At 44.9% G+C, this 288,358-nt stretch overlaps 1 protein-coding gene across 2 annotated transcripts; it reads left to right on the top strand.

Moving 5' to 3' along the window:
- Positions 1-62,923: 62,923 nt before the first annotated feature.
- On the top strand, positions 62,924-275,782 carry KLHL14 (kelch like family member 14). 2 transcript variants are annotated; one of them, XM_069620984.1, is made up of 9 exons: positions 62,924-63,430; positions 65,875-66,852; positions 141,779-141,900; positions 250,706-250,795; positions 253,565-253,643; positions 265,952-266,142; positions 267,791-267,949; positions 269,693-269,850; positions 271,943-275,782. In XM_069620984.1, exons 2-9 carry the CDS (start codon positions 65,936-65,938, stop codon positions 272,081-272,083), a joined length of 1,857 nt encoding a protein of 618 aa, XP_069477085.1. In that variant the 5' UTR covers positions 62,924-63,430; positions 65,875-65,935; the 3' UTR covers positions 272,084-275,782. The 2 variants fall into 2 exon arrangements, with proteins under 2 accessions (XP_069477085.1, XP_069477086.1); XM_069620985.1 differs by lacking the exon at positions 62,924-63,430 and adding an exon at positions 63,656-63,838.
- Positions 275,783-288,358: the final 12,576 nt, after the last annotated feature.

Genomic DNA, 288,358 nt, shown 5'->3' with positions numbered 1-288,358 from the left:
CACGTACCCCACTCGCACTGGGCCAATCGCGTGTGAAACTTCCTGCGAACCCCTGAAATACACGTACCCCGCTCGCACAGGGCCAATCGTGTGTGAAACTTCCCATGAACCCCCGAAATACACATACCCTGCTCGCACAGGGAATCACGTGTGAAACTTCCCGCGAACCCCCGAAATACACGTACCCCGCTCGCACAAGGCCAGTCGCGTGTGAAACTTCCCGCACATCCCCGAAATACACGTACCCCTCTCGCACAGGGCCAATCGCGTGTGAAACTTCCTGCGAACCCCCGAAATACATGTACCCCGCTCGCACAGGCCCAATCGCGTGTGAAACTTCCCGGGAACCCCAGTAATACACATACCCCGCTCGCACAGGGCCAATCGTGTGTGAAACTCCCCGCAAATCCCAGTAATACACGTACCCCGTTCGCACAGGCCCAATCGCGTGTGAAACTCTCTGTGAACCCCAGTGATACACGTACCCCGCTTGCACAGGGCCAGTCGCGTGTGAAACTTCCCGCGCATCCCCGAAATACACGTACCCCGCTCGCACAGGGCCAATCGCGTGTGAAACTTTCTGCGAACCCCCGAAATACATGTACCCCGCTCGCACAGGCCCAATCGCATGTGAAACTTCCCGCAAACACCAGTAATACACGTACCCCGATCGCACAGGCCCAATCGCGTGTGAAACTTCCCGCGGACCCCCGAAATACACGTACCCCGCTCGCACAGGCCCTATCGCATGTGAAACTCCCCGTGAACCTCAGTGATACACATACCCCGCTCGCACAGGCCCAATCGCGTGTGAAACTTCCCGCAAACCCCAGTAATACACGTACCCCACTCGCACAGGCCCAATCGCGTGTGAAGCTCCCCGCAAACCCCAGTAATACACGTACCCCGCTCGCACAGGCCCAATCGCGTGTGATTCTCCCTGCGCATGGGTGTACATGTATTCGGAGGGGCGCACGGGGAGTTTTACAGGTGTTTTCGTGGTTGGGGGGCTGTATGCTGGTCCACTGGCCTGTGCGCCATGTACGGGATTTGTGCGCTGTGCATGGCGCACGGGGAGGGGTTGGGGGCGTAACTGGCGCTGCTGCAGGGTCGCAGCGCCACTCTGCGCCACGGCTGGTTTTGGATGTTAAAATCCATGAATACGCTGTGCGCGGAAATGGATTTTGGCGCACGTGGCTGGCGCAGACTGTAGCACGCACACACTGTGCGCCAGCCGCGTGCGCCACTTGTGCACTGAATTCTATGAATTACCCCCTCAATGTCTTTGATTTAATTGTATGGGAACCGTAGGACCTTTAAATGTATTTTAATGTGTACTATTGGTATGAATTTTAATTAATAGCTATTTTGGTTGATTGTTTTATGTTCTGCAAAGATGCTTTTATGGTTTCTACAACGAATAAAGCTATGTACAACCGTATCAAAAATGTATCATATCCTTAAGGATATTAAACAGTATGTTGTTCTTCACTCTGAAGGGGTGCACTGTGAATTTCTGTGCACCAGAACTTACAATCAGGTGCAAAGTGAACCAGTGGAGAATTCAAAGACTACAACAAGCAGCATTGTTCAATTCTAAAGGAGGTCAGGTGTATTTCCCCTTTCAGATGAACGGATGTTTTAATACTGGTCTGTCCAAAACGTAATTTACCTTTTAAAATATCTTTGTTGGTGAACAGATTTTTGGGAGAGACCACACTTCACAATTTGCCGAACATAAATGCTGTAGGTAGTTGGTCGCAGCACTGTTTTTTTTCCAAAACAGCTGATCACTAACAGGTTGTTGTGTGTTTGCGTATAGATACACAACAGTGGAACTAAGATAATAACTAATAATTGTTGGGTAGCAAGACAAGTAATTTCTGATGTTTATATTGGTAATGATATCCTACACCGCTTAAAATATCATTTGAATTTAATTAATAACAAGGCGTGGTCCAAAAAATCAGGTAGTCTCACGGATCTTAGAAATTTGGAGAAAGCATTTTGTCACATTCAATTGCTGTTGTATAGAGTTGTAATCCATTGAAAAGAAGTTGCGATCCGTGGCAAAACCATCAAATTTACTTTGTCTTTGAAAATCTGACAAACCTCCCTAATGCTGAAGCCTTTGTTAATGCAAACAACGTTCCTCTAGCACAAGTAAGCTCTCTCCATCTAGCACCACCTGTTGATATTATTGGTGATGCCATAAGGCCTTCTTCAATCTCAGTAGAGGGTGCGCTACATTTTTGTCAAATTATAAACATATTGAGTTGTCTCCCAAAATGTATGCAGTAGCTCACCTGGATTGTTCTTACGTTATTGGGCTAATGAACAAGAAGTACGTTTCACAAAAAGTATAACTTCTTCTCCGCCTGCATGAAAATTCAATGTGGGCTCAGATGCATGTGCACTTCCAGAGCATCTTGGGGAGGCAGATGCGAACCTCACCCACTGCACCATCTACAGGTTGAAAATGCAGAATTGTATGATTCGTAGTTTATTGTCAGAGAAATCATCTCTCACAGTAAACTCTGAACTGCTCCCCATGGCATGATGACAAAAAATGTAGCCCCTATGTGTTGATGGAAAAACAAATACAGTTTGCATTCTTTCACAGGAGATGTGACTTGGACAACCATTCTTTTAAATGGCTTTAATGACAATTGATTTAATGTGACATCTTCCAGTTCAGGAAACAGTCATCGTTTCTATTTCTATTGTCCGTATTTCCGGTCTGTTTGCAAACGCTGTAACATTGTGCTTCAACAAAACATTATCATTTACAAAGAGCACACTGTAGCTGTCTGGCAGCTTTGTACATTCTCTAGATTTTCAGGCCCCTTTTACACAGACACAAAGGCATATAGGAAATGTTGCCTTTATAGAGGTGTACACATAGAATCTTTTAAATGTATATGCATAAAATTGCTATAAAAACCCTTGCTCCTAAATTACTGAAGTAGATGATTTAAGGAACAAGGTTATACAAACTGCTACTTGCATATGTTTGTCTTTTTAAAGGCATGCCCGGGACCTTCATCACTAGGCTGAAACAAAAGCTATTTAAGCGTGTTAAGTTAAGTATTTGGTATTGGAATGTTACCATTTGGTGTTCCATTACGTGTTTTGAACTTTTATTATAATACTCACTCATCCTCTATCTAAGCAGTCCTACTTATTCTTTAAAAAGTATTCTAGTTCATCTTTCAGATTTCAGTCTTGATCTTATTCAGAGGCCTCTCTCTTAGGTTAAGTTGGTTACTCATTCAGTCTTAGGGCAGATTAGAGATAACAGCTTTTCAGATAGTATGTAAGAACACAGCATTATTCTGTATGATCCCTTTTCTAGATCTGAATCTTGTATACTACAGTGGAAATCTTGTCTCTAGTGAAGAAGGTTCCACTCCAAAAACTTCTACAACTTAGACTGGTTCCATGGGAAGATATAATGTTACGTTTTAGAATACCCACCTCATACTTTCTTTTGTGGTCCATACACAAGTTTTACTACTTTTGATTTGATATTTTTCCCAAATTATCTTTCAAGATGGTCAGCAATTTTAAGGCTTGCCATCACTGGGGAAAACCATCAGGAGCAATGTGAATTTCTGTATGGCTATGTTTTACCTCTTTTATAATCACACAGTTTATCTTATTACTTGTATTTTACTTGCTCTCTGCCGTTAGGAAAGATGTCAAATTCCCCATAGTTTCGAGGGTACCAGATTTATTATATTTCTTGGTTTAGTGAAATCACCAACATCAAAATGATCTGTGCAATTGCACATCGCACAGGAACATTCAACATATTGAATTATTCCGTATAATCTATAGAATAAGATATTTATTCTATTAATTTAGCACATTTTAATCAAATGTTATTGCAAGATATATGACTGCAAAGGTGGTGGGGTGGGGGATTTCCCTCCTCAAGTTATTTAGAGGCATTTGTTTTAATTGCAATAACTTGTATTTGTATAAATACATTTCAAACCAAATAATTTCTCAAAGTTGCTCTATTACTATTGTACACAAAGATTTATTAACTATTTCTTCCAGGCAGAGTTGTCGAATTTAGGATGTCTGAGGGGTTAGTTTAGCTAAGTAAATAAGCCATATCGGCCGTAAATAATACCTGCTTGGAACAATTCCTTTTGTTCTAGATATTAACCTCAGTCTTCTGGTCTGCCAGTCTGCCCCCTACCAACTTGAGGTGATAGCACGGATTGGCCACCAAGATTTAAAAAAAAAACAGCATTTTCTCATCATTCTTAGTAATAGTCCAATAATATATTTAAAATGACTGGTATATGAATCCTTATTATGCCCAAAATATTTTCCTCCCTTGCATAATCTTTCATTCATCTTTCCATTCCATATTCCTAAATTGTGTGTCATCTCGTCTCTATGAAGGAAGCATCTGGGTAGGGGATTGGCCTGATTCATTGCAGGGGTTTAAGCATTGCATGTGAACAAATTTAAACTTGAAATTTGACTTTGAATCACATACATTAACTGTTAATAAACATGCAACTAAAGTCAATATCAATGATAATTAATGTGACCACAGTATCACAATGCATTCGCCACCAAAACAACAATCACACAGTGCTACATTCAAATCCAATGTATATGCTGAATGCACAGCACATTTTGAATCCCATACCAATCAATAATACAGAATCATTCCCTCTTGATTTGTCCTGATTGTACTTACTTCCAAACAGCTGGTACCCTTTATGAGACAATTTCTCTGGAACCATACAATTCTTGAAGAAAACACACACTTGTGTTCTTGTACACACATATGTGGAAGACCATCGTTGTTAGCAGTGTGACACTAGCACCCAATTCCATCCACAACTAATGAAGAGTCCCAGATCTGTAAAATATTAAATGATTGACAACTGCTCAGGGCAATTGAACAACCCACCCAAAAGTAAGAATTCCACAGTTACCTATTTCAGAAACTTGATACGATGAGAGAACCACATGTTAATGGTCTCAAAATACAAAGAATCCTACTGCACTCTGGTTTTATTTCAGAATAATACAACCTAAGCATAGAACATGTATGTATTCCCCACAAAACCGGGTTAGATAATGTACCTAATTGATTGCAACGCTGAAAATAGAGAAAATGTAATGTAATGCTTCCTTCCTCTTTGAACCTCAGTGCTGCAATAACATTTACAGATGTTAAAGCTGTTTAACATTATTAAAGATACTTTGTGATGTGTTCTTTCAAGTCAGAATATCTACATCAGCATTCACAAAGACAATTAACTCATCTTTTGGTTTAGTAAACTTGTGCAACTATCAATGCAATGACAATTGAGCCTCATCAAATAACTGAAAATGTTTTCAATAGAAACATTCACAATGTTACATTTATGCAACAAATAGGTTGTGTGTTGGATTTATGGGCCTCATTACGAGTTTAGTGGTAATATGGCAGTAAATCTACTGAATTACTGAGAAACTTGATTACTGTTACCACCACTTAGTGCAAGAGATTTCCCACGGGATTACAAGTGGTGGTAATTCCCAATTTTTGGAGTCCATAGGACACCATAGGGATTTTTGACAGATCTATCGCTGGTGGATTTTTCGCATGGTAAACCCACCGATTTTTGGAGGTAAAGTGGCAGATTTACCTCCAGCTTGTTCCTGGAAGTGAATCCTCCACTTTCATAATGCATGCCATAAATGTGGCAGTAATTCAGTTACCATAAAAAAAAGCAGCGTAACGGAATAACCACCCATTTCTTCATCTTCATCTTCATTTGTGCTTTATTACTTCCCAGAGAAAAAAAAATTGTTGGAAAATGTAAAATTATGTATCCTTATATAAAGAAAGGTTGATGTGATACTTATTAAGAATAATATGGTATTCATTTCATCCAAGCCCTGAATACAATGTGAAAAAAATGTGCTTTAGGAATATTATCTGGCTAGGTTCTTATTAGGGTTAAACAGCATGTTTGTCCAAGACTTGTGAGGAACCTGAGGCCGTCCTCACTTCTTTTCCCCTTGAAACCTCCTCTCAGGTGGTCAGGGAAAGTCCATCACTTTTGGATCCTGACCCCGGGGGTGGATATGCGAGGGAGGATCACCTTGGTGGAGGGAACTTGGGGGTGGAGCGAGAACATTCTTAGGTGAGACATGGTATCCCCCTTTCCCTTTTCAGAATGAACCCTCTATCCCTCAAGCCTTTCTAGGCTAATATCAGCCCTTTCCCATTTCTTCTCTCCCAACTGTTTCCCAGAAACATCAGTCAAGCACCAAGACAAGGAGGAGGGAGCACAGAGTTATATACACTGCCTTTATTTATTCCAACATCCCGAAATACCCCTCTGATACTGAGATGATGAAGAGGGGTATCGAGGCACACAGATGGAACAGCCAGGCGCATCCACGTAATGGCTTTCACCATAGTCAGGAAATTGGACTTAATGACCCACACCCGAGGTCATTTAACATGCCTAAGAGATATAAAAAAGGCCCGCTGTGCAGAGGAAGGAGGAACAGGCTGGAGAGAAGGGAGCCGGAGACACAGGCACAGGAGAGAAAGACGGTAGGGCCGAGGTTGGCACAGAGAGTGTCTGGAGGTACTGCTACCCTCCTTGTCAGGCACACACATCAGGAGCTGTGGTAAACCCAAGAGTCCCACCTGCCGCTCAGAAGAGTGAGCACTGCTCTCTGTGGATTACGCTAAGGATAGCCGAAGTGCGAGAAAGCTGAAGGGCAGAAGGAGGAGCTTTCTGAACCCCGTCATCAGGGACAACCAACACAAAGGAGCTGCCATGTGCAACCGGTGAGTGGAAACAAGGGAATCACTCAAACCAGGGTGCTGCAAGAACGTGAACCAAGTATTTTTAACCCTGAATGAACTGAAAGTTACTGTAAGCACTTTTGAATGCCGAAGCAAGGGTTTTTGAATACCAAACGAACTGAAAGACGTTATAAGCACTTTTGAATACTGCACAGACTAAAGAAAGTTTTGAGTACTTATGAATGAAGTGAAAGAAAGGTGGTGCAGATACCACAGAATGCATTGTCTGAGACGCAAGTGTGGGCAAAGCCAAGAGACTACCAAGAAGGGTATGAGATGAGAAGCTAAGTATTGGCCAAAAGCTAAAGGAGATCCGGCAATTTCAGGTTAAGAGGAACCTGTATTGGAAAGAGCAAGAGGAATACAGAAAAGGGTTACAAATTGCATGGTGGCTAATCAAGCTCCGGAACAGTGTCAGAAGAGTGTGACACTGGGAAATCAACTGAACATCATTGTTAAATGGAAGCAGTGGCCAAGCGTTGATGGACGCAGTCAAGAAGGGGTATTGGTTGTGTGACTAGACCGAGTGTCCCACTGTATGGAAAAGCCAATGAAGGTATATATAAAGAGGCCTGTGTGTTGCAACAACCTGATGTGTAATATTGAAGTCAAGAAACAAAACTACCTACGTGAGCCAGTGAAATGTCCTGATATCAAAAGAGCTGGGAAGTATCCTAAGGAATTGTGTTGTTTTGAACTGATATCAAGGAGCTGGGAATTGTCCCAAGGAACTGTGTTGTTATTGAAAGCTGGAACATTTGTAATCTTGGGGAAGGGACCCCCGATATCTTGTAAACTGTTTTGAAATCGGGGAGGGGGAAGCTGGTTACAAGCCGAGAGCTGGAAGAAGCTCTGAACTTTATTTTGAACAGTATTCTTTTGATGCTTACATCCCTACACATTGTATGCAGTTAGTTGTGAGGGCAGGTATAGGTTTTGGACACAGACAGAATTTTGATTTGGACTGCCTGACACAGACTATCATTAGTTTTCTTTAGGTAGGGAAAACCCCACCTAAGTATAGGGCAGATTAGGCCTTACTCCACCATGCCTTTTAAGTTAATAAAGCATTTGAGAACCAATTTTTAATCTGTTGTCTGTGTCTACTTCTTGATGCCTTCACGGACTTCCCGTTTGTATCCTAAGGGGGATCCGGCTAGCCTGAAAAATGTTGGTCTATGTTGTCATTGCTCACAATAGCTTAGGGAAATTAATTGATACGGGCTCTCTCATATGCCGTTATCGTTTGTGGTCAATTCATGTCTATTTTCTATTGGACTCTTCTGGGGTATGAACATTTCATTTCCGTTTTAAATGATGGTAGTTATAGCCCAACTGCTGAACTCAACCTACAATTGTCGGTTTTGGGCAACCCTCTGGGTTGGACCACTTCCCCTAACCCTGGTATCCTGCAGGGGTCTTCTACCTCTAGAAAACAATTCTGCTTTCTGTAGGCTGAAGGATCACCAGAAGAATGGAACTGGGTCCTGGATGATTCTTCAACTGCTATATCCTCAATTAGCTAAGTTCCCGCGGTGCTGGTTAAATCTTGCTGGTAGTTCACTGTCAGTAGTTTCTACTTCCAATTCCATGTTTTCCCAACTTGCCTGTTTTCTTCATTGTTTACATTTGGTCAGGAATTAAATAGCATGATACCCTCTTCCCAACTAAGACTTTCTCTTACTTGGACTATTCCATTGGTCAAAAATATCTTAAACAGTATACTCTTGTTGGTTTATCTGTTTTTGTCCACTAACACTTTAGGGAATACTATCTACATCCGCCCACAAAGCCGCCAATGGCACTGAGGGTGGCAATCCACATAGTAATCATATCAATAGGTAGATTTCAGACCTCTTTTGTACCTTGTGGAATAATCATATGTTAATTTTTCTCCTGCTCCATAAAATAAAATCCTTCTTGTGACATCACAGCCCTAATGTTTTACTGAAAATGTTAACTTTTATGTTTTTTTAGTAACTTTATTTTCTTTAGGAACATAGTTAAACAAGTTTACCATACAGCCAATTCATCACGTTAGGAATGACAACATTTCCCTTGACCTTTCTCTTGAATGTACTGCCTTATTTCTAGGTACCTCGATCACACTTTTGATTATAACTTCCTGCTTCTGTCTTATGTTTAATGCTTCCAAATCCTGCCCGACAAGAATCTTTAGAGATAAATCCTTTAACAGAAACAGTGTGAACCGAAGGTGAGCATAGTTTTCTCGAGGGCCAGGCGAACCAACCAGAATGAAAACAAAGGGAATGGAAGTAGCTCCCCAACTCATCTGTACCTATATTGCGACCATCTCCATACTCGATGATAGCATTCTTATTGTATCTCTGTGGCCCTGATGATAACCTTCGCCACCCATTGGTTCTCTCGCCTCTGGCCTGGATGTTTCCTTTCTTTGGTTGCCCATAGTGTGCACTATCTTAGACCAATACAAACTGCTAAAGGAGTAGTTGTCTATGGTATTGGCTTTCTTTATCTCTCACATACTCTATGAATGGTGCCCAGGTACGATAATATTTTAGAAATCCATGGTTCATCAGTGCTGTAATTGTAATCCATAAGCACCACTTTCCATACCTTTAGCCACCTTTGGGCTACTATAAGGCCTCCCGGATCTCTCTAGAACTGAGCCATATTATGCCTCCCTGCGTTCAGTAAATGTGTGATTAGGGTGGACGTTGCATATTACATGCTCCACATCACCTAGTACAATAATAAGCTGTGACATTGGGATTTAGCAGCCTGTGGTATCATTGATTATCTCTTCTATCGTGCCCCAGTATGTTTGGGCTATTGGACACATCCACAATATATGTGTCATATCCCCTATCTGTGTGTAACCTCTCCAGCATGTTGAGAAGCATGAAGTTGTAATATAGTGAATCCTTGCTGGTGTAATATACCATCTACGGCTGACCTTAAACATTCCTTTCTTTTTGGTGCTGAACCTAGATACCTTGTGTGGCCTTTCCCATATCCATCCCTATGACTCTTCTGATATTGTTGTCCCGAGTTCCTGTTACCACCTAATCATATATGGTTATTTACCACAGTCAGGAGTGTTTTCTAGAAACCTATATCATTTGGAGAGTTGTCTTCCCTCTATGCCATTACCTATAGCTAGTTCAAACCCCGAAGCATCCTTGTTTCCCGCCTTCCTGGTGCACTCCTGTGTTATCTAGTGCCAGAGTTGAATATATCAATAACATTCATGTTCCCCATATCCCCTGATCCCTCTTATATTGCTCGAATGTCTTGGGGGACCGTCCCAGGTACATGTGTTGAAGGCGTAGGTTCCTTTGTGTTTTCCAGATGTTCCAGGCTTTTTTATTGACCCTGGAGAGAAGTTTGCATTTCACAGAATCAGGGTAATTGGACACTGTCGCCCTCCAAATCTGGTACACTGGCTTTGTATAACCCTTCATATCAGGGGGTGAGGTTCACTCCCAGGTATGGCCTAGATCTTCTTTCCCATGTCAGAGCATAAACTCCAAAGACTCTCCTCACCACCTCTGGTGACACTGTAATATTTAGGGCATTTAATTTCCCTGGATTAATGGAGAAACCTGAAACCACCTTGAAGTCTGAAAACACCTAGAAATGTCTAGGGAGAGTATCTCCAGCTCCGAGGTGAAGAGCATAATGTTGTCTGCATACATTGCAATTTTATGGATCTCATTCTGCCCAAGTACTCCTTTGATCTCTGTGTCTTCTTTGATCCTCGACTCCAGTGGCTCCATTGCTAATACAAAAATGAGAAGGCACAGGGAGCAAGTTCCTTCCCGTATGTCAGTTCGGTTTGTGTTGGAGCTATTTATCCTGATCCTGGTGTTCGGGTTCTAAAAGGTCACTAGGACAGTTTAATGAAGTTTGGCCCAAAACAGAATGCTTTTAATGTTAGTTGCATGAAGTGCCAGTTGATGTTATCGAATTCCTTGTTGGCATCCAATGCAAGCATGGTAAAGTTGTGGTTCATTTGTCTCCCCAATCGTACTATATCTATGAGTTTTCTGGTGTTAGCTTCTGTGTGTCTGCCCTCTATAAACTCTGGTCTTGTCATCAGATATCAGGTGTGGGAGAGCCGTTTGGAGTCTCACTGTTAAGACGCTGGCAAAGATTTTTGCATCCCAATTCAGGAGGGTGATCAGTTGATATGAGTTCCAGTCTGTCTGGTTTTTACCCGGCTTATTAATAAGGACCGTGTTTGATTCAGCCAGGTGACCCTCCCAGTGGTTAACATGGAGATTAACAGTTTGGCTAACTGGGGCAAAGGTATCTGTTGGAATGTCTTGTAAAATAAGTTGGGAAACTTATCTGCCCCTGGGGTTTTGTTGTTCGGGAGCATCTTTATTATCTTATCTACTTCTTCAGCAAGGATAGGGTGACCAAGGTTCTCTTATCACCGCTGGCATTGGTAGCTCACGACTCCTTAAGTACTGAACCTGAGCTCTGGGATCAAGTTGTTCCTCCACCATTATTCTGGCAAAGAAGAACTGAATGATGTCTTTTTTCTCTTCGTCTGTGGTTTTAGGCATCCCGGTCGTTATATAATTCCTAGCTGTAATTTTCAGCAGGTTCACCACCAGTAAATGATTTGCCTTGTTTCCTTTCATGTAGAAGGACTATTCAGTGTTTGATATTATTGTCTGGCCTGAGCGTGCGGCCAGTAAAACTTCCAATTGCTTCCTGGCAATCTTCTTCTCTCTCTGCTTCTTAGTAGAATTGGTCCTAATATGGTTATCTTCGCAGGTCTTGATGTTATTTTCCAACTCTGTTTGCTGTGTCTCTTTGGCTTTCATGTACCTTGCTGTCTTGCTAATGAGTTCCCCCCTAATGACTGCTTTACATGGGTCCCAGAGCATCTTCCATCCCATCTTACCAGTTGCATTCTTCTTGAAGAAATTCGTCAGCACCTCTGCTATTTCCTGCCTGATGACCTGTGTAGAGGAGCAGGTGGATGGATATTCCCTAGCTCCCGCCCCCTCACCGTTGTCATACTGGAACAGCAGGACAAGGGCTATATGTAGAACACCATGTGTTATGTCTATACCACATCGAGAGTATGAGAGATGGTATGCACTCAGACAGCCATATAGAATGTACTCTTGCACTGAAAGTGTTGAAGGATGCTGCATGGAAAGATGTCAGCACACACCTGTGGACATCATGGAATGTTAAGTGAAATCTAATGAGCGCAGAGTGATGGCATGAAGAAGATATATGAACCTATGTTGAAACGATATGAAAATATTTAAGTGTGATTATGTAACTGAGGCACAGGATAAATATGTACCTAAAGTAATCATGAAAACAAAGAAGATGAAGTCATTTACTAGCCAATAACTGTAAATATACACTAACACAAAATAGATGAGACTTGCTATAGAGGAATATATAACTTGGCAAAGACGGCCATGATAGGAAAATGGATGCTGGCTCATGTCGAACTCATCCAAGCTACCTCAGACACAGACCAAGGTTACAGAATCAGGAGAGGCTGGAAAGCTCTCTGTGCAGAATAACAAGAAGGCTATGTTGGCCTAGGATCAATGATGCTGTTTAAGGAATAATTGCAAGTCACAAGGGAAGCTAACCATGATAAGTTATGAACAAAGGGCACTTTTTTCTTAGATTAAAGAAGAAAACATCTATAATGGCCAAAGTATTGGACAATTAAAAGTGTATGAATTCTGTAGAAGATAGAGTGAGCAAGTCTCTAGAGGCCAAGAGGAGGAACAGCACCTGTATAATTGAATGAAATTACAGTAAATAAGAGGGTGAAATGGACAAAATTGTGGTCTCATCACATGTGACTCAGAAGTTGAAGACAAGGGCTATTTGTTAGAGCCTCAGAAGAAGATAGTGGTGTGCTCACACTCCCTCAAATGTTCCAGGACAGTGAGCAGGCTGCAAGCTCAACTACAGACAGAAGACTTTGGTTTATGGCCGACCGATGAGGGATGATCGATTACTTGGTAGAATGAGGAATAATTTGATGCAATTCAAAGCACCTAGGTTACGTTTCACGCATGTGCTGCTAGAGAGATGAAAGTCGGTTGGGATAGTATGCCAACCAATCGGTGGGCATAAGTGGCAATCTACTATACAATGTTGCATAGACCAATCCACTGATATTTTGTCCGCTATAATCAGTATTTTATGTATTTAAATGTAGTTCGAGGCCTGTCCTACAGATAAGGTGTGGCCAATGATGTACTAATTCTTATATGTTCTATTTGTAGACATATTCCCCTAACCAATCCCTTCCTTTGATAGGTTTATGATTTGCCATGTAGGATGACATCATAGATGACGCATATTGGGGGAATAAGACCTCTATGTAATTAAGCTATTGTGTGAGTGTACATACATCAGTCAGATGCCTGCCAGTTCTCCCTGCTTTATTAAGTAAGAATAAAGTAGTACTTTGCCACATTCCTTGGGTCTGTCTCATAATTTGGTCTGATATCGTTATATCTTTATTTGTAATTCCATGTAGCACAAAAGAAACTTCAAGGTGCTAGAACACATTTTGGTAGCGGTGCGGATGGTTGCGGTCTAATCGACCTAGGCCAGATCCAGACCCCGGCGCTTAGCTACTCCTAGCATTAGCCAGAAGACCTCAGAGCTTCCTGGGGAGATTGCATGCACAGTGATACATGCAAGAAGATTTGGTTGGCAGGTCCCCCTTTGATGAAATTCCGGTCCAGTACCCGCAGGTGCCAGCATATAAAAGGTGAACAGGTCAGTTGAGGGAAATTTGATGCCAAGTGACTCAAGCTGAGTCACGGATGTAAGTAGAACAATAAAGGTGTCAAAATAGGCAGAAGGTTTTTGTTGTAAAACACAAGTAGATTTTTGGGGGATTATAAAGAGAAGAAGTAGATACCTCGATTCCTGGTTTCATGTGGGGGCAGAAGGGTATGCACTAAAGAAAAGACTCGAAATAGATGTGTTAAAGATTCCTGAGGCAAGGTCGGCAGAAGAGTGTCTATCAAAATCCAAAATGGAGTAAAAGGCTGAGAAAAGATACATTTATTACAAATAGTAAAGGAAGGCATACAGAGTAAAATTGAAAGAGTGCCCATGTGTGGGGTTTTAAAATAACAATATAAAGCTTTTGTTGTGTCTAGACCAATAAATATGAAATGATAGTAAAACGTTAAGAAGATTGGTGTACATTTGGACCAAGAGATTGACGTCAATCAGGAAGGTAAAAACCCAGAGGAAAAGAATATATAAATAAAGAAGAGACTCTTAAAATACTAATAATAAAAGAATGAGATAACAAAAATTGATAGAGAGTGTAAACGAAAGAGCAAATAGAACATCATTGTATAGATTTGTGAACAAAAAAGTAAGTAGTTAAAATATTTTAGGGGGATAATAAACAGAGATTGATGGTGCCTTTGCCAATTGATCGGTGTGGTATATTTGATAAAATAAGAAATCAAATAAAAGGACGAGTAAGTATTGACCATCAAAACTGATTTGTCATCATGGGGGACACTTCTCTTTTACATCTGATTAGGATATTGCCGAGATACATAGCGAAGATAAGGAAATAGCATTCGGAATGGGTCCTAGGCACGACTTATAAACCACTCATGCCGTGGCCTCATTAGGGTTCGCTGTCAAAAACCATATTGAAGCATATGACAACATATTTGAAAGCCACATATAAAGGGAAAAAGTAACAAAAAAGGCTGCCCATTTTAGAATTATGGAAGATGTACCAGAGTGAGAAAGAAGATCCAGCCGAGAGGGAGTGGAGGCTTAATCAGCATAAAGGGTAGGATGTAACGCCTTCGGCTCCCCTTTCCCCTACTGAAGATAAGAGCATACATAGATACAAAGGAGAAGGGATTTTACCCTTTAATGGAATTAAAAGCAGTGGCTGGGTATGTTAACTCCATATATGCACTCCCTGCTTGCAGCAGCAAGGATAATGTGGAAGAGAGCAAAAGCAGAGAACACAAAGATATATCAACACACGATGAAAGTAAACAGCGTGTGAGAGAAATGACAGGCAAGACAGACAAATGGATATAGAGGAAGAAGCAAGGAAACAGAACGAAATAAAGGATAAACTTAAGGGAATAACAATAGCACAGAATGAATGGATGGGAGGACAAATATGACAACTTAAACGATATGGGTATTGATGGGATTCAAGAAAGAGAGGAAAGAAGAGCGGGAAAAGAAAGAGAAGGTAGAGAAAAGAGCAGACAAAGAAGAGAGGGAAAAAGCAAGCGAATGGGAAGAACTAAGAAGATATGAGGCAAGGAGAGAAAAAGAGATTAGAAGAGAAGAAACAAGAAGAGATAGAAACCCAAGGAATGAAAGTACATAGGTTGCAAAGAAGGCGAGAGGAAGATGAATTGAGGGAGATGTTAAGAGAAGAAAACATGAATAGGAGTAGGTGATTAAAATATGAGATAGAATATTTATGTCATAAGAGCATGGTGCTGATTGATGCACAAGAACGATTGGAGGGAGATAGAGGGTCCCAACAGCCCCACAGGGAGCTGCAAGGAATACTGAGCTCAGCATGGACTGATGGGCAGGATACAGAAGATTTAGTGCAAAGACCTGGGAATTTATACAGGCAATTAAGGGATAAAGATGGGTATAGAACCCAAGAGAATGTAGAAGGATCTCTATTAAGGAGAACAGAAGGTAGGCTAGATGACATCATAACATACGAGTATGGAACATTGTCTTTAAACAGATTAGATCTCAATGATGCGAAGGACAACAGCCATAGGAGCAAAGGGAGGAGAATGAGAGGGCGCGAAGAGTGGGCGCATGTAGGTTTTTAAAAGAGTTAAGTGTAGAAAAAGGAGTAAAATGGTCAGATTTAGAGGACCCTAAAGAAAAAATACCAGAACCGACACTATATACTGAGCAATCATAAGCGCGATCGTGCAGTACACGGGATGTCCCCAGTGCTGTCACAAGGGGAGTTCAGGGGGGTAAACTGCCCTGGGCCTCGCACTTGCGGGGGGCCTCGCGGCCCCCTCTCCTAAGTGGAAGGCAGCACAGTCTCCCATGTCCTTTATTTACACGGGGGACTGTACTGTCTGCTCTCTGGACCTGCAATGATTTTGCTGTTTGTTGAGAAGCCGTTTGGCTCTGCAACAAACAGCAAAATAATGCGAGACAACAGGGCTCAGAAGTGGGCTCTGCTGCCTCCCTTCATTCAGCTGAAAACGTGGACATGCTGAATGACAAGAGAGGACTCCTCTCCTGTCAGTCAGTGTGATCATGTTGCTCAGCGTGACCACGCTGACTGATGGGAGAGGAGTTCTCTCTTGTCAGTCAGTGTGTTCACATTGCTCAGCATGGCCACACTGACTGACAGAAGAGGACTCCTCTCCTGTCAGTCAGTGTGTCCATGTTGTCAGCGTGATCACGCTGACTGATGGGAGAGGAGTTCTCTCTTGTCAATCAGTGTGTTCACGTTGCTCAGCGTAACCACGCTGACTGATGGGAGAGGAGTTCTCTCGTCAGTCAGTGTGTTCACGTTGCTCACCATGACCAAGCTGACTGACAGGAGAGGAGTTCTCTCTTGTCAGTCAGTGTGTTCATGTTGTCAGCGTGATCACGCTGACTGGTGGGAGAGGAGTTCTCTCTTTTCAGTCAGTGTGTTCACATTGCTCAGCGTGACCACGCTGACTGATGGGAGAGGAGTTCTCTCTCGTCAGTCAGTGTGTTCACGTTGCTCAGCATGACCACGCTGACTGACTGGAGAGGAGTTCTCTCTTGTCAGTCAGTGTGTTCATGTTGTCAGTGTGATCACACTAACTCATGGGAGAGGAGTTCTCTCTTGTCAGTGTGTTCAGGTTGCTCAGCGTGACCACGCTGACTGACAGGAGAGGAGTTCTCTTTTTTCAGTCAGTGTGTTCACGTTGCTCAGCATGACCACGCTGACTGACAGGAGAGGTCTCCTCTCCTGTCAGTCAGTGTGTTCATGTTGTCAGCGTGATTACGCTGACTGATTGGAGAGGAGTTCTCTCTTGTCAGTCAGTGTGTTCATGTTGCTCAGCGTGACCCTGCTGAATGATGGGAGAGGAGTTCTCTCTTGTCAGTCAGTGTGTTCACGTTGCTTAGCATGACCACGCTGACTGACAGTAGAGGACACCTCTCCTGTCAGTCAGTGTTTTCATGTTGTCAGCGTGATCACTCTGACTGATTGGAGAGGAGTTCTCTCCTGTCAGTCAGTGTGTTCACCTTGCTCAGCGTGACCACACTGACTGATGGGAGAGGAGTTATCTCTTGTCAGGCAGTGTGTTCACGTTGCTCAGCGTGACCATGCTGACTGATGGGAGAGGAGTTCTCTCTTGTCAGTCAGTGTGTTCATGTTGCTCAGCGTGACTATGCTGACTGATGGGAGAGGAGTTCTCTCTTGTCAGTCAGTGTGTTCACGTTGCTCAGCATGACCACGCTGACTGACAGAAGAGGACTCCTCTCCTGTCAGTCAGTGTGTCCATGTTGTCAGCGTGATCACGCTGACTGATGGGAGAGGAGTTCTCTCTTGTCAGTCAGTGTGTTCACGTTGCTCAGCATGACCACGCTGACTGACAGAAGAGGACTCCTCTCCTGTCAGTCAGTGTGTCCATGTTGTCAGCGTGATCACGCTGACTGATGGGAGAGGAGTTCTCTCTTGTCAATCAGTGTGTTCACGTTGCTCAGCGTCACCACACTGACTGATGGGAGAGGAGTTCTCTCGTCAGTCAGTGTGTTCACGTTGCTCACCATGACCAAGCTTACTGACAGGAGAGGAGTTCTCTCTTGTCAGTCAGTGTGTTCATGTTGTCAGCGTGATCACGCTGACTGATGGGAGAGGAGTTCTCTCTTGTCAGTCAGTGTGTTCACATTGCTCAGCGTGACCACGCTGACTGATGGGAGAGGAGTTCTCTCTCGTCAGTCAGTGTGTTCACGTTGCTCAGCATGACCACGCTGACTGACAGAAGAGGACTCCTCTCCTGTCAGTCAGTGTGTCCATGTTGTCAGCGTGATCACGCTGACTGATGGGAGGGGAGTTCTCTCTTGTCAATCAGTGTGTTCACGTTGCTCAGCGTCACCACGCTGACTGATGGGAGAGGAGTTCTCTCTTGTCAGTCAGTGTGTTCACGTTGCTCAGCATGACCACGCTGACTGACAGGAGAGGACTCCTCTCCTGTCAGTCAGTGTGTTCATGTTGTCAGCGTGATCACGCTGACTGATTGGAGAGGAGTTCTCTCCTGTCAGTCAGTGTGTTCACCTTGCTCAGCGTGACCATGCTGACTGATGGGAGAGGAGTTATCTCTTGTCAGGCAGCATGTCTACGTGTCAGCTGTGTGAATGCTTTTTAAGGGTGCATGGAGGTAAGGTAAGTGTTTTTTTATTTTAAATTAAAAGTGTATATGTGTATTTAAATTAAACTAGTACGTATATGTGTATGTATGAATGTATGCGTGCATGTTGGTGTTTGTGTCAATGCTGTGTTTGGTTTTATGCATATATGCATGTATGGAGTGGTGTAACTGGTGGATGAATGCATGGGTGAAAGTGTTTTTTGTGAGTGTGTGTTCAGCACCACCCCTAAATGTAGCCGCCCTGGGGGCCACTTCATTAAGGGGTGGGTTCATGGCATCAGAGGTGCACCTAGGCTAAAATATCAGGGGGGAAAGGGGACTAACACTTCAAATGTTGGGAGAGGCGCTAACGTCAGAGGCTGTGAGGAAGGGGCAAACTTCCTTGTGTGGGGGCACCTAACATCTTTCCATATTTCAAATGAGACCATTCAGGTGAAGCTTCAATGTTACACGCAGCTACCTCTTGCCTTCATTTCTGAAACGTCACACTTAAGGACTGCTGTGAGAATGAGCTGTCTCATGTCACCACTTCCCTTCTAATCACTCCCCTAGCATGCAACTGCTAATCCCACATCACAATTTCAATTAACTAAAAATGTATGGATATGAATGCAGGTGCTAACAGTGAAATGACTTCTCATGGCCATGCTAATCACTATGGCAATTCTCACCTAGTTCCTGCCCTACCCACCCAAAACACCTCCTCACTGGAACTCTTTGAGCAAGCTTTAAACATGCCTTGCCATCAAATGTTGCCCTCAATGTGCCTGCAAGTGTTTCCTCAAAGGAGTCTTCTGAGACTTCATGACTTCATTTGAGTTGTAAACACGTAACTAGTGTAATAAAAATGTCCTAATCAGGTCTGCCTTTGGCCACTCAATTTAAAAACACCCTGTGTGTCTTTCGCTGAAGTTCTTTTAAAAATAAGCGTTGGAAAAGCCAACAGTTTTGGCTTGTGTATAAGTATTAGGCATTTACCAGGCACTGCTATTAGCTGCTCAGGTACTCAAACCATTTGGCACTGGCGTTATCAATGGCCAGCTAATACCAATACAGAAGTACCTTTCCCACGCTTACGCGAATGCCCAAAGGGTTAGCATTGCCAGTGCTCTTTTTGCTTTACCCTTGATGCACAGGACTATGCATCAAGGTTAAAGCAAACATACTACTTGGCTAAATTGGCCCACATTGAATGTAGGCCAGTCTAGCGAGTAAAAACACTTATGGTACACAGTCAGCCTGGATATACTTTCTGTGGCATGACATTTTTACTGGCTGTGAGTTCGTACATGGTAATAATGGCATATATTGATGCAGCCTGCATCGACATAATTAGAACAACCAGCATGAATATATTTTTATACTAGCATATCTCCCATGTAAAGGCGGCATGAAATGTATTGGAAAATGTTCCTATGGACAATTTGTGATTTGCAACTATTGGGAATGTCCATGTGCTTCCATACAAAACCAATTGCAAACTGTATGGATTTCTACCCAATTTTGCAAAGAAAGTGCTGTAAAATGCATACTTTTAACTCAATGTTTCAAACATTTTCTTGGAAGTGAGAACCCCCCTCAAGCAATCTTTGTTTGGTTTGGGCTCCCTCCCTGTGCTCTGTTGATCCTGCCTAATTGGCACAAACATTTAAGCCTCTTAAGTTCAGAAATGTACCAGCCTCCACTGTACATCATTTGTCACTGTGTATGATGTGTGTTTTAATGCGCACACAGGAACAGGGTGCTCCTTAATGATATGATATGGCATTTATAACGTGCCTGTACACAAGTGTTTCTAGGCGCTACAAGGCAAGGAGGGAGAAACAAAAGAGTACGACAAAACACAGATCTTACTAGGCTTTGTGTCATTCAGATCGTGCAAAGCAGGGAAGGGGGAGGGGAGAAATGCAGAGGGTGGGGTAGGATGCAGAAGTGCAGTAACAAAGGAGAAACAAGAGTGCAGCCAACCAGTGGCAAGTGTGGGTACTCATAAGTGCAGCCAACGGGTGGGGAATAAGAGCAAGAGCGGGGACTGTAGGGTTACAGATACAGACCACAAGTGCAGGGGAGCCAAGAGGCAGTGCGGGATTGCAACAGCCTGGGCCCGAATTCAGAGCTTGACCAGGTGACCAGTGCATAGATCAGGCAGGTGATTAGCAAGGGAGAGGAAGAGAGAATGTCAGAAGCAAAGAGACAGGTCTTGAGGTGCTTCCGGAAACGGAGATGGTTCTCCTCAAGTTTCAGCGAGGCAGGGAGACTGTTTCCAGAGGGAGGTCCCAGCCCTCAACTCTTTGCTTGGAAAAGCGACTGACCCGACTGGGTCTATTAAAAGGGATAGGAGCAGTTAAAATTAAACTAAATCCAGGAGCCCTTTTGCCATGAGACAAGCAATATCCCATGTCCCGGGAGGCGGATGAAAGTATATTTGAGACTATTTCCTCTTTAATGAAGCAAGGCATATTAGTGCCATCCGATTCATCATGTAACACGGCTGTGTACCCCGTGAGGAAATCAAAGGGGAGTCATGGAGATGTATATAGGATCTTGGCCCCTAAACAATATAGTTGAAGCTGAGTTTCCTTTGGTTCCAAATCCTGAGCCAATACTTTGTAACATCCCATCTAAGGCTAAATATTTCACCGTTCTATATTTAAAAAATGCATTCTTTTCAATTCCCCTTCATGAAGACTCACAATATTTAACTTAATTTGTGTATAGAAATACCCACCGGAAACATACTTGTTTGCCCCAGGGGTACTGTGAGTCCCCTACAATCTTCAATAGAGTCCTCCAGATGGACCTGGGTAATGTTCTACTTGAAAGTGTAATAATCCAGTACATGGATGACATTTTGGTGTGTAGTGAGAGAGAAGAAAGATGCAGAGAAGATTCAGTTAAACTCATGACTATACTCTCAGAGAAAAGATACAAAGTAGACAAGGAGAAGTTGCAATATTGTCAGGAAGAGGTATTGTACATAGGACAGTTGATCTCTCACGAAGGGAGAAAGGAAAAGTGACACCTGAGAGAGCAGAAGCAATCATGAAAGCCATAGCACCTAAAACAGTGAGGGAAATGCAACAGTTTCTAGGCATATGTAACTGCTGCAGGGCCTCGGTTTTTGATTAGAGTACATATATTTCACCACTTTTCTGACCTTTATGACTTGTATAAGCCTATTGGAAAGGCATATAGAAGCATTAAGTCTTTTGTATTTATTTTCCCATTCAAATGGAGAAGTTATGACCGCAGTATGACCTCTATAAGCCTATTGGAAAGGCTTATAGAAGCATTAAGTCTCCCCTTGACCATAGCAGTCAAAACATGTGCAACGCATTCAAAAGAACGGATTAAATCTCCAGCAGAAACAAAGCCACAGATTTAGAGGCTAAAAAAGCAGCCTATTATCCACCCATATCTAGTTTTGAAGTTAAACAGATGATAGGACGATGCATGTTGGTAAAGGAGGGCTTTAACATGCTGTCTCTTGCCCAGTTAATTGAGACACAAGGTTGAGCACCACAAGAAGAACAATATTTATGGAGAAAGCAGGAGTGTTATTTAACCCCCATAGAGGCAATATGGAGACAGCATAGCACTGCAAAGCCAGTTATGCCGCTAGCATTATTGAGAGTATCGGTGGAGCAGCTTCACTACCCAGCACACACAACTCCAGAGAGTCTTGCTGCTACAATTGCAGAATAATGGTTCTAGCCCCATATGTTAGAACATGTGGCACAACATTGTAAATTGCATCGTGTGCCAGAAATGTACTGCAGGGTACATATTTTGCGAACAGTGAAAGGAGCAATTTCAAGACCCAATTGCCCATTTCAGCATCTACATATAGATTATCTAGATGTGCTGCAGATATGCAATGGTTACAGATATATATGTTGGTCATAGTATGTCCTTTTTCTAGATGGATTGAGGCAGGTCTATGCACCCACCCAGATCCCTTGTGTGCTGCCAAGTTCCTTGTATGCAAGGTGTTCCCCAGGTGGGGGGTGTGAAAGGTTTAGCGGTCTGATAATGGACCGCATTTTGTAAATGAGTTGTTTGAGCAGATAGTTTTCCTATTAGGTACTGAACGCATGTTTTCTTCTGCTTCTCACACACAGGCGTCTGTGAGAAATTAAAGATATTATTAATGGAATGAATAGCAAGCTCAAAATATCCTTAAATAAGGGATGGCTACATTGCCTGCCCCTTGCCCTATGTGCCCTGAGAAATCAGCCCTGCTCAGATCACCCTCTAACTACTCATGAGTTGGTGACTGGATGCTGTATGAGAATCCCACTTGCTTCTACAAGTAGGGTAAGAACTGATGCCCACAGTGTAGCAAAGGCATTAGGTGATGAGATGCATGATTATCTACCAACAATGACTGCAAGTATTTCTTTCTTGTCTCTACAGATCAACAACAGAAGGCAGGGGTCAAAAAGAAGCGAATAAGATAATCTGTCTTGAGACAGAAGAATTGCTAAACCCCCAGGTCTGTATCCAGGTGACCAGATGCTGCTATGCAAATGTGTATGCACATGGAGTATGCCCCGCTTTGAGGGGCCATATGAAGTGAAAGAAGTTAGCCCCTCAGCTGTGAAACTAAAGGGAAAGAGAGCATGGCTTCATCTACATGACATCAAACCATATAAAGGCGAAACATCGACCCCCCCTGCAGCTGCCCACAGTGAAACAAGAGAAGTAGTTCCGTGCAATTTCCAAAATCGATAAGGAAAAATAAAAAAGATAATAAAAATAAAAAAGACTTGCAGCTATGATAGGATAAAAGGAACAATGTGAAGAAAAACAGAAGTTTTGAAAAAAAAGGAGTATCTTTTGTCGTTTATGCTACCTATTATAGTCACAATACACACACTTGTGTATGCTATTTTTTCCGACATTTGACGGTCGTATCCAGCCCTGATACAAAGACGAGTAAACATTATTACATTTTTTAGATATCCCAAGAATATTTGTATTCTTTGGAGAGTGATAATATCAATTATATTGCAGTTTTTTAAATATAAAAGTGATTCAAAAGGAGACAACAGATTTGCATATTAAAGTAAATACAAAATGGAGAGGTCCAAAATTTCAGAAATACACTACCATCCAGAAAGCTGATAGGTTTTCATGGAATATTGATGGTGATATCATTTGGTATTATGACCTGTATTTTTCTCCTCATTATTGTGACATTCAAAAATGTTATAAATAATAAAGTAGGCATGGCAACTGTCATTGCGACATTTACAGATATGGAGGGTGTCAATGAGACCTCTATTATCGTTCCGGAGAGAGCTGGACATAGCCTGCTTAACAATCTAACAAGGGGTCTATTTCGATCTAAAAGGTATGTTGAGGAGAACCATGAAAATATAAAAAGTAGTATTGTGACACTTTGGTTCATTTAGAAAATAATCTATGGTATCAGCACATGAAAAAGGTGGGCAGAAGGACTTCAGATGAAAGTTGTTATGTGTGTTGCCTTATACCTTATGCTCTGGGAACATCTAAAATATTCATAGCAACAGAAGTATCAGTGAAAAAGGCACATTGCCTGACACACCTTGCACTTTGCTTGACAAGAGGACAATATCAAGGCAGAACAGCATCCATAGTATAGGTGAATAAAAAGATGTCCCAAACAGAAGACAATTATGTACAAGATATAAAGTCAAGAGAAAACCAAGAGACAAAGCACTGAATTATAAAATACTAACAGCCTAGAATACATGGAGCAGGAATCAAGATAGAAGAAAATTAGATGCTCCAATGTGAAGACAAGACTGGAGAAGAAAGACGAGAATGCTGGGAAAGAGGCCATCTACAAAATAAAGGAGCAGTGCTCACTCCTGAAGGATGGACTGATGGTTGTACGTAAACCACTAGCATAAACAGGACAATGCAAAGAAGTTGTGATGAACGCAGAGAAGGAATGCAAGGTCCAATGGCTTAACTCTGCAAGATTGTTAGCATGGGTCGACGATGTGGAGCAACCCTTGCAAATACTACCCCGGAAGAATGCGTATGTTTCAGGAATAATGGCACAATCAAAGTTGGAGAAAACCTCAAGTGTGGCCGAGCTTTTGACGTCCCAAGCATGAAGGAAGGAACAACAGTTCTGATGGATCACTATTGTGCCTATCGAAATAAGAGCACATATGAAATTACCACCAAAATGGGGAGGAGTCTGTTAATTGATACTGAGAGTATACCAGCCTTGGTAGTACCACAAAGTGACTTACAGATAATACATTTTTCAAAAATGAATCCACACCTGCGCAAGAGAAGGTCGTTTAGAAGACACTAACAAAAGAGAGATGATTACTTCTCAGCAAAATAAGTAGAAACATATTATGATATTCCAGATGAGCATAAGCTGTTGAGTAGAACAGCAGTGATATTTACAGCCATCTTCATGCCAGGAATTCAGACTGCAGTGAATGCCAATTGGTTGCAGATCACCCGATCGGAGCTGCTGTAGATGATAAACACGACAATAAAAGGATGTATTGCAATTTGAAAAGAAATGAGGGCAATCAGGCTTATGACCCTCCAGAACAGGTAGGTTGTGGTCTTAATCACAGCAATGGAAGGAGGCATGTGCGCCAAGATCGGCCCTTCTTTCTGTACATTTATAACTGCCAATGATGAAGAAAAGGGGAAACCTGACAGAAGCAGTAACGATGTTGTCAACTTTGCACACGAAGATGGTGGAGGGAGTAGACGAAATTGAGGATGACGATTGGTTTACATCTCTGTTTTTGTGGATTCCAACCTGGCTGGTAAATGCCTTCAAGCTACATGGAGCAGTCTTAGTGTTTATATTGCTAGGATTTAGTCTTATCAAGATCATCTTTGGACAATGCCAAAGGACAGCCAAAAAGCTATTGGAATGAAGATCGTGATTGATATAGATGCTGGAACGGTTGAGTAGATGCAAAATCAAGCCAGTACCAGTGAGAATATAAAGAAAAGCACTCTTGCACCTCCAGGGACTAAGATCATAACAAATATGTAGGAGGTTGGATATTCTGTCCACCGTCAGGAGATTGTTGCCACATGACGTGGTGTGTGGATGAACATACAAAGAATGCAGGTCACCTGAGGGGATGACAAAGATATGGATTCCAAAGAAACAATTGCATGAAAAATGATAAAGGATATTGAAGAGAGAAATATGGCCGAGGATTCGACCCAAAGGGGGAATATAAAGGAACAGTTGGATATGTTTTCCCTTGCCCCCCCCTTGCCACTGTCATACTAGAACAGCAGGAGAAGGGCTATATGTGGAACACCATGCGTTATGTCTATACCGCATCAAGTTTATGACAGACGTTATGCACTCACACAGCCATATAGAATGTACCCTCACAATGAACTATGTCAGCGCGCACCTATGGACATCATGGAACATTAAGTGAAGTCTGATGAGGGTATGACATGAAGAAGATATATGAACCTATGCTGAAACAATATAAAAGTGATGATGTAACTGAAGCACCAAGAGAAATATGTACCTAAAGTTGAAGTAATCATGAAAACAAAGAAGATGAAGTAGCTTACTGCCCAATAACTGTAAATACGCAGTAATGCGAGATAGATGAGACATATAGAGGCTTGAGATAGAGGAATATATATTGTGGCAAGGACAGCCATGATAGGAAAATGGACGCTGGCTCATGTCGAACTTAACCAAGCTACCTCAGAAACAGACCAAGGCTACAGAATCAGGAGAGGCTGGAAAGCCCTGTGTGCAGAACAACATGAAGGCTATGTTTGCTTATGATCAATGATGCTATTTTAAGAATACTTACAAGACACAAGGTAAGCTATGAACAAAGGGCACATTTTTCTTAGACTAAAGAAGAAAACCTCTGTAACAACCAAAGTATTGGACAATTAAAAGTGTATGAAGTCTGTGCAAGATACAGTGAGCAAGTCTCTAGAGGCCAGGTGGAGCAACAGCACCCTGTATAATTGAATCAAATAACAGTAAATAAGAGGCTGAAATCGACACAATTGTGGTCGCTTCACATATGACTCTGAAGTTGAAGACGAGGGCTATTCTTTAGAGGCTCAGACGAAGATAGTGGTGTGCTCATACTCCCTCAAATGTTCCAGGACAGTGAGCAGGCTTCAAGGTCAACTACAGACAGAAGACTTTGGCTTATGGCTGACCATTGAGGGATGATGGATTAATTGGGAGAACAAGGTGTAATTTGACGCAGTTCAAATCAGCTAGGTGTTGTTTCACATACGTGCTGCTAGAGAGCTGAAAGTCCAAGGTTGGGATAGTATGCCAACCAATCGGTGGGTCTAAGGGGCAACCTGCTATACAATGTTGCATAGATCAATCCGCTGCTATTGTGTCTGCTATAATCAGTACTATACTTATTTAGAGGTAGTTTGAGGCGTGTCCAACAGATAAAAGGCAGCCAATGATGTACTAATGTTTAGATGTTCTATATGTAGACATGGTCCCTTAACCAATCCCTTTCTTTGATTGGTTTATGATTTGCCACGTAGGATGACATCATAGATTATGCATATTGGGTTTTACAACCTTTATGTAATTAAGCTATTGTGTGAGTGTGCATGCATCCATCTGCTGCCTGTCAGTTCTCCATGCTTTATTAAATCTTTGCCACATTCCTTGAGTCTGTCTGGTCATTTGGCCTGAGATCATTATTTGTAATTCCATCAAGCACAAAAGATGTTACAATGTGCTAGAGCACACCTGGTCTCCAAGGATTCATTTGTTCAGGACCCACAAACTCCTTTCTTTCTAGGCTAGCATCATTTCCCGCAATTTAACCCTGATTGGAATGCGATCAGATAGGTGTCTCGTCCCAATCCCGACATCCAGAAACTTAGGGATTAATGAAGGCGAGAGCAGCATCATATCGGTTTTCGAGAAGCTCTCATGTATGTGTGAGTAAAACGTGTATCCCTGAGCCGTATTGTTAAAAAACCTCCATGTTTCAATTAACCAAGGTCTCTCAATAGTTTTGCTAAGGCTTGCTGGCTCGTACTATCTGCCCTAATTGGGGGAGATGATTTGCCAAGGTACAATTCTAATAGGGCATTGAAGTTTCCACCAATTATTAGTTCCCTTCAATAAATCTCGCTAAGCATATCAGTATTTATTTAAAGAAGGTGTCATGGTGTTCGTTGAGGCCATATAGGGATACCAATGTAGTAGGTTGACTACTAAGGAAATTCCTCACCATGAGTAATCTACCTTCTGGATCTTTATAGATTGCCCTCCTCTGGAAGTTGACGTTCTTATGAATTAGTATTGCTATTCCCTTTTTTTAGACTCTCCGAATGCAAAGTATTGAATTGGGAAGGACCTGTGTGCCATGCGTTTTTCATCTGTGGGAAGCAAGTGCGTCTCTTGTGAGAATGCAACTCCTGCACCCTTTCCCAGTAGTCTATGAGTGATTGATTTCCTTTTGGGGGGAATTCAAGCCTTGTACGTTCAGGGTTATGCACTGCATCTCACCCATTGTCTAAGAGTATCTCCAAGCTATTACACCTATCATTTCTAGTTGATAGTTGTCACATGAGGTGCTGGGCTTCCCGACCTCCAAATGTCTCGGACAAGGCTTCATAAGACTTTCAATTTACTGGTGTGGCTCTAACATTTCTATAACAATTCTAACCACTGATAACAGTCCTGGCCCATATCTCGGGTTCTCCTTCAACCCAGTTTCCCATCCCGATCCCAATCTGAGGCTTCTTAACCCTGTCTTTGTTTCATAGGTTTTAACCATATTCTCCCTCCTGTAGTTGACCCAACATCCCTCCTCACTCTCCCCATCAGCCATGATCAATACCCTCTACATGTCTACATGCCATATCCACTCCCAGGTCTGCACTCTTAATTCTCCTCCTCCACTAGATACTCATCTGCCCCCATTCTCCTCCACCCTCTCCTCTCCACTCCCAATAGACCTTGTATGAGTCTCCTTCTCAGACATGACTCATCTACCGTATTGCGCCTCAGGTGATCTCCATCTCTTCCGGATGGGTGGGTGTCCAGTTTGCCAGGGCGTCTCTGCCCGCTCTCCTCCTTCACCTTCTTTGTCCATGGCTTCCTCCTCTCTTTCAAATGCAATTGGCTTACTCCATTCAGATTTTCTTGCCCTGTCTCCATAAGGTCCAGCAAGTCTCTCGCATCCTCCTCCTTCACAATAGAGTATCGGCGACCATTGTCCTCGAAGATCAGCTTAAATGGGAAAGATCATCTGTATCTTATATCCTTCTATCTCAGCCAGGTCGTAACTACTCTCAAACTCTGTCGCTTCGCCAGAGTCATCTGGGCAAAGTCTTGGTACAGGAGAAGTGGAGTGTTCTGAAACATGGCCTTCTTGGCATTCCTTCAGGCCGTCATTATTTCCGCCTTAGTTTTGAAGAGGTGTACCCTCGTCGTCAGGCTGTCTGGGTTCTGGCTTTTGTAACCTCTGGAGCAGAGAATATACTCTGTGTGTGCAGCCTGGAGGAATCTTCGTTGTTGTGGAGAGGTGTAGGATGTGTCGGAAGAGATCTTTAACATATTTCTTCAGATCTGAGTCCTGGACGTGCATCGGATATTCCTTGTATTCTGATGTTGTTTCTCCGCTACCTATTTTCAAGCTCCTCTTGCTTCATGAGTAGAGCCACAAACTGTTCTTGCAAATTTCGCAGCCTGCCACCTAGCTCTGCCTGTTCGAATTTTTGTTCACAGAATGTATCTTCTAACTCATCCAGTCTTTTCTCTGCTGCCATAAAATAACTGTCAAGCTCTGGAGTGGACCCTGCTTCAAACTTTCCACTCTGGACTGAACTCTGTGGTGGCCTCTGATGCTTTCGGAGGCTCCATGAGGCTAATCAAAAGGACTCGCTTTAAGCAGGCTACACGGTGGCCGCAATGTAGGCTCTTAGCAGACTGTCCTTTCTGAGGGCTCCCTTCTCGCTCTCCTTACGTCTCACATGTCTCAGTGGTCTCAAGTCTTCCCCCAAGGATCTCCAGGTTTGGGATTCACCCGGAGGTCACAGGAACGCGTCCGCCTTGTCCCGCCACTTGGCCATGCCCCACCTAGACATTTCCATTCACAACTGAGTCTATCAGTTCCACAGCCATATATTTCATTATTTGAATAAAACCGTTCCAGGAAAGTCTGACAAACTCTGGGTCTCTGGCTAAAAAAACTAGAAATGCTCAAATAATCCAAAGATAAACATACATAAACATGATCATTAAGTATTTCAATGGAACAAAAATGCAAACCGAATCCACCACTGTTAACACTACTTCCGAGGGTAACAAGAATGGCAACATTTTGAATTTTGGAAATTGGAGGGAGAGAGTGTATGTCCCTATTTGATTCATTGTCTGCAGCCAGCAAGTGCTGCCTGACTGCAGAGCAAACCACATGGAAAAAGATGCAGAAGGAGTCTAGCATGATGAGAAGGTCAGCAGTGATAATCTACCATGGAGCTCGGCTGGGACCATTGGAGGTATTTGGTACTGTACAACAACTCCATTTAACATAGTGGCAATGTTTAATATGTGTGTGTGTGTGTGTGTGTGTGTGTGTGCGTGTGTGCGTGTGTGCGTGTGTGCGTGTGTGATATACTCATTGTGAGACAGTCAATGATGGAAGAGAACACGTGCAAGCAGTGGTTCCTTGGTTGAGACTGGTAGATGATGTAAGTGGAGAACGAGTAGAGAGCGAAAACATATTTGCTACCGCTCTTAGCAGTTTGAAGATTGGGAGCTCCATTTCTGGATGTTATTGTTCACTCACTGAAAGTGAATGAGACACTGAAAATGAAAGAGACAGGGTACACTGTAAGCGTCTGTGTTAAACAAGCCAGGCAATTTGTGTAGTGAGTTGCTACAGATTCAGATAAAATCCACACACTAAGCCGTATTGAGTACTGAAAACTATCCTGTGAATGTGTAATGACTTCAATCTATTGAATATATCTAAATGTCTAACATTTGATTCTTTCACTGAGAAATGTTGCTGCTATAAGATAATATGCCCCTCCACAGGCTGTTTTTTATCTAAAAGCTCTATTTTATTTTAAATAATAAGTCAAGGCGGCCCTCTAAACATCAATGCTGGAAAAGTCACCCACAATATTTCACATAAATAAAGTCAGTTTGTCTACGGAAAAGAAATGCAACATGCCTGCTTTTATCTCGCTATTGTTTACATTCACAATACACACAAGCATCCATACATATAAAAGCAAATCTGAACATCTATTCTACACTAAAGAATACAAATGTCTCCTGTCTAAACATACAAATTGTCATCGAACATTGAATTAAAACAACACGAAATCATCATTACAATACATTTTAAAACAATACAATGAACTTCGTTTTTTTCTGAAACCATCGACAAGTGTTGGCATCAGAGAAAAATACTGATATAACATAGAACGGATTTACTTTAAAATGTTGTACACTGTTTGTTTTTAGCTCGGGCACAGATACAAGAATATTAGGTATGGTTAACTTAGCTACTTATTCTAAAGATTTGGGTTTAGGATAGAGGCTTTCATTCTGGAGAGCAAAATATCTTCATGTATTAAAAGGGTCAAAAAACCATTAGATTATACAATTTGAAAAAGGAATCTGCAAGTTAATATTACTTGGCGTTAAGCATCCCCTTAAGGCAGAATCCTTCTATTTCTGCAGAATATTATTTGGGAAAATAGCACTAGTTATTAAAGTGACATTTTTTGGGGTGGAATAAAGGGGAGGAATTAACCTCCTTCCTATTAACTTTGAGGGGTAGATAAGTCTATTCAGGATTTATTTTTAAAGTAAACTATGGTTTTCACAGGTCATGGAGCCTATTAATCCCTGGAAATGTGTGAGGCAAACCCAGATACAAGTTTCTCCCTTGAAAACACAGGGACTTTATTAATAATGTTGTACTGTCCAAGATTAACATGCTTTATGTAATTATAGATTCTAGGGCTGCCTAGTTTTAAATATACCCCCACAGTTTTAATTTTTACAGGAACAATTTCCCTTTAATGACATAGGCAGTGGACAAATGCACTAAGGTTGTTGTAATCAACTTAGGTTAGGCTTTTAAAGACCCACAAAAAGAAGGGACATCAACAGCTCAAGGTAACTCGGGTAAACTCTTCTTTTCGGTCTATCCCCTTGCTCCTAATCCCTCTCAGGCAATCTGGTTCTGTCTTTAGGAAAGGCTTCGGCATTCAGTTCCTTCTGGAAAAACTTTTTTAAGGAGAATATACAGCTGCCACATCCGGATAAAAATCCAATCCACTCTTATCCTGTCTGACAGGCTCTATTCTTCTGTATTTATTTGTATTTATTAAATGTATAAAGCTCCTTTCACCAAAGGCTGCTTCCAAATAATAAAAAAGAACTCCTATGTGCTCTATTTTTAATCTCCAGAAAACTTCACCCATTCAGCATCATTTAATGATGCAGTTTTGGATTGGACAGGGATTGCAATAGGTTCCCCTCACTTTCTCACATCACCAAGAATACTCTTCTTTTCTTCAATTGGCCCAATGTATTTTGCCATGTCATAAGGGAATATATTTAGGTATGAGTTGACCCTCCCCCAGGAATGATTAACAAATTGGACTGAAATGTGTCTTTCCTTTATAATGTTTGTATGTCCTGTGTTATTAATGAGACCAATATATTCAGAATCGAAAGAAAATTATGAATTCAGAGACATTCTTCATGTTTTAGTAGCCGCGTGCATTAAAGTGCTATTAGAATATGCAAATGTGTTAACAATTCATTCATTCATGTAAATATATCATATTAATATGCGTATATAATCGGGATTCCTTTGCTGAATTCAAATATATTCTTGTTTTTTTTTAAATTGCGCAAAGGGATCAACATTAGAGCCAATAATGAATCTCAATATATTGTCACTTTAAATGAATTTCGTTTCCCAGGATGCACTTTACATGTTCTGTTGGAGTTTTGAAATTAGCATAACACATGTGCTGAATAGATCATGGGAACAAATGGATCATTTTAATACAGTGCTTTTCACGAAGCAGACACAGAATGGATGAGGCCTTATTGTTCTGCTAGGTCAAGGTTAAGGGTTTTGTGTAGACTTCTGTTCCTCTGAAGTGGTCATAACTAGCTGACCAGATGTCTGCCTTTGGCCTTGCTTTTGTCATATAATATACAAGCGCACTGATTTGAGCTAATTTCCAATATATAGTTTGTATTTAGCTCAATTTTCATTGTATGAGACAACAAGACCTATTGACGATTCTTCTCTGTTAATGGCCTATTCACTGATTAATAGTGAGGTCTGTTTTACAGTAAACTGACCTTAGCATTCTTTGTCTTAAAAGCTGGGTCAATGGATAAAAATATATTTTAGGATTAACCAATCATGTGTAAAAAGGAAACATTGCTTTGTGCAATTCTTATTGGTAATGACAAGTTATTAAAATGTAGACCTTATAAAATAGTTTGTTTTTCAATCAGCACAATTCCTGTTATAATTGGAATTAAGTTACATGACGTTCAAACACAAAGTCATTAAAAATGCATCTTGTTTAATGAAACACATCACATTTATGTGCATTTATTATGGCAAATGAGTCCTCTGACTTAAATCTAAGAACTAGTCCTAGATACAATCTAATAAGTGGGTATCTCTTTGTTTCTGTTTTTTATTTCAATTTCTGTTCTCTGCCCACCTGTCTTGGTGAGCTTGTAACCCATTCGGTTGAGTATGTCTCCACGGTTCCTCATTTGTGTAATTCTCTGGAGACAATCTTGACAAGCATACAAGGAAAAACCCTGGATAGGTTGGGTGCTAAGACATGGGCAGAACGACTCTGCCAACTGTTGACCCCATTTACATTGGAAATAATGTATTCAGGTTACCGGGAAGCGAAATAAGGTTGCACACAATGCCGAAGGGCCAGCCACAAGGGATAAGTCAAGATCATCAGAAAGGTGGAAAATACTCTTCTCATTTTAGAGCACTTTCTGAAGAAGGAAAATGAACGGATTGTACTATGGGTACAGCTAACAGAACTGTGTGGGCCATTGTATGCATGAAATCAATGCTACTTGTTCACTCTTTGGCATAGTTCCCAACCCTGACTCATCCCATTGACTGACAGATATGTTGCATTTACAGAGGTGTTTACATAGAATATTTCTTTAGAGAATATCCATGCTACTCTGAATCCTGCATCAGTCTCTCCATTATGATACCATGGGAGGTATTGCAGCCAACATGTCATCCTTACTTCTGGCAGGTGATTGAATGCCCTAATATATGTTGCTTTTCTAACTGAAAATGATTGCCTTCAATTTGTTTAATGTACTTTTATATACCGTAGACCAACCCATAGAAGCAGACCAAGAGCTACACAGGTTGTAACGAGCAGGTAATTAAAGAAAACAACTTTTTAAAATATATTTAATCTTTATTAAAGGTATTTCACATTTCCTAATAACAACAAGAATAAAGAGAATGGCCTATTTTTTATTTTTTTTAATTAAGTGTATTGGTTTAGTAAATAAACCTTATACAAAATACCAAAAACAGTACAATCCAACATTATACATAGTTCAAATAGGTCCTCATATAAAAAGAAAACACATTAGTACCATAATTAGACATAAACATGATCACATTCTATGAATATTAATCAATTACAGAAATACTGTCCTGCTAAATATAATCTAAATTGTTGTTCAATTCGATCAATTTAATTGCTACAAAAAATCTAATAACTGCAATAGTTAAACAGGTATCATGTCCTGCAGACAACCGATACCAAAATGTGTCTGTTGAAAGCCAATCAATGTGATGCGCACATCTCTCAAAAATAATACATTGTAAAGAGTTCAAAGTGGGGCTTTCCACCAGGAGGTGATGTAGAGAGTCTCTGAATCATTGCACCATAAACAGGATGCAGGCAAAGTTGTATTATTGCGAATATTAATAATCTCCTGGGTAGAAATGAGATTTAAGCAAAAACTGCATTCTCCAGAGTCCATTAGGAAACTGCATTAGATAACATGGGATAAATTTGCAACCTATTTACGTGCTTAAGAGTACCAAGGATTGTTTATGGTTACAGGCTCTCCTAACGGTTTCACACCAGTCAAATTCAAAAAGTCTTTTCTTTACGGTTACATTGACGGTCTTTAAAATTGGAGGGGCTAAGCTCATTCAGTGCAAGATAGCATCACAATAGTCTTTGTTCTGGGCTAGAAATTCTATTTTTGGATTGTATAATAACTCATGAAGGTCACGAAACAGGGAATTTTCTGGAGGGTCCATCAAGAGTTTATAAAGTTGGAGCCATTTCCAATCATACCCGAAGTTCAATGATTCCAAGCCCAACTCATATCGAAGTGCACTCATTGGAACGCATTTTGGCAAAAACTAAACTTTCTTTTACAAATTATGCTTTTTATTTTGTATAGGTTTATAGTAATTGCCTGATGACAAACTTCAATGAAATACAAAATTGAAGGAATAACTTTTCCTTTGTAGATTCTGATCAAAGGAACTGCGGAAAACGTCCCATAACATCTATTTTTTATTATTTGAGAGCACAATGTAATTGCTTTGTTCTTAAAGTGAGTGAACAATTCATTTCTTTGTTGAGTGGATCTAACTAGAAAACCTAAATATCTAATTTCACTGATATGCAAGATTTGTTGCGAATCCATTTGCCAAGTGTAACTCATGTGGGGTGCACTTAAAAGCCCCAAACAGAAGTCCCTTTCACACGAAAAGCAAGATTTTAAACACTGAAACAAAAACGGACTGGCATTTGTTTTTGTTTTTCAAGTAAAGTTAAAGAGCCATGTGGAAAGTGGCCTCCTGTCATTACCAATGGACAAGCAGCATTTTAATTTACAAAAGAAGGAGGAATCAAAGGCCCCTGTCATATTGGAAAACAGGATTTTTAAACATTGTTTGTGCAAATAAAAACGCAAAAAAAAGCAAAAGTGAAAAAGCTATCACTGCTCATAGAGAAATGTCAGGAAAACAAAACATTATGTGTGGGTTGACAAAAGCAATGTATATTATGTTTCACCTACAAAACTCCATTCCATTGACATTTGAAGAGCCACATTGTCTCCATTGAAATTGTCTTCCCAAGGCAGACCCTGTCTCTGATTGTGGGCAAAACCTCACAAAGGAAAACTCCCACTTCCAGTCTGGATGTCACATCTCCCATTTAATGACCAACCGAAATAAAAAATGTCCTGTTAGAGGCGTTGAAATACAGTGTTCTCCAAACCTGCTGGCTCTGAAAGCAGGGACTTCAAGGAAAGTCACCCTTGGCTGGTGCACAACTAATATGTGTGAAAATGGGGGCACCAACCTCAAAGAGCAAGTATCCAACACAAAGGAGATTGATGAAGGTACAGGCTTACCCAGTGAAAACAAATGGCCGGCAGCAGAAATGTCCATTTGTCACACAGGAAGATAAAAGGACTATTATCAATTAAGCCTTTTTCTCAGCAACCATAATGTTGATTGATTTAATTTTTGTACCATTTTTTAATGTAATTTCTAGGCAATTTTGGGGATATAAAATGCATCTACCTGTGACTCTGGGAGCTGTTATGGCCAGTTAGACTAGGTTTCTCGCTGTTCTGAACATTTTCCAAATTTGAGAGTTGGTGAACAGGTGGAAAATGAAATTAGGGATTTGCTTAATAACTTACATATTCATGACTATTGTACTTTTTATGGAAAAGGCAGAAATGTGCCACATGGCTGTGCTACATCATAAAGATTTGGTGGTGGGATTATCTAATTATCCATGATTAGCTGAATAAAAAAATATGTTTAGTCTGGCAGTTGCGAGTAGAATTATGAAGTTGTGATACATAACTAGTTTTTGCAAAAAATGTTGAAAGGAGAACAAAGCATGGTGACAAATGGGAAATTATATATGTTGCTCCAGACCCCTATACTAATCCTGACTTGGAGGCTGGGTTTGGCAGGAGAGAAAGGGTAACTGTACATTCCGAGTGGCAGGAATTATTGCAGGGTACCTACCCAAGATTGTAAAATTGATGGTGTTATCCCTGATATATAAGGGGGACTGCACTAGAACAGCGGACACAGAAAAAGGAGAAAAACAGGAGGACAGAGAGAAGAGACAGACCATCAGGAAGGCTGCTGAAACGTACCATGTGACAGCTGTAAGGAGACACCAGAGGAGATTTCTGAGAGTGCCTCTGGGTGGAGCTGTCTATCTCTAGGAAGGCCTGAAAGCAGATTGGGTCCTATGGTGGGGAGCGCAAGGCCATCTTTGAGAGTGGAGTGACCAGACCCCTGCCCTATCTTTCCGCAGTGTCCTGAAATGCAGCTGGCTTTCCTGAACATTAAACAGAGGATTGCTATGTAAGTAGAACTGAGCCCTGCGAAACCAAAAGGTGGGGAGTCAGATTGACTTCAATCCTTTCCCTTTATAGAGGGTTGGAGGAGGCAAAACTGTGTAGATCTTTCGCCTATATAACCAAAAATATTCATTTAAGTAATTCCACATTTGGCAGAACACTACGGTGTGAATTTTGCAAAAATTCAAAATTAACAAAGCCTGCCGAAAACTATAGCCTATACATTAATTGGGTAATCCTTGTTGTCCAGCTGACCCCGATATCAGCCTTTCAGTAACGGGGTTCTGAAATCCAAAATTCTCCAAAGCAGTCCAATTTTTCTGTCTGACTTACCAACCTAGACCAAAGCAAGGGGGGGTCTGAAATACAAAGCGATAAATCATCCTGTGTTTATTTTAAACGAAAAGTGTGGGCAAAATGATATGCTATATGTATTTTTACCAATCTTGAAATTCTACTGCTAGCCTTTTAAGCCTGCAGGAAAATCAAAATCGCACAACGGTACATAAATGCCTTTGTTTTTGATCAATGTCATTATTTTGTGAAGGAAAATTTACATTTTCATGCTAATTTCTATTACTTTTTATTTCCGGTACACCGACCTGGTTCTTGGCTCATTGTTAGCTCAGGGGAGAGGGGTGCAAGGGGCATGATATGTGTCTGAGATAGGGCTATAAAAATAATCTGTTTAACAGTTTGTTTTGTTAAAGTGCCACTAGGAATTGCCTCCTGAGTTCGAGGGAGGTATATAGGTAAAAATGTAAGAGTGTGTAAGAATTTGAGTGAGGAAATCAAGCAGGAACAGGGTGATTTTGCCCCTGAATAAAGAAAGTTTTATTAAAGTGCAAAAATCCAATTGAGAAAATGACTACTGTAAAAATTGGGGAAGCCAGGGAGCATCTCCTAACTACATTATTTCTCAAAGGAGAATGGGTTGAGGACAATGCAGGACACTGGCAAACTAGAATTATGTGGGAGGTTACCTTAGTAAGCAATGTATTTGATTTGAAGCCGGAATATTGCACAAAGCACGTGAAGCATTTTATTTGACCATAGCTGCTTGTGATGAGCAGCTACAAATGGCTCAGCTAACTGCTCAGTTATATTTTCATCTGCTCTTAGTAGAGGAGCGTTTACAAAATAGTGAGGCTAGTAGGATGAATCAGGCTGGAAACCTGTCACAATTCCAGGATCTTGATCAACAACTCAAAGCTGAATTAAAAACACTTTAGCAAGAGAGTGTAGAAAATCTGAGTGCACTGCAACACAAGCTAAATGACCAGTCTGCTCATAATAGAGTCTTTCTGGAGGACATTATCGCATTCCAATCAGAAATAAAACAATTGAAAACTGAAAATAGTCAATTCATTATCAAAGGGTTGATTCCCAAAATGACTTTGTTCAGATACATCAGCAGGTATGTACTCTGAAACAGCAGAGGACACAGCTGGCACAGGCCAAAGACCTCTTGAATCAGGATTACAACATCCTATTACGGAAGATAAATAAGTTGGAAATGGAGGTAGAAAGGGAACAGTCAGGTTCTCGGGAACTGACCAGAATTAGAGAAGAAAGGAATGAGCTTGCAGTGCGAGTGAGGCAAATAGAAGCTGAACTATTAGAGGCAACAAACTGTAGGGATGAACAAGAGAAAGAGATTAGTCTCCTGAAGGAAATGTGTCTCGAATATTCACGCAGCATACAAGGCTCACAAGGGAAAATGAATCACTGCAGCAGGAGGTGCAGCAAACAAAGGAGCGGTTGGTAGCTCAGAGCAGGGTAAATGAGATTAATCAGGCCTTAGTGTCAGAATTAAAAAGCTAGTTTTCTGACTACCAAGAGTATATACATAAAGAGAAACACAGGTATGAGAGCTTCACAAAGGAAATTATAAACAGGGCTTGGGGCACCCTGACCAATCAGGATATGGGATGAGGCCCACGGATCAAAGTGAGGGACCCTTCCCAACAGGGGCCTTATGCCTGGCATTTACAACCGATCATACACAAATGGGAACTGACCTCATGCATGCCACCTATCCATAACAGGGTGAAATGAGGCAGTTAGTCTTACCCAGGCCTAACCCAACTGATCAGGAAGGCCGGTCCCTGACTGATATTGGTGGGTATTCATCTCTTCCACATAGAAGGGAAAGTTACCGGACCAGTGTATCCTGGGAAGGAATAATACAGTAAGTATTTCAGACCATGAAAACTCTTATGAGGAGAGGGTTAGGAAGTTAGTTTGGCTGACGATGTGACTACAAAGAGACCACCTTGCCCGCTTTGCTGAAGGAGAAAAGTCAGACCCTCAGCCTAGGAAGGGCATTCTAAAAACCTCTGTACATTCAGAGGAACGGGGGAATTCCCCAGACTCCCTGGTAGGAGGGATGAGGAATCTGGGTTCTAACCTGGGCCGAAAGGAACTCCAGGGAGAGTGACTCTCTCGAGTTCACTTTGGTCCAAACGAAAGGAGTCCAGACCCTGTGGTTCTAGGTGGGATATTCCCAGGCTCATAGAGACAGGGAGCAATTACAAGAAAGGGAAGGGAGCACCACTAGCAGCTCTGAGTCAGAAGGTGAATGGACTCAGGTGCATAGGAAGAAAAAGCCAGGGAAACAGAGCAAGGATTTTGTGAAAGACCCAATAAGACAAATCAAGGCCATAAAGAGCTTCCTGACCCCATACCACAAGAATGCAAACTATTCTGTATGGGAACACCTGGTACTTTATGAACAGATGATGGCCTCATTCCAGAACAGAAATTATGTGAATTGTATAGCATTTGCTAAATGGACGTTCTCACCCGAGTACTCCAGTTTCTTTGCAGGATGGAGGACCAGGATCATCATCATAAATGATCCACTTATAAGGTGGCCATACTGAAATATTTTTCCAACCATAGAAACCCATAAGAGGCCTGTAAGGTTGCATATAACTTGCAGTGTGGGGAAGAACAGGTGCCTAGGGAGTTAAAGCGGGAATTCGCTCAGTCTTCCCGGTGGGTGAACACCAATAGTAGGGAGTTCATAACTACATATTTCAATGCTCTCCCAAATACATAATGACTCAGTTGGTGTATGACTTTTATAATCATAAGACCCTGGGTTGGGTGATTGAACAAGCCACCAGGATTTCTGAGCTCCTAAAGCCTGCTGAGAGTAAAAATACCACCAAAACCCCCGAACCATCTAACACCCCTGCTGCTGCAAAGGTGACAGAGGTAAAAACTACTCCTCTATTGGATCTCGAGACAGGGGGGGCCTAAAAGTAACCCTCCTGCCACCAAGCAAAATGGAAAGCAGAAGGGATCCCCCAACCCAGCCCAATCGATGGTAGTCAGGCAGGGTCCCAGAACAATGATCCCTCTGACCCTGCCAACTATATAAATTTTACGTACAAGGGTACTAAACCAATCCTGAGATATGTATACACTCCCCCAGCCCAAGCGGGGGAACTAATCAGGTAAGTACTGCCTGGGAAACTTCCCTCCAAACGTCCCTAAGTAGAGAAGTATCACTCCATCTCCAATTCTGATTTTTTCCCCCATATATCCCCCAAACCAGAACTTCCAAATCAATCCTCTCTTTCCCCGGTTCCAGGACACTAGGTACCTGAACCCAGGAGAAGGGAGATTCAGGATGGAAAATTATGAGGGGAATTTCCAGTACCCAAGCTACTCCGGGAGAAGGGACAGTTACCCCTTTCAGGAGCAGCAAGGTATGACTTGAGACCTCCCTACCATCCAGACAAGGCCTTGCAACTGGAGCGACAGGACCAGCAACTGACCTATCGTCTGGGGCGCATGCTGAGGGCTCAGTACAACTCTCAACCTAACCCTGCTTCCCAGAATTCCCCAACACCCAGTTTTGATGCCCCAGGTGGGAAATGAGGGAGGAAACCTCTGACAAACCACAGGTTCCAGAGGAGGGTGCCCAGATGTAGGGGAGATGCCAAGACCTTGAGGAAGCTTCCTTTCTCACCCATACAAAACCCCTAAAAACCTCACAGCCTGAAAGAGTCTCTCCTAATCCCAAAATGTTAGAACCCCAAAGAGCAATGGGTAATTAGGAGAGGCCAAAGGAAAACACACTTTGTGGAGGAACTCCGGAGTATCCCCTTTGAAAGAGAAGAATCCCTGGAGGATTCACATAAGCAGACCTTCTCTTTCATAAATGGGAATGATCCCTTCAATGGCTCCCAAAAGACCCTGATTTGGACAGGGTAAGTATGGATACCGACCCAGAACCAGAAACTATTGAACCCCAAACATATGAGCCACACAGAAGTGAAACAGAGGGAGTTTCCTTCCTCCAAACAGGTTCTGAGAACTGTTGCCAGGTAACGGGGGACAGCCAAGGAGCCAGGGAAAAAGAGGATTCCCAAACAACACCCATAGCCAGTTGCAAAGTTTTTTTTACAGATTCCCGAAATCCAACACAGAAAATGCCCAAGATCACACAGTGTCGGAGTTCAATATTAAGAAAATGACCACCAAGTTGTCAAATAACTCACACTTTCTTTGCACCTTGGAGGAGAAAAGAAGGCAGAATGAATGCACCAGTAAAGGTGCAAGGTCAGTGTGTATTATAACCCTTCTCCATTCTTGAAAATCAACCTTTCTTCTAGTTTTAAGTCGCAATCCACACTGGAAGGAAACACCCTAAAATTTTACAGCTGTCCAAAATCAGAAGAAAACTTGAGTCCCGTGAAACCAGACAAGGAAGAATCCGCTCAAAATCTGACGGGCATTCAGAAAAAGAGGGGGAGGAACCAGTGCTTGACAGAGTATGCCTGAATAATGGAAAGAGCTTCATCAGCGAAGAATTATTCAGGAAACTCCCAAAAGATCAGACCATTCCCACATTCAAATTGATTGACAAATGGGAAGTAGGTCTGGAAACCCCAAATTCCAAACATCTGCTGCCTAGCAGGTGTATACTAAAAATGTCCTTTGGCAACAAAAGCATAGACCATAATTGTTGGGTCAGGAGAGATGTCCCTTCTGCCTTTTATCTGGAAAGTGACATTCTCAACCGATTTGCAATCAATTTGGACCTAATTAATAATAAAGTCTGGTCCCGACTGGGGAGTAACCCCATGGGTTTGGCACCATTGAAAAAGCATTGCGGCCAGCTCAATTGCTGCGTTATGAGGTTGAAGTTGAAGTGCGAGAAGAGGTTACCATCCCAGGACAGGTGCGATAATTTACTCTTCCCCTAAAAATTAAGTGAAGACAGAACCTCCAACATCAGGACGCATACATACATTTAGATTCCCATCTCCAACAAGGTTTATATTTAAATCCAACACCTCTAGTAGACCTAGAAGACAACACCATTCAAATATTGGTGGATAACATCGACCGTGGAAGTATCACTTTGGGCGCAGACACCTTTATTGGAATGGCAGTTGATGCCCAGCATTATTCTATTGATTTAGGTAATGAAATCACGGGACCAATCCCAAATGACTGTTTCAACATCAGCAACGGTATTCTTCCAGAAACGATTTTTACTAGGCATAGGGGAATTTCCTGGTGTACTCTTCCTGCCCCAATGGTGTGGAAGAGGTGACCCGTAACATTAGGACGGAGGAGGTAGTGTTCAGAGTCAAGGACCACTACCTCAAATCCCCTGTCCAGGTCAATACCATCAAAAGAGATCTCTCCACCCAACTGGAGGATACCGCTGAAATTGCCATGCCCAAGGTCTTTCCAGGTTTCAAGCAGATGGTTGAGGAAAAGATCAATCTTGCTGATACCTGTGAGACCGAGGAGAAAAGACAAAAGCTAAAATGGGTCTTCCTGGGATTCCAAGATATCTATTCAGTGGACTCAAATGACTGTGGACGCACATCCATTCATTCAACTATCATTCCCACGGACCCCGAGATGGCTCCAGTATTTGTGAAACAATACCAGTTGTCTCTCGCATCAATGGAGTCACTCACAGAGATGATTAAGAATTTAGAATCCTGTGGGATAATGCGCCCTATCCCCAGTACCTTCAACAACCCGGTACTGCGAATCCTGAAACCAAACGGCCAATGGAGACTATGTGCAGGCCTGAGGCAGTTGAACAAACGGGTCCACATGTCAAGATGGCCCCTTCCCAACATCGATCAGGGACTGGCCCATATCGAAGGGTCAAAGGTGTATACCACCTTGACCTGACCAACGGTTACTGGACAGTACCTGTGAGTAGGGAAGACCAGTACAAGCTTGCCTTTACCTTCGGAGGGCAGCAGTACACATGGACCTGAGCCCCCTTTGGATACATAAACTCTGGTAATGAGTTCAACATCTTCCTACATAAGGCCATGCGTGATTTGGGTGAAAGGGGAAACCTGGCCTATGTGGATGATGTTTTGATCAAGAGCTCAACTGTGGAGGAACACATAGCAGAGATCTGCTATATTCTTACCCAGTTGCAAAAGGCCGGAGCAAAACTGTTACAGTGGTGTAAGACCCGAGAGAACTTCCTAGGGCATGAGATCACACCTGAGGGTCTTATCTGAGGTATTATTTTATTATCACATGTACTGCACTTTCCCCTCCCCCGCCCTGCACTTTTCTTTTTCCCCCCTTCCCTTGCACTTGTGTGATCTGAATGATACCTGGCCTAGTAAGATCGCTGTCTGTCTTCCCTCTGTTCCCCCTCCCTTGCCTCGTCGCGCCTTGAAACACTTGTGTATAGGCGCGTTATAAATGTCATATATCATATTATATCATATTCCCCAGGTGAAGAAGGTGGAAGCCTTATTGAAATTAAAAGACCCTACCTCTCTGTGATAATTAAGAAGCCTTCTTAGACTTACTAATTATAGTCAAAAGTTCATTGGTTAATTTAGTTATTAAAGGCCGGAGTCAAGTGAGAGTGGGGTCCAGAATAATCTGAGGCAGTTAAGCATTTGAAAAGAAGCCTTTCCCAGGCTTTTTGTTTGTCCATAAAGAACAAGGAGTTCTTCTTGCAGACAGGGTTCTCAGATACTTGCCTAACAGCGGTATTGTACCAAAATCATGACAAGGTCAACAAAGTCATCTCATACATGAGCAAGACTTTGTCCTCTTTGGAGGAAAAATGAAATGACTGCGAGAAGGCACTCCTGGCAATGCTGTGGGCTCTGACAAATTACCGCCCATTCATACAGGGGGAGCACATCATTGTGAAAACTCCTCAAAAACCCTTGCCGTACCTACAAAGTGACAGAATCCAGGCGGGGAACGTTAATAATTCCATCTGTCCCGGGAGCAGGCATCCAGATACTTGGGAAAAACCCAGCAGCCCTGGCTTGGGGCTATCTGGGTACAGTCCTGGTGCCATAGGTGCCAGGCTCATAGAAGCAGTCAGTCCTGGCGCCCTAGGTGCCAGGCTTATTTGCTTTCACTTACCTCATTCAGACCATGCTGCTCAGCATTCAAGCCAATGTGAAGTCTGAAGGGGACTACTTTATTTCAGGGACTATTTTCTCACTCGGGTGTGGTCTTGGGAACTTCTTACCTGGGACTACTTTGAAGGCTATTTAAACCACGCCCGAAGAGCAGCTCACGCATCGCGTTATTCTGCATCCTGCAGCGTAACGCTCACCGTGCCTGCAAGCCAGCATCCAGTCTTCTGCCACGCCCGCCTCGAGTCTGGAGCTCCTAGAGAAAAGGGAGAAAGAAGGAAAAAGGTTAGAACAAGAACAATACTTATTTCCTCACCTGATTCTGGATCCATCGCGCCTTCGAATAGAAAGAAAGACATTATTTGATGCGCGTTGCATCGCCTGCTGCAGCACCGTGCTATGCTCACCAGCCTTCGCAGCACCTCCACGATCCACCTCTGTATTCATCATTTCTTCGCCAAACTCCGGCACCTAAGAGGAATAAAGAACAGCAAGGTGAGCCGAGAGAATAATAAGGCAATATTAGTCACCACAATAGACTTACCTGATTTTACCACCAGAGGCATTCTTCATCTCCACGGGCCGGCGCAGCCTCCATTCATCTTCGCCGAACTCCGGCATCTAAGGGGAACAAAAGGACAGCCAGGTGAGCCGAAAGAACAAACCAAGGGAATCTCATTCACCATAATAGACTTACCTGATTTTACTGCCGGAGGTATTATTCCTCAAAACATCATAATTCTCACTCAGCACCTGTAATAAGGGAGAAAGCAACAGATTACATACAGGTGTCATTTACCGGACAGTGTTGGATACTGCAGACTCTTACCTGAACTTTACCAGCCGCACGAGGCAATCTTCTCTAGGGTCAAGCTGCAAGCTGCAAGGAATCGGACAAGAGTGAAAGTCAGACATTTTGAACTCTTACGAACTATATACTTACGGCTCCTCGCCAGGAACCTCAGAGTCAATATTGTTCTGGAACTCTCCAATTCCTCTGGACCAGTGAAGTAACTGGTTATCCACAAGCCCCTGCATTTTACGCAGGATGGAGAGCTCATCCTTTAAAAACCTAAGGTGAGAATATAAAAAGAGACATCGGAGGTGATTAGAGGGGAGAACAGTGGGGGGCGGGGGTTATCACTCAAATCCACGGGTGGCTAATTCCCTTTCTCCACTTTCAGGAGAATACTTCTTCGGGTCAAGCAGACAAGATTAGGTGGGCCACTCTACTCTGTCATCTCTGCACTACGCGTCACGTGGGTAGAAACCACCGCTGTCCAGGTCCGATCGACGCCCCTGTGGGAGCCAGGTGAGCGTAACAGAACGTGAAGCCAACCCACAAATTCCCAGCCGGGCGTTATGGAGACCTCAGAAACTGACCAACTGGCCCAATCACTAGGGGAACTAAGAGCTGAAGTACATTCTGCCCGCCAAGAAACTAATGCGCTCAGGAGAGAACTGATTTTGTCAAAGGAGCGAACTGATGACCTTGCTAGGCAATTGCTGCAAAGCCAGGCTGGACAAACACCGCTGCCTGGGCTAGGGGGAACCCCAACTCCTGTTTCATCAAGCAACCCTGTGCAAGTAATCCTACCAGGAACTATTCCTTTTGCTCCGCCCGAACGCTTTGCTGGGGACCCCAAAAGGTTTGCCGTGTTTATGAATCAATGCAGCCTGCACTTTTTATGCAGACCTGGAGCCTTTCCAAATGATCAAGCCAAAGTAGCCTTCGTACAATCTTATCTCAGTGGTAGCGCAGACGATTGGTCGATTCCTCTAGTCAACCAGGACGACCCTTTTCTTCGTGACTTTCAGGGTTTTCAATTGAGCATGGAAAGACTATTCGCCTGACATTCACAGGGACAGGCCCTGGATAACGAACTTTTGTCCCTGCGACAGGGTATCCAGGTTCTACTAACCTATATCTCTATCTTCAATAGGTTGGTGGTGGAAACAGGATGGCCCCAGGTAAAGCGAATTACATTATTCCATCGTGGACTGCGAGGAGAACTCAAAGATGTTTTGGCTCAAGTTGTGAACCCACCTCAGGATTGTGCTGAATATATAGACTTAGTGGTCTAGATAGATCACAGACTTCAGAATAGAAAAGCGTATCGAGCTAAGTTCGAGAATCGAGTGTTGGTTAAACCCAATGTTACCCCCAAAGGAACTGATGCACCGGAAACCATGCAGATCGGGGGGATTAGGGGACCTTTAACTCTGAAGGCCTTGTGTCTATACTGTGGAACCTCAGGACATTTTCTACAGGATTGCCTGGTAAAACCACCCAAAAAGGTAGTAGGAGCTGCGGACAAGAGTCAAACAGAGTCTGATCCAGGAAACGACCACGCCCGACAAGTGTAGAGGTCCGCTTGCCGAGCTTAAAGAAGGACATTCAGACCTCACACCTAATCGTGCCAATGGTCCTCATTGATCCTAGGCAGCCATCACGTATGCACGCAGTAAGAGCTTACATAGATAGCGGGGCCATAGGAAACCATATGGATCCAGAACTGGCTTTAAGGATGAACCTATCTCTTTGCAAAAGAACCACTACAGATGTCATCACTACCATCGATGGAACTGAAATTGCCTCTGGGCCAGTAACTCATTCCACTACAGAGATGACACTGTTGGGTCAAGATGGGCATCGAGAAAGCATTGTGTTTGACTTAATCAAGGTCCCGCAGTTCCAAATCATTCTGGGAATGCCATGGTTAGAAACACATAACCCTTGTATTGATTGGCGAGAGAAGAAAGTGACCTTCCCGGATTGTGCACCTACCTGTTAACCGAAAGAACCTTTGAACAAAAGCCTGGCCACAGTCACTAACCCACCTGTTCAGTTACCTCAGGAATATCAAGAATATCTGGATGTTTTTCAGAAAGAACAGGCAAACACTTTACCACCTCACAGATCTTACGATTGTCAGATCGATCTTGTACCCGGTGCACAACCCCCATGCAGCAGGATCTACGCCCTTACGGAGCCTGAAAACCTTCACCTATGACAATATCTGGATCAATACCTTGCTAATGGCTTCATTCGCCCATCCAAGTCTCCTGCATCTTCAGCTCTGTTTTTCGTACCTAAAAAGGAAGGTGACCTTAGAACATGTATAGATTACCGCGCATTAAACCAAATTACGGTAAAAAACCAATACCCTTTGCCTCTGATCCCCGAATTACTGGACCAAGTTAAGGATGCTTGTATCTATACTAAGTTAGATCTCCGAGGGGCATATCATCTGGTACGCATGAAGAAAGGCGATGAATGGAAGACTGCCTTTCGCACCAAGTACGGATTATTCGAATATCAGGTGATGCCTTTCGGGTTGTGTAATGCACCAGCAGCCTTCCAGTATTTTATGAAATATGTTTTTCGCGAACTCATTGACATCTGTGTTGTTGTTCACATAGATGACCTTCTAGCGTACTCCTCCTCAAGATCAGACCATGTTAAGCAAGTTCGAGCAGTCCTTGAAAAATTACGCCAGCACAAGTTGTATGCAAAGTTGGAAAAATGTGTCTTTCATCCCACAGAAGTTGAATTTCTAGGATTTATCCTGACCCCAAAAGGAGTTCGAATGGACTCTCGAAAAGTGGATGCCATTCTCAAATGGCCATCACCCAGTTCAGTTAAAGGAGTTCAAAGCATGCTTGGCTTTGCTAATTTCTACCGGAGATTTGTCCCTGAATTCTCTCATATTGTACATCCCATCACAGCACTTTTGAAAAAGAACAAGTGCTTCTTGTGGACTGAAGAAGCTGAAAAGGTCTTCCAAGACCTAAAACTGAAATTCACGTCTGCACCTGTTTTAAAGCATCCTCGCCCCGAGCTTCCATATGTAGTTGAAACAAATGCATCCAGTTTAGCCATGGGAGCTGTCCTGTCTCAGAAGGAAACCCGGAAACCGGCCAACTTCATCCAGTAGCATTCTGGTCAAGAAAATTCTCAGCACATGAATTAAACTATGCGGTTACCGATAAAGAGTTATTGGCCATCAAATTTGCTTTCAAGGCTTGGCGGCATTATCTTCTCGGTGCCAGGCATACCATCACTGTAATCACCGATCACAGGAATTTGCAATATTTGAAGACAGCCAAGGCCCAATCATCACGTCAACTTAGGTGGGCATTATTCTTTGCAGAATTCCATTTTGTGATCACTTACCGACCAGGTTGTAAAAATGGCAAGGCCGATGTCCTATCCCGAATAGGAATGGGAGAAGCATACTCGAACCCGGAACCTGTACCTATAATTTCAGAAGGAAGAATCCTTGGCATAACTTCTCTACAAACACTAGAAGACGTTCATTCAAAAATCATTCAATGGTTTAATCCAGCAGCCCTACATGACTGGGTAAAGAAAGGCCAAGATTATTCAGTTATCAATGATCTACCGTACTATGAAGGTCGTCTATTCATACCACACAAGGAGCTACAGGAATTAGTCATGTCCAACTATCATGATGCGCTGATTGAAGGACATCCAGGGGTCGCAAAAACTGAAGCTAAAATTAAGAGACAATTTTGGTGGCCCACCTGGCAAAAAGACGTTAAATCATTTGTGCTATCTTGTGGAATCTGTGCCCAAAACTAAAGCCAGAAGAAGAAACCAGCTGGTCTTTTACAACCTTTGGATGTTCCACCTACGCCATGGCACACTTTGTCTCTTGACTTCATTACTGATCTGCCTCCATGTAGTGGATTTAACACCATTCTAGTAGATCTTTTTTCCAAGATGGCCCACTTTATTCCTTTAAAGGGATTACCATTCGCTGCAATTTTAGCCAAGTATATTCTTGAAAATATTGTTCGACTACATGGATTCCCTTCCGTATTGGTCTCAGACCGAGGTAGTCAATTCATCTCACAATTTTGGAAAAAATGCTGCCAACTGGCGCAAATCGACGTGAGGTTATCTACAGTAACCATCCCCAGACTGAAGGTCAAACAGAGAGGACTAACCAGACTCTTGAACAATACCTATGTTGCATGCTACACCAAACCGAAGGGAATTGGAAGGATATTTTGTGGATTTCTGAATACGCATACAACAATTCTATACACTCAGGAACTGGACAAAGCCCCTTTTTTTTACCATGTATGGGCATCACCCTTGAACCTCTGAACTCGATTTACCCCAACACCTAGAAATGCCCGCGGTGAATCATTTGCACTCTACTATTACACAAGCCTTCAAGGAAGCAACAGAGCATTTAAAAAGGGCAAAAGAGAAATACAAAAGAAATGCTGACCAACATAGGAGTGATGCTCCACAATACCAGATTGGGGATCAGGTCTGGCTGGCTACTAAACACATACCCCTGAAAGGAACTCTGTCTTTTAACCCTTGATATTTGGGACCTTACACCATTAAGGCCATCATCAACCCGGTGGCCGTTAAATTAACTACCTTCTAACATGCGAATTCACCCCGTCTTTCATGTTTCACTCCTGAAACCAGTCCAACCCGGGACAAGATTAACCAATCCACCTGATCCTATCCTAATTGATGGGGAACCCGAATTTGAAGTTAAAAATATCCTGGACTCTAAAATAGTTATCTCAAGACTTTTTTATTTAATTAACTGGAAAGGTTACGGACAACAAGAAAGATCCTGGGAACCTAGTGACCACGTTCATGCACCCCGACTGGTGAAAAAATTCCATCGGGACTTCCCAGACAAACCAGGGCCAAGAGGAAGAACGACCGTGGGAGGGGCCTTGGGGGGGAGTGCTGTCATGATTCCTACCCCCGGGCATCCGGACCAGGTACATCTGTCCCGGGAGGAGGCATCCAGATACTTGGGAAAAACCCAGCAGCCCCGGCTAGGGGCTATCTGGGTACAGTTCTGGCGCCGTAGGCGCCAGGCTCATAGAAGGGGTCAGTCCTGGCGCCATAGGCGCCAGGTTCATTTGCTTTCACTTACCTCATGCAGACCATGCTGCTCAGCATTGAAGCCAATGTGAAGTCTGAAGGGGGACTACTTTATTTCAGGGACTATTTTCTTACTCGGGTGTGGTCTTGGGAACTTCTTATCTGGGACTACTTTGAAGGCTATTTAAACCACGCCCAAAGAGCAGCTCACGCTTTACGTTATTCTGCATCCTACAGCGTAACACTCACCGTGCCTGCAAGCCAGCATCCAGTCTTCTGCCACGCCCGCCTCGAGTCTGGAGCTCCTAGAGAAAAGGGAGAAAGAAGGAAAAAGGTTAGAACAAGAACAATACTTATTTCCTCACCTGATTCTGGATCCATCGCGCCTTCGAATAGAAAGAAAGACATTATTTGATGCGCGTCGCATCGCCTGCTGCAGCGCCGCGCTATACTCGCCAGCCTTCGCAGCACCTCCACGATCCACCTCTGTCTTCATCATTTCTTCGCCAAACTCCGGCACCTAAGGGGAATAGAGAACAGCAAGGTGAGCCGAGAGAATAAGGCAATATTAGTCACCACTATAGACTTACCTGATTTTACCGCTGGCGGCATTCTTCATCTCCACGGGCCGGCGCAGCTTCCATTCATCTTCGCCGAACTCCGGCATCTAAGGGGAACGAAAGGACAGCCAGGTGAGCCAAAAGAACAAACCAAGGGAATCTCGTTCACCATAATAGACTTACCTGACTTTACTGCCGGAGGTATTATTCCTCAAAACACTATAATTCTCACTCAGCACCTGTGATAAGGGAGAAAGCAACAGATTACATACAGGTGTCATTTACCGGGTAGTGTTGGATACTACAGACTCTTACCTGAACTTTACCAGCCACACGAGGCAATCTTCTCTAGGATCAAGCTGCAAGATGCAAGGAATCGGACAAGAGTGAAAGTCAGACATTTTGAACTCTTACGAACTATATACTTACGGCTCCTCGCCAGGAACCTCAGAGTCAATATTGTTCTGGAACTCTCCAATTCCTTCGGACCAGTGAAGTAACTGGTTACCCACACGCCCTGCATTCTACGCAGGATGGAGAGCTCATCCATCCTTTAAAAACGTAAGGTGAGAATATCAGAGGTGATTAGAGGGGAGAACAGTGGGGGGGTTATCACTCAAATCCACGGGTGGCTAATTCCCTTTCTCCTCTTTCAGGAGAATACTTCTTCGGGTCAAGCAGACGAGATTAGGTGGGCCAGTCCAGTCTGTCATCTCTGCACTACGCGTCACGTGGGTGGAAACCGCAGCTGTCCAGTTCCGATCGACGCCCTTGTGGCAGCCAGGTGAGCGTAACAGGTAGCAGGAACAAAAACGGAAGATGTTGTAGAGGAACTCAACCTACTTCTTTGATCAAAGGGGATGACCCTCCGAACTGCCGCCCTGTGGAATGACCAGGTAGGTGTTGCTGCATGGAAGTGGTCCCGTAGCTGTACAGACCTGGTTTGCCACGACTGAGCACAATGTTGCACTCAGTGCAGTGCACCTTGTCTGCATGTGCCTTGTGTACCCTTCCAACGGTGGTGAACAGCCTCCACACCCAAGACTCAAAGTGGCTGGCAGTAGTAAGGACTTCCACTACCTCATCATCGTCATCCTCTTCATCCCTCTCTACATCTCCACGCCTGTTCCCCTCACCAGTCCCTTGGGAAGGTGGTGGTGGTGGAGGTGTGGGGGTGGCTCTGAGGCAGAAGTAGCACCAGCAGCAGGAGCAGCCATGGATGCCATCTCCAAAGGTGTTAGGTTCCACCAGGATGTCAGCAAACTGCAGACAGGAAAGAGCAATCCATCAATGTGGAGCAGTGTCTGTCCAGGAAAGAGCAATCCAGCAATGTGGAGCAGTGTCTGTTCTAGGGTGTGGCCTTTTATAGGGGTGCTGGGGAGCGCTTTGCGGATAGTCGTGCTGTCTGCGGACAATTCGAACACCAAAACAACCTCGAAAAGTTCCAAAAAGTATCCAGATAGGTAGGGGCATGGTTTGGGACTTCTACAAGGGTGAGGTTTCATTGAACAACATCTTGGATTGCTCAAAAAGTGTTTTTCTCGGTGTCCTGGGGCTCAGACCGTGTCCACGGTCATGGGCGTATACTCAGTGTGGGTGCGGTGACATGATGACGTCACGGACACGTTCGCGAATGGGACAGCTGTCTGCAGGACACCTATTGCGCGGGATCAGTTGTAAACATGCGTACGAGTGTTCTACGGACAGGGTATGGGTCCCTGAGCTAATTAAAAGTGCGACAAACGTGCGGCGGACAGTTACAGACAGGCACGATGTCCATAGGACCCGAGGGTGGGATGCGCATGCGCACAAGTGTCCGCCGGAAAGGGTTAGGGTCCCCAAACTAATTAAAAGTGTGTCACAACTTTGCAGACATGCAAACAGGTTATTTGTTCTATGGACACCTCCATTTTGATTGAGGACAGTACGAACATGCAAAGTGTCCTTAGGACACCCTCATTTTGGTTAATTGCGGCCATTCCGGACAGTTGCGCTGTCCGCGGACTCTGAAGCAGCCTTTTTTTTTAACGCAGCCACATACATGAACAGTATACATTTCATTTTATTAATATACAAAAATATAGAAATTATGAAAGATCAGGGGGAATACAGAATGGAGACGTATACAGGGGAATTAGGGTTTTCTACATGTAGGGTGGTAGGGGAGGAAGGGATTGAGGTCTCATCATAACGTTTTTGGTGATGGGGAATTTTTGGGAATAGTTGTCTGGGACATGGAGAAGGGGTACAGGTGCATGTGGGACAGTGATATTACATTTTTTCCATGATATGGTTTTCAACAAAGTTCTTCAAAATAATTAAATTGGTCATTAATCGATCATTTTTTTCTTCTAAGTGCACTAGATGATTTTCCACACTGTCTGTTTGTTGTTCCATTACTACATGATGTACTGTTTTTGGAGAATTATTCTTATTTTCTGGATGTACTGTTAAAGAAAAAATGTGTTATGTACATGTGGAATAATGTGTATTATTTGGCTTACTTTGAAAACTGCAGTGTGTACCAGTAGTATCACTGTCTTCACTCATTTCATCCCGGGGAAAATTTTCTGCAAGCCACTCCAGAGTGCTAGCCATTTCTGTGTAAAAAAAGATACATCATTTTTTAGTGTATCCTACTAAGGAAAGTTTATAACTATAGGAATTAATGTAGTGTACTTACCAGTTTGTTTTTCACTTTTGCTTTTACTGCTTTGTAGGTGTGCTGTTGATAGTTGGTTTGCAGTTTCTTTTTAAAGCATCATTGAAGTAATTCTGCTGGAGGAATATGTTATTTTTTTTTGGTGTGTTCCATTATGTTTCATATCCTATGTAATTGCATTGTTGGTGTCTTACGCATAGTTTGTATTTCTTATTTTTTTTATGTAATTAATGCATATGCTGCTCTTTGAACATGTTCAGTGTGTTTGTTGTATGATACAACAATGTAAGATACCCCCTGAGCTTTTGGACAGTGTTGATATTGCCCGAGTCTGTGGACATTCGCCCAGTCTGCGGACATTGTAGCAATAAGCAGGGGCTAAGGGGTTCAGTATGTTGTATGGTACATCTATATAAACTAAGGGTATCCTGGTAAAAACCTATGAAATTCGTGATATCTATATTCAGTGAAAATTCTTTATTTAAGGGACATTATTGTCCCCCACATGCAACCTCCCCCATTCGTGCCTGGAGAAAGCTATCACCAAACCCGTTGACCTCAGGGGTCTGCTCTGGGCTGCCCGGGAGCGACACGCGAGGGCAGAGGTATAACCTTTAGACATCCCCCTGAAGGCATGGGACTGTCTGGTGAAGAGGGTGGGCTTACACCATTGATACTTTCTTCATCCATGGCCAAATATAACATTCACGGCATCCCCCTTACGCATGAGACCATATTCATTCAACATTTTACTAACCTTCAGATATACACACTCGGTGATGTCGCACCTGGGGGTAAGTTCATGCCATGGGAAGAACTCAAGACCAGGGGCACATGGTCTCCAATTACGTTACTCTTATACTACCAGCTCCGGGAAGTCTTGAAGGCCAGGTGGCCTGATTTCCCAAGTGCTCCACACACATCCCTGTTGTTGTCGTATGTAACTACGCTGACTTCCACCAAGAAATTAATCTCTTCCCTATATAGCCTGAGCCGGACGCTAGGACCCATATCCCCATCCCTGTATAGGGATAAGTGGGTTGGCAGCATGGGGAGGTTGCTGTCAGACGACCAGTGGGGCCTAATTCAGAACCAGACCAAAACGATCTCTATCAATAACAGGTTCCGCCTGATACACTGTACATTTCTGCATCAGATATATTACTCTCGCCTTGCCCTTCATAAACTATTCCCACTCAGGTCCCCCTATGCAAAAGGTGCCTTCAAACCTCAGCTGATTTTTATCACGTTGCCTGGTCCTGCTCTCAGATCCAGCCTTACTGGAAGGGTATAGCAGAAGTGATGGGCTCTGTGGTAGATGACCCGATCCCATATACCCCTGAGGTTTGTTTACTGGCCATGGTTGAATTGAAATCTTGTAGCGAGAAACGCTTAGTCGCCATGGCCTCCGTGGTTGCCAGGTCCCTGTTGGCTCGTTTGTGGGGGGCTACTAGAGCGCCCACGGTCCAAAACTGGCTCAATTTCATGTCGCTGTGTGAGCGTAGGGGGAGACAGTACAATTTGACGCTCCAACCTGCCAGCAAACCCAAAGACTATTGGACATCCTTCAGGAGCTACATTGCTAGGGAACCGGACTCAGAGTCTGATACCTCTGCTTAGACCTCTCCAGGTAAATCTTCCCTAACCTCTCCAGGGACACTACTTCGGTTGACACCGGCACGGTTGTTTTCTGAAGGGTCAAAGATGAACTCATGACATGTGATCAAGGGACTAAATGCTTGGTGGTTATGCTTCTCGGACGGCCTGTTATAGCTATGTGTGCACTTGGTCTCTGTTTGTGAATAATGGAAGAATGTTGGGTGAGGGAGTGGGAGGTTTTGTTGTTTGTACGGGCTTTACAGTCTGTATTGTTTGATATACCAAAAGTTAATTCAAACAATTTTTTTTTTTTTTTTTAAAGTTGCGCTACTAAAAACCTATCAAATTCAGTGAAAGAACTTTGTTAAAGGGACGTTATGGTTAAGTTGCACTACTAAAAACCTATGAAATTCAGTGAAAAAACTTTGTTAAAGGGAAGTTATGGTTAAGTTGCACTACTAAAAACCTATAAAATTCAGTGAAAAAACGTTTTAACAAAGTTTTTTCACTGAAATATATATATATATATATATATATATATATATATATATGTACATATATATATATATATATATATATATATATATATATATATATATATATATCAGGGAGTAATTTACTTGGTGTTATTGTACAAATGAAGAAAATAAATTAAATGGAAATGTCATGTTATACCTTTATGTTGTTGTTGTAAATTCCATGTAAATCTTCCCAGGGAAAAATGTGTGTAAAAAGTACCGAAACTCTTTTTCTATCTTTTAATTGAGAGCCAACCTCCTTAAACTTCCAGCCTGGAAGTGAGAGCGCAGTCTGGCCGTGCAATGCCATCTAACCCAAAGATAAAAGGGGAGGCTGGAGTGTCCACTCCCAAAAAAAGGAAGAAAGGGGGGCCATGCCATACCCCCAACACAAAGATGGAAGGGGAGACTGGAGTGCCCACTCCCTGATGAAGGAAATTATGCCTAAGGAAACTCCACTCTGCCCTAGTCTTCCCCAACAAAGAGTCATGGAAGAGCAGGGAGGGACATGCGGGGTGCATTTAAAGGCCCCAAACAGAAGTCCCTTTCACATGAATAGCAAGATTTTAAACACTGATACAAAAATGGCCAGGCATTTCTTTTTGTTTTTCAAGTAAGGTTAAAGAGCCATGTGGGAAGGGGCTTAGCTGCCATTACCAATGAACAAGCAGCAATTTAATTTACAAAAGAAGGAGGAATCAAAGATCCCTGTGACATGGAAAACATGATTTTTAAGCATTGGAAACATAAACGGCCTGCACATGTGTGTGTGCATATAAAAACGGCTTTAAAAAGCAAAAGTGAAATAAATATCATTTCAGGAAACCAAAACATGATGTTTGGTTTGACAAAAGCAATGTATATCATGTTTCATCTACAAACCTCCAGTGACATTTGAAGAGCCACTTTGTCTTCATGGAAAATGTCAGCCCAAGGCACACCCTGTTTCTGGCTGTGGGCAAAACTTCACAAAGGAAAGCTCCCACTTCCAGCCTGGATGTCACATCTCCCATCTAATGACCACCCGCAATAAAAATGTCCTGCTAAACGTGTCAAAATTCAGTGTTCTCTAGATCTGCTGGCTCTGAAAGCAGGGACTTCAAGGAAAGTCACCCTTGGCTGGAGCACAACTAATATGTGTGAAAATTGCCATTTGTCCCACAGGAATATTCACAATTAAGTTAAAAGGACTATTATCATTTAGGCCTTTTTCTCAGCAACCATATTGTGGATTGATTTCATTTTTGTACCATTTTTAATGTAATATCTAGGCGATTTTGGGTATATGAAATGCATCTACCTGTGACTCTGGGAATTGTTATGGCCCGTTAGACTAGTTTTCTGGCTGATATGAACATGTTCAAAATATGACAGTTGGTGAGCAGGTGGAAAATGAAATTAGGGATACGCTTAATAACTTACATATTCATGACTGTTGTACTTTTTATGGAAAAGGCAGATATGTGCCACATTGCCGTGCAACAACGTACAGATTTGGGGGTAGGCTTATCTAATTCTCCATGATTAGCGGAATCAGAAAATATGTTTAGCCCGGCAGTTGCTAGTAGAATTATGAAGTTGTAATACATTTGTTTTTGTATTTTTAAAGCGCTCACACAGCCCGGGGGCATTGAGGTGCTGAAGATTACTAGTATTTTGCCAAAAAGTTGAAAGGAGAACAAAGGATGGTGACAAATGGAAAATGCCATATGTTGCTCGAGACCCCCAAACCAATCCTGAATTGGAGACTGGGTTTGGCAGGAGAGAGAAGGGTAACTGTCCAATCCTAGTGGCAGGAATTATTGCAGAGTTCCTCCCCGAGATTGTAAAATTGGTGGTGTCATCGCTGCTATATAAGGGGGACTGAACGGGGGCAGGGGACACAGAAAAGGGAGAAAGATAGGAGGACAGAGAGAAGAGACAGACCATCATAAAAGCTGCTGAAACTTACCATCTGACAGCTCTAAGGAGACACCAGAGGAGATTGCTGAGAGTGCATCTGGGTGGAGCTGTCTATTTATAGGAATGCCTCAAAGCAGACTGAGTCCTATGGTGGAGAGCCAGAGACCATCTTTGAGAGTGGAGTGACCAGACCCCTGCCCGTCCTATCTTTCCAGAGTGTTCTTAGATGCAGCTGGCTTTCCTGAATCTTAAACAGAGGCTTGCTATGTAAGTAGAACTGAGCCCTGGGAACCAAAGGGTGGGGTGTCTGCGTGCCTTGAATTATTTCCCTTTATAGAGGGTGGGTGGGGGGAATATGTGTATATCCTTTGCCTATATAACCAAAAATATTAATTTAAGTAATTCCACATTTGGCAGAACATTACAGGGTGAATTTTGCTAAAATTTGAAATTAACAAAGCTTGCTTCCCAGTGTGTTCTGAAAACTATAGCCTATACATTAATTGGGTAATCCTTGTCCAGATGACCCTGACACCAGCCTTTCAGTAAGGGGGGTCTGAAATTCAAAATTCCCGAAAGCATTCCAATTTTTCTGTCTGACTTCCCAACTTAGACCAAAGCAAGGGGTGGGGTCTGAAAAACAAAAGGATAAATCACCCTGTGTTTATTTTAAACCAAAGGTGTGGCTGAAATTTTAATTGCCATATGAATTTTTACCAATCTTAAAATCCTACTGCTAGCCTTTTAAGCCTGCAGGAAAACCAAAATCGCACAACGGAACATAAATGTCTTTCATTATTGATCAGTCTAATTATTTTGTGAAGGGAAATTTACAGAAAGTGAATAATTGCGATTGTGTCTTTTTAACTCACTTTTGTGATGTATTTATGCTGAAAGAAGTTGATTGTATTGTGCCACACCTAAAGTGTTTTTTTACATTTTTGTGCTAATTTCTATTAATTTTAATTTAATTAAATACCCAATATGTTTTGGGGTGAAATATAGCCCCTGAATGCCAGCAATAAAGAGGCCAGAGTCATTTGTAAATGCCCATTGAAGTATAAGGCCAGCACAGAAATTGTGATGTCAGACAGGAGGCCTATTGAACCAAAAACAGGCCCAAATATCAAAGGAAAGAAAGTGGGCTTGAATCTCAAAAGTGCGAAGATATTCACAGTGCATTTCAGCAAGGAAAAGAAAGACATGTGGCTGACAATGCTGTGTTACTAAATCCATGGAGAGCTGCACTTTTACTTAAAGAGACAGCAGCATGTACACTATCTTTATGCAACATGAGACTGCAATCCCCAAATCGCAATTGAAACCGAGCGTCTTGCATTTACAAGAAATACAAAAACTTCTGTTTTGTTTTTTCCTCATCCAAATGACAGTATACTAAGAGAAGTGCTCACTAGACTTTCGGAGTTTGAACATGATTTTCTCATATACGTGCCCTATGTATATGGCCAATCCAGAAGTGATATTCATGTATTTTGTAACTGTGCAATTAAAGAAGTACCTTACACCTGGATATAAGGTGCCTTACAAAATGTCATGCAAAATGCATTGTGTGAGTTTAAAAGCCATTGTTTGCAGAATTTTTACATGCATCCGGTCATTTTTCCTAAAAGATGAAACTTAACCTCCAAGAACTTTCCTCTGCTGTCTTGGAGAGGGGGTCTCGTTGTCAGCCATCAATCAGGCCTATTACTTAAAACTATAGAAAGAAATACACTGCTTAGATGTAAACCACGGTGAAGACAGATAAGGCCATGCCTCTTCTTTCAGCAGAAGTGACCTTGAGGTCACAATTCCCATAAAATGTCCATTAGAGTTGCAAACTGGGCCTTCACAGGCCTTGAAGTGAGAGATGAACATAAACATGAGACAGGCTCTGGCTGATCACATGTTCAATGGAAAATGAAACTGAAAGCGAATAAAGAAAACACTGTAGTTTAGTTAATGGAAAAAAACATATTATTGCATAAAAAGGGCACGGTAAATGCCACAACGGTCATTCCAGACTTTTATTAAAGGTGACAGTAGCCCCTTTTGAACCATGCTAAAACGATGTTTGTGTGATAAACATAACAAAAGTTGTTCATGAAAATTTGATTTGGGCCTTCCCTTGATTCGGAAAGATTTGAAAGTTGGTGTGAGGGTGAAGGAAATAATTAACATGGGAACTATAAAGTGGCACATTTTTACTGATACGGCTCCTGAGTAAATGAAGAAAACTTGTATCTCTGCATAGGAAGGACGTCCCAACTTCATATTTATTTATTTATTTGCATTTGTATAGCGCACTTGTAGCCCATAGGCATCGAGGCGCTGTTACATGAAGATGTAAGTAGACTTGATTCAATGGAAGCAAAGGCAAAGGTGAACATGCCTTGAAATGTAGCTCTTAAAAATATATTCATACATGTAAAGATTTGAAAAATGATGGTACTTTCCATGTTGATAGATTTTTAGAGTTTGGAACATGGTGAGCCACATGTCAGTTTGTGATGATGAAGCTTTCTCCAGCCACAGCTGTCCTAACTCACACCCTCGTCTCCTTGTCCTATTAGCACACAGGTGGCCGGTGGGTAGGGAAAACCAACCAATCCCTTTCGTAGGAATCATGACAAGTTAAGTGATGTCATTTGCCCTATAAGTAGCCCAGTTAGCATTAGAACTGGGCCTTTTCGTTTATTCTGGGAGGCAACCTGCTACTGAACTCTTGCAAGAAACATCCAAGCAGAGAGGCCCCAAATCATGCATTGGAGACAGGAACCATGAGACATAGAAGCTGACTGGGACCCCTTGGAGGATTCAGAGGAAACTATCCTTGACTGACACCCTTGCTGTCCCAGAGGTGCCCTGCTGTTACCTGATGTCCATTACAAGACCTCCCCTGTGAGTAAATGTATCCCCAAAGCCATAGATTGTGTAGGCCCTGCATTGTCAAGCATTGTTTTAATTAGTTCCCCACAGCAAAATATCCTGTTTGTCTGTGTGTTTCTTAGTATATTTAATTAAAGTAAATCAATGAATTCCCCTATAGAAATCATGGGATGTGTTTGTTGGCATTCAAAACTAACAAGCTCTTCCCAGTGTGTTTTGAGCTGGTATAGACATAAAGATTTGCCAAAAGAATGAATCCCAAAACCCTGTTTCCACGAGAGTGTGCGGGGTGCAAAACGAAATTCCCCATTGATCCCCTTCATTTTAAATCAGAAGTGTGAAGCTTGGTATTTCCTTTGCATGTGTGGTAAAAAAACGAAATTGCCACTTTCTTCCCGTTGTGCTCTAACCAAAACCACAAAGCCCTGCATGTTCTTTTTAGGTGTGGCAAAACAAATGTTCCCATTGCTTTTCTTTGCCTCGTATTGCATCTGTGATCAGAATCCCAAAACGATGTTTGCATTGTGTTCCCACTCTTTGCCACTGGCCTTCAATTCACAGGGGTCAAGCCTAATTGATGTTTGGAGGGTAGGGGTCGCTGGGAGAAAAGTATAACCAAATCAGCAATCACTGTGTGTCTTGAATTGTTATTTTTCTGTATTGGTGGGTGATTTGAAGAGAAATTGTGACTGCATATCTCAGTATTATCTCTGTGTTGGTGCCTCTACCTAAGTAATTGTTGTTCTTGTGTTGTCACAGCATTGGTGTCTGATGTTAGTCTGTCAAATTTTGCTTGAAGAAATTAATAAATATATCTTCTGACTACACACAAATATATCTTCTGACTGCGTAATAAACTGCAACAAAACTTCCTGTACACCGGCCTGGTTCTTGGCTTATTGTTAGCTTGCCGCATTGTTGGAGTAACCTAATTGTTATAAGATGATAACGAGGCACATGCATTCCATATGGTAGTGGGGTTAGCCAGGCCAAGTTGACACAATTATTCTGTTTTATAATACATTTCAATAGCGAAATATTTTGAAATGAGAAAACATTGCATGCCAATGGTATAAAAAATGTGAAAGAGAGACTTGTTATAGTTGAAAGAACCATAAAATACCAAAGGAGTATCCAGTCTATGAGCGGCTGTGCCTTTTCTGGAATTTTTGTAATTGACCATGATCAAGTCATGATCAACATTAAACAATTAAACTTAGTAAAGAGACCGAAACCTTGAACTGGAATTGAAAACATTTATATGTACGTGGATTAGCAGCAACAAAATTACTAATCGAATTAGAGTTGTTCATGAGAAATTGTACACGTTTAATTGCTGGTGTGCTCTACAGGTGATAGAGGACTCGCTGATTCGTTATTACATCATAGAAGTATAAAATGTAATATTCACATATAACATGAAAATGTGATATTATAATAACTCGCAAATACGGTATAGGCCTACATCCTTTATATAAGGGTGGATTGGCCTATTGGGAAGTCTGGTGATTTCCCGGTAGGCCTCTGCACCCTAGGCCTCTTTTGTGTGGTAACCTATTTAATTTTCACATGTTCTCGTAGTAAAAGGGTTGGGCTTGCTGAAAATATGTAATTTAGGGCCACTTTGAAAATGATTTCCAGCGCCTCTTTTGGTTCCCAGTCCAATACATTTATAGATGGGGACTGTCTGGCAATAAATGACAGGTCAGGACATGTATTGTTGCCAATGCACATTGGTCTATGTTAGCCTCGGACTAGACCACAAACTTTATTCAAAAGCCTTCAGAAGTCTTCTTTCCAATTGCACCTTTTGAAGGCGTGGTTCTGTTTTCTTAAGGCTTAATGACGTATAGTCGGTTCAACACAAGGGAACAGATATATTTTAAAAGATTGAGGTCTATAAAAGAAAGCCCAGAGATCAAAGCAACAAATGTCTGCCAGAAGGACAACACATGTAGCATCTGACCAGACCTAGCAGCCAATGGGATAGGGCAATGACGCGGACAGGACGCATTATTGCGATTCGTCACAAAGGCCCCCCACAGACGATAGTCCCTAATTTCGGAAATGCAATGTCTGGAAAGTGAAAGGCAAATCTAACAAAATGTTAATCTCCCATGAGAAAAACAGAAGTGATTCCTGAAACTGCCAGTGGGTACTAAAGAAGAGCTGACAGTGAAGTTCGGGGGCGGCTGTCTAACCTGAGAAAAGGACGGTGAAAATGCTTTCAAGTATGAATGTAAACCCTGACCAGAATGGTGGGTAGAACACGCAGAAAGGGCGTGTTTACAACTCGGATATGCGGTGTGCCCATTCTCACACCAACAGCGCCAACACAGCCGACAGCAAGGCACCATTATATCAAGTGCGGGGCTGGGAGCAGATGGAGGGCAGACAGATGCATAGGCGATGTTTACATCTCAGCCGGAACACAACAACACACACGCCGTGAGAAAGTTTGCATATTGCACAGGTCGACCTCGGGGTCATACATCTATGCATGAGAAAGATGTAGTGGAAATATATATTTTGGGAGGGGGGAGGATTAGGAGTTTATTTTTGTCATCTCTGCGAGAGACAGCTCTACTCATTCATCCAGATCACAGCTAAAAGGAGAGGGGGAAAAAAGCTGGTCACAGAAATTAGCAGTTTCAGCTCAGCAGCAAAGTCGCCAGCCTGTGAAGGCAGAGAGAAATTGACTAATTAGCAATGCGCACTAAAACTTGACGGTTCTTTATAGAGAGAAGGGAGGGGAAGGTAAAAAAAAAAAAAAAAAAAAAAAGAGGAGAGGGGTAGGGGTGGCGGTGGGGGGCCCCCGCTTTTCTCCCCCCTTCTTCCCTTTTCCAAAAGATGTTTGAAATCGCAGTCATTTACGCTCGACAATTTTTACAATAGCCTTGAGCCATAATTTTGCGAGTCTCTCCAGCATCCATCCCCCTGCACGGTCTCCCTCCACCGGCCATGCACGACCGTTTCTCTCCCCAACCGTGGATTTCCTATTACTCTCGTTACGACTCACTGAGCCCCAGGCCCAGGGATAATGATGTGTTGTTTCTTGGTAGCATAATTTGTCACACGTACATTTTTTTTCCTTCTTCTTCTCTTGCAGAAAGCCCTGCTCCCTCTTCTTCCACTTCTTTCTCTCTTCCCTTCTCTCTCCCCCATGCACGCGTTCCCCGGCTGTTGCTAATACACGGGGTTAAAGATGATGAACGGGGAAATAAATTGTAAGGAGTGACTGCTCTGGAGTTGGTGGAACACGAAGGCTTTTTTTGGTTGGAAGCAGGCGACCAAATACCCTTTAAAAAGGAAGGGGAGTTGATTTTTTTTCGGGAGGGCTGCTGTCAGCGGACCCCTTTACTTTGGCCAGCCGGTGGTCATTTGACAGGTAAGTTTTCTCGAGCAATGCCGGCTCTGTTTCTCGTTTCGTATGTGTCTGTATTCACGTTGTTGTTTTTTTTGTCTTGTCTTTTGTGTAAGGGGAGGGGGGGCTTACCGTGCGAGGGAACCTCTTCGGAGAATAAAAACTCCAATTGGCAAAAAAATAGAAATGGCCAAGAAGGGAAGGAATGATAAAGTAGGGGAGGGGGAGAAGCGGGAGGGAGGTTGAAGGATTGACCGGGTCCACTTAAAGGGAGAGAGGCGTCTGAAGATATCGAAATATTGTTTTTCGTAAGAAGCAGGTTGTTGTCGCACAAAGGGCGTCCGGTGCGGCTGTAAATAAAGTGCCTCTAACCCAACGACGGCAAAGCGCCTCTGAACGCCTGCGAGGAGTGAGTCGCGATGGAGTTGGAAGGTACCCTGTGCATGCAGCAGCTTCGCCATGTGGCGTGGCGGCGTTAGTGGGGACTGTCTGTTCTGTCACCATTTGTGTCCAGCATTCGCAGTGTATTCTTCTGGACACGCCATGGACTGGGGGGGGGGGGATTCTGGCGGACGCATGACGCTGCCCTGTCTCCCATTTTCTGACTGGGGATAGAGAGTCCGGACGGGGTTAGTGGGACCGGGGGTTGACACGGCGCTGCGGAGATACCTCCGACGTCCATTGATCGCTGCTGCCCGGGTGCACGCAGCCAGCCTGCGTCTCAGGGCCCAGCGCCCCCGACGGGCTCCGGGCGCCTGGGCGAGGCTTGGTCAGCGGCGGGAGCAGTAGCGGCGCCTGGCGGGAGGAGGGGGGACGGCGCCAGCACGGGGAGTGCAGGAGAGGGACCGGGGACTAGGGGGTGAGCGGCGAGTCACAGCACAGGCGCTGTTGGGCAATTTCAGACAAGATTAGCCGCTGCTGTGTCTTACCTGTTGCAAGATACACAGGACAGTCGCCTCACCAGAAACAGGAAGTGGCGCTCACACAGCCTTTTGCTTTTAATGTAAAAAAGACGAGTGGCCTGTTTAGTTAGAGCAGGCCACTTTTAAATATTTACATCGCGAAGCAGTTGTCTGAGCCCTCGCATAGCTCTAAGGTGACAATCATTTTAGATTGCCGACCCTCATTTCTAGTCACATGGGTGGCCATCCTTTCACTGACATCCCCTTGCCCAGTATCCATTCAGCCCATTAGTTTTGAACTGTGAAGTTCAACGTGGGCCAGCAGCATGATGCCAGAAAAGCGACATCACAACTGTTGTCAGGCTCGCGACCACCGCCATCAGAGCAGGGATCCAGGTCCAAGTCTCATAGGTGTGGGAGAACACGGGAAAACAAAAGTCATGATTTTCACATTGGAGGTTTGACGCCGGTCAGGAGTGGGGGTGCCTGTAAAAATGTACTTTATCCTAAAAGCTGTGACGTGATCTCCATCTCTGGGTCTTTTTATGATGACATCTCAAAATAAGCAACAGCATGGGTGGCATCAACTAGTATGGGCCAGTGGCAGTCCACCTATGCCAACTCATAGTTGTCCATGGGCCTGGCAGCCTTCGGATATTCCTCACGCTGACATTTGCAGGTGGGGAAGTGGTGCCAAGAAATAGGGTGCTTTTGGGGTAGAAGGGAGATGTTAATGTGCGCACAAAAAAAATCGAACGCACACCTAGACATGTGTAATTTCTTACTGCGTGGATTTATCACAAAACTCCGCACAAACCTTGAGGCCCAAAACACATTGCAGATTTATTTTGAGGAAATGTGGGACGCCCAGAGAAAACGGCATCGAACCCTGAGATGGACATGGTCTGGAATACCCATAACTTCACAAAGCTTTCAGGGTCCTCGGGCATGCTTGTGAGTCTGCAGATAACCCTGCAGCCCCCAGGCACAGTTTCAGGCAAGAACCCCCAGCGACTAGTCTGTCACTCTAACTCCCTCCCCACCACATCAAATACTTTGTAGACATGCGCTGTGTGCAAGGGGCTGAGGTCACAGTAATTCCGAAGGATGCTAAGTCACAACAGACAAGCACCACCTACAATCGTTAAAGAAACGTTTTTTTTGGGTTAAGAATTTACTGGGAATACCAACCACGGTATCCAGGTGTTATATTTCTCTACATTATTAACTTTTTTGAATCTGAGTGGGACGTGGACCAAAACTATTCCTAAAGATCAAATATCTCAAAACAATGTTTACGCGCAGGGAGACAATTATCCATTTTGGGACTTGTATTTTCACGAGGTTGATGTAGGCTGTTTGCTATGTTTCTACTAAAATACAGATTGTGTGTAATGTCATTCTTACGTGCGTTGCCATCTGCTGGTATTTTGCGCAAAACGTCCCTCTTTTCAGCCCCTAAATTTACTGTTGTGTGCCTTTTTCCTCGTTGTTGTGGGCACTCATGTAAATGTTATTGGCAACTATTTTTACAGGTTGTCTTATTTATTGTCCACTTTTTGGCAGGTTGTGTCCGGCGTGCTCCTCCAAGTGCCCGAGCCGCAGTCTACTGCACCACACCGCTGCCATGTCCAGGTCCGGGGACAGGACATCCACTTTTGACCCCAGTCATAGCGACAACCTGCTGCATGGCCTTAACCTACTCTGGAGGAAGCAGCTGTTCTGCGATGTGACCCTGACTGCACAGGGCCAACACTTCCACTGCCACAAGGCTGTGCTGGCCTCCTGCTCGCAGTACTTCCGATCTCTCTTCTCCAATTCCTCGTGTCACCCGACGACACAGGAGGGTGGAGGAGGGATCCTGGGCAGCCCTGTGGCAAACGACCAAGATGAACCCGGCACACCCTCTTCCTCCCCAGATGACAAGCTACTGGCAGCTAGCCCCCGGGCAACAAGCAGCATCAACAACCTGGTGCTGCAGGGCTGTTCTTCAGTGGGGCTGCGCCTGGTGCTTGAGTACCTCTACACAGCCAATGTCACCCTGTGCCTGGACACAGCGGAAGAGGTGCTATCCGTCAGCAAGATCTTGCACTTGCCACAGGTCACTCGCCTCTGCGTGCAGTTCCTCAATGACCAGATTTCAGGGCAGAATTACAAGCAGGTGTGTCGCATCGCTGCGCTGCATGGCCTGGAGGAGACCAAGAAGTTGGCCAGCAAGTACCTGCTGGAGGATGTGCTACTGCTCAGTGCTGACGAACTGCGTGCCCTGCTGGATGCTCTGCCTCCACCTGTTGAGTCAGAGCTCGCCCTCTTCCAAATGGCCGTTCTTTGGTTGGAACACGACCGCGAGACCCGCATGCAGTATGCACCAGAGCTGATGAAGAGGCTGCGGTTCGCCCTCATTCCGGCACCCGAGCTGGTGGAGCGGGTACAGAGCGTGGACTTCATGAGGAATGAGCCTGTCTGCCAGAAGTTGTTGCTGGATGCCATGAACTACCACCTGATGCCCTTCCGGCAGCACTGCAGGCAGAGTATGGCCAGCAGGTAAGTCGGTTTGGCCTACACCAATGGGCCTGCAATTAGTTATTAAGGGGAAGAGATAATGAAGGGTAACCAGATTTAAGCTTCTTGGAATCGCTAACCTATGTGCTATCCTCTGATACACTTCATATAAATGACAAGAGATCTTCATGAAAATGGAAAACATGGGAGGGGTTCTCACTAAGCAGTTTGCGATCCCTGTGTGGAATTGCTCATATGTTATCAATTGTAGCAATGTGCTCTGAAATACTAAAGGCAGTGCCATGTTATTGGGATAGCTATCAAGTTTGTACACTCAGTTACGGTGGAACAGAAAAAAAGTATGTGCACGCTGTGATCTTGAAAAAATAACAAGACATGCAAACTCGGTGATCTTGGTATAGTGAAAATAGGTACACACACTCAATGATCCAAGAATGACAATACCTTTTTTTTGTGAACACAATCTGATGCTTTGCAGTGACCCACATCTGGTGTCTGAGAAAAACCTAACATATTACTATACCTAGGAAAAACTATAATTGCATATAAATGCCACAGTATAGCGTTTAATGCTACCAGCAATCTGTGGTATTTGCCTTATAGACTTCAGTAGGGGGTCAGTATCGCATGATAATGACCCACTTCCGGGTTGTTGAGGGCCACATTTTGGAAAAGGATCAATATCTCAAGCAATAATGACTCCTCCCAAAGTCTACAAGGCAAGTAGTACAGAGTTGTGGTGGTGATGTTAAATACGATAACTCAATAATGGAGACGTACTTAAAACATGTTAGTAAATTACATGTGGTTTACTTTTGTAATGTTTAAATAACTAGATTTTCTTTATAACTTGAGCATTTCAATTGTAAACTTAGTTGAGCTGGAATAATTCTAGCATGAGCTTGCTTTCGGTGCAATGTTGAAGTGAATAGTTGTCTTTACGAAAGTGAAAGCATTGTTTCATGTTTTAACATTCACTTTGTTGAATTAAATTAGGGTGGAGCGTCTTCTTAAATACATCTTGCTGGGAAATTGCATTGCTGTTTTTTGAATGCAGAGAAATGTTGTCTGTTATTTCCCTTGGCTGCTTCTGAAGTCTGAATGTCTGGGGTGCAGTCAATACCAACAGTTATTGACTGCATTCCAAACATTCTCTTTGGCTAAGAAGAGGTCAATAATGTCTTCCATGTGGCAACACACAGTACCATGGCTGTACAATCATCATTAATGATGGATTACCACTGCTAGGTATGAACACTATACAAGCAATGGTTTTGACTCAGTACTGATGTACAAACAATCCTTGGCCTTTGATGAACATCACATGTGTATTTACGCATATTGGGCCTCATTACAGGGATGGCGGTAAGGGTTTACCGGTACCGGTAAATCCTTACCGCCTTACTACGAGGTCCCTTTGCGGGTTGGGGAATTTAACGCCTGCTTTTTGCAGGCGTTAAAAACTAACCCGCTAAGGGACCCAGGGAGCTAATTACGGTACCACAATTTGCGGTAGGGTAATTAGCGCCTTCCCCATTCCCATTATGCCCTATGGGGCAAAAATGGGAATAGGGAAGGGCAACGGTGGAAGGGGGAATTACCGCCCCGCCAACCTTGGAATGGGGCGGTAATTCCCCTTTCCACCAAGGCGGTGCCAGTATTTTACCGGCATGAACCATGGCGCTAATAGCGCCATGGTTCTCCGCCATCCGTGTAATGAGGCCCATTGTCTAGGATCCATCAATAGCAAGAATTCGGGCGAATACACTCTCATCTAGGGCTATAGACACGGTTACTCTTGCAATGATCTAGTAAGAGAAATACCAGTGGTACTCACAGCGACCATCACTGTGAATACAGGGATCTAGAATTAGGAATTATGAAAGCAAACCTGGAATAGTCACGGCAAGTGTAAACTCGGAAACAGCGGAATATGTAACAGGGTAAGTATGCTCACTAACATCTGAAAAGAACAAGCTGCTGTTCATGATCGACAAATGGCGGCAATGTGTTAACAGTGAACGGCCTTTGAGCCGAAGCCATACCTGTCTTTATATTCAGAGAATTTAAAGTAGCCAAAAAGTTACCTGCACCATGAATTGGAAAACAATGAGTGCCCTCTATGAGCTTGTACTTTCCAAAAGGTGTGGATGATCTGCTAATAGTATGAATAGCTATTTATTGAAGTTATGTTATTCTGATTGTTTGAGGGTTTTGACACCATCTGGATGGTTTCTTTGGTCTGGCTGTAGATTCCAGAAGCGAGCTGGGTAGAGCTGGGTAGGTAGTTGGATCTAAAACTTCTCTACCAGAGCAGGTCTTTAGGAATGGCTTCCAGAGCTAATAGCAGGCTCTTCCAGAGGCTGGTGTGATGTGAGAAAGTGCTCTGCCTCTTATTATTCTTAAGTGGACTTAAGAAACTTTTAGGTTTTGTGTGGTTGAATGGAGGGTTCTGTGGCGAGGTGTTGAAGGAACTCAAGCGGGGGTCCTTTGCCTGCCAAGACATTATTGAAGGCACATAGTGCTTTCAGAAGCCTTGGTACTGGGCAGCAGAGAACCTTCCTCAAAGCAAGAGAAGTGCGCTCATAACCTGGAGAACAAGGAGGCCATCTAGCACCGGTCTTCTGCCGGTGTGGCAGCCTATGGATAAAATAAGCCGCAAGCCCAAAAATGATTCTATTGGCACGGTCTTGTCTGCATTGGACCAAGGCGACAGATGCTTGGAGTTTATAAAATGATCAATATATGTAAAATAATGCCTCAGTGGTTTTAAATTTAAATGAAATGGTCTCAGCCACGTATGCAATCTATAGTAATAATGACATTGGTGGATGACAATACTGTTGTGGTCTGATGTGGCAGTTTCTGCCAGACTCCTCCAGCTTTTAAGCACTGTAATAAGCGGTTTTATATCCCCATTTTGAATGGTGCTTGATGTATCAATCTCAGAAGGATGAATGGTGAAGTCATCCCTCCTGTGGGATGCAAACTTGTGAAATGCAGGCTGACCTCATCGCTGAGACCTGCTCTTTACTTGCCCTCCTGCTATTTCATGGCAGGTGCTAAATTCGGCCAAGATTCCATTCACCAGCGCGCAGTAGCATTCATACTATTGGCACATTGCCTACAAAGAGGATTTCCCATATCAGCAGGTTTAACTTCAAGAAATATGTATCCATCCAGGTGGTCCGGATCTGGAGGCAGTCTGAGAAACTAAATCCGGGTCATGATGGAGGTTGCCTTTTAAGTCCCAGGATGATCTGAGCATCATTGCCAATGGAGCTCTGTATATGTGGGAGGCAACCAGCAGATTACAAGCAAGGGTGCTGGGCTAGCAGATGAGCAGGGATGGATGGGGGGAGGATGGAAAAGGGGGAGCTCCAGAGAAGGAGAAATAGGGTTGGATAGAGCTATGAGCAATTGGAAAGATGTTCTTTGAAGAGTAGGGTCTTCAAGTCCATCCTGACGCGTAGTTGGAGGGGGCTAGTCTTACCTTATTCCAGAGACAGGGTGCATAACAGGAAAATATATTTCCCCTATTTTTCCCTCCTATAGTTCTTTGGTTCAAGCCTGGCGATGTTGTGGCTTCTGGTGCTGCACTGGACTCTGGAGATGGTGAGGTTCTGGGGCAGGTAGAGTGGTATTTTGGTTGTGACTGCTTTGTATGTGATGTCTGATGTCTTGAACATGATGCATGCTTGGAGGGGCAGCCAGTGCAGCTTCTTGAGAATGGTGGTGAGACGGTAGACATTTCTTAGTCTAGTGATGGGGTATGCTGCAGCATGCTGGACAGCTTCCATAGGGAATAAAGTGATACCCGGGACTCCTGCTAGCAGGCCATTGCACCATACATGTGGCAGATGGAAAGGGCGGGCCTGGAGAACTGTTCTGGAACTACGGGCAGGGATGAAAGGCTTGACTTTGCGGGTCAACACAAGGTGGTACCATGTATAATTGTAGAACGAGTATCTATTTGTTCATCTCGAGTATATCAAGAATGTAACACTGCTCTTGAGTTGCAAGAATTGGCATACATTACATTTTAAAGGAAGAACATAATGAATTTATTTACAAATGGGATTCACCGAGCGTCAATAATGTACACCACAAAGGTGGTTTCATGGTGCTGATTGAGCCATGTGGTGGTGTAGATTTGCAGGAGTTTAGTGACTGAATAGGGAAGACATATGGCTTGTTGAATTGTTGGGTAAGAAGGAGGGCTTGTTGGTAGAAGGCTGGTGAACTAAGCAGATGAATTCAAATTCAACCAAGGAAACCAGTGAAGGGAGGAAAGACCAGGGAAGATGTGGCTGTTTTTCTGCCATTTTAGCAGCGAATGAGAAGCTATCATCCAGATGGTCGAAAACCGCAGGGAGGGAGATGGTAGGGATAAGAAAAAGGGGGTTCACAGACCATTCTGGAGGATATATAGGTATTAATATTGGCAACTTTGCAGAGAAGAGCCAGTAATGCAGGATTTGGTTTCAGATGTGCAGATTAGGGAAGCAAGCACTCACCAGTAGATTGATTGGGAACCACATAAACGTAGCATTGAGGTGGAAACCGAGCTTCTTGAATTCAGAAGAAGGGGTGCCTAAAGATAGGTTTTGGTCTTCGGAACTTCAAGTGTTCCTCTTTCAGTTTCAACCAGTCGAATTTGCATCAAAGAGTTGATGGCTGCCATGTAGTGAGAGGAGCAATAGCCAGTGGAGGGAGTTGTGTTGTCCAGTCAGATATGAAAAGTGCAGGAGTCTTTTTACAGGATAAGTTTTAAGAAGCAAATTGGGTGTGTGTTGAATAATTACCATTCTGCTCATAGGAAGACAAGTAAATGCACCAGAATTGTCAAAGTTGGAGATTCTACACAGTGCGATAAATGTACTAATCTATACTGATTCATTTAGAAAGATGTGCTACTTTACATCCCATATGCAGTAACTGCCAACTACAAGGCGAGAGACATGTATTTTATAGCCGTTAACAAATAGATGTCAACTTTCTGTCTGCACTCATGAAAATGACGTGTTTGCGGGATAAATAACCACACTAAAACAAACTTTCCACCATCTGCGCAGCAACTGGCGTAAATCCAGTAATACATCAGCCAGGGCTATTTGTGAACAGTCTACAAAATGTGTCACCAAATAAGACTGCCTCAGAAATCCCCAAAATCTATTTCACAGCCAAACAGGCCACAGTGTCTGGTCTCTACTGCAGGATTATAAATAATAAACCAAGTCCAAGACAAGAATTGCAACCTAAAAAGAGCATTTTAGCCTATTCTCTTCTGCACATTCCAAAATGGCCAGTGCACCAACACCACTCTGCACCCTAGAAATAGTTTCCACAAAGCCACACGCGATTTTACTCCCAATTCCCTGCAAATCCCCCCCAAAAAGCACCCAACCCAGAGCCCTAAGCACCTCACCAGGTCGTTCAAAACTCCTCTCCTCACGAATTCACTAGCAACAAAAGTATTTGCTAACATGCCTTCATCCAAGAATAGTTTGGGACTTGATAAAAAGAGCCGCTAGGCTTCCTTAGTGAAAAACAAACCTATTGTTAGAAAATAGTCTTGGTCCATCACCAATCTTTTTACATTAACCCAAATATTGGAAATGGTGGCCGTCACTCATCTATAAAAACTCCTCTACTTATGGAGTTACTAAATACCATCCAGCCAAGCTTTCACTTAGTGCACACCAATGAATCCCGTTTATTGATAGACTGGGATGCCATGGTCCCCAACATGGCATTTTATCACTTTCTATCGGTTTATCAATAGTCAATGACTTTTCAGGGGCGGTGGGTGTGACTGATCTCACAGAACTATTACATCACCTTGGAACTGGGGCCTCTACATGTGAATGAGCAAGGAGCAGGGCTGCATGCTTTCTTTCAAAGAGACACAAGAAAGTAAAAGTCCAAAACCACTTCTCATCAACCATCACATCCTTACGGTATACCAGAAGGGAGAGCTCTCCCACCCACTCCATTCGAAATGGCCTCTCTACTTCTGCTGGTTGTCACCCGGTATCAGAGTTCTCCTCCATTTAGACAGACATATAAATGTACCTGACTAAGGGCCTCATTACGACCCAGGCGGTAAGTTACCGCCTGGGTCGTACCTTTACCACCATGGCGTAAACTACATTTACGCCATGGTGGTTGGCGGACTCACCGCCCCATTCCGAGGTGAGTGGGGCGGTAAGTCCCCATTAACCCATTTACCCTTCCCCATTCCCATTTTTGCCCCATAGGGCATAATGGGAGTGGGGAAGGCGTTAATTACGCCACTGTAAATTACGGTGGCGTAATTAACAACAAGGTCCCTTAGCGCCATGGATTTTAACACCTGCTAAAAGCAGGTGTTAAAACCTCCATGGCGCTAAGGGACCTCGGAATCAGGCGGTAAGGGTCGGCGCTGTTTACGCCGCCGTAAACCCCTTACCGCCTGGGTCCTAATGAGGCCCTAAGAATACTAAGTAGGTGCTTAGAACAGTCCAGAAGTTGGATGGACTATGGCTTTCTAATCCTCAGCAGTAGCAACATTGAAATATGTTGCTTCCCCCAAAACACTATCCAGGGTCCTGCAATTTTCAATGACTACCTCCATATAACAGGGCCAACATTCTCCCGGACGGGGCAGCCAAGCTAGATCTCTGGCGGAACTCTAAGACAGGCGCGTAATTAAGTTTGCTCTTTGCCCTTCTCAAAATGTCATAGAAAGTGACATCACAAGGAGTGACTGGATGGGATGTCACCACATTTACTGTCATCCCTTAGCACAGGGTTTGTGGGCAGGAGCACCCAAAGAAAGCCGCGTATTTATTATGTCCTCTAATGCTTACACTCCAGCTCTCATTGTGATTGGGTCTTTCAGCTGCCTGTGCTACAAAGCAGCAGCACAGTAAAGCTGCACGTGTGCTTGTGCCTGTGCAGTATTGGTGTGGCACATCCCTCATACTGGACTGGTGAAGAACTGCGCACTATCTAGGTCTGCCCAGGCTCTTCCTTGTCGCGGGCACTTTGTACTCTTTCAATTTTACACAATGAAGTGCAGTTTCCAGTATGATGGAAATACACGAGACTCTATCAGGCAACCTCCCTCTAACCAAAGAATACAAAGTCCCATACGGCACCCCTCCCCCTCACCCTGCCCAAATCACAAATGCCCCTGCAGAGTTTCCCTCCAAGCACTTATTTGCCCCTGCAGTTTACCTGCTATGCTCCTTCCCTGCCCAACAATGCAAAGGGCGTCAAACCTCCGACAAATGAATCCCACAGCAGGAGACCCCCAACCCTTCTGAGGTACCGTCCAAAAGTGGATTTTTTTGCAGTGCATTTGCACTGCTACCCTAAAGGAAAATACAGAGTTTTTATTTCAAGTGGTGTTTGCACGGTTGCTAAAGGTACTGCAGCCCGCCACTGCGGTTGTGGTGTAAATGCATCCCGGGCGCTGAATTGCAAAGGTGCCACAAACATTACATTTCTACCACTTTTGTGAACTACCAAAGTATCAGGCAATCACAATTGTGGTGCAAAAGAAAGTAACACAACTTCCTCAGTGCAAGACTCTGATCAAAAGTGGGGCCTCCATTTTGTTAAAGCCTCAATTGATGCAGCTCATGAAAACCCCTGCTCATTGAAATGTTGACTATAACAAGACTGGGGGCCTCATTACACGGACGGCGGTAAGGGTTTACCGGTACCAGTAAGGGTACCAGTGCCGATAAACCCTTACCGCCTTACTACGAGGTCCCTTTGTGGGACCCTACCTTAATGGCTGGTTTTACCAGCCGTTAAGGACGGGACCCGCAAGGGGACCTAGGAGGTAATTACGGTACCGCAATTTGCGGTACCGTGATTACTGCCTTCCCCATTCCCATTGAGCCCTATGGGGGCAAAAATGGGAATGGGGAAGGGCCATGGTGAATGGGGAATTTCCGCCCCCACACACCTTGGAATAGGGCGGTAATTCCGCCATTCACCATGGCGGACTCGGTAAAATACCGGCGGCAACCATGGCGCTAATAGCGCCATGGTTACCGCCGTCCGTGTAATGAGGCCCTGGGTGTCATTAACACCCAGAATAGTTCATTTCTGGATAATGCCAAGACTCACTTTCATTTTCAAACCAGTTAAAAAGCAACAACACATATTTTCCCAAATCTCAACATTTTAGGAATTTAGTAAGAAAGGAGAAAGGGGTTGAAGAGACCAGTATTGAAGATGAAATAGTAGTAGTAGTTTGTTATTTATGTAGCACCTTTATCCCATTAGTATGGCCTCAATGCGCTTGTGGGTGAATGCCTTCGGGGACCGAAATCCAAGTATGTAGTTTGTTGGACTAAGTAAAATGCAGGTGCACATTAGGCTGAGACGGAGGTTATGTTGGCTGGCTGTGCTTCATTAAGCAACCCAAGATAGTCAGGCAGGTTGATGGGTGCTGTGGGGAGGTCAGGAGATGTAGAGCGTGCAGGAGAAATACGCTATGTGACCAGCTTGACCAAAATTTGTTGAAGGACGAACCTGCATTCTAGTGCTGGGGATTTGTTACGTGTCCAGCTAGACCAAATGTTGTTGTAGGTCGTAACTACCATCTGATTTTCTGTTGTGCTTTAAGTATTGGAGTGGAGTATGGATGCTTGTGCATGCGGGTTGGTTACCATGCTTGCAGCTTGTGTCCACCTAGAGGTGTTTGTTTACGTATCTTGATGTTTCGCTCAGCGTTTTTTGCTTTGGTGTTTCTGAGTGAATTTGAGTCATTTACCTTGCATTTGTAAATGTTCTGGAAGTGAACAAAACTGTGACAGAGGCATATGGTGCAATGAAGAGAGAGAGGGAGCAGGGGGAGAAACCTCAGGTTGCTGCGGGGAATAACCTGGTTTTGAGGGCCTTTCTGAAAGAGAGGTAGTCTTCATTGCAGTGGATCTGTAGTGGAAGTGAGTTCCAGATGTTGGAGGACTGGGCAGAGAAGGTATATCCTGCCATTCTGATGATGGAATTGTAAGGGGGATCACAGGGAGGACTGCTGAACCAGATCTAAGGTTTCTAGTGGGTTGGTAGCATGTGAGCTTGTCCTAGAGGAATTCTGGGCCAGTATTATGGATGGTGCGGTGTGTGATGCACATGGCCTTGAAGGGCGCCCTTCAGCTGATAGGAAGCCAGTGTAGAACTATAAGGGCTGGGGTGATGTATTTTCTGGGTGAGAGGGCAAGGCAGAGTCTGGCTGAGGAGTATTAGATCCGTTGGATTTTCCTGAGCTGGTATGCTGTGGCGCCTAGATTGAGGGAATTGGCATAGTCTAAGAGGGAGAGGATGATGGCAAGAATTGCAGAGACTCGGTGAGGGTAGGAGAGGTAGGGGAAGATCGCCTGAGGATGCAGAGGTGGAAGTGGCAGATTCTGGACATGGTGTTGATGTGGTGAGAGAGTGATAAGTCTGAGTCCATTGTGCATCCAAGTTTCTTTACAGAGGTGGATTCCGTGGGTGGGGCTCCAATGGAGCATGGCCAGGGGGTTGGTTGGGGAAAGAGAGCTGTCTTACTGCACATTAGGATTTCACTTTTGCCAGGATTGAGGAGGAAGTGGTTGGCTGTTACCCAGAGGTCGATTTCAGCGAGGCAGGAGGCAAGGTCGGGGAGGGGGGAAGCCAGTGATTAAGGGATCTTCAAAAAATGACCTGGTTGTCATCCACGTAGTTATAGCAGGTGAGGTCATAGAAGCGGATGAGTGCCGGGAGGGGACTATGGTAGAGTTTGAAGAGGAGATGGGACAGGGAGGCTCCCTGTGGAACCCCTTTGGGTGAAGGGCGAGAGGGTTAGGAGAAAGCGAGAAAGAGCATCATTTGCAAGCGGTTGGAAAGGAAGGAGGAAACACATCTTAGAGCAGAGTCTCTGACGTCTAGGGAGTGGGGTATGCCTGTGAGTATGGCGTGGCCAATGGTGTCAAAGGCAGCAGATAGGTTAACGAGGATGAGTGCAGCACAGCCTTCCGAATCTGCTGTTCTTTTTAAATCATACTAAATGGACACAAGAGAGGATTCTGTTCCTCGAAGGGGTCTCAATCCAGATTGGGTAGGGTCAAGAAGGCAGTTGGATTCTGTGAAGAGACAGAGCTGCTTGTAAGCTGTGCGGTCAAGGAGTTTGGCAATGAAATGGGTGTTTGAGATAGGGCGGTAAATGTGGGGCAGGAGGGGGTCGGGAGAGGGTTTTTTAAGAAGGGGCTTGATGTGGGAGGTTTTGATGGCCTCTGGGAAGAAGCCAGATCTAAGAGAATGTTTTGATAATGGACTGTGCAATGCTGCCTGCACAGGTGGTAGTTAGGATGATTTTAAGAAGTGAGGGAGGGCAGGAAACTCTGGGGGAACCAGAGGGGCAGCTTTGTGCTAGAAGTTTCAGGAATTCTGGGTGACAAATAGCTGAGCAGTGAAAGAGGAGAGGACTGGATGAGTGGGCCGAGGAAGGGTGGGGCTGTTAGAGGTGAAGAAGATGGGGGATGGCTACAGCTAGTTTCGAGATGATGGAGTGGTGTCTATAAATGGCAATGTTGTGAAAGTGGTCAGACAGTGCATTGCACAGTGTTTGGGAATGATGGGAGGGAGAGGTTGAACAGCACGGCATCTTGAATTCTGCTATTATCGTGTGGAGAGTATAAAAGGAAAACAGGATGGTTAGATTAAAGTGACAAGGAAACATGCAACATAGTTGGGCAAATAGGCGAGTGGTAAATAGTATTTTAAAAAATAAAGCTGAAAAGAAACTCTCAGACTCAATGTAACTCAATGAAAGGTTTAATAAAATATAAGGAACATTGAAACCTATTAAATTCTTTATGTATGAGGAATACAGGAATCTAGACCTCATCCACCATAACCAATACAATATGTCCCCAAAAACGCAGATCTCTTCAGAATTCCCCAACAGACCATCAGAGTAGATTAACACCATTCGATTGGCAATGCTGTCCACTCACGTGCATATTTAATACATCCTATATGTATTCAGCTCTTGATAACACTCAAGATAGCTTGAATTAATAACAAGATGGACTCTGTTTAACATCATGCACCGACTCCTTTTAATAATTTGCAGAATGATTCAGTGTTTAGGATTACACGACTTGCTCTTGAAAAATGCCCTGGCTGATTCAAGTATTGATAATGTTTACATTGCATTTTCTTAATACCCAGTTTCCCTCAGTTCGGATACATCGGGAGCAAACCTTTTTTTTATTTCTATTTGCAACATTTTATTCTAAGTATTCATATTTAAAAATACTCAAAACTCAGATATCAGCAATTCATCTTACCAATTTCCTTGAAACATCTATACCTTCTCTGGTGTAAATATGAGAGACTTTGGGAACCTTTCCCCCATTCACCCCAGAGAAATCTAGCAGTTCCAAGAATGAGTACTAAAATCAGTAAGTGACATGCGCAACTCCACCCGACTCCACAGATGACTACATTCCAGGCTCGAGAACAGTCATCCCTCATGCAACTCCTGTATTCCTTTAACACGTGTTTAATTTTCTCTTGAAATAAGACTGTTGCTCCCAAGATTTGTAGTTTTCCCATCTCACAAATGCTCCCCTCCTTCTGTGTTCAGTTTTCAGTTGTGCAGGACAATCCTTTCTGCAGCAGACAGTTCATTCTTTACCCAAAGTCTTCCCTTGTATTGCATTTTCTTTCCATTATGCATTGGTGATGATTGCACAATTGTTAATTTTCCTGGATATTTCCAATTCATTCTGTCTAGTATCTCCTCTGACCTACCTCTGACTTTGTCACAGTTGACTGACAAATGTGGATGGCATCCTTGGTCTTTGAACCATCTCCAGCATTTATCATTTTCCAAGGTCTGTATTGCATGCAGGAATTGAAAGAAATAACAATTGCCTACATTGTGAGCAGAGTACTATGCAGCCACAAGCAAATGCATTGTTTCCAGAGTCTCCTTCAATACAAATAATTGTCTGTGGGATGTCAGACAGAGTTTATGTATTGCTCCGCATGCCGAGGTATTGCCATTACAATCCCAGTCTAAGGTACCGGCAACACAGCGCATCCAAGAGGTTCAGGTTATCAGATCATCGACACTTGTATATGGTAGACTTTACTCTGTTTGTCATTTTAGAGCTCTATGACGCTTTATCAGGCAAAATTATGACAATGTTAAGTTTGAACAATATAAGTTAAAAGTGAATAACCATAAAGTTTGAACATGCAGTACAAATTTTGAAATGAAAACTTGGTTCCCCGGACAGAGTAAGACATAAATGTCATAGGTGTATCTGGGAATAAACTGGGTGTCCCCCATTAAAATATACAAAAAGAGAGTGTGAACAATATTGATTAAATAATAAGGACGAAAGGACAATACTGAAAGGTAGACTACAGAAGGCAAATCCACTGTAAGAAACAAAATAGGAATGAGTACAAAATGTCAACTTACATTTTTGAGTTTACTTCAGCAGTATTGTTTTATTAGTGTAATGCAGCTACATAAAAGTAGCTTTTTTATACATAAATATATCTATATACACACACACACAAACACTCAAAGAACATGTATTCAAAATATATATCAATAGCAATGGCATTGAACAACAGATATACATTTCCAATAATTTGGAGAGAAGATGTAAAAACATATAAAAATCATTCAGTTTCACAATAAATCATTTAAATTCACTATAATTTCATTCCATATGTGCACTGCACAACAGATCAGATAGCAATTATTGGCTTCCATAATTTTTTCCCACAGTTTCCTTAGCCAGTTTAACAAAATGAAGTTTATGATGATTGCTAAAATACATCTAGTCCTGCCACAATAATCTTTTACGGGCTTGATGGTCTCAATTACATCAGAGCGTCATGTACAACATTTTCTTTACATCACTGGTTTCTTTTGCCAAGCCTCAATCTTTTTCAATGCGGGTCACTTTAGACGTAAATAGTCTCTTCTGATGTCTTCTTTGGAAATTCATTGACATATTGGGCCTCATTACGATTTTGGCAGCAGCCATGCTGCTATTGGCAGCATGGCTGCTGCCAAAATCGGGTCCGGGTCTGGGTTCCCAGAATGGGTAATTACCAGGCCATTCCGAGTTCGGAGGGGCCGGTAATTCCTCCCTCCAGGAACCCGGACCCGGACCTTCCCCATTCCCATTTCAGCCCCCATAGGACTGAATGGGTATGGGGGAGGGAGCAAACAACGGGCCGATTACCAGCGGCCCGTTGTTTGCTCTCGCTTCCTCTCGCGGGACTCATTAAGCATGCCTGGTTTGACCAGGCGTTACTTACCGGGTCCCGCGAGGGGAGCTTGTAATGTGGCGGAACGGGTTTAACGGGTCCACCTCCTTTAGCGGGTCCCGTTAACCCGTTCCGCCTCACTTGTAATGAGGCCCCTTGTGTTAAAACATGAGGCAGCACAGGATGAGCTGGGTATTCAGAAGAGTGGGGTGTTGTAGCCAAATCTACTACACTCTGCTCAAAAGCTAATTCGTCAATAACATTTTTAACAGTCTGCTTAAAGCTCTCCTTAGATCTGCAATTGTTGAAACCAGTATGAACCTTGGCCCAATAAATATATTTGGACTGTAATTGTCCAAGACTAGGATTCTGATGCTGTGAAATATCGGGCAAACAAGCTGCCATAAGCATGTGCTTCAAAGAGTTAGTGTTAGTTACATTTATAAAAAGGATAGATTTTCAGGTTAATCATCAGAAAATATGCAGAGGCGGCTCTAAATTCCACACAAATACAATCGACTGGCAGTTTTTGTGACATAGAAAGCATGTTTTTGATGTAGAAATTAGCAAGGGTGCAAACGGATGTAGGTATGGATGCAGACTGTTTTTTGCCTATGTATATCAGTGGTTTTAATGTATATCCATAATCTTTTTTGGAGAAGACCTTAATATCTGCCAATCGTTGTTTAATGGTACATTGCACATTTTTAACATGATTTGACCACGACAATTTTTGGTCAATGTGTAGACCTGAGTATTTGTAGAGTTGCATTTCCACCGCTTGCTTGTTAATACACCATTGGTGCTACTGATTGTTTTAGTGACATTAAATATCATTATCTTATTTTTTTGTGTGTGTAGATAACCATAGAATGGAGTTCTGCAAAATGTTGTAAAGCATTTAGTTGGCTCTGTAGGTTTTTGGGAGGGTGCAGTCTAAAAAATAGATGAATTGACAGTATACAATTACTATCTACCATAAGCAGTAATGCAAAATATAGGAAAGCTGTCATTTCAAACTTAAAGGCGTGAGAAAATATTTTCAAATGTTGGTGTATTCAAGATTTTCTTTATTTGCTAAAGACCTATAGCACTATCCCAAAGAACCTATGTTTTAGATGTATGCCATCTAGACACCTCAGATGTAGGAGGTTCAAGTGCTTCTGTATTTCTGTTTCAGCATTGTGTTTTAGCACCACTTTTTCTTTAGGCATTTCATCATTGTTCAGCTACACTCAGTTCTTGATTATGCACTTTTTTCCATTTATTATGTCCCAGATTCTACTGAAGTCAAGAATAGCTCTATGCATCGCATACATCTAGGATTGTAGCCCCCCCTACATGGATAAGGTGAAACCCGTATGATAATCATATTGAGGATTCATTAGGGGATTATCAGGGGTATGTTGTATGAGTTCATTTTCTAAACTCCCCCTTTGCTTATGTATCCCAATGGGGATGTTCAACCCCACTAATGAGACACAGACACACAACCTTATGAAGCATCCTCAGTTTTCTAGCCCATAAAGATACCTACATATAGTAGGATAGTAGCTAATTTTGATAAAGGCAAAGCCGCTAGTGTGAGTTTCCTAAGAAGAGGGTGATGCTGACATGCACACATTTATTAATAATCTGTTTTTATGGTTACCCCCAAAGAGATGCATGCAGGAAGCAGTTTATGTCTTTAAATAATGACCCAAACCAGACACAATGCAAGAGCATTGAATTCCAAAAGCTTGCAACAGATCTTCAAGGAGGTCCACAGATTTGGTGTTAAGGGCTGAAACATGTTGGGCATGTGTTTTTCTTGAACAAGCACATCATTATGATGCAAAGAAATAAGCCAATAACACAAGTAGAATAATATTCACAGACATCTCCAGTTAGGATTGTGTTTCAGTGAAGCCAAAAAGAACTCACTGTGACAGTTGGACTGAATATAAATATATATTTTTTCATTGCACTTCCAGGGACTGGTGGTTATATGTTGATTAAAACGTTTTAATGGTGTTTAGATGCAAAAGAATAACATCACACAATGTAAAAAGCACTGAATGTTTACACAGGGTTGGAAATTGCTGGGAGGTGGGAACTATTTAGCTCCTGCGTCTAGCCTAGGAGAGCCTGGTTAACTTGAAAGCAGCAGTTACCATGAGCTACATTTGGCTTGTAGGCCAACTGGTGCATTACATACATATGTGACCCTAACTTTGAGTTTTTGAGAATGTCAATAAAGAACAATTAGGACACATCTAGTACACATTTAAACATAATGGATCACGCATACTGTACAAAGAATTAAAGTCTGCCTCTCCTGTGAAAGTTAGGTTTTGTGGTGCATGGTTTATTCACTCCTAGTTCCCCACTGGTAGCTCCTGCCTGCTGGGTGATACCCGACACCCAGGAGCTGGTTTTGGCTCTTGCTCATTGATTTTTAATTTTGAACTCTGTTTACATGACATACATGGGTTGCAACACAGCTCTATATTTGACAATGTTGATAATATTGCAAAATTGAATTTGTTTTAATAAGTAAAGAAGTTTTGAAAATACCCTGCACTTCTGCAATCACACCACAATCACACCACACAAAAATTAAAACATATTGACGTTGGTACGTTGAGGAGAGGAATACATATGTTATACTCATTAATGCCCAGACTGACCCAGTTACTGATAGTATGCAGACTCCCCTCCATTAATGCCCAACAGGTCTTGGTTTTAAGAACCATCCAAATTCCTGCATATGAATGACTGTACAGACTTTGCTCACTATAAAGTCCGAATTCCTTGTTATTAATGCCCAGAGGACTCATCTTTTTTCCCCAGACTCAGATGTATAAATGCCCAAGACCAACTCAGCTCCTGAGCCTGCCCATTGCCACGTTTACGAAGGTCCCAAATGATTTTATTCTTGCTTATGTCTACATTTCTTGTTATCTTTTGTTTTAATACATAAACTGATTCACCTCCATATTTTGCCTAGCATGGTCCAATCCGATTTCAATCTGACCAAATATCTTTTTTTTTCAATATTTATTTTAATCATTTCAAATATCTCAACAATACATTACCAAAAGCTCAACAGAGTACATGTCTCACCACTCTGCATTACATAGGCAAATAAATGAAAATGAACGCAATGTACGAAGACTCACTATAATATTGTAGATAACTTAAACTACTCCTTCTATGCATAAATACCTAATCATAATTCCCTTGCACATAAAACCCCACCACTGAACACACAGAAAGACACTAAGAATCTCCACAAACTGAACAAAACAAGACAAATACGGGGGTAGGGAATCCTAGATCAACACTCATGCTCTTTACCAACTCAGTAAAACCTATCAAGTTAATCAATCCTCAGATACTCATCCACCACACAATTCATTAAAAGGTGACCAAAGAGTCAGATACTTATCTTCCTTGCCCTGTCTTTGAAACATCACCCTCTCAAAGTCAGACAATACCTGACCAAATATCTTAACAAAAACCATCCCATTCATTCCAGAAGCAAAAGAAAATAAACACAATACACATTATTGGCAGTAATCATCAATGGCAAATGAAGTTACTGCCACTTGCCCTATCTAGACCTTCCGAAAAAGCACATAGAGAAGAATGCAAAACTAAGTGCTGCAATTGTCCACCAACCTCCCACTCCCCTGGGGGTGACACAGATCATCAATTGAACCTCATTCCAGTTCAGCCTCATCCGACCAAAGTGTCCTGAAGACACCGTTTCCAGGCTCCAAAAATGCAAACAAAAAGTCAGATGGCTGAACATGCCCTAAACCTTGCCACATAAATTTTCCTTGATGTCCATTACCTTAATTCCAAGAGAGGGCACACATTCTCTGTCGGAGGCTTTGCCTTTGGACCGCCCTTCCCTTCAATATTTGATCTTGTCAAAACTTCCCTCAATTTCGGAAGTTGGCCAACGCCCCGGCTATTCTCTTTCATATGTTTCTGTTCCTGGGTGTTCATTGCAACAATTTTATGGCCTTGAACCGATTTGATGTGCACTGTGCATGACACAAAAAAACTAAAAAGGTTTTGGCACAAATGTATCCATGTGCTTTCGCTCCATCCCATGCTTACCACAGTCCAAAGGGTCAGTTGAAACTGTTGACTGTACACTGTGCCGTTAAGCAAAGGAAAAACTTAGTTTGATTCTATATCACCCCCAAACTTTAACAAAGACTGGCGTGTTTTGTAAATGTTGGTTCTTCTGTTTCTAAGAAACCTTGTGTTACGGGAAGACACCATAACTTTTTAAGCCATCTTTTCACCTGAACAATTTGACTTGCTGGCTAGGTCAATTCCATTCATCTGTGGAATTTTACTGTATTGTAAAATATTTCATGAAAAATCACCAGCCCGACAAAAACCACAGTTCTTGGTACTATTCTTTTTGAAGGCCTGAGGTTCAGGGTCAGGTGAAGCCACTATTTATGTTTCTGGCAAATGTATTCACCCAGTGGCCTTGTTCCCAGGGTAGGAGATCCTTTCTCGAACCTAGGCAACATCATTCCATTGTAGCTACACTGGTTTGGCGTGATTTAGAATTTCTTTTGTGAGCAGCAAAAATACCTGCTGCAGCCTTTCTGCTTTTTTCTTGTATTCATCTCCTCATGCCTATGCCCTTACCCACCTTTATAACAGAGTACCAGCAATGCCGCAAAACGACCCGAGGCAAGTTATGCTGCCGTCATGAGCTGTCACAGAGAGATAGGTAGGGGGAACCTGCTCCTTTTTCTGCTCTCCAACCACATCTCCCCCAGATCTCCCCCAACTCCTATCTCATGATCCTAAAGCAGGACTATCTCTTCTCAAGGACTTTGACCAATTAAAAGAAAGGCCCTGGGGAAGGACTTTTGTTTTGGCCTAGGGGGATGCTGTAAAGCTTAAAGGGTGACTTGTGTACGCCGAGGAGTGGAGACGACATGATGCAGAAAGGAGAAGGCATTTGGATGCAAGGTGAACTGTTATAGCTCTAGTCCTCATTTCTGCTCTTATGCGGCTCATGGCACAGACATGCCGTAGCGATCCACTGTGCTACGTCGGTCATGAAATGCACAGATGAAAGATGGCATGTAGCCGTTCAGATATGCATAGATTCAGTTCAATTCCAAAACTCCTTCCTGCAGTGCTCTGCAGGGATAGCCGGGTGCATATATGAGTGTTTTCATTCTCATGTGCTGCTAATTATTCCATTTCCAGAGGCCGGCTTTCTTCCTCTCGCTTCATATACAGCGATAGGCTGGTCTGATATGCTGGCTGCACAGATGAACCCATGAAAGACAGGGTTATATTTTAAATGTGAGTCATTTGCAGAGGTTTTAGTGCTTACAAAATCAAATAAGAAAAGTGGGATATACACAGGCCGACCCGCCTCCATCTCAAGTCTGATTGCCTGGCTCAAAAGCGCTCCGAGGTACATTTTCTGCAGACAATGCCTCTTTGTGCGCACAGGCGCTTTTTTTTACATGCCGGAATTATCAGAGGGAGACGTCCCCAGTCTAAAGTGATTCCGCTTGAATCACTGATGTGTGAGAGCTTTAATTTAACATCAACCACATTAGAAAAATACTATTAAAAATAAAGAACGTGTTTGACAACAGGATTTCTTTGAGACGTCTGATCAACTACATCTACATGACAACGCTCTCCTGTATATTCTTTCAATGAGAACATTCTTGAAAGTTTCTCAACATATGGCCAGATATATGTAGAGGGCTAGTAGCAGCACTGTATTAATTTTACAGTGTATGGAACTCATGCCACTTCATGACTATCAATGGGATGTCCTCAGCACCTGGGGCTCCTTGTACACATCCTTTAAAGCAGGGGTAGATGGGCATTGGACTTCCATAGCTGCTTTCAGTTTCAGAATATGCCTGTGTCGTGACTAGCTCTGGGGGAAGATCATTCTTGGGTAGGGCAGATCCAGACCCGAGCCACAGAGTTTAGCTTGGCTCTAGGAGTCCAAGACAAGCCAAGCCTGAAAAATACCCATACATTATCTGGCATCAGGTCCCTCCACTCTCCACAACATATGACCCATACTTGACGTCTTGCCTCGCCACAACATAAGACCCAAAACTGCCATGCTGCCACCGCCTAACCCCACATATGACCTACACTTGACGTCCTGCCTTCCAACAACATAAGACCCAAAACTGGCATGCTGCCCCCACCCCCCTCTCCCTACGAGAATGGCGTCCCGCCTTCCGGGCCCACAGAACACAAGGCACATACTGGCCATCCACATTTTGGCATAGATGGCACAGTGAGATAAAACATTTTGCCCAGGATCAGAGTTAAGATATGAAACAGGGACTAGGGCCATTTACACAATTGACCTCATGTTCGCAGCTCTAGTTGTTACAACTATGTGCAATGCACATTACATTTGGTTTGTTTATTGTGGGGGCCAGGTGGTGATTGATTAATACACGGTTGGGGGGGGGGGTTCTGAATGGCTGGAGTTGACGCCAGTGGCATTGATGCTGGGGGCCGCTTGGGGAGGGGGAATTGATCAGATTGCATTCGTTGAGAATGGTGGGTGTTGGTGCATGCAGAAAATGGATGCTGTGGACCACAGGGTGGGTGATGACACCAATTGCTTTTATTCAAGAGGCAGGTGGCAAAGTAGCTCACTTCCCCTGCAGTGATTGGATCATGGGTGGGAGGTAGGCAGTTTGGTTTCGTCGGTATGGACATCGTCAATTAGCCCTTCTACTCCGCACTGTCAGAGCATTCTCTGTGAGTGGTGATCAGGTAAAACGTCACACAAAAGGCAGACAAAGCAATGCTAGCAGGATAGCTCAGCAAGACGAAAGGGTGTGCCTAAGACATCATGTTGCACCACAGGACACAGTCTCACGTCTGTCCTGAGGATACAAGTATGTATTTTTTTTTTTTAACAGAGATGTTGTCAGGGAGGAGGTGAAGCACGGCCCATTTTAGCTGCAGACTGGCTTGAAACTAGAATTGGCCTAGAGGCAGCCATTGGGCTCAGGCCAACCTAAGCTTTCTCTGGCTCCCTCAGCTCTAATTGAGACCCCTGTATCCTTCAAAGTGAAAACAGTCCCAATGTAGATAGTTGAGGCTGATTGTAAAATGATCAACCGGGCAGCGGGCTTTCTTCTGGGGGACTGCTCTTTGCTCCTGCGAGTAAAGTAGGCCAAGCTGAAGCGAGCAACCATTGACCGCTTTCACTTTGTGAATCATTACTGGCCAGCAACTGAAGATATTTGTGCTTTACACCTGTGTGAATAGTCGAAAAGAATTCAGAGTCACAAAGATGGGGCCCGTGAGTCACAAAGATGGGGCCACATCTCCACATTGTTCCCTTACTGCCTCAGCATACATGCTGCTCACAGGGAGCCACAGTGTATAAATAGCGTTTCACAAGAGGGATTTCAAAGCACTTTGTACATTAATACATTGTGTATTGACACTTTACATTTGGACTTTCTGAATGCAAACTCACTTTGTTAATGCATCTACCTTTTTATATTTACATGTAAATAATTCCTTTATTTTCTTTAGAATTCATACCAAGATGTTTCTGCATGAGTATGCGTGTGCATCCATGTGGTTACAGCATTTTGCACGTTCGGAATAGATTATTTTGAAAAGATTTAATTTTTCTGAGGGGGTTGTCCAAAAAAACCCTCAGTGTGTTGATGGCTGTGGTTATTTGTAACGGCAGCCATGTAGCGGCTGAGTAGGCACCCATGAGCATAGATGCAATTGGCATGTGCTTCTTTGGACTGTGGCTCTAGACATGTCAAGCAATTGAAGATAGAGTTTGGCAGTCTTCCATACTGACTCAAGATGCAACAAAGATGTTAAGCTAGCTCATTGACTTGAGATTTGTGGTTGAATGGTAGTTCACTGGTTTGACTCTCAGCAAAGCCAAATCAGCCTTTCATCCTATGGAGCTCTAGTTATTAAGTACCGTTAACCGTCGAGGGGGAGGGGGATGGTGGCTTCCCAGCCAATGAGGAGGCTTGGAATGGGGTCCTTACCACACAGGAAAAGACCCCGTTCCAAGCCTCCTCAGAGCAGGAGGCCGTCATCGTCCCTCGCCAGGACCGTCACCCTTTGTCCCCTGCCCTTTCCCCTGAGACCGATAATTCCCCCCTCATTGGGCTCTATTGCTTCATTGAATGGGGTAAGAGTGACACTTGTGCACGTTGCTGAAAGCTACAGAAGCAAGCGTTAGACAAGCGAAAAGGCCATCATCATTGGACCACGTATTGGAAAAAGAAATCCCTCTTCACCCACCCAAATAGCAAAATGGGCTGATAAGGCTTGTTTCATTAGCAGTCCTGGGCCTGCTGTTTGTAACTACCTAAGCTGTAACCAGCCCATGGAAACCCATGGGTTAAGCGTGCTTTACAAATGTATAAATAAATAAATAAGCCTGTTCAGAGCTCAGGTGGTTTAATCATGCCCCTTGTGTTTCTAGAGAAGCAGGTACAAATCACGCTGCTAGGCCGATGGGACCTGTGTCCTTCTCTCCGTGGGTTAGGGCTTCTTGTACCACCTCCCAAAGGTGGGCAATTGTCTGCTGTACCTCACCACACCCAGAGCTAAGAGGGTGTCTGCCAAGCTCCCCAGAAATGTGACTAGAATAAGACATCTTTTGTTGGCCCTAAATCTCGGCATTTTCCATTCCATTTTCATAGGACACAAACCCATGCATATGTTGCCAGTAAATCCCAGCAAAGCTTAGCCATGTGCACAGCACTCAACTCTGCTGGGTCTTTTTGCAAGCAGTGGATAGAACTGCTGTGAACACCCTGTCAGTATTTTCCCGCCATATAGAAAGTAAGAAAAATCCTCAGCCCAAACCTCAATCCAGAAAATGTGCAGCAGACCTGACACTTTTAGCTCGCTCTGTTACTGATATTCTAAGCGTCATTGTTCTATCAAAATCGGGTGCTATTTCAGAACCGCTTTATTCTTATTTGTTTAATCTGTACCAAAGAAAACGCTTCTGGAGGGGCCTGTTTCGGGTGTACATGGCCAGATGAGAACTAAGGGTGCCGCCGAGCTGGTTTTACTCTTTTTGTATGAATTTGTGGTTTGGTGTGAGCAGTCACGAGGGAGCTTTCATAAAGAGCTGCGGTAGCATGTTACTGTGCCATACAAGTTCCTGAGCATTTTTGATCTGACATTTGTAGTGGGAGAAGTGCAGGCAACAATGCAAACAGAAAGCACTGTGGGATTGAAGGAATATAGCTGCATTGGTTGTTCAACACTGTAAACCAGCATACTTGTTTTGCGGGTCCCTCTATCTTTACTTTGGTTTAGCTCTTATTGTAGGTGGACATTAGTGGACATTTTGATATGATCGACGCAGTCTTGTATTTAAATGTTGCATTAAGGCCAAGCCGCAGGGAAGCGCTTTTCAAGCAATGTTTTTTGAAGCTGAGGGATCTCAAGTATGAGGTGCTGTACATGGAATGATAGGATGTGCGGGGCCTAGGTTAGATCAGAATCATGAAACCAGGACATAACGCAGAGCTCGAGGAAAGAGAACACACAACTCTTATACAGCTAGACCACGCATCATTCTGCTGGTTTGTACATATTTACCTTGGTCGAGGCACAGGTAAGTACATTGATTTTCCAGGATCATGCAATTTTGATAACTAGATAAGGCCAGGTTTAGAATGCAGTTTTCCAAAATCAACAAATGATAGCTAGAAAGCATTTTCTCACAATATATTACCCTAAACCGGAAGTCTGCATCCTTTGGATCTGCAGATATTTTGGACTACAATGCCCATCAGACGCAGCCAGTCCAGTCAAAGGTGAGAGGTTATGGGCATTGTAGTCCAAGACATCTGCAGACACTCAGGTTGCAGATCTGTGACTGTGCCACAGAGTAATTTTGAACTGAGACTGCATAAATCCATGGCTGTTTTACAATCTGAACGATAATGTGAATGTGACAGTAACTCGGGGTGACGGGCAGGTATTTTGTGTGCTTGTGTTTCTAAAAGCACACCTGCTAAGGCCACAAACTTTCCCTGGACTCTCCACCAATGTTACAAAACCTACATTTCCCTTTAAACTGGGAACTGTCCAATGGGGACAGCCTCATCTATAGATGTTCATACATTATTCACACAGACCAATTCGTTTGATTCCTGTGGCGTTCCTTTTCAGGATGAAGGGGGATTGGGATATCAGGCCAGTCTAAGATGGTTGAGCAAGATCCTAGAAACCTTTTGCCCAGACATTAAGAGAAGGTCTAACAAAAAGCGAATCAGTTAAGACAGGTGATCTACAGCAGCATCAGCAGGTCTGAAGAAACGCCTCCTGAGCCACATGCGGTCTTATGATTAGCACACCCATAAGGGCCCATCTGCATATGAGTGAGAGGGTCAGGTGCTCCTAATCCTCATCCATGCCTCGGGCAGTGGACTTTAGGAAGGGATGCCGCAGATCGAGAAGTAGGCAGTCTATAAGGAGACATAGGTACACTAGAACTAAGATCCAGGAAACTCACGCTCCCATTTGTTTGGGCAACACAATTTCACTGGGATCATCACAAGCGTGATGTTTCCCTTGTTGGTGGGAGAAATTCTTTTGTAACAGAAGAAACTACATTCATGGCCAATGATAAGAAATCTGAGCCAGAGCAACAGTTTCCAAGTGGCACAGTGATGACCTTCAAGAAGGATTTTATGTATCCTTGGCCTATCAGCAGCCTACTTGATGGAATCTATTGCTACCCTCAGCATCACTAATTATGGAGATACTGGAAGCACCTTCTTGATACCTATCGGCCCGGCAGTTCCAGCATACATCGGAGCCATCCTCATGGAACAAAAACAAACCATTATTTAACATCGTGTCCTATGGTGTGGCTTATTTGCTGCTTTAAGATAGACTTACTAAATTGGAAAGGGCTTTTGTTTTGGGATATTTTAGCACCAAACCCATTGATTTCAGCTCAGCACAAAGAGCCCCTGGTAATGGCACTTGTTAGAGAGAATTCTCTCTTTAGGCTGAATTTCCTAACCTAGTGAGTCCCCCAGCAGCTTTGCTGGATTTCTGGAGTTTGTTTTTTTTCTCCTGCCAAGAGTGAGACTCTTTTTCTTCCACTCTTGGACATGATTTATGGTATTCCTTTGACTGGTAATGTGTTTTATGGGCTATGGGGTTCGTTACTCCATAGGGTCTCGTGTGTTTTTCCTATGTGTGTTACACAGCACCCTCCGTGCAGTAACACAGGGGTGTCATAGTGACACCCCACCATAGACTCCATACCCTGGGACTGACTACTGTCTCCCAGGGCATGTAAAGTCACCATTGGCTTTACTAGTCCCAAATTATTAACAGAAACCAGTACAAACCATCATATTGTGGACGTACTGGTCGGGGCAATTCGATTGCCCCGGGGTCTGTTAGTCGAGGGGGCACGTCTCCGTCCCCCCTGATCGAGTTTTGGCTGGTGGCAGTGGAAACTACTTTTTATATTCGACCGCAAATATTTCCCTATGGGATTTTCCCATTGTTCGAGGCTACCAACTTTAATTATTTAATTCTCATAGCCTCGAACATACCGCCGGTTTATTTAATTAATATTAATTCTCCGGTTGGTATTTTTTGCCAAGACTCGATTCTAAAATGGCGTTTGTGTTCTCTTCTGTGACTCCAACCCAAGTCGAGCCCTTTGTTCCACTTTTTTGCCGGCTTCTCCACAGAAGCCTCCAAAAGTGGTGCCACTCTATCTGGGTACCACAGGGGGTGTGGGAGGGGGTTTAGGCACCCTGGACTGAGTTACCTTGGTAACTCAAGTTGCACTCTTGTGTGATTGGCCCAAGTGGTGAGCCGGCCGGCTCACCACTTAGCATGTTTGATTGACAGCTAGGCTGAGTGAATGGGGGTATGCTGCATAAAAGCAGGGCTTTGGCACTGGAACTTCAGAAGTCGCCACAGGACCTGAGAATCCGAGGAGGGAGAAGCTGAGCTGACCTACCACGACGACACCACCGGTGGAGCCCTGCAGAACCGACTCACCACTTCCCGACGACAGAGAAGATCTCCCGGCTGGAGAGGCTTCTTCCCCTGGTGGGCACAACCAGTTTACCTTTCTTTCTTCGCACCCCAGCCCGGTTTGTGGTCGAACTGCCCGTGCCAAGCACCCCGGCAGCCGGATAGCCACTCACCACTGAACCACGAATCAACGGGCCGTTCCTTGTACCTGAGAAACTCTGCGGCTGGTTTCTTCCCTGGCAGTGCAACGGACTCCTGTCTTCCTCCACGACGAGATCCTCTCTTCCCCCGGACGAAGCACCAACTTGCATCCGCTGCCAGGAACAACTGCCCCCGCTGGAGCGTTCTCACCACTTTAAGGTACCGTGTCCACCAGGCCTCCCTTTCTAAAGATTGCAACAAGGTAATAATAACTCCTTAACCTTCTGGACTGTGCTGGCCACCTTGACCCTCTAACTGGTCCCTTTCTTTGATCCAACTCCTTTTTGAACCATTACAAGACTTTTGTGCACTGCAACCGTGTGACCTTGGACACATTTCGTTTCGATCCTCTTAAAGCGGATCCGGCCTACTGACTCTGAATTCCCGGCTTTACTTTGCCTTCCCCTCTTGTTCTGGTCTTGCAAAAGTGTTGGGATCTGTTTCAAGTTGTTCTCTGCTTTTCTCTCCCTTTTTAAAAACAAATTATTAGAGTGCCATCTACGTTAAGCGCTCACCGTTGTCTGAAAAGAAGTGGGGATTTACTTAAGACTTGTCTAATATTCTTTTAAGGGAGTGTATATCTTTTAGTGACCCTGTTTTTGAATTGCTTACTATTAGTGCCTGTGTGTTTTTCCAGATGTGGTTTTAAATAAATAATGATATCCCTTTTACACCAAGCCCTGGTCAGTGTTTACTTGTTCTATTGTGTGCTCTTGACCTATTGTGAATACTCTGTATACTGCCTAACTCTTCTTGAGGGAAGTCTGACTGCACAGCCACAGCTACCAAGTGAATCTGTGTGGTACAGACTGCTACCAAGTGGGTTTACTGCCAAACACCTGTAGTCCTAAATCTTTTGCAGTGGTCCCAGAGGGAACTGCACAGGTTTCTGCCTAACAGCACTAACACATTTTTACCAACATAGCTCGTACTCTCGTTACCTGGAAATTTGGATTTGCTTTGAATACTCAATTTCTTCCAATGGAAATTTCGCTTTTGGCTTTTCCGTCCCCAAAAGATACAGGCTACCTCTCCTGTTTTTTCATGAATACACAATCAATAATCATCTGCCTGCATATTCAACTATCTTGGGACATTGACCCATCTTTTCTTTTCTTTTTCTGTCATTTCCACCTTTCTTACAATCTTTTTTTGTAATCAGCTTTGATGCATACATAAGAATTTAAAGTTGAATTTACAGAAAACGTTACAAGTCAAATATGTATTTTTTTTCTGTAAACTCAACTTTAAATCCTTACTGCTAAAAACATTTTATGAATGAAATTTTCTGTAGCCAGAGTGTGGCACCGCTTTGTATACATCATACAGGACTATGAAAAATATTTAATGCTAGCAGATACCTGGCGTTGCCCAGCCTAAAAAGTAACCAAACCTTTCACATGGCTTGTGACCAGTGACAAAGAGACATGAGATGTGACTAAATTGTTCTGTATTCTTCACAAATGCATAGTCATACATGTACATACTTAAAATGATTAGCATTGTCACTGAACACCTTGGTATACACAATGTTGTGTGTGTTTCCAGCAGGGCATAAACAAATAGATGACATCAGCTTCCCTGGCCTTTCACTAGTCTTGTTTAATATTGATCTGATGACTCTTGCTGTCGTTCTGAAGCATGCCTAGCTGTATCGAGCTGTTGTCTGGTGTCCCTTTCTTCTGGGGTCTCCTGATGTCTTTGTGATGCTTGTTTGTCTGGCTTGGCTCTGTTCTGGTGTCTCCAAAAGTAGATAATTTCTAGAGTGGCATGATGATTGAATCACAGGTGTGTTGTCACTATGGATGTTTACTCGTTGAGTGTCAGTAAGACTAATTGCCTGGATTTTCTTGTCTTAATTGTCCTGGATTTCGTATACTAATCTTTACGCATTTTGAGCTTGTATTCTGGTTGTTTGTTAAGCACATGTTTAGCTTTTGTTACAGTCGTTTGTTGAGCAAAATAGCTATGGTAATTTGCTAAGCAAAATGAGCATCAGTTCTACATTTCTCCACCAGAGATGCCACTTCAGCACCTTTAAATTAAGCAAAAGAGGCATTATTTGTAGTTTTATCGACCAGGGGTGCTACTTTAGCAACTTTCAACCACAGATCTCTTTAGATATTCGTATAAAGTTGCCCTTGTTAGACCCCCTCTTAATTTCTATAGCAGACAAACTGACAGACAGACACTCTTTCAAAAATATATATTAGATTTAACTCCGGGTCATTGCTGGAGACCACATAACTGCATGCACCAATACATTCAATAGGTTCTATGTTGTTACATCGCCAGTTATTTTTTTGATTTGTTTGTTGTTACATTTTTTTTAAACTCATCTAAAAAATGCATATTTGGGGTGTCCCCCAAAGCCCTTACTATCTCTATTATTTACTCGCTATTGCCCACCCCAACCCCTTATGTCCCTATACCCACCCCCTCTATTTTCTGATGAGTTTTTTCATTGAAAACCTATCAACAAAAAAAACTCATTGAATAATATACTGGCGATGTAACAACTTTGCACCGATTTAATTAAAACCTTTCCAAACTTATTTAGACTTTGTTGTGCGGTCCGACCACATTATCCCAGTGTGTAAATGTTAACCAGTTTTTTTTTTCCGAGGAACTTACCCTAAACTCTTCTGGAGCCCATTCTTTGGTTGAATGAGTCTTCATAATCTGTATGGATTCGCTCAACCCTCATACATTTGGTAGATGCGGAAAGATACAGGAATAAAAATTACTTTAAGCTCTAAAAAATGTTTTAAAGAACACTACAATAGCAAGTACTAGAGATTGTTGGTAATTTTGGTGAGTTATCTGATGTGGTGCCTTGACCTTGTTTCAGTTCTAAGTTCAAACACAGTCATCATGTATTTAATTGTGGAAGATACAGAGGGTCAAAGTGCAAACAAACATCTTCTAGAAAATCTTCCTTGACCTTTCAAATGCCAACCAGGGGACAAAATAGATATTCATGGAGTATGCCATCCTGCTGTCCAGACACATGGTAGCACATTCTTTTGGATCATTGCATCCCATATCTTGAGGCTTGCATCAACATGTGACCAGGCAGATAGCTCAGCTGGTTATGCACTTGTTTCTGAGGTGGGACCAGCCAACACTTCTTACATTTTAATCCCAGCACAGTAATTTATCCTTCTGAAGATCATTAACAGAGTGCCATTAAAATAGGTAATAACATATTATTAAACAATTAAAAGCAGGAAGTTATGATTATTTCCCTTATTGATATGAACAGTTTTTGAAGGCTCTTCCTTTGCACTTTTATTTTTCTATAGTTATATTATCAAGTGGCTGCCAAGTGACTGCCACACCATAGTGTTAAATGGTGCAAATAAAACACGTAATGGCGTATACATTTCAGTACATATGATATTAACAACGGTCAATGTTTTTTGGTATGCTATGTTGCTGATTTATGGCTTAAGACATTTTTATTTTTGATTATATTTGTAGTTTTTGTAAAGCACAGCATTCACCACTGGGCGGTCCGTTGGCCCCTAAAGTCTGAAGAATGGCAGAGGGGAGGGAAGAAGGGGTTAGTTTGTTGGAAGAGCCATGTTTTCAGGGCTCGGCGGAAGGAGAGATGGGCAGGGATATTCTTGAGCTTTAGGGGAAGTTCTTCCAGTGCCTAGAAGCGAGAGCTGCAAAGGCTCTTTCTCTGGTTCCGGGTCTGTTGACTCCGGGGGTGGTGAGAAGCAATTTGGAGGATGAGCAGCAGTTTTTACGAGGGGCGTATTGGTTATATTTTGAGATCTAAAAGGGGGTTCTGATTTTATTGCGGGCATGATGAGTGATTAAGAGGGATTTGAAGGGTATCCTTTGTTGACAAAGAGCCAATGACAGGACAGCAAAGTAGGTGTGATGTGCGTATCTCTTCAGATGTGGAGTCCGGGGCGAGCAACTGTATTGTGTGTCCTTTGGAGTTTGCAAGGTCGTAGGAAGGCCAAGGTCTGCGCTGTTACTGTAGTAAAATCTAAAGGCGATAGGGGTGTTCATCACTGTGACTCTTTGGGGGAGCACATTAGGAGGGGCAGAATATTTTTTTCATGGATCAAAGATAGAAGAAGCAGGAATTGGCAACAGCATTTATTTTAGTGTGTAGTGAGCGGTCTACATCATTGCGGAAGCCCAAGCTTTAAGACGGTTGCGGTAAGGCCCACGGGATGGAGGCCAGATCCAGTTAGTCCAGAGGGCAGAGCAGTGGTTAGAAATGAGCACCTCGGTTTTGTCTACATTGAGTTTAAGCGGACTGTCATGCAGCCAGTCAGGCATGGCAGTCATGCAGTGTTGGAGAAAGTCGGCTGTGGCATGAAGGAATCTTCCAGTTTTACGTGGAGCTGGGTCCTGTTGACATAGTAGTCGAGAGTGAGGCCAAAGGTGCAGGTAAGTTGGCTGAGGGACATCGGTAGATGTTGAAGAGCAGGGCAAAAGGTAAGATTGACGGGTGACCAGACCCTGCAGAAGAGAGGTGGCTGGCTGAATTGATAGTCAGGGGGGAAACAGAATGACATTGTTGGGATAGAAAGGAGAGGAGTGAGGCCGCTTGGATACTGATATCAGATAGACGGGTTAAAAGAATTTAATCGGGACCATATTGAAGGCCACCGATAGGTCGGGAAGGATTAGGGTATTGATCCGCCATTGTCTGCCATTATGCACATTCACAGGTCATCCAGGACTGATGTGAGGACAGATTCAGTTCCTTTGGTGGAGGAGGGCAGAAAATAGCCTGCTCATTGTAAAACATGTTGTGTTCTTCTAGGTAATAGTGATGTCGGTGGGCTGAAACGGACTCTGTGATTTTTGCAAGTAAGAAGTGAGATAGGTCTGTAATATTTGTGGTCGTAGGTGTCCAGTGGGGGCTTTATATAAAGGGGTGTGATGATGGCTTTTTGAAAAATACGGGTATCATTCCATGGGTGACAGAGGAGTTCAACAGGTGAGAAAGGCAGCTGTGAAAAAGGGGAGCGAGTTCCTTGAATTGGGCTTAGGGAAAGGGTCCAGAGGGGAACCAGAGTTATTTATTTTGGAGAGGAAAACAAAGGGATGATGGAGAAGGAACTGAAGGAAGAGAAGGGAGTTAGTAAAATGGGGAAAGATGGAGTGGATGGGGGTAGGGGTGTTCCCAGAGGCGATGGCTCGGCAAATGGAGACCACCTTCTCAATGAAGCATTTTAGAGGGTCTTCACATTTGGCAACTAAGTAAGGCAGCCAGGAAGGGAGAGGTTACTGGATGGTTGAACAGTTCATCGAAATGTTTGAAGAGTACTTTAGAGTTGCCGAGGCCATTGACTATCCTAGCAGAGGGGTGGCAAATGTATTTCTGAGTGTCTGGCATTGAATGGCTTAATATGGATCGCTAGTGCCAGCAGCCAATGCCCCCTCCTGCATGCACGTGTCCTTCAAGAATAAGACCACATGCCTGGAGAATGCAAAAGGGCTGAATGAATGGGCGGAGCTTTTTGTTTCTCTCATCCTGCCCCTCCACCTTTTCTCCTCTATCTCTTTATGCATACAATGACGATATGCACATTTCTTCATGACCCAGACAGTGCAACATGCAGGCATTTTTCAGCCTGAGTTTACTCCCAGAGCAGGAGTGCGTGAATCACAATATACGCCTGCAATTATAGAGGTTCCAGAGTAATAACGGAATACATTTCTCCCTTAACAGTTAGTGAAAACACGGAGCAGACTTCCATGTAAGGTGACCAGATATGCTGGTTATGCTGGGACTGTCCCGAAGTAGGGCCTATGCCCCGATATATATTTTTTAATTTTAAAACCAAGTCTCTGCTTTGGGGAAGGGAAGGTGACCATTGGCAGAATCCCAGCTGTGACTTTAGGGACAGAGTAAATATTCCCCATCTGCATGCCCAATCAGGGACGCCATTTGGGGGCTCCTAAGGGTCGCACCTGCAACCCCTGGCAACCTCCATGTGACCCCTGGAACTGCCTCTGCAACCCCTGGGGAAGAGGTTCAGATTTCAAAAAGAAATCATTTTTTTTTTAGTCACTCTGACTCCAAAAAGAAATGATTTCCATTTCAGTTTTCCTTAACGGAATTCATTTCTTTTTGAAGTCAGTCAGCGTGATTTAAAAAAGGAATGATTTCATTTTGAAATCCGAGCGCCCCCCAGGCCGTAAGACATGGAAGGCTCTGGTGCCTTTGCTTTGCTGCGCATGAGAGGCCTTGTGTGCGAGCTGGAGTATGGGATCCAGAGTCATGTCTGCAGAGGACGGGTTTTGCAAGGTAAGGACATTTCCTTTTAAATGTAAAAGTGTATGTGTCTGTGTCTGTGTGTGTATATTATGCAATGCACATGTGTGCATATATCATGTAATATGTGTGAATGAGTGCATGATGTTTGGGTGGCTGGACGTTCTTGTGTGAGTGAATGGTGAATGAGTGCATGTGGAAATGAGCAAGTAGTGTGTAAATGTGTGTGGTTGTGTTAAATACCTGGCTTATTTGCCATTGATCTTTATTACTCATAATATCACTCTTCCCCGTCCCAGTACTTGACTATGAAGCATCTTGCCTCATACATAAGTACTGGGACGAGGAAGAGGGATGTTGGGGGTAATACTGGGCTGAGGAGTTAACTTTGGGGGTTGGAGGAGGAAAGTGTGAGGGAAAGGGGATGTGTGGAAAGGGTGGGGCAGGTGTGGGATGTGCTAATAGATAAAGGTTATCAATGATAAAGAAGGCATGATATGTATTAGTGGCTAGACCGGCATTTTGGTACATCCAGTCTAGTCTTTTCTTACTGTGGTATGACATTTTTGCTGGGCATCTATAATAATGTAAGCACGATAATTGTTATTACCTGTTTAGCTTGGCATTTGGGTGCAGTATAGCCTTTTCTTACTGGCTTGTGACATATTTTCTGTGCATATATAATGAAGGTAGCCTCATAAGTGTTATTACGTGGCTAGACTAGCATGTTGGTGCAACTAGTCTAGCAATTTCGTACTGTGGTTTCACATTTTATACTGGGCATCGCTGATAAAGCAGTCATGATAAGGGTAATACGTTTTATTACATGTCTAGCCTACATTGTGCAGACAGTTTTAACATGTTTTCTTATTGTGGCATTGCATTTTTAGTAGCAAAGTATTAAGATAGTTCAGCATATTGAGCGAGTGTTCGTAGCTGCGATCTATGTTTCATATGCAGGTTGCAGGTTTGAATCCCGGCAAGACCAACTCAGCCTTTTAATGTTCCGGGGTTGATAAATGAGTACCAACTTCGGTTAGAATTATATTTGTATTGAAATATGTGCTATGTATAGTGCTTTGCTGAAAGCGCTACATAAATAACAAATCATTATCATGAAGCAAAGCGTATGTGCCTGTGCATTGTTGGTGATTTGCATCTATTGGATTTTTGGACACTGTAATACCACAGCAACTGGCAATGTATCGGCTCTACTTATCATATAATGACAATACCTGACATGCAGCTATAACTGGCATAATATGTAAGTAACTGGCCATTCAATGCTGGTGTGGCATATCTATGCCAGAGCCTTGGCATATGTTCATACTATTGGGTCTAACCCTATCATATCATGACCCCATCGATGACCTATGCAGACAGTACCCTTGCTAAAATGTGGTTGGTATCTAAAATTCTCTTGTCTGCTTTAGTGCCTATTTAGTATTTTAAAAGTTGCAAATTGATGTACTTTATTTTACACCCGCAAGCCACTTCCAGTGATGTCACCAGGGTTAAAGAGGAGCTGATGAAATCCAGGTCAAAGGTCATGTGCCATCACTTCCGGTGATGTCATCAGGTGTGTGATATCACTTCTGCTACCCCAGGCATTTTGGTGAATCGACGTCCCTGTGAACAATGCTGTTTTACAAACAATCAAAAACAACACTTACACATGCTCTAATATATTGGTAATTTTACTGTAACATTAGCAACCTTTTAGTTATAAGCCACACTCTGACTGTTTTTTCCCTAGAGCCAGATTGAGAAATGGCCTCGTAGCAAGGCCTCAATAGCAATTCCAGCGAAAGCACCTTTGTTTTGAGCATGTTTACAGCCACAGCCAAACCCAACATACTTTATATCCCAGGAAATGTCTGGAGCCCCCACACGCCTTTTCCCATTAACGAAGTGTAGTCATGGTAACCACGGTCAAACTGCAGTCCTACTTTTATGTCGGTGGCCTATCCCATTTTTTATTTTGAAAATCTGGTCACCCTACTTCCAGGAGACGTGAAGGGGCAGAACCAGGAAGTTCATTTCAGCGGCTTTGGAGAGAAACAACGGGAAAGGAAAGGCAACGCTTGGCTCCGTCTGAATTCATTGCCTGACCCTGTTCAGAGGTTGTGGTCCTGCCACACAATAGAAAACAACTTCCTAGGTTAAATAGCTGCAAGTATCCATTAACTCATTGGTAGCTATCAAGCCCTTACTGGCTAAGGACAAGCGCAGTTCATTGGAGGCGGACAGCTACACTGCCTGCAAACTGATGGAAAATCTGCTCTCTGTAATCTTTATAATCCATGACGGCTGGGCCACCCTTTGTATCAGCGCTTTTAATGATTCTGCTTCTTTGTTGTCTTATAGCAAAACCGATGCCCCGACAATTAACTTTGAGTACTTCCTCATACGCTGTTTGTAATTGGGAATTTCACAGTGATGTTAAAATTCCTGTTGCCCAGTTAGTTATTCCTCTGCGCCTCTATGAACCCCCCCCCCACCCCCCCTCCTTTTGCTGTGTATTTCTTGGAACTTGCCCTGATCTTATCGACTTTTAGGGCTTTCATTTTGTTCTGAGTTCAAAAATGGAAATCAAGTGGATTTGTCATGGCACCTCACCTGACGTGCGTGTATGAGGTCCATTTTTTTTTGTTTAGTTTTTAGTGTCTCTTCAGCTCTACTTATAAGCCAAAACTCTTCCATTGGAGTACATATATGAGAGAAATGGGATGCAAGGAGGGACTCACAACCTGTGGGCATTGTTTGGTTATTTACCCACCCATTGCCATGTTAATGCCTACGGCCATTCATACCCACTGCTTGCTTTTTTCCACCTAAAATCCAACTTCCTGGGATCTCTTTGAACTAGTTATTCCATGCAGTAATATCACACCTTAATCTCTACAGGACCTGCCAGTGATATTTCTAATTAGTCTTCTGATTGCCAATGGTTTAAATGCTGCTGTAAATGGGCTCCTGTTGTAATAAAAACACCTTAACCAAATTTACCTTCAACCACTTGATTTATGAGCAATATGTCTGGCTTTGCATTCTGTCCTTGCACTGAAGTAATGTTAAAAACAAGCATTGGCAAACCCAACCGTTTCTGCTTGTGTATAGGCATTACATAGGTATTTGACAGGCTCTGACACCATATGTCCATGATCTCACACAATTTTCCAACTGTTGACATTTTATGGCCTGATAGTACCATTATGGGAGTGCCTGACTAATGCCTGACCATTGCCTACACAAAAGCCAAAACGGTAGCCTTAACAGTACTTATGTGTCATGCAATTTATTTACTCCTAACATGGAAGTATTCAGACTCAAACAACTACATGTATTCACATTTTTTGCAAGAGAGTTGTATGACTTCCTTTCAGTTATTTCCCCAAAATACTAATGCTTAATTTAATTTTCACATGTTAACATTTAATATGCAAGCCCTTTAGTTAATGACAAATCTCTTGGAACATCATTATGCTCCTTGCATAGCAAAATATGGCGATGAACATAATAGTCCACAGGGTGGGCGTTTTCTGTTCATTTGTTCCTCAATAACACAAGATGATAAAGAATATGTTGTTTTCCAAACAATCACAATAAGAGTGCCGTACCAAAACGTAGGTGGTTTTAAAATGGCACCAACCAAACCTTTAACATTTGTACACTTCTTCTTTGCTGAGAGTTGTATATGTTTCCGTGGATGTGGTCAGAAAATCTATTTGCGCTATTTTTTGACGTGTCACCAATTTAGATGCATGATGGAAGAATCATCTTTGCAAACATTACTTGAATATTCTTCTCACAATAAGACGCCCAAACCAAGTTATCCTCAATCTAACATGCTGCTAATGCCAGTAAAAAGTATTTCCAAGATATTCCAGGACTTCATTAATTTACTTTTTTACCTACAGCCCTATTATATATTGGCGTACATTATGGTCAATTATTTGTATTATTATTAGGGTATTTATTGAGTGCAGACCTAGCCTCAAGAAGCAACAGACCTCTTTACAATCATAGGGTGAAGAACATGTTGAGCGAAGCAAGGGAGTGATGAGCTAACAGGGAAGGGGGAGGGTGGGCAATTTAGCAGCAAGGGATCTACAAGCAAGCAGGGGAGTAAGCAGTGGGGAGCTAATTACCCAGATTCAGGAGGTGTGAAGGGTGTGTGGACCTAGGTGTTAGAGGGGTGCAATTCCTTGAAGATGAGAGACTTGAGCTCCTTCCTGAACTGCAGAAGCGAGGGCACAAGTCAGATGTTGATCGGGAGGAGATTCTAGAGTCTTGGGCCAGAGACAGAGAAGGCCTGTCTTCTGGTTCTTTCCTTGCAGCGCCGGCAGATTTCAAGTCTACACATGCTCTTACTTCTGGTGGATCCTAACCCTCCAGAGATACTGAGTTACTCAGTGAGGTGGGGACTTCAGGGTGACAACCCTGTAAATGATGCAGCAGGATTTGAAAATGATACGGGATTGCAGTGGGATCTAGGGCAGTTCAATGAGCGTCTGGGTGATGTAGTCTATTTGCTGATTCCTTTGATGAATCATGCTGCAGCATCTCAGGGGTGCCAGGCTAGTCTCTAGCAGGCCTTCCAAAAGGGCATTGTCACCATCCATGTTGGGGAGGCCCAAATCTTGGACAGTAGATTTGAAGTTGTTTTCCGTGATGAAGGGCTTGTTTTCCTGCAGGAGAGAACGTTGCTACCAAGCCGTTTGTGTGTCTTCCTTTCTAAGTGCTGTTTGAAGTAGAGGTATCTGTCGATGTCAAAGGAAAGGGACTTGGTGCAGGTGGCCTGGTGGAATGTGAAACCTTTCAAGGGCCAGCAGATAGCCAGGTCTGGATGTCAGGTTGTGAAGTGTTGCTGGTTAGCAGTGGGAATTCAGTTTTGGCGCGGTTGAGTTTCTGTTGTAGACTGGATATCCATGAATGGATCAATGTGATGCAGACATTTGGATGCCTGTGATGGAGGATATCTTGAGGCAGAGCTGTGTGTCATCTGTGTATTGGAGGATGCGGATGTTGTTTGGTGCGAGGAGGGTTCCAAGCAGTTCCATGTAAAAATTGAAGATCACAGTGGAAAGGAGGGATGCTTGTGGGACCCCACAGGTGATGGACAGAGTTGGTGATGTGGAGGAATCCATTTGTACAAACTGGTGACGATTAGCAAGATACGATTAGAACCAGCTGAGGGCAATCTTGTTGATCCGCATGCACCGACATAGATTGCTGATAAGTATCTGGTGGTCTACTGTGGCGAATGCTGCTGGAGGTCAAGGAGAACCATGAGGCAGTGATGGCCATCAAGGATTTTAAGGGAATCAGCGATCACCTTGATAGGAGCCGTTTCTGTGCTACATCTGAGTCTGAAACCAGATTGGTAGTACTGAAGGAGGTTGTTGGCTTTGATGTGTTGGAGGAGTTGCATGGCTACTGCTTGTCAAAGGGTATTACTTAGGAAGGAAAGATGGATGATGGGGTAGATACAGGATTTTCGCAAAGCCTATTCTGGTTTTCTGATAGTTCATTTGTTGAAGTTGAGTTGAGGGTTTCCCAAATTTGGCTTGAGAATGTTTTTGTCATTGGTTTTTTTTTCCATTTCAATTTTATTCCTGGAGCTGTTTGTCTTGAAAATGTATTTTCTAGGGATATCATGTGGGATTACTACCTATAGGATATGCTGGCCTAGTCCAGAATCTGACTTAACTAATGGGGAAGTGTCTTTGAGATGTATCTATTTTAAGTGTTTACCATTCTGATTTTATTAGTCATGAAGAACAATATCAGGAGTGCAACTACAGACCCCCCCCCTTGTGCAACTAATGTCCCGAATAAAAACTTGACCAACTTTTCAAAATGTAATTTTCAATGAGGTGGTGGAGGTGAATGCAGTGACAGTAGTTAAGGAGTGCCTTTATGGAATGGGAAACCGCAGGGGCCGGGAGGCTTAGGGAAGGTTAATGGCAGGGTTACCCTCCCCATAACACATTGAAATGAAAATACAGGAAAACATTGATGAAGCAGGAGAAACGCTCACCGGAGGATGCCACGCAGTGCCAAAAGCAGTCACGGTTAACAGAGACTAGAACAAGCAATGGGTGGGAGTTTCAAAATGATGACAAATCTAAACAAGATGGGCAACATTATTCAAGGAAAAGTATTTACAAATGTTTCAAACAACATAAACTTGAAATAAAGTCACATTGCTCTCAAATCAAAAAAATAAAAACAAAAATGAACACATTACATTTTAAAATATTTTTGTAGAATAAACAAGCAATTGGGACCAATGTATCCTCATCATTCCAAAATTGAACACACGTAGATTACTTTAAGATGCGCCTGAAAATTATTAAGAGCTATTTATTTCTTGGAATTTTGTTTATGTGAAGCCTTGTATTAGATATTCATATATTTAACAGAGTCTGCAATCGGGAATCTGTAGTTGTGATTCACCTAGACTCCCTGTGGAAGAGAACTTTTTTGGGGTCGTATCATTTAGCACCGTTGAACGGATCTCCACAAAACTTTCCAAAAACTATAAACTTGACTGAATGATTTTGAAAAGGTTTGTGAGGCTTTGTCAAGTGGGTGCAGCGTTGTAAGAGTATGCCAAAAATGACCTTTTCCCATTCATTTCCCATAGCTCTCACCTACTTCCCAAATCGCTGAATGGGATAATTTCCCATTAGCCATGAGGAGTAGGCCTCTGCTCAGGAAAGCATACTTTTGCAAATTTGGAGGAAATCTGTGTAGCATTTTCTATTAAATCTGCCTAGAGGTGGAACAATCCTCGAACCCAGGTTGAACTTTTTGGGTCACCTTACTGTCATTGGCAGACCAGATATGGGTCCATGGGCTTCCTTTGCATGGTCCCAGACACTGGTCTGCACCACCAGGAAGGGGAAACCCGATTTTGCTGCTGAAAAGATAGACATTTTAGGGGCCACCATTGTGGATGGCAGTGGTGGCGGTTTGTGAGTTTTTTTTATTGGAGGAGTGTAAATATTTCTGACATATATGCCAGAGTGACCAAGTTTAGCGAGGAAGCCCGAAGCAATGAAGGGAAATTCGGGGCGCTCTCTCTCAGGTAAATATTTTTCATAATGGGTTAAACTTGTGCATTGTACAGCACACTTTTTAATTGAGAAAATGGGTAAAAAGCCAGACGGTTTCCAATGATCAAATCCAATCGATGCAAGTCACCACACAGGGGCACTTTACCCACAATATATGCCAGTACAAAAACATGTTTATGCTGACTGTGCCAATACATTTCCATGGTGGCTGCACCAATATATGCCAGTATTCCCAAATGACAATATTCTCATGTTTGCTTTGCGTATAATGCCAGCAATGAGAAAAACATGTCAGTGCTGGTTCTGCCAATATTTACCAGTCTCCCCACATAAGAACATACTCCTTTTGGCTTTGCCATTTAAACTATGAAGCAATATCCATACTGGCTTCACCAAAATGCCAGTCTAGCTACGTAATAACACATCATGGCTGCTTTATCATAGATGCCCAGTACAAAGTGCCATGACCAAGTAAGAAATAGCTAGAATCTCTGCACAAAAATGCCAGTCTAACATGTAATAACACATCATGCTTGCTTTATCCTAGATTCCGAGTAAAAATGCCACACCAACATAAGAAATGGCTAGAGTGGCTGCATCAAAATGCCAGTCTAGCCATGTAATAACACACATCATGCTAGCTTTTTCATAAATGCCCACTAAAAAATGCCATGCCAAGGCAAGAAATAGCTAGACTGGCTGCACCATAATGCCAATCTTGCCATATAACAACATGTATCATGCTTGCTTTATTATAGATGCCCAGTAAAAAAAATGACATGCCAAAGAAATAGCTTGACTGGCTGCACCAAAATGCTAGAGTAGCCATGTGCAAAAACACAGAAGTTGCACACCACATACATTCACACAACATTAACTTGCTCGTTCATACAGCATTCACTCGCGCACCCATACACTTGCTCATTCATACATGAGCCAAGAGCCCACCCATGCATCATACAATCACTCATTCCTATACACATGCATCCATGCATCTGTAATACATTCTTCTTGCCTTCAGCCCCTGGCCACTCCTTGCCAAGCACCGGCCTCCCAGGCAACACATAAAACCTACAGCTCCTATGCCACATGAACAGGAACTGGGAATCAAGGTGTGATTTCTCGTTTCTGAACATGTGTGCAGGAGCCTGCAAGCTCCCAACTCAGCAGCCTCTGCAGTATGAAGATGCCGGGAGGCACGGGAGCACCCTATGCATTTCGGAGGTGCAGTTACCCAGCCTTCATACCAAATGGGCTATGCAGGCCGGGGAAGCAAACCCCTCTGGCTTGCATGGTCCATTGGACATGCACACAGGAGAACAGAAACTGTCAACAATCTTTCCATTTGACAGTATAAGCCAGTCCAGGAGCACTCCCTCAGCTGCAGAAAACTGCTGAGGAAGCTCTCAGTGTTTACACTTGGCTGGCTCGTCTCCTCCATAATGGACGAGGGTACTGGGGGGTCGGCTACCGCCAAGACCATTATGGTCGAGCCACCATTCACATTCAGACTTTTAGCAGACCCAGCTGGACACTCTGCTGCAGTAAATTAAAGAAACATAATATAGTAACATAGAGTCAGAGACTTTATGCCCCAAAAATCTCTAAAAACTGTTTGGCTGGGAGGTCGGTGGACTGCTTGATGAACCTGCTGGCAATTGGTGCGGACTTGATCCCAGTTGACAGCCCGAGACCTTGGTCTGCGGACCAGGTTGGTGGGCGGCATGCCAACAGAGACCCACAAACATACCTCAGTGGCTTGGTAGGGCCATTTTGGGGGCACACTGGCCACTTTGTGAGGCTTGGGGGTCATGGCCGAAGTCCATGCCACAGCTATAGAGAACCTGGCCATGGGCCAAAGCCAGTGGCCAAATAAAATCAAAGGGGAAATCATCCACTGGCTGTGGGTGTGGGCCAGGGCCTGTTCACACAACGGGTTACTATAACAAACAGCTTGCCTACCACTAGGGTAAGACAACAATAACTAGTCTGCCACAGTGCACTGCACGTGACACTGCATCTGCCAAGACAAATGACATGGTTGTGCACACACTTCATACAGAACTTGAGCAGTGAAAAAGTGCTAAGGCAAAAGAGCTGAACCTAGTTAGGGTTATTTTAATTAAATGTGATGGCTATAGTCATAGCCAGACTATTTACAACATCTACTAAGTTCTTCACCATGCTGTGTAATACTATAATGTTTTTCGCATGTGTGCATCCAGAGAGGCTACTGATAATCATATCCTGAAGGCCCAAGTTTTAAGAGCACAATTTACTAGTCAGTTTTTCATGCAAAAGCTACCCAATCATAATGGAGTTATAAGTGATCTAGATTTCCTATTGACTGTAAATACTCACCATATATTGCCTGTATCATGTCCATTAGACTATAACACTTGACAAGTGACAGGACTTTAAAGGAGGAGAACTAAAGACAAACATTGCTCCTGAAGCCATACACCCTATCACTGTTGCATGGTTTAATGGGCTCCTTTCAATATCACGTGTGTCACACTTTCACATTTTATCCACTCTACTGGGAATGACCTCGATGTCATAAGTGGTGTTATTTGATCTCATCAGTGGTGATATCAGTGCACTTTGGTTTCCAGTGATTTCATCTATTATATGATAAGTGACGGCATAGCTTATGTCATTTTGTGAAGTTGACAGTGATGTCATGTCAAAATTGTGCTCATAGACTGCACAACAAGGGGGCTTGACGTTAAGGTGGCGTAGCTTCCAACACCTGCTTATAGTAACTGGTGCTGTCAGGGTAGAGGACTGGGTGCCAGTGGGAAAGGTGTTACCACCATTTAGTTGGGGGAGAACCGGAGGTTGGTCAGCATTTCTGAAGTCTAGGCTGGGATAAAGGGTCTTTTTTTTTGCAGAGGAGCAAAACTAGGAACCAGGATGTCTGTGTCCTTGTTAATGATGTGGGTCTTAGACATCACAGCCAATGATGTACCCAAGAGATTTCGTGTGTGGTGTAAGTTGAGGTGTGAATACATCAAGGTTGATTTTAGTTTGCCATTGCTGGGGATAGGCATGTTTTTATGGTAGTCAAAAGAAGGAGGGTGAATTTAGTCTTAGTGGGATAAAGCTTTAGATGAGCACTGGACATGCACTGTGCATGAGGATTGGCCAATATGTAAGTTGGTGCATGCCACATACACAGTTAATCTTTAATATTTTGAAGAATATTGATTTTAAGGTCATTGACGAGTTCCACCAGGGATTACGTGCAGAGGCCGAAGATGAGTCAGTAGAGGTTGGAAACCTACAGCATAGATATTTGTAGGTGCCAATCTGCCTAACACAACGTCTTTTATAAAGCTAGGGTGCAAACCATAGTAAGTGGTATTTTTGAGTCCCATGTATAATGCAAGTATGTTGATGACAGAGTCAAATGCCACAGAGAGCTCGATGAGGTGTCTCCCTTGCTCATCATTTGGAGGGAGTCACTGATGATCTGGGTGGTAGTGTTCTCTATGCTGCCTCTCATTCTGAAGCCATGTGGACAGTATCACAGGAGTTGTGCTGTGAAATGTTGTCTTGTAGGTGGATTGCAAATTTTAGGTGTTCCTTCTAAGAGAGAAAAGGGGAGTTCTGGGATGGTAGTTGGCTCGGTTGTCTGGGTTGTGTGTGGACATTTTCAGCAGGGGTTGTGCCTGGCTAGTGTGAAGTTTGTCGGAGAAGATGCCTTGGCTGAAGAAGGGGGTGATTTTGTGGAGGAGTGAAGTTGTTGCTTCCTGTGTGATGACATTTACAAAAGAGGTGATGATCATTTCAACTTTGGAGGCGGTGGCTGTGGGGGTTCCATTGATGGTTATCAGGTTTTCATGTATGGCCTTTATTTTTCAATAGCAATATTGTTACACCACGGGAACTTTAAATAAGTCAGTAAAATACGGTAAAGGGATCGAAATTCAAGATGATAACAGTTCCTTATTACTCCAAACCATACATCAGAGTAAACAAAATAATATTGTCTACAAAAGGAACAGAACAAGGTGTATTCTTACATAAAGGGAGTTCACCAAAAGCACTTCCTCGCCCATGCCTAAATATAAAGTTTTCCTCAGGCCTAACGCAGCCACATCCGTTCCGGATAAATCCTGCCAGAACGAACACATTCTCCTGATCTCTAAACCACCACATCTACCGCTAAGAAGCAGCTATTACACGAGTACCGCACGAGCTGCACACATACCCGGTGCTCACACGCACCTTTTTGACTCTCCGTTCTCTCTCTACTGATCTGAACTTCGGTTCCCAAGGGCGTTCAACCTACCAGCGCCTTCAGACCATACCAATGGTATATAAGGCGCTATATAAGTGCAAAATAACAATAACAATAACAATAAAACAATACATCTGTTTGATTTGGATGATATTTGTATTTGGGATTCAGATAGAAAACGCAATGCCTTCTCTAACATTGATTGTTTGACCATTCCTTGTGGTTCAGTGCCCGGTGAGTATGGTTCTAGATGTGGTAGTGCCAATTGCCATGGCATTGCCTGGAAAGTCCAGAATTCCTCCTCTCCATCCATGGTATGTAGGCATGGTGGCCAGGACAGTGATTTCTCCCAGTTTTTATTCACTGTCACATAGAGTTCCTGCACTGTCAAAGAGCTTAAAAGGCACGTGTTGGAGAGACTTTGTCACAAAGGGGGGCACCTGTGACCCAGCATTAATATAAAATACACTTTACATTTTAAGATGCCAGCAGTCAATGGTCTTCATCTCATGCTGCTGAAGTTAATAAGGTTTGGATAGGAGCCCATTTCAGTGAATGGAGATGAACATTCTGCTGGAGGCTGCTGAGAGTTTGCTGGGTGGATAATCACACTGAAGTCTATGGAAGACCGGGGGGCTTGTTGTGGAGAGTTAAAGAGAAACTAGAGCACGTGACACCAGCCAAATGAAGGTTGTGGGTAAGCAAAAAAACCGGGTTCATAAAAAATCGATATACTTTCTTTGAATGTTTAGGGAGTTGTTTTTTTTAATCACAAATCTTTCCTTTGTAAAGAACGCGCCGACACGGCCACATTGAACCCCTCAGTGGCAAATCTGTGTGCCCTGGAAGGTGCCCGGATTTTTAATAGTGGCCTGGTGGTAACCCTAGCTAGATGCCAGGGGTTGGCATAGAAGGCTGGCGGTTCACATAGGCAACGAGACGGCATAACAATCAATATACCGATTTGGGTTTGACGCTTGCAGAATCCCCTCCCTCCCTAACCCCCAAGAGAAAATAGTTGAATAAAGCCGATTTGTAAGTTATATGTGTTGTGTGTGGAAGTGACATGTTTTAAATTGTCTCGGCGGCTTTTGATGAAAATCTGCATTTATGACTTGCCCCCCCCCCCATATAATAAACTGCTGTGCAGTGTCTCATATCGTCAGGCACTGGCCTTGCTCTGGAGAACATGAGCGCACCGAAGTCTATCGGATGCGTCTCATGCCGCATGATCGCCGCAGCAATATGTCAGGGGGAGTAGGGAAATGCAGACGAATGCACGCACCCTGGCGCCTGCCGGCATGCCGCCCATATCATACAGGGGGCTTTCAAAGCACCAAAGCAGTGTTGCCCATTGGCAAGACAGCCTTGAGTTTGCTTGGCAAGCTGTGCGCAATGACGCTGTTGGGATGCAACCTGCCATTAGGAGAAAGGCTATCACATGCGTGCAACGCCCTCATCGTGCTCTGGCAGGGCCTTAATGGCGTTGCGCGGTGTCTGTGTGTGTGTATCTCCAGGGTTTTACATAGGGCACATCTGCCAGTGAACCAACGGATGACTGTACAACAATAGGGCCACTACTAGAAAGATCGACAATAAATGGGAGAATTGGACGATCTTGGAGATAAGGGCAAAAGGGGTTACAGGCATTCGGGATCAATGAGGTTCTGAAGCTCATCATTAAGAAAAGTTATGCGTATTGGTTTAAAATGACCCCTGTTTCTGCATTTTGAGTCATGTTTATTAATTATAATCACAGTTTTTGTGTAGCTCTTGCTGCTGCAGACTGTTGTGTCATAGCTCAGCAAACAAGAGGTGTTGCTGATAGCAAACTCAATGGTACACATTTCTCATCTCTCATGGGTGAAAGGCTGGGCCTGGCCTGCTAGGTTTTAAACCTGGGACCTGCAGATCTGCTTGCAGATGTCAGCAACAAGCACACACTGCGTGAGCGACACGAACAGCCGTGAATTAGTCTTCCTCTACAAAGTATGTTTTCAACTTTCTTGTAGTACTAGAAGCAGTTATATGTGGTTCTGTAGTGTGCGAAAGAGGATAGCAAGGGAGGTGGTGTAGAGTGGGTAAGAGGACAGCGAGTTAGGTGGTGTAGTGTGCGAAAGAGGACAGCAAGGGAGGTGGTGTAGCATGGAAAAGAGGACAGCAAGGGTGGTGGTGTAGCATGGGAAAGAGGACAGTGAGGGAGGTGGTGTAGCATGGGAAAGGGGACAGCGAGTTAGGTGGGTTAGTGTGGGAAAGGGGACAGCGAGTTAGGTGGTGTGGGAAAGAGGACAGCAAGGGAGGTGGTGTAGCATGGGAATGAGGACAGCCTGTGAGGTGGTGTAGTGTGGGAAAGAGGACAGCGAGTTAGGTGGTGTAGTGTGAGAAAGAGGACAGCAAGGGAGGTGGTGTAGCATGGGAAAGAGGACATCAAGGGTGGTGGTGTAGCATGGGAAAGGGCACAGCGAGTTAGGTGGGGTAGTGTGGGAAAGAGGACAGCAAGAGAGGTGGTGTAGCATGGGAAAGAGGACAGCGAGTGAGGTGGTGTAGAGTGGGAAAGAGGACAGCGAGTTAGGTGGGGTAGTGTGGGAAAGAGGACAGCAAGGGAGGTGGTGTAGTATGGGAAAGAGGACAGCGAGTGAGGTGGTGTAGCATGGGAAAGGGCACAGTGAGTTAGGTGGGGTAGTGTGGGAAAGAGGACAGCAAGGGAGGTGGTGTAGCATGGGAAAGAGGACAGCGAGTTAGGTGGTGTAGTGTGGGAAAGAAGGCAGCAAGGGAGGTGGTGTAGCATGGGAAAGAGTACAGAGAGTGAGGTGGTGTAGTGTGGGAAAGAGGACAGCGAGTTAAGTGGTGTAGAGTGGGAAAGAGTACAGCGAGTTAGGTGGTGTATTGTGCGAAAGAGGACAGCGAGTGAGGTGGTGTAGTGTTGGAAAGAGTACAGCGAGTGAGGTGGGTTAGTGTGGGAAAGAGGACAGCGAGTTGGTGTAGCGTGGGAAAGAGGACAGCAAGGGAGGTGGTGTAGTATGGGAAAGAGGACAGGAGTGAGGTGGTGTAGCGTGGGAAAGAGGACAGCGAGTTAGGTGGAGTAGTGTTGGAAAGAGTACAGCGAGTGAGGTGGTGTAGAGTGGGTAAGAGGACAGCGAGTTAGGTGGTGTAGTGTGCGAAAGAGGACAGCAAGGGAGGTGGTGTAGCATGGGAAAGAGTACAAATAGGTGGTGTAGTGTGGGAAAGAGCACAGCGAGTGAGCTGGTGTAGAGTGGGTAAGAGGACAGCGAGTTAGGTGGTGTAGTGTGCGAAAGAGGACACAAGGGAGGTGGTGTAGCATGGGAAAGAGGACAGCAAGGGTGGTGGTGTAGCATGGGAAAGAGGACAGTGAGGGAGGTGGTGTAGCATGGAAAGGGGACAGCGAGTTAGGTGGGTTAGTGTGGGAAAGGGGACAGCGAGTTAGGTGGTGTGGTGTGGGAAAGAGGACAGCAAGGGAGGTGGTGTAGCATGGGAATGAGGACAGCCTGTGAGGTGGTGTAGTGTGGGAAAGAGGACAGCGAGTTAGGTGGTGTAGTGTGAGAAAGAGGACAGCAAGGGAGGTGGTGTAGCAAGGGAAAGAGGACAGCAAGGGTGGTGGTGTAGCATGGGAAATAGGACAGCGAGTGGGGTGGTGTAGAGTGGGAAAGAGGACAGCGAGTTAGGTGGGGTAGTGTGGGAAAGAGGACAGCAAGGGAGGTGGTGTAGTATGGGAAAGAGGACAGCGAGTGAGGTGGTGTAGCATGGGAAAGGGCACAGCGAGGTAGGTGGGGTAGTGTGGGAAAGAGGACAGCAAGGGAGGTGGTGTAGCATGGGAAAGAGGACAGCGAGTTAGGTGGTGTAGTGTGGGAAAGAAGGCAGCAAGGGAGGTGGTGTAGCATGGGAAAGAGTACAGAGAGTGAGGTGGTGTAGTGTGGGAAAGAGGACAGCGAGTTAAGTGGTGTAGAGTGGGAAAGAGTACAGCGAGTTAGGTGGTGTATTGTGCGAAAGAGGACAGCGAGTGAGGTGGTGTAGCATGGGAAAGAGGACAGCGAGTTGGTGTAGTGTGGGAAAGAGGACAGCAAGGGAGGTGGTGTAGTATGGGAAAGAGGACAGGAGTGAGGTGGTGTAGCGTGGGAAAGAGGACAGCGAGTTAGGTGGAGTAGTGTTGGAAAGAGTACAGCGAGTGAGGTGGTGTAGAGTGGGTAAGAGGACAGCGAGTTAGGTGGTGTAGTGTGCGAAAGAGGACAGCAAGGGAGGTGGTGTAGCATGGGAAAGGGGACAGCGAGTTAGGTGGTGTAGCATGGGAAAGAGGACAGAGAGTGAGGTTGTGTAGCATGGGAAAGAGGAAAGCGGATTAGGTGGTGTAGTGTGCGAAAGGGGACAGCAAGTGAGGTGGAGTAGTGTGGGAAAGAGGACATCGTGTTCGGTGGTGTAGTTTGAGAAAGAGGACAGCAAGGGAGGTGGTGTAGCATGGGAAAGAGGACAGCAAGGGTGGTGGTGTAGCATGGGAAAGGGCACAGCGAGTTAGGTGGGGTAGTATGGGAAAGAGGACAGCAAGGGTGGTGGTGTAGCATGGGAAAGGGGACAGCGAGTTAGGTGGGTTAGTGTGGGAAAGAGGACAGCGAGTTAGGTGGTGTGGTGTGGGAAAGAGGACAGCAAGGGAGGTGGTGTAGCATGGGAATGAGGACAGCCTGTGAGGTGGTGTAGTGTGGGAAAGAGGACAGCGAGTTAGGTGGTGTAGTGTGAGAAAGAGGACAGCAAGGGAGGTGGTGTAGCATGGGAAAGAGGACAGCAAGGGTGGTGGTGTAGCATGGGAAAGGGCACAGCGAGTTAGGTGGGGTAGTGTGGGAAAGAGGACAGCAAGGGAGGTGGTGTAGCATGGGAAAGAGGACAGCGAGTTTGGTGGGGTAGTATGGGAAAGAGGACAGCAAGGGTGGTGGTGTAGCATGGGAAAGAGGACAGTGAGGGAGGTGGTGTAGCATGGGAAAGGGGACTGCGAGTTAGGAGGGTTAGTGTGGGAAAGGGGACAGCGAGTTAGGTGGTGTGGTGTGGGAAAGAGGACAGCAAGGGAGGTGGTGTAGCATGGGAATGAGGACAGCCTGTGAGGTGGTGTAGTGTGGGAAAGAGGACAGCGAGTTAGGTGGTGTAGTGTGCGAAAGAGGACAGCAAGGGAGGTAGTGTAGCATGGGAAAGGGGACAGCGAGTTAGGTGGTGTAGCATGGGAAAGAGGACAGAGAGTGAGGTTGTGTAGCATGGGAAAGAGGAAAGCGGATTAGGTGGTGTAGTGTGCGAAAGGGGACAGCAAGTGAGGTGGAGTAGTGTGGGAAAGAGGACATCGTGTTTGGTGGTGTAGTTAGAAAAAGAGGACAGCAAGGGAGGTGGTGTAGCATGGGAAAGAGGACAGCAAGGGTGGTGGTGTAGCATGGGAAAGGGCACAGCGAGTTAGGTGGGGTAGTATGGGAAAGAGGACAGCAAGGGTGGTGGTGTAGCATGGGAAAGAGGACAGTGAGGGAGGTGGTGTAGCATGGGAAAGGGGACAGCGAGTTAGGTGGGTTAGTGTGGGAAAGAGGACAGCGAGTTAGGTGGTGTGCTGTGGGAAAGAGGACAGCAAGGGAGGTGGTGTAGCATGGGAATGAGGACAGCCTGTGAGGTGGTGTAGTGTGGGAAAGAGGACAGCGAGTTAGGTGGTGTAGTGTCAGAAAGAGGACAGCAAGGGAGGTGGTGTAGCATGGGAAAGAGGACAGCAAGGGTGGTGGTGTAGCATGGGAAAGGGCACAACGAGTTAGGTGGGGTAGTGTGGGAAAGAGGACAGCAAGGGAGGTGGTGTAGCATGGGAAAGAGGACAGCGAGTTAGGTGGGGTAGTATGGGAAAGAGGACAGCAAGGGTGGTGGTGTAGCATGGGAAAGAGGACAATGAGGGAGGTGGTGTAGCATGGGAAAGGGGACAGCGAGTTAGGTGGGTTAGTGTGGGAAAGGGGACAGCGAGTTAGGTGGTGTGGTGTGGGAAAGAGGACAGCAAGGGAGGTGGTGTAGCATGGGAATGAGGACAGCCTGTGAGGTGGTGTAGTGTGGGAAAGAGGACAGCGAGTTAGGTGGTGTAGTGTGAGAAAGAGGACAGCAAGGGAGGTGGTGTAGCATGGGAAAGAGGACATCAAGGGTGGTGGTGTAGCATGGGAAAGGGCACAGCGAGTTAGGTGGGGTAGTGTGGGAAAGAGGACAGCAAGAGAGGTGGTGTAGCATGGGAAAGAGGACAGCGAGTGAGGTGGTGTAGAGTGGGAAAGAGGACAGCGAGTTAGGTGGGGTAGTGTGGGAAAGAGGACAGCAAGGGAGGTGGTGTAGTATGGGAAAGAGGACAGCGAGAGAGGTGGTGTAGCATGGGAAAGGGCACAGCGAGTTAGGTGGGATAGTGTGGGAAAGAGGACAGCAAGGGAGGTGGTGTAGCATGGGAAAGAGGACAGCGAGTTAGGTGGTGTAGTGTGGGAAAGAGTACAGAGAGTGAGGTGGTGTAGTGTGGGAAAGAGGACAGCGAGTTAAGTGGTGTAGAGTGGGAAAGAGTACAGCGAGTTAGGTGGTGTATTGTGCGAAAGAGGACAGCGAGTGAGGTGGTGTAGCATGGGAAAGAGGACAGCGAGTTGGTGTAGCGTGGGAAAGAGGACAGCAAGGGAGGTGGTGTAGTATGGGAAAGAGGACAGGAGTGAGGTGGTGTAGCGTGGGAAAGAGGACAGCGAGTTAGGTGGAGTAGTGTTGGAAAGAGTACAGCGAGTGAGGTGGTGTAGAGTGGGTAAGAGGACAGCGAGTTAGGTGGTGTAGTGTGCGAAAGAGGACAGCAAGGGAGGTGGTGTAGCATGGGAAAGAGGACAGCAAGGGTGGTGGTGTAGCATGGGAAAGAGGACAGTGAGGGAGGTGGTGTAGCATGGGAAAGGGGACAGCGAGTTAGGTGGGTTAGTGTGGGAAAGGGGACAGCGAGTTAGGTGGTGTGGTGTGGGAAAGAGGACAGCAAGGGAGGTGGTGTAGCATGGGAATGAGGACAGCCTGTGAGGTGGTGTAGTGTGGGAAAGAGGACAGCGAGTTAGGTGGTTTAGTGTGAGAAAGAGGACAGCAAGGGAGGTGGTGTAGCATGGGAAAGAGGACAGCAAGGGTGGTGGTGTAGCATGGGAAAGGGCACAGCGAGTTTGGTGGGGTAGTGTGGGAAAGAGGACAGCAAGAGAGGTGGTGTAGCATGGGAAAGAGGACATCGAGTGAGGTGGTGTAGAGTGGGAAAGAGGACAGCGAGTTAGGTGGGGTAGTGTGGGAAAGAGGACAGCAAGGGAGGTGGTGTAGTATGGGAAAGAGGACAGCGAGTGAGGTGGTGTAGCATGGGAAAGGGCACAGCGAGTTAGGTGGGGTAGTGTGGGAAAGAGGACAGCAAGGGAGGTGGTGTAGCATGGGAAAGAGGACAGCGAGTTAGGTGGTGTAGTGTGGGAAAGAGGACAGCAAGGGAGGTGGTGTAGTATGGGAAAGAGGACAGCGAGTGAGGTGGTGTAGCATGGGAAAGAGCACAGCGAGTTAGGTGGGGTAGTGTGGGAAAGAGGACAGCAAGGGAGGTGGTGTAGCATGGGAAAGAGTACAGAGAGTGAGGTGCTGTAGTGTGGGAAAGAGGACAGCGAGTTAAGTGGTGTAGAGTGGGAAAGAGTACAGCGAGTTAGGTGTTGTATTGTGCGAAAGAGGACAGCGAGTGAGGTGGTGTAGCATGGGAAAGAGGACAGCGAGTTGGTGTAGTGTGGGAAAGAGGACAGCAAGGGAGGTGGTGTAGTATGGGAAAGAGGACAGGAGTGAGGTGGTGTAGCGTGGGAAAGAGGACAGCGAGTTAGGTGGAGTAGTGTTGGAAAGAGTACAGCGAGTGAGGTGGTGTAGAGTGGGTAAGAGGACAGCGAGTTAGGTGGTGTAGTGTGCGAAAGAGGACAGCAAGGGAGGTGGTGTAGCATGGGAAAGGGGACAGCGAGTTAGGTGGTGTAGCATGGGAAAGAGGACAGAGAGTGAGGTTGTGTAGCATGCGAAAGAGGAAAGCGGATTAGGTGGTGTAGTGTGCGAAAGGGGACAGCAAGTGAGGTGGAGTAGTGTGGGAAAGAGGACATCGTGTTTGGTGGTGTAGTTTGAGAAAGAGGACAGCAAGGGAGGTGGTGTAGCATGGGAAAGAGGACAGCAAGGGTGGTGGTGTAGCATGGGAAAGGGCACAGCGAGTTAGGTGGGGTAGTATGGGAAAGAGGACAGCAAGGGTGGTGATGTAGCATGGGAAAGAGGACAGTAAGGGAGGTGGTGTAGCATGGGAAAGGGGACAGCGAGTTAGGTGGGTTAGTGTGGGAAAGAGGACAGCGAGTTAGGTGGTGTGGTGTGGGAAAGAGGACAGCAAGGGAGGTGGTGTAGCATGGGAATGAGGACAGCCTGTGAGGTGGTGTAGTGTGGGAAAGAGGAAAGCGAGTTAGGTGGTGCAGTGTGAGAAAGAGGACAGCAAGGGAGGTTGTGTAGCATGGAAAGAGGACAGCAAGGGTGGTGGTGTAGCATGGGAAAGGGCACAGCGAGTTAGGTGGGGTAGTGTGGGAAAGAGGACAGCAAGGGAGGTGGTGTAGTATGGGAAAGAGGACAGGAGTGAGGTGGTGTAGAGTGGGAAAGAGGACAGCGAGTTAGGTGGGGTAGTGTGGGAAAGAGGACAGCAAGGGAGGTGGTGTAGTATGGGAAAGAGGACAGCGAGAGAGGTGGTGTAGGATGGGAAAGGGCACAGCGAGTTAGGTGGGGTAGTGTGGGAAAGAGGACAGCAAGGGAGGTGGTGTAGCATGGGAAAGAGTACAAATAGGTGGTGTAGTGTGGGAAAGAGCACAGCGAGTGAGCTGGTGTAGAGTGGGTAAGAGGACAGCGAGTTAGGTGGTGTAGTGTGCGAAAGAGGACAGCAAGGGAGGTGGTTTAGCATGGGAAAGGGGACAGCGAGTTAGGTGGTGTAGCATGGGAAAGGGGACAGAGAGTGAGGTTGCGTAGCATGGAAAAGAGGAAAGCGGATTAGGTGGTGTAGTGTACGAAAGGGGACAGCAAGTGAGGTGGTGTAGTGTGGGAAAGAGGACATCGTGTTTGGTGGTGTAGTGTGGGAAAGAGGACAGCGAGTTAGGTGGTGTAGAGTGGGAAAGAGGACAGCGAGTGAGGTGGTGTAGCGTGGGAAAGAGTACAGAAATTGAGGTGGTGTAGTGTGGGAAAGAGGACAGCGAGTTAAGTGGTGTAGAGTGGGAAAGAGTACAGCGAGTTAGGTGGTGTATTGTGCGAAAGAGGACAGCGAGTGAGGTGGTGTAGCATGGGAAAGAGGACAGCGAGTTGGTGTAGTGTGGGAAAGAGGACAGCAAGGGAGGTGGTGTAGTATGGGAAAGAGGACAGGAGTGAGGTGGTGTAGCGTGGGAAAGAGGACAGCGAGTTAGGTGGAGTAGTGTTGGAAAGAGTACAGCGAGTGAGGTGGTGTAGAGTGGGTAAGAGGACAGCGAGTTAGGTGGTGTAGTGTGGGAAAGAGGACAGCAAGGGAGGTGGTGTAGCATGGGAAAGAGTACAAATAGGTGGTGTAGTGTGGGAAAGCACAGCGAGTGAGCTGGTGTAGAGTGGGTAAGAGGACAGCGAGTTAGGTGGTGTAGTGTGCGAAAGAGGACAGCAAGGGAGGTGGTGTAGCATGGGAAAGGGGACAGCAAGTGAGGTGGAGTAGTGTGGGAAAGAGGACATCGTGTTTGGTGGTGTAGTTTGAGAAAGAGGACAGCAAGGGAGGTGGTGTAGCATGGGAAAGAGGACAGCAAGGGTGGTGGTGTAGCATGGGAAAGGGCACAGCGAGTTAGGTGGGGTAGTATGGGAAAGAGGACAGCAAGGGTGGTGATGTAGCATGGGAAAGAGGACAGTAAGGGAGGTGGTGTAGCATGGGAAAGGGGACAGCGAGTTAGGTGGGTTAGTGTGGGAAAGAGGACAGCGAGTTAGGTGGTGTGGTGTGGGAAAGAGGACAGCAAGGGAGGTGGTGTAGCATGGGAATGAGGACAGCCTGTGAGGTGGTGTAGTGTGGGAAAGAGGACAGCGAGTTAGGTGGTGTTGTGTGAGAAAGAGGACAGCAAGGGAGGTGGTGTAGCATGGGAAAGAGGACAGCAAGGGTGGTGGTGTAGCATGGGAAAGGGCACAGTGAGTTAGGTGGGGTAGTGTGGGAAAGAGGACAGCAAGGGAGGTGGTGTAGCATGGGAAAGAGGACAGCGAGTTAGGTGGGCTAGTATGGGAAAGAGGACAGCAAGGGTGGTGGTGTAGCATGGGAAAGAGGACAGTGAGGGAGGTGGTGTAGCATGGGAAAGGGGACAGCGAGTTAGGTGGGTTAGTGTGGGAAAGAGGACAGCGAGTTAGGTGGTGTTGTGTGGGAAAGAGGACAGCAAGGGAGGCGGTGTAGCATGGGAATGAGGACAGCCTGTGAGGTGGTGTAGTGTGGGAAAGAGGAAAACGAGTTAGGTGGTGCAGTGTGAGAAAGAGGACAGCAAGGGAGGTTGTGTAGCATGGAAAGAGGACAGCAAGGGTGGTGGTGTAACATGGGAAAGGGCACAGCGAGTTAGGTGGGGTAGTGTGGGAAAGAGGACAGCAAGGGAGGTGGTGTAGTATGGGAAAGAGGACAGGAGTGAGGTGGTGTAGAGTGGGAAAGAGGACAGCGAGTTAGGTGGTGTAGTGTGCGAAAGAGGACAGCAAGGGAGGTGGTTTAGCATGGGAAAGGGGACAGCGAGTTAGGTGGTGTAGCATGGGAAAGGGGACAGAGAGTGAGGTTGCGTAGCATGGAAAAGAGGACAGCGAGTTGGTGTAGTGTGGGAAAGAGGACAGCAAGGGAGGTGGTGTAGTATGGGAAAGAGGACAGGAGTGAGGTGGTGTAGCGTGGGAAAGAGGACAGCGAGTTAGGTGGAGTAGTGTTGGAAAGAGTACAGCGAGTGAGGTGGTGTAGAGTGGGTAAGAGGACAGAGAGTTAGGTGGTGTAGTGTGGGAAAGAGGACAGCAAGGGAGGTGGTGTAGCATGGGAAAGAGTACAAATAGGTGGTGTAGTGTGGGAAAGAGCACAGCGAGTGAGCTGGTGTAGAGTGGGTAAGAGGACAGCGAGTTAGGTGGTGTAGTGTGCGAAAGAGGAGAGCAAGGGAGGTGGTGTAGCATGGGAAAGGGGACAGCAAGTTAGGTGGTGCAGCATGGGAAAGGGGACAGAGAGTGAGGTTGCGTAGCATGGAAAAGAGGAAAGCGGATTAGGTGGTGTAGTGTACGAAAGGGGACAGCAAGTGAGGTGGTGTAGTGTGGGAAAGAGGACATCGTGTTTGGTGGTGTAGTGTGGGAAAGAGGACAGCGAGTTAGGTGGTGTAGAGTGGGAAAGAGGACAGCGAGTGAGGTGGTGTAGCGTGGGAAAGAGTACAGAAATTGAGGTGGTGTAGTGTGGGAAAGAGGACAGCGAGTTAAGTGGTGTAGAGTGGGAAAGAGTACAGCGAGTTAGGTGGTGTATTGTGCGAAAGAGGACAGCGAGTGAGGTGGTGTAGCATGGGAAAGAGGACAGCGAGTTGGTGTAGTGTGGGAAAGAGGACAACAAGGGAGGTGGTGTAGTATGGGAAAGAGGACAGGAGTGAGGTGGTGTAGCGTGGGAAAGAGGACAGCGAGTTAGGTGGAGTAGTGTTGGAAAGAGTACAGCGAGTGAGGTGGTGTAGAGTGGGTAAGAGGACAGCGAGTTAGGTGGTGTAGTGTGGGAAAGAGGACAGCAAGGGAGGTGGTGTAGCATGGGAAAGAGTACAAATAGGTGGTGTAGTGTGGGAAAGCACAGCGAGTGAGCTGGTGTAGAGTGGGTAAGAGGACAGCGAGTTAGGTGGTGTAGTGTGCGAAAGAGGACAGCAAGGGAGGTGGTGTAGCATGGGAAAGGGGACAGCAAGTGAGGTGGAGTAGTGTGGGAAAGAGGACATCGTGTTTGGTGGTGTAGTTTGAGAAAGAGGACAGCAAGGGAGGTGGTGTAGCATGGGAAAGAGGACAGCAAGGGTGGTGGTGTAGCATGGGAAAGGGCACAGCGAGTTAGGTGGGGTAGTATGGGAAAGAGGACAGCAAGGGTGGTGATGTAGCATGGGAAAGAGGACAGTAAGGGAGGTGGTGTAGCATGGGAAAGGGGACAGCGAGTTAGGTGGGTTAGTGTGGGAAAGAGGACAGCGAGTTAGGTGGTGTGGTGTGGGAAAGAGGACAGCAAGGGAGGTGGTGTAGCATGGGAATGAGGACAGCCTGTGAGGTGGTGTAGTGTGGGAAAGAGGACAGCGAGTTAGGTGGTGTAGTGTGAGAAAGAGGACAGCAAGGGAGGTGGTGTAGCATGGGAAAGAGGACAGCAAGGGTGGTGGTGTAGCATGGGAAAGGGCACAGCGAGTTAGGTGGGGTAGTGTGGGAAAGAGGACAGCAAGGGAGGTGGTGTAGCATGGGAAAGAGGACAGCGAGTTTGGTGGGGTAGTATGGGAAAGAGGACAGCAAGGGTGGTGGTGTAGCATGGGAAAGAGGACAGTGAGGGAGGTGGTGTAGCATGGGAAAGAGGACAGCAAGGGTGGTGGTGTAGCATGGGAAAGGGCACAGCGAGTTAGGTGGGGTAGTATGGGAAAGAGGACAGCAAGGGTGGTGATGTAGCATGGGAAAGAGGACAGTAAGGGAGGTGGTGTAGCATGGGAAAGGGGACAGCGAGTTAGGTGGGTTAGTGTGGGAAAGAGGACAGCGAGTTAGGTGGTGTGGTGTGGGAAAGAGGACAGCAAGGGAGGTGGTGTAGCATGGGAATGAGGACAGCCTGTGAGGTGGTGTAGCATGGGAAAGAGGACAGCAAGGGTGGTGGTGTAGCATGGGAAAGGGCACAGTGAGTTAGGTGGGGTAGTGTGGGAAAGAGGACAGCAAGGGAGGTGGTGTAGCATGGGAAAGAGGACAGCGAGTTAGGTGGGCTAGTATGGGAAAGAGGACAGCAAGGGTGGTGGTGTAGCATGGGAAAGAGGACAGTGAGGGAGGTGGTGTAGCATGGGAAAGGGGACAGCGAGTTAGGTGGGTTAGTGTGGGAAAGAGGACAGCGAGTTAGGTGGTGTGGTGTGGGAAAGAGGACAGCAAGGGAGGCGGTGTAGCATGGGAATGAGGACAGCCTGTGAGGTGGTGTAGTGTGGGAAAGAGGAAAACGAGTTAGGTGGTGCAGTGTGAGAAAGAGGACAGCAAGGGAGGTTGTGTAGCATGGAAAGAGGACAGCAAGGGTGGTGGTGTAGCATGGGAAAGGGCACAGCGAGTTAGGTGGGGTAGTGTGGGAAAGAGGACAGCAAGGGAGGTGGTGTAGTATGGGAAAGAGGACAGGAGTGAGGTGGTGTAGAGTGGGAAAGAGGACAGCGAGTTAGGTGGGGTAGTGTGGGAAAGAGGACAGCAAGGGAGGTGGTGTAGTATGGGAAAGAGGACAGCGAGAGAGGTGGTGTAGGATGGGAAAGGGCACAGCGAGTTAGGTGGGGTAGTGTGGGAAAGAGGACAGCAAGGGAGGTGGTGTAGCATGGGAAAGAGTACAAATAGGTGGTGTAGTGTGGGAAAGAGCACAGCGAGTGAGCTGGTGTAGAGTGGGTAAGAGGACAGCGAGTTAGGTGGTGTAGTGTGCGAAAGAGGACAGCAAGGGAGGTGGTTTAGCATGGGAAAGGGGACAGCGAGTTAGGTGGTGTAGCATGGGAAAGGGGACAGAGAGTGAGGTTGCGTAGCATGGAAAAGAGGAAAGCGGATTAGGTGGTGTAGTGTACAAAAGGGGACAGCAAGTGAGGTGGTGTAGTATGGGAAAGAGGACATCGTGTTTGGTGGTGTAGTGTGGGAAAGAGGACAGCGAGTTAGGTGGTGTAGAGTGGGAAAGAGGACAGCGAGTGAGGTGGTGTAGCGTGGGAAAGAGTACAGAAATTGAGGTGGTGTAGTGTGGGAAAGAGGACAGCGAGTTAAGTGGTGTAGAGTGGGAAAGAGTACAGCGAGTTAGGTGGTGTATTGTGCGAAAGAGGACAGCGAGTGAGGTGGTGTAGCATGGGAAAGAGGACAGCGAGTTGGTGTAGTGTGGGAAAGAGGACAGCAAGGGAGGTGGTGTAGTATGGGAAAGAGGACAGGAGTGAGGTGGTGTAGCGTGGGAAAGAGGACAGCGAGTTAGGTGGACTAGTGTTGGAAAGAGTACAGCGAGTGAGGTGGTGTAGAGTGGGTAAGAGGACAGCGAGTTAGGTGGTGTAGTGTGGGAAAGAGGACAGCAAGGGAGGTGGTGTAGTATGGGAAAGAGGACAGGAGTGAGGTGGTGTAGCGTGGGAAAGAGGACAGCGAGTTAGGTGGACTAGTGTTGGAAAGAGTACAGCGAGTGAGGTGGTGTAGAGTGGGAAAGAGGACAGCAAGGGAGGTGGTGTAGTATGGGAAAGAGGACAGGAGTGAGGTGGTGTAGCGTGGGAAAGAGGACAGCGAGTTAGGTGGACTAGTGTTGGAAAGAGTACAGCGAGTGAGCTGGTGTAGAGTGGGTAAGAGGACAGCGAGTTAGGTGGTGTAGTGTGCGAAAGAGGACAGCAAGGGAGGTGGTGTAGCATGGGAAAGGGGACAGCGAGTTAGGTGGTGTAGCATGGGAAAGAGGACAGAGAGTGAGGTTGTGTAGCATGGGAAAGAGGAAAGCGGATTAGGTGGTGTAGTGTACGAAAGGGGATAGCAAGTCAGGTGGTGTAGTGTGGGAAAGAGGACATCGTATTTGGTGTTGTAGTGTGGGAAAGAGGACAGCGAGTTAGGTGGTGTAGAGTGGGAAAGAGTACAGCGAGTGAGGTGGTGTAGAGTGGGTAAGAAGACAGTGAGTTAGGTGGTGTAGTGTGCGAAAGAGGACAGCAAGGGAGGTGGTGTAGCATGGGAAAGAGTACAAATAGGGGGTGCAGTGTGGGAAAGAGCACAGCGAGTGAGCTGGTGTAGAGTGGGTAAGAGGACAGCGAGTTAGGTGGTGTAGTGTGCGAAAGAGGACAGCAAGGGAGGTGGTGTAGCATGGGAAAGAGGACAGCAAGGGTGGTGGTGTAGCATGGGAAAGAGGACAGTGAGGGAGGTGGTGTAGCATGGGAAAGGGGACAGCGAGTTAGGTGGGTTAGTGCGGGAAAGGGGACAGCGAGTTAGGTGGTGTGGTGTGGGAAAGAGGACAGCAAGGGAGGTGGTGTAGCATGGGAATGAGGACAGCCTGTGAGGTGGTGTAGTGTGGGAAAGAGGACAGCGAGTTAGGTGGTGTAGTGTGAGAAAGAGGACAGCAAGGGAGGTGGTGTAGCATGGGAAAGAGGACAGCAAGGGTGGTGGTGTAGCATGGGAAAGGGCACAGCGAGTTAGGTGGGGTAGTGTGGGAAAGAGGACAGCAAGAGAGGTGTGGTGTGTGGGAAAGAAGACAGCGAGTTAGGTGGGGTAGTGTGGGAAAGAGGACAGCAAGGGAGGTGGTGTAGTATGGGAAAGAGGACAGCGAGTGAGGTGGTGTAGCATGGGAAAGGGCACAGCGAGTTAGGCGGGGTAGTGTGGGAAAGAGGACAGCAAGGGAGGTGGTGTAGCATGGGGAAGAGGACAGCGAGTTAGGTGGTGTAGTGTGGCAAAGAAGGCAGCAAGGGAGGTGGTGTAGCATGGGAAAGAGTACAGAGAGTGAGGTGGTGTAGTGTGGGAAAGAGGACAGCGAGTTAAGTGGTGTAGAGTGGGAAAGAATACAGCGAGTTAGGTGGTGTATTGTGCGAAAGAGGACAGCGAGTGAGGTGGTGTAGCATGGGAAAGAGGACAGCGAGTTGGTGTAGTGTGGGAAAGAGGACAGCAAGGGAGGTGGTGTAGTTTGGGAAAGAGGACAGGAGTGAGGTGGTGTAGCGTGAGAAAGAGGACAGCGAGTTAGGTGGAGTAGTGTTGGAAAGAGTACAGCGAGTGAGGTGGTGTAGAGTGGGTAAGAGGACAGCGAGTTAGGTGGTGTAGTGTGCGAAAGAGAACAGCAAGGGAGGTGGTGTAGCATGGGAAAGAGTACAAATAGGTGGTGTAGTGTGGGAAAGAGCACAGCGAGTTAGGTGGTGTAGCATGGGAAAGAGGACAGAGAGTGAGGTTGTGTAGCATGGGAAAGAGGAAAGCGGATTAGGTGGTGTAGTGTGGGAAAGGGGACAGCAAGTGAGGTGGAGTAGTGTGGGAAAGAGGACATCGTGTTTGGTGGTGTAGTTTGAGAAAGAGGACAGCAAGGGAGGTGGTGTAGCATGGGAAAGAGGACAGCAAGGGTGGTGGTGTAGCATGGGAAAGGGCACAGCGGGTTAGGTGGGGTAGTATGGGAAAGAGGACAGCAAGGGTCGTGGTGTAGCATGGGAAAGAGGACAGTGAGGGAGGTGGTGTAGCATGGGAAAGGGGACAGCGAGTTAGGTGGGTTAATGTGGGAAAGAGGACAGCGAGTTAGGTGATGTGGTGTGGGAAAGAGGACAGCAAGGGAGGTGGTGTAGCATGGGAATGAGGACAGCCTGTGAGGTGGTGTAGTGTGGGAAAGAGGACAGCAAGTTAGGTGTAGTGTGAGAAAGAGGACAGCAAGGGAGGTGGTGTAGCATGGGAAAGAGGACAGCAAGGGTGGTGGTGTAGCATGGGAAAGGGCACAGCGAGTTAGGTGGGGTAGTGTGGGAAAGAGGACAGCAAGGGAGGTGGTGTAGCATGGGAAAGAGGACAGCGAGTTAGGTGGGGTAGTATGGGAAAGAGGACAGCAAGGGTGGTGGTGTAGCATGGGAAAGAGGACAGTGAGGGAGGTGGTGTAGCATGGGAAAGGGGACAGCGAGTTAGGTGGGTTAGTGTGGGAAAGAGGACAGCGAGTTAGGTGGTGTGGTGTGAGAAAGAGGACAGCAAGGGAGGTTGTGTAGCATGGGAAAGAGGACAGCAAGAGGTGTGAGTTAGGTGGGTTAATGTGGGAAAGAGGACAGCGAGTTAGGTGGTGTGGTGTGGGAAAGAGGACAGCAAGGGAGGTGGTGTAGCATGGGAATGAGGACAGCCTGTGAGGTGGTGTAGTGTGGGAAAGAGGACAGCAAGTTAGGTGTAGTGTGAGAAAGAGGACAGCAAGGGAGGTGGTGTAGCATGGGAAAGAGGACAGCAAGGGTGGTGGTGTAGCATGGGAAAGGGCACAGCGAGTTAGGTGGGGTAGTGTGGGAAAGAGGACAGCAAGGGAGGTGGTGTAGTATGGGAAAGAGGACAGGAGTGAGGTGGTGTAGAGTGGGAAAGAGGACAGCGAGTTAGGTGGGGTAGTGTGGGAAAGAGGACAGCAAGGGAGGTGGTGTAGTATTGGAAAGATGACAGCGAGTGAGGTGGTGTAGGATGGGAAAGGGGACAGCGAGTTAGGTGGTGTAGCATGGGAAAGAGGACAGAGAGTGAGGTTGTGTAGCATGGGAAAGAGGAAAGCGGATTAGGTGGTGTAGTGTACGAAAGGGGACAGCAAGTGAGGTGGTGTAGTGTGGGAAAGAGGACATCGTGTTTGGTGGTGTAGTGTGGGAAAGAGGACAGCGAGTTAGGTGGTGTAGAGTGGGAAAGAGGACAGCGAGTGAGGTGGTGTAGCGTGGGAAAGAGTACAGAAAGTGAGGTGGTGTAGTGTGGGAAAGAGGACAGCGAGTTAAGTGGTGTAGAGTGGGAAAGAGTACAGCGAGTTAGGTGGTGTATTGTGCGAAAGAGGACAGCGAGTGAGGTGGTGTAGCATGGGAAAGAGGACAGCGAGTTGGTGTAGTGTGGGAAAGAGGACAGCAAGGGAGGTGGTGTAGTATGGGAAAGAGGACAGGAGTGAGGTGGTGTAGCGTGGGAAAGAGGACAGCGAGTGAGGTGGTGTAGAGTGCGTAAGAGGACAGCGAGTTAGGTGGTGTAGTGTGGGAAAGAGGACAGCAAGGGAGGTGGTGTAGCATGGGAAAGAGTACAAATAGGTGGTGTAGTGTGGGAAAGAGCACAGCGAGTGAGCTGGTGTAGAGTGGGTAAGAGGACAGTGTTAAGGTGTACGTCTCGCAACTTGGACGTACCTCTGTTTCCGGATGATGTCCGCCTTGGGGAAGCCAGTCTGAAATTCAGATTAACCAGTAGAGAATATGGTACAAGGAAGCGGCCTCAGCCCCGTCCTGATAGTACTGGACTGGACGGGGACCACCCCCCAGCACCAAAGATCTTCTTCTTGTAGTGACCTTGGTTGCTGTAGCTGGCACAGGCGAGACGGGCAACCAGGAAGTCGAGAAGTCCAGAGAGGAGAGAGCTCCGTAGAATGGCCCAGGGGAGAGAGCTCAGAAGATCGCCAGGAGAGCCAGACACACTCAGTTCAAAGGAGTTCCAAACAACAGTCAATTTGCAGGCTGTGGAAGGATGGGTAGCCAAGTTGCCGGGGAGAGTCCAGGCCCAGGCACATCCGGAAGGTGTTGAGGTTAAATTGGAGCAGGCAAGAAGACTGGTACCCCAGCAAGGCAACAAGATAGGGACACCAAGGAGGCGGCAGATTGACCTCAGGAAACCTCAAAGGATTTAACCAGGGGAAGGCAGTAAGGGAATGACAGGGAGGCCAGACAAGGAATAGGGAGCCAAACTGGGAAGCGGGGATTCCAGGCAAAAGGAGGGAACCAGGCAGGGAAACCAAGCAACAGAAGGCAGTGGGTCCGGTGGGAAATGCTAGAGAACCAGGCTGAGGGACAAGACGACCTGGCAGGAAAGCAGGGACCCAGGTGGGCAAAACTGGAAAGTCTGGTAGAGGAACAAGAAGACCAGGCAAAGGAAGGGCAGGGATCCAGGCAGAGAAGGGAAGCAGGGCTGCAGAGTCCAACAGGAGCCGGCGGCGAAACAACGGTGAGTCAGGAACGAACCGCGTTAAGACGCGATTCGTTCCTGCACCCGATTGCTATTTACAGCCGCGGTGCGAAACCGAGGCTTGGAGCGCGAAGAGAACCGCACATGCGCCGCGGTCCTTCCGAGGCGAGAACGAGGCTTGAAGCGCAAGCCTTCGATCGTCTTGGTCCACGGCTCACGCGTGCGCCCGTAGCCTGGACCACACAGCTGATTGGGGCATCGGAGAGTCTCCCTCCCACTGATCCGATACCTAGAATAGAGCTGCCAAGGAACGTAGCGACCCGCAGCCTTCCAGGTACGTATCCTAACACCATAACCCCCTCCAGAAAGGCCAGGAGCCCCAGGTTTCCAGGGATGACGGCGATAAAACTCTCTCACTAAACGAGGAGCATGGACATTACCCACAGGTTCCCAAGTGCGATCACAGACAGGGTAACCCTTCCAATCGACCAAGAATTGCAATCTCCCCCTAAGGTAACGGGAATCACATATTTCTTGAACTTCAAATTCTGGCATACCCTCAACCTCAATGGGTGCTGGACGTGAAGGGGAACGACCATAAGGGTCGGGGCGATAGGGCTTCAACAAGGAAACGTGGAATACTGGATGTACACGCCAGGACGCGGGAAGGGCCAATTTGAAAGCCACCGGAGAAACCCGTCTGATTATTTGGAAGGGACCAAGAAATCTAGGAGCCAATTTCAATGGTAAGTTACGGGCCGGTAAGTACTTAGAAGATAGCCACACCCAATCTCCCACTTGAAATTGAGGCGCAGGACTCCGATGTTTATCGGCGGTCTTGCTCATGTATTCTTGTGCCTGAGCTAGGGTACCAGCTGCCCGAAGGTGGAGGGACTGAATCTCAGCAACCAACTGATCCGCAGACGGGACTGGACTGAGTTGAACAGGAGAAAGAGGCAGCAGCTTGGGATGAAGTCCAGAAGAACAGTTAAAGGGGCTGAATCCGGTTGCTGAATGGACAGAATTGTTGTAGGCCACTTCGGCCAACACAAGGTGAGAGGCCCAATTAGATTGAGATGCGTTTGTGAAACATCGCAGATACTGTTCCAAAGTCTGATTCGTCCTCTCAGTCTGCCCATTAGTTTGAGGGTGATGACCAGAACTAAGAGCTCGATGAATTCCCAGATGTCGACACAGCTGGCCCCAAAAAGCTGAGATAAACTGAGAGCCCCGATCCGAAATAATCTTCTCTGGTAACCCATGCAGGCGAAAGATGTTTTGTAGGAAAGAGTTAGCCATCTGAGTTGCTGTTGGTATCTTCTCAAAGGGAATAAAATGGGCTGTCTTGGTGAAACAGTCCACCACCACCATGATACATGTGTTGCCTTCGGAACTTGGTAGGTCCACAATAAAATCTGTGGCGAGTGTATGCCACGGATAAGGCGGCCTTTCAGTAGGATGTAATAAGCCCAAAGGTTTCCTGCGGGGAGTCTTGACTTGGGCACAGGTGGGACAGGATTCTACGTACTGCTTGACCTGAGTCGCCCAACCAGGCCACCAGAATTGGCGTGCTATCACTACTTGTGTAGATCGAACTCCTCAGTGTCCCCCAACCTTGGAATCATGTAAACCATGCAATATTGCTTTACGTAGAGCTTCAGTAGGTAAGTACAGTCTATTTTGGAAGAGCAGCAGGCCTTCTTTCTCACGCACTTGTGGATGTGTTAGCAAAGCAGACCGTTTGGAATCCACTGACGTTTCTTTGGCTACTCTCTGTAAGAGTGGTACCAAGGCCAGAAGGAAATGTTTCGGGGCCAGCACTGGCTGATCTCTGCCTTCATGTTTGATGTCATCCTCAAGGGATCGAGACAATGCATCTGCTTTCACATTCCGAGAGTTCGGTACATAGGTGATGTTGAAATCAAAATGTGAGAAAAAGAAAGCCCAACGGGCCTGCCGAGAAGTCCTGCATTGAAGAGATCGTAGAAATTGTAGATTGTGGTGGTCTGTGCGTACCTCCCCCGGAAACCGGCCCCCTAGAAGGTGGTGACGCCATTCTTCAAAAGCGGTCTTATTGGCCAGAAGTTCCTTTTCAATAACCGGATAATTCCGTTCACTGGCCGAGAGTTTCCTGGAATAATATGCTACTGGGAATTCCATGTTCAATCTGGGATCATGTAACAAAACAGCCCCAATCGCAAAGTCGGACGCATCGGTCTCCACTATGAACGGTCTATCCTCCCGGGGATGACAGAGTATCGGGGAGGTGCTGAAGGCCTCCTTTAACTGTTGAAAAGAAGTCGAGGCTTCCGATCCCCACTCAAAACTCTTCTTGGTACTGGTTAAACTGGACAGTGGAGCAGTCACCTTAGAAAAAGCCGGTATAAAACGGCGATAGAAGTTGGCGAAACCGAGAAAGCGTTGGAGAGAACGTCGGTCCTTGGGAGTCTTCCATTCCAAGATAGCACAGACTTTTGCCGGATCCATATTTATCCCGGAGGCACTGATCACGTATCCAAGAAATTCGATGTGATCCTGATGAAACAGACACTTTTCTGGTTTTGCATATAGATGGTTCTGTTGTAGTCGCTTAAGGACCTCCCTCACTTGAGTAGTGTGTTCCTTCAAGTCTTCAGAGAAAACCAGAATGTCATCCAGGTACACCCATACAGAAACTCCGATTAAATCAGCGAATATATGATCCATCAGACGCTGGAAGACAGAGGGGGCATTACATAGGCCGAAAGGCATCACCCGATATTCGTAATGGCCCAATGGTGTCTTGAATGCTGTCTTCCATTCATCTCCAGGCTTTATGCGCACCAAATGGTAAGCCCCACGTAAATCTAGCTTGGTAAACACTCGGGCTTTGTACAAGGATTCCATAATGGTGCGAATCAAAGGAAGCGGGTATCTATCCTTTCGGGTGATTTCATTCAGCTGTCTATAGTCGATGCAAGGCCGTAAGGTACCCTCCTTCGTCTTGACAAAGAATAATGGAAACCCGGCGGGAGAATTTGAAGGTGCGATATAACCCTTCTGAAGACATTCCTGTAGATATTCTCGTAGTACCTCCCTCTCTTGGGACGTCAAGGAATACACTTTACCATGCGGAATCTCTGAATCTGGTAACAGGTCTATGGTGCAGTCCAATGATCTGTGAGGAGGTAGAGGAATATCCCTAGGTTCAGAAAAAACTTCTTGAAATTCGGTGTACTCAGATGGAATTAAAACGACAGAATGTAGACTGATTCTGTTCTCCCCATCGGTCTGTGTTGAAGCGGGGGCAGTTGTTTGAATGGGGTCACAAATACAGCATTCCTTAGAGCAACGATCAGAACAGAACACCAACGTTCTAGTCTCCCAATTAATGTTAGGATTGTGATGCAACAACTAAGGTAACCCCAAAATTATGGGGTACGTAGGTGTCTTAATTACATCAAGTGAAATCCGTTCCCTATGCCCTTCAATCTGTAGATGCAAGGTTTCAGTATGTTGGTGAACAGGGCCTGAAGACAGAGGAGTCCCATCGATTACCTCCACCATTGAGATGTGCTTCTTTTCAAGCAAGGTGATTCCATTTCTGGCCACAAAATCGACGTCAATATAATTACCAGAAGCTCCGCAATCCAACAAGCCTAGCACTTCCACTGGTTTGTTACCCGACCAAGAAACTTTAATAGGCAGAGCCATGAGAACCACAGGCTGCATGGGCTGTCTCTCCTGTGTCTTCACTGGAAGGTCTGGAAAAGAAGAGGGGCCTGAGGTAGCCTTACCTACATACGACAGGCCATTTAGTTTTCCGACTTTCTGAGTGGTCGAAACAGGCAGGTACTGAGGTAATGTCCTGAGGCCCCACAATACAGACACAACCTGAGATCTCTTCTTCTCTTCTTCTCCGTCTCTGATAAGGGGCCTCTGACGGCTCCGAGTTGCATCGGTTCTGGCACCGATTCAGTGGAACCCGATGCCTTGTATGGAAGATTCGGGAATCGAGGAAGTGTTTTCTCCAAACGCTGTCTCTCATTTCTTCTCTCGGCCAGCCTGTGATCGATTCGTAAGACCTGTTCTTGGAGAGACTGTAAGGTATCTGGTTCTGGAATATGAAGTAGCTCATCCTTGTACTCTTCTCTTAAACCCCTTCGGAAGAGTGTCTTCTGGGTAACCTCGGGCCATTGAGAATCGGTGGCCAATTGCCGGAAACGACTGATGTAGGAAATAATATCGGTTGACCCCTGTTTTAAGTCCATAAATTGGTTCTGAGCGGTAGCCGCAAGGTTTGGTGATTGAAATACTTCCAAGAATGCTTTCTCAAAAGCCACAAAATCTTTGAGAATGGGACTCTTGGCTACCACCAGCGGGGTTGCCCAGGCCAATGCATTTCCAACTAAGTTTCCCAAGATATATCCAATCTTGGCCTTGTCTTGATTGAAATGCGTTGGACGGCACAAAAAATGGATCCTGCAATGGTTACAAAATTCGGCCACTCGGCGAGGATCACCATCAAACTTAACTGGACTAGTCTGAGCCATTACAGGCTCTGCAGAGATGACTGAACTAGCCATATGTGCCACTACTTGCTGCAGGGTAAGATTCTCTTGACGTAAGGCTGACATCTCAGCACGTAGGGCTCTGATTTCGTTTCTTAATTCTTCGGTTTCATCCATCTCAGAATCTGAACTGGTGGTAAGGCGTCTTAATCTGTTAAGGTGTACGTCTCGCAACTTGGACGTACCTCTGTTTCCGGATGATGTCCGCGTTGGGGAAGCCAGTCTGAAATTCGGATTAACCAGTAGAGAATATGGTACAAGGAAGCGGCCTCAGCCCCGTCCTGATAGTACAGGACTGGACAGGGACCACCCCCCAGCATCAAAGATCTTCTTCTTGTAGTGACCTTGGTTGCTGTAGCTGGCACAGGCGAGACGGGCAACCAGGAAGTCGAGAAGTCCAGAGAGGAGAGAGCTCTGTAGAATGGCCCTGGGGAGAGAGCTCAGAAGATCGCCAGGAGAGCCAGACACACTCAGTTCAAAGGAGTTCCAAACAACAGTCATTTTGCAGGCTGTGGAAGGATGGGTAGCCAAGTTGACGGAGAGAGTCCAGGCCCAGGCACATCCGGAAGGTGTTGAGGTTAAATTGGAGCAGGCAAGAAGACTGGTACCCAAGCAAGGCAACAAGATAGGGACACCAAGGAGGCGGCAGATTGACCTCAGGAAACCTCAAAGGATTTAACCAGGGGAAGGCAGTAAGGGAATGACAGGGAGGCCAGACAAGGAATAGGGAGCCAAACTGGGAAGCGGGGATTCCAGGCAAAAGGAGGGAACCAGGCAGGGAAACCAAGCAACAGAAGGCAGTGGGTCCGGTGGGAAATGCTAGAGAACCAGGCTGAGGGACAAGACGGCCTGGCAGGAAAGCAGGGACCCAGGTGGGCAAAACTGGAAAGTCTGGTAGAGGAACAAGAAGACCAGGCAAAGGAAGGGCAGGGATCCAGGCAGAGAAGGGAAGCAGGGCTGCAGAGTCCAACAGGAGCCGGTGGCGAAACAACGGTGAGTCAGGAACGAACCGCGTTAAGACGTGATTCGTTCCTGCACCCGATCGCTATTTACGGCCGCGGTGCGAAACCGAGGCTTGGAGCGCGAAGAGAACCGCGCATGCGCCGCGGTCCTTCCGAGGCGAGAATGAGGCTTGAAGCGCAAGCCTTCGATCGTCTTGGTCCGCGGCTCACGCGTGCGCCCGTAGCCTGGACCACACAGCTGATTGGGGCATCGGAGAGTCTCCCTCCCACTGATCCGATACCTAGAATAGAGCTGCCAAGGAACGTAGCGACCCGCAGCCTTCCAGGTACGTGTCCTAACAGACAGCGAGTTAGGTGGTGTAGTGTGCGAAAGAGGACACCAAGGGAGGTGGTGTAGCATGGGAAAGGGGACAGCGAGTTAGGTGGTGTAGCATGGGAAAGAGGACAGAGAGTGAGGTTGTGTAGCATGGGAAAGAGGAAAGCGGATTAGGTGGTGTAGTGTACGAAAGGGGACAGCAAGTGAGGTGGTGTAGTGTGGGAAAGAGGACATCGTATTTGGTGGTGTAGTGTGGGAAAGAGGACAGCGAGTTAGGTGGTGTAGAGTGGGAAAGAGGACAGCGAGTGAGGTGGTGTAGCGTGGGAAAGAGGACAGCGAGTGAGGTGGTGTAGCGTGGGAAAGAGGACAGCGAGTTAGGTGGTGTAGTAGTGGAAAAAGGACAGCGAGTGTGGTGGTGTAGGGTGTGAAAGAGGATAAGCAGCGAGGTGGTGTAGTGTGGGAAAGATTACAAATAGTGAGGTTGTGTAGTGTGGGAAAGAGCACAGCGAGTGAGGTGGTGTAGAGTGGGAGAGAGCAGGCTGTGCCTGGTAAGAGCCAATGTAGCAAAGCCGGTTAGTAATATAGATCACCGAATTTGTGGGTGGCATGTGGGACGGGCAGGCGGCAGAAACTGAGCAATGGGAGTAAAAAATGTGAACAGCTAGATATTCAGGTTGACACATGGTTTAGTAAAGGAATCCTAGTAGGCTCTGTTCACTGCCAGGAGAGGGAGACTTGTTGAAATAGAAGCCTCAAACAGGTCGGACAGAGGTATGCAATCTCTCTATTGATTGATGCCCTAATTCGATATGTTACGAATTACCACACGGATGTTTTTATAAAATTGCTAGCTTTCGAAGAATAATGAAAAGTTATTACGTTTTGCCGAGCAAGAGAATTCCGCCTTTACTGTTGTTTCCAAATGTATTGGACATTTTTTGATGAGACAATTGCTTTTTTAGGTAGACCGCTGAGGGCCATGGATCAAGACGAATTTTGGCAAATTGAGGAATATTGCTGGAATCGTTACTCTGTCAGGAGGCTTTTCCCTTTTCTCAAAAGAGCTGCCTGGTGGCAAGGACTAGAACTGTTCTAAAAGCTTTTTAAAAATGGAATGAATAGAAACCAAGAATGAATGAGGCAATCCTCTACTGGTTATGGGCCTGAGGCTAATCCGTGAGAACACACAAGAGTAAGGGGCAATAACATCTGTTACAGACCTCGCTCTCAGGGCTCTAATGCCATTATAATATGGTTAAATCGCAAGTGGGGTGGGGGTTGAGAACAGTTTTTTAAAAAAGCAAGTGTGGGAAGAAGATGGCAGAGGAGGCAGCCTGTGGGTTCCATGCAACTCAGGTTGAGATTAGCGGTTTCAGGCCACGTTTCATGGAAACTGATTGGCTGCTACCACCGCCCCGTGTGCTAAAGAGCATTGAGGCGGAATGTTGGGAGAGAAACAAGCTTTGCAACAGTGGACAAGGCCCCCTGCAGACACATTGTTCACAATGGCCATGCAAAAATTCCAATGTTATATCGCCCCTTCAAAACGTTTTCTCCCAGATCCTTCCACATTTCCCGAATTCCTTATCCTCAGTTACCTTCTATTTCTTGAAGGTTGAGTAGTGGCGTCTGATCGGGACTTTTTTTTTTTTACTATGTCACAAGCTATCTTTTTGTTTTACTATAGCTACATCTACGTTTCTTTCAAATCCCAAATATGATTTTCTTCCTCTAACTTTCCATGTGTGTGCTGGCTCATTTATCTTTCCCGCTCCCAGAGGTGCAAGGTTTGTCGGTGGATGCTCCCTCTAGCTTTGCCTCATCCAGACTACGTATTCTTACAGGGATGTGTCCTGTCCGCTGGTAAAACTAAATGTTTCCTGAGGAATCACCTAGCAAACGTTTAAGGTCCTCAGAAAACAATAGATTTTCAAACACTGTAGAGCATCAACAAGGTATACAGATCCTGAACTAGACCTGATGTTGTGATTTGCAGGGATCTCTCTGGAGATCTTCCCTGTCCAACAATCATGAATACAGTCCTCTCGAGGCGTACCCTCCAGCCAGCCTTTCTTTCATGAATTGCATTTTGGTCTTTAAATCATTTTGTGAGGACTTAAAGAATGGTCTGGGTAATTTGTAGATACAGAGTAGTCCCTGGTCACTCTCGTGTAGAGCAGGTCTCAGTGAAATCTACCACACAAATTGATCACGTTCCAGCTAAATTCTGTTCCCGGGACCTAGGGATTGATTTTTTGTGGCAAAGTGATCAGTTTCTGTGTACAGCAGAATCCCCCACAAGCATTACACGCGTGCGGATATCACTTCACTATTGGCCACTCACCAAATAATTCATTCACATTCCAAATGCTTGGTAATAGATTTCATGATGGTCCCAGTCAAGTCCAGGGAAAATGGGGTGTCTGTCAAATCCAGCCGAATGTTTTCCTTTTATTTGGCTCCCAAAAATTCAAGCACAAAGCATGATAATGGGAGGGTTTCCTCCATTCCCAAGGCTTCTCAGAGCCCAAATGAGTATATGGATCTGACTTTGACTCAGAGCTCTTGCATAACTAGCATGGTCTGACTTTTCCCCAGGTTTTGCCTCCCTTTGCCAATGTAAGATGCAGCACCACACTCGGGAGGATAGCTCAGGGGCAATGTGCTCACCTTGGAAGCAAAACGACACAGAGCAACACAGGTTCGATCCCTGAGTCTGCACTTAGAAACCTCTGGGTATTAAGTGCATTATAAATAACCTATCAAATCACATCCTTGAAATCAGACCCCCTAGAGTGCCATTCACACATGGTCTAACACAGACAGGCTTAATGGAGATGGGAGATAATTGGATGAAATACTTATTAAGAGACACCTTAGCTTAATTACATACTAGACACACCCTCTACCTTGGGGCGTTTCAAATGCGAAGAGGGCTTGTTAATCCCTAGATTCTGTAAATTGGCTTCATCCTCTGCATGGTTACACATTATGTGCCCCTCCAGATATTTTGGACTTCAATTCCCATTAACCCTAGCCAGCATAGTCAGTGACGAAGAATAATGGGAGTCGTAGTCTAAAACATCTGGAGGGCCAAATAGTGAGTAACTATGCCTTTCTATGCCACTCAGTTCATTCCTAATCAGGTCTTCTCACCACACTTCCTTGTTCCCCAGGTATCGCAACACCCTTTGCTGTATGTAACAACATAGCTTAATTTCTCAAAGGAAACTTCCTTAAAAATACGACCTCTCAGGGTCGCGGGTAGCTAGTGACCGAAGTAACGACAGATATCCAAGCTGCTCTTTTTCAGGGGGCCTTTGAGTAGGTGCTTTGCTTTGCAGAGGACTGTAATCGTAATTTGGGAGGTTACTTTGTGTCTTCTCTCTCTCTCTCTCTCTCTCTCTCTCTCTCTATCTCTCTATCTCTCTCTCTCTATCCCTCTGACTCTCTCTCTATCCCTCTGATTCTCTCTCTTGCTTGCACTCTCTGATCTTGACTATTTCCAGGTTGATAGTTAAATTTGCATGATCCTCAAATCCACTTTCCTGTGATAAATTCATAGTAGGAACAATATACTGATTGCGCACAGTTACATTATAGTCATAGAAGTCCATTTAGGTCATGCTATTTTTTGGTTCCATGTATGCCATGTTACAGTTTACTTACTTTCAAACATCATATCAAAATGTATATTGACCATAGCAGACACCGAAAATATTGTATAGAATATGAATGTTTTGGTTCCTAGTGATTGCATCGACAGCCAAACCATCGACAACCATACCATTCACAAAAAAGCATCTAAAAACCCATTGAATGGATTTTTTAATGGGGGTTCCCCCCAATTCCCCTTTTTAAACCATTAAAACACTTTTATACTAAACTAAACCCTTTAACATTGAAAAAAATGCATTCAATGGTTATTTTTTTTAATGCATTTTTTTCAATGGTATGGTCTGTCGATGCTTTGTATTCGATGCAATGACCGGATACAGAATGTTTAAATTAATTGACTGTGATGTGCACATTATAAATTACCAATCCAATCAAAGTAGATCACCTCTAGCCATTTTGGCATCTAGATCGCCTCTGTCGTGGATGTGGCCAGGTAGATTAGATTTGTGTTTTTTCAGACTGGTCTGGCATGGATTTCCATAATTGGGCATGCGGGTTCTGTCTAGGGACTTTCACTCTCTAATCTTCTGCAGCAGTGTTCAGGGGGGAAAAGGCAAAGAGGGATTTGTCCTTATAGTACCGGGAACTCGTCCCATAGATAACTTTGTATTCCATGGCCAGGCCTTTAAAGAAGTTGTTTCCCCGATGAGGGAACTGTGGAATGATTTTATCATCTCTCATGGTTACTCATCAGGTGGCTCTCCAGATGTTTTTGACTTTGACCAGGATCATGGGAGTTGTAGTTCAAAACATTGTGAAGGCCACAAAATGAGTCCATTGTGTTTTATTTCCATGTCACAGTCTACAACTATATTCAGCTTTTGTAGATTAGTTATCTGCAATTTTTTGCAGGCCTAAGTACTTGATATTTCCAATGTCCTATTTGCAACCGACACCATAGCTATTAGGTTGGCTTTATCTTAAGCACATTAATGCGAGTTTTGGGCTCAAAGCACCGATTCCCATACAGCCAGATATCAAAGCCCGTTAATAGGGCTCAAGGGAGGGGGGGGAGGTTGATGGGTGGACTGCACATTCTAAATGTTAGGTTTGTGTTCTACAGTTCTTTCCTTGCTGGTTGAAACACTCAATATCTTAAGCGCTCTCTGCTCGGATCCGGACGGATCTAAGAGGGGTCAACAAAATGATTACCATTGAGTTGGGTAATAGTATTGACTTGTGTGAGCCTGCAGGCTCTGAGGACCCTGCAATTGCAATGCCTGCCATTCAAAAGAAATAGTCATTATCAGAGCTATAGCATACAACAACGGGCATGAATAGAGGGAAGGGGTACTTTTGTTATTACACCAAAGTTAGAGCCTGCTGGATGTGATCCAGTTTTAGCTACCCCTACCCCAGGCAGTAAGTGAGATCCCTAAAATTGTCTGATGGGTAAATATGAATTTCGGTGCCATCGGTTTAAGGGTGTAGGATTGCCTGTGCCAATGACGTTCTCTGATAATGGTAGCCAGCAAACACTGAACAACTCTGGGAATAAGGGGGCCTTAGCATTTGCTGCCAGGGGACAGCTTTATGGTAAATACTGCAAAGTACACTTTATGACAATGGGCCTCATTACGAGTATGGGGTTAGCCATGCCGCTAAAAGCGGCATGGCTACCCCCATACCGGGTACCAGGTCCGGGTTCCCCAAAAGGGTATTTACCGGGCCATTCCGACCTTGGAGGGCTCGGTAAATCCCTTTCGCGGGACCCAGACCCGGTACATCCCCATTCCCATTTGAGCCCCCATAGGGCTCAATGGGAATGAGGCGGATACTAACAACGGGCCTGTTGTTAGTATCCTGCTCTGCTAGCGGGTCCCGCTAAGGACGCCTGGTCTGACCAGGCGTTCCTTAGCAGGATCCGCTGCAGACCTCGTAATAGGGCGGCCCAGAATGAACGGTGCCAGTCCCTTACCGGCACCGTTCATTCCGTGGCCGCCTGGGTCGTAATGAGGCCCAATGACTTTTAAGGCATTCTAAGACTGAATCCGTCTGTAAATGTTTTATAATATGTGACAAGTATCTGGGGGCTCGGGAAATCCTATGGACCACCCTCATTCATTAAGATTGCCTCTGCTGCTCACCTCCGAAACGCAAGTGTGTCACACTAATTATCGCATAATGGCATTCATACATCTTGCACCTGGAACACAGGTTTCCCAGATCGACGTCATTGTCCTTCCTCGTTTCCTCCATTTTAAAATGGAATATGGTAAACTTTGTAAAAAAATGCCCTTCCGTTGGCAGTGGAAATGGTGTCATAAAAGGTAGGCTGAACAAAGTGCATTGGGCTTGGCCTGCGGCTCTAAAGATTGAATTAATCTCACACAATGTACGTCTATCAGCAAGTGACGTGGCCAACCGAAAGTCAATGAGACGTTGAACAGGATGGGTGATGTCTTTGGAAGCATCAAGTCTACCTCATTTTTGCAGCGCCGTGCATAGCCTTTTTAAGGGGTCATTACTCAGGAGCTCGTTTTCTGGTTGTGTGTTGCCCCTGAAAGCACTCTGGGTGTCCATGACATCTTTAGCTGAAAGATCCGGGCTTCCTGGTGCTGGTCACATGTGCACCACCACTGCTAACCTTCTGAACAAGAGCGCATTCATCAGCTATGGCGCGGGTGCATGGCGGGCACACATTAAGCTGCCTTGGAGACAGTGAACTTTCTGTTCTGCGGAGCTGCCAAGCATATTGTGAATCGCTAGTCACGGTTAATAGCAGCAGGCTTCCATCTCTTGATGGGTGGGCAGTCACTCCTTTCAGGAGTCTCACCCCCCCCCCCCCAGGGGGATGGGGCGAAGGTAGAAACACAGGCAGGGAATTTAGAGTGACTTTTCACAGTTGAGCAGGTCCATGCTGCCGGATCAGTGGCACGCATTGGCAGGTCCTCGCTCCGGGAGGCTCATAGCAACATCACCGGCTCCATTTGAGCGACTGGTGCCATTGCCGCCAATGGGGCACAAGTCACGAGCGGGAGGGGTAGCTCAAAAAATGGAAGCACGAGATGATGACACGTGGACTAAGTTAAGAAAATGACCAAAGAACACATACGCAAGGTTCAACCTGCACCATGCATCGTGCGGCCAGTATTAACGCGCGGCCTAGATGTGCGCTTCCTTCTCCGAGCAAAGAGTTGGCTCGCGCACCCGTGTTATAACCTTAATCCTTTCAAGGTTCTTTGAGTGTAGAATGGCTCATAATAATGATTTTGACTAATAAGATTTTTGACATGCAACTTTAATGCTTAACCTTACTTACAACTGCAGAGTATTTCATGGGTATTCGTCTGTAAAGAGGCATGATTTAAAGGGATAATATAAGAAAAAGGTCATTCAACGCGAACCTTTAACAAATTGCATAAAACGAAGCTTATTATTCTGCAAGAGGAGGGGAGTGCAGATTTTCCTGAACATTTTTCCTTCTGCGTTCCTTCGCTTCGAAACATGAGACGCGTGAATGGGGTAAAGGGGCGAAAGGCGAGGGATAAGAAAAGCGAATGACCGTGCACCATTGTGCTGCGATTGGCTGTGAGCGCCCCATCTGAGTTTATGAACCCTAATTCTCTTCCTCTTTCTGTTTTGGGTGAAGAATTCGATCCAACAAGAAGATGCTGCTGCTGGTGGGTGGATTACCTCCTGGACCGGACCGGCTGCCCAGCAACCTCGTCCAGTACTACGAGGACGAGAAGAAGACCTGGAAAATACTGACAAGTAAGCACCTCTCTTGGCTGCCAGGGTGCCTTAGGGTGGGCGGCAGCCACAGCAAAACAGCTACCAGACGTGGGTGGCCTACAGTTATTTGTCCGTAGGCGGCTTTGGAGTTCTTTTCTCTTGTTTTTCCACCTGCCTGTTTCTCTTAAGTAGTCATCAGTCACCCTGTCCTCTCTGTGTAGGCTTATTTATTTACTTATGTATTGTATGTGTTATACGCCCAAACCCGGGGGTGTCACAGCATAGATTATAGACAGTCTCGAATCTTCTGCTTACAGTAAGGAATGAGAGTGCAATTCCTACACATTTGTTTACAGTGCATATAGGACCACAGCATGACTTGGCGCAAACTTAAATCTCTGATTGCAATGAGTACATGGTAAGTCTTCGAGATAATTTGATAGGATACATAAGAATCTACAGGTACTTACCTTTGTAGGCCATTAGAGGTGTCCTTTGTGTGTGGTTGCATGTTACAATCAAGGTTTTAGTAAGTTTACTTCCTTTGGTACGGCACTTTGCCCTGCGTATACTCCGGTCGTCTGCTCAAGCCTGTGAGGTTCGTTCATGTGTTAGTCCCTGAGTTATTAATGCCAACTCTACACTCTGCGCTCCACCTCGGAAGTGGGGACAGTATTAGTATGGGACCGACTGAGCCGTTGCCTGCTGTGCCGCACGGTTCCGGTCCGACCTGGCTCTCAGAGCGTGTTTTGCAGCATGTGGTTCCCGGCTGCGCTCAGAGTCGCTATTATCGTTCCACTGGTTGTGAGTCCCCATGCACCTTGCTCAAGAAATCAGATCTGACTCCTTTTGTGAACACAGCAGGCATGTGTGCACCAGTCCCTTGGAGGCACGAGTGGCTGCTTTTGTCAATAAAGCTACATTTTAACTGTCAAAAGTCACCAACGAAGTGTGGGTAAAATAAATGACAGAATTCGACCCATAAATCAAAGCTGTAGTTTGAGAAATGTACTCCGACTGACATCTTGTCTGTAAACTATTACTGTTGTATCAGCATAGATGTGAATCAATGCGTGCATTAACGCCATACACCCATACATATAGTCTGTACTCACCATCATATCACCGCAATGCATATTCTGGGAGGATAGCTCACATGTTTAGTGCACTTTGTAAGTTTGTATCCCATGCCGGGGCCCACTCAGCCCTTCATCCTTCCAAAGGTGACCCATTTAAGGCCATTATATTTGAGAAGCAGAAGGGGGTGTGAAGGACAAACCATATTATTAACTTACAGGCAGAGAGACTGGTCGTTATCACAGGATAATGACCTGTCGACTAGTTATGACCTGAGTCGAAGCTGAGGCTATACTTTGGGGAAGACGACCACTCCCAAGGTCTGTAAGGTTATTAGACCATGTAGAAAAAAATAAATCAAACAGAAAAACGACTGGTAAAATGAGGAGAAAGGCACAACCGTGAGGATATGAGGAAACTTGGTGAACAGTTTATTCTGTGTGCATTTGTTATTGTAGGCAGTCGAAAGCAATAGTTAGGAGTGCTTACATTACACCTCACTTAGCATTTACCTGTTGCTGAGTTTAAAAAAAAAATGAGTCTTCTTACACTGTTTCAGCCTTTATAATGGGTCCTTTGTACTTCATCAGGGACTTAGTTGGTAGAACGTGGTTACGCTGCAATGCTCCATTGTGCTGTCATAGGCATAATTTGGGGCACCTTTATGGCAAGATAGCTTCTGGACACTTCCTGACATAGATGGGTAGGAAAATAAATGTAAGGGCGTTACTACGGTTATTGGCCTGGGTGTTATATGTTTAGCAGTGCTGTGGAAAGAAGGAGGACTGGCATGATTGATGGGAGAGGGTGCTTTGTACGTGCAGGTATTGTATAGACAGGAAACATTGAGGAGAAGTAGACTGATTATTGCCAGGAGGGCTCTGAATGCTTGTAATGAGGTCTACATTGGGAGTTATAGACCACAGTCTAAGAATTCTGATTGCTAGAGGGAGGGGTGATAACATCCCAGTGTGCCAATCATTGTTCTCGAGCATGGGGTCTGGCATGGATTCACATGCTCATGAGTATTCCCCGTCGTCAAGCCGGGAGTCCTCAGTAAGAAAGAAAAGCAGTATTGCTTTAAAAGCTTGAATACTGCCTTTCGCCTGATATCCAATCAGACCGGGTCATACTGCACCCATCCAATGCCGGCTGCCATCTTCAGATTTGTACCGCACTTTTCCGTGCAGAGAGTCCTCGAGTTTTGCTCTCCAAGCTTTTTTCAATCAATCTCAGTTAAATGCTAAGTGAAAATATCAGATTTTTGTGAACATTTCAAAGACTGCTAACGACTAGTCAGCTCCGGTAATGGGGCTCCTTTGCCGGTTAGGTTTCGACGTCTACACTATGTGTCAACGTGGAAAGGCCTTCCGTGGCCTACTTCACGCCTCGCCATGTCAGAGGAAGACAGGAGAAGTCTCTTCAGGCTCTGCTCCTGGTGTGGCTTGAGAAACATCTATGTGGAGGACAAGCACACGCAATGTCTCTAGTGTCTGCATCCTAATCATGGAGAGGACCTATGCGCCATCTGCTGAAGTTTTCCGGCCAAAACTAAGAGGGACCGCTACCTACGGTTGGTGGTGTGGTTGAAGGGCTGGTCTCTCACAACAAACCGCACAGTCTTCACCACACCGCAACAACAAACAATGAACACATAGATCGCAACAACAGAACGCGAGGACCCGCTTCGATCCTATATGCACACCCAAACTCAGTGCATGGTGAAAACTGAACTGAAGCTGCCAACAGTACACCACCTCTCACTTTCCTATGCCCTCTTCACCCACTAACCCACCCCCCCACCTCTTTTGTTTACAGATCCTCTGTTGGTGATGGTGCGCTATATAAATACCTTTAACATTAACCTGTTAAGAGGTCCAGATAGGCCAAGGAAGTACCCCCGTAGGGCTACAAGAAAGACAAGCGACAGGCAGTTGGTCCGGCAAGAGACGCTGCTGATGCGGGTCCTATTACAGGACACACGTGCTCTCCGTTGCCTTGCCCGTCTACCGTGAGCTTGCCGGTGGCCGGCGTAAAGTCTTCGAAGCATAGTGCTTCGTCATGGCAGAAACCAAAGAAGCACTCCCAAAGGAACCCTCTTCGAAGCCCTCGGTCGACGCCCACTCCTATGGCTTCCTCAGCAAGGCCCTGACTACATTGACCAGACCATCATCGACGGTTGCTTCGTCATCGGCTGCAATGGGCTCATCTTCGTCAATGGCCGCTCTGTCAACGACCGCCTCTTCGATGGCCACCTCATCGGTGACTGCCTCGTCATTGGCCACCTCATCGACAAGCAAGGAAAAGATGCTATCAAAACCTGTGGCGAGGGTTTCGCTGCCTCCAAGACCCATGACTACTGCTTCATTGACCGCCACTACCCAGTCAGTAAAGGTGCCTGTCATGTCTGTAGCCCTGAGGGGAGTGGCTATACCAGGAGACCAGCATGCAGAGAGCTCAGTTGGTCCTTTGGCCATTCATACTGGCTCCGACAACAACACACAGCATGATTGCATGGATGTAGGTGGCTACAACCCTATAGGCATGGATTCACCAAGACACATAAGCTCGTTGTGGCACACCAGCATTCCTCTGGAAGGCCCAGGGACCCCTCTGCAACTTCCAAGAGATATGTCCCAGGACATCTTAATAGCGCCAGGGAGGGACCCTATGTACAGCCCTCCAAGCCCTCCACACAGGCATTGCTCAGATACCCCGAGGCGACCACCGTCACCACCGCCTTTTCCAACACTGCCAGGCGATGCGCCGCACACTGATACGACAACACACATGGACACTGGCACAATGGACACGGATGACTTCGATGACTTTGTCCCAGCCGATGAGGAGCCAGTGGTACAGATGATACCCCCAGAGCTTCTCCTCCAGATGAAGTCGGGTCATTCTATTCCATGATGGTGAGGACATCTGCCCTATTTAATCTGATACCAGTGGAGAAGAGGAAGGAAGATTTCCTCTACCAGATACAGGCCTCAACCAGGAAGACAATGTTATCTGTCCAGTTACTGGATGAGGTATGGGAAAAGGACCTGGCCTTAAGGAAGTCCCCAAGCTCTGCACCAGTAAAGCAGGACCGGCTAGAGAAAAAAATACAGGGTGCCGGACTCGGCCCCCAAATGTTTCCACACTTAGCCATCCCCGGATTCAGTTGTTTCGGCGGCAGCAAGCAAATGGTCGATAAATCCATCCTCCAAGTCTATGGTCCCGCCAGACCAAGAAGGGAAGAAGCTAGATGGACCAGGGAAGTGCATCATATATACTGCAGTGTCGACCATCAAGGCTGCCAACGCTCTAGCCATCCTGGCCCGGTATGATAGGGAGTTGTGGTTTAAATTAGGCCCACTCCTGGAATTCTTGCCGGACGACAAGAGGACTGAAGCTCTGGCACTATTTTAGGAGGGGTCCTCCAGGTGTAAGTTTTGAAGATCTTCAAAGGGATACGCCTCCACTTCCTACCATCAGCCTTCCCGCAACATGGCACAGGAATCATACAGAGGTCAGTCCCAGGCCTTTGGTATAGGCTCACAGCGCCATTGGCTCCTGCAAGTAAAGGCAAAAACAACCAAGCAGGCCTGATTTGGCCCAGGGCCTGGGCCTCCACTTCCACACCCCTGTGGGAGGCCATCTGTCAAATTTCATCAACACCTGGAAAAAAATCACCACAGATGAATGGGTGCTGGACATTCTGCAGAAAGGTCACAACCTGGAATTCAAATGCAAGGCCCCTCGTATTCCACCTGTAACGAGTAAGGAACAACACCATGTCTTGCTGCTCCCGGATGTGCATTCCATGCTAGCAAAGGGTGTGATAGAACCCATCCCTCTGCGACTCTGGGGCTCTGGAGCATACTCCAGATACTTTCTAGTACGAAAGAAGTCAGGGGTGGCATCCAATCCTGGATTTACAATGCCTCAACAAATACCTAAGTCCCCAAAAGTTCAGAATGGTCACATTGCAGCAAGTGCTCGTCCAACTGGATGAAGCGGACTTCATGACAACTCTTGATTTGGAAGATGCCTACTTTCACATCCCCACTCATCCAAAACATCGGAAATTATTTTGCTTTGTAGTTCTGGGAAATCCCTACCATTCAAGGCGCTGCCCTTCGGACTGCAGTCAGCACCAAAGGAGTTTATGAAGTGTTTGGACCCGGTGGCAGTGCATCTACGTCTCAAGGGCATACATTTCTACCCATATCTAGGTGACTGGCACACATTCTCGGAGCCTGGCAGCGCAACACACACAGGAGACCATACACCTGCTTACAGAGCTCAGATTCTCTATTAATTATCCGAAATCCTGCATAACGCCATCAGAGGATGTTCTGTTTCTGGGGGTATGTCTCGACACAGTGGCGTCTCTAGCTTTCCCCTTGGAAGAGCGGGTGCAGGCCATCCTTGGGAAGGTGCATTGTCTGTCCACCATCAAAGCAGCAACCATCCTAGTAATCAAGTCGCTGCTGGGCATGATATCCTCCTGCATACATCTGATGCCATTCTGCAGGCTGCAGATGACGCCACTCCAGGAGTTTCTGGACTGCAGGTGGCACCAGGCGACGGACAATTGGTCAGACAATTTGAAGAACAACCTGCAATTCAGGCAAGCCATCCAATGGTGGAGGGTGCGTTCTCACCTTATGCAGGGTTCCCCATTCCGAACCCCTGCTTTTCAGGCAACAGTCACCAGAGATGCCTCTCTGGATGGATGGGGGGCCCATACTGGGCTGTCCCATGCCAGAGGCCTTTGGCTGCCAGAGGAAAAGTAGCTACACATCAATGTGCTGGAGCTTCGGGCCGTGTTCTGGGCACTTAAGTCGTTCTTGCTGCTGCTGAAGGGTTGAGTGGTGAGGATTTTCACAGACAACTCCACCACAATGTTCTACATCAGGAATCAGGGCGGGACCTGATCCCCTGCTCTGTCATTGGAAGTGCGCACTCCCTATGGCACTGGCCAATCCTTCAGAACATGTTCCTCATACTCTGTCACCTGGCAGGTATAAAGAACACCATAGTGGGTGCCCTCAGCAGGGAGCTTCGGTCCGATTATGAATGGGAGTTGCAGCAGGACCAAGTAACCCATCTGTTCTGCCAATGGGGTTGTCCAGAGATCGATCTATTTGCCATGGCTGTAAACTCCAAATTCAAGCAGTTCAAAAGCAGGTTCCCTCAACTGGGGAGCTTGGGGGACGCCTTCTCACACATATGGGATGATCAATTCCTGTACTCTTTTCCTCTGACCCCCCCTCCTGCTATGGGTCATCAAAACATTGAAGCAATGCCTCTGCAAGATGATACTCATCGCCCCGGCATGACACCGCCAGATATGGTACCCACACCTGCTCCGCCTATCAGTGGCACCGGCCATCAGACTGCCTCCTCTTCCCAACCTGCTCTCCAGAGAAAGCAGAACCATCCTAGATAACAATCCAGCATCAATGAACCTCACTGCCTAGCTCCTGCAGCCTTAGAATTTGGCCATACAACCTTCTGGTGGAATGGCCAGAGCGCCCTCTACTCTATCGTGCTACAGTAAAAAATGGAAACACTTCTCAGTGTGGTGCAGGATGAAGGGCATCATGCTGCTGCATGTCTCTGCTCCTCAGCTCTTGCCATACCTGCATTACTGGCCAAGTCTGGTTTCGCCCATGCCTCCATCACGGTGTATCTGGCGGCCATTTACAGGTACACCCGTTCACCTACAAAGACATTATTATGGTCTCGCAGACAGGTCAAAGAATTCATGAAAGATCTCTTTAGGCCTTTCCCGCCAGTGAAAGCTCCTGTCCCAGCGTGGGAGCTCAATGTTGTCCTCACAAAGATCATGGGACCTCCATTTGAGCCTTTGCATCGTGCTCCTCTCAAGTTTCTTTCAGGGAAAGCTGTGTTCTTAATAACGATCACTTCGGCCAAGCAGATCTGGGAAATTCAGGCTGTTTCCTGCAAAGCTCCCTACTTATCATTGCAACGTACTCGGGTGGTGCTCCACACTCACCCCTCCTTTATGCCCCAAGTCCCGTCTGAGTTCCACCTCAACAAACCTTTAGTACTTCATGTCTTCTTCCCAAATCCTGTTTTGGCTGCTGAACAGTTACTGCATATGCTGGACGTTGCTCGTGCCTTGAAGTTCTATGTGTCCCACTCGAAAGATTTCCGGAACACTTCTCAGCTCTTTGTGAACTTTGGTCCTGTGAATCCGGGGAAAGCCCTGTCCAAAGCCTCCCTATCCAGGTGGCTCTCCAGCTGCATCATGCACTGTCATCGTCTGGCCAACAGACCCCTTCCACGCCAGCTGAGAGCCCACTCCATCAGAGCCATGACTGCTACGACAGCGTTTCTCTCTGGGGTTCCCCTGCTGGATATTTGCTGGGCTGCTATGTGCAGGTCGACGCACATCTTCACGAGAATCTGCTGTGTCAACAAGGATTCCAGGGAGGAGTCCAGAGTCAGCCAAGCGGTGCTGCTCATCCTGTTTGCTTGAGATGAGTCGGTTCCAAAGGTAAATGTTGTACTTCTGTTGAGCCTTGCCACCTCCCGTGGCTGTGTATATGTTACTGCTGTATTGTCATATTCATGAGCATGTGAATCCATCCCAGAACCCACGCTTTAGAAGGAACACGTTACTTACCTGTAACTGTTGTTCTTCAGCATGGGTCAGGCATGGATTCACATGCGAACCCTCCCTCCGTCCCCGTTGTGGCTCGTCTGAGTTCATACTGGCACCGCACGTGATTCCAATCTGAAGATGGCTGCCGGGGTGGTACTCAGGGAGGCGATTGTCATTGGATGGGTCAGTATGACCCAGTCTTCAGTGATTGGGTATCAGGGGAAAGTCAGTATTCAAGCTTTTAAAGCAATACTGCTTTTCTTTCCTTACCAAGGATTCCCGGCCTGACGACAGGGAATATTCATGAGCATGTGAATCCATGCTAGACCCATGCTGGAGAACAACAGTTACAGGTAAGTAACATATTCCTTATAGAAGTTGCAAAGTAATATTAGTCTGGGTACAAAGTGCACTCCTTAGATGTCAAGATGCCTTTAATTTCTCTGATAATAGTAATATTCAGATCTTACAAGTATATTTAAAAGCTCAACCTCGGAGGACTCTTCACCCCGATGTATATTAACTGAACTACCTTCGTGCTATTGCCACATGGGTTAATTCTCTCATAGGACGCATTTTCTAATGCTGAAAAGCTTATCATTAGTAGCCTCTGTATCTTACTTGTAATGGCCCAACACAAGTCCTCAGCGCTATAAGCACCGCCACAGAGGAAAGCGAGCAAAATGAGAAATTCTGAGGTTGAATTGATGCTCACTGCTGGGAGAAGAGCCCCAACTCTCAACCTACTCTAGTCAGAATTTCAGAATAACCAGGAAAATAGGCAAATATTTTCCTTTGCAGTTAATGCTTTCACATTTTGCTATACATATTCTTTGAGGATGTGCTGAACACCGGACCAAGTTTAACGATTGGCCGGGTCAATTGGCCCAGCCATAGCCAGGAGAAATTCCAGTGGCTCCTGAATAAATGCATTGACAAGAGTCATACTGCTTTTAGGAGTTCAAGTAAGGACACTTAGACGAGAGAGATGCTGAAAGGCAATCACATTTTAAGAACATGCTGCAGTGCCTGCGCCAGATGGACAGCTCAGAGGGTTAATGTGCCACACCAAGCCATCGCCAGGCTGCAGGCAGTTGTGCAAGTTGGAATCCCACCTTTTGGAATATGCTATGGAAAAATCCAAGTACAGTAAAAAAACACTTAGTTATTCTAGGATTTGTAATCACAGAGATATTTATTGTAACCTTTGTGATATGACATGAGTAGTCCACCACGGGGGCCTAGTGCCTTTATTGTTACCATTGTTTACGCCATTTACCAATTGCTCTTCAACAGGACACCGTCCATCCGTAAATTATAACCAAAACTGAAAAGAACAAGGACACGATTTCAGGTTTCCTTCATAGTTCTTTTGGCACATTTTGGAGAGCAATCCTCATTTTCAGCAACCAGCTTCAACCTTCTCAATAGTAGTACATCAGGTAAGAAACCAGAAGCCTGTGACAAATTGGGCCAGCTAGAGCCCACCCAGGGACATACAAAACACACATGGAGACTCCTCGGCATTGAGGATCTTAAGGGGGCTACAGACTAACCAAAGGCCTGTGCATGTCAATAGGTGGTGGCACTCTCACGGGTCATTAACCCCATTTTGCCGTGTTCTCCCTTCCTTTTATTCTACGACACTGTCCCCAGCCACTGCTAAGCAAGGATGAATTACTCATATGCTTTGCACCAGCACCATTCAAGGGCCTTCTAATAGTAGATAACACACAGTCTTGAGGTTCAATACCAAAGAAAAGACACTCAAATTGCATTCAATAGAATACACCTTGGAGCAACAGAAGGACATCATTATTTAGTTATGTGGCTTCCTTTTGCTGATTTGACTCAAGTCCGTTATTAGCACTTGTGGCCCATTTCTGCTTCCACAGATAAGTATATCAATATTAGACTCCATCTTGATTCAGCATACCTGACCCCCAGTGTTTATCTTTCGGACTCCATTTTGATTCAGCATACGTGACCCCTAATGTTTAACTTTCGGACTCCATTTTGATTCAGCATACGTGACCCCCAGTGTTTATCTTTCGAACTCCATTTTGATTCAGCATACCTGACCCCCAGTGTTTATCTTTCGGACTCAATCTTGATTCAGCATACCTGACCCCCAGTGTTTATCTTTCGGACTCCATTTTGATTCAGCATACGTGACCCCCAGTGTTTATCTTTCGGACTCCATCTTGATTCAGCATACCTGACCCCCAGTGTTTATCTTTCGGCAGCAGATATTTGTTTCTCTTTTGCTGAAGCGGAAGCTTCTCTTCTGCTGCATTTTGTGTAAACGTGATTAGCATATTGCTGCAGCAGAAACTGTCCCCAATGCTGGTTCACTCACTTAGGTAGCCTCTGTGTGTGCACTGGGCCCAGTGATATAAGTTAGAGTGCTAATATCCATGGAAGAGGAAAAGCCCCACAAGTAGCCGGAACAGACTGCAAATTGCAATAACAGGATTTGACACCGATTGACAGTTTATACTGGATTGTAAATTGCATCAGGAATTAGAAGCCCACAATGATGATAATCCGACATCAGTTCCTCGGCCATCATCCCCATTGGTGATTTAATTATTGACAGTAAAATTTGTTTTGTAGGCTTCATAAACGTTTGTTGTGCTTCTCAGGTAGGCTCTCACAGATCCAAAGACAATCAGGTGTATGATGCCTTAATTCAGGAGAGATATCTACAGACAGTGTCAACCAGTGCTGTGCTATATCTTGTGCTTCTCAGGTAGGCTCTCACAGATCCAAAGACAATCAGGTGTATGATGCCTTAATCCAGGAGAGATATCTACAGACAGTGTCAACCAGTGCTGTGCTATATCTTGTGCTTCTCAGGTAGGCTCTCACAGATCCAAAGACAATCAGGTGTATGATGCCTTAATCCAGGAGAGGTATCTACAGACAGTGTCAACCAGTGTTGTGCTATATCTTGTGCTTCTCAGGTAGGCTCTCACAGATCCAAAGACAATCAGGTGTATGATGCCTTAATCCAGGAGAGGTATCTACAGACAGTGTCAACCAGTGTTGTGCTATATCTTGTGCTTCTCAGGTAGGCTCTCACAGATCCAAAGACAATCAGGTGTATGATGCCTTAATCCAGGAGAGATATCTACAGACAGTGTCAATCAGTGCTGTGCTGTATCTTGTGCTTCTCAGGTAGGCTCTCACAGATCCAAAGACAATCAGGTGTATGATGCCTTAATCCAGGAGAGATATCTACAGACAGTGTCAATCAGTGCTGTGCTATATCTTGTGCTTCTCAGGTAGGCTCTCACAGATCCAAAGACAATCAGGTGTATGATGCCTTAATCCAGGAGAGATATCTACAGACAGTGTCAACCAGTGTTGTGCTATATCTTGTGCTTCTCAGGTAGGCTCTCACAGATCCAAAGACAATCAGGTGTATGATGCCTTAATCCAGGAGAGATATCTACAGACAGTGTCAATCAGTGCTGTGCTATATCTTTTTCTCCTAAGGCAAAACCACCTCCACTTCACTTGGGCGCAGTTGGAAAAAATATGCCATTGCGTATCCTGTATGAAGGAGGCCCCGTAATAGTCAGCACATGTTTGGGCTGCATGTTGCTAGTGCCTGGCATGGTACCACCCTGCTATAACACTGTTCTGCACCACTTCCAGCTACAGCGCTGCGCATAAACATGATCACTGATACAAATCCCACATCTGTCTCCTTCCAGGTACTCCCATGACCTGCTGCTGCTCTGAGCATTGACACCCATTTATATGCGGGAAGTGCAGATTAGGGGGCGTATTTGGGGTTGGTTTGAAAGCTCTGCTGCTCAACATTTAGGTTTGGCCTCATTATGATTTGGGTGGTGCAGTAAAAATGTGTCTGAAAATAGTGTTACCACCACATTACCACACCGCCCAACTATGAGTTGGGTGGAAAGTTAGAAGATTCACCTCCGGCTCTGAGCTGGGGGTAAATCCGCTGACTTTCCACCCATTTTTGGGCCGATTACTGCAGCACAATTACTGATGCTGTATTTGCGCCGAAAATGTCCGATTGAGACCCATGGACTAAAAGAAAATGGGGACTTACCCCAACAACGCCACTTGTAATCTGGCGGTAATACCGCTGGACCAAGTGGTGGTAACGGTAATTGCATTGGGTGGTATTCCGGCAGATTTACTGCCGGGATACTGCACAACCCGTGATGAGGCCTAACAAGGTGAACATCTCTCTCCCATCAGCACATACCTGACATTTTCTGGATGTCTTTAATAGTCCAAACTGATAAGTTTGGAAGTTTGGAAGTTTGGAAGGAGACTCCCTTTTATGGTTTTCAGTAAATAAAGTGGATGACTGTAAGTGCTCTTTTGGTATTATGCTTGGTATTTTTGATGTAGCCCATAACATAAAGTGTGCTGCACTTATTATCATAGATCTTGTAGACAAATAGGCCCTATTTTCTTAACAAATGTGCATAACTACTTTGAAACATGATCAACAAGATAGTTGAAAGAATGGAGGGAGAGAATGGGAGAAGAGAGGGCCAAATAGAGGTTTAGAATACACATATTATTTTCTATCACTGATTTTATGTACATTGTGAACAAACTATACTTTCAGACATGCACATTTTGTTTTGTGTTGGAGTGAGTTGCTTCAGTAGAAATATCCCTAGGGATTCCTTGCAACATGAAAATGAGTTACCGTGGCAATGTTGGCATATATTGTACCCACGGGCAATATTAAAATGATTATCCATGATAATGCTGGCTTACATTAGCATGCAGCTCTATATTGGGTACAACAAGCTTGAATGTGTTCTAGCAATGGTATATTGGCATTTATTGAGCCAAGCCAGTATGAAGTGCAATTACAGTGGCTCTGTGGAATATATATCTTCTCACAGTGGCGTTTGTTGTGTATTGGGCACAGCCAGCATGAAAATATGTTCTTACATTGGCACAGTTGGCATACATTGTTGGGGGCTGGCAGAATGAAAATGTGTTTTGCAGGGCAACGCAGGTATAACTTGTTGAGGCTGTCTTCATGTTTTTTCTTGGGGTGCAGCAAGCATGACCATGTGTTCCAAAAGGCCCCTGTGTACTGATGGTGCAGTGATCTAGCATCTTTGAGCGTTTGTCATGTGTTTACATATATAAACAATTGTACATTGCGACATTTTCAACCAAACATTTCTGAAATGTGAGTTGTAAATATGCACAATTTAAAGTCATTCTTTAAAAATATTTCTCATGGGTAAACCCCTCCCTCAACCACCAAATCGTTCAGGCTCATTTGCTGCACTCATGCAAATCCCAGGAAAATATGTATGGGCGTCCACTGGAATCATTGACTAGCCATCACTGTGTCTCCCCAAGACTTTAAATGTCTCCTGCGCACCTGCTTGAGGGCTGTGGAGTTTAATAAAATACCAGGCACTGACATTGTTATAGCGATTGGTGTTCTAAATGTGTTGCAATTGATATATCAATATTAATTTGAGCCATGCACTGAATGTATCTGGTGCACTATGTACTGGCTGGACTGCTTTACGGTATCTAAAAGGGAGAGGGTTGGAGGTGAGTTGTTATAGTGCAGCATCCACTGCTTGCTCGTCAGAGAATCCTTCCTCCAAGCAGGATCAGTTCTCTGGAAAGGCAAAGCCAGACTGCATCCCGGGACACCACCAAATTAGGTAGACAGACGGCAAATTAGACATTGTTAATGCAAGTGTCAAAACTGGGCCGAGCAGTGGTGAACACATCTTTTCACTGGCCCTAATACTAAGGTGCTAGTGCCCAAAGCAGTTCCTAAACTACAGTTTGTCTAAACCACTTCTTTTGTAGACAGGTTCAATATGGAGAGACATGTACCCTTTTACTGAACCAGAAATCATATCTTGTTGAGATCTAAGAGTAAGTCTTCCTTGTTAACATGTAAGAAGAGCTTGTGGCTTGGTTCTCAAATTGTGAACATTCAACCACTGAGGATGGTATTGCAAACACAGGTTGGGAAATGTGTTTGTAATATGCCAACAAACAAAAGGGTAGTTATATGTATAAGAAGGAATAATCTCGTAGAGTTGTTACAAATTTGCAGAATGGTTTTTCTGGTCTGACAGAAGTGGGTTCCCCTTGTTAATTCCTACACTGCAGTTATCCCTACTCACCAACGCTGGTGCTGGGTGCGTTGTGATCCTCTAGATCAGGGGTGCACAACTGAACTGACAGAGGGCCGAAAGTACCTTACATGATGGCTATAGTGGGCAAAAAAGTAAATGTGGGTGGGGCGGTAGGCGTGGTGGGGCATGGCAGGAGGCTTTTTCAACCCCCAATTTTTATCAAACACATGGAAAAAAAATACGTTTTTGAGGTGTAACGATTTTTATTTGTATTTCAAACTTACATTTTGTAGTACACATTTTCTATTGTTATCATTTATTTCTATTTAGTTATTGTATATCATCTGTTTAATTAAATTATATATATATTTTATTGACCCTTGATTGGACATTCCGTTATTTTGGACTGCTATACTTTGCTGTTTGGGTTGCCCAAGAGGAGTATGACCTTCGTTGAGTCAGGTTTCCAAAAAAAGCAAAGGATGTACATCTCCTAACTGTGCCTTTGTTGGCTTTATTATTGGGTTCACTCTTAGAGTGCGACACTATGCCCCATGGCCCCCACCCCAACCAAACACTATGCCCCATGGCCCCCACCCCTTAACCAAACACTATGCCCCATGGCCCCCACCCCTCAACAGAACACTATGCCCCATGACCCCCACCCCTCAAGCAAACACTATGCCCCATAGCCCCCAGCCCCCAACCAAACACTTTGACCCATGGCCGCCACCCCTCAACCAAACAGTATGCCCCATGGTCCCCACCCCAACCAAACACTATGCCCCATGGCCCCCACCGCCCAACCAAACACTATGCCCCATGGCTCCCACCCCCAACCAAACACTATGCCCCATGGCTCCCACTCCTCAAGCAAACAATATGCCCCATGACACCCACCCTCCAACCAAACACTATGCCCCATGGCCCCCACCCCCCAACCAAACACTGCCCCATGGCCTCCACTCCCCCAACCAAACACTATGCCTCCATGGCACCCAACTCTCAAGCAAACACTATGCCCCATGACACCCACCCCTCAAGCAAACACTATGCCCCATGGTCCCCCCTCAACCAACCACTATGCCCCATGGTCCCCACCCCCAACCAAACACTATGTCCCATGGTCCCCACCCATCAACCAAACACTATGCCCCATACCCCCTCCCCCCAACCAAACACTATACCCCATGACACCCACCCATCAACCAAACACTATGCCCCATGACCCCCACCCCCCAACCAAACACTGCCCCATGGCCCCCACACCCCCAATCAAACACTATGCCCCATGGCACCCACCTCTCAAGCAAACACTATGCCCCATGACACCCACCCCTCAAGCAAACACCATGCCCCATGGTCCCCACCCCCCAACCAAACACTATGCCCCATGGTCCCCACCCCCAACCAAACACTATGCCCCATGCCCCCCCTCAAGCAAACACTATGCCCCATGACACCCACCCCTCAACCAAACACTATGCCCCATGGCCCCCACCCCCAACCAAACACTGCCCTGTGGCCTCCACTCCCCCAACCAAACACTATGCCCCCATGGCACCCAACTCTCAAGCAAACACTATGCCCCATGACACCCACCCCTCAAGCAAACACTATGCCCCATGGTCCCCACCCCTCAACCAACCACTATGCCCCATGGTCCCCACCCCCAACCAAACACTATGTCCCATGGCCCCCACCCCTCAACCAAACACTATGCCCCATACCCCCACCCCCAACCAAACACTATACCCCATGACACCCACCCATCAACCAAACACTATGCCCCATGGCCCCCACCCCCAACCAAACACTGCCCCATGGCCCCCACACCCCCAATCAAACACTATGCCCCATGGCACCCACCTCTCAAGCAAACACTATGCCCCATGACACCCACCCCTCAAGCAAGCACCATGCCCCATGGTCCCCACCCCTCAGCCAAACACTATGCCCCATGGTCCCCACCCCCCAACCAAACACTATGCCCCATGCCCCCCCAAGCAAACACTATGCCCCATGACACCCACCCCTCAACCAAACACTATGCCCCATGGCTACCACCCCCCAACCAAACACTGCCCCATGGCCCCCACACCCCCAACCAAACACTATGCCCCATGGCACCCACCTCTCAAGCAAACACTATGCCCCATGACACCCATCCCTCAAGCACACACTATGCCCCATGGCCCCACCCCTCAACCAAACACTATGCCCCATGACACCCACCCCTCAAGCAAACAGTATGCCCCATGGCCCCCAGCCCCCAACCAAACACTATGACCCATGGCCCCCACTCCCCCAACCAAACACTATGCCCCATGGCACCCACCTCTCAAGCAAACACTATGCCCCATGACACCCATCCCTCAAGCACACACTATGCCCCATGGCCCCACCCCTCAACCAAACACTATGCCCCATGACACCCACCCCTCAAGCAAACAGTATGCCCCATGGCCCCCACCCCTCAAGCAAACACTATGCCCCATGGGCCCCAGCCCCCAACCAAACCTATGACCCATGGCCGCCACCCCTCAACCAAACAGTATGCCCCATGGCCCCCGCCCCAACCAAACACTATGCCCCAAGGCCCCCACCGCTCAACCAAACACTATGCCCCATGGCCCCCACCCCTCAACCAAACACTATGCCCCATGGCCCCCACCCCTCAACCAAACACTATGCCCCATGGTCCCCACCCCCCAACCAAACACTATGCCCCATGGCCCCCACCCCTCAAGCCAACACTATGCCCTATGACACCCACCCCTCAACCAAACACTATGCCCCATGACCCCCACCCCCAACCAAACACTGCCCCATAGCCCCCACACCCCCAACCAAACACTATGCCCCATGGCACCCACCTCTCAAGCAAACACTATGCCCCATGTCACCCACCCCTCAAGCAAACACTATGCCCCATGGCCCCCACTCCTCAACCACACACTATGCCACATGGTCCCCACCCCCAACCAAACACTATTCCCCATTGGCCCACCCCTCAACCAAACACTATGCCCCATGGCCTCCACCCCCCAACCAAACACTATGCCCCATGGCCCCCACCCCTTAACCAAACACTATGCCCCATGGCCCCCACCCCTCAAGCAAACACTATGCCCCATGGCCCCCAGCCCCCAACCAAACACTATAACCCATGGCCGCCACCCCTCAACCAAACAGTATGCCCCATGGCCCCCACCCCAACCAAACACTATGCCGCATGCCCCCCACCGCCCAACCAAACACTATGCCCCATGGCTCCCTCTCCTCAACCAAACACTATGCCTCATGGCCCCCACCCCTCAACCAAACACTATGCCCCATTGCCCTCACCCCTCAACCAAACACAATGCCCCATGGCCCCCACCGCTCAACCAAACACTATGCCCCATGGCCCCCATCCCTCAACCAAACACTATGCCCCATGGCCCCCACCCCCAACCAAACACTATGACTCCTGGCCCCCACCCCTCAAGCAAACAATATGCCCCATGACACCCACCCCTCAAGCAAACACTATGCCCCATTGCCCCCATCCCTCAACCAAACACTATGCCCCATGGCCCCCACCCCCAACCAAACACTATGACCCATGGTCCCCACCCCTCAAGCAAACAATATGCCCCATGACACTCACCCCTCAAGAAAACACTATGCCCCATGGCTCCCACCCCTCAACCAAACACTATGCCCCATGGTCTCCACCCCCCAACCAAACACTATGCCCCATGGCCCCCACCCCTCAACCAAACACTATGCCCCATATCCCCACCCCCAACCAAACACTATACTCCATGACACCCACCCATCAACCAAACACTATGCCCCATGACTCCCACTCCCCAACCAAACACTGCCCCATGGCCCCCACCCACCCCCAATCAAACACTATGCCCCATGGCACCCACCTCTCAAGCAAACACTATCCCCCATGACACCCACCCCTCAAGCAAACACTATGCCCCATGGACCCAACCCTGAACCAAACACTATGCCCCATGGTCCCCACCCCCCAACCAAACACTATGCCCCATGGCCCCCACCCCTCAAGCAAACACTATGCCCCATGGCACCCACCTCTCAAGCAAACACTTTGCCCCATGACACCCACCCCTCAAGTAAACACTATGCCCCATGGCTCCCAACCCTCAACCAAACACTATGCCCCATGGTCCCCACCCCCCAACCAAACACTATGCCCCATGGCCCCCACCCCTCAACCAAACACTATGCCCCATACCCCCACCCCCCAACCAAACACTATACCCCATGACACCCACCCATCAACCAAACACTGTGCCCCATGACTCCCACTCCCCAACCAAACACTGCCCCATGGCCCCCACCCCCAATCAAACACTATGCCCCATGGCACCCACCTCTCAAGCAAACACTATGCCCCATGGTCCCCACCCCCCAACCAAACACTGCCCCATGGCCCCCCACCCCCAACCAAACACTATGCCCCATGGCACCCACCTCTCAAGCAAACCCTATGCCCCATGACACCCACCCCTCAAGCAAACACTATGCCCCATGGCCCCCACTCCTCAACCAAACACTATGCCCCATGCCCCCACCCCTCAACCAAACACTATGCCCCATGACCCCCACCCCCCAACCAAACACTATGCCCCATGCCACCAAGTATGCACCATGCATGCATAATCATTCAGACCCCAACCACCCACCCCCACCCCTGCATACACCATGTTCCCATACACCATGTACCCATACAGACCTGAATACCCCACGCCCAGCTCAGCATAGAAACTTGCAAGCATACACCATGCACCCATACAAACCCCCATCCCGAAAACTCACCATAAAAACTCACAATCATGCACCAATACACTATGCACCCATAGAGGCCAAACCCCCCCACCCCCAACTCAGCACACGAACGCACAAGCATACACCATGCACACATACAAACCCCCATCCCGAAAACTCAGCACACAAACTCACAAGGATACACCAATACACTATGCACCCATACAGACCCGAACCCCCCAAGTCAGCACACAAACTCACAAGCATACACCATGCACCCATACAGACCCCCACCCCCCAACTCACCATACAAACTCACAAGCCTACACCATGCACCCATACAGACCCGAATCCCCCACACCCCAACTCACCAAACAAACTCACAAGCATGCACCCATACATACCCTGACCCCCCAACTCAACATACAAACTCACAAGCATACACCCATACAGACCCGAAACCCCCACCACCACATGTCGGGCAGCATTTAAAATGAATCCCTATGGAGTCCGCCAGCAAAAAGCCGGAAGACTCCATAGGAATCCACAGCATTTGCACCAGCATGGAAATACACGGCGGTGAGAATCCTGTTTTAATTGTATGGCGGAGAGGAAGGGAGCAGCAGAAACGTAAGTTATGATCCGCCATTCCTCTCCGCCATACAAATCAATGAATATGAGGCGTGCCCTAACAGAAATGCGTTAAAGCCTTATCCAAGGCGTTTAAGCATTTTTCTTAGGTTGCGCCTCAATGAAATTGATCCCCAGGGTGTTTCTTAGTATTCTTCGGCCGTAGATGATTGGAAAGGTACCCAGGTGCTGTGTCATCCATGCAGTAATACAATGCACTAAATTTGCTGCACCGTAAGAGGGCACGGAAAGCAGAGGTCACACTGCCCTCATCTCCACTCTGCCACCACATCTATTCAGGAGTGCGTAAAATATGCCTCTCTAGACTATATGCCCTTCATCACTGCATTTTGCCGTTTTCAGGGGCCGAGCGGTGAGGCCACACAATACCCCCCCCCCCCTGCGCATCAATAAGTCTCAGTGGAGAGATGCCATAACAGTCATTGCTAGCACCCCTGCACCGCCGCTCAAAAATGCATAGAAGGGGGAAGTTACATAGGTTTGCCCCCCACTGCCATCCATCATTCACAGATTATCTGGTAAGGGAAATTGAAACTAAATCAAAGGGTCCTAAATTGGATGAGGCGATAACAGCAAGAGGGGCGATTACTCTTGCTTTGCATGCAAGCTCAAAATCCCTGTAAGTGCCATCGCTTGACATTGTGCAGACTGCAGACAATACATAAGACCCCAATGTTGCACCCCGGGAGCCAGACAAAGCCATGAAGGAGGCACTAATCAACATGAACGCCATAGAAAAACTAGTACTCCTACTGACTAGCTCACAGCAGATGCTATAAACTAATGAGGGGGGCAGGGGGGCAACTTGTACATACCACACGTTTGGCCGGCTAATGGACATGCCAAGGAACCATATACTGCGGTTATTTCACTTGGACGCACATATGGCAATAATGGGAGACAGGGAAATACTATACTAATAATAATTTAGTGTTTTGTATAGTGCTTCATGTAAATGGCTCCACTTCTGAGCACTGTAATACTTATTCCTATTATTACCTTCTCATGGTGCTCAATCCAGCGAGCTCAGAATGACGAAGGCCGGATGGGGCCGTCGCGGGTTTTGAACCCGAGTTGTAAAGCATGGCTCTGTTCCTGAGGCGAGAACGTTTGAAATGCAATAGTGAGAAAACTTGAGAAAAACTTTGAGAAGAAGAAACCAGCGGTACACATAATCTGTAGGAAGAGGTCAGGCGGTTGCAGAAGAGAAGTGAAAGAAAACCGATGGAAATGTTTCACATGGTTCTGGAAAAAGGAGGAGTATGGGCCAGCAGATTAAAAAAATGGGCATTGGGGCTGTCCCCGCCCCATTTGTGACTTTAGAAAAGAAAGGCATCACTACAGGGCAGGAAACATAAGGGCACATAATTTACAAAGAAAAACAGCAAACCTGTGATGGCCACGCAGGCGAAGGTTTAAATCATGAGAGGATTTCTCATCATGCTTGTTATTTATTGATGTATTTTATTATTTATTTATTTATTTATTATTGTAACATTTAGTTTATACAAACTTTAATTACAAAAACTAACAGGACGAAAAAGAAAGAAGAAACAGGAAAACAGAGAAACAGAAAAACGGAAGACCAAAACGTGAAACTCAAATAATCCCACCAATGCATTCTTCCACCTAAAGTTTCCTGTATAGTTGAGATTAAGATGGAGAGTTAAATGTCCTTCATCCTCTCCTACCTCAGAGTTCTTTAATCTTTATCATCTCATATTTCCCAAAGCATAGACATTCATTCATTAAGATAAGGTGTCAATACCATTTGGACCAGTCACATAGTATCCCCTATTCTAGAAGTTTCTCAAGAAAATCGATCACTGCACAAGTTAACGGCACGTTGTGTCCAGTCAGCAGCCTACACCACCATTCGTCCAAGCTTGTTTCAAGCGGAGCAAATCTTCACAAAAAACTTGAACACTGTAATACAATTGTGGAACATTCTTTGATCAGATGTTTTAAGGATTCTGTTTCGATTGCGCAGAAGCGACAGCGATTGTCTACAGTCTTCACCTCATGTCTTCTCCACAAAACTTCTTTAGTTTTGTATACGTTTAGTCGTAGCCTCAAAAGCTTGTTCGATGGAGTCGTGAGGGAAATTTTGAGAGGTATTTCGGTAATTTATCTAAACAGTTGCATGACAGACCCAAATCAAGGGATGACGGCATTGTTCTGCGCAGGTCTTCATTCAAGATCCAATCCCACTGTCTTCATTTTTTCTTTGCCAGCTGGGGAGTTGCTATCACCGTTTGCCAAGATATATCAGCGAGTTCTAGGATTCGTCTGATTTTGTTTACCCAGTCTAGCAGAATTCCTGCATGATGATTCTTTGTTGTAGATTCAAAAATCTTATATGCAGGAGCAATAGTTGTCAAGTGCATTTTGCGTAGCGTATTTATTTAGTTTCTTGTGCAGCGATTGCACTGGCGTGCTACCGCTTCAGCATACTTTTACTGTAGGGGAAGAAATAGGTGGGACTGGATCCTTTTTTAAGGGAACCTTGGCAGTTAATGCACTTGGATTATTCCACAAGACAGATGTGATGTAAAGCCCATGAGTGCTGAAAGCGCAGAAAAGGATGCCCATCTTGAGCGTGTGACGTCTCATCAAGTCATCTTTGAGCCTCAAGTGGAGGGACCAGGGCTCCCGAGGGTTGGCCCTTGTAAATGGAAAGAGCTCAAACCACAGTGCTTCCATCTGGGCTGGAGGAAATGGCAAGACGGCACGGGGAGGCCAGCCCAGACAGCATGGTCAAAGGTGAGGCGGGGGGCATAGTTCTGTGCTATGGAGCCATGTGTGCAGGATGTTGCAACACAAGGCACAGACAAACACCACACGGACCTGAAATGTGCGATCGGTCATTGTTAGCTCAGCATGAGGTGTGAGCAGGGCTTTAAGTGGGCCGGGGCCTGCCGGGGCTGGGCCCCGGCAGGCTCCGAAATTTCGTTTTGAGGCGGGGCCCTGCCGGGGCCCACTAATCTCCCCGGGCAGCCCCGGCCACTACACGAAAAGACATTTTTTTCTACTGCCTGAAGCTCTCGCTTGTGAAAAAAATGCCTTTCAGCTATAATGGTGGCGCCGCATCTGCGAGGCATCCCTTTAATCAAGGGATGCACGTGGGACGGCGCCACCATTATGGAGAAACGTGAGGCCGCTGGAAGCAGAGGCCTTGCTTTCTAAATACTGAATCTCCCACGGATTCGTGGGAGTTTCAGTCTTTAGGAAAAAGGCCTCTGCTTCCAGTGGCCTCACCCTTTCAGCCTTAATGGTGACGCTGCCCCTCCCCAGCTGGCGAGGGGCAGCACCACCATTAAGGCTGAATAGGCGAGGCGTTGTCCCCTGCCAGGCAAGCCTATACAAAATAAATGCAGAGATCAAAAAGGCTGCCTGGCAGGGGTGCCAGTAGCCCATTGAGCCGGGGCTCGTCAAGGGGGCGTGGCCTAACGGCCCATCAAGACCCCATTGTTAGGCCGCACCCCCTGGATGGGCCCCGGCTCGATTTGTAGTGCCACTTAAGGCACTGGGTGTGAGTGATGAAATACAAGCTCAGTGATCATATTACTCTGACATATAAAGCAGGAGCCAGTCTCGAGCACAACTCATGTGTATCTGGACACAGAACAGTTGAGGGGTGCAGCAGTTGGCCCAGATACAGACCTCTGCCTTGTACGCATTGAGTTTGAGTGAGAATTTGTTTCAGTTCATCAATGCCAGGACTTCGACAGATATGCACCTATTTCTTCCCAGTCACTCATAGTCTCATAACTGTGTAAGTGCACATCTGGTATGCAGTTGTATGCGAGCTTTGGAAAGGATTGACAATAGAGCCTTGTCATACTCCACATGGGATGATGTTAGCTGAGTGGGGAACAGAGGACAGAGGTGTTGCACTGGTGCCTCTAAAACAGCAGAAATGTTTTTTTTTCCCAATCAGAAGATACAGCATAGCCTAAACATACCGGCAACACAGGCCTGATGTTTCCCAGATCCAGACATGATCCCTTCATGCTGTGCATTAGTAGCATACCAGATATAAGGAGAGCACAGAGCTCTCACAGGGAAGAGCTGATACAATAGTTATGGTAAAATGCATATGGAGATAGCTGCTGTCTCTTCCCCTTTCATGCTGCGTGCAACTGTATAGTGCAGCAATGTAGGCCAACTGTTCACGCAGCCTGAGCAATAGAGCCAATTCCGGTTAGTTGCTATGGGGCCAACACCAAATCATTTAACATAGATGATGGGCATTTGCACCACTTTGAGCATCAGAGATTTGCATATACTTATATCTACTAAATGTCTCCGCCATTACCTGCTCTGGGGTGTCCTTCTGTTTGGACTTGAGGGTCTAGCAACACCTCCTAACAGTGGAGTAACACAAAATAAGGGGGCCCCTCAAGCCCTGCTGAGGACCCCCCTCAAACTCCTCAAAGAAGTGTATTCTGTGGCACAGACTCTCGGGCCAGCTTAGGCCATCACTCATGCCCAAATATTATGATGATCACGCTGCCAAGGCACTAGGTGAAAGATGGAATATGTTGAACCAAATCTTAGATCTTACACCTAACGTAGAACCAAGAGGGTGGCACCTGCCCCCTGGCACCCACATATTTCAACCACCATTGGGTGCAGCGAGTAAGATTATTTTACACATGGCAGTGGCATCTTTTGGTGCCAGAAGGTTGGGCAGCTCCATAGGAGGCACTGGCATTGGAAATGATTCAAGGTCAGTGGCCAGGTGAATATCTTTAGATCAAGGGCACTAACATCTACCACAATTTAGTGCAAGAGACCTGTAAGTAATGCAGGAGACTTCGGGTGTTTAGTGCAAGGGACCTGTAAGTAATGCAGGAGACTTCGGGTGTTTAGTGCAAGAGACCTGTAAGTAATGCAGGAGACTTCGGGTGTTTAGTGCAAGGGACCTGTAAGTAATGCAGGAGACTTCGGGTGTTTAGTGCAAGAGACCTGTAAGTAATGCAGGAGACTTCGGGTGTTTAGTGCAAGAGACCTGTAAGTAATGCAGGAGACTTTGGGTGTTTAGTGCAAGGGACCTGTAAGTAATGCAGGAGACTTCGGGTGTTTAGTGCAAGAGACCTGTAAGTAATGCAGGAGACTTCGGGTGTTTAGTGCAAGAGACCTGTAAGTAATGCAGGAGATTTCGGGTGTTTAGTGCAAGAGACCTGTAAGTAATGCAGGAGACTTCGGGTGTTTAGTGCAAGAGACCTGTAAGTAATGCAGGAGACTTCGGGTGTTTAGTGCAAGAGACCTGTAAGTAATGCAGGAGACTTCGGGGTGCAAGAGACCTGTAAGTAATGCAGGAGACTTCGGGTGTTTAGTGCAAGAGACCTGTAAGTAATGCAGGAGACTTCGGGTGTTTAGTGCAAGGGACCTGTAAGTAATGCAGGAGACTTCGGGTGTTTAGTGCAAGAGACCTGTAAGTAATGCAGGAGACTTCGGGTGTTTAGTGCAAGAGACCTGTAAGTAATGCAGGAGACTTCGGGTGTTTAGTGCAAGGGACCTGTAAGTAATGCAGGAGACTTCGGGTGTTTAGTGCAAGAGACCTGTAAGTAATGCAGGAGACTTCGGGTGTTTAGTGCAAGAGACCTGTAAGTAATGCAGGAGACTTCGGGTGTTTAGTGCAAGAGACCTGTAAGTAATGCAGGAGACTTCGGGTGTTTAGTGCAAGAGACCTGTAAGTAATGCAGGAGACTTCGGGTGTTTTTCCCAAGAACGTTTTGAAATAATCTGTTGAAATAGTGCCTTTAAAAGCGTTTATTTTGAGAAAAATGGGTTACAAATTATTCAAACAATGTATTGTTTGTTTAGCGGAAAGCATGAACACATCTAGTAGATGCCATGTCTCCAGTAGTACACATGAGCATTTGACAACATTTAAATGATGCCCAAGTTCACAACATATGCCAACATTGCAATTCCAAGTAATTGTTAGGCAGCTGTCTCCACAATATATTCCAGCATTGTAGTGCAAATCAATTTATCATTTTCATTTGGGTCAATCAGCATGATCTCAGGTGGTCTTGTTTGCATTCAGTCTGCATATTGTAAATACATGTCGCTGGCTCCGTTTGTAAATAAATTGATGTTTATAAATAAACTATTCTCTCATTGTATAAATTGTTCAACATGTGAGTAAATCTGCCTCATTCTGTAAATATATCCACTACCGGAAAGGGTACCGGTTATGTGCCACACTACTTCCTGGCTCCTTTGCATAAAACCAAAGAGCATTTTGGGAACATAAAATGATTATATATTTTTATAATGAACACAAATGTCTGTAAAAATGATGTAAGCATGCACATATTTTGAACACACAATGCACAGTGAGGTTTGTTTTCATTTGTCACACTTCTCATGCTTACAGTAAAATGTCAACAAAGTTTGAGTCAAATGTACCAATTTGGACATGCTTTGCTGTTGGGTGCGAGGCTAGCAGAGAAACCGGTTTTGCACTGAGCAAAATACCTTTCACTGGTTGCATTCGATGACATGGAATTAATGACTCTGTTGACTATTACTTTGGGAAATCTACTTGTGACTGCGGTCCCTTGTAGGGGTCCGCACACCACAAGGCCCCCTGCTACACCACTGCCTCCTGACCTTGCTGACCTGTTTTCTGGTATACGTCCATTTCAGAGATCAGGAGGAATTGGAAACAAGAGAAAATGAGCCATAAACCTAGTCAAAATAGACTCGGCTCCTTTTCGTATTGTGAGGTATTGAAGCAGGAAGGAGCAAGCATATTCGATAAAAGCGATTTGTGAAATAAGAGATGATTATTCGTATACATCCTATTTACATCAATGGGTTGAACACACAATTATTGCAATTGTACACCATTTTGTCAATGGCTGCTTAAAAAAACAACAGATCTTTACTTTTTTATTAACACTACATAGTCACTTAGATGCACATACACTGTTATATTGCAAATGAGTACACGGCGAGGGTCAACCAGAATGTAACAAACATTCTGATTGGCCCTCGCTGGGGCTTTACCCGATCGGGAATCCCTCGGCTGGGATTCCTTGTTCCCGGCAGAGGGCGTGGCATCCCCTCAGCCAATGAAGAGGCTCGAAAGGGGGCCATCCTGCTCCAAGCCTCCACACGGCTGGAGGCTGCCATCCTCCCCGCCGGAGATTCCGGTAAGTGTTTTTTTTTTCCTCCCTCCTCCCCTGCAAACAATCCTCTCCCAACCCCACTCACCTTCTTATTTCACCTTTTTCGGGAGCGAACGCGCTGGGTACACTTCTGTTCCCAGCACGTCTGCTCCCGATGGCTGCCATTGAAAGGGAAAACAAACTCCATTTTCCCTTCCCCGGCGGCCATTTTCTTTCTCTTTTTTCTGTTCCGAAACGCTGCAACGTTTCGGAACAGAAAAAATGCTATTAGTACCCCGGTCTTGCGGGCCGGGTTACTAATAGCAATAAGCCCAGGGACGCGGGGGGCATTACCGAGTCAGATAATGCCCCGATGCCTTCGTTAAGGCAGTCGCTTCGCTGAGGCCTATAACTATGGGCCCTGGGGCATTACCTGACTCAGTAATGCCCCAGCGGCTTGGGGCTTATTACTTAAGTAACGAACAGATCAAATAACTTAAGGACCATTTCTGAGTACGGTTTGACAAAGAAACCATGTTATGCTCCTACTGCTGTCTAATAGCCAGCGGCCGCACCACATCCCTGCTTGGGTCACTGAACGATGAATAGCATTGTTTGCAAAGATGAACTCACACACACAACATTTACGTAAGGATAAAAGCACAGTTTCCTTCAAGTTCCAGCATCCTGCTGGGGTTTATCACAGCTAGCGTTCACGCCAACTCTTTGTTGATGCAGAGCGAGCATGTTTTGCCTTGGCATTTATAGCTGGGATATAAATTAAGTTATCAAGCATCATTCATCAGGCCCTGCAGTTGTGCCGTAGCAGCATGCAGGGGGCTGCAAATGCAGTGTCAAGCTCGTCACAAAGAGCTTGGGACTTAATTGCGCATGGGGAGGCGTGGCCCATGCAAATGGCGTGCACTGGGCTGAATGGCTAATTTATCAATGGCTTGGTTGCTTCTTGGTGCATGCACTTCACTGATAAATGCTCAGCGACGGAGGTCTTCAAGATCTCCAAGACAGAGGGAATTTTTTTTGGACCTTTTCCTTTTTTGTTTTTCTATATTATGTAGAGTTTCATATCACAGGAAGTCAACAAAATGGAACACGAAAAGCCATATCTGGCACTGTATGCACAAAATCATAAAGCGCTCAGTTCATTGGGAAGTCAGTGTCATCTCCCTCATTGTCCACCACGTAATAATTGTGTTATTTTATTTGAAATCTGAAGACGTCATCAACTCTTGGGAAGATCCAAAGACAGTCAAGTTGATGAATTCGCAGGAGCACCGTTGCTCTGTCCATGAGGACCTCAAGCTGGCAAGTCTTGGAGTCTTGGGGGACATAAGGAAGTCATGAAGTCAGAGATCAGAACTCTAGGGGCAGGGGATAGGGGTCAAGAGGAGGGGCTTTTCCGTGGATGTATTGTTTTGTCCCCAACAATGTTTTGCTTTCAGACAGCCTCTATTGCATAAGTTGACTTTCGAGTGATGCAAGAATGGTTGAAGAATGAGTCGCACAGACAAGGTGAATTTACAAATGTAAATTGCGCTTAGAAAATAGGAAATGAATGCATTTAAAATCTTCACAAAATTACATCTTTTTTCCCAAAAATGCAAACCTCAAATGTTCGGGAAATTTGACATCAATTGGAGGGGTCACTGGAAGGAGGACGAAGTAATGTGTAGATTGTACGGCCCTCCTTGAAAGAGATGTGTTACATATCAATCAATCAAAATCTACTTTAAAAAAGAAAAGAGGAGGAAAAAAACCAAACACTTACCGGAATCTCCGGCGGGGGAGGATGGCAGCCTCCAGCCGTGTGGAGGCTTGGAGCGGGATGGCCCCTTTCGAGCCTCTTCATTGGCTGAGGGGATGCCACGCCCTCTGCCGGGAACAATGGCAAGGAATCCCGGCCGAGAGATTCCCGATCGGGTAAAGCCCCAGCGAGGGCCAATCAGAATGTTTGTTACATTCTGGTTGACCCTCGCCGTGTACTCATTTGCAATATAACAGTGACAACAGAGATTCTTTTCTGGCAGAGGCTCACTGCCTGGCCCATGCATCTCAAGGCTTCCCCTGGGAATGTGTGCTATATGCTGCTATATCAAATGTGCATTCAAGATGTGACCCTATAAAGAACCCAAGCTTAAGAAAGGGCTGGCCAGATGTGTTTTTTCAGTCTTCATGAATCACCATGAGCTACTGAGACTAACTAAAGCAAAGCCCAGCAGCTAGAGTAAATCATGAAGTTGCGGAAAGACCCACTCAGAGTAATACATCAGAAATCACAGTACAAGAACATCATTTAAGGCAGGCCCTCGTGAGATTACCCAGAAGAAGTTCCCAAAGGACTGAAGCATATTATGCCCTTAGCTCTTCAGACAATGTCCCTACTACAGGCACGAGACAGATTCTCACCCTTTATCTCTTTACCTTTTTGATGGACATTTATCCATAGACTGGAACGCTGCTGTGGCCGTCTAGTACCAGTACTCAGAGAGCTACAGTTCACAGGCAGGGTCTGTCAATCACACCGACACATTACCCTGCTGCTCTGTGCCGATTCATTTGATTGTTTTAATGAGCACGTCTGCACCCCAACGAGGCTTCTTGTTGCAGGGGAGAATGTACAAGAGGAAATATGTTCACAAGTACTGATGACATAAATAGGGAGAGGTGAGGAAGACCAGTGAAGCATTTGGCATTTATTAGTGCTACGGGGCCAGTGCCCCCACAGGAACTAATGTACTATAGGGAAGGAACCACCAGTGCAGAGCATTCCTGTAAAGGGTGGTTTACATTGGTTGGAGTACAGTCATTGTGGAAAGAGGACCATTTGAAAGAGGAGACACAATGATATATAAAATTGGGATGATTAAGGCTAGCAGCTATGTTGCGCAGTACACATGTTCAGAGGCTTGCACAGAACTTGCATGAATGTACAGTGGATGAGGGACACCATCGTGGTATTGATGCAGGGTGCCAGCAGCAGTGCTGGACAGTGGGCATTCTTTGTTTCTGTAGATAATTATTTCCAGTGGAAGGGTGCCAGGAGTCAAACAAAGCATAGACAGGAGGCTACACAGGGAGGTCTGGTTATCTATGAGCTGGATAATGCTTGGGAACTTAGAGTGCAGGAGGGTAATGGTGGTATATTGAGGGTCATACACGGTGAGCAGAAGTGAGGAAGTTAGATACATGTGGGAGTTATGTCTCAGTGGAGTGTAGGTTTCTAAAACCAAATTGCAGGAGTCTCATAATTCATCGATATCCAGGTAGTCAGTGACTCTATTGAACACAACACGCTCTATGATTTTGGAATGGTGGAGGAGGAGAGAGAGAGGCAAGCTGATAGTTGACAGGGTTGTTGGGGCTAGCAGGGACCTTTTGTTAAAACAGCAGGGCCGTTGCTACTTTCACTGTTGTCAGCCTGTCAATCTGTCCCCTTGACAGAGGCGAAGCTACCGCCACTGCTACCATGAGTGGCGTACCTATTGACGTATCAGCTGCTCCTGCATACTCCTGCTCAGAAACAGCCCCTGCAGAGTCGGTAGCACAGCAGCATGGATAGCCCAAGACCAGTAGCAGAAGGCACTCCGAGTCCCCCATTACAGGAAGAGGATCATATAAGCCTATGGTCTCCAGGCCATAAGTGATTCTGTTCAATGTAAAATATTGCAGGACTCTGGAGTAGTGGGGAGGAGAGTAACAGACTAGAGGGCTTTTTCTAAAAATAGCAGGACCCTTTTTACTTTCACTCTGGCTCGGCTACTACAAGGACCTGCTGCCAGCCCTTCATTCTACCCCCTGCCAGAGGCTGTCAGACTAGACCGCCTCCATCTCCATGGCTGCTACCGCTGGTGCGCATATTGATGTTTAGGGTTCTCGTGTTTTAAGGCTCGGCAACAACCCCTGCAAAGGCAGCAGCACCACAGCATATAGATTCTAAAGCCCAGCAGCAGGAGTCACAGAGAGCACGAGGCTCATTCCTCATGGCATTCGCACAATCCCACATCCTCTCTCACAGTAACCAGAAGGGTGCACTGTAAATGGGACCCACTCTAGGTATGGGCCAACAAGTCACAGCCTCAGATTGCCTTTGCTAACAAAGGAGAAAAACATTTCCAGCTCACATCATCCCACCCTTGCCATTTTAGAGTTTCTATCTTCAGTGGATGGTGCTTTGGGAGAGTGCTTAAGAGACACATCAGTTGTTGAAAGGTAGAGAGCAGTATATTAAACCTCTCCTCCTTCTCTGTCCACCATTGAAAAGACAGGCTTGAGTAAGAATGGCTAGCAGTAACACTAGCAAAAACACTAGTGCCCCAGGACCTTGAAAGTCTGCATGGGGTCTGGAATCAGCAGCAGTTACAAATGGAAATCAGTTTGATCTACCGCTGTCCAAGCTTGCAGAACAGACAAAAGGCGGCTCCTGCCCGAGTCAATTCACGCACTAATATCCACCCCGAAAGAGAAATCTCAGGTGTGGTGTAAACTCATGCTAGGAGCTTTTTGCTGGTGGACAGAGGATACGAAGTGGCACTTTCCAGCCCTTATCACAGTACTCCTCTGCCATTTAAAGGCAGGAACCCAAAGTGGGTGGTGGGTCATTCATGATGCAAGCAAAGGGGGTCAATGGAATGCAAGCTGCTCATTCCTCTAATTATAAGTAGGTAACCAGCAATGTACAAATAGTCAGTACGTTTCCCAAGTCTGTTGTGTGGACAGAATGTTTTGAAAACAAAAATATATTGCTGCTGTGCAAAACCAAGTGCAAAACCAAGTTGTAGAAGTGCAGACACTGGAAAGTGAAAACGCCACACAGCCCCCTGAGTTCGTTTCCCGGGGGTAAATTTGATGGGAATCCATGTGAATTAAAAGAATTTGTGGACGCTTGTCCTGTACAATTTTCATTCAAGGCACAGTATTACCCTTCAGACAGGGATAAGGTGGGTTGCATGATATGCAACCTATCCGGAAGCGCCTTAGCATGGGCAACTCCTCTGATGACAACCAACATTCCTATATTGGACTCTCTTCTGGGATTTGTGAATAACGTCCGGGCCATGTTTGGACGCCAAGAGAACATAGTACACACCCAAGAGAAGCTCTTGGACATTAAACAAGGTCCCACCGATGTATTGACGTACATTACAAGGTTCAAGCAAATGGCTGCTGATACCGCCTGGCTTGACGATGCCCTGATCACTATTTTCAGAAGCGGTCTTTCAGAGGAACTAAAAGACAATGAGGAACTAAAAGATAAAGTCTTTAGAATCGCTCAACCTGCTAATGTAGCAGGAATAATCTCTCTAGTTATGCGATTAAGATATGGACTTCTGGAGAGACACCTAGAACAGAAAAAGGGAAGAACATCCTGTCTTCCCACTGACTTGTCCCGGCCGGTTGCTCCTGCTAGGGAAGGCGAGGATCCAATGCAGTTTGTGATCGCTCGGGCTCCACTCTCCTCAGAAGAACGAATGAGAAGACTCTCACTCAGCCTTTGCATGTATTGCGCCTCCAGAGATCACCTAGTCTGGGACTGTTCCATTGCTCCACCAAGGAAATAGGGAAACATCAGCCCCCGCTCGTGAAGGGAACCACGGTCCATGAAGGTTTGCTGAGTTCTCCTAATCAATCTCTTCTTGACACTGCACCTCCAATGGTTGTTCTTGTCATATGTTTACTGATACCAGACCGAGGACTGGTCCATGTACCAGCCTTAGTGGATTTTGGGGCTAGAGGGTCATTTATGGGCAACAACTGGCACAAGAAAGACAAATCCTGAGGATTTCTAAGGATAAGCGCTATATAAGCTCTAATAAAATACAAATACAAAATACAAACTCCTTTGATCTACGGGCCCATAAACAAACACACTCTGCCTTTGACTATGTGCATAACTTCGCACAGTGAACAGATTGTTTTCGACCTAATTCAGTCTGCACATTATCTTGTTATTCTGGGGTTACCCTGGTTACATCTTCATAACCCCTTCATTAACTGGTACGTGGGTACCTTATCCTTGGGGTCAGAGCACTGCCCTGCACATTGCTTGACCAAAGAACTACAGGGCAGCATTTGTCTGCCGCTTCGATATGATATGATATGATAGGTTATTTATACATCAATGTCCGTCTACACAAGTGGACTGTGTACAAACTATACCTAAATCCTATCAGGAATTCAAAGAGGTATTTTTTGATCTTTAATAAAAGGAACTACCTGCACATTGGTGAGACGATTGCGCTATTGATTTGGTCCCTGGTCATGCTGCTTGTTTTGGACATATGTAGATATCGTTTGAGACCGAGAAGCAAGCCTTACAGGAATATCTGCACACTAATCTCAAGAACGGGTTGATAGCCGAGTCCAAGCCCCTGGATAGAGCCCCCCTGTTTTTTATACCGAAGAAGAACATGACAGAATGATGGCCCTGTGTTGATTATCGAGGACTAAACAAGATAACAGTCCTGGATCACTATCCAGTGCCATTGATACCCGACATCTTGGAAGTTATCAGGGGAGCAACGCTCTTCACCAAACTGGACTTGAGAAGTGCCTATCATCTCATTCGCATTCATCCATGTGATGAGTGGAAGATAGCATTTAGAACTACTTTTGGCCAATATGAGTATAGGGTGATGCCCTTTGGCCTTCCTAATGCTCCAGATGTTTTCAGTGATTTATAGATCACATATTTTCTGACCTCCTTCAACATTCAGTTATCGTCTATTTAGACAATATTTTGGTGTTTTCCAACTCTGCCGATATCCATGAGGAACACATCAAAACTGTACTCCAGGGACTTTGGGACAACCATCTATTTGTGAAGGCTGAAAATGCGAATTCCACCAACGGGAGACCAGATATTTGGGTTATGTATTGTCAGATCAAGGGTGCCATATGGATCCAGACAAAGTGAATGCTGTGTTCAAATGGCCTAGCCCTGGTCCGGTTCGAGAACTGCTGCGTTTTCTAGGGTTTATCAATTTTTACAGGAAATTCATTCTGGGATTTTCTCGCATGTTGTTGCCTTTTACAGCCCTCTTGAAGAAGGGAGTACAATATGTCTGGACTCCGGCTGCATCAGCATCTTTCAACACCCTTAAGAACACCTTCTCTACTGCCCCCATGTTACGGATACCAGATCAAAGTAGAGGTTTCATTGTAGAAACTGACACCTCATTTAGAGCATTGGGAGCATTCCTAAAACAAAAGGATCTAAATGGTCAAGAAGTTCCTGTGGCTTATATGTCTAAGAATCTTTCATCTGAATTGAACTACACCATTTTAGAGAAAGATCTTCTTGCAATCAAAAGAGCTTTCCAGGTATGGAAACACCTTCTTTTGGGTTCCTTACTCCCTATTGAGGTCAGAACAGACCATCAGAATCTTAAGAGTCTACATTATGCAGAGACCCAGAACAGCAGACAAGCTTGATGGGCATATTTTTCCCCCTACAAGGATGCTTTCACCGCCATCCCAGGAAATACCAATGGTTTGGCAGACGTCTTATCTCATCAATCTGGTGATCTGACTTCTCCTTTTCAGTCTGAGAAAATGTTTCCCTGTGCAACCTTTTTGTATTTCGTATCCTCCTTTCTCCAGGTCTTACGTCAGGAATCACGGATTCCCATAGATGTATGTAAGAATCTGCCTATAATCCAGTCCAAGAGGGAGATTTATTCTTTTATGAACACCAAGTACCGATTTTGACTGTTTCTCTACATCGGAAAGTGTTGCAGATGTGCCATGACTCTGTATTAGCAGGGCATTGAGATATCTGAAACACAATGATCCTGATTCAGCAACATTTTTGGTGGCCTGGTTTGGCCAAAGATGTTAGAGATTATGTATCGGTTTGTATGGTTTCTCTCCAATCAAAGTCTCTTAGACAACGTCTTTTGGGATGCCTAGTACAACCAACTCTTCCATCCCATCCCTTGGCAAGCCATTTTCACAGATTTTATAGTGGATCTTCCCCTCTCCAACAGACCAAACAGTGATCATGGTAACCATCGAATACCTTTCTATACTCGCACACTTCGTGGCACTACCGAAAGTCCCGGCTGCTCATCATATGGCTTGTATCTTCTTACATCATGTGTTTTCCCTTCCTGTTTGTTTGTTTGTTTATTTGATAATGCGCACCAACCCCTAAGGTAGCTGGGCGTAGCAGATATAAGAATATTCAAAGCTTAGTTACAACATAGAAGGCGAAGTACAGACAAAAAACAGTTACAGTGCATACAGTAAGGGTACATGATGCAGGGAGGGTGGTACAGGTCCTGTGCAGATATAGAATAGTCGAGTCATACACAAAGAGTTGCGCAGAGTATCAAAGGTAAGGTCTGAGTGTCCTAAATGCAGAGCGATTTCTAAATATCCTTAGAATGAAGCCAATTCAGTAAGTTACATCGAAATCTAGCGTATGGCTGTTCCACTCTGAGGGCCGTAGGGAGAGCGTTCCGGGAGAGAGCCGCTTTGACAGGGAAGCTGCCTCCACCTGCTTTGGTGAGTCTGAATCTAGGTGTTTCAAGGCAGAGATGGTTAGATGATCTAGTAAAGTGAGAGGAGGTTTTTCTGGTCAGTCTAGCAGAGAGATAGGGGGGTGCGGCATTATTTAGGCATTTTAAGGTAAGGGAAACTATTTAAAGGAGTATCCTAATGCCAATTTTTAACCAGTGCTGGTCCCTTCTGAGGTTGGAGATGTGCTCTCTTCGGGGTATGCTCAGCGCTGCCCTCAGGGAATTGTTTTGTAATATTTGCATCTTATTAAGTATTTTTTGGTTAGCACCTACATAAAGGGCATTACAATAGTCTAGTTTAGACATTACTAATGCATTGGCAAGTGTGATGCAGCTAGTTTTAAATAAAAAGGGTCTACAGGCCCTGATCAGTTTACAGGTATAAACTGTATATGAGGCCATGGAGATAACTTATTTATTTAGTGATATTGTAGATTCTAGGTAAAAACCTAAGGTTTTTACCTCCGTTACTACTTTAATATTGTTGCCATCGATATTTAATGCTACGTATTTGGGGCTAAGTTTCTTGAGGTTGGAAGCAGAGCCCAGAATCAGAAACTCGTCATCCAGGAAGAGGCTGTGTGAGGCCATCCATGCCTGAATGATGAAGTATATCCTGTTTACCAAAGCTGTGTCTTCGACAAAGTTGCCCGATAGGAGTATGAGGATCTGGGTATCATCAGCATAATTGGTATATGTGACGCCCAGTCTATCAAGTTTGTCGAAAAGTGGCTTGTTGAAGATGTTATACATTGTCGGTGAGACGCATGAACCTTGTGGAACACCACAGGTAAGTTGGATTGAGTCTGCTGAGGGCAAGGGGGAAGACACTCTGATCGTACGGTTAGCTATGGAAGGATTTTACCCAGGCTATGGCATCACTCGAGAAATGTGCCGCTGACGCTAGGTGTTTGCATAACACTGCATGATCCACCAGGTCAAAAGCTGCCGATAGGTCGAGGAGGAGTAGCATAGCTGTTTTACCTTTGTCCTTCAACTCGTCGATTTGTGTCTTTAGATCGATTAAGGCTGTTTCAGTCCCATGTTGTGGTCTGAAGCTGGATTGGCTTGAACCTAGTAGAAGATTGGCCTCAAGGTAGGTTTGGATTTGGTGGTAGGCTACCCTGTCAATGATTTTGAGGAGGAAAGGGACTGTAGTGATGGGTCTGTAGTTGGTGGGGATGGCTGGATCTAGGGTCTGTTTCTTGAGGAGAGGTAACACTCAAGATTCTTTGAGGTTGATGGGGACAGTACATGAGTTGAAGGAAGCGTTGATAAGCTTGGAGATAAAAGGTGCTAAATCTCTAGCTGCATCCTTAATTATTTGTGCTGGGCAGCTGTCATCCTGGCAGTTGGAGGGTTTCAGTGATAGTATAACCTTTTCAGTTTCCAGTATAGAGATATTGGTGAAACTGAAGGGTGTAACATTGTTTGGAGTAACAGAGGGTGGGGTGGGATGCGTCTCAGTAGAGTGCAAGGAGGCTTTTATATTAGCAATTTTAGTATGCAGGGTGGCTATTTTGTTGGATAAAGCATTTTGGATGCTGGTGCACCATTGTTTACCTTTTGGGATATTATCTGTGGGTGGAATAGCATTTTCCATTTCGCGCAGGCTGGAGAAAAGCTCCTTGGTGTTAGAATTAGCCTTAGTGATTCTTTCGTTAAACGTGTTCCTTTTCATGAGGATAATTTCTTTCTTGTACAAATTTGTGAAATTGGTTAGTAGGGTTTTTTTTTCGGCCATGGGTGAGTGTCGCCAAATGGCTTGGGGTTTCCTCTTTTGAAGTCTTAGTTCTTTTAGATGGGGTGTGAACCAGGTGTTGAGGTGTGACTTTTGTTTGCTTTTGCGTAGTTTGACTGGCGAAATAGAGTCGAGGTCTTTGGTCCTAGTGTTATTAAAGGTCTCTACCAGTGAGTTAGGGTCACGATTGTTAGTAAATGAAGAGAGGGTTGGTAAGAGGAGAGGAAGTTATTTTTTCGACGGTGATGTGTTTTTTGCTTCTGGTTGGCAATGGTGGTACTATGTCAATTTTTAAAAATTTTTTGGGGCTCTAAGGAGGTCTAGAAACCAATGAGGTGGTGATCAGTCCAGTGTTGAGGGGTTATTTTGGTAATGGTGGTAGAGCAGTTCAGGTTGGCCACCCAGTCTAATATCTGCCCTTTTATGTGAGTCAGAGCGAGGACTTTTTGGGTCAGGCCATGTTCTGTCAGGATGGTTTCAATAGATTGGGCTTGTTTATCCTCTTGGTCCTTGAAACCCAAATTGAAGTCTCCAAGCAAAAGGAGCTGTGAGGTATTCTTGATGTTGTTAGAGAGGAAGCTAGAGAGGTCTTCCTCAAAGTTCCCTATTGGACCAGGTAGTCTATATAGTAAGAGGATGGTCAGTGTGCCATTATTAGAGATAGGGAGTTTGGCTGCAAAGAGTTCACAAGATTTGATTTCAAGGAAGTAGTTAGTCTTCCTGGTCATCCTGATTCCATTCTACCCAACCGGGGACCTCAGTATACTTCCAGGTTTTGGTCAGTTCTTTGTAAAGTCCTTCGGATCCGGCGAAATCTCAGCTCTCTGTACCATCGACAAACAAAGAGACGGATCGAACATCTGAACAAAACTTTAGAGACTAATTTATGTTGTTAAATTTCTTCTACTCAGGACAGTTGGAGCGACCTCTTGCCCTTGAGGAGTTCACCTATAACGATTCCCCGCAATCCTTTTTGGGACTCGGCCCTTTTCATTTCACATATGGATATAATCCATCCAGCTTCCAATCTATGGTCCTATCATCCGTATAGTTTCCTGCAGTAGATGAATTGTTTTTGGATATCCAGAAGAGTCGTCGATCTGCTCTTGTTTCTCTCACAGCTGCTCGCCATCGTGCCAAAGAGATTGCTGATCTGAAGCAGGATAAATAACCTGTATACCTACCTGACGATAAAGTCTGGTTGGCTTCTCGTTTTCCACCTTGCCATTTAGTCTCTTCCAAGCTCTCTCCAAAATACTTTGGACCCTTTACTGGCTTCCAGAGGACCTGTGGCTTACAGGATTCGCCTTCCCCTTTCTTGGTCTTACGTTCACCCGGTTTTTCATGCATCACAGTTGAAGTCTCATGTGCCTGATCGCTTTAAGAGGTATCGGTATTCTCGTCCTCCACCTGTGGATACCTCTTCAGGTCCTGAATATGAGGTGTCCGGCATCTGTGATTCATGTTAATATCGTGGCAGACTGCAGTATCTAGTGAACTGTAAAGGGTATGGTCCTTCTCATCGTACAGGCTCCTAGGCTGTTGGTTCGTTATCACTGTTTGCATCCATGGCAAGCTGGCCCTCAGACCTTGGGGAGGGGGCATCCTTTTATGAGTCACCTGGGTCAATGATCACTATAGTGCTGGTGGAAACGGGCACTGAGCTCTCTGCACACTGTCTTTGTTTCCTCTTCTGCACATTCTGCTGTCGGCATCAGTGGTCTAGCTGTTCTCCAAAGCGTCTGATGTCTGATGTAACTGCGCCCCCTGGAACTGCCGGAGCTGTCAAATGGTTTCAGGAAGAAGTCCCTGACACGTTGCTACTCTCGTAGCAGCAGTCTTAGTGAGTGTCTCTATTCTTTGACCCCTGTTGTAGCAACCGTGACTTTCATTTCTTTGCCTCTAATTCTGTGTACTTCACACCTGTCAGCCTTCCTGCCTGACTTCTGGTGTTCGCGCTGAGTGCCTGATGCCATCCGCCGGAGCCTGTAAGATTTGAGCCAGTATTCTCCCTCCCTGCGGAGCCTGACCCTAGGTTTTTTCCCATTAGAGGGTTTCCCTAAGGATTATGCTAGAATCGATTATGTTTGCACCCAAAGACAAGTCTTCCAATTAATCATAACCTCTGCCTGCTCTGCCAAAGCCATGGCATATTTGTGTAAAATCAGTGGGGGGTGCTTAACCAGTCCTGTGGAGATCCTGTGATTTGGGTAGTGATGGTGGATACCTAAAGATTACACATTTTGTGTGCGTGCCCAGCAGTCAGATGGTTTTTCAATTTCAAGCCACATCATTCTATCCCGTGGCTTGCCTGAAAACATTATCCCATAGAGAGCAGTCCTGTGTCTTTTTATATTTTTGGCGGCAAGTCTAAGATTTGCCCCACGTTACTACCCTCAAACTGAAGATCAGACAGTCCTGGTAAATCAAGTAATGGACCACATGCCTTTGCTGTAACAGTAGCAATGAGGGGAGTAACTAGTTTGAAGTATTATAGTAGACTGCATTTGCATAATACAATACGCAACAGGGCATTGGAGAATTCCCCTAGTTTTCAATGTAGCCCACTTAAAGATAGTTGCCGTAGTTGCCGAGTCTAGAAGTGTATCTTTAAGGTAGTGCAAATGGTTATAAAGAACGGAAAAGAACAATATGAAGTTTGGGAATTTTTGTTTGTATGGCACGCAACTTCAGTACTTTCTTACGGAGGCAGAACCCTGACGTCAATGTCTAGGCTTCATAATCTGCCCGCGTATTGTATAGGCACTATCCTGCTTGCCTTGGCCCAATAGTTCAGAGAAAGTGGAGCTGTAGAGGAAAGGATCATTTCATGAATGAAAGGCATTTATTTGTCGATCAACCTGACCCGATAGGTGCTCCTCCCAGACTAACAAGACGCGAGCATAGAAAGTTACTCTCCAGAAAAGGACCGGGTTTTTGGTCACATAATGCGACAATTGCTTATTTTGTAGCAGTCTGATTGAGAGTGGAGTGGTTTTCTCTTAGGGTTGCACTGACTGTCGCAATATGTAAACTTGGGGACTGGGTAAAGAAATGTTCAAACTGAGACCCCCTTTACCTGGTCCCACAGCACGTGATGCCATTTACAGGCAAGCGATTGTGCTCACATGTGCTTGGTGGTGCGGTTTAGGTCTGCTGGCATTTGCATGCACAAGAAGGTGTATGAAAATTTGGTTACGCCCTTGCAAGCGAAATCATTCGCTGGCTATAGTCCTACTTTCCAGCGCTAACGCTTCAGGTTTGAACTGAGAATCCTGGTGTTGTGATCATGTTACGTTAATCTCAATAAATGTTTCACCTGTGGTGCAGTGTGTCAAGGCTATCTCTGACACTGTGAACCTGGTTATACTGCGTATGTAAATTAACTGGTGGAACTGGCCTCTGGTGACCGATTCTGCTATTGTGATCACGCACAATAAAGATATGCACAATAAAGATATGGACCAATAGATCGAGGATGACCAGACATTTTTTTTGGTAATTCTGCCCAAAAATTATTGTATTTCATTTTACAGTTTAAAATACACAACAACTTCAGTACAAATATAGATAATCTCACATTAATTTACTCCACAGCACATACACATTCATACAATCGTACTTTTGCTCTATCTAAGTCAATACAAGGTATTTTCATTAATATACCCATCTAACAAAGACAACTAACACAAAGTTCTTGCACCCTTTTTTTAACTACAAGTGTGTCTATCTGTATATGCCATCAATGGTATATAAAACGTCGACATGTGTTTCGGTTGGCTGTATCAGGTTTTAAATCTGTAGCCCTTTTGTTGATCCAACCTTCGTCAGGGCAGAAGCTCTGTGCCGGATATGCCTTGCTTCTAAAATGGGTGGAGTGACAGACATCATCTTTAAAAACACATAATCTTAAAACCTGTTACCTTCATATTACATACTGATCATCCACAAATATGTGTGTAGGTAACTTTCAATGTTTGTTACAACTTTGTGCTTACCCCCAGTAAATCATTGTTGGAGGAAGTACAGACGATCTGGGTGAAGCCCCTTACAAACCCTGCCAGTTCACAGATAGTTAGACCAGAGCCTGTAACAAAGAGGAGACCAACAGGTTAAAAATGTGCCCACTTGTTCCACAATCATGCATCATAACCTTATTGTAATTACTCAATAAAGGGTGTCCTGGGTGGGATAGTCACTATTTCGTCCACCAATGGCTTTTAATGGCTGACATGCCTCCCCAGGCTCTTACCTTGCTTCAGAGTGGTTGAAGCAAGGTAAGAGCCCAGGGAGCATCTTTTTTAGGCCTCTAAAATAGTTCAGTACAGACAGGAGTATTGGATGCCATGAGGAAGAGGGTTATTCGAACACCTCACACAGTTGAAATATCACCACAACAATTCAATACTGTAGAGTAAACAAGGAAGGCATTAGCACACAGATTTTAGGAGCTTAAGGTTAAAGTGTTATCCTTATCACTAGGAAATGTTTAGATGTGTTGGTTATTAGATCTCCATATATGTATTAGATTAGCATGCGATATATCAGTCTAGCACATGGTGGTTTCTAAGTAATTAGAGAGGTTAAGGTTAAGACAGCAATAACAAGGTTCTGAGGTTCTGAGTTAAATATGTTGTCTCATGTTACACCTATCATAATAGTTGCGCAAATTGTATTAATTGTCAAGTTCAATTAAATGTGTAAAGGACATGTGTTGTAATATGGAACCTGGTCTTCTCCAGGTTCCATATTACGTATGAGGGTTCTAGTTAAAGCGTGATCATGCCAGTGCAGGGCTTAAATAAAAACCAATAGTACCTAACCCCATCCTCTAAACAAGACAGCTCTTGTTTTGTTGATGTTATTAATGCCATTATGAGGTGATCAGATGGACTAATTCCCACACAATTTAAACGAGCATTGGCAATGCCAATTGTTTTGGCTTTTGTGCAGGCATGGGAAAGACACTTTTCAGACAGAGCCGTAGTGGTATTAACTACCCATTGTTGGTAGTAGGTGCAAAATGGTGCGAGCACCTGGGCCTATAATAGCAGTGCTTGGCAAAAGCTTAAAACGTATGCAAAAGCCAAAAATGTTGGCTTTGCCAATGCTTGTTTTAAGCAGGACTTTGGTGGCTTTGCCAATGCTTGTTTTTAACGGGAGTTCAGTAAAGGACACGCAGAGAGCTTATAAATCAAGTGGCTGAAGACAGGCGGGTAAGACATTTTTTATTACACCAGTAGCGTGTTTACAACTCGAATTAAGTCATTAACTCTGAGAAGACTGCTTTGAACAAAAACTGGCTGGCACTTTCAATGCAAAGCCTGATGGTAGGGCTTAATTAAAGCAATCTCAAAGAGTTCCCATGAGGAGGTGGCCAGAGGCAGGAATGGGTGGGAATGGCCATAGGGATTCGCATGGCCATGGGGAGGCAATGGGTGGGCACAAACAACATCTACTGTGTCCCTCCTCATATGGCATTCCTCCCTATCTGTACTCCAATGCAATAGTTTCGGTTTATAGGTGTCACAAGCGACACCTAATAGCCCAAAGTATAAATTGTGGCCTGAGTTCAGTAGTGTTAAACATTGACTACATACTGCTTAGATTATTAGTGGCAGGCGCTGGTTTCACGTCCATATGGTCCAAAGAGAGATTGTGAGTTTAACCTCCAGGTCAAGCTCCTATCTATGGATCCAGGGTACTTCTTTATAGTGCTGCTTCGTGTGCCTATGCCTGGTCTCTCAAGCAAAATGCATTTTCCAGCAGGACCATAAGGAAAATACCAGTTAGCATTTACCAGGTACACCCTGCTTAAATGTTGTAATATAAAATCTTAAATAGAAATAGAAGATGTAGTTTGAATAGTTTGCAAGCTGGCAAGAACAGCATTTTCAAATTCCGAATTAAGCCACACTGCATATTACTTTCAAAACAACCCACTGCTAAGTCAATGATGTGTTACTTTCAGTTTCATTATATGTTTTTAATCAGAGCGTGACTTCACACTAGACATAGCGACGCTTTCCGCATGGGCTCACTTGTTTTTGTTAAAATCTCTGACATGATTAATTTTACTTTAATGCCTTTGTCTTCTTGTAATGGTATGGCTGATGGGTCTAAGCCAGAGTGGAAATACACGCTTGCTATCATCTCACCTACCGCCGGAGCATTAAAAAAATATTCATTAGATGAAAGCGGAATAAAAAGGAATCAGGCAGGCTCTGCAAGAATTATGTCCCTTACTATCTCAATAATGATATCTGCAAAGGTGTAAAATCTAGATTTCTGATGGGGTTTGCGTCTATTATTTTTTTCGTGACATTGAAAAAGACGATGCCGTCAGAAGGGAGAGCGGAAACAGTGCTCCATCTTGTAAGGAGAGCCTTCCTATTGGGGGAAGGCATTTCATGCTACCGGTAGCTTATTTCAAAGCAATACCTTGTAAAATATGACATTATCCTGTACTATCTTTCAGGGCATCAAAGGGGTTGATGTTGAGGTGCATCAATCCTTATTAAAAACAATGCTAGCGGCAAATGTGGCAATGGAGGTTTGGTGGGGGTACTTAGCTATGTAGAGAGGTTGCTACATGTGTCTAACAGTAGCAGCAAAGAAAAGCCGGCTGGAGTCCCCGTGTTGTGCCTGGCTCGTGCGTGTCTAATGAGATTGGTTATTACGGCCTAGCTGCAGGAATCCGGTCCATTAGTTTCAATTTAGGGTCTCCATGGGAGACTTTATCAGTTTAATTTACACCAGTAGATGATGGCATCATCTTTTGTACTAGTCGTTTGTCCATTTGAGTCACTTGCCCTTGGATGACCTTCCAGTGCTGCATGGAAGGGTCAAGGGCGTCGCGTGCTGGTCATGCGTCACAACACCCGTATTGGACTTGTGATGTTGGTTTGAGAGCAGAACGGGCATGAATGGGCACTAGATGACCACTGGATGTTCTCTCTGGCATGTACTGAGAAATCTGCCCCATACGCGAGGATTCCGGTCTGATTGCAAATGCTTAGGCACCCGCAAAGCTTCGAAGTTGACTAGTGACATCCAAAATAGTGCTCTTTGCATCGCTCTCTTAGTAGAGCTTAGAAAACTAATTGCAATAAAGACGTATGGACCAAAAGACAACAAAATAAATTATTAGGCTTGTGAATACCAGCTTTTTCTGAAAATTTAAAAAATAAAGAGCGACCACTTAAAGAAAAGACATTGGGTGGCGCTTATTGTAATTCGGCCCATAAAATGTCGGCTACTGTAGGAAGTAAACCTGGTAGTCCTCTACATGAAACAAAAAGGCACACTATGTTGTGATTGGTGATGCATTGCACACAACCTTAACTAGGAGCATAGAAAAAACACTTTCTGAAACAATAGACATTGCATGCAACATGGTTGGCCTGTGTTGCAATGGGAGGAACTGGTTGGCGAAGAGGTTTCTCCTGAGGTATGTGCTTGGGGTGGATTACAGACTGAGCACTACAGTGCAGGGCACAGTAGCTGGTTTAGCAGTTTGGCAAGAATGTCAAATCGTGTTCACTGCTCACCCCGACAATGCGAGTGATGTGATGATGGCAAACCGATGAATGAGCAAGCTGCTTTCTTTTTTTTGTGGAGGATTTGCAACGTTCTTGTGAAGCACACAGTTGAGCCAGGTTTCTTAATATAATGTTCACATAATTATATGTTGCCATTTCATATACCTTTGCAGCTAGACAGATCTGCGTAAATAGAAAGTTACTGTTCTGCGCAAAGCCATTTTGACCGGTAGCTGAACACATATATCTCCTGTATTCAATAGATGATACAGGCTCTTGGGTTAAATCTATACAGTAATGTACTCATCCAGCAAGCAGCGACGGTGTTGTAAACCAGGGGTGTTGCTAGGTCTGGATAAGACCCGGGGCTACGCTAATGTCGGAACTATTGGGACTGGGGGCTAGCTAGCCTTTTGGCTGTAGCTCCTGAGATTCTATCCGGGGCTACAACCAAAAGACCAGGGGCTATAGCCCACTTAGCCCCCCCCTAGCAACGCCTCTGTTGTAAACGATATTGTATCCTCATTATAATTAACAGTGAATGTATGCCGATTGACCTCTGCATTTCAATTGCATATTTTCTCAATACCAAAAATATATGACTTTTGAGGATGGGGACCCGTCACGTGCTTCACAGTTGCTTGCCAAGAAATGCATGTATTATAACCTGAAAGAAATGTAAGATATGTCAAAGTCTTATTACTCACCGTCCCAAGTAAGAATGGGTGGCAAGGCTTGTTGTATTGCAGCCCAGAAGCCCTAGTGCCTGGTGTCTTTAGCAGAGCAATCCTCAGATGGTCACCTTCTCTTCCACAGACATGTGGAAATGGGGCTAGTTCCCTCTTCATCTCTGCTGTTCCTTCCATTAGCGATAAAATACATTGCTGGTCTCGGAGCACTTTAACAAACCCACAAATAAATGAACATAACAAACTTCCACAGTGCAGATACTGTTTTTTCTACTGGCAGCAAGAGGAGCTGTTGTAATGAATGAATCAAGCATTTCTAAGGTGAGTTGTCGCTCTTTTGTAGAGCAGCAGTATTTTGATGCAAAATCTTTTCTTCGTGTTGTCCTAAGGCGGAGATCACACCTCGTTTATATTACTGAATTTTGGACTCCTCCACCTCTATACATGGCACTCAACTGTTGGAAGCACTCATAACGTCCCAATAGACAACTTCAAAGACGTGTGTCGCGACTCGCCAACTGTTCCCATACCACACTACACCCTTCTGATTGGTTGCCTTTTCATTAGTTTTTATGGTTATACCTTTGTATATGTGTCTTGTATTTTGACTGCCAATTGTGCAGTCCCCTGATGCCTTTGGGCCAGGTTTGCACAATATGAAAACTTCCAAATAAAATGATTTGTCAAAATCTATGTTGGTTAAAGGTAGTTCGAGTTTTGAGTCATTTATGTAGTGCACCTAAACTAACCAAATCGTATCTGGGCGCAGATGGAATCTAAATATACTCAAGCGATAATATGAGAAAAAAGTACGTCTACCAGATTCCAGACCCTAATGCTAAGGAGACTCCTACATAACCATCCTACTACAGTTACTTGAACAGATGGGTCTTTACAACTTTACAAAAGGAACTAAGTGTTTTTGTGGGCCGAATTTCAAATGAAAGTTTATTCCAAAGCTTTGCGCCATATATTGCAAACCTACGATCACCCCTAAATGCACCATTTGAGGGGTGAGTTTGCAACTACAGTTTGTCGGGAGGCCGCAGCTGTCGGGTTGGTTGGTACAGAGTAATTTTACCCAAGAGGTAGCGGGGAGCCAACATATTTACACATTTTAACACAAAGCACAACACTTTAACATCAATACGATCCTTCACCATAAGCCAGTGCAAAGATCTGCGCAGGCATGAATTCGGGGAGGATTTTGTTACTCCAAAGATAAGTCTAACAGCCACAGTTTGGGCTTTTTGCAATCTGTGGATTTGTGTGGAAGGGATACCTGCCAGCAGCCATCACAGTAATCCAGTCGCATATTCACCAGGGTGGGAGAGCCAGTCTCAGGAGGCACAGGGTGCTGAAGACTGATTGCACTTTAGCACTTACCTGAGCTTTGCTCCCCAGGTCCTCCTGCCAAATACAACCCAGGTTTTTTTTTTTTTTTGGGGGCACATACTAGGGGTGAGCCCAAAAAGCAAGGTGACCCTGGATGCCTGCTACCCTCTAAGAGGTGTTTGGGGCTGAACAGTGCTGCCTCTGTTTTCCCTTTATTCAGGAGAAGCCAATTGGAGGACATCCACCTTTTGACTTCCTCCAAGCATTGTTTGACTGTCTGAAAGGGTTTCTCCACCTTACCTATTTTGATGAACACTTGGGTATCATCCGCGTATGAATGGAATTTCACTTCGTGCTTCCTCAAGATGCCCATTGATGGCCTAAGATAAAAATTAAAGAGGTAGACGGGAAGCTGGGCAACCTGGATGGACAGCATACTATTGGTTGATCTTTGTAAGGATTTCCGTCTGTGCTTGTTCTGAGACACTCTATCGATAGCTCACAGAAGACATCTAAAGCTGCAGGTTATCATCTGGGGCTGCCTCTATTTCTGCGGAGAGTGAAGGTGGCCTAGCAGTTTGGGCCGGACTTCTCATTTTGTAGTTGGTTCAGAATGACTTGCCTGAAGTGTGTTTCCAGAGTTGTATTTTTACTGAAAAAACACACATGCAGAAAAATCAGTGGCAAAATATTGACTTCTTTTTGTATATCACTGCTTTATCCCACAACATTTCTGTATAGTACTTGAAAGCAACATTTGTATATATTTTTTTATGAACGAATCGGCCACCTCCCCATCACATCTTGGCACTATTTGTGACCCGATACAGCTTGCAGTCTCGTGCAGAAGGGATGTGTGACCTAGCAGTTTGGGCTTCACTGCCCCTTTTGAACGATGGTCGGGATGGTTGTCCAGAGCAATGCCAGAGGTTAAGATTAATTCTATGGCTTTTTGTGCCCTGCCAGGAGGGAGGACATGGCCTTTAATGGCCCACCAGCCCGAGCTAAGCCAGACCCAATCGAAGCGAGTGCCTCAGCTCAGGCTGTGGGCCTTTAAAGGCCATGCTCGCCTTACTGGCAGGGCATAAAAGCCATTTGCACCCCATGGTTTGTCTGGGGTGTGAATGTTTTTCCAAATTTTTCATCGGGAGATCCGCGCTGCTAGAGCAGCCGATCTCCTAATGAAAAATGGTTGAAAAAAAAGAGACCTGTCGCCATATGGAAAAGGCATGGATCTACGTGATTTTTCAGCGACGGAAATGTTCGCACTACAAATGTTCCTACATTTGCAATGCGAACATCCAATAAAAAACAATCCATACATACACCCCCACCCACACCAACAACACACCCACAACACACCCACAACACACCCCAACATACCCCCACCACCCTACTTACCTTTCCTTCCTTCGCGCTGTGCCCCTGTAGCACTGTTCCCTTTCACTTTTGTGATCGGGAACTGGCGCCGAAGGGCCCTTTTTCTTTTTTTATTCATTTTTTTGGGCAGCTGCAGGGTTGTCCCCCACAACCCCCGCTCACTATAATGAAAAGTATAGTGAGTGGGGTGTTGCAGGGGACACCCCCACAGTCCCCAGCTTTTTTTGCCCCCGCCCCCCAGCGCCATACCGACCCCACTGAAACACCTAAGCACATACCATCAAAATTTTGGTAGTTAGAACTTTTTGTGGTGTGTGTTTTAGGTCTTTCGTGGGGTCGGACTTTTAGATTCGGTAATTTCGTCCTATACCAAACGCACTAAGTCCATTTTCCATGTTTATGGCAGCAGCCAGACAGCAGGAGCTCCCTGCTGCGTCCCCACAATGCAAAAAACAAGAGAAAGAAAAAGTGTGCCACCCGGGGAAGGCCTCGGGTGGCTGGGACAGCAGACAGGGATTGTGTATTCTGACCTTCTGTTCCAGCCACCTGATTGGCTGAGCGCCCTTCCCCGGGTGCAAATAAACCTTTCAGCCATCACCTCTTTTGTTTAGCTATTTCCAATAAATCTCTGACACATGCCGGACACAGCCCCACCCCCCCGACCGAGATTTTCTTGATCATTTCACCACAAGGTGGTTCCATGTCATTCAATGCGGGTAGAAGTACCTGCACCTTCATGCTCTGGCCCTAGTCACAAGCACACTGTGAGAATTAGGAGACTGCGTTGTAGGAGTTCATACCTGGTGTGTGCCTCTACAACTAGGTGAATGCCTCATCAACTGAGTAACGCGTAAAACAACTGGGTCCCATGTTTCAATCTACTGCACCATTGTTATTGTTATTGCGTTCATTAAGCAGTACATTTACACCAGTGTTATTTATGTATTATTTCTTTATTGCTTTAATTCATCCCCTGCATTTATTTGTTTATTATTTCATGTTTTTTAATTATCCACTGCCATTGTTTAGTACATATTGTTATCAGTGTGGGTTTATTTCTACTTTTTATGAGCTACAGAGTGTTACAGGTATATTTTTTTTTCCCCACAGAGGGCTCCATGTCCAAAAGTGCTTGGGGCACATTGATAGTACTACACACAACACACAGATCCAGAGCTTGCAGTAGTACACATTCTGCACATACAAATGCATGCCAAAGCTGGGGAAGCAGGGTTAGATGCTACCTGCAAGTCACACAATGCTTGACACAACAACTCCATCAGCCCACTCTCCAAAACTTTGGGAAAGAAAAGAGCACACGAACACTGCTTATCAGATTGTGTGTTGTTGCCCAGGGGAATCAGGGTGTTTGTTGGCAGTCCAACGTCACTTTGCACCAGTGAAATGTACTTTGCACCATGCAAAATATTGCATGAATCACGCCCTAAATGTCCACAGCACATACTGTGTCGTCAGAGATGCAGAGGTAGGGCATCAGTTAACAGAATGAGTTCTGCCTGGGTGCAAATCGGAGCTTGCACCTGCAAAGTCAAAACACACCTCCCACTAGCTGAAGTATGCGGAAAGTGTTCAGTACATAATATTGGAATGCGATATAACTCTGCAACATAAACAAATTGGCAGCAAAAGTGGTTCTGCGGAACAAGGGTGGAAAACAAGGAGGACAACCCTGCATCCGTGGTGTGCCTTATGTCGGCTTGTTTATTGTTTGTTTTGTTTATGTTTGCTTCTATAGCGTTTTATGCCAAAGCACTTTACAAAAAGTTATGAATTGGTACATAATTATGATATGCTGACAAAAATGACACATAAGAAACGAGAACCAAAGAGACCATAACAGCAAAAAAAAATATTTGATTAAGCAAAGAAACAGATCACAGTGATAGTAAATCAGAACTATGCCCCTTGCAGGACAAAGCCAAGCCACCTCACCACATAATCTTAGCTGACAAAAACAAGGGTGGGAGGCCAAGGCTAACAAGTTCTAGAATACAGTAAGTCAGAACCACAAGGTGCTGGTTGGAGTACCTGTCACCTACCCATGTTCAGGGCCACACCTTGGACTGGCTTTGTGAGCTTAATGTTGGTTGTAGCGAGGTGCGTACTAGTATATGCCCCTGGTCTGACCGTTTCTTTGTTAACTTCTCCATAATGGTGCCATTTGTAAGGAGCAAAAACCGTAAACTGTTAGGAAACCTGTCCCGTAATCCAAAGCAACTAACAGAAGCCAACAAGGAGCCTTTGATTGGTAACTCTCTTGATTTCTCCTCTGATAAAGAACTGTCGGCACGAAATATGGCCACAGCACTCACAGAAAGCTTAAAAAGTATATCTGATGAACTACCACTAAAGTCAAGAAAGACACATATAGATGCTAATGTAAAAAGATCTGGTTCTCTGAGGATCTTAGAAGACTTAAAATCCGTCTCCTCTAAGACTTTTCAGATATGGAAACGGGAGTCTACTCCAGATTCATTAGAAACATATAAGAAATCAGTTGGAGAGTATAAAAACGCCATTTTTCTGGCGAAAAAGAAATTATCACAACACACATATAAGCAATGCCGAATCCGATACCAAAGAATTGTTTAAAATAGTTAAGGAACAGGAAAACACCCCGGCTCCGTCAGGTTTAGCGGAATTAAATGGTAAGGATTGGTGTCAACGTATCCAACACGGGCTCCAAAACAAGTTACTTAATATCCGGTCTGTAATGCTTGAAAAAAAGTTACAGAACCAGGCATGTCTGGACTCTGGTAACCCTAAGGTTTTCAGTAGGAGCTCCGATATTCCTATTTTTAATTTTCATCCAGTACGTGAACCAGAATTAAAAAAGGTTATTGAGCAAATGAAATGATCGCACTGTAGAGGAGATGCATGTGCATCTATGATAATAAAGACTTGTTCCCCTCCGTCATTGGAGCAGTCTGTTCATTTGTTAATTTGTCATTTGTCATTTGTCATTATTAGAGGGTTTAGTACCTAAAGAACTGAAACATACTATGGTTACCCCAATCATTAAGAAGTCAGGTCTGTCAAAGGATAATCCTTTGAATTTCCGACCCATCTCAAACACATTGGATAGGGTAGCCGATCAACAAATTTCAGAACACCTGAATCAGCATACCATCCTGCACTCTCACCAGTCGGGCTTCAGGAAACTTTATGGTACTGAGACCTCGCTCCTGGAGCTTAAATCCAGGCTACTATCACAAATGGATCAAAGTTAGCTTTCGTTGATCATATCATTGGACCAATCAGCGGCCTTTGATTTAATTGATTACATGATATTAAATACAAGGCTAAAGGAAGTAGCCAACTTTTCGGAGAGAGCAGCTTCCTGGATTGCCTCTTTTCTTGAACACCGACTGAGTAGCGTGTGTTCGGATATGGCGGAAGCAGATCCAATCGCGATCCTCTATGGATGCCCACAGGGGGCCAGTACATCGCCATATATTTATAATCTTTTAATGGCTCCCTTTTTCTTCATGCTTGAGCAAGAGGATGTTGTCTTTTCAAACTATGCCGCTGACACCCAATGCATAGTTCCACTGTCAGGCAATCACGGACAGGATGAGTTAGAAGTAAACAGAGTTTTCAGCCTAATGGAAAAGTGGATGTTGGATAACCACCTTGCACTCAATAGGAGTAAAACCGAATTAATGATGATAGGGAGCACACATGCTCTTAAAGTTTTAAAACCCTCCCACAGTGCCTTTAAGCTGGGGGACGACATCATTAACCCACTACCAAAATACTGGGAGTTACTCTGGATCAATCCCTTAACATGAAATCGCATGTGTCCTCCATCGTATCTTCAGCAGTATACTACGTAAAACTGTTGTCACATATGAGGCCTCTCATGTCCCAAAAAAGTGCTGATACCATTGCTAGGGCAATAATAGTGGCCAAGTTGGACTATTGTTGTAGTCTTCTGCTGGGTTCTGGTAAGGGGGTCATGCAGAGACTACAGGTGGTCCAGAACTGGGCTGTGAGAATGGTAGTTGGCCTCTCAAGGCGTGAGAACGTCACAGGGGCCAGGTGAGTTCTCCACTGTTTGCCCGTGGAATCCAGAATTAAATTCAGAACGTTGGTGACAACCTTTAAGTGTAGAAGTTTGATGATGCCTCTGTATCTCCAATGTTACATCACCGACAAAGTATTCAGGAGATCCTTAAGGTGGGACTCCAAAAATCTTTTGGAGCAACCTAGAGCTAGGACATCTAAGGCAGAAAATGGGGCCTTTGCATTTAAGGTGCCCAGTCTAGTGAACAATTTGCCAGACCATTTGCGCAACCTTGGTTGACTCGTAAAATTTAAGAGGGCTCTTAAAACCTTCCCTTTTCACTGAGATTACTAGTTACACCTCTCTATTTCTTCTTCTTGCTGGTGCTGCTGTTTAGGATCTAGTGAGCTATGCGTAGTATTTTTCCCCTTGGACGAGGACTCTCAGCCGTTAGGCCTTTATCGCCTTGCTTTTCCTTTTTGTTGTCTGCCGGTCTATAGCGCGCTACATAAATATCCTGTAATGTAATGTAATGTAGATGATGCTAAGGTGGGGGCTCTCAATCCATTCCCTCCATTCTCCAGGCCGAATGGCCCTCAAAAGTCTTGTAATGCATTGTAGCCATGTAAAAATGCAAACTCTTAATGCCAAGTAGTGTAAACCTGTGTACTAATGAATAGGGTTTTATTGGCATGTACCAGATCATCTGATCACAGAGTCAAGAGCAGCATGCCCCGACTGCAACGGTATTAGTGAGCCCACAAACATATGAAGTTCCGCAACATACTGAACACCAGTAGTTGAAAAGAATCTTTTTCACAGTGCACTATAAGGTCATTGTGAAGTGGCCTTGGGTTGGCCCAGGGTGGGGGTCATGATGGATGCTCTTATCAAGCTGAGCGTTGGGGCTGTCCCACAGCATGTGTGTCATAAGCAGCTACTGTAATCGCTTTCATCTGAGTGGCACCATATTCAGGGGATAGTTAACAACCCAACAAAAAAAGATTCACACAATTAAATCTAATGTTCTCGATCCCTACAATTTCACTCCCACTCTCTGGGACAAGAAACAAACTGTTTTGTAAACATAATTCCTTGTATTGGAAGTAGATCATGACAGCATTTACAAGTGGCTCCCCACTCTTAATGCAAGAGAAATACACCTGAAACTCTACTGACAAAAACAGGCAGAATATACGGTAAGCCAAAATAATACACCCCATTTAGTGTTATCTTTCACACAAATATTAAAGAGATATTTAGCTTGCAATACTTATTGAAAGTAAACGCCCCCTTCAATCTACGTGTGAATATGTATTCTGTGTAATAGCTTGGTCAATGTTATGCATGTAAAATAACGTAGATAGAATCACATTATCATTTTCCATCAGTGCACATTTAAAAATGTTTAGAAAGCAAAATGTAAATCACTTTTGAAATGTCACACAGGTCTTCTAAAATGTGAAGGTATCTAACGGTCACTCACATATTGGTCACTTATGGTAAAAACAGCTTATTTTCTGTGCTACCTTACATTTCAATGCAGTTAAAAGTGGGTATTTAAAAATGTAGCTTTTTTCCCCTGAAGAAATTAAAGGGTACATCAAACCCACTCAATGGTGTCAGTTGGACTTTGCTCTCAAAGTTAACCCCTGTTAGCCCTGTTACGAACTATACAAAATAGGTTTCTTAATGGTTCTTGATTTGACTATGGCTTTCACAGTGCACCATTTAAATCTACTCATCGCTGAGGTTGGCTGGCCAGTCTGAAATCATCGATTCAGTGAGACCCTTTACTTGCTGCCATTGCAGAATTATTTTACTCATATTCCAATTGACTGAGATAACTATCCTCTTCACTATGTTTTGAATAAGGGCCTCAACTCACATACTTTTAAAGTGTCTTGAGTTGGCGCAGGGCATCAGGACCGGGCACACGTTGGTCACTGTATTGGCTTCCTCTGCCAAATCCCTGCTCAAAGCCTTTATGAGCAGCGCCTCCAGCTAATCTCATGAACCAATTCTACAATTGAGCTCATAGTTCTGGATTTCCTCTGCATCACACTCTTGGTATGGCAAAGAATACCAAAGGCTAAGTCCAAATTGCTTGCTTAAATAAAATCCTGCCTGGTTATGTTTGGATCGAGGAGGTGAGACTCACCTGCTACATATCATGAAAAATAAGGAAAGGTTTGTAAGGGATAAATGGGAGTCCCTAACAGATGCCGCAACAACTGGGAACATGACATTGTTTTGGAGAAGTGGTTTGAACATTTTAGCACTTTGTACACAGAGAAACGGTTTCAATTTCAGTCCGTTGGGAAGGAGGATAAAGTGTGAAGTCTAGGAGAAGGTGATATAGAACCACCTATTTTTTCATTGAGGGAGATAGAAATGGCAAAACAAAAGAGGTGATGGCTGGAAGGTTTAGAATTTATCTCAACCTCTGGCATTGCTCTGGGCAACCCTCCAGACCATCAATCTTCGACCTGCCAAGCCATTACAAAAGGGAAAAGACCATATGTAAATCAGGCTTGATCACACCCTAAAAAGGACAGTCCAGCCCAAACTGCTTGGGCACATCCCTTCTGCACACGAACACAAGCATCCCCAAATGTGTTTCGGCCTTGTTGGGCCTCAACAGTGAGAAGTAGCTTGGGTCTCTGACCCAGCATGCATGAAACCCATGTCTGGGCCTACCCGTCCCACTCGGGATGACGATAGCAAAACAATAGAGGTGATGGCTGGAAGGTTTAGAATTAATCTTAACCTCTGGCATTGCTCTGGGCAACCCTCCAGACCATCATTCTTCACCTGCTAAGCCATTACAAAAGCGGAAAGATCATATGTAAATCAGCCTTGGTCCCACCCCAAAAGGGGCAGTCCAGCCCAAACTGCGTGTCCACATCCCTTCTGCACGAGACCACAAGCATCCCCAAACATGTTTCGGCCTTGTTGGGCCTCATCAGTGAGGAGTAGCTTGGGTATCTAGGCCCAACAGGAACAGGACCCATGTGTAGGCATACCCGTCCCACCTGGGGTAACTATACCAAAACAAAAGAGGTGATGGCTGGAAGGTTTAGAATTAATCTTAACCTCTGGCATTGCTTTGGGCAACTCGCCAGACCAACGTTATTCACCTGCCAAGCCATTACAAAAGGGGAAAGACCATATGTAAATCAGGCTTGGTCCGACCCCAAAAGGGACCCTTGTCTGAGCATACCCGTTCCAAACGGGGTGACTATATCAAAACCAAAGAGGTGATGGCTGGAAGGTTTAGAATTAATCCCAACATCTGGCATTGCTCTGGGCAATGCTACAGCCATTGTACTTCACCTGCTAAGCCATTACGAAAGAGGAAAGACCATATGTAAATCAGGCTTGGTACCACCCCAAAAGCGACCCACATCTGGGCATAGCCATCCCACTCAGGGTGATTATATCAAAACAAAATATGTGATGTTTGGAAGGTTTATAATAAATCTTAACCTCTGGCATTGCTCTGGGCAACCCTCTAGACCATTGTTCTTCTGCTGCCAAGCCATTACAAAGGGGGAAAGACCATATGCAAATTGGGATTGGTCCCACCCCAAATGGGACAGTCCAACCTGAACTGCTTGGTCACATTCCTTCTACACAAGGCCACAAGCATCCCCAAACATGTTTCAGCCTTGTTCATCAGTGAGGAGTAGCTTAGGTCTTTAGGCCCAGCAGGCGCACTGCTGAGTCTAGAGAACCAAGCTACTTCAGCTGAATATTCATAAAGGGAAGGCCATGATTTTCTCTAAGAATAAGAGCAGAGTTATAAGACATAGGATTAACTTGGAGGTCAATGGGATGTGATAGAGGAAGCAAAACAATTTGATTATCTTGGTATCTGTGTTCATTCCAATGGGTCATGGGCTTCTCAGATTTCAAAAGCTAACTGTACACTAAAACATTCATATTATTTGAGCCTAATCATTCCCAGAACCTTTGGAAATAAGGCATTAGGACCAACATTACAAGCATAAAAAGTTACAAGCTAGACCGTCTCCAACCTATGGCACAGAGATATGGGGCTATTCATGACCATCTCGGCTAGCCATTCAAAAGAACTGTTTATCAAACGGGTTTTAGGGTTACTCAAATCAGACTGAAATGCAAGCATACATTTATTTAACTGTGTTGGCATTGATAACATTTTGAAAATTAAATCAGTGTTTTACTGTTTCTTATTTGATTGACCACAAAACTCAAAAAATATAAAGACACATTGTATGAGGTGATGGGACTACTAGGAGGGTATGATTTACCATGGGTGCTTCATTCAAAGACTATATGCCAGATGGGCTGGGTCTCCAACTTGTGAGATGATCCCAAATTGATTAATAATGGATCCAAAAGTATGATTAAGGAAAGCTTTGAATACCACACAGTACAGGCACTGTTGGAAGGTAGCAGTCAAATTCTCAGCTTTTTAATGGCAAAGGATCTCAGTCAGTATGAACGATATTTAGATTGACTTACAGTGCCTTATATTTGCTCTTTGTATACCAAACTGTGACTCGGCATATTGCCTTTAGCAACATGTACTGGTTTTTGAAGACAAGGATCTACATCACTGTGCCCCTTATTTGCCAATGTAAGATGATTCGTCATGGCATCAGAGATTGGAGAACTGCTCTGCTACTCTGTAAAAGTACAACAAATGTTGTTGTTTTTGCTTAGCATATTTTGTCGGTAAAGCTTGGAGGAAATGAGCTGGGTTCATAAGCACAAATAATAGTACCATAGCAATTCAATGATTTCTATCGCTTTGATTTAGTTAAGTTTTACTTAGTGAAACTAATTATTTGATGTGTTTCCGTTATTGCAACTAGAATATTTTAATGTAGAGCTATATTGGTGTTTTAGTGGTTTGAGGTTGCAAGGTTGTGCTTATTCATATATCCGATTCATTCTCAATTGTATGTTTAAAGGGTAGTGGATTGTTGTTTTTTCTTTTGTACACATTTGTAAAAATAAAGCTGAAATTGATGCATTGAAATCTTTTTGAAGCTTCAGAATCTACTCTTCTTTAGTCAAGCATCTGGTCTTTTGTAATCTTAAATTGAGATAATGCAGACCTAATATTCTTCGGCAAAGACTGTCACGCTATAAATACAGTAACTTGGAGTGATTACCATGAGGAGTCCAGGCCTTGATTCTTAACACATTAGGTGGCAATGATTTGGATTGCACTACCCTTGTTTTTATTAATTCTCTGAGCACATCTGTTCCTACTGGCCGGTCTAAGAGGATTTTACAAACACCCCCTTCACACCTTGCTAGTAGGCAAATAGCTCATCTCCATTTTTAAATTAGATTTTGGGGTTCCCCATTAATTTCAAGGGACCCAAGAATGTCTTTGAGGTTTTAACCAAATACATTTATTCCTGTTGATGGGGCATGTCTGTTTAAACCTAAACATATTGTGGTTGTGGTTCCAAACTGTTGACTTAGTAAGAAACATACCAAATGTTACCTTTGTTTTAAAGCCAGAGTGCATCCCTTAACAAGTGTAATCTATGCTAAATGCGAAATAATGAATATCAGATTCATTCATCAGTGAATACATGAACAGAATATTCAATAACAATCTTTCAGTTGATTGCAACTGTGGAAAATTGAACAATGTGATAATTAAAGTACAAAAGGCCTTGCTTACCATCAACTCTGGTCACTTTTAATAGCATTTTTCTCTTGAGAAATGTTACACATGAATTTAGTTTTTAGATTTCTGAGCTTAAATGATTGCTATGCGGGTATGGATTATAGTTCTGACCTCCTATCGTTAATATAGTTACTTTGCTCAAATGAACTGCAGCTTGAATGCAGAGACAAAGACAAAAGGCCTGATTCATAAAGATTTGTAACACATGAATTTAGTTTTTAGATTTCTGAGCTTAATTGATTGCTATGCGGGTACGGATTATAGTTCTGACCTCCTATCGTTAATATAGTTACTTTGCTCAAATGAACTGCAGCTTGAATGCAGAGACAAAGACAAAAGGCCTGATTCATAAAGATTTGTGACACATGAATTTAGTTTTTAGATTTCTGAGCTTAATTGATTGCTATGCGGGTACGGATTATAGTTCTGACCTCCTATCGTTAATATAGTTACTTTGCTCAAATGAACTGCAGCTTGAATGCAGAGACAAAGACAAAAGGCCTGAGTCATAAAGATTTGTGACACATGAATTTTGTTTTTAGATTGCTGAGCTTAATTGATTGCTATGCGGGTACAGATTATAGTTCTGACCTCCTATCGTTAATATAGTTACTTTGCTCAAATGAACTGCAGCTTGAATGCAGAGACAAAGACAAAAGGCCTGATTCATAAAGATTTGTGACACATGAATTTACTTTTTAGATTTATGAGCTTAATTGATTGCTATGCGGGTACGGATTATAGTTCTGACCTCCTATCGTTAATATAGTTACTTTGCTCAAATGAACTGCAGCTTGAATGCAAAGACAAAAGGCCTGATTCATAAAGATTTGTGACACATGAATTTAGTTTTTAGATTTCTGAGCTTAATTGATTGCTATGCGGGTACGGATTATAGTTCTGACCTCCTATTGTTAATATAGTTACTTTGCTCAAATGAACTGCAGCTTGAATGCAGAGACAAAGACAAAAGGCCTGATTCTTAAAGATTTGTGACACATGAATTTTGTTTTTAGATTGCTGAGCTTAATTGATTGCTATGCGGGTACGGATTATAGTTCTGACCTCCTATCGTTAATATAGTTACTTTGCTCAAATGAACTGCAGCTTGAATGCAGAGACAAAGACAAAAGGCCTGAATCATAAAGATTTGCATGGGAGCATACAAGTGTGATTGGGCAAACTTGGCAGCCACTTTATATGTTAAGCTTTTGCTCCCGACAAGAAAAAAAGGCAGTGCAAATCAGATGACGTAACAAATAAAGTAGAATGGTATTTTATTTACTTAGTAATTAAAAAGTGTGACTCTTTGTCAAGAATTGTGGCTCGCTGACAGTGCATACCTGTTTTCCTCCAGCAGTGAAGTGAGTTCAAATCTTCATTGTTGTCTAGATTGCTGGTACTCCTGCACATTGTTGGTGGTATTCCTGGACAGGAGCTAGACACCTCCCGCACCCCCTGTGATAGAATGTGTGGATCCAAGGATGAGTCTCCATCTTGCCCCACACATCTGGAGATAGTGGAGAAGTTCTGTTATTATTTCTTTAAGCCTATTGGCAATGAATAAAATAAATATATTAACCCAAGTTCCTGCACTGCGACAAATGATCTCTAAGAAGGCCAAATGTTGCATGTTGTGGATGATATTTCATATATTGATGACAAGTACAGTGGTTCAGTATGAGAATTCCATAAAAGCATTTCTTGAGCTCAAATATGCAAACAGAGGGGTGTAGGCTGAATTAAGCCAGAAGCAAGTATTACATATGGCGGCCCCGGTAGCTTACAAGGCATAGCTGTGATTCGAAACTCAACTCTTGGTTTGAATAGTGACCCTTAATTATAAGGAGTACTTAGAGAATGGCCACCATGGGATCTATGTATGGGAATGTAAGCCTTATGTCACTAATAAAGTCCAAAGAAGTTACATGTACCGAAAGTTGCTTATTATTCTATGGAGAGGACGTGTTCACTAAAGGTTTTGGCTTTACTGTACTGATGGGAGTTGGGTTGGACATATGTACTCATGGTTTGCCCTCTTTCGTAAAAGAGCACAAAAAACATGATGGGATGAAGCTCAAACTGTAATTTCTCCTGCGCCACTGAGACTTAGAGACAAGTATGCTCGTCACATTTTTTTATTGTTTTTGTTAAAAACAATGAGCCTCATTACGAGTTCAGTAGTAAAAGAAAAAAAGTGGCAGTAAAGTTAATTAACAGATTTACCACCAGTTTCCTACCCACTGAATTCCAACTTTGATGAAGAAATGGAGGCTCTCCCTCCATTGTATCACCAAAAAGTGGAGGAAGTATTGCGGGTGAATTTACTGCCTGTGATAATTGCTCCAAATCTCCCATGGAGTCCTATGTACTCCAAGTGTGGGGATTCACTCTGACATTCTCCAAAGCACAATCGGGTGGATTAACCCAAGTACAAGTGCAGGAATGTGTCATCATGTTTGGTGGTATAACCTCTTGAAATACTACGACGCTGGTAATGTGACCCAATATCTGCTTCTGTTGTGTTTTCATTGATGGTATTTCTCACCAGTAATACATTGAAGTAGACTATTTCCTTTTCGGAGAGCCATTCTTTAAATAAATAGCTGCTCATCTTTTAGTACTTTTTCGTTTGTTCCATTTATTAATGTACTTGTATTAATGTATTTGAATTATGGGTTTTAACCACCTGCAGTATGCCTGCACTGCTTTAAAACCGTCTCACATAACAATAAATAAACATCATTTTACAGAATGATCTTAAATAAAACAAGCATTGACAAAGCCAATAGCTTTGGCTTGTGTACAAGTATCAGACATTCGCCAGGCGCTGCTAATAGATGCCTGGGTACTGGCACCATTTTGCAGCTGCTACCATCAATGGCCAGTTAACACCACAATGGCTGTGCCTGGCCAATGCCTTTACCATGCCTACACAAAAGCCCAAAATGTTGGCATTGCAAGGATTGGTAAAGCCAATAGCTTTGGCTTGTGTATAAGTATCAGGCATTCGCCAGGCGCTGCTAATAGATGCCTGGGTACTGGCACCATTTTGCAGCTGCTACCATCAATGGCCAGTTAACACCACAATGGCTGTGCCTGGCCAATGCCTTTACCATGCCTACACAAAAGCCCAAAATGTTGGCATTGCAAGGATTGGTAAAGCCAATAGTTTTGAGCTGTGTATACGTATTAGGCATTTGCCACGTACTGCCATTATAAACCCAGTTACTTGCACCAGTTTGGATCTGCTACCATCTAATGTCTTGTATTACCATTACAGCAGTGCCTGGCAAAAGGCTACAAAAAAAGCCAAAACATTTTGCTTTGCCAATGCTAGTTTATAAAAAAATAAACTTATTGTGTCGAGGTCCTCACATATTTCTACAGCCAACTCTTTCACCCATGTTTTCCATTCCGCTGAATGTAAAAAGTGAAGCATTCTACAGCGTTCTCCACAGCACAAAACCCCGGTGCCGTAGCACACCTAAAGCGAAATTAGCCCCACGTCCAACACACAACCCCCTGCCCAGCACCTGAAGCCTCTGCGCTGAGCCTGAGCTCGGCATACACCTTCCTCTGTTATATGCACTGCAATGCAACCCAGATAGCCCCATTCCTGCAAGTCTCCTTCACTGCGTGCACTCTGGGTAAGCCCACATTCACCTACTTGTTAAAAGCGATTTATGTTTTGATAAACGTGCAAGTTACATACTGTCGTTTTCAGCAGGACGTTATTGTTAAACAAGGTTTTGTGTATAACCGGAAACCCATACAGATCCACAAATAAAAGCAGATTACACCGGAAGCAGTCTACAAAACATCTCAAAACATTCACAACCAGTGATTAAATGCAAAGCACTTCAAATTCCCAAATGAAAATCGCAATCGCGTGGTTTAAACGGAGCACCAAGCTGTCAACTGCTTTAAATAAGCACTTTTTGAACAATATATTCCACATACGTATGAAAACCCATGCATTTACATGCACTGCGTGCATGAGTCAGAGGCCCCAGGGAGGTAGGGAGTCTGCAGACACTGAAAAAGTAACTGGCTGACAAACCGGACTTGTGAAATGGAACTCATGCCACTCAACTCTGCTCCTCCTTCTCCAGACATCGCTGCACCAAAGGCACCAGTTGTGATGCCAGGAAAGCTCAGCGACTGGGTGACCGCCTACCCTAGACTGGGGGTGCGGGTTGCACGGCCCCTTCTGAAGTGACCCTCTCCCATAAACCCCTCACTCTGCCGACACTCATGACTGGGGTGTCCCTGTTTGAGGGTCCTACAGGGAGCAAAGAGGGGATCTGTGGGGAATAGACCACGTTCCAGCCAACGGTAGAGTGGGCAATCATTACCTGGCCTTCTACCGACCGCGGGACACTCCTGTGCAGAGTCTTAGGAAGAGCAGCCAACAGACATCCCAGGCACGAACGGAGAGTGCCAGTAACCGGGGCGGAAGAAAGGGGCTCCCTTTGTGCTCAGGACCCCCTCTCTAAGTGAGCAGATCTCTATCCCTGGATAATTCATGCAGCCATATTGGAAGGGCAAAACTCTGCTGCCAATGTTGTGCAATATTTGGTATCACATAGACGTGTGTATTCCCCCCTTCACAGAACTGTTCGGGAATCCTCCCTTGTAGGGATGATTGGCTGTGCGCATCTTGGCGCCGTCTGGGACTCAGGAGCAGTGTCTTATCCCTGCATGAACAGACAGAAGCAGCAGCATACCGAGCCAAACTAGGATCTGCAAGTGATGGCATCAGCGCACTCCACAGAGCCCGGGCTCTCCCATAAAAAAGGGAGTACCGGGGGAGTTCCTGTTTATTAACCAGAGCACCAACATTAACAAGAAGAGCTGGGTTACTTGAACACGCGTGCCGAGGTGTTCAAGTAACCAAGCTGTACTAATAATGCTGAAATAAAATGACTGCCTGGGGGGAAACAAACGCAGACTGGAGATCACATCATCCTGACATCACTAACTGGAGATCCAATGAGGTGCTACAGCAGAAAACACTAGACACCCACACGCAAGTCCATGGACAATTTGAAAGACATTTTACCAAACACGTACCTTTAACCATCAATCAACTGAAATAACTTTTTTATAACATTAAAACATGGCGGCCGCCATTTTGGAAGTAAAAATGGCTGACAAATCCACCACACAGTATACATTCATCCAAAGAGTGCAAAAAGAGGCATGTCATGGGTGGAGATAGGTGGGAAGGGACGGAAAATTCCATCCATTTCACTTAGCGATGGGCGTTAAATGGGTGGGACACATAGTCAAACTACAATGTATCCATCCTCATATGCCGACCTGCATTGAAAAGCATTACAACAAGCCTGCATCCAAAGCCCTTGTTTCAAGCTCTCGTGTTAAAGCTCTTATTTAAATGACAGTAGTTTTGGCTTTATAGGTAGCTTTCAGCGCCACCTAATAGCCAAAACTAAAAAAGAATTTATAATCATAAAAAGAAGTGATAAATGTCCCAGGTACGGTCACATACACATAAACTGTTGCCCTCATTACTGCACTATTAACATCCACAAAGGCGGTTAGTAATTATACCTGCTGGGTGGAAAAGCCAGTGAGAAAGAAAGTAATCACATATTGTGCAAGCGAGCAAGAAATAGGGCAAAGTGAGACACGGAGGCATTTCCGCCTCGTAGTGCGGAAGTGTATTATTGACTTGGCAGATCGGGGTGTATGGTGTTTGTGTTCCCAATCCAGAGTCAAGAGGTTTTTCCTCGGAACCAAGGGGGTAAGCGAGTTTGCCTGAAACTATATGCTCCCTTGGTCTCAGTGAAAATCTGTATTTTTAGACCCACTTAGAACGAGCCAAAATTTGACAGATTTCATCCACCCACCACACTACAGAATTGGCAAGTGAAACCAATGGAGCGGGGGAGTGTGTGGCATTACCATTGGATCATATCCTGGCCAATATGGCGCAGCCTATTCCCCCCGCCCCCGACCAATGCTATGAATAAATGTACGGGCAGATGGATGGTAAGGACTGTGAGTACCACACTCTTTACTCTCTTTTTTAGTCCAACAAAATGTTTCTTGCTGGGTTTACATTTAGGATTAAAGTTAAGTTATCGATTTCAGTTTCTGGAAAAACAGTAGCACTAGTGATGTGACATTCAGTTAGCATTCTGCTAAAATACTGTCGCTCTCTAAGTTTTCATTCATGTGTCTACCGCCTTTGTCTAGAGTCGTTTATAAAATCCTGTGCGATTGACGATCACTTGCCCAGAATTTCACTCTGCAAGCCTCATTTCACTAAAACAATATACCCACTGCTAGAGCACAAGGCTGGGCAATTTCCCAGGGCACTTACATGCTGGCATGTGACAGGCCTTTTGTCTTTAAAAAGCGGCTCCAAGTCCTCTCCTAAGCCCAGGTGCCTGTGTAGGCTGCCTGTCCCAGGTTCCAGTTTGAGGGATTTTGTCAGAGCCATTTCTTTTTACTAATAGAAGGGACAGATGTTTCCATTTTGCTTTCTTGAGCATGAGTGAAAAGACCTAATGTAGTTGTACTGTGCATGCAAACGAGTGTGATGCTTCATGTATGACCCTAATCATTGATTAATGGTTCCTTTACTCGTGTTTATAATCAAACAATGTGCCTCTTACACCCGAATAATAGAGACGCACCTGCCAATTTTCCCCGTGTTTAAGCTCTCCCTTATACAATGTGGAAGCACTTGGTCAATGCATGTGTTTGAAAGGAAATGGGTATACTTTTATAAATGACACTTAACTTTTAAATGCAAAGGTAACACCCATCTCTTTCTGTAAGGCACATATGCAAGGGGATGTTAGAGACACTAGCCAAGGAATTCCCGCTCCTTTGGCAGAGTGTTTTCAGGCCATAGGACAGATAGTGCCCCACTTCTATCCTCACAAGATGGCTTCCCGGCACTCCGTGGAAGGACTATCCACTTAGTTCCAGAGGCCAGGAGCTACATGTGGACACAGTAGCCAAGGTTCACCTAAATGGGCCTTGCAAGACCCAAACAGGAGAACATGGCCTCCAGGTCTGGGTTGGCGTGGGTTCATGAGAAGAAACTTCTCAAGCGCAGCTCGTTCAATGCGCCCGGAAGTCAGACCTCAGACTTCGGTTCCTTTGGCCACTGTGGACCCACAGGCTTTGCCCACAGGAGGACAGAGATTTTATGCTCTGAGGCTCTTGCTCCTCCTGCCCCCCCCCCCACCTCCGAGATGTTAGCCATGGTGTTATGCTCCGTGCATTTATAGAGTGCTTAAACTTTAAAGGGCAAACCATGCCCAACAGGTTTGATTTGATTTGGCATTTGATTATCGGCTGACAGCAATAAGGCGTCCTAACACTGTATCGAATAACAGCTAGAGCAAAAACAAGGCCTAGAAAAGGAGAGTCTTCATGTTCTTCCTAGAGGGGTGGCGTCCTTTATGTGACGGCTCTCCCCTAGAAGCATAATCCACTGTCTGGCAGCGAGCACTGAACAATAGCCATGAGATGCCTTCGCTCACTTGATTATGGGGACGTTGAGGGATACTTTCCTATATAGTTGGCATGCCAGGGCTTGGGGAAAAAGGGATGCCTCCATTTGTTTAAAGGACAGAAGGAAGCCTTGTTTTTGAGGGTTCAGTGGAGAGCTTGTGCAGGTTGTCGGGGGCTACGTACCAGAATAAAAGGCCCCTGCTGTAGGACCTGGGAAGCATAAGATGGGTTTGCAAAAGCGACTATACAATGACTGCACCACATTGGGGGTTTTCTTTAAGCACAAAGGAGCGCCCACACCCATCTTTCCTTCTCTCTTTATTCAGTCTTGAGAGATGAAATCGCAGCGGTGCCGTAAAGAGATAGAGGCGGCTCAATCCTGTCGTCAGGAATTGTAGCCTATCCCTGAATCTTTACTATTTTATGTTCAGGATTTTGGGATTCACTTTTAGTTGAAGCTTTGCCACCAGACCGATCGAAATCTCTCTTCCTGTATGAGCATCACACAAATGAACACAAAGGCAGCGCTTCATAGTGCTGTGTGTTCTCATCCAATCATTGTGTTTGCAGGAATTGACTGTCAGTTTGATCATGAACATTACGCATGTATTGCACTTTTTTGCACCATGGTGTCGAATATTCATTGTATGCTGACTTGATGAATTCCAATGTGCACGGCTTGAGGGGTACTTAGAAGGAACCCAGTTCTGTTCATACACGATTTAACGCCCACTGGTTCCTAAAATAAGGGCGCCCTTGTGACGCCTAGCAGAATCTCCCTTCCGCCGCTCCCATGGCCTGACAGCCATTCAGAGACACGGTTGCCACCCTCTGGCAGCATTAGCCAGTGGGCACCAGATATATGCCTGGAGAGGGACAACGTCGTAAGCCTTCTGCCGGAGCAACATCTCCCGTTTCAGACACAAAGCATATCCCCCTGCCCCCGACTAGTCAGGAACTCGAAGAGGTTTCTTCATAACCTCAGGGATCTCGTCTTGATGGGATTCAGAGACGGCTCTACCAGATCATGGGGCAGGAGCAATGGACCCACGTTATCTTAAAGGCCCGGAAAAAGAAAAGCAACCTCTCTCATTTCATCAGTGAGCTTCCTCTTGCCATGTGTCCTGCTGCTGCCCCATTCAGGCGTTCCATTGGACACCCGCCAGGGTTCTTATGTGGCACTTAGGGACTGCAGGACTACTCCGGCGACCCATAAACATTAGCAAAACAAGACAAGGCCGGGCATTACAACAGACTTACAGACTGTGCAAGTTATGGGGAGGGGGAGTCTAGATGGAAGTCATTTGTGGCTCCTGCCAGGTCGTGGAGGATGGCAGTTATCGCCTTATGGATTGCTCTTCGCGGTTCATCGGGCAGAAAAGGGAGGGGCTTGTGACGGCGTGCAAGATAGCGGGACTGGTAACAGGTGATGATGTTCCGAGTACAAGGCAGATCCTACAGTCTCCAAATGCTGGTTAGGACGGGGAATTTTAGAGGAGAAGCAATGCTTTCAAGGGCTTTTGCCCAAGCTTCTAAGAACGTTATGAGTGGCGTGCAGACCTCCCCAACTGCCTCCTGTAGACCCTACTACCAGGAAGCCAGCTTTGGTGCAAACGCTCCGATCGGCCAGTCTTCAGCTATGCGTCTATCTAGTGAATGCGCTGTTTCGAAATATATGAAATGTCAGGGGTCTATAGACAAGGATATGGGTGCCTACCTCAGCAGTATTTTATACTATTCGAAGTAGACACATTTCTTTTCACAGCCCCAGCATCTGGTCTCAGTTGCAATGGTAAAGAAAGTTCCGAAGGTGCGAGTGAAGGGGAGCGGAGGAAGGCATGAATGGGCATGGCAGCCTGCAGGCCTGGCATAGCTGGCGGGGATGTGCCTTGCGTCTCATGATCCTCCATTATTTTACAATGCATGCCTTTTCAGGCCTGGCCAAAACATTTGCAACCGCTTCCAATAGCTGTTTATGGAAGGGAACCTATAGACTAAGGGGACCAGGGTTACCACAGCACTAGTGAACATCTTGTCCCTCAGTTGAATAGCTTACCGATAGCGCCTCGCTCGCCTAGAGTCTATGGATAATGATAGCGCCACGTGTGAGACATGCTAACCTGGTTATTCTGAATGCATAATTACCAGTTACAAAATGTTCATTTTAGAAAAAATGACCCAAAGACATTGGTGTTTAGACATATGACGTGCCTGCGCTGGGAGTGCAATGGTGGGAGCACATGTGGCTGGCGCCTCGCTCATCACTGTGCATTGGTGGAATGTCTTCCCACACCAATGGCTTTTTGCATATGCCTTTTTTAGAATATCTTTAAGAAACCATTTATAGGCACATTTTCAATGGACTGATGCAAGTGGCTTTCCCGTGTAAACATTAATTGTGCGGGAGAGACCAGGCACATATGGTGAAAGCGTGAAAAGGGAAGATGTTTCTAGGAAAAAAAGAAAATGCTTAACCTGGGAGAGGAGCTGCTAGCAGTAGAGGCATAATTTGTTGAAACATTTTTTGCAATTGTAATTGGTTATTTATAACGCGCTTAATACCTAGAGGTTTCTAAGCATTATACCCAGGGATCGAACCTGTGTTGCTTCACGTCTTCTTGTTTCCATGGCGAGCCGTTGCCCCTGAGCTATCCTCCAGGCCTGATTACAAAAATGAACTGTAGAAGCCACAAATATCGCTAGGAATATCAATGGGCCTTCTACGATTGTTACTGAAATGTTGATCAGGCCTGGACAAGCCTTCTCTCTATTCCATTCCTTTTTGTCCAGATTGACGCTCTCTCCTGAAGCCCTCATAACTTGAGTCTATTCCCCACCTGGAATTAGGTGTTTTGGTGGATGTTGAAGGCATTTTCATCCATCATCCGTAGGATTCTCCCAATGAGTCATTATCAGTCAATGTTGTACCCTCTTATGGTGACGGTTGTGGTGGACAAGATGTCTCCATGCTTCGTCATACCGTGGTGTCTCTGTGTTTTGCCAAATGCATGCCCTGCACACTCAGTATACACTGTCCCCATTAGCCTCCATCTTGATAGGAACGCGATCCATAACATGCATTCTCCTCTATTGGTAGGAGAGACACGCAATGCTGGAAATGGACAAAATCTATTGAGGGCACTCTGACCCCTCCCTTTCGCCCCCTGCCATTCCGGAAGGGGATTTGTTAGTGGTGTGGGCAGGACTGGGGCCCGGATTGTCCATTGTATGGGTGGGAATAGGGGGCGGGGGGCAGAGCTAAGTGTTGAATGATGTGCGTGCCCTGAATATAGGATGATGGCTGCTTTGCATATTAACAAAGTGCATTTTGGGAACATAAAAATGACCAATTTAGCAAACATGTCCAGGCTGGTAAATCAACCGCTCATTTCTCCTGAGCGTGCAAGGCACACTCGCTATGCGCATCATTTCCTCTGTCAGACTAGTCACCCTGACAGTAACATGTGTGCAAAGCATGAGACATATACAAAGCTTTGGTTAGTTTCATTTTGTCAGTTTGGGGTGTTGAGCAAAGGACAACTTTCAGATCCACTCTGTGACAATGCGCACCGCTCCACTACCAGAGGCACAGTGTTCGGGAGAGTCCATAGCAGAGAGCTGCGTTTGGGCCTCCTATCCACACGGAACAGTGCTCAGGCAGGACAGTTTTTGCAGGAACGCAGCTCTGTCTTGTTCCGGCCCAATTCCTCCCCTGGTGCAGGGGTTCCTGTGATTAGACCGTAGCACCTGCGTGTCTGGTTCTTTCACCTGCATGCGCGTATGTGAGCATGCAGCCGGGATCGTCTTGTCTTTACATTTGGCTGCCTTGTTGGCTCGAACATCACGTCAGGTCGCAGTGCCAACATACTGGAAACATCCTTTCTGTGGAACACGGCGGGAGAAAATGCTGCTGTGCCTCGCCGCTTGAAATGGTGGCCTTGTTTTGGCTTTGGCCAAATGGTCATCATTGTCGCACCAGTATTAGATGCTTCTTCATTCTCTCCCGTTGCCGGACATCCATCTACTGGCAGGGAGGCGGTAAGGTGGGGAGGGAGGGGGGAGCGCGACAAGAAACAGTACTTTCAGAACTTCTAACCAGAATGAACAAGCAAAAACAAAAATGCGATGTAGCACCATTGATGTAGAGGGAAGGGAAGCACCGGGCATTTGCAGTGCAAACGATGAGCAACGTCGACGCAATTGTTTCTCAAAAAGATGAATCCTTTCAAATCGCTATTTTGGTCTAAAAAACCTCGGGTTATGTTCCTCCTAAAATGATTTTAAAAGAAAGAGAGAGAGAGAGAGAGAGAGAGAGACATGCAGACATGGACCTATATATAACTTAAGGTTATTTTCGTACAAAGGAAACACGTTAACAGATAGCCATGCACCCCAGGCGCCATCCAGTGGCTCACCTCCGAACTGCAGCAGTATTGTGGCTAGTAGCAGACAAGACGGAAACGGTGTCGTTTATGTTGAAGACCTATACCCTACCTATTACAACCATTTAACCGAAGTGCCAGTGCACTAGAACTACAACAAGAGACAGTCCCAAGAGACAATCCAGCTTCTTTTGTTTGGTATATAAAAGGATGATTTCATTTCTAAAAAAAAGTGACTGGGATGCTTGCTTCTTTTTGTATTACTTGGCTGATATATAATTAACATCTAATACCACCAGAGAACGCGTCATGTAAGCTAGAGAGACATTAACAGAAACCTATTTTTAAACTTCTTCTGGGATGTTTGTGACCTTTGAATTAGTTCACAACTTTGGTATCTTTTTAAAGGTGAAATTGATTATCAACTTCTATTTCTTATTTTCAAAACCAGTTGAAAAAGGTCTGTACAAAGATTTACATTTTATTTAGGATGTTTAGGATTTGAAAAAGTGAAATGTTGGTGTTTTAATGGTTAAAAACGTTACTTCGTAGTTTTAAAAGATATGGGTTCTTCGCTAAAACTATTTGCAACTTTGAAGCATCGTGGAAGTTTTTTCCTAGCTCCAAATTGTATGTAAAAGCTATATAGATAGAAATCGCTGCTATTGTTATCCAATTTAATGTTACTTAAGAGTCATCCCTCTCAGGATATGAACCTATGGCTGGATTTGAACCTGCGACATCCATGCTGATGCTATGGTGGAGGAAAGCTGTTAAAGTTCGAGCTATCCTCCTGGACATATAGGAAACATTCTCCCAGCTCAAAACTAGTTCAAAACTTCTTAAACCTCTTGATTTGATTTCTTTTTTCGAAAACCTTCGATACACCATTGACATTTTAGTAAGTGGTTAGAACATTTTTTATTTTTAATAAGACTTTTTTTTAGATCCACCAGAGGCTTTCCAACTTAGAGTTTATAAAAAAAAGTTATAACAGCTCATTTGGTATGCAAAAAGGGTGCCCGAGGCAGAATAGCAATATTGTATAGAAATCAAAGGTATCAGTGCAAGTATATAATAGCAAGCCCCGGTATGAGGCCATGATATCATAGTGAAGTCCGTTGTTAGTTTCAGTAGCACACAGTGAGGTCTACATCTCAGTCTATTGAACCGACATCATATCTCTTAGTCACCTGGCAGGAATAAGATACTGGGCCTCATTCAGAGTTGGGCAGTAAGGGATACCGGGCACAGGTAAGGAGACTGGTGCCGGTAATCCCTTACCGCCCAATTCCGAGGTTCCTTAGCGGGAACCGCAAAGGACATGTGTTCAGACCACACGTTCTTTACGGGTCCCGCTAAGGGACCAGGGCGCTAATTACGGGCCTGCTATTAGCAGGCCCGTAATTAGCGCCTTCCCCATTCCCATTGAGCCCTATGGGGGCTCGAATGGGAATGGGCAATGGTTAGGTGAATGGGGATTTACCGGGTCCGCACAGATCGGAATGTCCCGGTAAGTCCTCATTCACCCAGATCGGACATGGACCCGGGTTTGGAGGCAGCCATGGCGCAAATAGCGCCATGGCTACCTCCAAACTCGGAATGAGGGCCACTGTCTCGTGTAGTCTCTGGATGCCTAAGAAGACTGTGGAGAAAACCGTGTAGTAGACGGATCCTTCAGTAGACCACCAGTTTGCAATGTGCAGGAAAGTTGAGGTTTTATTTGCACATGCAGTGATGCTATCAGTCAGGTTTCAGAAGTTAAATGCTCAATCGCCACGGGTGGTATTCGACATTTTTAAACACGAAAAAATGGAAACTAACTTGAACATCCACATTCAAAACCAAGCATTTACAGAGTAGTGCTTTTTTCCCCAGCTCTCCAAGGAATTTGAGGATTTACCCCTAGATTAGAAGATGCCTGGGGAAAATAGATTCCGGCTACTGCAGAGAGCAGCCATGGCTTTTATATTTAGACGTAGGCCACAGAGAGAGATTACATGATAATTCTGGAGTGACCTTTACACCTAAGACACCAAATTGTGGAACTGTTTAAAATCAATAGAAATCTGGCAATGGAAAGGTGGCAGAAGTGGGATTTTATCCAAATGGATTGTGTCTTGGAACTAGTTCATGGGACAGACAGCCATTTTGTCAAACGCGTCTAATACCCTATAGTTTGAATGTTGATCATTCTAAAAAGTCCAAATTATGATCTTGAAACTGTAATGTTCTGGTTACTTTTTTTGGGCACCACGCAGGTGCCAGGAATGCTAATTATTACTGAAGTAATCTTAGGAATAGTTTATCAGTAACTTCACCTAAATGTTGGACAGAATTCATTATGTTTATAATTATTGCTTTGCAAAGGTCTCCTTACATAGCGGAATTGCTTCTTGCTGCTTTTCGGCAGATTCCAGAGAGGGTTCCTAGAACAGATAAGTTTGGGGTTTTTCCCTAGATGAGATCAGGTTGGGGATGCGACGTGCATCATCTAGTGGGCTTTTCCAGAGACTCGGAGCGATTACAGCGAATTGCCTGCCTTAGGTACTGCACGCTGTGTTTGTAGCTAGCAGGTGGTTAGCCTGTGCGGCGTGTTGAGCTCTACTGAGTCACTATCGTGAGATCTTCATTTTTAGTCGTACGGAGCAGAGGCTTTCAATACACAGGATTTTTTGAAGGTGATCCTGGTTTCCAGGGGAAGCCAGGCCTTTCATTAAGCCAATGATGAGCTTGCTCCCTGTGTTCAGGATTCTTTGTAGACTTTTGGTTTAATGGCTGGGGACACCCACACACACAGGGCATTTTGGTAGCACTGTCTTCCTTTTCCAAGTGCTCCTGTCACCGTTGTGTGGTCGAATTCCTTTGTGGCGGGGATACATTGTGATTCAGGGTACAGCTTGCAGTATGACTTTTTTCAGGTAGTCATGTAAAGCGTATGGCGCTTCTGACATAAATCCTGCTCAGTCACTCACCATTTGTGCTGAAAGAGAATAACATCATATTAGCGGAGCAAGAGGGTTTAGTATGTGTACATCAGTTCATGTCCGAGTGTTTGAGCATGCGTAAAAAGAAGTACTTTTACCGTACTGGAAGTCTATTTTCAGGTTGGCTACTTTTCAAGCATATTCACTGTGATTGTTGCTTCTCTCCTTAAACCATTGTATGGTCTAAGGCGTAGACGTGGGTATCATTACCAGCATACTTTGTAAAAGGTAGTGCATATTGTGAGGCCATTCAATTCTTTACGTATTCCTCAAGAGAGAATAATTGTATTCCAAGCGAGATAATAAATTAATGCATTCCAATATGTGTGTGTATACTTAGTTTATATTGCCGATTGCAGTGTGAGTACGCATCCCTGAGACCATCTCCCAGCTTCTTAAGATTGACTGTGGCCCCCAACAATCTCTTATTTCTTTGGGAGTATTTCTGGTGTGGGTAAGCTAACTGCCAGAAAACGCAGGGGTACAGGTACCAAAGCCTGTTCACATGCCATTCACTCCTTTCACTGGGAGAGCACTACAGGTATACAACGTTCCTGACATCTTGCTTTTGGCTTTCTAAAAGAATCTAAGATGTGTGTTACACGAAGTGGTGAAGTTTGGTGCTCAGTGAAAGTGATTCCCTTTTGTAGGAGGTTTCAATGTTGGACAGCAAAGCTATTGCAAGTCCACGTGTCATATGTTGGTCTTTTGCAGGACATGCGTTATGAAGCCGTATCTTGATCTGGAGCATGTGTGGGGATCTACCTTAGATTCTGCCCGGCAGCCCAGTCCAAGTCGCACTCACTGGTGCATGTTCACAACTCATAAACAAGAAAAAGTACCCACTTAGGGAACTCCCGTCCCCTGCACTCTAATGATGGCTTAAACAAGCTAAAAGAATGTATATTTCCAATAGGAAAGTCAATGTATATTTCCAATAGGAAAGTCAATATAGATTTAGTCAATGGATTGCAATATATGTAAGTACATAGCATTCATAAACATAGGTTTTGAGACAAAAAATGATTTAGGTACAACTTGAAAGTAGATTGGTTTTCCAACAAAGATTTATTTTTCATAAGCATATGCCCAACGCGTTTCGAGATAATGTTCTCTTCATCAGGGGCTGTAATGGTTCATACAATAATCAAAAAGTTCTAAAGAAATATAAAACAATAATGTCAGAATACATAATAGTCCAGCTTGTTGTGTCAAAGACACATATTCACTTAGACAAACTGCATGGGGGATAGTGTGCAAACAATAGCTCAATATTGTTAGAAGCCTGAAATACAACTTTCAGTATTTGCCCAAATATTTCAGTCCATAATATTTTTATGGGGATTAGTATCCCATTAGTGCCAAATTGCGTAGTTAAAGGAGAACATCATTATGCAAATCATAATCTGGAGCAAAACCTCGGAAAAGAATAGAAACAAGCCTACCGTGTGTTCCACACCGGTAGGTATTGGGCGTAGTGTTTCAAAGATGTAGCATCCCTATAGGGAGTGGTAGTCTGAATCCCCTATTTTAATAAAAAGACAAAGGAATTGTGCTGTGTAAGAAGTCGTGTCCGCCCTAGGTAAAATCTAAATAAATAGCTATAGTAGAGGTGGAATGACTTACTGGATAATGTCCAGGAGACTGGTAAAGCCCTTATCCGTCCAAAGGGAACGATGCATACAGGACTTCAAAAAAGGGGACAGCGATGCGTGTCCAGAATCCTTTGCGGTACCTGCAAAAGGCGCCATGTGTTAATGTAGTAATAAAAGACTCGTAAGAGTCAGAACATCCACTGAGGATGTAAGGTAAGTTTAAGGGCTCTGTCACCCTGCAAGGGCATAAGGGAACAGGAAAGTAAAACTAATAAGTACTTACTGATGTCTCTAAAAGATGATTTCAGTCTAGGAAGCCGATCTGGACCAGCGCTGTGTAAAGTGCTGGCAAGATGGCGGATAATATATACGTCATGGATGTGACGTCATCACGTCGTAACATGAATGACGTCACAGATGTAAAGAATGTAATCGCGTAATGATGTAAATAAACAGGCTGATGCATGGAAACCAAGGTTGCAGGAATGTGGAGAGTAACCAGTGTGGTTAGTGATTAATATAGGTGAGGTGCGGTGACATAATCAGAAATTTTAGAACAAGGTGAGTAACATATGAGGTGAATTATGAATTGCATTATGTACATTGTATACATTACACATATATTAATAATTGGTGAATATCATTTTTGAGTTTACATGATATGAACAGTATATGGTGACAACAAGAGCGGATGTGCACCAAGGGGGAAAAAAGTGGAAGGCAAAGAAAAACTAGAGGTTAGAGTAGTTGGTCCATGTGACCTAGGTGTATGTGAGGCTCTTATGAGCAGTGCTAAATGGCAGTGGTCCCAATGTTCGGGTGCATGGTTTTGGTGGTTGAGAAGGTGTCCAAGTTGAGTATATTTGGAGTTGAGGTGACATTGCTTGGTGTCCTGGACATCACTCGTCGTTGTGTTAGGGTGAGATGTGCCCAGGTGAATGGTGGGAGATTGAGGCACATTATCGTTTGTTGCACCGTCCGTGGCGAGTGTGGCTGCAAGCTGCATGGTGATTACCTGTGGAAGGTAATCGCCTTCCACAGGTGATTACCTGGTGGAAGGACATGTGGTGCTATAGTGATATGGCATGGTTGGCCTGGTGCACCCATTGTAGGGGTGTATGTCACGAGTCTTGATACCGTCAGGTTATCCGTTGGTCTTAGTGCATTAGTAATACGCGTGGCGGGGTGCCGACTCACGCAAAGGCTTTGTGACCGAGGGATGGTTGTGGGCTAAACAAGTTGGGAGGGGGTGAAGATGAGTAAGTGATGCGTGCGGTCAAGGATGGGACCTTGAGTGCCCAAGGTGTGGTGATACTGGTGGTGTGAGAGAATGATGGCAAGGGAGGTGGGTGGTCAGGGTTGAAACCTTGAGTGACCTAAGTGCTGTGAAGCCGGGGCTGTGGCGGTAGCCCAAATATAGAGTCTGTGTTGTTCTGAGCAAGACGCGAGACAAGCGGGTCGGGGGAAAAAAGAGGACCAGAATGTGAGGGAGTGGTGGTAGAGGTGCAGGGCTGGATGCAACCCTTAGTGCCGGGTGTTTCGTGACACGGGCGGGTGGTGGAAACAACAAGTATGAGTAGAAGTGGCTGATTTGTCTGGCGGGGCTGCCTGTGCGGGTCACTTACCTAAGGGGGGGGGCGGGTTGTCCTCTGCAGTCAGGCTCGGGCAGTCTCGGATGATCGTGTTGATCCCGGCTGCCATGTTTGTTTAATGTATAAGTAGTACTAAGGGGCTGATTTGAGGCTGGTATCCTGGCTCTGATTGGTTGATCCTAAATGTCATTTGGTTGGCTGAGGGGACTCACAGTCCCTAGTGCTAATGCAGTCTGGTAGCATGAGCTACTCATGATTAGCAATTGGAGCTTGCTTGTTGTAGCATTGGTTAGTTAGCCAACATGAATAAGTTAGGTTACGGGACATGTAAATGCATGTGCCTGTACAGGTTTAACGCACAGTTTGCAGAATTGGTAATCATGTATGTGGGTTGGAGCACGGGAGCCATCACAGGTGGCATAGATGTCCTTTAAGGAGGGTGCATGTCCTGTTTGTGACGTATTCTGCTTGTTTAGGTTACACCCACTGGTCCAAGTACTCTGTGTAGGTGTCTGTATAATATGTAAAAACTCTAGATTTAGGCTAATGCATGTCAATATTATTCATCTGGTTAGTGGCTTGATAATTGTTGTCTAGTTGGTCATGATTAAAGTGGGTTCCTTTGGAAGGGGTTTGTATCTTGTTGTGTAAGCCCTAGTGCTCTATGGTTATCTCATTGGTCACTGTCTCTAGGGGGCCTGTTCGGCTAGCGCAGCCGGTTGGGCAGTTCTCACTGGCCGGGCAGTCAGGTATGTATATCATCCGTGGTGGGCATATGTGAAGCCTACCCTGAGTAGGAGGGGAATTCCATGAGGTAAATTAGCCTGTACGGGATATGTGTAGATGAATGTGCGTTGGGGTAGTATGTAATCACAACATTCTAAATCCTTTGTACCTGACAATTTGGTCACTTAGTTACAGGAAGACATTTAGCTCATGTTCAGTGTTCAGACCCAGATTTACATTTCTATATTTACAGATAAGTTTAGCTTCTTTCTGTTGCAGCAGGAGATCACGGTTGCTGCCACGAGAGTCACTTTTCACAACTTCCAATCCCACAAACTTAATGTCACATTTGTTGTCCATCTGATGAGTTTCTTGCCAATAGGTGGCCAACGGGTATCTTACATCTGATGACTTCAGGAGGCTCAGGTGTTCACGTATTCTAGTTCTAAGTTCTTGAATTGTACCTCGAATATTCTTGAGTTTACAGACACAGATAACAACATATTTGGTTCTGCAGTTGATAAAGTGATTGATTTTGTGGCTGTGGGTGTCACTGAATTAAAGTAGATTGGTGTTAACGGCATGAGGGCACATTGAACATGTTTCACACTTGTGAAAGGCAAATTTGGTTTGGTTGCTAAGCCAATTAGTATTGTTCATGGCCGGATGGGGTATGTAGGATTGGCTGAGCATCGTTTTAAGTGCTAGCGCTTTCGAGTAGGAGAGCAGTGGTCTCGGGGCAATCCATTCTTGAATATCCGTATCGATGGATAGGATGTGGGAGTGTTTTTTAAGGACTTTTTTTGATCTTGTGGCTGTCTTGTTTGTATTGTGTGACGAATCCTATTGGTTCTTCCTAGGGCTTTGTCTTTTTTGGGGTTTTAGAAGGCTGGTTCTGGGCGTGTTGTTTGATTTTATGATGGCTGCTTCAATATTTCCGGTTTGAAGCCTCTTTCCAGAAATCTGTCTTGGAACAGGTGTCATTCCGCTTGCTAGGCCATGTTGTCGCTGTTTCTTTTAGCCTGAATGAATTCTCCCTCCGGGATATTGTTGATGACTGATTTCTTATGACAACTGGTAGAGAAAAATACTGAGTTTACTTCCATTGGTTTCTGTAACGCTCACCTGATTCTCGCAGAGGCGCCGGTCTGGACTGGGCGACTACCGTATCTTCAAAGGTGATGTGTAGCACCCGGTTGGCTCTTTGGGCTGGACCTCTGTGCACTGTATGCCTGACTTCAAGAGTAAGATGTCTGCAGACAGAAAATATGGGATTAGTGAACTGGGGTTATTGGGGTGTCCCTATCTCTTTCCTTTTTTGCTCTCCTGTAGACCCCCAAAGGTTAACGCTCTCACCTTAGGTAAGTGAATGCCGAGCTCTCCATCTGCCTCGGGGCAGGGTGCTGTAACCAGTTTCTTCACTGGATCGGTAGCGCAGGCCTCTTGACTTCAGAGGACTGCTGTCCGTCGTTTACTGCACGAACGGTAAGTTTCGAGTAATTCTATTGTCTTTAAAGTCTTTAGCAATGATGTCTCTTGTTTTGCAGGTTCCGGCGATGGTGGATGACGGGCTGAAGTGAGTTGAAGATGGAGTCCGTGTGATGAATAGAAGCGCCTGGAAGCATGTAAGTAAGAGCTTGTTGCCTGCTTCACGATGCGCTCTAACTGTCTTTTATTTTGCAGGTACGAGTTCGGAGCGGCTGCAGGGTGCCGGAATACCCACTGGGGTTGATGTGGAAAGGAGTAATGGCACGTGAGTATTAAAGTTCCCCAATGTCTTTAAACGCACCTTGTTTTGTCTTTCAGATGCAGGATGCAGCGCCGAAGGCCTCCGGAGCGTGCGAAGAGTCGGTAAGCTTTTGTCTTTCAGATGCCGGAATGCAGTGTGAAGACCTCCGGAGCGCACGAAGAGTAGGTAAGCCTTTGTCTTTCAGATGCCGGAATGCTAACCTGTTCTTTCTTGTCTTTATAGGTGTTGCTGAAGACTGGATTCAGGATGGTAAGCGTTTTTCCTTAGGCCCAGGATCCGATGCAGAAGACACGATGAGCGTTCTGCTGCAGAGGATGCAGAATAACGCAAAGCAAGATTCATCCACCGGGTGTGGTTTAAATAGCCTCCTGTAGTGCTTAGGTGTCTCCTTCCACAGCCACGCCTAGGTAAGAAAAGAGTTCCTGCTTTCCAGAAGAGTTCCAGTGTTCTGAATCTAGGGAGTGGCTCCTGCCCCACCCAACAGGAAAAGTAGTTCCAAACAGAAGAGGATCAGAGGCTCAGCTGGCAGGCAAGTAAGCAGCATGGTCTGCTGCAGGTAAGTCCACCCAAGCATTATGAGCCCGGCGCTTCCAGCGCTGGGACTGGGCATATTTATGAGCCTGGTGCCACTGGCGCCAGGACTGGGTCCAAAAGGTCCCAATTGGGACTGGTTGGCCCTCGGAACCTGGGTTATGGATCTGCTTCCAAGGGAGTTGGGAAAACCCTGACCTTTTGGAAGCAGAGATCATGACAGTACCCCCCCTCAAGGCCCCTCCCAAACCGGGCTTCTCCGGGGGTTTTGGCTTGTCAGGAAATGTTCGGTGAAATCTTTTGATTAGGCGAGGAGCGTGGACATATTCAGCAGGTTCCCACGATCTCTCTTGGGGGCCGTAGCCTTTCCAGTCAATTAGGTAAAATAGTTTAGATTTGGAGATCTTGGAGTCCAGAATGCTTTTGACTTCAAACTCGAGTTCTCCATCAACTAGGATGGGTTTTGGAGATTTAGTTAGTCGGGTTTGAGGTTGCACGGGTTTTAATAGAGAGACGTGGAAGACCGGATGTATCTTCATGTGAGGGGGCAAGTCCAACTTGACCGCTACTGGGTTTACTATGGTAGTGATGGAATAGGGACCAAGGTATCTTGGGTTGAATGTGCGTGGCCCTTTTAGAGGTAGATATTTGGTGGATAACCAGACTTGGTCCCCTACTTGATATTGAGGGGCTTCCTTCCGATGTTGATCTGCTCCTTTCTTGTATTGTTCTTTAGCCCTTTGAAGGTGAGAAACAGCTTCCTTAAAGGCTTGGGTGATTGTAGAATGCAGGTGGTCTACTGCTGGTGTTTCAAGATCTTGGAGGGGATCCAACTCCGAGGTTCTAGGGTGACTGCCGTACAAAAGAAAAAACGGTGTTTTCCCAGTTCCCGAATGGACAGAGTTATTGTAGGCATATTCAGCTATCCAAAGGATGTCTTTCCAAGTTTTTTCAGTTTGTTGCAGCATGCAGCGTAAATACTGTTCCAGAGTTTGATTGGTCCTCTCGGTTTGTCCGTCGGTCTGAGGGTGGTGACTGGTCGATAGTCTCACATCAATTTGAGCCGACCGACAGCAACTTCGCCAAAAATGAGAAATAAATTGACTACCTCGATCCGAAATTAGAACCGAAGGAAAACCGTGTAGTCGGACGATGTTTTCGAGAAATTCTCGGGCCAGAGTTGCTGCTGTTGGCAAGCCTTTGAGCGGAATGAAATGCGCCATCTTGGAGAATAAGTCCACGATTACTAGAATCGTATTGTATCCGGAGCATGGAGGTAGATCGGTGATGAAGTCCATAGAAAGCGTATGCCAAGGGCGAGGTGGGATGTCAATAGGGCGTAAGAGGCCTGCTGGTCTTTCCTTTTGACTCTTGTTTTGGGCGCATACTCCACAAGACATTATAAAGTCTCTGATATCTTTTTTCCAAGACGGCCACCAGAAGTAGCGCTTGATCTTTTCTGAGGTCTTGGCCATACCGGGATGACCTTCCATTAAAGAATCGTGATAACAGGAGATTACTTTTTTCTGTAAATCTGTGCTGGGTAGGTATAATCGTTCTTGGAAATACAATAAGTTGTCCTTTACTGCAAAGTCCTTTCCCTGCAGATGCCAATTCTGTATGTCTGCTGGAGTTACAAGTTGCCTGGCTTTATCCTTAACTTCCTCTATGGATTCTGTGGCGATTACACCCAGAATTCTTTGTTCGGGAATGATTGGTACAGGTTTAGGGTTGATCAAGTGTTCTTCCACTCCCATTCGAGAAAGGGCATCAGCTTTACCGTTCTTTGTACCAGGTCGATAGGTAATTATGAAGTCAAACTCGGCAAAGAATAATGCCCAACGGAGTTGTCTAGAGGATTGGGCTTTTGCGGTTTTCAAATATTGCAGGTTTCGGTGATCCGTAATCACAGTAACGGTGTGTCGGGCCCCCAGCAGATAATGCCGCCAAGCCTTAAAGGCAGACTTGATAGCCAGAAGTTCCTTGTCAGTAATCGTGTAATTGATTTCAGGAGGCGAGAATTTGCGGGTCCAAAATGCCACGGGATGCAACTGATTGGTTACCGGGTCCTTTTGTGATAGAACTGCCCCCATGGCAAGGCTTGAAGCATCAGTTTCCACGATGTAGGGGAGTTCGGGGCGAGGGTGTTTTAAGATTGGTGCAGAGATAAATTTAGTCTTCAAATCCTGGAAAGCTTGTTCCGCCTCGGTAGACCATTCAAAACGTTTGTTTTTCTTTAACAAGGTAGTGATGGGCTGGACTATTCGAGAGAATTCGGGGATAAACCTGCGGTAAAAGTTAGCGAAGCCTAACATGCTTTGCACACCTTTTACGGAGGATGGTGATGGCCATTTGAGAACTGCATCGACCTTCTTTGAATCCATACGTACTCCGCCAGGTGATAATATGAATCCCAAGAATTCAACTTCAGTCACGTTGAAAACACATTTTTCCAACTTAGCGAAAAGTTTGTGTTGACGCAATCTTTCGAGGACCATTTTCACGTGTTTCCGTTGTTCAGATTCCGATGAAGAATAAACGAGGATGTCGTCAATGTAAACAACAACACACACATCTATGAGCTCTCTGAAGACATCGTTCATAAAATATTGAAAGGCGGCCGGGGCATTGCAAAGTCCAAAGGGCATGACCTGATATTCAATAGCCCATACTTGGTGCGGAAGGCAGTCTTCCATTCATCGCCCTCTTTTACTCGTACCAAGTGGTAAGCTCCTCTAAGATCCAGCTTTGTATATATGCATGCTTTTCTGACTTGGTCCAGGAGTTCAGGGATCAAAGGTAACGGATATCTATTCTTAACGGTGATCTGGTTCAGGGAGCGATAATCGATACAAGTTCTAAGGTCTCCTTCCTTTTTTGGAACGAAGAACAAAGCTGAAGAAGCAGGGGACTTGGAAGGACGAATAAACCCATTCGCCAGGTATTGATCCAGGTATTGTCGAAGGTGAAGGTTCTCAGGCTCGGTGAGGGCATAAATTCTACTACAAGGAGGAGTAGATCCAGGTATCAGGTCTATCTGGCAGTCATAAGACCTATGAGGAGGTAGAGTGTTAGCCTGATCCTTCCGGAAAACATCTTGGTAATCAAGGTATTCGAGAGGTAACTGGGGAGTCTCTGAAGAAATCGCTGCCAGTGCAACACCAGGTGGAGGGTGACAAGTAGAGACACTTTCTGGAAACTGGACCGTTCTTGCTCGCCAATCGATCAGAGGATTGTGTTTCTCTAACCAAGGTATTCCTAGAATAATCTGAAACTGAGGGGCCTTGATCACATCGAACACGATCTTCTCATGGTGTCCATCTTGACTTACTAGAGTCACCTCTTGAGTGGTATGCGTTACTGTCCCAGAGGCTATCTCTGTACCATCCACTGTAGTAATGACGTCCTTTACAGCCTTGGGACAAAGAGTTAGATTCATCCTCAAAACCATTTCATGATCCACATAATTGCCGATGGCACCGCTGTCGACGTAAGCTTCAATTGCATGTAATCGATCCGGATTATCAGGGCTAATGAGGACCATAGGTATCACGAAATGCGAGGTCACGGAACTGGTTTTCACGCTCGGCAAGAGGACCTCTATTCTTGTCGGGCGAGGTCGTTTCCCTGCTCAGAGTTTGTAACTTTGGTAACTGCAGCTCCTACTGCCTTCTTGGCAGGTTTCACCGGACAGTCTCGAAGAAAGTGCCCTGAGTTTCCGCAATATAGGCATAATTGCAACTGTTTTCTCCTTTCCCGCTCCTTTTGTGTTAGAGGACCTTTCAGATCCCCAATTTGCATGGGTTCCCCGGAGTCTACTCCTTTGGAAGGAGTTGGCGGTTTGGAAAATACTCAAGCATCAAACTTGGAACGGTCGGCCTTCCTGTTCTGCAGTCTATGATCTATTTGAACGACCAAGTCTATATAATCCGAACAGTCTTGTGGGGGATTCACTACTTGGGCTAAAACGTCTTTGAGCTCTCCACGTAGACCTCTGTAAAACAGCGTAATCCTTTTGTCCTCAGGCCATTGAGTTTCCACTATTAGTCTATTGAAAGATGCAATATAAGCCAAAAGGTCTTGATTACCCTGTCGCAACGAAAGAAGCTCATTGTCCAAGGCCTGCCCCTGTGAATGTCTTGCGAACAGTTTTTCCATACTAAGCTGAAAGGCTTGAAAATCATGGAGAACCGGATCATCTTGATTAACTAGAGGGATCGACCAGTCTGCCGCATTGCCACTAAGGTATGAAAGTACAAAAGCTACTTTAGCTTGATCAGTTGGAAAGGCTGCTGGCCGGCATAAGAAGTGCAACCGGCACTGATTGATAAATACTGCAAACCTCTTTGGGTCACCAGAAAATCGTTCGGGCGGAGCCAGAGGTACATTCCCAGGTAGGTTGATCTGCACTGGATTCATAGAGGATGTTGAAGGAAGATTTGCCCCTGATGCGGGTAACGGGGATTGTCCGGCTTGTGACTGTAGCAATTGTCTAGCAAGACCGTCTGTTCTCTCCTTGGAAATAATTAGTTCCCTTCTTAGAGCATTCGTTTCCTGACGAACTGCATGCACTTCTGCCCTTAGTTCCCCAAGTAACTGGGCTAGGTGGTCAGTATCCGAGGTTTCCATAGCGCCTGGGCGAGAGTTTTGCGGTAGGCTTTGCGTTCTGTAACGCTCACCTGATTCTCGCAGAGGCGCCGGTCTGGACTGGGCGACTACCGTATCTTCAAAGGTGATGTGTAGCACCCGGTTAGCTCTTTGGGCTGGACCTCTGTGCACTGTATGCCTGACTTCAAGAGTAAGATGTCTGCAGACAGAAAATATGGGATAAATGAACTGGGGTTATTGGGGTGTCCCTATCTCTTTCCTTTTTTGCTCTCCTGTAGACCCCCAAAGGTTAACGCTCTCACCTTAGGTAAGTGAATGCCGAGCTCTCCATCTGCCTCGGGGCAGGGTGCTGTAACCAGTTTCTTCACTGGATCGGTAGCGCAGGCCTCTTGACTTCAGAGGACTGCTGTCCGTCGTTTACTGCACGAACGGTAAGTTTCGAGTAATTCTATTGTCTTTAAAGTCTTTAGCAATGATGTCTCTTGTTTTGCAGGTTCCGGCGATGGCGGATGACGGGCTGAAGTGAGTTGAAGATGGAGTCCGTGTGATGAATAGAAGCGCCTGGAAGCACGTAAGTAAGCGCTTGTTGCCTGCTTCACGATGCGCTCTAACTGTCTTTTATTTTGCAGGTACGAGTTCGGAGCGGCTGCAGGGTGCCGGAATACCCACTGGGGTTGATGTGGAAAGGAGTAATGGCATGTGAGTATTAAAGTTCCCCAATGTCTTTAAACACACCTTGTTTTGTCTTTCAGATGCAGGATGCAGCGCCGAAGGCCTCCGGAGCGTGCGAAGAGTCGGTAAGCTTTTGTCTTTCAGATGCCGGAATGCAGTGTGAAGACCTCCGGAGCGCACGAAGAGTAGGTAAGCCTTTGTCTTTCAGATGCCGGAATGCTAACCTGTTCTTTCTTGTCTTTATAGGTGTTGCTGAAGACTGGATTCAGGATGGTAAGCCTTTTTCCTTAGGCCCAGGATCCGATGCAGAAGACACGATGAGCGTTCTGCTGCAGAGGATGCAGAATAACGCAAAGCAAGATTCATCCACCGGGTGTGGTTTAAATAGCCTCCTGTAGTGCTTAGGTGTCTCCTTCCACAGCCACGCCTAGGTAAGAAAAGAGTTCCTGCTTTCCAGAAGAGTTCCAGTGTTCTGAATCTAGGGAGTGGCTCCTGCCCCACCCAACAGGAAAAGTAGTTCCAAACAGAAGAGGATCAGAGGCTCAGCTGGCAGGCAAGTAAGCAGCATGGTCTGCTGCAGGTAAGTCCACCCAAGCATTATGAGCCCGGCGCTTCCAGCGCTGGGACTGGGCATATTTATGAGCCTGGTGCCACTGGCGCCAGGACTGGGTCCAAAAGGTCCCAATTGGGACTGGTTGGCCCTCGGAACCTGGGTTATGGATCTGCTTCCAAGGGAGTTGGGAAAACCCTGACCTTTTGGAAGCAGAGATCATGACAGTTTCCTATATGTTGTTGTGTGTAGACCGGAAATGTCCACTGTGCTCGTTATATCACGAAAGTCAATAGAGTGATGACTTTGGTTGCCAGTGAGTTCTATTCCAAATGTGTTGCTGTTTAGATAGTACTTGAAGGCACCGAGTTGTTCTAGCATGCCCGACCAAATAATCAAAATGTCATCAATATACCTATACCACTTGTATATATATTGTCTGAAGTCTGTGTTGCTGAAAGCGTGTACCTGCTGGGTACTAGTAATGGTTCATAAAAAGGATGACAATTACCGGGGCATAAGTAGCCCCCATGGCGACGCCTTTTCGTTTGTCTGTAAAAAGCTCCATTGAAAAGGAACACGTTGTCAGTGAGAACTCTAGGAATTATGTTGTCATTACTAGGTGCAAATAGAGGGATGCCAATGCCTTGGCATATGCGTGTTCTATTGCTTCAAGTGCTAGTGTGCTGTTGATCGAAGTATACAATGCTTACACATCTAGGGTTATCAAGAGATAACCTGGTTCCCAGGTTAGTACTTGTAAAATCAACAGAGTATGCATCGTGTCCCAGAGGTATGTTGGTATCTTCAAAACTTCACTATTGATCACATTGTTGACATATTTACCCCTGGGATCCATTATCCATCCAATCCCACTCATGATGGGTCTCCCTTCTGGGATGTTCACGTAGGTTGTATGTACTTTTGGTAGAAAGTAGATTGTTGGCATTCGTGGGTTGTCAATTTTCAGGTATTCGAGTTCCTCATCAGTGAGTAGTCCACTTCAGAGCCATTTGGTAATCATGTCTTTAGAGAGTTGTAAAATGGAGGTGGTAGGGTTGGACGGTAGAGTCTCATAGCAGTTTGGGGTTTCCAAGTGTGTTAGACCAATTTTAATATAGTCTGCCCAGTCAAGTATCTCAATGTTGCCTCCTTTGCTTCCTTCATGATTAAACTCTGTGTTGTTTTTAGTTTTCTTGGAAGCTTTTCGTTCTTGTAGATTGAGATTCATTGGACCCTTTCTTATGGTGCCTCTGGTTGCGTCCTCTACCTTCTCCAAGTCACGGGTGACTGCTTTGTCGAAGATGTCTATCGCATTATCACCTTGTAGGTTTGGTGTAAAGGTAGATTTTCTTTTTGATGGATTAGCCTCCTGAAGTGGCTGGGAGGGGACATGCCAGTGGTCAACTAAACACCATTACTCAATAAACAAAAAACCTATTTTTTTTAGATCCGTTTCTGTGCATGGAAGGAATATTGCTTTTAGTGTCCCTGATGAAGGCGGCACACGTTTGTGGTTGGATAGGGGAGACATTCTAGTTGATGCACCACGCCTCATGCAATGTGAACACGAGAACATGGGTGCCCTTTTTAGGCCAGTGAGCAAACAGTTCTATGTGTGTAGGCCTCTAGCGTTAGAAACAGGAATTAAGCACTTAATGTCAACAGAGCACCGGTAATGCTATTGATCATGGCCATAGTAGAGACTGCAGCAGAATAAATGGTATTATTACCAAACTGGAACGGTCAAAGACAGACCTTAAACTAGTCACTGGGAGGTTACACAAAGCTCTCCGCAGCCGGAGCTTATCCCACGCTGGTGTTTGGTCCTTGTAAATACAATTTTAAAGACACTTATGTTATAGGTAAACTCTAACAGGCTGCCTAAATCAATGACGTACACCATTGTTGCATGTTTTGCTACATTTGGTTGGAGAGAAATGACCTGTTCCATTCTGGGGCGCATCACATGTATTAAAAAACATTGGATGCACATAAAGTTAAGAGTAAGTGCTCCACACATATGCAACCATGAACAGATCAGGTATTTTGCCTGTAAATTAGGTTCAGCTGACATTGCAATAGCACTTGGAATACAGACGCCAGGGTAGAATTCCTGTACTCCCAAGATGTGTTGGTGAGCTATGCATTAATCTACAAACCCATAAAATATGGCTAAGGCCTGCGCGGAAGAACTTTACTACACACGCTACTCCTTGCAACCTACGCTTGACGAAGTTTGTGGTTCCAGCCCATGTGATGAATCGCATCAAACATTTAACCAGCTTATAATTATTTCAGTCGCACTTTAAAATAATGGCATATCAATTAAAATCCAAATTAGTGTTGAATTGCTGTGGAATTAAAATAATGAAATCAACCGACATTAATGATGTTGCAAAGAATAGCAAATTAATTCATAATGGCTGGTCCTGGGCATATTTATTTGAAATGAAAACAAAAAAAAACTGCTCTGTGATGTGCTTTCCACAGAACACTTCCCGGCACCAAATCTCAATTTTAGTAGCTGACACAATTTATGAAATAGTGAATCAACATACAGATATTGTTAAATATGTCTTTCGCCCCTTAAACACAGGTGGGGGGGGGGCAACGTAAAAGGCACTCAAGTGCAAATAAAGAGTCTTGCCGTAAGATATCTCAGTGGGTTGAGTGCTTGCGGCTGTAATCTGTATCTGATCTGCAGGCCGCAGGTTCAAATCCTGGGAAGGACAACTCAGCCTTTCATCATTATGTGGTCAGTAAATGAGTACGAACTTTGGTTTGGTGATATTGTATTTAAATATGTTCTCTATAAAGCACTTCGGCACATATCACATCATTTACATGTCTATTCTGTGTTATTTCGCTCCTTTGGTGCTAAACTGCATAGGGGAATATTGCACAGGGTGCTGGGAAATGATGTGAGGTCATATGTTGCATGTGTTTTTTCTTAAAAAAAAAACATTTTAGAGGTATGATCATTAAAAAAAATAAAACGCGCATGACAAATAGACACGGCGTGCAGTTTACCACCGCTGGAGCAAAATTAGACAGGCACACCATTTAACGGAGAAAACTTAATTTGCACTACTTAGTGCAGTTTATGTATTTCAGCAGTTGGGGGCGCACTGTACTGTCGGTGCTCTTCTGTTGTGCAGTGTGTGTCATTCAGGTTGAACCCCCCCAATCCCGGCACCTTCCCGGCACCTGTTATTCGATTGGAGGTCTCTTTGGCGGGCGCCCCTCTTCGACTCCTTCCTGGTAAAGTGACCTTTTTAAATGGCGGGAAGTGGGTTTAGGTGACAGCCGTGATGAATGCGGTCATGTTCACTCAATAAAAGAGGGCCCGGTGCATTTGAGGATAAATCAGTGAAATGTGCAGGCCCACCTGTCTGTCTCCATCATTCATTTCCACTGTCACTTGCACAGTGGCTGATGGATCACAGTTGCTGTAAAATTAGACAGCCTTTAATCTCATTTCATCCTGATTAGCTTCTCTTTACCCTTTCCCTCTAACTCACTGACTGACACGCTAGATGCGCAGCCCGCGTGCGCCTCGTGCTGAGCCCGGAGCGCAAACTTCTCCAAAATACCTTTTAGCTGGGGTGCAGAAAATCCCATTTGCTTTCCTTCTTCCATCATCTCCCAGCGCTCGAGGCAGTGGTCAGGGCGTATAATTGTTATTGCAGCTGTGATTAATTCCGAGGAGCTGAAGCACACACACAGAAACTGTGGCCCTGTCAACTCTGCATCATCACTGAGTGCGCAAGGCCCGGCGAATAGGGACTCTGCTTGGATTATTAAGTAAACAAAGAGATTCGAATATTCAATACACCCAGGGAAAGGTGCTCAGCCAATCAGGTGCCTGGAGAAGCAGACGAGAACTTCCAATGTCCGCTTGAGGTCCACCAGCAATCAGATCCCCCTGCTGCCATGTTTCTATTGTGGCCCTAACGCCTCCGCCAATGCATAGATGAATTCTGATGCATTTCTAAGGCCTTGGCCAGTATTACAGAAACTTTGCACTGGTGCAAGTGTCATTCCGCAGGATATTATCACTAGGAAAAAAAACAATGCTAACACCATTCAAAATTACATTTGTACCAGTACACCGTTTCCACGATGCAGGTACTGGGATTCACTGCTGGTGGAATAAGCCAACTGTTGCCAGCAGAGGTGCACGCGTGTGCACCATTTTGTCCCTATAACATCAAATCTGGACTCAGAGGGAGGAAGGGCTCCAAAAGGGCCCTTTTTTTGAGCCAGCATCAATCCTTGCACAGGCACTGCTGGGGTTACCAGCGATAACAGGACAAGGTATATCCTATTAGACACCAGCCTTACAGAAAGTGGAGAGAAATGTAAGCATAGGTAATATGTCCAGCAATATCGCAAGCATGGCTTCTGGAGCAGATGGCGAGGTGGTGAACTGCAAAGGGCATTAACGTGTGCAAGAATGCTCGTCGGGCATTATTATTCAGTTTCTAGTATCTGAACTTCGGAAGAGTAGGCACACATCGCCAACATTCCTGCAATAAATCAGAAAAGTAGGGCTGGTATGCTGAATAGAAATGAGGGGTTAATTCTTTGAGTTATGGTGCATAAAAGCTTACCCCCAGCATTTAGTTTCCACTGGCCCTACGATTGCAGGAAGTGTGAGACATGTGATGGGCGGGTTTTGTAGGAGGCAGCTGCAGGCAGGGCTGGGGCAGGTGGGTTCATGCTGTGGGTAATGTGCAGATTAGCATGGCGGCATGTGGATGGGACAAATGCAGTCCTTTAAGCCGGGTACGATTCCACATTGGGTGCCCTAGGTTAGAACAGGGGTGGTTAACCGGTGCTGTGAGAGGAGAATCACCTATAGTCATGACTCTGCAGTTGTTGCAGTCTCTCGGACCATTGTCCTACTGGAAGGCGAGGGACATGCAGCAGGGAACAAAAGTGGTGACTGGCATGTCAAGTCACTCACTTTTGTATTACTTCACTCTACAGTGCACTGTAGAACAGTGTTGCTCAGCCAGAGAGCAACCCATTTGTAATTTAGCACAGAATTCAGAATCGGACCATGGGTTCCAGAAAGCCCCAGAGCATGTTCCCCTATGTTGGGAGGTGCATACGTCACCTCAAAGCATTTGGGACAATGAAAGTGTACATGCTGGTGGTTCTTCCAACAACTATTGTGTGGCCATGCAGACACCACCTCAACGATCTCAGAAACAAGGATCAGGATCCATATTGCAAATATCATGCACGTAGTTAGAATCCATAGCAACCCCTTAAACTACTGCCCTCAAGTTTACACAACCACAGTTTATGAAAAAAAGAAGCTGAAAGTCAGTCAGGAAGAAAATGAAGTTTGAATGTGTCCCATTCAAAACAGGAAGAGGACTGCGGGTAGAATCAAAGGCGAATGAAGACTGCCTGAATTTAACAGGAAAAGTGCTAGGATAATGCCTTAATGTGCTTTTCTTAGTCTTACCTCCACTGCTATGAATTGGGCGCACCCGCGGGATGCAGGTATTAACCTGCACACCAGAGTCAGCACTCAACACATGGTGTGGACAGTGGCACACATTAAACCATCCCATGAACACTCTGGGACCTTGAGTATCTTTTGCCCCAAAGATTAATTGTGAATAACCTTAAAATTGACAGTATCAAATCTGCAAATGCTTAAATAAATCTCCAAGGTAAAAACGCTGGCTGTATTCATCGAGAAATTGTCCTACTGCACTGGAGCTGTGCATCTGAAAATACCAAGCTCCAAAATGTGTCAAAACTATAATTCTGATAACCAGAAAATATGTTATGTGTACAGAAATCTTAATTTTAACGTGAAGTTTCTCTCATATACTTGAATGATGAAGTCAAAATGAATCAGAATCATCACTGCATTTGTTTTTTCTAATGTAAAAGTGTACTCATTTCTCCCACAACTCTCAGATTATTGTACAAAACTAATAATAATATGGTGGACTTTAAATAATATTTTACAATGTTTATGTGTAGGAAAACAATGGTTTAGAATTGGTTTGACTAACATTGGTATTCATTTCAGCAGCCCTATTTTGTGCTGACTTCAAGTTGAGTGGGGTTTCAACCCGGAGCAATTTGGCGGCTGCCTCTGCAAGACAATTTCAAAAGAAATCATTGAAAAGCAAAGTGTAACTATATTAGAAATGGGAGATTTGCAGTGTGGATGGAAATTACCATCTAAATTGATGAGCTATTTGGAGCCGGTTGTCTTTTTATTGCCAGCCTCATAATAATGTTCCATTAGCTGACACTGCTTAAACCCTGCATAGCAATACAACTAGCCATATGATTGGCCTAATGCAATTAGAACAAAAGAGATCTGACATTTCATTCAGAATCAGTGATTCACTGAACCCATTATATAGATTTGTTAATATGAGTCAGTGTGTTGAAGCATGGGGGCCCCAAGTCGAAATGCAGGGCATGTCCAATGTTGTACATTTCTCTTGGTATAAACAGTACATGTTGTTTACCATTGACCATATATGCAAAAGCGAATATTACTCATAATTCTGGAATTATAAAGACTGAGCCTGAGTGCATATTTCTCATTATATTGTCCTCTTCTTAATTAATGTAACTTTGATTTTTCTACAAGTTTTAATAACTATGACAATTGCTAATATTACTAACTTTTTGAGGGATGGCTGGAGAAATTATTTTCATGTAACCAGATGTGCAGGTCGGTCTGGCAAAAATAGTAATCTTTGTCATGTTGCTGTGTTTATTTAGAGCGACACTTATTTTGCATTCAGCTGCATAATGAGTGAGATTATAGCTGCATCAAAGCCCATTGTATACTGGATACGAATATGGAACACCCCTAGTCTCATCATTTTTAGGAATGATGTATTACATGTCCTAAGTCTAGAAGGTGGTAGGAATTTGCCATGGGCGGTGCATGTTAAGAAAGGTCTGGAGGACTTGAATGAACTTGAACTATGGACATGCCCAGCCCAGATTAATAAAGTTACTGCCTCCAGAATTAAACACAAGCTTTCTATAAATCATTACAGGGTGCACATGGTGGCAGCATGCAGACACCTGAAGCTGGCTCCCAGTTATTTAAGGATCTAAGGTGACTCTGGCTATGAAAAATACCTTGATTGTCTAAATCCTGCATTCTCCTGGGCCTTGTTTATTAACTTTCAATTGAGAACATTAAAGATGGCTAACTTTACAAGGGCCTGGGTAGAATGGAAAACAGGTCTATGTCCACTTTGTACTACTTATGAGGATACAGTCTCCCATTTCTCCCACTTCGTGTTCCTCTGCCCGATGACACGGGGCTTGAGAGCACATTATCTTAAACCAATTTTAAGAACAGCAGGAATTTGTACCATGTCTGATGCTCTGGATCTATACAAGAGATCTGTATACAGTGTTTATAGTGGCCAAATGTATCTACCGTGCATGGTTAATGAGGGCCAAAGTGCAAAATGAGCAATGAATACCTGGTGATAATGAATATCAGTCTGAAATATGGCCCCTCACTCTTGTAGTGTTACTTGGTTATCGCAGTTATTATGTGCTGTGCCAGTAATTAACTTAGTTATAAAGGTAACAATGCTAACTAATTTACTGGGAGTTTAGGTTACAGAATATGGAACCTAGTAGCTGGGGGCTGCGAGTATATACTGTCCCCCACTTTGCAACTCCCAAAAAATGTGTCGCTGTGTGTTTTTAAAATGTTTAAATGATGGTGTGCAACAGGCAATTATTAGCTCCCCACTGTATGCTTTTTATCCCGCTGTATTTATTTCACAGATCCACAATGCTTCACAATGTTTTACAGTATGGAATTTGATCATGTAATTGTATTTTTGTGTGTTTACATTTATGGCTCTGTGCTGAATAAAAATGGTATTGAATTTAATTGAATTGAGTGAGACTAGCCCCACTTTATCTTATTGTCAGGTGCCTAGAAGTATGAATATCCAATGTAAATTCAGGGGTTAGTCTCTGGAAAGTGTGATTATCAAACAAGCCAATGGAAAGGCTTGTCCAATCAGAAAAATGTGATGTCGCGTGGGAATACGAGAGGTTACAGGAGGCAAAACACACAGGAGGATAGGAAACTATCTATGGCCACTGGATAGATTGGATTATGACTAACAGCAAGCTGTCTACCAAACTGGAAGGGTGATGAGTTGGGAATATCTGGAGAGAAGGAGCCTTTTGAACAGGAGGGAGATTGAAGCAGGTGGTGGCAGATTTCTAGTGTGCCCAGAAGGACCACAGACCGGGGGAGCGGAGGGGGGAACCAGAGGCCTACTTGATGCTCATTCCATGAACTAAAATAATTATTCCAAAGTGAGTTTAAAAATCCCCCAAAGCAAATCAGATTTACCCATCAGCCTTTTATATGCTAAGTTCCAGGAGTGGGTGGTTTAGAAGTGCTAAGGGCTGCTGGTTCTCAATAAAAATGCATTTAGCTTCTCACTATATTTAAGTGCCAAGTGAGTTTTCCTTTCAAGAAAAGCAATTGTATTTGTTGTGCTATGTGCACAGTGTCAAACTGATAGTACTTCTGTACAATCTAAAAGCAGTTTTTTTGTAAACCAAGTCCAATCAAATGGAACCCCATGTGTTTCCACAGCTATAGCTTGCAGTTCAGACTGTGAACCGAAGCCCATGCTTCATAGTCTGACAGAGAATGTATTAATAATGTACAGCCTGTGGATGCCGTAGATATTTAAAAAGATATTTAGAGAGGGAAGGGAGCTAAAGGAATCATTTCTATTCCCTTAAAAATAGTGTGAATGTAAATCCCATGCAACCCCTCATTTTGAATTGCACAGTGAGATTCATATGGGAACTAAATGGGAAGGGGTACTTCTATCTGTTCAATACAATCTGAAAAATGTTTGCCCAGGTTGGCGTGGGTGATTTGAAATTGTTCAAAATCGGTCACACAGTGTAATAAACTGAAAACTGCAGGGGTCTGATGCAATTTACTATGAGCTTATTTTAAATGATACGCACATATTAGCAAACCTCATCACCATATTTTAATAGGGGAAGGGGCATGCTACAGTACCATGAAAACAGTACTTGTTGGTAAAATTGAGAAAAACAAAAGTCCTGTGTATCATGTGCACGTTTAAATTTATGTGCAATATAAAGGTACTAACATATTAGAGAAACTAAAATGCTTTGAAAAATCATGTTATTGTCATGACCCATCTGCCATCTTGATTGCTACGTGGCATATTTAAACGCAATGGCCCGTAAGCATTGCAGTTACAATTTGAATATTTTTGTTATTTGGACCTCAATATGTATACAAAATTGATAATAATGTTGCGTGAGAAATAGTGAGGTAAATGCAGGTAGGTCAATGCAGGAGGTTTAACATCGTGGTGATTTCCCCTGTATAAAACTGGTGACCACCTTTGCATTGGTTTTACTTTAATAAAACAAAATATTGATTCTAAAATTAGACTATTTTTTGTCCCCAGAATTGTGGGGTTGGACTGTCTGTCAGAGGGTATATATTAGTGGGGTCTGCTTAATGTAGAAGTGATACATTAATCAAAATATATTTTATAGGACTGATGAACTCCCTGCAGACCTTCCCCGAATAAGGTTTTAGCTGTAAGAGATAAGGCTGTGATCATCTGCATGCACCAGGACAACAGTCTTCCTTCCTCTGAGCTCTCCTTCTATAAGTCCCTGGCAATTCAAGGGAGAGCATTCGAGCATGTCATCCGAATGTCCTTGGACAAAGGACACCATTGGAACAGTACAAAGAGAAAGCATTTGATTTGTAAAAAATTATGCTGAGGTTTCTTAATCCCCCAAAACAGGCCAATCTTTTATAATCCGTTGTCATGATCGCAGCAAATACCTTGTGCTCACGGTGAACCAATTGAGAACTATGTTCATATTTTGAATGTAATTAATGCCAGCCTCCATATTTTGTATGGGTCATATTGGTCACATACACATAGCAATTGAAGAACATTTTGAGCAGTGTGCTTCACCAGGTGATGTGACAAAACAATGTTTGAATGCAGTAATATTAATGAATCTAACAGTCACTACATTGCAAAAAAAAAAAATTCTACAACCAACACCATCAAAAACTCTCCTTGTGATTGTGCTTCTCTTACTTCTTCCCATAATGCTTCAATTGGGTTGCAGGAATCGGGTCTCCAGAACAGGTTTCAAAGTTTGAGGTTCATCATTCTACTGTACTATTTAGGGGACTTTGGTATTTTGTTCTGCAATCTTAAATTGCATTAGTTAAATTGAAACTACTGGCAGCATTTCAGCATTCATTTTATACCTAACCAGTGTAGTTTTACAATGCGAATAACAAGAAACCTGCAAAGAAGAATAATGAAAAGAGCCCCACTTTCAAATAGTTAATGGTTGAAAAGATGGTTGACAACACCAACTTCTTTTCAATTGCTTAATTGTCTCACCCATTGTGTTTGCAGGAGTGCAGGGGTGAGTAGTGGCTAAACTAACTACTCAGCCCCACTCTACTACTATACCAGAAGTGATCACAAACATAAAGGCTAAACATGCACAGCCCGACAGGAATATGTTCTTTTCCTCTTTTGGTAGCTGTAACGGTTTATTGAGAAGCTACCCTCAATACAGGGATTTTCTTCCTTTCCCACTCAAGGTGTGACTCAGCAAACTGTTTATCAGTTTCTTTTCTTCAGCCAACTTCAGACGCATATCATGCCCCTTGGATCCCTCTCCCCTGAGCTAACAATGAGCCAAGAACTAGGCCGGTGTACAGGAAATATATTGGTATTTATTTAAATAAAAGTAATAGAAATTAGCACGAAAATGTCAAAGACCAATTTATCCGTGTCACCACACAATCAACTTCTCTCAGCATAAATAAATCACAAAAGTGAGCTGAAAAGAACACAAACACAATTCCTCACTTTCTGCAAATTTCACTTCGAGAAATAATTACACTGATCAATAACAAAAGCAATTATCATGTACTTGTGTGGGATTTTTGATTTACTGCAGGCTTAAAAGGCTAGCAGTAGAATTTCAAGATTGGTACAAATACCTCTTGCAATTAGGATTTCGCCAACACTTTTGATTTAAAATAAACACAAAGTGGTTTAGTGGTTTGTTTTTCAGACCCCCGCCCTCCTTGCATCTGTGTTGGGCAAGTCGGACCAAAAAATAATTGGAATGATTTGGGGAATTTGGGATTTCAGACCCCCTCCACTGAAAGGCCTGTGTTGGGAAGCTGGATAAAAAGGTTGGACTGATTTAAGAACAAAGACACCCCTCTTCCTTAAAGAAGTTGGGGTCATGCGACAAAAAGGATTACCCAATTAATGTGTAGACTATAGTTTTCAGCACACAATGGGAAGTGAGCTTTGTTAATTGCAAATTTTAACAACATTCACCCCGTAGTCTACTGCCAAATGGGGAATTAATTAAATTAATATTTTTAGTTGAATAGGCTAAGGATCTACATAGTTTTGCCACCTGCCCACTATAAAGGGAAAGGATTCAAGGCAAGCAGACTCCCCCACCTTTTGATTTTCCACGGCTGATTTCTACTTACATAGAAAGCCGCCTCTGTTTAAAGTTCATGAAAGCCAGCTGCATCTCAGGACACTCTGGAAAGATATGGCAGGGGTCTGGTCACTCCACTCTCAAAGATGTCTGCCCACTCTCCACCATATGACACCTAGAAATAGACAGCTCCACCTACATACACTCTCAGCAATCTCCTCTGGTGTTTCCTTGCAGCTGCCAAATGGTAAGTTTCAGCAGCCTTCCTTGTTTCTCTGTCTGTCTGTCCCTGTGTGTCTCTGTGCCTGTCTTTGTGTGTGCCCTCCTCCTAGTACAATCCCCCTTAAATAGCAGAGATGACACCACTGATTTTACAATCTTGGGGAGGTGCCTTGCAATAATTCCCACAACTAGGATTTGACAGTTACACTCCTCTCTCCCCCCAAACCCAGCCTCCAAGTCAGGATTGGTTTACGGGTCTGGAGCAACATATGGCAATTCCTATTTGTAATTGCGATTCGTTCTTACACATTTTTTGCAAAAACTAGTTATGTATCACAACTTCATAATTTACTAGCAACTGCCATAATATACATATTTTCTGATTCAGGGAATCATAGGGAATTGGATAAGTCGACCACCAGGCCCATACCATGTAGCATGGCCATGTGACAACTTTCCGCCGTTTCTATAAAAAGCATAACTGTTATGAATATGATAATTTTTACCCATATTTTCCAGCAATTCACCAACTTTCTCATTTGGAACATGTTCAGATCAGCCAGAAACACATCTTAGATAGCCGTTACTGTTCCCTGAGTCACAAGTGGATGAATTTTATGTCTCCAAAATTGCCCGGAAATTACTTTCAAAATGGTACATAAATGAAGAAAATCTGCCTGAGAAAAAGGCCTAAATGATAATTGTCCTTTTAAATTAATTGTGAATCTTCATGTGGGACAAATGGCCATTCTCCTACCTTCCGGACATTTGTTTTCACTGTGTCAGCCTGTACACAGGTTTTTTTTTATCTGTCTCTTTGTATTCGAAGTTTGCTCTTTGAAGTTGTTGCCCCTATTTTCACACATATTAGTCATGATCCAGCCAACGGGAACTTCTCCTGCAGTCAATGCAATCAGAGCCAGCAGGTCTGGAGAACACTGATTTTCGACACCTTTAGCAGGACACTTTATTTCAGTTGGTAATTGACTGGGGGATGTAAAATCCAAACTGGCACAGGGGGTTTATTTGTGAAGTGTCCCACAGCCAGCAAAAGGGGTTTGTCCTGGGCTGACATTTTTCCCTGAAAACAAACTGGCTTTTCAAGTGTCACTGGAGTTTTGTATGTGAAACAGAATATACATTTCTTTTTATCAACCCGCACATCATGTCTTTTCCCTGACATTTTTATGTTAGCATTGATACATTTTCACATTTAAACTGCTTTTATTTGCACACACCCGTGCAAGCCGTTTTTGTCTCACTGTTAAAAAATCCTGTTTTACATGTAAAAGGGATCTTTGATTCCTTCTTCTTTTTCAAATTAAAATGCTGCTTTTCCTTTGGTAATGACAGGTAGGACCCTTTGCCACATGGCTCTTCAATTTTACTTGTGAAAATAGCAAAGACCAAGCTGTTTTTGTTTCAGTGTTTAAAATCCTGCTGTTCATGTGAAAGGGACTTCTGTTTGGGGCCTTTGAATGCACCCCACATAACATGGGCAGAGGGCAGACTGTACTCTTCAGGCTGGTTGTCAGCTGACCTCTCCAAGACTCAATTCCTACTCCTCACTAACACACAGAACACCCTGACATCCAAACCTGGCTCTCCACTATGTACCTCAAGGGTTTCACAACCCATGTGATCACCTGTGCCAAGTCCATTGGGTTCGTCATCAACAGACACTTCTCCTTCAAGCAGCACATAGCAAGAAAGACATAATATGCTTAGTAACAACTTTCACTCCTGCATAAAATCAAGCACTTTATCCCAGAAAACAACTTCAGATCTGCTATCTAAGCCTTGGTCCTCTTCCACTGTGAATGTGGCACTGCCCTTCTGGAAGGCACTCCGGTCACTAGCTTGGCACCCCTGAAATGTGTTCTACATGCTGCAGCACAATTCATCAAAGGGCTCCGTAAATTTGACTACATCAACTGAACCCTCATCGAACTGCATTGGCTCCTGCCTAAGTGTGTATCATCTTCAAATTATACTGCATCATCTACAAGGCTGTTGCCCTGAAGTCCCCAAGCTGCCTCACAGAGAAACTCTGCATCTCTGGAGACCTATGATCCCCCAGAAGAAAGGACTTCTGCAGACATGAGCTCCACCGGTGCAAGAAGGAAAGAAACAGAAGACATGCATTTACTGTCTATGCCCGAAACTCTGGAAACGCCTCCCAATCAACACTAGACTTGCCTTGTTTCTACATTTCAGGAAGGAACCCAAGATGCTGCTCTTTAGGGAATGCCCTTACACCTAGCCCCTGACAACTTACACTCCCTTCCTAAACTGAGACTGGGTGATATGCTCCCCCAGTTTCCTCCCATGGTTGCTTGTAGATGCCTTGCTGCCTAATCTCGGCCCCACCCCCACCCCGTAGTTAGCTCCCCACTCCCTTGTATCTCGGCTTCCTTCACTGTATCTCCCCCTTGTAAAGCACTCTATTGCTTGCCAAAGCTAGGTCCACGCTCAATAAATACCCTGATAATAATAATAATACCTGATAGAGTTTCAACACCGACAAAAGAAGTACGGTGCTGCCAAAATAAAAGAATGTCCAATCAAGGTTCTAGAAATATAGGCACTTTTAATAAAGTGTAACATGCATAAAACTAATTTAAAAAGCTAAAGACCCACCCCTGTAAAGGAAACATAGAGAATGTAGACTTTGAGACTAAAGGGCAAGTTGGGTTGATAGGCAGGGGTGCTCAGGCAAAATGTATATGTTCAATGATATGTCTTTAAAAGGCAAAGGGGGTTTCCAAGTCACTTAGGTACTTTGAGTGGATAAGGGAGACACAGCCCCTTCAAATACCTTTAGTTTCTTGTTGTTGGGGCTCAACAGCATCAAGCCCTGCTTCTTGGCACTTCACTGCCGTCGAGCTGGTGTTCAGACGGTCATGATGTGCTTTTCCCATGGCGAGTTAGCATTAAGTTGGTTCAAGGTGCGGTCTCCTGATGAATAGAATCAAATCGACATTCAAGATGGGTCAAGTTGATGTCTTCCAGTGGTTCAGATGTCTAGCCAGCGGCAAGACAATGCTTCTGCTGGGCAAGTTGGCATTCGAGATGGGGGAATCAATGGCTTCCAGAATGTCGAGTTGGTTGCTTCCATGGAGTCGAGCGGGCAATGAGGTTGAGTGGAGGTGGTCCACTTCAATGGGTTTAGTTGGAGTCTGAATGACTCAAACAGCAGGTAAGCTGGCCAAATGACACAGAGTGCTAAAAGCAGCACCACAGATCCTTTAGCAGCCTTTAGTGATTTGAGCATGGTCAAGATAGTTCGAAAAGGTCCTAAGGTGATAAATGGCATTCTGGGCCGTTCCTGGGCCTTTGAGTTGCTGCAAGGCTCAATCGAGGGTCTCCAGCGACAAGGCGACTCCTTTGTTCTACACTTCCCCTCCAACCAAGAAGATTGTCTCACAACTTCAGGGGGTTCTTCACCTCCAGTGAGCAGGATCCTGTTTCTAATGCACAGGCAGCAGATAGGCCTTGCTTCACAGTATTGTCACCCAAAATGTGACCTATAGATTAGCCGCAAACAGTGCTTGTCTCTGCTTCGGAACCTTCTGTTGTCACCTCTATGACAGAGGACTTCAAAATAGTTTGTATTCTCAAAAGAGTTCCAGTTCTTCAGCTAAGAGTTCAAAGATGAATCAACTAAGGACAGGATTTCCTACCCTCGTGAAGGCAAAATGCTACAGTGGATTAGTCCAAAGAAAGCCTGTTTTCAGGGGTCCATCCCAGGCTGCTGTAACAAGTGTCCTTTGCCTTCTTGTATAATACCCAGAGTCTTTTCGTTGACTGCTCTAACTCCACCCCTTTCTCACTTATGATTACATCAAAGACAGCCCTGACTTTTCTTAAGGCAGGGTTTCATTTGAAGCTTCCGTTTCCACGGGACCACCTGGGGAAGGTTCTTGTGCCCTGAAGGAAGGTGGTGCTATCCTCAGGAGGCTCACACAGTCCACTTCCTAGGCCCTGACCCCACATTGTTATTGTGTAGACAGTCAGTACACATTAGCATTGTTGTCACTGGAGCACTGCTTGCCAAGCTGACTGTAGCAACTGTGGCATAACCAGGCATGGCTTATTTTTGCAGTGTAATGTGTCCCTACGCTGGCTGGGCTACACATTTATTGAATCAGCGGGGCAGCGGATTAAAAGGCCACCTCTGCCTGTTGGAACGTTATGTTCCAACACCTGTCAGGAATGCACATGTGACCTTTGAATCTGCTGCCTGCAGTGCAGTTACTGGAGATGTTAGGAGACAGTCCCAGCAAAGGCACATTAGTAAACTATGGGTTTGGCATGGATCATTATGAAAGGGGTCTGATTAGCAGGCCGCTCTTTCAAAAGCAGAATTGCCCTCATAATTGTATTCCTAAATATCAAAAAAGCTCGGGCTATCCCACCCTCACCAGATGGCATTCTGCCACATATTCAACAGTGCCCATGAACTTTGTAATTAAGTAGCTATTTCATTAAGCTCTGAACCCACAAAACAACAACTCTATGACTTAGATTATTTAATTAAAAAAAACATGGATTCAATGCATCCCGAAGTTCACACAAACCAGTCATTTACAATAGTGCAGTTTCATCTTTTTAACACACAAGAACTCTCTTTCGCCTCTTCATTCGCTGAAAATAAACCTGGACAGCATCTGCTCTCTAAATCTGTAGCCCCACTTGAGTCGTTTCACCTCCCCGGCTTCAGAATCGGGAGCTCATGTCCTTTCACCTCCCCAGCTTCAGAATCGGGAGCTCATGTCCTTTCACCTCCCCAGCTTCAGAATCGGGAGCTCATGTCCTTAATTTGCCCACTTTACCTCACTGTGCTTCTACTTCTTTGTGCCTTTTCTTCCCTCTCTGTCACTCTTATTCCTGGAAGTTCTCTTTTGTTTTGGTGTGCATTCATTTCCCCACGCCCTCTCTCTCTCTCTGTTCATTGGTCACCGTTGGTGAGCCCCCTTGCCAACCTTACTCTTCTTCACAGGATGCCATTGAATCTTCCCTTCTCCAGTGGGAATCTTTCTTCTTCTGGTATTTCACCCTCATTGATGCAGAACCTTGGAAACCCTTTCTTCACAAGATCCATCTTTCTGTGATTTTGATGAGTATCTGTTTGCATCATTGACATTCTCCCAACAGGATGGGCGCCAAGAGCCGACAAACAATGAGAGTCAAGTCGGGTTTTCAGAAGACACAAAAAATGCAAGGACTCTCTCCTTAAATTCACTTTAGGTAAATTGTTCTCGTAAATTTTCTTTGTAGAGATCCTGAAGGTCTGACTGGATTTTACCATTCGATGGAATCAGCAAGTCTAGCTCTAAAATGCAATGTTTGCTTAATTGAAGTAATTGTTTTCTCATTTTCTCATTAAATCCTGTGATAATTCTTGGAGTTAGCCACACAGGCAACGCGTGCTCCTACTTGTATGGGTGAGTTGGGGAACTCACTGTAGCCCTTTAAAACAATGTCAGCAGCCAAACCATTTAATGACAATGTTTTTGTGGACATCATCTTCTCGTCTATGTGTACCAGGTTTTCTGGATAACCACTGAGTATGTAATGAGTTCCTATTTCAATCCATTGGATGCAGGGTCGGATTGGCCCCTGGCCGGGCTGAAATCGTCCCTGGGGTGTGGGGGCCAGTTTCTGGGCACGCCTGGGCGGGTTTGGAAGAAAAGAAATGTGAAAAAAAAAAGATTTCCATTTTTTTTTCTTTCAAAAAGCCTTTCATCCTTCTTAGGTCGATAAATGAGTACCAACGCAGGTTGGGTCATATTGTATGCATATTTGTTCTATAAAAAAGAGCTTAAGCGTAAGTGCTATACAATAACATGTTATCATTTGGCCTTGGACGTCTGCTTGGATTCACAGTAAATAGTGTACTTAGGAACAATGCTATTTGATGCCACTTCCTGTTTTGTCAAGGGGTGAAAGGTCGTGTTTCATCGCTTTCCGGGATGTCACTTTGGGGTGGGGTCAAATGACATCACTTCCGGTGATGTCATCAGAGGTCTAGGGTTGTGAGGCGAGGGGTGGGCCACTTTTTTGAGGCGAAGGGTGGGCCACTTTTTTTTTGGTGGGTGACCGGGCCTATTTCTTGTCCCAGTCCGACCCTGATTGGATGCAAATTTATCTCATTAATATTTATGGTGGATATCCTAGAAAAACCTCACATACTCTTACAGAGGAGTCTACGATCTGGAAGCTTCAAGAACTTAGATTGAGTTGCCCTTCATTAAACAATGCCTCCATAACGGAATTGAAATGAACTCCTTGTGCATCTCAACATAACCTGCCTTAAAGGATAGAGCTGCCGCACGTGTTCTGCTCTTACGGTATTCAGAATACCACAAAGCACAACAAAAATGGCGTGAGCAAAGAGAATAAATCAAGTGCGCTGTGAGACGCGCACGCCCTCGGAATCCATGCGCGAGCCAGCCCGCCTCCTTGGCATTGGCGGAAGGAGTGCTGCGCGCGAGCTGGCCCTGAGTCATATTGATTTCCCACTGCACTGGTTCCCTAAGTGCTCTGTTGATCCGTGTCAGGCAATAAGTTCCCTGCCCGCGCATGCACATCACCCCCCATTTGTCCTCACCTAGATTTAAGGCGCCATTTGATGACTTGAACAAGGACATCATTTTGTGCCGCCGTTGGCCTGAAATAGTTTTATATGATATGAAAGCTTATCCCGTGCTCCCGTGCATTCATCACATCACTGTATCGTACTGCAAGTGAAACATATAATTCTGTTTTATACACGGATCGTGCTCTAGTGTCGTCCACTAAGAAACGGTGAAGTAATAGACAGTGTATGCTACTGACAATCTCTATCTGAAACCCTTTAAACAATAACGCGAGGGAGCAGCGGCATGGTAAGGTACACCATACTTCAGCGCGTGCCAGTTCTAAAAGGGAAGACCCAGACTGTAGTGGCAGCCTCTTGCCTTCATACCATTCCACCCTGTGCATACAGATAAGAGCACAGAGAAGGGATGAGTGTGGTCTCAAAAATTAGAATCCAAAAATGTGCATTGGGGTATGTAACAAAGTTATCATCCTTGAAAAAAAAAAATATATATATATATATATATTTGGAAATTCCACACAAGTATTTTGACTTTTCTATGTGTGCAAGGATCCCTAGATGGGTCTGGCAGTTTTGTACATGTTATTTTACTGTTCAAAAGTGCTGTCCAGTTGTTGCAGTAAAAATGCACACGTCTCCATCCTTATTTCATTTGAAGGATGTGTAAGATAGGCAGGTTTTTTTCCAGATCACAGAGCTTGTGCAAGGCGTGATTCCGAATGCACCGTAAACAGTATGCCACTCCATCTGCTCCCATAACATCATGCAAACGGGTGGGTTACATCCATGAAAATGAAAACATTTCTCCAGTTAAACCTACAGCATTGTTGCCACAGGGTCTCGGCATGTCCATGCTACCCTCTCAACCGATGCATCACTCTGCGGCTTACGAGCCAGGCTGGTGCGCTGTGAGTCCCTGCAAATCCGTATAAAAGCAGGAGGTCTGGAGGACCGGATGCCATCACGCGTGCTCTGCAGGGGTCTGCAACCCTTTGCTCGCTGAATGTTTTGGTCTACAACTCCCAACAGGCTTTGCAGGCATAGTCACTGGTGGAGGATCATGGGAGTCATGGCTCTAAACATCTGAAGAGCCGCAGGTAGCAGTCCCCACACCTAGTTGTTTGGTGCCCTACTCCTTCCATTGAGCAGTTTCCATGCAGAACCAGGTTGGGCATACAGGTTGCCCTTCCTTGTTGTGGCTAGCTCTGCCATGCTTGCTCTGTATTTAGACATGTGCCATTCGAGAGTAGACGAACGTTTGGGGATTTCTCTTGTCGCCCTCTGTAGTGTTTCTATTCTCAGAATAGTCCCTCCTCTCTACGCGGAACTTACAGCAGGCCTCATTTTTCCAGATATGGACAATGAGTGGAAAAATACAAATAAAAAGGGGATGCAGGTTGGGAGGTCCGGGGATGGGAAAGAAAACCACTTTGGTGCTTCTACCTCCTTGAGGTGTCCCCAGTAGGTGCAAAACTTATCCTGGAAGCTCCTGAACGCCCACCACGCAACACGCTGTAATGCAGTCCACCTAGAGATGGGCCCTCCACTTACACCATGTGTACATGTATTGATAAAAGGAATCCCAGGTACTCCCATCTATTGACACTGCTCAAGTTATCCATTGTTGCCTGCATCTAACTAGAACCCCTCAGCTTCATGGCTAAGACACACACAATGCCTTTCCCTAGCAACAGGCGTTCTTGGAAGTGTATTATTAGTTCAGTTGTTGTGAAGTGTTCTTAGTGCAGAGCGTGGTAGCAGGTTGTGAGATAGTTATTTTATTACATTTTTTGGGCATTTGATGGCACCTATACACAAGTGTCTCCAGGCGCCACAAGACAAAAAATCCGGGAGTTGAGACAAAGGGAAAGCAAAACAACAATGACAGTTATATTGGCCTTGTGAACTTTGTCGCGGGCCGAGCAGAGGAACTACCTTTTGACTGGCTTGCTGCGTTCCGTGTGAAGATCATTACACCTCAGCAACAACTATATAATATTGGACTGCCTGGCCAAGGATGCTATCAGCACTTATCAGAGAACAAACAAAGGCACATTACTGTATTGGTGACAGTGCCACATCAAATAGCCCAAGATACGAAGAAGTAATCGTAGACTTGATACATTTCTCCATTGTACAGGGAATCTAGAATGATACTACATAGTGTTAAGCCATAGTGTCCTGAAGAAAGCCCAGAGGATACAATATATATTCAAAATTCAAACTGGAACTGCTGTCAGTTGACCTCTGAGCTGGAAACACAAAAGTGTCGACCAATGAAGTGTGCTGAGAATTAAAACCGTGCACTAAGTCACATTAGTTACTAATCACACAATTTCTGTGCTACTTTTGTTAGACTCAGTGAGATTTAGATTGAGCACATTAGTTGTGCTATTAAATATATGATTATGTGTTGTTTTAATATCTATTTTTGTACTATTGATTGTGAATACATTTAGTTTTATCTGTTTTTTGACGGGATCAAAACGACAGAGGGATCTACACCTCAGTCTGGCTGTTGGCCACTATCCCTACCATACTATGTTAAAGGGTGGGGTAGCCTGTACTCACTTGGGTGTGTTTCCTGTGACAATCCTACCATGCAAGTGCAAAGAGCAAGGTGATTAAGTGCAGGGAAGGGAGGAGTAGGGGGCAGTATGGGAGGGGTCTGAAGGGCTGCAGAGGGGGCCCAAGGGGGTGGGTGGGTGAGAAACTGCTGAGGGGGCCAACCAGGGTAATTGCCAGGGTAAAAAGTGGGAAGTGCCGATAACTGCCATGGACAGGGTGTACCAGATTCAGGCTAGCCCAGAGAAGGGTGCCAGAGTACAAGTGCTGGGAGGGGAAGCTGGGGGAGACTGGTCGGGGTGGACTGGCCCCTGTATGACTCAGAAGGAACCAGGCACCAGTCACAACAGCAGAGGGACATTAACACGGGAGGGGGAGATGAAAGGAAGAGGAGAATAGGAAAGTCTTGAGAAGTTTCTGGGAATTTAAGAAGATCCAGCTCAAGTCTGAGTGAAGCAGGGAGGCCGTTCCAGAGGGAGGAACCTGCTGAGGAAAGGGATCTACCACCCACTCTCTGCTTGGAGAAATGTCTGACCTGCAGATAGTTTAATCTAGAGGACCGAAGGACTCTAGCAGGGAGGTATTTAGGGAGAGAAAGCTGGATGTAGAGAGGTCACAGGCCCCAGAGAGCCTTATTGATGATGCAAAGGGTCTTGAATTCGATCCTTGCAGTCACTGCAAGCCAGTGGAGAGATTTTAGGGCAGGAGAGATGTGGTCCCTGGGTTTGAGGCCAAGGATACATATTGCAGCCCTATTCTCGATTAGTTGAAGGGGGCAAAGGAAGGAACGAGGCAGATTGAGTAAGAGGCTGTTACAGTAGTCCAGCCTAGAGAGAACCAGAGCTCTGGATATGTTGAGCTTCTGGGGGAAGGTGAAGAAAGGGAACTTGCCGCTGAGGAGGTGGAGCTGAAAATGTGACTGCTTGGCAAGGTCCGTAGTGTGTGAAGAGAAAGAGAGAGTAGTTAAGATTACCCCAAGGTTTTTTTGCCTCACAAGAGGGTGAGGGGAGGGGCCCCAAGAAGGGTGGCCAGAGAGTGGGGGGAAACAGGGAGCAGGGGTCCCAATGAGAAGGATCTCTGTCTTACTGACATTAAGGCAGAGATCGTTGGCAGAGCACCACGTCTGAATAGCAATCAGGTAGTCAGGTATGAGAGGAGAGGAGGAAGAGGAAGGAAGCATAAAGGAGAGCTGTGTGTCATCAGCATAACACTGGAAATGAGGAGAGAAGGTGGAGATCAATTGGGCCATAGGGTCTAGGTAGATGTTTAAGAGCCATGGCGATAGGATAGAGGGGAAGGAGTTCAACCACACCAGTGCCCGGTCCGTGATGCCTAGGGTATCATGGAGATGATTTATGAGGATGGAGCGGTTGACTGTGTCAAAGGTAGAAGAGAGATTGAGGTGGATCAGAACTGAGGGAGAGTTAGAGTCCAGGTTCGAGAGCAGGTCTTCACAGGTGTTCAGGATAGTATTTTCTCTGCTTCTGGAGGCTCTGAAGCCAGACTGGTGATCATAGAGGCATCCAGCCGCTTTGGTGTGGAGGGTCAGTTTGGTGATGGCCAGCTTCTCCATGAGTTTGCCCAAGAAAGGTGTGTTAGACATAGGGCAATAGCCAGGCAAGAAGGATAAGCAACAGCTTTTTTAGGAGAGGTTGCACAAGAGAGTGCTTGAGAGGTTGTGGGCAGGAGCCAGTGGCAACAGAATGGTTACAGAGGTCAGCCAAGGAAGGGGCGAGGGAGGCGATGCTGTCCTTGATGGTTCTGGAAGAACAGGGGAACACCTGTTTGGAGGAGACTTTCATAGAACAGACTACTCTGGAGACCTCATCCGGTGCTAAGAGAGAGAATGAGGAGAGTATGGCGGGAGGGATAACAGAGGCCAAGGCAGGCAAGAGAAGAGGGGGGTGGCGGGGAGGGGAGTAGATTACAGTGAGGACAGGATGTCCTGCGTTCTGGAGGAGAAGTGGGAGGCCAGTGCAGTGCAGAGGGCCTGGGAGGGAGGAGGAGAGGAGGGGATTGAGGTAGGATTGGCAAGTTCTTGCAGATTTTAAAGAGTTCAGCCGTGTTGTTGGTGGCCCCAGTAATACAGGCTTGGACATGAGCCCTCTTCTTGGAGCAGATGGTGAAACCGTATTGCCTTTGGAGCAGGCGGCAGGCCAGTTTGTCAGAGGATGTACCTGAGGCCTGCCACTTCCGCTCAGCAGCTTTGCACTTGCGTTTCAAAGCTGACAAGTCAGAGTCATACCAAGAGTTGCATTTGGAGGCAGGCTTCATACAGATCCTCATGACAGGGGTAAGGATGTCCAAGGTGTTTGAGATAGAGAGATGTAAGTTAGCCAAAGTAGAGTCAGAAGGAGAATCGAAGGCAGGGGCGGGAGGAGGGATGAAGGTAGAGGCAAATGCAGCAACTGACACACGCTTCATCAGCCAAATGACGGAGAAGGAGACTGGCAGTGTGAGCCAATTCATCATCAGTGGACAGGGGAGCTTAAGGTGGGAGGAGAGGAGATAGTGGTCAGACCAGGAGAGAGGGTAGTAGAAGGGTTGGACAGAGGGATGTTTATTGAGATGAGAGCATCCAAGGTGTGCCTGGCAGATTGGGTTGGGCCAGAGGGATAAATAGTGTTGCAACAACTACACGAGTGGGTATATCAATATGCAACAATAGCGTTAATAATGCACTGTGGTTACAGTGCTATCGTCTAGGTGCAGAGTGAAAAACAGCCTATTGCTCAGCCTCAAAGAATGTCATGCACATGCTTGCCTCCTGTGACTGGTAGAAGCTGTTCTAGATCATGCCACATGGCAACATGCCACCTTATTAACGCATTTGTAAAGGTCCTCATGGTCCAGTTCCAAAAGATCTAAAGGTTTATAGTGCCTGGGTCTGGTCCCTCTAGCTAGTGGCCACTACCGTACTAATGGGATATTCTGGTCGTAGCATGACTAGGAGAAATGGGTGTGTCCCGGGTGCTATGAGAGTAATTGTGCACATACACATTATGCACTTGCCTGCATTATGCACCGTACCCTCAATGCAGTCCATCATTGCGCGCTTCAAGTGCCATCCTCCCCTATTGAAATTGATCCAGAATTTAAGGTTCCATGTAATAATGTCGCCACAAAAATCTCGCCATGCAAAAATCTCGCCAAAAAATTGTCGTTTTTTTGTGGCGCCATAATTGCATGGAACATGTGGGGGACACCCCTGCAACCCCCAAACTTTTTTTTAAAATTATTTTTTTGCCCCTGTCGCCATATATATGGTCACCCAAATAATATCGCCACAACATTTTCCCGACGATATTATTTACGGCGACCATATATATGGCGATATTATTACCTGATACCGAATTTAAAACATATTACCAATACCAACAGGAAATTGCCGGCTCTATGCACCCTTTTCCATGAATAGGGCCCTAATAGTTTGTAACTAGCTTGTTGTGCATTTTCACAGACATTTTTTTTTTGCAATCTAACTCCCAATTCTATTTTACAAAGAAAAAGGGAAAAAAACAAAAAAATCTATGAAATTTTATGCGAATAGCAGCCAAAATATTGATGTTGAAACCATGCTTGGCAAATTGATATAAAAAGTTATTATGAGGTGTAAATTAGCTATACATTGTTTTTGGAGTGGTATGTTGGTTTTACTAATAGATAACATATCTTGTTTTACCTTTACAGTCATGCCGTATAACAGTGCCCACCATTGTGTGGTGGAAGTAGAAAACTTCTTGTTTTTATTGGGAGGCGAAGACCAATGGAACCCTAATGGTAAGTACGGCCTGGCATGCGCTGGTGGTACAATGCAGTGTGTGTTGATGCAAGCCATGCCCAATTTTATGCCCACAGATTCCATTTCTGGCAACTTGCATAGGCACCACTCGTTGGCTTATATTTCCCAAGTCACAATGTGCCCCTCTAAGTCACAATGTGCCCCTCTAAGTCACAATGTGCCCCTCTTCCTACCTGATGAAATTCAGATTTGGGGCCCTGGAGGCCTGGAGGGAAAATAAACCTTCTCTGGGGTGTTTTGCTCCAGTGATGCTACTTTGCACAGGTGCTGGTAAAACCCCGGGTGACATGTTGCCCCTGCCATGTGCATGTTTTTCCTTTTGTTTCAGGTGTATTAGATACGTTGATTTACAGCACATCTAGAAAAATGCACGCAGCACTGCAAACTTGTCAACCATTGTATGTTACCACGACGATGTGCAATATTGGTCTCTGAAAGCAGCAATGGAGCAAAATATACAGACATGCAATTTAGCGCTGCTGCATTTTTAATTCACATCAGCCATTTCCGCTTATTTAATCCAGGCCAGGGCATCATGCTTTATTCAATAGTAGTAATATTACAAGGGTCTACAGCTAAAAATGTTGAATATTTAAATAATCTGAATCGCTGCAGTCCCAAATGGAAAGCGTGCAGAAAGGCTTTAACGGTTCTCTAAGCTACTTGCGAGCCAGTTTTCTTTCGCTATGCATTTGGCAAGCCATCCCGTCCACCATGCTACACCAATAGACTCACTATCCCTTGCATCAACAGGGCCAAAGCAGGAGGGTTAGGTTTCCCCTACATAGCTCCAAAGCTCTGGAACGCTCTCCCTACTTCTGTACGAGCTGAAACTTCGCTCTAATGCCTTTCAGAGAAATCTGAAAACCTCACTCTTCAACTAACACTCCCCTTCATATCTCCTCACCTACAACCTGCCATCTACCTCACCTCTCTCCCTTAATTGCTGCATATATTTGATAGATGTGGTATATATAAAAAAAACTGTCAAAATGTATACCTGCTACTACTGTAACTAAGCAAAGCTCAACTCCTGTAACAAGCGCCACGATGCCCAAGGGCTGCTGTGCGCCCTACAAGTGTGAATAAATAAATAAATATACATCTAGTTGGGCATGCCATCCCATCCACTATACATCTAGTTGACACTTGAAAGTAAGCAAACTGTAGATTTAGCCTTTCCAAATCACAGAGTCAACAGATACTTGAGTCGGGACACTGGAACTAAGATGAGCCAGGCGCAAATTAACACAGAGCCTATAATGTGTCCTTGAAGGTATCAGGACCCTTATGCTTTCTTCCCATCTGTAAGGTTTGCAAATTCACCAATAGGAGGCGAGGCCTTCCATTGAACAAAGGCCAGCCCTTGGCTCGAAGTGACTTTAAATATCTGTTGAATGGGGGTGACTCATAAAGGAGTCGAATTGTATCCAGTCATAAGAGGCTGATTTCAGAGGATGGCATCCCCACCTTTCGTAATGGAACGCCAAAGCGGAGAGCTCTGAACAAGGCTCATAGGATGAGCATCTAACGGCACAAAAAATGGCCATATGATCTGGAGTGTGGGTGTATGCAGCAAGTTGGTGCATACATGGTCTGAAGGTTCACACAGACCTGTGCCTTATGATTAGAGAGCAGGTGAAGGTGTGGCAATGAGGGTGGATCCGATTTCACAGGTGTGCCCAAAGTCTTCACCCCTGCCCCTTAAGTGATTATTTTACTGTGCACTTGCCACTAAGTGCAAGACTCTGTGGTTTCCTGGCTTCACACGGTAGAGGAGAGCTCTACCCCCAGACATTAGTCGGTCAATTTACTATCACCCGCAGTGAGCATCTGGACTGCACATTTGATGCTCTCAAGTACCTGTCATGAGATGCTGCAAAGTTCACAAAAAAGCAGGTTTTTCTTTATGACCTCACCTTATACAGTTCTCATCCCCACCCAGCATATCCAATGAGATGCAGCTGTTTTCCCAAGCAAAGAATTAAGAACCTGCTGTTGAATGGTGCCTTGGACTTGGTCTGATCTGGGACAACAGACCGAGGTGGCCACTTCACTTAATTTTATACCGTGCTATTAATGGGGGGCAAGCCCCCATAAACCTTTTCTGCACCCCACCATCCCCTTCAATCTCACCACAACCCTAATATTCCTTTTAAAATATCCCCTTGCCCCAAAGCCCCCTAAAGAATGCCACATGAAATGTATAAAATGGCTGTTTACCAAATACGGCGAAAAAGCAGTGGTGAGTTGGGCGGGTACCACTTAGTCAAGGTCCATTGTTAGGCTGCTCGAAATCTCCCCCTGTATTATTGGAGTTTGACACAAACCTGTGTGCTGCCAATGACGTAAGAAGGCATTAATGAGTGGCTTTCCTCATTGGCCATTTACTGGGCCTTAATGTCTATATTTTCTCGGATTAGGCATTTGCCATCACTCTGTTATGAAAGCCATGCAATGTTTGCAAGGTCCTCCAATAAGCCTTTGCGTCTGATCCTAAAAGCGTTAGCAAAAGGCATACACACTCTGCTCTGGGGCCGCACGTGCACGTGTTGTTTTGGCGCCAACTGTCTTGCAATAAACCAAGATTGCTAATAGCGAGGCCAGTGTTACACCCCTTGTGCCCCATAGGGGAGCCCTTTTCCATTATCTGACTGTAGAACCTGTACTGCTGTCAGTAGCCTATTATTTTCTTGGGTTGTGAAAGGTTATTGTATGTTTTACCGAAATGTGTTCTTCGTTTACAGGGAAGCACAGCACAAACTTCGTCAGCCGCTATGACCCACGGTTTAACAGCTGGATCCAGCTGCCCCCGATGCAGGAAAGGTGAGGATCCGGTGCTTGTGGGATTTCTAGCTCTGCTATTTGCATGAGTGTCTGCTGATACCCATTCTGCGGGGTCTCTGTTCTATCTACCGGCGAGAAGCTGCCCTAGTAGTGTGTTTCACCAAGATGCAGCCTATTGTGTAAGCTGTGGAACAGCAGGTTGTGGAGAGGGGGGGGGGGGGGGGCAGCATCACCTGCAGACCATCTCAGATACTGACCAGCACGCATGTCTTACCACCAGTGCTTTAAGTGGGCTTGGGCCAGCCGGGCCGGGCCCTGGCAGTCACCAAAAAGTGGGGCTCAGCCAGAGCCCTGCCGGGGCCACCCATCCCACCACATCATTGCGGGACACATTATCCCGCCACAGCCGCAGCCGTGAAGGTAGATGTGCCTGCCATTGAGCCAGGCAAGCTGACCTAAGTGCCAGCCACCCACAGCGTCGCTGTAACTTCCTCTGGTGACCCCTTGCGCAAGGAGTCACCAGAGAAAGTTACTGTCCTTTTGTTTCCCCTCCCCAGGTCACCGAGGCGTCTTTAACCCTCGGCGAACCTGTGGACTGTGTGACATATTCTGAGGTTTATAAAAGATGACTTGAAATAAACAACTCAAGCCATCTTTTATAAAGCTTTGCGAACGGACAAAGTCGTTGTCCGTAGTCAAAGCTTTATAAAAGATGGATTGAATTGTGTACTTTTCAAGCCATCTTTTATAATCCTCGAAATATGTTACATATTTCTGTTTAAAAAAGAAGGCTTGAAAAGTGCACAAACCATAGTAAGGTATGCAAACAAATATATAAATGTATGTAAGCATTTATATATTCATGTGCGCACCTTACCGTGGTTTGTGTACTTTTCAAGCCATCTTTTATAAACCTAGAAATATGCAACATATTTCTATATTTATAAAAGCTGGCTTGCAAAGTACACAAACCATAGTAAGGTACGCACACAAATATATAAATGCATACATAATTTATATATTTGTTTGCATACCTTACTATGGTTTGTGTACTTTTCAGGCCACGCCCATCATGCAAGCCACACCCCCAAATGAGCCCCCCGCCCTCATTTACTTACCCCACTTAAAGCCCTTCTTGTCACCATGAAGGCAGAAACCCACTTGCAAACTGTTCAATAGGCACCTGACTTAGTCATTCCATATCTCATTAAACTGATTTAAAAAAAGTCAGAGCAGAGTGACAGCATGTGCTGGCCAGATCGCCTGCATGCATAAATGCACTTTACTTTGGATGGTTTCTTTGCCTGTTATTTGTAATTCGCGAATGCATTATTACTTGACTTACGTCCCATAAAATACGCAGAGCATTTCGTCTGTGAAATACTGCAATTTACAGGTACAGAAGTGTAAATTGTACTAAACCGTATAGCAATCCCAATAGCAAAGATTGTTCAAAGTATAGACCCGAGTGCCATGCTTCAATCTCTGAAAAGCAAGTTCTCAATTTCTGAGTGTTCACTGGGATTCTTGGGGTGCGAGGGGCAAATGGACGGCTCCTTTACATCCTCATCCCCAAGCGACTGATCTGCGTCTCCATGGACCTTTGTCTGGCAAGATGCGGACGTCGTCTATTTAAGACGAGCCGCACAGTTCTGATACGTCATCTGCCCGCGCGAGCGGAATCAAAGACTCTCTGGCAATGGGGAGATGCACAGGAGCAAGCCTTAAAGAAGATCAAAGACTCTCTCTCCAGCGACGCCACAATGGCGTTCTTCGACGCAACCCGCACAACCGAACTACTGGTGGACACCAGCCCAGTAGGGCTGGGAGCGGTGCTCACACAAATCAACAAAGAAGGAACCGTCTTCCCCATTGCGTTTGCAAGCAGGGCACTTACACCGACGGAACGGAACTACACCCATATCGAAAAAGAAGCATTGACGATCATCTGGGGGTGCGAACGTTTCCACGTCTACATTTTAGGGAACCCAGTGAAAGTGCTGACGGACCACAAGCTGCTGGTCCCCATCTTCAAAGGCTCGGCACTGCACCCCCCCCCGCTGGGATTGAGCGCTGGCTACTCCAACTACAACAATCCGATCTGGAAGAGCAGTATCGAGCAGGGGCCAACAACCCAGCGGACTTCCTGTCACAGCACCCCCGACCAGCCACCGCTACTTAACGCGAGGCCGCCAAGGAGACAGAGGAACACGTGTGCCAAGTCATCACGTGCGCTAGGCCCATGTCCATGAAGATCGAGGAAATCAAAGTCGAAACAGACAACGACCCATGTCTTCAACTCACCAACAAAGCCATGCTAACGGGAGAATGGAAGACATTCCTGACGGCGGTTGCACAGAAAACACTCCAGGCACAGGAGCTGATACAAGCACTCTTCGGTATACGCCACAAACTGTCGGTTTCGCTCGAAGGACTCATCCTCAAAGGCCATCGGATCGTGCTGCCCACCTCCCTCCACGAGAGGGCCCTCAGACTGGCACACGAAGGACACCAGGGGATAGTGAAAACGCAGGTATTCCTCTAATCCCGCATATGGCTTCTCCAAATGCAGCGAAAAGTCATACCACTCAATGAAGCATGCACCGCATGTATGGCCGCACGCCGGCCAGGACCAACGGAATCGATGGAATGCCCCCTCAGGAGCGAACACCGCTGGGATGCCATAAGTGTCAACTTCTGCATGATCGCAAACGAGGCATACCTCCTCGTGGCCATTGATGAACACACCAGGTACCCCGAAGTAGAACCGGTCACCATGACTGATGCTGCATCCGTCACCACCACGCTTGAGAAAATGTTTGCAACACATGGCATCCCCTCCTCCATCCGAAGCGACAATGGGCCTCCCTTCATGGACAAAGGGTTCAAAACCTTTGTTAACAGTTTAGGGATCCGGCACCACCACATCACCCCATACTGGCCACAAGCCAATGGGGATGCAGAAAGGTTTATGGCCTCCATAAACAAGTCAGTGAGGATCGCCAAGGACAAGGGGCAACCTTGGCTACACGAACTCTACAGATTCCTTCGAGTTTATCGACTGACCCCCCACTCAGCAACACGACTCAGCCCGGCAGCCATGATGTTCGGGGTACCCATCCAGGGGAGTCTGCCCTTGCACCACTCATGGAGACCTCCCCCAGTAGACCTAGAACAGGTGGAGTGCCGACGACGTGAACACAACACCAAGGAAGACAGAGTCAGGAATGCCACGCCAAGCAACCTCCAAGTGGGAGACACAGCACTCGTGAAGAACAGGTCCCAGAGAGGGAAAATGACCCTCCTCTACTAGTCCGTGCCCTGGACCCTAACGCACAGAGAGCATGGCCACGCCTCTCCTACCAGGGGGTGGGAAACTGTGATTAGGAATGTGTCTCATTTCCAACGAACCTAGCCGACACTTTGGGAAGAGTCGAACAAGAACTCCAGCCCCAGGAGAGCATGGCCCGCACAAGGGAACAGCCCACCAGCAAGCGAGAGACAGGAAGAAAGCCTGGGCCTAGGGCGCCCAGAACCAGGAGAAGGGAGAGAAGATCCCGAGAAATCACAGGCACCTCAACGGGCACGAGGAGAACACTACTCTCTCCGGAAACGTCTAGTACTGTTGACAAGGCTACATGACTATGTACTGAATGGCATCTACACCCACCGAGAGAGCTGAGAGCCACGAGAGGACAGACGCAGCTCAGTTTCATTTGTTCACATAAGTGTGTTGCCTGTTTTTTTTTTAATCCAAAGTTGAAAAGGGTTGTGATGTCCACGTGACCCCCGTCACGTGGGCAAGTAAATAAAAGTGCGTGGAAAGCCTGCCAAAGGCATTTCCCGCTCCAGTCCCAGAGCGAAGGTCTCCCGTGTCTCCTTTCTGCGCTGCGATCCAGGGCCACGCTCTGTGGCCTCAGAGGCCCAGCCCCCTAGCCAGTACCAGGCATCACACCGTACACCAGCATTCGGGTGCCTTTTAGGTTTCTCACAGAATGACGCACACAGCAGCCTGCATAATACCATCTGTGGAATCTGCTGAAATCAAAGGAACCGCATGCTGCCAGCGTTTCCGGGTCAGCTATCATTCACGTGCTTGCTAAGTGCTCAAGTTTCAACAGGCGATGGGGCCTCGTGAACAGCTTGAAGATGACTGCGGGCGGGAGGGCTGGCGATGAAGGCTCAACACTCCAGGGAGGCCTATGCATAGCTGTTCTGTGCATGTGAAGCTGAGGGGTTATTCATCTACAGCATCCATGTTGCGAGGTGCTGGCCCGCGTGGTACATGGAGAGCTAAAGGGTAGTTCCTTTTACAGCATTCATGAATGAATTAATTAACAAACGAATGTATTCATGATAACATGGCTCCACCTTCTAATCAATCTGACCTTATAGATCACTGCTATCATAACATCTATAAGAGACCAGGGCATGTGTTACTGGTGCACACAAAGGCCCTAAAGCACATACACGTTGCTGAGGGTTGTTTGTCTAATGGTCGACCACAGGTGGTCAACAGGTATTTTCATCGACCCACAACTGCTCCCCCTCCAGTTGATCGACACCTTCTTATTTGTGTGCATTGCTCGACCCCTGGGGGTTCAATGTACAGACCTCATTCCTCTCCCTTCCCTTTCCTTCTGCTCTACCGCCACTTCCCCTTTCAGTTCTCTTCTTGACTGGGGGATCCATGTCTGCAACCCTTTCCTATACCCTTCTCATCACGCTGGGTGCCCTTGCCCCCACCTTACCATACATGTTTGGGTCCCTGCTTGTCAGTAACTGGTCGATCAGTTGGACTGGTCAACAATATTTGGAAGCCGGCCATTCCCGCTTGTCTACACTTACTGACTACCAGTAAACCCAATACCCAGTACCGATCAGGAAACGCTCAAAACAGGAAACGCTCAAAAAGTCAGCGGTGGCGCAGCAAGTTACATCTAGTCCTCAGTATGGCAAGAAGACATGCGACAGCTGCGGATTGATGGTTTGAGAATACAGCACTTGCAGAGAAAGTCTCTCCTCTATAGCAGTCACCTAAGAAAATATGAATATCCCTGTGGGCCGCTCACTGGACCCAAAAATGAACACACCAATATCTCTTACGCTGTCTAGTGTTACGCTGCTGTGTCGCAGATCCTTCGATTTCAGGTGCTGTAGCTATAGTCACTGCACGGTGGATTGGGCAAAAGTGTATCCCGTACATTTTCACAGGGTTGGCACTGTCACAGAAAGGATTGCGCTGCAGGCATCTCTCCCAACGGCCCTCTCTCTGTAAGAGGCTCCATGCAGGTGAAGGCGGGGACTGGGGTTTTGCGAGAAAAAACGCAAACTTATTATTAGAAATTATCACTTTGTGTGTGTTGAGTTTTCCTGTTGTGTGTTGGATTAAGAAGTCATATTTTATTTGCATCCATGTGGCAACTTTCTGTAATTGTAGCTGCTTGCTTGCATTGTAAACAGCATTAAGGTGACAGCCTCTTGCATGAGGGTTGTTCAAATATAACATATCACACCAATAGCAGCAGTGTGTCATAAATAAACGGCCAGCCTGTAGAACCCAATATCAGCAGTATGTCATACATAGAAGGCCAGCCTGTAGAACCCAATAGCAGCAGTACATTATAAATAGACGGCCAGCCTCTAGAACCCAATAGCAGCAGTATGCCATAAACAGACGGCCAGCCTATAGAACCCAATAGCAGCAGTATGCCATAAACAGACGGCCAGCCTATAGAACCCAATAGCAGCAGTATGCCATAAACAGTCAGCCAGCCTATAGAATCCAATAGCAGCAGTATGCCATAAAGAGATGGACAGCCTATAGAACCCAATAGCAGCAGTATGTCATACATAGAAGGCCAGCCTGTAGAACCCAATATCAGCAGTATGTCATACATAGAAGGCCAGCCTGTAGAACCCAATAGCAGCAGTATGCCATAAATGGACGGCCCGCCTATAGAACCCAATAGCAGCAGTATGCCATAAATAGACGGTCAGCCTATAGAACCCAATAGCAGCAGTATGCCATAAATAGACGGTCAGCCTATAGAACCCAATAGCAGCAGTATGCCATGAATAGACGGCCAGCCTATAGAACCCAATAGCATCAGTATCCCACGAATAGACGGCCAGCCTATAGAACCCAATAGCAACAGTATGCCATGAATAGACTGCCCGCCTATAGAACCCAATAGCAGCATTATGTCATGAATAGACGCCAGCCTATAGAACTCAATAGCAGCAGTGTGTCATACAGACGGCCAGCCGATAGATCCCAATAGCAGCAGTATGCCATAAATAGACGGCCAGCCTATAGAACCCAATAGCAGCAGTATGCCATAAATAGACTGCCAGCCTAAATAGCATCAGTATGCCATGAATAGACGGCCTGCCTATAGAACCCAATAGCAGCAGTATGTCATAAATAGACGGCCAGCTATAGAACACAATAGCAGCAGCATGCCATAAATAGACGGCCAGCCTATAGAACCCAATAGCAGCAGTATGCCATGAATAGACAGCCAGCCTATAGAACCCAATAGCAGCAGTATGCCCTAAACAGACAGCCAGCCTATAGAACCCAATAGCAGCAGTATGCCATAAATAGACGGTCAGCCTATAGAACCCAATAGCAGCAGTATGCCATGAATAGACGGCCAGCCTATAGAACCCAATAGCATCAGTATCCCACGAATAGACGGCCAGCCTATAGAACCCAATAGCAGCAGTATGCCATGAATAGACTGCCCGCCTATAGAACCCAATAGCAGCATTATGTCATGAATAGACGCCAGCCTATAGAACTCAATAGCAGCAGTGTGTCATACAGACGGCCAGCCGATAGATCCCAATAGCAGCAGTATGCCATAAATAGACGGCCAGCCTATAGAACCCAATAGCAGCAGTATGCCATAAATAGACTGCCAGCCTAAATAGCATCAGTATGCCATGAATAGACGGCCTGCCTATAGAACCCAATAGCAGCAGTATGCCATAAATAGACGGCCAGCTTATAGAACCCAATAGCATCAGTATGCCATGAATAGACAGCCAGCCTATAGAACCCAATAGCAGCAGTATGCCCTAAACAGACAGCCAGCTTATAGAACCCAATAGCAGCAGTATGCATTAAACAGCCGGCCAGCCGATAGAACCCAATAGCGGAATTATGTCATGAATAGACGGCCAGCCTATACAACCCAATAGCAGCAGTATGCCATAAATAAACGGCCAGCCTATAGAACCCAATAGCAGCAGTATGCCATGAATAGACGGCCAGCCTATAGAACCCAATAGCAGCAGTATGTCATAAATAGAAGGCCAGCTATAGAACACAATAGCAGCAGCATGCCATAAATAGACGGCCAGCCTATAGAACCCAATAGCAGCAGTATGCCATAAATAGACAGCCAGCCTATAGAACCCAATAGCAGCAGTAAGCCACAAATAGATGGCCAGCCTATAGAACCCAATAGCACCAGTATGTCATGAATAGACGGCCAGCCTATAGAACCCAATAGCAGCAGTATGCAATAAACAGACGGCCAGCCTATAGAACCCAATAGCAGCATTTTGTCATGAATAGACGGCCAGCCTATAGAACCCAATAGCAGCAGTATGCAATAAACAGATGACCAGCCTATAGAACCCAATAGCAGTATTTTGTCATGAATAGACGGCCAGCCTATAGAACCCAATAGCAGCATTTTGTCATGAATAGACGGCCAGCCTATAGAACCCAATAGCAGTATTTTGTCATGAATAGACGGCCAGCTTATAGAACCCAATAGCAGCATTTTGTCATGAATAGACGGCCAGCCTATAGAACCCAATAGCAGTATTTTGTCATGAATAGACGGCCAGCCTATAGAACCCAATAGCAGTATTTTGTCATGAATAGACGGCCAGCCTATAGAACCCAATAGCAGTATTTTGTCATGAATAGACGGCCAGCCTATAGAACCCAATAGCAGCATTTTGTCATGAATAGACGGCCAGCCTATAGAACCCAATAGCAGCATTTTGTCATGAATAGACGGCCAGCCTATAGAACCCAATAGCAGCATTTTGTCATGAATAGACGGCCAGCCTATAGAACCCAATAGCAGCATTTTGTCATGAATAGACGGCCAGCCTATAGAACCCAATAGCAGCATTTTGTCATGAATAGACGGCCAGCCTATAGAACCCATTGGTTTTTCCAAAGTGAAACAAAAAGTAGAATACTTTTGGTGGGAATGCGATACATTGGTGTGCCCGGATTGCCCACGTGGCATAGTAAAACCCATCACTCAGGAGCATATTCTAACTGTTAAGAAACACAACGTTACTTGTAAAGAGTGACTGGGACAGCATTAGCAGTAACTTTGTTACACGGGCTGCGGGACAGAAAAAAACGGAGGAATGAGCGGGGAAAAATATGATGATCTAATACTCAGTAAATTGGGAACAATGACCCGTGAAGGGCTATAAAGAAAGTGAATGTCAAGATAATGTATTAATGTAACATTATCTGTCTCATTTTTCACTCTGTCTCACAGAAACATAGAAGACGCGCATACTCACAAGATACATGTGTCCCCAAATACAGCCTGGCACTTCCCACCATAAGACAACAATTCGCATTTTGAGAATATTGCAATATGATGTGTCACTTTGTGTGTCGTGTTGTAAAAACTGCACACATTGCTGACTTGGCGAAGCCTGATTCGCAGCAAGGAAATCACGGCGTGCCCAAGTAATGTCAATATAAGTTCACAATCACAAATGCACTGCTGTCATTAGCCATTGACATCCAAAGCAGGAAACACCTGCGTATATTTCTAATAAAAGAAACTCGCTTTTGGACTGGGGCTCCATAGACCTACATTGGAGCTATATGGATTTAGCTCATTCTAGGCATGTCTGAAAATACCAGGTGTGTGTGGTTTACTGGGGCAGCACCAGTAAAGAGGCGCCCAGCAGATGCATCTATATGTACAGTGCCCGGGGCTCCGCCCTCTGCTGGATCTCCCTTTCCGTCTGACAGGTCCACATCATAGCTTTCCCTCTTTCCAATACAAGCCACACACGCTATCCTGCAATCCTGTGAGTTCTGCACCACTCTCCACTTTCTCTCTCGCTCCTCCTTTCAATATCTACCTCAAGGGTCACCATCATTTGGCTCTCCAGATGTTTTGGACTACAACTCCCATCTGCCCAAGTCAGCATTGTCAATGATGAGGGATCATGGGAGTCAAAGTAGAAAACATACGGAGAGACACAGATTGCACGCCTCTGTTCTACCATCCCCCATGAGTCTTTCTTCTCCTCTTACATTGAAGACATACACATTTTGGTCAGGATGGAAAGGACCTTGGCGAAGCAAGGGACTCAGCGTGGGCTCATGGCCATTACAGGCCCTGTATGTCCCCAGACAAGCGGTTGATGACTAATTGCCCTCCAGAGCTACCTCTTGGGCATGGATAGCATTCACATATTTTTGGAGAGGGGTGATGGGATCTGTGCACATTGCACGTGTCTAATCTCCCATCAAAGAAGATGGCTACCTCCGTAGCAAATAGCAAAGGGAATAAGTGGCCACTTTCATACCAAACAGAAACGATAAGTCCCTTTTCTATTACTACCATCACTGCAGCTGGAGAAGGAAGTCCTAAGCCAGCAGCTAAACTAGTGGGGCTGGGAGTTGGGATGTCGTGGGGGCCAGGGGCAGAAAAGGGGACAAGAGGGTGATAGGGGCAGTGGAAGCAAGAAAGGGCAGCACCCGGTGAAGGAGTGTAGGTGGCATGGAGAACACAGGCCGTCCCTGCCAGATTCCTCCATCTTCACATCCAGCTCATTGGCTGTGTGCCCTTCCCTGGGTGTGAAAACAAAGGTAATTGTGGGAACATATGACCATCCGCTAGTGATAGGACATTTCCAACTACATTTGAAATCAAGCTGAAATTCCAAATATCAAAGACATGACATTTTGTTTTATATGCACTCTATGTTGGATGACTTCTGCTTTTGTGGAATGTAATATCTGTGTCTTTGGGATCTACTCTGCAGATCCGGTCCTGCACCCACCTCCCCATCCTCTGTTGGGGTATAGTACATTGTATAGTACATTGTTTTTCGAGGGTGGAAAGTCTGCAGATGTTAGTTTTTGTTTTCTATACTGTGTTGATATTTGAAAAGAGATCACATGACAATCAAATCCAGTGATCGTGTAACATGGACAAGTCCTCATGACAAAGGAATTGAGGCGACACTGGGAACTGGAGCAACAGCCAAGTCCTAGGACTAGAGAAACAAGGACTTGCTTTAATCTTATGACTAAAGCTCAGAGTCCCCTCAATATTTCTGTCCTAAGGAACTCTCCAAGGGCGCACAACACTTGTGGACATATGGCGTGGCTATGCAATCAGCACTACCCATGTTATATGATCACTGGATTTGCTTGTCATGTCCTATCTTTTTTACATAGTATAAGGAAGAAAAACTATCACGCACGGACTGCCCACCCGCATCTCGGAATGATGCAGTGTTGTGACCATCAGGAGTGGGACTTGTGTGTTACATCCCGAGAAACCTGGCGTGACAGCTTAACCCACTGGTCTACCTCAGTGAGTTAAGCATGAGTTAAGCAATGTGTTTTGGTTGGTGTCCAGTTAAAGTACCGAATAAAAAAGGATCGAATGCCAAAGGGTCGAGTCAATTTGACCTAAAACAAAAAGGGTCGAATTTTTTTTAAAGTATGTATTTTTTGGGGTTTCCGTTTTGGAAAAATAAAAGTGTTTTTTAACCACAAAAAATGGGGTTTGGGGGGACCCCCCCTAGGGTGACCAGACGTCTGGGTTTTCCCGGGACAGTCTGAGGAAATCACCCTCCGTCCCGGGGTCCCGGGAGTTTTTTCATTTTTGAAACCCTGTCCGGGGTTTGCATGTTTGGGGGGGCTACGGTAATTAAAACCATAATTATTTTTCACAACACTTTCACAATTTTGAATTTGGAGGTTTGGGTCGAACCCCCAACCTCGCAGGTACAAGTCAGAACACTTACTGACTGTTCCACAGAGACTGGCGTGGAAATTATTGTACAACAAGCCATGTAATATCAATTCGAGCTAACGCTCTTTTTGAATTAACATGCCACGATTCACAGACAAAACTGCACAAATGAGATCATACACAGTTTATAGAAAGGAGAATTGCTGGAAATATGGTTGGGGGGTGGTTGTGGCGGTGTGTTGGGGGGAGGGGCGGTAATTGGTCGGCTGCGATGGGGTAGTCCCTCTTTTATGTTGTTGGCCGTCCCGGTTTTTTGTTTTGAAAATCTGGTCACCCTACCCAAAAAAAAAATTTTAAAAAATGTCCCCCTTTGGTTTTCGGTCCTTTTGATTCCACCCTTTGGTCATTCGATCCTATGCATTCGATACTTTGACCTCGAACCGTTTTGGTTGGGATGAAAATGGCTACAGAAGAAGCCACTGCGGCTCACCTAAAAATGTGCATATGTAGAACTGCCAGATACATGAGAACATGAGGCAGATGTCTGAGGAAACTTCAGGGACATTAAAGAAAGCGGATGTGCTTTGGTGGGATACAGATGATATGATATGTTATTTATAAAGCGCTAAATACCCGCGGACTCGGGGATTGAACCTCCAGTTATTGACTGTCGTCTTGCTTCCAAGGCGAGCAAGTTGCCCCTTTGCTATCCTCCCAAGACACGACAGGATTGCTAACTTGTCTTGCAGTTAAAACAAGACGCCCCTGGGAGAAAGGAGCGATCATTCTTCTACTCTCCATAGTTTTTTCATATTAATCTTTGGTTGGAAGGTTTCACGGCAGATGTCTGTAAAGGACACCGGCATCTCTCATGATGGAGCTGTATTCTATAAAACACATGATTAGGGAAATAAGAGCCAAGTGAAGTAACGGGAACTAACACAGTAATGGCTCCCTGGTCAAGAAAAAGTGAGTTAGGGGCTACGACGTATGAAGCAGGAAAGAAGCAATAAAGACGTTGCTTTTAGGAACATGCAGAAGCAGGCATCTTCCCCAGGTTGGACTTTTTAGATGGGGAGGTAGCTCAGGGAGTTGAGCTTCCCCTTTAGAGATCTTTGTGCAACCTGCAGTCACAGGTTCAAATGCTGGCAAGACCTTCCTACTTCTGATATCGATACATTGAGAACCATGGATTTGAGTTCCAAATAACAGCATGCTAACCCTGAAACCCCCACAAAGCGCTAGCAAAATGTGCCATTATTAATGCCTTGTCACTTCAATAAGTGTACCGTTTCAAAAGACCTGCAGAGTTCTAAGTTTTTTTGTTCTTTTCTGTGTTTGTTTTCACACTAGGCGCGCCAGTTTCTACGCATGCCGGCTGGATAAGCATTTGTACGTGGTGGGGGGACGCAACGAAACTGGCTATTTGTCCAGCGTAGAATGCTACAACCTCGACACAAATGAATGGCGCTACGTATCCTCTTTACCACAGCCTTTGGCCGCTCATGCGGGAGCTGTGCACCATGGGAAGATATACATTTCAGGTGAGTCTTTTCTCTAGTTCTTTCCACCATGTAGTCTCCCAAATGGTTTCCCCCTGATTCCCGCGTCCTTAATGTAGGGTCCAAGTGGACCACTGATCTAGGCAGGGAAGGGGTTCCTCAGGCATCCCCTGGTTCACTTGCTGGTAGCAATGGACGAACAGTCAATGCCAAGGACTTAGGAGGAAAGTGGGGCGGACAAGAATACAGGGTGACAGGCTAATACTTGGAATAAAGAAATGTACACAACACAGACATATTTGCTATAGTGTATGTCTCGGAAGCAGGAAGTTAGTTATGTACGGCAAAAGGTAAGTAGCTTCAAAGAAATTCCCAAACCTTGAAATGGAAGTATTTGCTAGCTCTGGGTGTCTAGGGTTTAGTTATGGGAAATTGCAGTGTTTTTGGAGGTGCACGGGACCACTGTCCACGTGACCTTTAATACACTGCAGCATCAGAAGGCAGGTCTATACCCAATGCTGGTTGATTGGTCCAGAGGGTGGTGCTCCTGATGGTGATCTGGCATCAATGGAAGGTATACGCCACATGCGCAGTTTAGGGTTTTTGGCTTCTGCCGGGACTAGTTCTTGTAGCCCTCTGGCCAGGTTCCTAGGGGGGGGCACTATTCCAATCAGCAACCCAAAATGAGTGCCTCGGCCAGATCAGCAGAGTTCTGGTTGTTTTCTCCTGCCCGGGGGGATACCGGTGGTCCCGTTCACTCAAAGAACTTTGATTATTCCTGTTGGGATATGTCAAAACTCTTTGCGTCAGTTCCAGGCTGGGGCCTGCGATCAAGGCTCCTGTGGGACCTTGGTAGTTCTTGTGCATGATGGCGAGGCTCTGGAGGCCCAGGTGGAGTAGCAATTTAGGAATAAAGAAGACTGGGCTTGAGAAGCTGGAGCTCATCGCAGAAGATCCCTGTCCAATGTAAAAATGCTGGAAGTCCTCAATGACACCAGCAGGTGAGAAGGATGTCATTTTAACATGGGTACCACATGAGAGTGGGGTAGTCGTTAATAGATGGTTGGGTTAAGCAGATGCATGTCTCTGGCTCTGTCATCTGCCAGGCATCTGCGTGCCAGCGGTCTGGCTTCCTTAAGCCTTACTCCCTGTGGGGAGGGTAGAATTCACAGGCTCTAGATGCTCGGAAAGCTCGACTTCACCTCCTGAGTGAAGCACGGGCTTTGGGCACCTAATGCCCGAGAAATGCACCCTGGCTGATAAGGATTTTAGCACTCATTTGAGGGGGGCAGGATGCTGGAACAGGAATAGGGAGAAGTTAGCTGACGGTTGCATACAGTAGGGAGGAGCAGCATGGTGGCCTACACGGTCAGTGCATCAGGCAGTGGGGGAAAACTACCAGATATTGGCGGTGAGGGGTGGGAGCCTGTGCCAGGAAGGGGCATATTCTGCAGTGAATACCGGGTAACAGTAGCCGGAATCCACACAGAATCCTCGTTTCTGATTGGCTGGCCTAAGCAGACTATTGATCAAAGGATTCTAACTGTTGCTATTGACCTACCCCAACGGGTATTATGTTACGTTTCTTTGCCAGCAGCCTTTTTGTTGTATGTGTAAAGTGCAGTCTCTTGACCCTTTCCTACATTAGAAATTACATTTGCCCATTTAATTTAAACATTGTAATTGGCAGGTGGAGTTCATAACGGAGAGTACGTGTCGTGGCTGTACTGCTATGACCCAGTCATGGATGTCTGGTCAAGAAAGCAAGACATGAACACCAAGCGGGCCATCCACGCCCTGGCAGTCATGAACGATCGGCTTTATGGGATTGGAGGAAACCATCTGAAAGGTAGGATCTTCAGGGGCACTGCCAGTGGTTTCAAAACTAACTAAAAGCTGCATGAATGAGTCTGAAACCAGGGAATTTTTCCCTAAATGGTTGGATTTGTGGTGGGGCGTGATCAGCTCACCAGATGGTTCCACTAGCAGGAAAGGTACAATTGAAGACTTCTGATATCTTAATGAATTCAGCAATAATTATGGCAGGCGTTATCGGGTGCCAGCGACCCAGTGCTCAAGAAAATAGGCCCATGCCAAACTAAGGGAGGTTTCAAGCAGCTCTCTGCTTGCTCCAAGCTTGAGCTTAGACTGGTAGGTGAAGCATGCATTCTGAGCAACTTCATAAAATGCCGAACCCACCGATGCATCTGCCCAGGGTGTAGTGGTGTAGAAAGTTCTATGTGTGTCTATTTATAGTGATGATAGGGCTGTGAATGGAACAACATTGTTCCGCAAGCTACTTGTCCTCACTTTTCAAGAACCGGTACTACCATTGCCCACTCATAGAATCGAACAGTTCCACCCAGTGAAGAAAACAAGTAAATGGCTGCCAGTTATTTTCAGTAATGTCTTCTACGAAGTCCAACCAGCTGGGGCAGCATAATGCTTACATTAACAATGTAAGCATATGTTCTTTGTCATAGTAACAATGTCCATTACTCTATTTTAGTAATCGTAATAATGCGCGGCTGCGCTGTAACACTTTAGCGCCAACACAGCACGCAGTAAGATATCTGATTAAAACCATAGTAAGCGCTCTCCAGCAACCCTGGAGTAATGCATTCCCACGTGAGAAGAGAGCCATGTGTCCCTGGATCCCAAGCCAGTATCTGAAATCACACCGCGGAGCCACGATGGAAGCTTGATGCCGCACATAGGCAGGCATGTGGGAGCAATGCCTAATGTTACTTTTCCATTAAATGCTGAGCAAGGAGAAGCCTGTGGCCCATAAGGGGGATAGACCGAAGTCAAGACAAGATGCCATTCTAATGCAAGTGGCATCAGTGATTAACACACAGGGCCTAATTCACAGAAGCTTTTTATAATGACAAAACCCCATTGGAAGGCGCTCTGTGAATCAGGGCCACAATGTCAACATTGCCCATCCCTGGGGATGGGATCCAAGGGTAAGCCTCTATATACGAATAATACCGACTATTATTTCTCAAAGTCCAGGGGGTGGGCAATAGATTGAAGGTGCTTTAAATGTATGCAATCAAATCACTTTATTGTTGCACAATGCCATAAAAGAATAAAACACATGTAGATGCACATGCAGACGTTATACATAAATAACACAGATCTCAGGAGCAGTACATAGTTCTAACAAATGCAAACTCTGTGATGTGCGTTCCAGATACCTCAAGGTTAAAATGTATTCCAAGAATTGCATATGCCATTAGAATTGGCCAAAATATGGGAGCGTGGTTTAGATCTGAGCAATGGCCCGTTTGGCAAGGCTCATATACAACACAAGCCCATGCTGTGATATAGAAAGAGGGCAAACGACCTACATCTGTCAGAGATGGTGAACAGAAAATAAATAATGAAAAGCACTGCACACACTGAAACTAGCGATGGCAAAATGTGATGTTTTGAGGCCAGTAGTATGCATCCTAGAAACTAAGTCTCACTGCGGAGCAGCAGATTTGGGTGGATCAATACAAGTGCACAGAGTAAGAGGAGCAGCAATGCGTTACTTCATCCCTTACATAAGAAGCTTGACCATTGCTTTCCACCCTTCGTCCTTTAGGTTTCTCCCACCTGGATGTCATGCTGGTGGAGTGCTATGATCCCAAAGGCGACCAGTGGAATATCCTGCAGACCCCCATTTTGGAAGGTCGCAGCGGGCCCGGGTGTGCAGTTCTGGATGACAGCATTTACATCGTTGGAGGGTACAGCTGGAGCATGGTGCGTGATAACACGTTTCTTTAGTTAGTTGCTTCAAGTTGAGCGCATACATTATCGAAGCTACTAGAATTGTTTTGTAATTATGTGATGTAATGAACATACATGCATTTTCAGGTGAGACTTATTGCTTTCTAGTGTGCCATGCAATTACAAAGACGTTTGCTGGTGTGTATTTTTCACGTCTGCTTCTCAGTGATAGGAACCTTTTCATTCCGGTGTTTGGCCTCTTCCCACACAATCCTAAGTGGCACTGACTGGCGCATGGTACATCCCCAGACAGGCCAGCATACACACACGTGTCAGTGGCCCTCTCTGGGAGACGTTGGTGCTTTTCCGGTGGAGGTGGTGAGACTTTTTCAGTCAGGTTGGTAATAAGGCTCGAGCCTCTAGGTGGTTCCCGGTTCCCAGGCCCTTTGTCAGCATGAAAAAGAAGCTACTATGCGCAATCCACACAGATCATGCCTCCTTTCTCTGGTTGTATAAAGCGGGCCTCCATGCATGAAGATGCAAGCTTCTACTCACATCATAATTAGATCTGGGTGGAAGTATTGGTGGGTTTCCAGAATGGAGCGGTTACATGCTCAATGCCATTGCTCTGTCTAGGAAATCCATCCAAAATGGCACCGAGGGTAGAAATTAGGCCAGCACCATATCTCGGCTTGATTATTTTTCATTCATCTTGAGCCCCCCTTAAAATGAAACTGAAAGAAAAATACCCGGAAATCAGATTAAGAAAATAGTGCCAACATATTCTAGGACTGAAGCTAGAAAAGCAAAAAAGCCTGGCCCGGCCCCTTAGTGCTTTGGGCTGTAGATTCGTAGCCAGGGACCTCTCCTCAGTAGCCTCCTGATTCACTGCCTGAAGGGGTGGCAGGAATGTGAATGTTGGATGACCCTAGGATCGTGCACATGTTACTGCTTGAAGTGGTGAAGCGGAATGGCTCTCCATTGCGTGCACATGAAAACACAGCAGAAAAGAAGGCAGCCGTTATTAGACTTGATCATCATGGACAATGCCTGATTTATAGCCGAGGAAAGAAATGGCATTGCAGTCTGCAGGGATCAAGGTTCTCTGCAACCGTCAGGGTGATGATCCATCCCACAGAAAGGTTTGAGGACATCCTGCATGGTGCGGTAAACCCCGCTGAGGAACACTGGCTCGGAGCTGTCTCACAAGGTTCCCGTGACATGCACAGAATGCCTTTTTCCATGGATTTTTAGACAGCAAGTACATTTTGAATGGGATTGATACCTTGCTGGATTGTGAATAGTTTTCCCCAGGGTATTATTGTTTTAAAGGTTTGACAGCCTGGGATATGACTGTCGGCCTTCTATCGGTGTGAATATCTGAGTATGGGGTGTTTTCACATGCAGCCCTCCACCACACACCTTCCTGAATTTAAGACACTTCACTCTGATATTTTAAGCACAGTATAAGTCATTTGGTTGTCTTGCCATTTAAAATTAGCCATTTCCCTAAAATGTTCACTGTAAGAACCAGCAACAGGTTGTCAATAAGAAAGGACTCTGCATAATAGCCTTTTGCCACCCGCCCCCAAAGTATGTTAAAACAATATATCCCAGAAAAGCACCCCAAATAATACAGATATATCCCAAATAATGTTATCCCCAGCAATATCAACATGGCATTACTGTAGTATCCCATGACAATCATATTCTAAAGCCACAATTTGGGAAGGACCTTTGTCTAGGGTTTACACAGAGAGATTCTAGCACTGGAGTTAAGCAAATCCTACCATATGCTGTACTTGACCTGCTTTTTGACTAGGATTAGCAACACGTTTGATTGGAGATATTTGTGTCTGGGGATATTATGGCAATGCGAATATTATTAGTAGCGACATTATTGTGGACATTTTTATGCAGCCAGTGTTTTCAGAGACCTCTTAAAACATGTTTACCTTCTGAAGACCCCGGTACCCACTCAACCTTTCTCATCACCAGAGACAACCGCACATTAAAGTACCATGTTGTCGAAGACATGCATATCTCCTTCATTTGTGAAGCTTTGTTGTAGTGCATGCATGAATTTTCCTTCAAGGTATGTAACAGTATTGTCTTGTGTTTTTAGGGAGCCTACAAGTCGTCCACAATTTGTTACAGCCCAGAGAAAGGATCCTGGACAGAACTAGAAGGGGACGTGGCTGAACCGCTTGCAGGGCCCGCGTGTTCAACTGTCATACTGCCAGCCTGTGTACCATACAACAAATAATGCCTGGGAACTATTGAAATGAACTTTGTTTTTGTCCACAAAGTGGTGACACGTGACACTAATATGCTGACCTAAAAGGACTGTGTGAAAAACAAGTCAGATGTATCTTACTCCTTATGCCAATGTAATGCTTTCAAAGCAAGCTGTGTGTGGAGGAATGCTTTCACCGGACTCATGCTGTACATCTACTCCAACACAGTCAAAAATAACATTAAAAGTGTCATATGATGACAGACTTTGACATTTAAGGCGGTCTGAACTCCTTCCGTCCTTGATATTTCTCCATTAATCAGATTTAGCTTGAAAAGTTGAAACTGAGTTATCAAATCTGAATTGATCAAATCTGTGACCCATGTTGCCATTCTGCCTCGGCTTACGATCTTTGTTGATGGCAGTACCCGTGTGTCGCTCACTGTAGCTCTTGCTCTGAACCTTTCTGATGCCAGGCTGCACACGCGTCAACTTGCCAGTGTCCTAATTCTTATACCGGAATGAAAAAATAACTTTTGCCGGGTGCTTGTCGAGGGAACTACTTCAACCTTTAAACATCAGACTCAAAACTAATTTCCAACCAGCACGACAGTCCCGACAATGTGACCTTCTGATTCTCCATCGTACAAAAAATCCATTCCTCTTGGAAGCTGATCTATGAACAGCCGAATGATAGCCGTATATTATACAAAGACCATCGGAATGAGTTTTCTTAGCTCCGTAAAGGACTCCGCATATCCCCACACTGTCTCCATATGTGGGCCTTACATGGACACATTATTCACAGACTTGCTTCAACTGTTTGCACCCTTTTAAATCTGTTTTGTGCAGATTAGACTTTTTAAATGTAATGTAAAAAAATGTAAATGTGTTATTTTTCTCAATATAACAATGTTGTCATCAAAAAAACTTTAAACATTCAATTCACTAATATTTTGTGTTGGCAATGCATGGCATCTGTAACTCCATTCCAGTGAAGGGGTATTGCAATTGAATTGTGATTCTAACCAACCCAGTCCCACTGGTGGACTGCATCCCTTTTTGGGAGGAACCATTTAACACCAATCAAAAAGAAGAATGTGTTGTCCTGTTTACCTTCCACTTATTGCTTGTGAGTAATAATGTCTGCCTAGTATATCCCGATAAGTAAAATCTGAACTGGTTAACTAAAAATCACAGTCCCAATAACAAAAAGCCACATGGATGCAGTTTCAATGTTTACTCATGGGAAACAATTATATTTGTGGAAACTACTGTAACATGAAAAATCAAAGATTCCATGGGATAAATTATGACTAATTTTGGGATATTGATAGTTTACTTTCCCAAAGTGGTTTTATTTCTCATCTAGCCGCAGTGTTATTTTACTGTATCCTCATATTCTTTACAAGTAGGAATGGCCTGCCATTTGATTGCAGTAAAAAATTGATTTATTATGTCCATCACAATTTGCTCTTTTGATAACATTTCTATCATGAAAAAAGATGTCATGAATGAGCTTTCATGCAGCTGACTCTGTAAATGCTTCATACCAAGATGGAAGGATAGGCTCCATTCTAATGGCACATGTCATTTATTGTAATTGCTTTGCCGTGTGTCTGCCAAATCATCGGTGTTGCCTTCATTGTGCTATATTTGTAAGGTAAACATCAAACAATCATCTTTTTTAACATAGCTTCAAATGTTTGTTTCTGTTCTAGCACTCCGGGACATTCACCCTAAGAGCACAAAGACCTCCCAATTAAAATGTCTTACTGGACACTGCTCCCCCTGATCTTACTAATCAATGATGCCAAGGTTTCTTTGCTCATATCCGCTATATCAACTTCACTTCGTAACATCAGTAACCAACCGGTCAATACATCACTGCCCTCGGCTTTTGGACAAGGGAACATATCAAGGCTCCTTCATAAATGCCTTGTATGAACAAGGTACAGCATTTGGCCAACAAACCAAATATGTCATCTGCCTCTCCAGACTTTTCATTCCTTGGAGACGCAGTCATGGGTATAAATGACTTGAATTATCAACATTATAAGCTGGACATTATAACTGGCTCTTAATCATGTCATCAGATAGCAAGGTTGGATTACAATTTTAGGTGAGCTCAATAGCCTAATGGTGTGGAATCGGAAGTACATGAACCAAATTGCAACAATTTAGTGCAGGGGTCTGCAACCTTTGGCTCTCAAGGTGTTTTGAACTACAACTCCCATCAGCTCCAGCCAGCATACTCAATGGAGAGGGATTATGGAAGTTCATAGTTAAAAAAAACATCTGGAGAGTGGCATTTCAGTCTAGCTTTGATATTACCACTCTCAACTCTGATGTTCTACCTTCAAAGATCAATAGAGAAGGTAGATTGCGTGGTCTTTTACAGGAAATACTCCGCATATGCATCATCAACACATGTTGGTTTAAATGGCTCCACAATGAGAAACCCCTCACTGATTTACAGTACTGAGTGGAGCAGGTGATAGTGTATCCCACATTCCTTGGAAGTGCAGCCGTTCAGGGATATATTTTAACATATCTTGAGGGCATGTTCCAAATAGCGCATCTGTCCTATTTAGACGCCTACATAGAATGAGCATTTTCTAACTGAGGGCTAGCATACATGGAGAACTAATAGTTTGTGTAGTGTCCATGCTAAGCTTATCAGTGGTTCTCTCGGATACTAATAAATGTAATGGAATTTATGAAAGTGTCTCTGCGAAGTCCCTAGCCAGAGGTTTGCATTGACCTTTGAGGCTAAAACAGCCATATCACATCACAGTGACTTCCGATAGACAACACGCCTAAGGTGAGCATCCCAAAACAAGTTATGCTCCTGGCCCTGGAGATGCAAATGTTTGCCTCCCAATCCTCATGAATGGATAGCGAGGCGATGGGCATTCTAGGAATACGTGGTGTGTTCCTCATAGCCTTGTTGTGAAGAAATCATGTTCTTAATTACACGTTCAAGGCCTCATGGGGACGTAAAGTATTGTATCTCTCATGGCCCGACGGAGACGGTACTTGTAATCACTGCCTGTTGATTCGACACGAATGCTGGTCCCTCTGTATCCTAAATTAACCCATATTACTAGAGCAAGGTTTTAACAAAGTCTCATCAAGTGCTTTAATGTACATATCTCGTATGGGGGTGTTGTGTTCCACCCAAAAAAGGATATCAAGCTAAAACATGTCCTACATTCAGACATTTAAAATGCTGAGTACTACAGTCAAAAGTGCAACCTAGGCCGTTTTTTTAATGAACAGGTAATGGGTGAAGAAAACATTCCTTTTGAACAGCATAAGGTTTCTAGGCCACTTAAATATGTTGCACACAGTAACCTATGGGGGGTCTCACTGATCTATGTAAGGGGACAGATTTCAGACACACTATTATGTGCAGTCCCCTAAAATCTGTGTCCGACCAATATACATGAAGTGCAACCTGTTGCAGCGAAAGCACACGGGCAATCATTTAATTTCTCACTTAAAACGTTTCTCTGATGTCTTTTCAGGTCTTCTTTTTAGCAAAGGAACTTGAATAATTGTGAGAATTCTGGGCAATGCTTTCTACCTTTTAGGAAAGCAGGAAGAAGAAGAGAGGTTTGGCTGAAAAAGCCACAAAGAATGTAAATTATGTACAGTATCCAGATGTGTAAATGAAGCTTGCTTGTCGGGGAGAATCTTGAAATAAAACTTTATGTAATACTTCAACTTGGTGCCATCTCATTGATTACTTGATAAAAGACCTCGACACCATTATAACTAATTTTAGTTTAAGATACTTGATAAAAGTAATTTTTCTGTTGTGTGAAAATTGATGGCAAATATTATATTACCAACAACAATTTGAATTGTATTTTAGAGTTTTAAGGACTGGTGAATGTCTCTCCAATTTACTCTTTCTTTCGACAACTTCGCCCATGTGACATTGTGAGGCTATTTTCTTTTAAAGGAAATGTGTATGCAATGTTCACCATTATTCATTGAAAAGAAATATGGACCTTTAGAAATGTTCCCTCAGCACACTGCATTATTATCAATATGTTCTCTATAGTTGGCATTGAATATTAAAGTATTGGTTTTGTATTGAGTCTCCCGGGGCATCCAGCCAACGTGTCTGCACCTTTGGGCCAAAAGCAGCAAAGATCATCTCCCTGTTAGGACCTGTTATGACGGTAAAGGGCCTAGGATCAGAGCCCCTGCTCATGCCAGGGGGTTGCTGTGCTTGCCCCTTTGCTGACCCCTCTTCGACACATAGGGATCCTTTGATCCAATGACTCTCAATTCACTGCAAAGCTGCTGTTACCTCAAAGAGACAAGGGACAACTCTGGTTTGGGACTGCTGTCTTTTGGTTGACTATGCCCCCATTCTAGTCCACCCTAGAATACATGCACCTTCCCAGGCAAACCTTCCCCCACTTCCCTTTCTGTTCACCCACCTACCCTCTGTCTCTTGGACTGTACCCTTCCACCACTGTCTTCATTTTCTTTTTCATTTCTCTTCCCCGCCATCATGCACCTTCAGTGGGCTTCAGTAAATTTAGCTCCCTTCCTCCGTGTACTCACTCTTCTCCCATTCTCATAGCTCTCAACCTTTTGTTGGCCCTGGGCGGGTGAAAACACACGATTTTGTATTTGGCGGGTGAAATTCCCATTGAATCCTATGGGCATGTGAGAAGCTTGGTGGGTAAGAGCGCTGCATAAGTGGCAGGTGACACCCGCCAAAAGCGTGTGAGTTGAGAGGTATGCATTCTCTTGTAGCCTTCAACCACAACTTCTACCTTATTTCAGCGCTCGCCACCCGCATCCTCCCCTGCACCCCGCAAAACTGACACTCCCATTCTCCCAGGATCTCAATTCTCATCTATCCCACTCACTTGCCACACAACAATTGCTCCTCTCCCCTACCTCCTATAACTCTTGCCCTTGGCCTCTGCAATGCACAATCCCTCTGCAACAAGTTTTCCTTCATCACTCACAACTTTGTGACTTATGGCCTTCAACTGTCACTTCTTGCTATCACATAATCCTCAATCTCGCCTCATGACTTTTCTATACTAGCAGCCCTCCACACTGTCTATTCTATCTTCTTGCACTCACCTGGCCTGTTGGAGAGGGCAGTAGATTCCTTATCAATAAGACACTCACCGCTTACCCCGCTTCCACCTCCTCCTGTTTTGAATATGTCACTATTCAGCTCCTCCCTCCTACTCCTATCACTGTTATAGCCCCCAGGTCCCCTTAATTCCTTCTTACCCTGACCTGAACCTTTTCCTTAAGTCACTTCCCACCGACATCACTGTTGTCATCCTGCAGGACTTTAACCTTCCCAATCCTGCTGTTTCCATGTGCCTTGAACTTACCTCCACCCATGACCAGCATGCCCACTCTTGTGGGAACTTTCTTAACTTTCCATCTCCTTCCTCTACATTAGCCCCTCTACCTCTGATCACTCAATTGTTCACTTTAAAGTCTCAGGCCCTCCATCCCCTACTCTTTCTCTCCCCTATTCAATGAACAAGAGGACATTTCGACAGCATTCTCTTGCTCCTTCCCTCGATAATGTGGGGGCCTTGCACCTGTCCCTCTTCCCTATTCATGCCTCTTCCATGGACCATGCTTTTTCTGACTTTCATAATACACTTCTGACTTCTTTTAAGCAACACTTTAATGCATGCACATTCATATCTTCCCACCCGTATCCCCATTCTTGTATTACTACTAAGATCCAGACCCTCATAACAAATATGCACCATGTCCTATGATGCTAGGTCACAGGTACCCACCCTACTCCTAACCAACAATAATTCCTGACTGCCCTTTCCTCTGTATTGGTCTCTTCCAAATCCTCCTACTTCACAAACTGAAATACCTTTCTAGTCACCCTGCAAACTTTAATCTATCCGCCAACCTTTGCTCATACCTCCGAAGCCACTATCCCTTGCCTCCTTTCTGATAATCACTTTGCTCACTAATTCTCCTCTAAAATCCATAAAATCTCGTAAATTCAGGAAACTCTCATCCATCTTCCCTCTCTGTCCACATCATCCTTCTGTGCACCACCTTTCCCAATACCCTTTCTACTCTCAATTACTTCTCCCCTATCTCTCCTACCAAATTCGACCTACCTTTTACAGCTCCAACCATTCTTGCACTCATTTTCAACTTTCTGCACCTGAAATGGTCAAATACTTGACCCCAATCTAGTAACCTCATCTTCTGGTGCTCTTTAACCTCCTACTCTCTGCTTAACTCTTCCCTGCCTCCTTCAAATTATGCAACTGGCTTACTCTTTTTGAAAAAACACTCTAGTGACCTAAACTCGCCAGCAAACCATCAGCTCTTTTTTCTGGTTGCCAGTCAAAGGATCGACAGTGAAAGGGTCGACAGGTCAAAGGATCGACACCAAAGGGTCGACAGGACAAAGGATCGAATAGTTTTTTTTTTCACATTTTTTTTTTTGGGGGGTCCCCCCCAACCGCAGTTTTTTTGCTAAAAATCACTTTTTTTTCCAAAACGAAAACCTAAAAAAATATATATAATTTTAAAAAAAATTCGATCTTTTGTCCTGTCGACCATTTGGTGTCGATCCTTTGTCCTGTCGACCCTTTTTTTTCGATCCTTTGACTAGACACCGTTTTTTCTCCTTCCTCATGATTCAAAAGTAATCGAGAGGGAGGGGTTTAACCCGATCACTAAATACTTTGAGGATGATGGTTTGGAGATTGACTTCAATCTGGTCTCCATAGTAAACACTCCACCAATAATTTTCTCATGAATGTCTCCATCTTTCTCTCTAATGCTCCCCACTCCAAACTATACTCATCCTTTGAGACCTCTCTGCTACTTTCAACATTGTCAACCAATTATCGCTCTCCAGTATCCAAGACCGAAGGTTTCACAAATCTGCAGTAGTCTGGATTACCACCTAGCTGGGAGGTTACTCCTTTAAAATCTCATAGAACTTGCAAACCCCTGACCTCACCCCTCTCCCTATCAATACCCCAAGTATCAGTGCTTGGACCTCTGCTCTTCAACTTCTATCCCTCAGCCTTACCAGGGTGTATCCAATTCTTTGGCTTTCATTTTCACCTCTTTGCTGATGACACTCATCTTTTTCTCCTTTCCCTCCATCACCCCAGTAGTCTTGGAATGAATTACTGACTATCTCTCTGCAACCAGTCACTGGAGGATTCTCCACTACCTCATGCTGAACATTTCAAAAACAGAAGTCATCTTTATACTGGCTTCCAAAGCCATCCGTATTTATCCCACACCTATCTCCTTACCATCTGAACTTCCTGTACCCTCAGCCAAGGCTTACAACCTTTGGATCCTCTTCGATAGTGACCTCCAGCTGCAACAATTCATCACTACCAACAACTATGCTGCTCATATTAACCTTCTCAACATTCAGAAAATTCATTCATTTCTTACGCACCACTCTACGAAAAACGAATCCACACCCTTTTGCTCAGCAAACTGGACTACTGCTTGTGCCTCCTCCTAGGCTCTCCTTTCTACTCCTTCCTCCTTCCAAAGTCCTCAACTAAGCCATCTGCACTTTCTAGAACCCACCCAAATCCTCCCTCACCTCCACCTACCGACACCATGCCAGTTGTTTGTCCATGCACAACCTCCCCCTTATTCAAGTTCCTTCTCCCAGTGTAAAAAGCTATCAATGATCTTGCTCCTCAATATCTGTGTAAAGGGCCACCCTGGAAGCCCCAGCGGAAAAGGAACAGAAAGGCCAGAAAAGCATGCACTCAAATAATGGAAACAGTCAAAGTAAATGACAAAGCATGCTTTACTAACAATCCACATAAAGCAGGGACAGCAGTAAGCACACAAATCTCAGGAGCTCTCAAAGGTTTCAATACAGAACAACGATTTATAATTGAAAAACACGTGATAGCTGATGTAATACCACAACGTAAGTTGCAAAAACCTACGAGGTTGGGGGATTAGTTAGGGGAATTTTCTAAATATACAATGCATAGGGGTTAGTCTTTTTGTTGGACATAACTATTTGATGGCCTCACCTTAGACTATCCCTAAAGTCATAAAGGTAACAAAAACATCATCTCAGCAATAGTTAATTGGCTAATGCAACAGTTAGAGGGTGGCATCACATTTAGAGTTTTGATTGGTTGACATCTGTCTTACCAACCTTCGGCACTTGGCAGGTCATCAGCACATGAGCAAAAATAGGGGCAGGAGAAGTGACACCCGGGTACTGCTTCTTCTAATTAAATAAGACACCATCCCTTATTTCCTAGGCCATGAGTCAGGACATCTAGCTTTGTAGTTGACCCTGTTGGGCGTCTCTGTTCTGGGAATTTGTGGGGAGTAGAGGCAGGTGCATATCTAGATCTGGACCTAATGAATAGACAGTGTCTTCCAATTATAGGTCACGTGTGAGAAGACCATGTTTTGAATTAGTTTACTCAGCTTTTACCTCGATTTTAGCTAATATTAATACAAGCGATGTTACCCTTTCTTGCCACTGGAGACTTAGTCAATCTGTTCCTCGTACAGTGTTAAGCTTCTAATTAATTGGCAACTGGCATTCAAAGGCTGTATGTTCTTTAATGTAAAAGAAATATGTCTTACGCTTGTCAGTTATTGTCTTCTGTTCTCTTCGGGGCCATCCAGTCCTCCTTTATTTCATAGTAACCTTAGAAGTGGGCCGTGCAGCCACTGTCTGGCCTGCATAGATCTGTATTTCAGCTAATTCAGCAAGTCAAACCTCTCTGCAGCCTCAAGGCTTCTCATTCACTGTAATGCCGCTCCACCATCCATTTTATACAAGATGGGCACTTATTGCTGTTGCATTTCTACATTTAGCAAGCTATATGTGTATATTTGTGTTGCATTTCAACTTATATGTTGTTTATGTTATATTCTTCATGTCTATATGGTGTAAGCAATTTTCTTCATGTCTAAATGCGCGTTTGACCTAGTGTTCCTGTTTCTTCATGGTGAAGGCATATCTGCTTCATGTCTATTGTACTTGTGTGTGTCAGTTGGCTGTAAGGTCACTCGTTCTCACCATCATTAGTTACATCAGGTTAATTTCTTTTTATAGTTGTCGGAGACAAGGCTGATATAGTTGCCTTAGTGCATAGCGTTTGTCATCATTATGGTATTGCAGCAAGGGAGAGGCAGTCGCCATGAATGATGTATTCATCCGTCTCTTGACATTCCCCCTTCTAGTCAAGTCCTCGACCATACCTCTTTTAGGGTCCTCCCCCACTAGGATGTCTTCGGGGGTCCATATCTTGGTCACCCCCCTCAAGTCACCTGCTCATCTTATGTGCTTGTCCACACTCCAGGTCATATAGTAGCAGTCCCCAACTGGCTTGCAAAATATGCAGCGTACCACGTAATTGCGCGTGTCTGTGGGATAAAAGATATTTTAAGCTAGAGGGACAGTAGAAATTTCTCTTACCTGGATATGAGGTAGGTTATCGGTTTGTGTATATTCGTGTACTTTAGTATCCATGTTTATCACTATTTTCATTCTTACCACTTTGTTTGGCAGTCTTCTTACATTGACCTATTGCTATTCTCAGGGTGCAGAATCCCAATAGTACTGATCCTAGTATGTCTGTTAGTATTTTTAATGCATTAGCCAGCCAGGAGGGGATCCAGGAGAATAGACCAGAGAGCCAGTCATCATCGGGGATGTCTTCCACCTCCTCTGTCATTTTAGTGTGAACATCTGTTAACAGAGTTATGGCCTCTGTAATGGTCTCATTTTCCTCATCATGGGTGGGAGGTACGTGCAGCAGCAAGATGGGCCAATTTCTGCACAAACGCCCCCTCAATGACCATTATCAGGTTGAGGATGTTCCTCTTCTGAAGGGTCATTAGTCTTATGGCCCTTAGCTCTACTTTTATGGTGTTAAATCCCTTCACTGTTTTGATTATTTGCAACAACTCCCATCTTGTGATTTGGAGCCACATCACGTTTGCAGCAACTTGCACACCAGGAAGGAAAACAGCAGAGAAAAGCAATGCTGTTTTGCTAAACAATTTGGCTCATCTGATATATCATCATAGGCATCCTCTGATTTTGCTGAGAAATAGTTTTCCCTTTTCTTACGTGTGAGAGTGAGGTACCTTCTTTTCCTCAAATGTGCATACTTTTAAAGATAATCCGTACTGTGTATATCGCTTTGGGGTACTACTTGAGTGGGTATTTTTATTAGCACTCTGGAACTTAACCCTCCCCAATTTGGGGACAACTTCATGTATGCACTGGATCCACAAGCCCAATAGTGATCCATCAATACTGCTGTTTCTGTCTTCATGTCTGGTACATCGAAAATGCGCGTAAACCCAGTATTTTTCCCAACGCTTGTAGTACTGTTATTTTGGAAGCAAAAGGGTGTTATTTTTCAGGGTTATTATCTGCACTGGTCCGCCCTTGTTGTCGACCCATGTGAGTAACTTTGTAATTTTGGGCCACAAGTTAAGACATACTGTATTTGTGTTTAGCACAACCTCTTCCTATTGTTCCAGCAGTGCTAGTGCCTTGCATACCACTAGTCCATCAGTCCACCCCTCAGGTGTAAGTAAAGTTCTCTTTATTTGTAATACGTCTCGTTCCCAACATCCGGGTATTTCCTTCCCTGCATTATCATTGCACTGAAGCATTTTTATTTTCTTCAATTAAAATCCCTGCTCAGTTTGTTCCAGATTGCCCACATCTCATAACCGGGTGCACTGTTTCAGTTTTTATTTAGAATTGCATTGCTTGTCTATAACTATCTTCTCAATGGGATTTTGCTTTTTTCACCCATACGAGTGAAACTGTCTGGCTCTGGAATTGCCCTCTGGTAAGACAAAGTGCAAGGTGTGTCAGGCAATGTGCCTTTTTTGTGGGTACTTCTATGGCTATAAAAACTCTGGAAGGGCCCATTGCATAGGGAATAAGGGAACACAAGCAGCAGTTCTCTTTGCATGTCCCTCTCCCTACCCGGCTCATGTGCTGGTACCGCAAACTGCCTGTCACTGGGACAAAAACAGTGATATATACATTCATGGGTTGGAAGTCATCCATCGCATTTCTTTTTAGTGTTTCTATGTGCCTAGTAGTTGCAGAAAATCCTTGGGTTGTTAATTCATCTGCCATAGTAATAGGGGTTACATTATTGTACATTGGTTTGGATACATTATAGAGAGCTAACTCTCATAGTCCCAAGAGAATAATAAAATAGAGGCTGCAAAATGTAAAAAATGTAGCAACACATATTATTGCTAATGTATCTGCGTTTTGTAGATAACCACATACGTTATGTTGTCTGCGAGCCAAAAGCAAATATCTAACAAAATGGAAAAGCCCCATTTTCTTCTTTTCCTTGTGTTTCTTTACGTTGTTTCCAAAATGTCAGTGTCTAAAAGAAAAAGTGCACAATTATAGCAAGAAGAACTCTTTCGAGAATAAAGCACATTTTAAGGTTTCTTAGAAGAGCAGCAAGAGTTACGTTTCTTGATATTAAAGCAGGATAAGTGTTCACTATATAAGAGAAAATCATAAACAGTAGCGTTTGTAAAGGAAGCATTTCGTGTCTGTGTTTCTCTCCTTGTAAAAGTGTTATCTTTTATTTTGTGCAGGTACGATTCTTAGAAGAAATGTTCACTCAATTTTCTTTGTTTGCTGATTAGGAAGATCAGTTCATTATCTATCTTAGTCTGCTGGTTGCTGCTTGTTTCTGGCAGCTGATCTTGTCTGTATTCGTGTCATCTCTTCTTCACCTTCAAATTCAGGGAGTTGCGGCAGGGGAGTCTCTCCTTTGTAGGGTTTTGCATCATTAAAGTGCAGCCAGGCTTGTCTTCCCCGAACTTTGACTGCCGTGGGGGTACCTCCTTGACAAGGTGTGGTCCCTCAAAGCGTGCCATGTGTCAGCGCCTGGTAAACTTTTTGGGTACAATGCTGGGGGCTTTAACAATGTCTGTATATCAATTTGTTCACTGTCTTCATCATTCTTCTTTGACCTCCTCTGCCAGGCCCAAAGCTGTTGAGTCATAAAAGCAACACTCACCGTCATAGCAGTCAAGTAGTCATGCATTTCAGTACCAAGCACACTAGAAACAGTATGAGCATCAGTTTGCGCTTGTGCGGGAGGAGCAAGAGGTGCATGCATACAGCGTCCCGTCACCAGCTTGTGAGGAGTCACGTAATGGTCTGAGCCGGGCTGATTGCATAATGCAAATAGGGCTAAGGGTAGTGTGAGTGGTCAGAAATGTGAGGCAAACAACCTTTAGATGATTTCTCAAAATATGCAATTTTATTAAATCATACATTTCAATATACATCTTACTATCCCTATCCTGATGAGGATTTTCCTGCCTAAAACTAATTAAAGGAAACACTCTGACAAAGGATATGTGACCCTCTCACTTGTACATGAAATACACAAGAAAATATATGTCAATTTATAACAACAATAATTCCATATGTAATGTGTTCACAGTCTCTCCTGATAACCTTGGTAAACTTCCCTTCCCCAGGTGTTAAGTTGGGTTTAGTTCCAATATTCAACAATAAGAAACAAGTAAATCTGGGTTTACAACAAAGTTCCAACACAGTTCTTTGCACTGTTAACTTGTCAAATGAAAGTTCTGTAAATCCCAGGTTCAACAAAGGAAGGTTCTTCTTCCTTGAATAATTCTTTCCACATAATCAAATAACATCAATGTTATTCTTGGTCAGAGTGATTTGTCACAACTCATAAATATCAACAAAATACAACTTTTTAATGTCAGCTTGTCTCAACTCTTCTGCCAACAGCATAAATCACAGTTTGTGTATTTGTCAGGATAGCGTGACAGGATTTCTACTTCCAGCTGATATACTCTCAGACCAGGCCCAATTCTACAAGGATTCATTATGCTCACCAGCCTGATAGTTTTCCACAATCAACAGTGTTTTGAAGTTCTGAATCTACTGACAACAAAAGTTTATCACAGCTTCAGCAGTTTGCAATTTTGTGACTTTCAACAACTGTTCAGAAAAGAGAAGATTCTCATTAGTGCACCTCCACACAATCATATACGCAAGATACTCTTCTTCTGAACATTCACCTTCCAAAAGGGCTGCCTCTGTGCCAGTTTTGACTTTCTGCAACATCAGTAACCAAAAAATGCCTTTAAGGGTATCATTCTACCTCTCCTCCTTTTGGCTTTGGCATTGTGAGATTTTTTACCAGCTTCAATCTTAAGGAATAATCACCATTAACAAGCATCACCCCTTTCAAGCCATTATATTCACCCCTTTCTCTTCCTGTTGGTCGCATAAGTTTTGTGGTATGTCTTGTTGTTAGTCTCTTTTAACTCTGAATAATAAGTATGCAACTCTCAGGCTTTAGACAATACTTATACCCCCTCTTGGCTCTGGGCAATACATATATCACTCTTGGCTGTGGGCAATGCTTGTACCACTCTTGGCTGTGGGCAATGCTTGTTCTCTGGAACTCACAATTATTAATGTTGAGTCACTTTGCTTTAGTGTTGCAATGTTTTCTACTGCTTTACGAATTACTATTTGTTAGCCTTTACTTCAGAATCACTTTTAGGCCCATGTGATTAGTTGTTCATCTGTTTTTGTCAGTCTAATATTCAATTAGTGCCATTCAGGTAGTTTCACTCACATACGAGTGCTACTTTTGTTAAAGACATTGTCCGACAATCAAGGGTCGAGTTAGCAGCACTTTCACTCACACACTAGTGATTCTCCTTTTCTACTGTTGTGACTGTTTGCTTGTGCAAGGGATTGGAATGCTCAGTAACACTTACCAGCTTCTGTCTTCAATCCTTTTGCGTGCTTTAAGGATTCCATGACTCTGGCTCCTTTCAAACGGACACACTTCCGTGGTGAAGTTGTCTTAATTTCACACCAGCTGAGTACAAGCTTGACTTGCTCCTGGGATCCCTGGGTGCACACCAGCACCCGGCTACGGTCTCATGCACGCTTCCTGCTGGGCCATCTCTGTGACTCGGTCCACATGGGGGACAGCATTCTTCCTTCACACTTCCCACTGCACAACCTCTGCACTTCACATATAGGGGCAAAAGGACCCTCTCGGGGAAATCTGCTTTACAATGGTCCCGGCGTCCTCTCTTTACACCAATTTCTTTGTGGACTGCAAACAGCGTGCTTTCCTTCTACAGCTGCTACTGCTGCTGTGGTTCCAACTCTGCCTCCATCTAATGGCTTGCACCTGAGGGGGCTTTTTAAGCCTCTCTGCCTCCCTGAGGTGTTGGTCATTAGCGCTAACAAGATGACCACTTCTACAACATTGCTCTTGGGCCTTCTTCCTCGTCCCAGTACTTATGGAATTATGGGACGTGAAGTCCTGAGCAACAGAATTAGATTTTCTTATCAGCTTTCTACTTTTAGACTTAGATTTCCTTCTTCCAAGTATGTTTAAGGAATCATTAAACACATTTACTTCAAAAGAAGAGGGCAGTTCTTGCAAGCCACCATTAACAGATTTCCTTTCTCTATGCCTTTGGTAGTTAGGATGGTTTTAACTTTATAAGTCTCAGACGAGTTTTCCTTACATCAGATGTTTAAGATTTTATCTCATTTTAACTCCCACATTAGGATGTTCAATTTGTGATTTAGACAAATCATAATGTCAATAAACCATTACATGCCTTGGTACTTGTAAAAGGTTCTCCCATTTGAAAGACAAATACTGTGTCTCATCCCACGGGATCTCCTCACCACCCTGAGCCCTGTCTCCTCCCAGGTGATCCCCCTGCGGAGCACCACCCCCAAGGTCAGGATCAGGAAGCATATGTCTTGCCCTTGCCACCTGGGAGGAGACTTTAGGCAGGGGAGTTAGTGAGGGATCCACAGGATTTTGATGTGCTCAACTACTTCATTTACAAAATGTGGTCCATTATCAGACTGAAGGACTTTGCACACTCCCCACCTCAGGAAGACCATATATACGAGGAACTTCGCAACACATGTGGCATCAGGATGTGTGCATGGACCTGCTTCAATCCATCGATAGAAAGGACACACAACTACTAGCATATATCTGTAGCCGTAAAACTTGGAACATATCCAGATATTCGATATGCAAATGATGAAAAGGGTCCAGTAGGATGGGTTATTGTTCCTCTCACTGTTCACAGTGTGTGCCCTGCAGTGAACTGCTAATAGATCAAACAATTAGTAATGAAGGCGGCAACGTGCTCCACCAGGTTGGGCACAAACTACTCTTCCAATATCAGAGCTGCACAACTCTTTTGTGTTGTATGTGCTGGGTAATGCAGTTGGTGTAATGCTATATTAAGTAATCCAAGGGGCATAACTGGTTTTCCTGTGCTGTCCTGTCACCACATTGCATATGTGGGGCACAATGAGCACACCCTATGCTTCCATAACTCTTGCTCTTCTGGTGGGACTCATCCCTGCAATTCAATGATTTAGGCTATGGCAATGTACCAAAGTCTTCTTTCATTACCATACTTCTTGCATGGGTGTATTTATTGGGTGCTGTGTCAAATTCAGATAATTCGGAAAACTATGTTGCTTTTTTGGCCTCTAAGTTGGTGGCCACAGGAAATTAAATTACCCGGTTTAGTGTTGGCTGTGCACTTCAGCACAGCAATGGCTGATGGGAGTTGTAGTGCATTTATGAGCCTGTCCAATAGTGGTGAATTTCGACTGGCATGCTTTCTGCACATAGAATGCCATGCCTTTTCCACCATGACAGTCCTGCATGTAATGTTGAGGTCATGTACGTGGAGTTAGAATACATTGTTACTTTCTAATCCTCATGTGTTTCTAGTGCCAGAATAAGAGCTATCAATTCTGCTGCTTGCACTGAAAAATGCAAAAGCAATCTCACACTCGCCGCTGTCTGAAAGTTGCCATTCAGTTTTGCTTTGAACGCTGCAGCCCCCATGTGCCTTTCACATGTGCTCTGGTCAATCGTTGATGAACCTTCAATGAAGAGGACTTTCCCCCCTCCTAGGGCATTTTCTTTAACATCGGGAATACCATCATGGCAAATAGTATACTTGGTACAATCATGCACATTGTCCCCTTCTTCCCCAGGCTCTGCTATGAATGTTGCTTGATTCACTACTCTGCATCTACAAATTTTGATTGCTGCTTTTGAGATGATCACCTCATACCCAGATGCTCTCTGTGTGGTTTTTCAAGAATGGCAAACAGGGCATTCTCCACATATAGCATTACTGTACAGCCCATCATAACAATAGCAGGCTTCACAATTGCAAAGGCTGCTGCCGCCAATA

The sequence above is a fragment of the Ambystoma mexicanum genome, chromosome 5q (assembly GCF_040938575.1).
Source record: "Ambystoma mexicanum isolate Mex_15411 chromosome 5q, UKY_AmexF1_1, whole genome shotgun sequence".
In the NCBI taxonomy this organism is placed as follows: Eukaryota; Metazoa; Chordata; class Amphibia; order Caudata; family Ambystomatidae; genus Ambystoma; species Ambystoma mexicanum.
The sequence above is the reverse complement of the archived record's forward strand: the minus strand, read 5'-3'. Positions and strand labels throughout refer to the sequence as shown.

Coding starts and splice junctions, on each gene's coding strand:
- KLHL14 (XM_069620984.1), top strand. CDS start 65,936: ATGTCCAGGTCCGGGGACAGGACATCCACTTTTGACCCCAGTCATAGC. Junction 66,853..141,778: donor AGGCAGAGTATGGCCAGCAG/GTAAGTCGGTTT, acceptor TTTTGGGTGAAG/AATTCGATCCAACAAGAAGA. Junction 250,796..253,564: donor AGACCAATGGAACCCTAATG/GTAAGTACGGCC, acceptor CTTCGTTTACAG/GGAAGCACAGCACAAACTTC.